At 37.6% G+C, this 288,358-nt stretch overlaps 1 protein-coding gene across 1 annotated transcript; it reads right to left on the reverse strand.

The window, feature by feature from the left end:
• Positions 1 to 32,852: 32,852 nt before the first annotated feature.
• Positions 32,853 to 203,236, reverse strand: SNTG2 (syntrophin gamma 2). The gene is made up of 17 exons (XM_088150145.1): positions 203,135 to 203,236; positions 202,202 to 202,339; positions 176,776 to 176,832; positions 176,640 to 176,697; positions 160,364 to 160,407; positions 160,216 to 160,257; positions 135,208 to 135,295; positions 128,389 to 128,480; positions 120,396 to 120,523; positions 102,929 to 103,058; positions 91,849 to 91,887; positions 77,680 to 77,796; positions 58,091 to 58,162; positions 53,286 to 53,495; positions 40,947 to 41,039; positions 38,765 to 38,875; positions 32,853 to 33,267 (listed from the first exon to the last, which is right to left on the reverse strand). Exons 1-17 carry the CDS (start codon positions 203,234 to 203,236, stop codon positions 33,136 to 33,138), a joined length of 1,653 nt encoding a protein of 550 aa, XP_088006271.1. The 3' UTR covers positions 32,853 to 33,135.
• Positions 203,237 to 288,358: the final 85,122 nt, after the last annotated feature.

Here is a 288,358-nt window from a genome sequence, read left to right on the forward strand (position 1 = left end):
CCCCTCTGGCCACCTCACATCCCAGCACAGCAGGAACAGCCACGCAGTGGTGCCTCAGGCAAGGTCAAAGGCTCTGGCAATCCCGCCCCTTCTCTGCTTCTGTGGGCATGACTGGCAGGTCTGCAGGTCAAGGAGCACAGCAGCCATTGGACAGCACCAGCTCACCAGCAAGGAGGCTGCTGATAGGCTGCCACTGCCGCCCAGGACACCCAGTCCCTGGCCCTCAGCTGAGGCTTGGGCCTGGTGATCTACTGTTTGCCCGCCCATCTTAGCTCGCAGGCTGTACAAAAAGAGGTGGCAGGCCAGATTTGGCCTGTGGGCCATAGTTTGCCGACCTCTGATATAAATCAAAGCCTAAGCCAAATCCTTCTCTATTTGGTCTGTGAGAGTTTTAGAGTATTCAGGGATTTCTATATTAAGATGAATGTGGATTCATTTGTGAATTAAGATGAATGGATCCATTGATATTGGCAGCCTTTGTAATAATTTCAGCAAATAAATGCCATGTGCCTTTCTCAGATGCACTGTGTTTGGGTGCTTTAAAAGGCAATTAATGCAATAACCATGGAAGAAATTGCTACAAAATAAATCCATTTGGCCAACAGGGTCCTCCTTCAAGTTTAAATGAAATGAAATCTATTTTTGTTCACTTGGCTGAAGTACTTTCAAGACTTAGTTCATAAAAATCCGCAAACGTAACCCTGAGATCCTGTGTATAGAATGATTAAGAGTTTCTCAGGCTGAAACTAAATCAGAAACTGCCTCTTCAATTCAAGAATGCTTTTTCATTCTCAAGGGTAGCATTGAAACTTACTGGTGTTGCACTGCTGTAGTCTTTCAATGTGATATCTAAACATTTGAGTTTTCACAGTGCTATGAATGCTGTTACTTTGTGAAGATTAAATTTAAAATAATAGATCTCCTTTCTTTGTTTCCTTTCCTCCCCTGTAATATTTTGCATTCTCACAGTACATTCCCGAGACTTCAAATAAAAAATTCTCAGACTTTGACAAAACATCTCTTTCTAAGTTATTATAATTAAAGAACAAGTGTCTTCCAAAATCCTTTCAAGTTTTCCCAAATGTCCCCCACCCCCAGTTTGAAAAATATTTTAAAGTTACCTAATTGATCGTTTGTGGAAAATGTGATTATTTAAAGTGGTTATGCTGTGGAAAGTGAACAGATCTGAGAGGTGACTAAGTTGCACATAAAGCTTGTAGTTTGATTTCTAGACAATGATGTGTGCATTGCCAGAAAAGATACACATATACATTTGGACTTCTGGTCCATAGATTTTTCATTCACTCTTTGAGGAAAAGGATAAAACTGAAAACCACACAATGTTCACTATGTACATTTCATTCCTCATATTTTTGACAGCTCTTTTGAGTAGTTAAAGGGTATTAGATGCCACTGAGTTGGGCTGGGCCTCTGGATACCACACAGACAAATGCCCACCGCCCTGACCTGACCCCAGCAACAATCTATAGCTTCTAGTGATCTGCTTTATCCCATCCACCCACCTTATCTATTGGCTTCCCATTCTTGTATTTTCCTCAGGCTTGCCAAGCACAGTTGTTTTTTTCTTGGTCATCTTGTATCACATGGCCAGAGTAAGTCATTTCTGGCTGCTGATCATGGCCTCATGAGAGCAGTCTGTCTTTATTTTGGCTGGTTCTGCTTGCAGTCTATGGTATTCTTAGTAATGGTCTCCAAGTCCCTAATTCAAAGGCATGATCTTTCTCTCATTCTCTTTTAATATACATCCAATGTATATCCAATACTTTTCCACTGGAAAATCATTGCCTTGTCTATCTTTGTGGTCAAAGAAATATCCCTAACCTTTTTGATTTGGCCAAAAATGTTTTTTCCATCTTCCAACTGTCTGTCCTTGTCTATTCCTGATCCACTTTACTACCTTCACTTCTGCAAGTTGTTCACTAAGCATGCTGGTTGACATGACCTTTGATTTCTCTTCCTCCCCGCCCATCTTTCACTTTCCAGCTCTTACTTCATAATGATTTTACTTTAGGTAACAATGTGGTGTCATCTTTATATCTCAGTTTGTTAGCATTTTAATTTCTAATTTTGACTCTAGTTGCCATCCCTTCCAATCCTGCCAAGCTTATAATATATTTGTTTTGCAAGTTAAACAATAGCTATCTTCTCTCTGTGTGTACGCTGTTCTTCATACTCTTTTCTCTCAGCTTCTTCAATGAAAGAGTTTCTCCAAAGAAAAGACAAGCGTTCTGGTACACCTGTTACTTGTAATATATTTCATGTTCTAGCATAGTATACAGAGTCAAAAGCCTTGTTGTACTCAATAAAGCAAAGGTACTCCCCCCTAAATTCTCTTCCCCTTTCCATTTGCTTAGCTATGTGATTTTGTGTGCCTTTTCTAAAAACTTCCATTTCATTTGGCATTTCTGTCTCCGTGTATGGTTGTCCTGCATTCCCCTTTGTAGAATCTTAAACAAAATATTGCTTAAGTAAGGAATTAGTGCAAAGGCTTGGTAATTTGCACATTCTGTTGTCTCTGTCTTTTTTGGTACAGGATCTATACACCAACCGTCCGCTGTCGCTAGACCACACAGATTTGCTGCCATGGACATAGAATCGTTTGCAGTTTAACTGCTTCTTCTGCAGCTTTAAACAGCTCAATGAGTATTCTGATTGCATCTGGTGCCTTTCTACTTGACAGCCGGGTTATTGCCTCTTATGCCTTACTTTTTAGTGGAATTGGTTCTTGAACATATTCTCTGAATATACAGATGTTTCTGTCATTCTATAATTCCATTTGTGAAGGGTTTCAATATAATATTTCCATATGCTTTTAACCTCATTTGCCTTTAAGTTTGTCATGTGTTGCTTGTCATTGTGCCTCCAGTCATTATTTGCCCCTCTTGTTACCCAACAATTTCATCTTTTATCTTTGCTTGGCTGGATAGCATATTCTGAAAGTCACTGGATTCTTTCCTCTTTAACATTTTGAGAATATTTTTTCCACTTCAGTTTTTATAGTATCTCTTATCTTTTCACGTAAGTCTTTTGGTTTTCTTTCATGTAAGTTAAGTGTACTGAATCAGCTTGGGGTGTATCTGAGCCACACAAATTCATACAACAGCTTAATGGCAGCAAAAAGTTAAATTTTTGCAATCCTGATATGGTAGCTCAATCATATGTCCTCCAGGTGAAATCTTACCAACACAAGATTGTTCCACACTCAGCTCCTGGAAGTCCTGTAGCTACTAGACTGCACTTCTCCATCTTCTGTTTCATATATAGTTGATTTGATTTCAGTGTTATCTACCTCATAATATTCAAATGTAAAGTCTGTGTTTTCATTACTTGAAGCAGATGTTAGCAATGAACAAAAATTTATCTTCACAGCACTATATTAACACATATCCTGCATCACTACATTTATTCAATCAAAATATTTTTGTAATTCCAGGTTCCTCATTTCTCCAACAATAGCATTTTGATCACATAGTAGCAGTATGATGTCCTTCTCTGATATTGCATTTAGCACTTTTTGCAATTTGCCATAGAATTTCTCAATTTCTTCTACTATTCTGTCTTTAGTAAGTGCATAACTTTTATAATTTTGATGTTCACTGGATTTCCACTAATTCTAATAATTATGATCCTATCATTTATTGTGCTATATCCAACATGTATTTAACACTGTCCTTTTTGAGTATGATAGCCTCTCCATTCCTTTGTATGATTGCATAGACTGAATAGTATCTTATGTAATCATCTGATTAAAGTGACCAATTCCAGTCCACTTAACTTCATTTATTCCTAAAACATCCATTTTAGCATGCTTCACTTCACTTCAAAAAGCTCAGGTTTTCATCAGTCTTCTCATCTTATGTATTCTGATTGTTTCTTACTGTGAAGGGTAGCAGAATAAGTAATTGCATCTTTTTAAAAATATGCCTCAGATGAAGTGAGCCTGCTGAATGGTACGTGTCCAAGGACTTCTTGCATCATCAGTGACCAGAATTTTGTCAGTTTATCATATCATCCCCTCCAGATCTTCTCATGAAAGCCAAATGTTCTACCCCAGTAATTAGAGGAATGTCTTCTAACCAAGGTATCTGGCACCCAAACTTGCCTATGAATGATGACATTTCCTACATATATGCAGAGCCCCACCTGCCCTCATCTCTATGGTAGAGTACACTTACCTTCATCATCCTCTTTCAACCTTACTGGCAAAAGTGACCCTTCAAGGACCTCCAGTATTGACAATATCACTCTGAGAAGCTTTGAAGTTACTGAACCATCACAGCATGTCAAGTTTGCAATCCACTGGGCATAGTTGAAGGTCACAAATTTCTTCTACAGTACATTTTTTAAAATGGTATCAATCAAATGTTTTGCTTTTTTTTTTTTTGGTGGTGTTAACCATCACTGTCTTCAATTACTCTTTCTTTGCTACTCTTTCCCATATCACAGCTCTCACTTCTATATTGTTACAGTATCACATGCATAAATGCCAATTACTAAGTTGTGCATTTTCTATCACCCTCATGTTTTCTGTGATCTGCACTAACTCTTTTATCACTTAAATCTTGCAACTCTAATAGTGCTATGCATTAGGATACACAGAAGGAATTCAAATAAGTTACTAAACTGGTTTTAAAAATTATTTAAAATGTATTTTTGTAGATAAAATACAGCCCAGTGATTCATATGGCTAGGCTGCCCCATTTTTGTGACCTCCAGGGTCTTCCCAAGTCACACTGTCAAATTTGAGCAGCATGAACATTTAATTCCATGATTTTTTAAAAAACAAACAAACATATACAGAAGAAGTGCATGAAGCCTCCACAGGGTATCACAAAATATTTATCCTCAAAACCTCAGAAATATGAAAAAGGGAAAAATATTTCATTCCTAGCCCTTTCCAGGGACATGACTTTATTACTGCATATCCTAGACAGTGGATGGATGGATGGATGGATGGATGGATGGATGGATGGATGGATGGATGGATGGATGGATGGATAGATGGATAGATCGATAGATCGATAGATCGATAGATAGATCGATAGATGATAGGCAGACAGACAGAATCCCCCAGCCAAATCATTCCAATTTAACATCTCTCCATTTTGGTGTATCAATCAAATGCAGTCTGGTGAGTTCTATATACAGATTCCTGGAAGGGATTCCTAGTTCTAGGGGCCCATGACACTCTGCAAACCTTTCCTTTGCCTCATTCCACCTACATACGCTTGGCATACCAGACTGGCAACTGAATCCTATTCCCATACTGGTGATGGGTCAACTTAATTTGGGCATTAAACTGGGTGGGGGAGATCAGATGACACACATAACTCTCAAACATTGTGCTGCTCCTTTCCTTCCACCCAGCACCCCGAGGTAGTGGCCTTATTCTACTACTGGTAGGAGCAGCCCTGCAACTATGCAGATATGATGGTATAAATGGTTCCTGCCAACTCTAAGTTGCTAAGATATATTTACCTGTTTCTTCTTTCTTTTGCTTCCTCTTCTGCCTCCTGTGTTTTTTTTCTAATTCCATTTTGCTTTATTTTTCCTACTCCTAGAAAAATAAAGTCAACACAGAAGTTGAGCATTGTTTGTAAAAATAAAAAACTTCAATAGACCATTAACATGGCAGAAAGGATAGCATGGCAGAAAGGATAGCTGTTATTTCATTATGTGGACTCTTCAGCAAAAAGTTTGTTTCTAAGTATTATTTCAGGAACTATCTTTTTGTGTTAATCACTAAATTCCAATTTGTTACAGAATTAGATGCACTTCAGTGCTTCTGAATAAACCTCCTTTAGATTTGTACTTTGTACTTTTACTTTTTCTTTGTACAAAGAAATCAATCTTTATATCTTGCTCAGTATAGTTGTTACAGGAAAGTGTATATAATCAGTCATTGTGATTTATATATTGCATGATAAACTGGAATAGACAGTTAGGGCACAAGAAGAAATCCAGATTTAGAAATACTGTCTTTCACACAACCCCATGTCTTTTAAAATAACTTATACTTATTCCATACTAAGATTCTAAGTGCTCCAGTTAATCAAAAACCCATGATGGATACCCTTGTAGGATTGGTGTTATACTATAGGCTTTTTTAAAAGATGGAATCAATAAAACAGTAAATAAAAACAGTATGAGATATAGCTATTAAGAACAAGATGTTTGTATCTTGAATAAAAGTATGGTTCTAAATTTGGATTAATATATTTTTCCTAAAGTAGGAAATAACTCACTATTACTCGCAACTCTCAGCAACGTAAACTAAGTTATTTCTCCTGAAAAAGTTCTGAGTATCCCTTTCCAAATACCCACATCATGATATTCATTTTCTCTGATTTATAAGATACATTGCAACAATTCTTCTTCCTCTTTTTTACTTACTTAATAAGTCATTTCTGCCATTCTGGACAAAAGTAACAAAAACAACCATGCTGGCAATTGTTACTAAAATTATGAAGAAAATGAATACTTTCATCTGAAAAATAGTGAAAACATTCCAATGAATGGACGTTAAAATTACAGTTTAGGAAAAGACCAATGTAAATTCTTTTTACCAGTATAAAATATGATTCCCTTTCAATCTCATTAAATATTTAATTAGAAATTTAATAAGACCATTCAATTTCTGTAAAAATTCAGTTCTAAAGAAATAAACTAAACCTCCTCTTTGGCATAGAGTTTTAGCGATATAGGGAGTCAGGTACAGAAGAAACTCCAATAACAAATGATTTTTTTAAAGTGTTATGTTTAAAATAAGATGCCTCCTAATTTCATCAACATTTTTTTGCAGAAATTGAATTATTACCTAATCATATTTTCTATGCCTTAGAATGACTTAAAACCATTTCAGATTAGACTCCGCTATAAGATACTGATAGTAGAAGAATGCCATTAAAGCCAGTGAATCTGCTCTAGGCTACAGCAAACTGTGAAATGCTGTGATAGTAAATAAAAAATAAAATAAACATATTTTATTGCTGTACATCAATTACATCATCTAATTAATCACTCTCCTCTGAGGTAAAACTAAAGGCTGGTTTGCATGTGTCTTTCATCATTTTCTGAATGCCACGTCAAAGGATGGCTTGAGTGTATAAATAGATCACCAGAGGTACAATAACACTGACAGGATTTTCAAATTATTGACTTTGATGCTTTTTAGTGGAGTTTACATTCAGCTACAAATTCTAAGCCATCAGAAGTAAAAATGCCAACTCTAAGCATTTGCTTTTATTACTGTAGTCAACGGCTATATAAATATAAAGCTTATATTTCTATTGAATTGTTAATTACAAACCCAGGCACCCCAGGGCATATCATTCCTGCATAAATTAGTGCCAGTGGCAGAGGACACCTGAGTTACTAGCCTTTCCCATCATACTTTGCAAGCTAACATGATTACTTTCTTTTTTCAGAAATTAAAAGAGAACACTATAAACTGACCTTTTTTCTCTCCACGGAGGGTATCATCTGCAGCTCTGAAGCTGATCAGGCATTAGTTCTTCTGAAACAGCCAACTGAAGAGCTTTTCAAGATTCCTGTTTTTAGTAGAAACTTGTCCTATGCATGAATGCACATTTAAAACACCGCTTATGACCCAAACGTGCTTCACTGACGTTATGCGGCATTTTCTCAATGCTTTATCCATCACTACTTGTCCTGATATCATCCCATAGTCAACTTCAGTCTGTTCAAAATTCTGAAGCTATAAAAGATGCTAAATATGTATCAATGATTCCCGAGCAACCTGATCCACTGATAACTTTTTTTTTTTTGCACCAGATTCATTTTAACATTAAAGGACTCATATTAATTGTATACATAAAGATTATTTTCACTCTATTTTCTACCACTTCTATTTTCTTGGGGTTAAAGCATGAATTTGGAAAGATGCAAATAATATAATAATGTGGTAGGTGATATATTTATCTTGGTTACTAGTGTTCTGCAGGCACAGGGTAATTGTCACAAAGATACAGCTTTCTCTCTAGGAAAAAAATGGCAGTCTGTGTCGAATGCTCTAAGTTTCTCTCAGGTGGCTAACTGGAAAGGCTGGTGGTTTTCTTTCCTGAAATCTATCTGAGCACTTGTTTTGTTTCTGCAGAACGCTTGAAACCCATGCGCATTTTGAATCTAAATCAGCAAACATTTTCTGTAAGGGGCCAAATCCTGACCCTTCTCTACCTTTGCAGACACAGCTGGCAGGTCTGCAGGCCAAGGAGAGAGGCAGCCGTTGGATGGCGCTGGCCCACCGGCAAGGCTGGTGCTGCTGCCCAGGATGCTCCAGCCCCGCCCCTTGGCTCCGCCCCTGCCCCTCATCCTCGGCAACTATCAGCCAAACTATTGGTCGATTTGGAGTACACACAGGAAGTTAAGGGAAAAGTTATTTTTCTTTCATGTGTTTATGTTTGTATTAAATTAGAAGAACACGATCCTTACTGAGAGATGGTGATTAGCCCAGGTTTCCACAACCTTGGTGTTCTCCAGAAGTCTGGATTTCAGCTCCCAGAATTCCATACTCAGTATGTCTCTTGCAGAGAATTCTGGGAGTTGAAGTCTACACATATGCAGGGCAATCAAGTTGAAGGATGCTGGATGGGACCAAAATCATTCCAGAAAACTTCAAAGTGACCCAGGAAATTATTGTCCTAGTTCAGCATTCAAACTGCTACATAGTAGAATAAAAACAGATAACTGTGCTTTAATTCATGGTTCAGAAATGGAATGTAGGCAAATTCAGAAATATTGATAATTCTACTCCTAATCTTGAGGCTATACAGTATTTTGTCAAGCTGCAGGTCACTGTGTGGGCTTAAACGTCTGTAAAGACTATGCTTCTTTCTTCAGCTTTTGACTTTTTCTCTCTTCAATGACTCTTTCTTTCTTCAACTGGTACTCTTTCCACTACACCGCTCTCACTTTCATATTAAGTGTTAAAGTATCACATGCACAAATGTCAAATCATTGTGTGTGATGGAAGCACACCTGTCCTTCAGAAAGGCTTAGCTATTTTACTTTCTTGGCCCAGTTCTGCTGGCGTGATAGATCAGCAGAGTGCCTTTATCCAAGATGAATAGATATAAAAAGAGAAGCAACCAGTTCCTCTGCCAACCTCAAATTGGGGTTTGCCAAATTGGGAAGGCCCTTTAAGTCCTGAACTACATATTCTCAAGTAAGCTACATACACAATGAATACCTTTCAGGGGTGTGATTGGGGTCTAAAATGCTTCAGATAGGCTTTTGTTGTACCCTCAAAAACCGAAAACAATGCTACCTTTAGAAATAAACATCCCACACACCCTTGTCAAAGCATTAATAAGCTAAAGAACCATTTTCTTGGTGTCAAGATTTTTGGGTACTAAGCATGTCAATCACTTCTTCAGTACGTGAGGCTGAAGCGTGCTTTTATAGTTCCAACAGAGTCGAAGAGTGGAGATTTCACACCCCAGCCATCTACATTAATTTAACTCATCTGGAAGAAGAGTAGTCCTTCTGCCACTGATTTTGCTTGAAAGTTGTTGTTAGGTTAAGCACAGGTCATGCCCACTTTCTAACTGGAAAGGATAACTGTGAAAGGAAAAGAAAAGGGGTTTGATCTGGTTATGGTATTTTTTTTTTAGCCAAAAATCAGCACAGTTCTTGCCAAGACATTGGATTGGTGATGGTTGATCTGAGGCTGGACCTTGCTGCATTTTGAGAGCTGGTATTGTTACCTTTCTCTTTTTTCTGCAATCGATGTTTCTTAAACAATGGGTTTGGACTTTCCAATGTCTAAGTGCCATAGCTTGCAGGCAAGATACTATTTAACATGTTGCAAATTATCTTCAGCTTGCCATCCTTCAGATCAGCTTTCCCCAGCCAGAGGCCCTCAACTCCAGAGATTTATGATTTAATGCCCATAATACACAGCTGGCTATAATCCCTGCCATAATTGCAGTTGAGGGTGCCATACTGGAAGAGGCTTACTTAGCTCATCTTATAATTAAAAAAAAATTCAATTCAGATATTACAGTATGAAGTATTGTTTGGGTTTGGGTTTTGCATATATTTGGGATATGAGCTACATTAATGCAAATCTTAATATTATTGTTTATATGTACTGTGTATGTGTGTGTATATGTTCTACTCTACTCTATATTTTGTTGTCTTCGAGTCAGTGTTGACTCCTGGCAACTGCCTAGAGATGTCTGTGCAGTTTTCTCGGCAAGGTTTTTCTGGAGTGGTTTGCCCTTGCCCCTTCCTAGGGCTGAGAAAGAGGGACTGCCCCAAGGTCAGCCAGCTGGCTTTGGACCTCAGGCGGGACTAAAACTCATGGTCTCTCGGTTTCCAGCCTGATGCCTTCACCACTGAACCAAACTGGCTTTCGCATAAAGTGCCATGACCTCAGGCCTGATGATGGGTGAACACAATCCAGATTCATATGTCCAGAGTCAAGAAAAGCAATCTAAAATTGTAGAGACAAACTGGTTGCATATAACAAAGGAGACAAGTCAAGCTATAGCCTTTGAGGGAAATACAGACTCCAGGTTTATTAATCCCATTTCATAGACTCGGGCCATTAAAGTCACACAGTTAGTGACTCCATCCATCCTCTGCTTGGAAGGGATGTTATCAACAACTCATACCTAGAAATTATTATGGTAAATTAAATATTGGAATTCAAAGTCAACAGAAAGAGCTTAAGACTCCAGGTGTGAAGGATGGAAGTAAAGATAGGAAGGGCTTAACAGAGCCACCAGCAGCACTGTCTGATCCTAAATCAACCCTCCTTGTTAGCACCTAAGGAGCCCTTACAAAACATAGGGGGCTACTCACCCCCCTTCCTTTAATAGGAGTAGTGTATAACTTTCTTGAGTCTTTATAAAAAGCCAACTATTAATATGATCCTGATTTATATATTTGGGCATATTCTTCTTTCTATTATTTTGATGGGCTATAATGGTATTGTTTTTCTTATCAGGCTTCTTATATTTAGATCAGAAATCTAATTTTGTAAACTATCTAATTTATAAGTGCATCTCTCCCAACGGGTTTGCATTAGAAGCATAGAAGGGTAAGAAAAAAAAAACCCTACAGACATATAATTACTAAAGAATCCTAAACCATGTTTTTTTTTTTAGCAATAAGATTTCTCCAATGAAGGTTAAGTAATTTCTCTTTCTCTGCTAATGACTCAATTTCATTGAAACTGTGTTTTTGCTTTTATTAACCAAGTCAGTTTTCTCTGCTCCTTGTGCTTTAATTGACAGGCATTGATTCAAAATGCACAAACTCCTGCAGTTCTTTGTCAGCGGAAAGTTGCAGGGCTGGTGGACAGTCCTGAAACAGGGATCTCCAGCAACATGATCTAGATTTTTTTCCTTTTAAAACCAAATACATAGGTCTACCTTTTAGTGCAGAAGGCAGGTATCGATATGATTCTTGTTTATTCTACCAGCAGGGTAATAATGATCTTGTTTATGCTTTAAAGGTGGAGAAATGAAGCAGGGAAATAAAGAGCTGTTGAATCGCTGGGATTTTAATACTGAAGTTATTCCAGTTGAGCGAGGTCTGATTTTTATGGGGCGTTCTGGTCTTGATTCCCCTCACCCAAAGGAGGGATAAATGATCAATTCACTGCTTGTAAAATAGATAATTTGGGAAAGACAGACAACTATACCACCCAAAGTCACTCCACAGTGAGATGGGTGGTGACAAATTTGATACATACATACATACATAAATGTAAGAAAAAATGTGGGGGATTATTATAGATGAGACTGCTGTCCCCTGTTTTTGGTGAAATCCTCTTTGTCATCGGGGCTGCTTCGGTCAACTGAACTCAGAGAGGACAATTCCCCTTTCCTCTGCTGGGGTTTGTAGTCCCGAGGGTGCCCAACTGCAGATCTGCCCTAGAGGCTTTGGGGGATCCATCCCTGTTGTTTAAAGGACCACATGAAGGCTCTTCTGCCTGGCAGCTAATACAGCCTCCAAAATGTAAAAAGACATGGGAAAAACCAATCCCAACGAATATTAAGCATATCATGCATCAGATGTGATGTGACAAGGGCCTGGGTGGAAGGCTAGCCATCATCATCTACGGTCATTGTCCCATGGATGGTTGGGACATCCATCCCATCTCATTCCATCCAGCAGCCTCATTATTAATTAGTGAGAATATGGTAGGGAGGTTTGGGTGCAATTGTGTCTTACTTCACCTAGCTGATCTTGAAAATCTAAACCAGGTTGTACTTGGATGGAAGACTACTAGGAAATCCCAGGTTTGTAGGCTAGACTTGGAAGTTTTAAAAAACATCCGGGAAAAAACAAGAACCAACTGCTTCCCAATCGCTATCCAGAAAACAGCCTGGACATGATGTTACCAGGAGTTGGCTTTACTCTGAGGAAATCTACTTTTGTCTAGCAGAATGGACACTGCTGGAGGTTCAGCTCCCTTCTCTTCTGGGCAGCCCCCAACTTCTCTGAAGGCCCAACGCTTTGGGGAGGTGCAGCTGCAGGATGAGGGGAGCAGGCCTGCCCCGGCAAGACTGGATGGCAGTCTGCTGCCTGGAAGGGAGGAAGCAGCAGCAGCATTCAGTGCAGAGACACAATCGGGGTTGTCTGGTCGGTCTCCAGCGGTTGGCAGCACTAAGGTCTCAAAAGGGCTGCTTCTTGTTACACCTTTTATAAGATGTGCCGGCCCCCTCCATGTTTAATTTAATGTATTTATGTCATGGATATCAATCTTTCCTCCAAGGGGATCAAAGGAGCATACGGGATTCTTTGCCCTCTATCCTCACAACTCTGTCTGGCTCATATTTAGCCGGGGACACGGTGGCAGAATCTATCGCTCATTCTAAATGCACCTAGTGTCAGCACCGGGCTTTTGTCTTGTTTTTTTCTATACTTTTCTACAGTTTTTCTTTTTCAGTGAAAAAACTATTGGAAAGCTACATTTCACATCATTTGCCATTTTTCCTTATATATGTACTTTTATATGCACTGCTCTCCTTGGTAAATGAAGTTTTGTTCACAGTTCTCCCCAAGGAGTGTAGTTTTATACCAGCACTGCTAACACAGTATATAATTCTTTTCTTTTTTTCTTTTTTAAAGGAAAGCTAACCAGCATATTTTGTTTGGAAGCAGCTTTTCCAAATCTGCACCCTTTGTGTGGATGATTTCGTATCATATGTATGTATGATATATGTATGAGAGCCAGTTTGGTCTAGTGGTGAAGGCATCAGGCTAGAAACCGGGAAGTTGTGAGTTCTAGTCCCACCTCAGGCACAAAGCCAGCTGGGAGGCCTTGGGCCATCCCTCTCTCTCAGCCCACGATGCCAGGCTTGGGTGACAAGCCAGTTGGGAAATTCCTGTTGCAACCAATGGATCAACATTCAGTTGATCCCAAAAAGTGGAGCCCACACCTGCAGAAAAACACGAGGAAGGAAAAAAGGTATGTTATTTTTTGGCGAAAACCTTTGAGCAGAGAAGGAGTGATGCTAACAGACTCCCTTGTGATGGCTGCAGTGCCATTTCTCCCCATTCACTTCTGCATCTGTGGCAGCTGTCTTTACGCACGCTTCTGTCCTGCTGCAGCAGTGCTGGTGATGTAAAGTCCTGCCAGGTGGGTGGGTCGGCTGAGGTTTGCTTGGCGTTAACAGTAGGCTGCTGGGATCAGTGCAAAAGTGCTAGGGCCAATTTGTTTTTTTTAAAATACCAAAACACAGACACTCAGGGACATCTTGGGGGGGGGGAGTCAAAAGCCAGGATAGTGGCTGGAATTGAAGCCCCACCCCTTTCTAATGTGCACTGCGCATACACAATGCATGTAAAAAAGCAGTTGGGCCTTGATCAAGGATTCAGGGGAAATTCTGTCTGTTTTAATCCTCTCTTCCAATGCCCCTGTACATCCTGAAGTTTCATTCTACCGTATGAAAAGAAGGGGGAGGAGGAGGGGGAGGGGAAGGAGGAGGAGGACCTTCCATGTTTGCTGATGAGAGATCAATGACTTATAAATGTCAGTCAAAGATGGGAAATTTCAGATCTAAATTCATGTCCACTTTTGGATGCTTTCTGTTTTAAGATCTATGTCTTTCAAGAGGATTTAACTTGGAATCCAATCACCCACCATTACAGGGCTGTAATTTTTTTTCTTTTTCTTTTTCTTTTTCTTAACAATCAGCAGAGATGTTAGACTTCTGTGCATACTGATAGTCTTGTTTTTCTCAGAGGACTTGGCAGTTCTTGATAGTAGAGAGGAGCGCCAAAAAATTATGCAAAACACATATGAAAGTAACAGTGGTAGGCAATCCATTTTCAGAAAAATATCTTTATTATGGTATAATTTAATTCAGATGTGGGACATTTACCATAGTGGGGAAAGGGAGTGACTGTTCATCTATGTAACATGAAGCACTCAGTTTATCTACAACCTTCTCTTGGTCTCCTGATCCACAGAGCAATCTGTCCTTTCCCCCACCGCTAGTACTGTTTCTTGTTTATTTCCTCTTTCCTCGGAGAGCTCAAGGCCACTTACATGGGGGTCTTTGTTGGGCTGATAGACAGTTCCTGCCCCAAAGTTACCCAATGATCTCCATGGCTGAGTGGGAACCAAAACCTGTGTCTCTCAAGTCTGAATATATGAGTTTTATGAGTTCTTTTATGAGTTCTCCTCATGGGACTTTGGCCCATTCCTCCAAGGAAGCAAACCTGGTCTACAAAAGCTGATGTTGTAATAAAATACAACTCTTCTGTTATCCGTTTTTCCAGAAGTCTGTTTCTTTGCTGTAATTAAAGAAATACATGTTTTGTAATAAAAGCTGGGACCCCAAACTTAAACACAATGAATTGCAGAAAACTCTGTCATCAATGAGATGGGAACCCACATGATTGTCCTTGTCTTGCATACAATTAAGGGTGCTTTAGAATGACTTCAGCACACTTAGCGAGGCGTTTGAGAGCAGCAGGCTAAAAGAATCTAGTGGCTGGAACAAGACATTACTGGCAGTCTTTGGAATATTTACCATTGGAGAGGCCTTACATGAAATGGTTTGGTGATCTGATGTCATCAAACCTGCAAAAGCAGACTTGTTGATTTAATGCTCTGCTACATTTTCAGTATTTCTTATTCTTAATAGTCTCCCATTCTGAATAGAAATGCAACTGCAGTTTATCCATTAAGTTTAAAGAGCTATGAAAATGGTTATCACATAGAAAAATAAAGAATAAGGGTAACACGCACACACAAAAAACATTTACAGGACAACAAAATGCTTTTCTTAGGCTGGAATATTAAGCAAAGAAGGCACACTATAAGGACTGCCTATCACTTCAACATCCAGAAAATGTTTTTTGAATACATGTGTTGAAGATCACAGGGCCCTCTCATATTCATTTCCTGATTACTTTCATTTGGAAAGTCCAACTTGGTTACAGCATCCCGCGCTTGATTGTTTTGCATTTTTCTCACAAGTTCATAAAGAAATATTTCACATCCTAGGAGGCATGCTGAAATGAGTGAGGGGGAGAGGATCACTTGTACCAGCCCTGCACCCAACATCCCCAGGCTGTTCTACCAACTTTCATTGGAACAGGACTTGGACTGCCTCTGAGGTAGGAGACTCTCCACTATCAGAGGCTGCATTCCAGTGAACAGGAGCTGAACCCAACTGCAGCATTCTCCCCTTAGTAGGGGAATTCATGGATTCAGAGGACAGGATAGTCCGTGTGAATGTGCTGAGAGGGCAGCGAGGTCCCATGTCCTCATCTCTTCGACTTGCATTGGGTCTGAGAATTGCTGTAGCCTTTGTAAATCACAATTTACAGCACATATATCAAGATGAAATCAAACAAGTGAAGGGAAAAACAAAGAAAGAACTTTTGTGGTTATATTAACCCAAAACAAATCTGAGCTCTTATTTAAAAGACCACTTTGAACCTCAGCTGGAAAGAAATTTAGTTCCCAAAATATCTCCTCAAATTTCACTGCCTCCAGGTTATAGGTTCTGCATAATGAGATGCCTTTAAAAAAGACAGAATAAATTATTAATGATTTAATGATGGTTGTGCCCAATTTCAATGACTAATGTGCATGCAAAACCAATATCTGGGACTTTTATCAAGATGGGGTTCCCCAAACTCTTTTGTCCTTCAAGTGCAGCAGTTCACTGCAGAGTTTACTTTCTGAAAATTAACGGGGAAAATGCAAAGGCCCCAGCTCTGAGCGTAACTCACTGCAAAGAGAAGCTTCTGGGATGTAGGTAGTCATTGCTAGAGTTGGACAAATCTGCCATATTCAATTTCACAATTTCTTATTTCTTCAGGCTTCACAATGGGGAACTCCATCCCATTATACATTAGCAATGCTCTTTTTAAAGCCAAGTTACCTTAATATTGTCTATAATTTCCCTAATATCCAACTTTTTTCCATGCTGCCCTGCAGTTTTCCTGCTTCTTTGTACCATGCACGGAGTTTTGTGTATATCATGCAGAGTTGTGGGAGGCAGTATTGATTCCCCTTGCTGAAGCCTTTGGGCTTGCAGGAAGGCAGGAGGGCAGCAGCTGAAGGCACCCATTTTACCCTTTACAACCTTGATACCGACCTCCGCTGCCCAGTCGGGAGCCGGTTCCAGCCCGTCTGCTCTTGGACTGTAACTCTCCACCTGTCCTACAAAGCCGTGGACAGCCCTTGTGCTGACAGAAACGGTGCACCCCTGGGTGAGATGCCCATTAGCTTCTGGACTTCATATCCTATTTTAAAGATGGAGCATCAAGAATATTCAAAAATGACTCCAAGCATTTCAATTTCTGGACAGTGCTTTGATTCTAGTTTAATCTTGGATTTAATTCTGGGATTACATTTCTTTCTCTTTGCAGTTTTGACTTGGTGCGGCTCTGCGTTCTGCTGGGTAAGAATGAGCGTATTGAGCAAAACAGAGCTTAGGCAGAAGAGTCAACAGGCAGAATAATTATCACAATGGTGGGTATATTGGAGAACAGTGGATTAGGCATGTATAATAGAAATACGCATCCCATTTAAAACCGAAGGCTTCGACCACCTGCTTTTTTCATTGCCTGTTTCAGTTCAAATTAAAGTGTGCCCTTAGCAATGGATATGCTTCCTGCCTCTCAGAGTCTTTCATCTGTTCAGCATGCTTTTTAATGCCATTCACTTGGCCTCAAAGATTCCTCCCCATCTACCCTCCCATTTATACTTATATATGCATTTTCAGTTTTTCGACACAGTTGCTTTGCTTTTCCAGTTTGGATTTTGGTGAAAGCCACCCATCCAGATTCTTGAGAATTGTTTAGTTCTTTAATTTATGTTATATGTAGAAATTAGGGGAGGTGTCCTTTAGATTTAGCTGTGGACAATGTTCATGGCCTAGTCACCTTTTTATGAGAGGAACTTGAAGAAAATAGAGGATATGTTGATAGTGCATTTATAATAGTTCACTGAATATTTTTCTGATCATGCTAAGTCTACGTGTGAATCAGCCATTAAGTCATACACGGGAAGATGTACTACCTTCAACCATGTCTGTGTCAGGTTTGGTCAGCACGGGGCTTCGGGGAAGCTCGCAGCCAGACCACGCGAACTCCACCGGCGGCAGCTAGCGAGGAAAAGAGGAACTGAAAGCGCCGCTAATTAATGGGCCACCTGCGCCCAGCCAAACAGGAAAACCGCAGCGGAAGCTTTAACTATACACTGATAATGGCGCGAGCCAACAATGAACAAGGCCGCAGGCAGCGAAACAAGATCGCCGCGCAACACAGAACCCTCGGGCTTGCACGTAACGGGGGGGGACCAACCCAAGCCGGAGGGGGGCTGCCAATCAAGGACAATGGACCCTGACCGAACCTGCCATCATGGACAATCAAGAGGGATTATTGGGGGGCCGATAATCCGCAGCGGTAATGCGATCGCGGGGCGGAAAAAAGCGCGGGAAGGGGGGAATATAACGAGTGATGCAATTGTACCAAGCCAGTCCTGGCTTTGCTTGTGACTGCTACGTTACGCATGAGTAAACCTCTTTTAGGAACCACACGTGTCATGGGAGTTTCTCTGTCGAACGGGGCAAACCTTACAGTCTGCACACCAGCAGAACAAACTTACTTAATTGCTCCCTTCCCCACAAACAAATTCACTCAAATTAAGGAGAGAGGAGAGAGGAGAGGAAAGCACATCCCAGGACATAAGAACAAATCTCTGGGTGTAACCCTGAATGTCACCCTCAATATGCAGGGGTAAAGAGGGAGAATGGGAACTATTTGGTAGCCTACTGGCTCAAACCCACTCACTATATGGCCCCAAGCCTGATTGCTGGCCACACTCTCCATAACACAGTGCCAGACTTGCCATGGCAAGTTTGGTATACAAATTATAGAACTGAGGGGAAGCCATAGGGAAGGGGCTCAAGAAAGTCAACATGGCAACTCTGACTGTCAATGGTCATTCTCAACAAATATTGGAAGTAATACACACACCCCGCTCCCCCGCCCCCATTTAATATGGTGGATGTATCATATCTATATGCAGTGACCCATATATTTACACAAGAGGTTGGACACAGAAGGCTCCAGTTGTGTATGTGGTCATTTTGTTCGCCTTTCAAGATACTCTGATCACAGTTGCTGCAAATTGGTGGCAGATTTTCCTAGAGTTTGGAGATGAAAAAACAATCACAAACTGTCATGGAAGCCTTTACATAGGTGTAACAGTTAAAAAACAAAACAAAGAAACTTGCTTAATTTCCTCCCCAACCTGGCCCCATCCATTTTGCATTCTTTCCTTACCTACTGAGGGCTCCAGCTACCCCAAAGTGCAGTCCCCAGCCATCAGGCAGTCGGTGTAATGAGCACATCTGATTCATGGAAAATGACTTGTGAGAAGGAAACGTTCTTTGGCCTGGATTCAGGACTATCTGACGCAAGCAGAAAAGCAGAGAGTCTCTTTCGTTCTGCCTCAGCTTCCTCCGCCCTGCCTGATGCCATTGAAGGGGGTGTTTTTTGGAGAGGTGCAGGAACTAGAGCGGAAAATATTGAGAGAGATCCTAGCTGGTGGAGTATAATTCAATAAGAGGACAGGAAACATTATGCAATTGGATTACGTACGAGTAGCTAGATTCAAGATTCTCTGTCTTAATCTTTAGAAAATGATTAATGTATTGTTGTTTGAAGAAGGCAATAATATGCATGCCTCAAATTTGATGTAAATAATTATTTGGTATACTGCGTGCCAACAGTTGACTAATATTGGGAACTGCACAACGGAACTAATGGGGACAAATATTGGGAACTTCCCTGTTCTCTTTTTTCTCTCTAGCTAGATGTAAATCATATTTTGTGTAGAAGGACTTTCTTTGTGCTGTACCAGAGGCTGTGGTTCAGAGGGAAAAAGGTCAGTTCCAGGAGAGAGTCTCAGTTGATTGATGGCCCATAAAATGCTATTGACAATTGCACTTCAGCTTTTGGGAACTCACTGAGAAATCCCAATAGTCATGTTGCCATTTGCAACCATCCAAAGGAATGCCTGGAGGCATCTGACACCTTTTTTTGGCAAACCAAGAAAGTATGGGGTAGGAAGAGATCTCAATTTTGTCTGATTCAGCTTGTCAGAAGGGAAAATTAAAAGTTAAGATTTATTAGGTTTCTGACTGGATGGCAATATAGGACAGAAAGACCTGTCATGTTAAGAGTTAAACTACTGTGTTCATCACCTGTCTACTTGACTGGCATAAGGTCTCTGGAGCATCAAATCCTCTTAAGCAAAATCTTTTCCAAAAAGCATCTTGCTACTTGAGATGCTTCCCCACCCCTGCTTTTTAAAAGGCTCCTAGTAAATCAGGTGGCCTCTTGCTTTCTTCTGGGGACCCAACTCTCCCCCATTATTGACAGTTTGACACTCAGACAGAGTGAGTAGGGTCTTCAAGGAGCAAATTGATTGGATGTTGGAAGTACAGAGAGGAGGACTTAGAAATGGAGGGGGCAGAAAGAGGACAAAAAATATCTGGATATGTGAGTCCCTAGTAGAAAGTTCTCAATGGAGCAAATGGCTTAACAGTGAAAAGTCCCTATTCATTTTCTCTAGCAAGAATCAAACAGAATTAATAAATAATTCAAACTGAGAAAATGACACGGGGAAAGAGTTTTAAAGGTCCTCCAAGAGCCACCACACACCACACATTTTTCAACTTCCCAATCTTGCCCACACAGGACTTTTTTGATGCCCCTGCAGACGCCTGTGGACTTAGATGCAGGTAAAGTAAACAGCCCAAAAGTTACTGTCACTTAGCTTTCATCTAAAAAGCTAGTTTCCCTTTAGCAGAATTGACAATCTTTCTTCTATTTCAGAGCTCTGAAGTCCGTTGACCACTTTATCTGTTTCTTTTCCATTTATGATTCTCACTGCAGGTGGTCTCTGATTCATGAACTCAGAGTTTAAACTGCAGAACTTGAAAAATCAATTCCCTCAGAAAACTCATGAGTGGTGCGTATTCTTTTGAAAACTTTTGCTATTTGGTTCTTATATTTACCTCTCTCTCTCTCTCTCTCTCTCTCTCTCTCTCTTTCTCTCTCTCTCTCTCTCTCACAAACACACACACACACACACTTTTTTGCAGAGATTCTGTGCTTCAACCACCCAGCAGTTTGTTTTCTTTAATTATGGCAGGAGATGAAGCCATGCAGTGAATCACCTTTCCTTTTCCACTTCAACAAATTTGTTAATCACATCTGCCTCCTGTTCAGCTCATCTTTCCATTGTGTTCATCCATGCAGCCAAATAACAGAATTTGCCCTTTAAGAAATTTACCTTTTTCTTTATCTTCTGAGTTTCTGTGGGAGGATATTTATTGAAACAGTTTGTGTCTCAAATAAAGGGACCAAGGACACTGTCTAGTATATAATGTTATCGCTAGAGAAATTAATTGGAATGTGTATTCAGGACTCTGCAGGCTTATTCCGGAGCCTACTATAGATCTGGTATCTATCTACACCTATTTTTCTGCTGTTCAGCTAGTATGATGCTGCCATGATCCAAGGGCACATTCAGAGAGCTGCTTTGGAAAGCTTCTGGATTTCTATATGTCCAGTACAGTGGACCTTTTTACATTTTATTTCAACAGTGATTCTGCCATGCTAATCTCTAAATTTTCATGGTGACACTGAAATGCTCTGTATTTGGTCAACTTAATGAATTCTGTATCTGGTGAATAAACAGGAGAGCCCTGTCTTCCTGGTTCTTTTTGATCTCTCACCATCTTCAGTTACCACCAATTCTAGCATCCAGTGGGATGTCTAGTGAAGCTGATTCTGAAACTTCTTGGAGGAATAGAATTAGAAAGGGATGCATGAGTTATACTTATGTATAACACAAATATCCTTTATGTTTTTGAGTGTCCATGCTTTTTAACAGCTGCATAAAAAATACAACTTATAGTCAGACCCAGTGCCTTGTGGGCGCTTCCTAGAACCCCTTTCAAACTTACTATTGAGTGTGAATTTTTAATATAACAGAAGATAAAGACAATTAAGTACCTAGAAAGAAATCATATTAATTATGGTTCAGATATAGGTATAGATTATAGATAGAGATGATAAAGATACACATAGTTTGTGGTACAGTGATTAAGGTGATGGACTAGGAGTTGGGAAACCTAGGTTCTCGACCTCCTTTATGCACAGAAGCCAAGTTAGATGGGTCACTCTCTTTCAGCCCTAGACTGTCTGCCAATTTGTACTGGGTCAGCAGGGTAGATTCTGGTCCATAACCTTTAATGAAGTGGCCTTTCATCCACAAGTGGATTGACTCTGGCTGATAAGTATGTGTGTGTGTGTGTGCACACGTGCGCGTATACTGTGTATGTAGGTGAGGGAAAGAAAAAAGAGAGAGAGAAAGAAGAAAGAAGAAAGAAGAAAAAGAAAGAAAGAGAAAGAAAGAAAGAAAGAAAGAAAGAAAGAAAGAAAGAAAGAAAGAAAGAAAGAAAGAAAGAAAGAAAAAGAAAGAAAGAGCAGGAGACAGAGAGAGAGAGAGAGAGAAATGTAGGCTTTGTTTTGTATCCACTTTTTGGAGTGTGGCCCTTGGCATGCCACTCAAAATTCATGCAGATCCCAAGTCGTCCACCTCTGAACTACATGAAACTATAGTGGAAAGTCCATCACTCTTTGGGCTGAGAAGACATTCATGCATAGATGACAATGGCTCATTTGTAGTAGACTGTCCCAAAGGAAGGATGGAATGCTTGAAACAATATCTGGAAGAGGTTGGTGTGGAAATAGAAAGGCTTTACCTAGCCAAGACAGAGGTGCTGTGGGTAGGGAAACTGACTACTTTAAAAGGAAGTTTACAGTTAGGCTTTGAGGGTGGTATGCTGTCTCTGGAAGACCAAGTGTACCAACTGGGAGGCGCAGACAGTGGGCTGACTAGTGAAACTTAGATGGCTTTGATGCCTAGAAGTCCTTTTTACCAGATAAAGACTGCAGCCTGCATCTTACTATCTGGAGCTGAGAGATTGTCTCAGTGATTCATGGGCAAAATAATGACTAATGTTCGGAGTGTGGAGCTGCCTATAAAGACTGTTGAAACCTTCAGCTGCTATCAGTGAGGACAAAGCAATCTGATCACGTATCATCTACGCTGCACTTGCTGTTCCTGAACACACTTTAAAATGCTGGTTTTAACCTGTAGATCACATGGGTCAATGCTTCTGAGTGAGGACAATAGCAGACTAAGACATCTCCGAAGGAGCAGAGACGACATGGCTGGGCAACAAGTTCAGGCCAGCAAAGCCTCTCCAGATAAGGAGAGGCCAAGAGATAGCCCATTTGTGCTCCGGAAGGTTGCTCCTCACGAGGAGACTGCAGGATTTATGGCCGACTCATGAGTTTGAGCAGCCAGGATTCATGGTAAAGTCAACAATCTCACAGCCACAGCAGAGCCTTTAAGGACACTGAGTGCCATTATTAAAGTGGAAAACAAAATGAAGGTGTTGTTTAAGGCTTCATTTAAGGTTGGAATAGGCTTAAAATAGTAAAATACCCTGGAGAAATTAAAAAACCAGAGCATTCTGACTCTATCCACTTTGCCTCCTTGCATGCCATATGAGGTCTCCTTCTTTTAATCACTCTAGAGGACATTTGCTAAAGCCACACACACTAGGACTGTGCCTTGTTCCATATTTGCACTCTTCCAGAATTTCTGTAAGGATATATTTATTTTCCTAAGGTTTTTATTGGGCTGCTAAATGAAAATGTTTTACATTTGCTATTAGATTTTAATTATTATATTAAGCTCATTATTTTAACTGTGTTTTTATTTTAGTGTTATTATTGATTACTATGCATCTCTTAGAAACATAAAATACAATAATACATAGCTTGGACAAACCACACCAATTAATCAGCAGAATAGAATTAGGATTTCATTGTCCTTCTGTCTTTCGATTGGTTAAAATGCTTATTCCAGTGGCCTGTCTCAAATAGCAGCACCGAGCCAATATGATGGATCATGAAAAGCAACGTCCTGGAGAAACAGGGTTGGACCTCTCTCGGAGGGAGGAACACTGGGAAGTCCCAAGGCAATGGCAAATCACTTCACATTTTGCCAGGAAAACCACCTCCATGTGTCCAGCAGGAGTTGATCTTGACTCTAAGGAAATGTGACTTAACAGAGCTGGAAGAGCACCTGCCCAGATTGTTGAGTCCTGTGTAGGAATTGTGCTGTTTCTATCAGGAAAATAGATTTTGGGAAAATTTTTGAAATCTATTTTTGGGAAATAGATTTTGGGAAAAATTTTGACCTCCTTCAAAAATCTCTAGTATACAATTATTAGTACTTTTTGGGCAGTTATCTGAAAGTATACCAGAATTCTTCTTCCTTCCTCGGTCTTTTTTGAGAGACTAATGACTGAATAGAAAAAAGTACAACGATAGTCACAATGGTGAGGATACATTTTATTGTTAGGGTTCCTCTGAAGTGGGTAACATTTCTTCTGTAAAGGAGTATTACTCCCATCTCTCTCATGTTCTCCCCTTTTCATTCAATAACACAGACTGAACCATGAAAACTTGCTTTCCAGCAATGAAAGGGTGCTGTAGCCATTTGTCCTCATATAATTCTCTCTCTACTTAGAGAGCCATCAATCCACTTACCATTCATCCTCCATACCAGCCCAACATTCTCATCTCCACTCTTTCCTGATTCGCTTTCTTCAGACTGAAACAGATCTATTGGATAATAAAATGCTTTATTGCAGGTCAATCGCTGACATAATGTCACTACTGCAACGCTTCATCAGTCACAAATTGCAAACATGAATACACCATCAATATAATTTTCTGTGGCTTAGGGCAGTATTTCTCCACCTCAGCCATGTTAAGAGGTATGGACTTCAACTCCCGGAATTCCCCAGCCAGCAGTCCATACCTCTTAAAAGTGGCTGAGGTTGAGAAACACTGGTTTAGGACACTTAACAGTTGTGTAATTGTATGGTCCCTATCTGGAAAGATGGAGATCCCCATGCTGCTCCCTCTGAAAACAGCTAGAAACTCTGAAACCTATGCTGCTCCCTCTGAAAACAGCTAGAAAGGGATAATCAAGAAACATTCTTAGGGGTTGCCTAAAAGGTTTCTCTTGAAGGTAATCCCTTTTGTTAAGTGAAACCATAGTACAAGAAACTTGGGGAATCTGGTTTGTGAATCTTCCTATCAAATCACTGGATCCTTCCTTCCTTTATGAAATCTGAGGCTGGAATGTAACTGTCTTCTGGTGGTCTCCTATTTCTGTGCTCCATCTGGTTTGGGGCACCCCTGCTCTTGGTATGAATGATTGGAAGCATCCTATGTGTGTTCCATTATTTCTCCCTCCTCCAGAGCTCTAGGTCCATGATTTTAAAAGTGCTGGCTCCAATCTAGGACCAGCTGATACTGCAGTGCAATGGGCAGAGCTCTTCTGCAGGAGAGGGCTACCTATGAGGCTGCCTTGCTGACCACCAGCTGATTCCTACTGGCTGGATCTTGTTGAGGACTTGGCAGAGAGCTTTTTTCCAGCCTTGGAGACTGAGACCCTTGAACTGTAGATGCCAAGGGTGAAATCATGGCCATCCTCGGCACAAAGTATCTACTGTATGCTCTGCTTATTGTTTGGCTACAGTTTTCCCTGTTAGGCAGTAGGCAGCTCTTACCAAGAGTGATTTGAGCCCTTTTCAAGATGCTGTTCCTGCATACTTGACAAGCCATTCTGTGCCCACTGCAATTTTGCAAAGTTAATTGTAGGATAATAGTATAATTTAGGATCTGTTAGGAATTCTACTTTGCGCTGTTGTTTGCCTTCAGCAGGATTTGGGTCTGTATTTTGTCATGAAAGATTCATCCGTTCCTCTAGAACAAGAATAGAATTGCCCTTATACAACAACCCTCTTCCTGCTTCCTCGTCCATTTGTGCAAGGAGCTGCACTGAAGTGAACAATAAATGGATGCAAGCAATTTCAAATCAAATGGCAGCATAATCCTTGGGGCCAGATTGGGTTGTTCAAAAGTTGCAAACCCTACTCTGCGTGCTAAATCCAGACTCCATTTACAACATCATTACATGGCCAGCGGATTGCTGTGACTAAGAATCAATCGGTCACTCAGCTTTCTCGTATCAGGCTCTTTGCACTTGATTGCTACCCTGTGCTGTACATTCAGAGGCAGCTTCAGACTTTAACCCTGAGCTGCCATTATCTAGGCTTTAGCTCTGGTAACAGTTTTATTCCAGGAGGGTGATGTGATCGTTCATGCAAACCATGGCCCTCGTACGGACTGAATTTTAATAGTTTCTCAAATAGTAGAAGAGTATTGTAGCTGGCTCTATCCACAGGATAGTACTGCAAAAAGCAGAACTGGAAAGCGTGCTGTATGTTCCTCTGCCATTTATTAGAACAGTTTTCCTATCTGCCAAATATACAGAAGATCCTCAAAGTCAGTTCAGACTTTTTAGACATTTGGGGTCAGTTGGCAAATTAAAAAGAAAAAAGAAAATGTGCCAAATGTGTATAGGAGGGAAAATATAAAAATATACATGAGAATGGCTGTGTTAGGGAAAAAATGTTTATTCGTTCATTTATTTGACTTATTTATAAACTTGGATGCAACCTCAATCACAAAATGCTTGCAGAAAAAGCATTAATGCTCAGAGAAGGGCCTACAAAAGTTGGACAATAATGCATTTTTTTTTCTGAATGTGTAAACCGTGCTGCGGAATAGATGTGGTCAGGAAGATGAGAAGTTTGGAGAAAATGAGACTGACTGAATTGCTCATTCCTGACAGCATGTTTTTCCAGCTGAGGACAAGCGAGAGAGAAAAAGGAAGAAAACAGGTGCCACCGAAACCTTCTGGAATATACTTAGGAAGGGGGTGGATTGTGCTCTAAATTGGATAAAATCTTTACATTTTAGGGAAGTGATTTGTATTCGTCATTCTGACATAATGAAATATGTACAGAGTTGGAAAAAAGGCCTGCATTGTGGAGCGTTACCAGAGTAGATGGTAACGTAGAGTAGTTACCATTCACTAATCATATGTGAATGGCCTTCTGAATGGATCTGTACATTATTCTAGAAGTACGGCTCTTGTCCCCTTCTCTGGGGGCAGAGGGGACAGAGGAGAGGACGTGAAACGTTTCTTTGTTCCCAGAAGTTTCTTTGGCTGGGAGCTTTCAGAGAAGCAAGGACCTTAAGAAACAGATTTGTCTGGCTAAACCCAGGTATTCAGGCCCGGTGCTGAAAAGGCTCTGGAAGAAATGGAACCAAGAAGGGAAGGAAGATACAGATGAGCAAAGGATGGTTTAAAAATGTCTTTTAAGAGCTGCTCTTGCTCAAGTACTAGTGCCTTATTGCTGCTCTGAATTCTGTCCCTCTATCTTTGCTTAGGATAATGATTACTAGCTTTGTTATGCAGATTTCAGCTAAGGCTGGTGCAGCTAAACGATTCTCTCAAATCCTTACTTCACTGCCTTTATTAAAATAAAATATTTTGTTCCTGGTAACTTGGTTATAAGGGGGACGCTTAGAGTCATTTATTTCAAAGCTTATTCCTGGGGAAGGCAGATGTCCTGTTCTGTCCAAGATACAGGCAGTCCCCAGTTTAAGAACGAGTTCCATTCCCAAGGTCTGGCCTTAAGCTGAATTTGTATGTAAGCCGAAACAATATTATTGTATAATACTGCATAAGTAGTATTGTGTAATGAATTCGAGCCATTGTGTATTTAACTCAAATCATTGTGTATTTAACTTGAATTTTGCTACAATAGGCTCTGTTCTTAACTATGGGTCATCTGTATCCCGGGCATCCTTAACCCAGGGATTATCTGTATAACTCTTTCACATGGGGGAATCATCAAACCCAGACACATGGAAGAGGGGTAGAGGAGAAGTGGAGTTGACATTCTAGGGAGGCATTGTTGTTTGTGAAAGGTACCTCCACACTTCTCCTTTCTACAATGGCATAGTTCACAATGAAATACCAGATCTGAACAATATTTCTTTGCAAAGATGGATTGTACCCTGGTGGTTTATGCAAAGAAAAAAGAAAAAAAGAATTTTTATTTGTTTTGGTATACAAAAGGGTTTTTGTTGTTATTACAGAACATTTTACAAGACTTTTCTATAAATACTGAGAAGACAGTAAACAGAATCAGCACTTTGACAAGTCTGATTAAGGAAAAAAACCCAGATATTATTTTAAGGAGACAAATACAGGGAAGAATTTGGATTTCTGCATTCCAGTTATGAGATAGTATTTGAATGAAGTATCCAGGTAGAATAAATGCTAAATCTGCTGGCATGGATCCCCCTTATAGAAACCCTTACATGCAACAGAAGACTTCAAAAACCATCTTTCTGGAAGGTGAGTGGGAAAGCTGTCAACACTTAACCATATTTCTCGTGTGGTTGGTGCAGTGCCAGCTTCTGGATGTTCCTCCTTCTTCAACTTGCTTCCTTGCATGGTGGATAAATCAACAGCTAGCTGACCTTTAGTGATCTCTATTTAAGCTAAGCAGGGTTGGACATCATTAGAAGCAAGGTGGAAAATATCCAAGGAATACGAGGTGTATAGACTATACAAGGAAGGAAGGAAGGAAGGAAGGAAGGAAGGAAGGAAGGAAGGAAGGAAGGAAGGAAGGAAGGAAGGAAGGAAGGAAGGAAGGAAGGAAGGAAGGAAGGAAGGAGGGAAGGTCTTAGATAGCATTAGCAAATCACTGTTGTACTGTTGCCAAAACTACTTCATGGATGTGTCCATATAATTAGCAGGAGTTGAAGGACACTTTCCTTTTCTGTTACTAAATGAAGATGAATGTGTTATTTTTGAGAAGTCTTGGTGCCTTCTTGTGGATTCTGGGAAAGCCCCACTGGAGCTCATGTTAGTTTCCTGGTTGGTTTGTTTCTCTCTCTCTCTCTCTTGTCTTTTTTATCCCCCTGCATTTCCTAATTGGCAACAATCAGAGTGCAGGACATAATAGATTTAAGTCAGATTTTTATTAACTGATAGGAAAACATGTCTGAATGGTAAGAGCAGTTTGATGAGGACACAGTGTGCTCCCTTCTCTGGAATTGTTTAAGTGAAGTTTAGACAAGCATCTTTTGAGGATGCTTTGATTTGGATTCTTGCACATAGGAGGGGGTTGAGCTCATCTTAAGATTCTATGAAGTGTGTCTCTGTGCATTGTTCCAGTATACACAAAATACGCACTAGAGCTCAACTCATGGTTATGAACAGGAGTGAAGAAGCTTGCATCTGCCCTTGTTATTTATTTCATGTGAATGGGGCTTGCCAGCAGATTAGCCAGTCCAGCTGTATTGTTTCAGTTTTATAGAGAGAGTGCAGTTTCTCCAGGTTTTCTTGTACGAGATGTGTGACAGAAGCAATGGTAGGCCTGCACCTCTGTTGTGGGGTATATATCTCTTGCACTGTGCTGGGAAAGTAGAAGTGATTTCTGAATGAAGCCCCTTGTAACAATGGCGAGTTCTGAGGGAGGAAAGGAGCAAGTATGCTTGAACTAAGATTGCAGGCAAGTTTCGACTTGTGTGAAACGTGAGAGGTTCCTCAACGTTCTGCCCTTATTTCTGCAGCATAAACTTCTTGGATAGCAAAACAGTCTGATCTGATGAAGATCAGCGCCCCTGCTATTTTTCTGTGCTGTGCTATTTTTCCATAAACATGTGGCAGCTAGCTAGCCAAATGACACTGGGTGCGCCTCTCTTTTCTACTTCCTCTGTTGCCTCAAGTGACTTTCTTCCAGCAAATGTAAGGTGTTTGTTCCTATCCTGTAAATAAAACGCTGCATACCACGGCAATAACGTGGAACAAGAGCCTACTCCTCAGTACTGAGGATAGGCTTCTAGGATGTAAATCTTCCAAAGCTTGTGTTGATTGTATTGATGTTACAGTTCAGCCATGGCCCAGCTCTAGTTGTCCACACTATCTGGACGAGTCCATACCATCTGACTGATTACTTGGAATATACTTGTGATTTGTTTATTCACTTTTTAGGCGCTGATCTTTTTGTTGAAAAAACACATGCAGTAAGTTTAAAATAAAATTGCCATTATAAGAAAAATCAGTTGCGTTCAATACCTACAAATCCCAGCAAGTAGCAAAAAACATTAGCCGGTAAAATTGCTTTATGTGGCTGTGGATCCCACATTCCTAATTTGAACTTGGTCTTGCAATTTAACAAGGCTTGGGCAGAATTGTTTTAGTTACCAATGGTCAGTTTTCTTTCAGGCCTTTCTGGGTTGTAAATTTTGTATCCACCTTAGCCATATTTTATGTAAGAACTTTGATTTTGTTTGTTGTTATGCTCAGTAAAGGTGATATTGGAACTCTGGATATTTTATCCATTTTCATCTCTTAAAATAGAGTTATGTTTGTGAGAAATATAAAATTTTCACAAACATATGTTTCAATACTATCATTAATACTGACTGGCAATATTTATGTTGGGTCACTGCTACTAGCCACAAGCTAGGGATCCTTTTCCTTGAGTCACATGAGAAGCAAGCTTCTGTGTGGAGCCCTTGGGGTTCTCTGAGCTTGGCTGTTTTCTTGCAAATGTTTCATTACCCGGCTAGGTAACATCTTCAGTGCTAGAATGGACTGGGGTCTGCTCTCTCTTTATCTGCTGTGGCCTGCCTTGCCAGTGCTGGTGTGTGTGTGTGCATGCATTTGGATCAAGCTTCTGTGTGCATTTGGATCAAAAAATGTAGTGTAAACCAATCTATATGGACTGCATTTATTTCAACTTAATTCCATTCCACTTTACATTAATTTCAGTGGCATGTGCATCTAATATGTCCTCATTTACTATCTGGCACAATTAGTTATACAAAACTGGAGATGAAATAGGGAATCACAATTCATGTTCTTTGATAGTTACACTGTTTAACACAAACACCCTTGTTTTTCTGAAGGGGGAATTCTTTTAACTGTATAGAACTATCAAAGGTATTGCCTGATCTAAATTAGAGGTGGACAACCTGCATGTTACAAATGGCTTCTTAGACTCTTTTCCACATATTGTACTATTGAAATTTGACTGCAAGGCACTCAATAAATGCAATATAATTTCCAAATGATCTTTGTTGGGTAACCCAGTAAAACAAGCGTATTAAGGTTGAAATAGGTTTGAAGCATCTATAAAACAAACACACAAATATATACAAAGAAAAAAAATTAGACAGGAAATTCTGCCCCAGCTTTCCAGTCGTATCATATCATTGCATCTCTTCCAACAACAGTTCTTGGTGGGCAAAATGCTTCTCAAAACAAAGTGCAACCTTTGGTCACAAAAATTTGTCTGGCCCTGCTCTAGAGAAGAGCAGAATTAGCGTAATCACAGATACAGGTAGTCCTTGCTTAACGACTATTCGTTTAGTGACCATTCAAAGTTATAACAGTGCTAAAAAAGTGACTTAACAACTGGTGCCCAAAGTTACGACCATCGCAGCGTCCCTGCGGTCATGTGATCACGATCTGGGCACTGGCAAGCAGCTTGCACTTGTGACAGTGCTGTGTCCCAGGATCATGTGACTGCCATTTGCAACCTTCCCAGCCGCCTTCCAGCAAGCAAAATCAGTGGGAACCATGTGATTCACTTAATGACTGTGTGATTCATTTAACCACATGATTCACTTATTGACTGCAGTGATTTGTTTAACAACTGCCACAAAAAAGGTTGTAAAATCGAGTCCAGTAATGTGATGATTCACTTAATGACCACATCACTTAGCGACCTAAATTCTGGTCCCAATTGTGGTCATTAAGTGAAGACTACCTGCATGTTTCATCAACAAATCCATAAATTAATTCTTATTAAATCAATAGTTAGTACACACTTGATGTAATTTGGTGGTTATGAAATAAAATAGGCTAGAAATCTTTGGTTCAAATGTCACTTCCACCATAAAATTACTAGACGGTGTTCACACTACTACTTTTTCATCCACCTCACTGCATAACACTCCCCATTTTACAATTTTGGGAAAAATATTTTTTCAGAGATCATATAAAAACTATTGAGATCATAATATTTGAAATCCTTTATAAGATAAAGTGCCATGTTTATGTTTAATATAATTATTATTTGTAGTCTCAGACCCTGATATTTCATAGATACATAGGAAGTAAAACTACACCTGTTTATAGGTAATCTGGATGATTTAAATCTATGTTTAGACTCATTTACAGAACTGTTGAACAATTCTGAAACAATACTTAGCAAATATATATTTTAAAATTTTAGCTGGTTTTCTAGAGCAGGCTTTAAAATGTAGAATGGCAAATTTAGGTTAAACCTAATTGGCCAATTTAGGTTCCAATCATGCTCTTGAAATATGACTTCATTATTGGATCTGAAGCATGACAATTGTGGATCATTGTGGTTGATATTCTTAATAACATTATGGGGGTAACCATCTGTCGTAAATGTAGATTATGTTCTCTTTCTAAGGAATTGCTAAGGGAAGCCAGCCTGAATGATATGAATGAGCTGTGACTGGATATTTTCCTTAAATGTAATCTTAAATAGTTAAGCAAAACGGAAATTCACACGATCATCAAAGATGAGAAATATGAACTATGAGCTAGAATAGGATGCACAAACGGCAACCTCAGGGTCACACAGACATCCTCTCAAAGCCTTTGATCCTGCCCCCAAAGTTCCAACGAAATCTTTTGCCAACTTGCAGTTTTAATGTGAAATTGGGAACAGGGAAATTATTAAATGCATCAGGAAGAACCAACTGCATTAATTTAATATAATGAGTTAATGCTAGTGAATTAAACTGCATTTTTGTCCTGGTGCCATTTACTTTCTGCAGTCTGCCCTCAGCATTCCATTTTAAGTGCATTCTTCAGCCAAAAGTCTTATGTACCCTGGCCTAGAATTTTTCAAAATTACTGTTGTTTTTCCTTTTAATGAAATTGTGGAAACTAAATTCACAGAAAGACAGACAACTGTGTACTGTTAGCACTGTGTGTTATCATTTTACAGTTTAATCCTACATATGTTTATTCAGAAGTAAAGTCTATTCATCTTTAGGGAATTCAATTTTAAGTAAATTGAAGCTTTAAATGAAACACCAAGTTATGAAATTAGACATATATCAATTGACTGATAAAGTAGTGTGATCTGTTGAATTTTCATAACAACCACTGCTCTAGAAAAGCAAAAGGCATTTTTTCAAGTTAACCTTGAATTTAAAATCCATTAACCTAAGTCAAGTGAGTCATTAGAAACAAAGCTCAGTTATGCCTACAAGTATATTTTAGCATTTAAGAACATTCTTGTTCTCAGGTAGATTGTTAAATGTTGTAATGGATAATGCTTGATAAAAAAGTTTAAAATAAGAAATTATATTGAGTATATATTCTTTTAGGTGGTAGGCAATAAACTGATTCAGTTTGAATAAAAGCTTAACTCATCAGTTTTAAGAACGATGAATCAAATGTGAAAACTAGTAGCTTTTATTGATAATACAACTATAGATCTCTTATAAAATTACATGGAATTGCAATAGTGCACATGAAATAACTTTTTCTTTAAGAAAATAATTTATCTGTTATAATCACAACACACCGTTCTCTTAATTACTGTAAGTATATTTTCTTGCAATGAACTGGCTGTCTATAAATGATGGATCCACCGATGCAACTTTAGCAGCTATAAATGAATGAATGCAGTTTAAAACTGCTGTCAAATCCTGAAATTCTAGTTCCTGAAAGGAAAATAAGAAAAACAGAAAAGGTGAAATGAAGAGCATCGATAATAATTTATTCTATAGAGTATTACACTCTCTAGTTCAACAAAAGATGGCTTTCTTTAATATATATCTTCTTACTTAAGAATACTATGTCAGTATTTTAATGCTCAAAGTACAGTGGTACTTCGGGTTACGAATTTAATCCGTTCCATGACTCTGGTCGCAACCCGATTTGTTCGCAACCCGAAGCAAATTTTCCCATAAGGTTCAATGTAATTACCGTTAATCCGTTCCGGCGCCCGCGGACCACGCGTCAAGGGCAGAAAAACAGCCACGGATCGCGCGGCAGGGGCGGAAAAACAGCCGCGGACCACGTGTCACAGTGGAAAATGGTCGTGGATCCGGTTCATACCCTGAGGAGGAGTTCGCAAACCGAGGTAAATTTTTGCGGCCAGAGCTGGTCATAACCCAAAAAGTTCGTAAGCAGAGGCGTCCGTAACCCGAGGTACCACTGTAATTGATGTGAGGTAGGGGAGACAAGTATGAGGAGAAATTGATTTGCCCTGCTGCTGTGGTTTGAACTCATTAACTTAACATGCCCCTTCCAACTGTATCTTTCTATGAGTCCATGCTGCAAAAGATACTGAGGAAGGGGGAAAAAGCACATGCACACACACTCCAAATTTTGCACTTTGCATATCTTGTTGAAAAAATGCTCAGTATATTATTATACAGTATTAAGCCCCTTTTCTGTTTAACTGTGTGAAGAGAGGAGGAATTTTTTTGCAGACTTGGTGCTGACGTAGGAGTATCACCTTATATCACAAATGTTGCCAGTAAGAAAAATTTGAAATGAAAGTGGAGGTTTTTCTTCAAATTTGGCATTGGACTATCAGCAAAAGTCAAAAAGCATCTGATACAATTAGCAAGCTCTCCTTGAAAGTTTGGAACATTGGTGGCCATCACCAGGTTTTGCTCAAAGCAACATTCTATTTTTGTTGAAGTTTCCTCTCAGTTGATAGAGCTGAACACTTTTAAAAGAAGCCAGAAAGAATTTTAATGAGGCTAATGAGGTTTGGGCTGATTCATTCTTTGAAGACTTTTTCTAAGTCCATTATTGCAGTTTTCTAAAATATCTCTGTCTTACTAGAAGTCAATGTGGACTTCTTAGGACAAACTCTTTGTTTTACTTCATTCTTTTGATTTAATAACTTCCCTAATAAATTGTTGGAATGCTATGAATATAGCATATCTTGGCTTCAGCAAAGGATTTGATGAAGTATCCCCATTACATTCTGAATAGCAAGTTACTTAAATATGGACTGAGTGGTCTCTCTTATAAGATAAATCCAAGGTGGCTTGAAAGCCATCCTCAAACAATGCTCATTAATGGTTCCTCATCAAACTAGAGTGATATATCAAGTAGGTTCCCAAGGGTTTAGTTTTCATCCCAATGCTCTTAAAATAGGCTACTATTGTGGTGAAAGAAACACTATATTGTGATGCACAGTACATCAAAGAATGTTATTATTTATCTACATAAGATTGAACTATAATTGTCAATTGATAATGAAAGCTTATTCCCTACTAGTGCTTAACTGTATGAAAACTTACTTAAACTTATTTTAAGTCAATAGGGTCCATTAAACTCAATTAATGTAGGACTGCAGCCTAAATTGAAACCTCACTGCAAAATAGTCCTATTTATACTTACTTGGGAATAGGTAACATTGAAAGGCTTTACTTTCCAAAAACCAGACATGGAATTGTGCTGATAAAAATTAAAGCAGGGAATAGACCACTCAACCCACTTGTGGGTCAAATCCAGTCTTCTGGAAACAGTCTCAGCCCACGTGTACTGTATCTTAACTTGTTGGGGGAAAAATGTCTGTTCTGGCTGGAAGAGTTTCCTTGCATTCTTAAACAAACAAACAAACAAACAAACAAACAAAAAACCTCAAACAAACAGGGATGAATTTCTTTTCTCCAGCTTCTTTTTATCCCCTCTCTGACAACCAAGAGCTAGAAGAGCTCAACTGGAGATGACGAAATGTTTTTGGCTACCAGAGAATATCACCCCTCCCCCACAAATCACTATGTATCTGAAGGCTATGGTTGGGGTGACTGATCCCAATCTCATCATAATAGTCACTGTGGTTTAAGAATGGATCTATTGATCTCTGAACCCAGTAGTCCCCTGTCCTTCCTTACTTTTCCATCAGGACATTTTTATACCAAAAAAAAAAAAAAGTTTTGTTTTGTTTTAAAGAAACTCTCAGTTTTTAATGATGTTACTGAAGCACTTCTTAAATCAATAAATGAGAGACAGAATTTCATAGAGTTTTTTGAACTGAGCACTGAGAACTGAGAATAGAAATATTCAATTAGTAGGTTTTCTACCCAATATTAAACATGTGGATTGAATCATTTGACACTCTCCTAAATCACTAATAGTTCATGTTTCCCTTTTTCTTCCAGAATGTATTTAGTTAGTTAGTTGGTTATATCTAGAAGCTGCCTGATTCCAGATGGGTGGCTTATATTATAAGGTAAAAAAACCCAACAAAAACAGGGAGAAAAATCCTGAATGTCTGGAAGGACAAACACAACGCCTCCCAAAACAGCCCAAAGAAAAATTGACAGGGGGTCAGCAGCAAGACTGGGAACAAAGCTAAGTTTTGAAAGATTTTTGGAACACCATCAGGAACGGGAGCTGCATGGATTTCCAGGAGGATGCTATTCCAGAAGGTAGGTGCCCCAACAAAGAAGGCACATATCCATAGATGACTTTGCTTAACTGAAGGGACCTGGAGCACTCCCACTCTGTCCAATCTTACTGGGCAGGCAGAAGCTATTGGGGATAGGCAGTCCCTCAGATAGCCAGGCCCTAGGTCACCTTGTTTCTAATATTTCAATCTCTCCTTTGAAGCACTGACATTTCTCTTGCATTTCACTGATGTAATCCTCTTCCCAGGCAGTATGGAATTTTATCTTTCAGCCCATATCTATCAGTGTATTGCCAATGGTTTCTTAGATGCATTTTATGAAAAAATGAATGTATGTATAAAAGCATCTTTCTTATGTACTATATATTAACCAAAGTAATACAATTACAGAAAATATGGTAGCCTTAATTTCTGTTAGGATGAAAAACAAAATTAGGTAAGAAACTATCTCAAGTAAGACTCTTAGAATTTGGGATGGAAACTGTTTCAGACCACAGCAGGAATGCCTTTTCCTTGGTACAAATATATTGCCCATAATTAAAGGTTCTAACTTGATACATTAGTCATAGCTTTATCACTCCTCTTGTTAATATTTTAATTATATTCTCAGCTTCCTTTAAAACATAATCCAAATTTTACAAAGAAACCCACACTGCTTTTTGCCTGTTTCTCTTTTAACAGCTCTCTGCAAAAGTAACATATTCCCTCCGCCTCCAATATCGCCATCCCATTGAGACCTTTTGTTTATTTGTTTGCCCTAATCCAAGAGTGTCATTCTTCTGAAGCAGAACTGAGAGTCCACAATCTGTTTTTTCTTCCACAGGATCAGTCCACCAAGGTCTTCTCTCTGGGATACTGATTTCTCCCCCTATGATTTTACATTCAAAGGTATTGTAATGTTCAGGAGTTATTCTTTGTGCAATGTTTCTTCCTTTGGGCATAGTTTCGGTTCTTTAATGGATTTTTTTTTTTTGCAGGAATCTTAACCTTGGAATAAAGACTAATATTGTAGTAATAAAAGGCTATTGAAGATTATTTCCAAGGGAAATACAGGCCCAGGAATGTTTCCAGCTTCCAGAAGAAATGTGGGAACCTTTTGTACTTTTTGTTTGGGGTATACTTTGTATATGACTGGAAGAAGGAATAATAGAAACAAGGTTTTGGTAGATTCTTTTGAAGATTCTAATTTGTTCCTACAATCTTGCAACTTAAATGACCATTTTTTTTAAAGGGGGGGGGGAACAATTATTACAAGAGCATCTGCTATATCCTGAAGCTAGTGGACCCCAGGAGGTAGGTACTTTTCTTTTTTCAAAAAAGTGGGAAGTTTCAAACTGGAACAGTTCATGGAAATATTTTCATTAAATTAATCATAAGGTTTGTGGCCAAGCAAATGTGTCTGACATTTGCTAGCTTGCCTACTCAAGGGGAACGAAATTCACATTGTTTGATTTCATTATATGTTTCTCATTATTGGTTACACTTTCCTATCCAGCAACATTTGTCTTTTCTGGAAATCCCATCACAAACCTGGCCAGTGTGACAGTACAAACTCCATTAATAATAAATGTTCAGGTTATCCACCTTATTTTTTTCCTCCATCCTAACAGTTTCTGAATCCAGAATAGAATTTGAAAACTAGCGTTGGTCTGTCCCTCAGGTCCCTTAATCAACTTTCACTTTGTTTTTCTGGCATCATCTTTAAGTTACTGTGCCTGAATAAGGACAAACAGTTTGTGCAACTAGAGAAAATCTCAAGTTACTTAGAAAAAATAATGAGCATTTGTGTAAATTACAATAGGAAAAAAATGGTTGGTGAGGTGGATTATGAAAACTCAGTATAATACACTGATATAATACACTGGTATGTTAGTAAATTATAAAGCAGTTGAATCAAACATTCACCTGCATGAAACTTTGTTTACCTAAAGGTTGAAGGTCCATGGACCATAGACAGACTCCATGTACAAACAAATGTGGCTCATGGAGAATCTCAATTACTTTTTTTGCCAGCTAGCCAGCCAACCAATCAACTATTTCATCTGACTGATAGAAAAAAGAATGGAGCAGAAGAACAGAATGGCAATGGAATGGAATGGAAAACAAGGATCACCAGGAAGAAAAGCTATGGAACCTCATAATATCACTAAGAGGGGAAATGAGGAGATGTATGTGTGTACAAGTGCAAATGTGTGACTCTGTCATTTATGTGTGAATAAATGTACATGTTCCCAGACTAACAACTGATGTGACCCTCAGGTCTGAAAAAGTCCAACACCTTTTAAGGTAGAATAGTAATGAGAAACTATAAACTGGACCAAAAATTTATGGATGCAGGTGTATGTTTGGATCATGGGCATTCTTATTTACTTCTGTACACGTTTGTTTGTTTTTTTTGAAATAGAGGGGAAAGCAAACAAGTGAAAATCAACTGTGAATAGATGAACTTGATAAACAGAGGTAATGTGATTAGGCAGAAAATCATATATAATTGATTTCTTTTCTATAAGATTGTTACTTATCCACCAACTCTTAACCTTTGGCTGAATAATGTGCATCCAAGAATAGAAGTTGAAATGTCTATCACATAATAGCTTGGCTCAATGCAATAACAATTAGATATAATAAATACAAGAACAATGCTGGTTCACTATTGGTAATCCACCTTGTGGATTACATAAAAAGAGAGAGCTCATACTTAGATTACCTTTGCAATATAAACCAGGACCAAAGATTACCTTGATACATATTCTATTTGATTTAATACAGCTAAGTATGCTACCCACCTTTGTCTCAATTTGTTTTGTTTCAATATTCTGAAAAAGCAGTTTGACTCGAGTTTTTCCATCATCTGATGACCCCTTGAGCTGAGAAAATTTAAATCTCCAGAGAATCTTCTACAAGAAAATGGAGAATTTTTAACATTTTGCCCATTGGCTGAAGTTATTGTTTTATTCAGAAGATCTTCGTTCTTTGCATATGGAGGCTAATTATGAAGCAACATGGAAAAGATCATCCTTGCAAAAACTTTAACTCTATGGGCTCTCAAAAGAGGTTATTTTGATGATGGCCTATGATCATGTACTTATTGTACTCACGCAATGTACTAGAGACTGGGAAGGCCAATTGGACTAATCTGCCCTACCCAGGAATGTGTTTCTGAGTAGTCAAGAGCCTTTTTTTAGGCCAGCAAAGTACTTAAACCTGATAACACCCCAAACTTCAAAAGGTGCTAATATCATGCCCTCTCAACATCTCAAGGGCAAATATAAAAACTTTCTAAAGAGCTGAGATTGTTCCCCTTGTGAAGAAGCAGCCACAGGACCCATAGCCCATTTTCTGTTATATTGTATCTTCTCTAAGGATGGTAGGGCTCACTTCATAACTCCCCATTTGATGAAGTTCATGGACAATTCTGATTTATTTTACGCCCAGTTACTCCTATCAGACCAGTATGTTTCTACTTCCTTGAATGTGGCAAAATGCTGTTATACAGTTTGTAACATTTGACACATATTGACAATCTAGTTTAGTTATTGATTCATTTCTGGAATTTATATGGCTGCCCAACTTGAGCACTGTGACTCTCGATAGCTTACTACAAACCAACCAACCAACCAAAACAAACAATTCGAATGAAAACCAATGCAAAACGGTAGGTAATCAGGAACTCAAAATTATTACCCTCCTCCGGAAAGAAACTCCAATCATCCTAGTTACAATTATATATTTGCATTTTATTTTATCAGAATCAGAAACCATTCAATTCTGGCCAATGATCATAATAAAGAACTACTACAACATGTTGGTATTTGCCTGTGCTATAGAACAACATCCCTGCTAAGTTACATCTGGCCCCAATTTTATTTGAATAAGACCAATGACTATGTCTTGTTTATTCTCAGGAATACTTTGCTGTAAATATTTACACTGTAAATATAATAAACTAAGGAATTTGACATACTTATTTTTATACTGCTGAATAAAGTATATATTCATAGTATGTCCATCACTTCTTCACTTTTCTTCTTGGTGTAATGGAGTTCTAGATTTGAAGTTCTGTTCTTCGTATTCGAGAAAGAATATGAGCTCACTGCTGTGATTCAGCATTTCATATATTTTTCTAATAAATGGATTTAGTCAGAGCAGTATTTTATTGATCAAATGTACCATTCTATCATTAAACATTGACAAAGGTATTGAAGAGATAATAATTCCTTTGTGAGTGAAAGTGAATTGACTAATTTGATACAAGGTGAGTGTTTTTCCTCTAAATTAAATCTGCAGTTTTTAAAATCCAGTTTAAGCTGTTTAAATATAGCTTACTTGATACATGCAGTTATGTTTCCAGTAGCTTTTTAAAAAAGGTAGTTTTTTACATTTAATATCTTTCAAATGATTTTTAAAAAAACAAAACACAACACCTAGTTTTGAGTTCATCACATACTTATTCATATTGGGAAACCCCCAATCTGATTTATTGTTCAAAAGTTTTATAACTTTCCTCAATATGCAACTGATCAATATCATGTTCTTTCTAGAGATGCATTTCAATCAATATATTGAGCCATCCTGATGAGTGGGAGAAGTTCTGAAGGTAGATGGGGAAGACCTGTGTCCAAAAGAGAGGAAGGAAAGAAGACCATTTCCCCCTCTGCTCCCCCCTCTTATTATTCTGCTTTCTCTGTGAGAAACAAACGTATATCAGCTAACCCACATTTTTCCAATTCCCAGGGTGTGGCAGGGAAGTGGCAGGGTTATAGATTCAGAAAAAGCAAGCTTTACCCAATCTGTCCATACAGTGCCCTTCCCTTTATTCAGTCAAACCTTGGATCAACTCTTACTCCTCCCCCTTTTGAAGTTTTGAAGATCAGAATTTTACCCACTCCAGAAATGGACTATTAACATTCACATTTTCTAAAGTAACAGCATAAATTATTTTATATTTTATTTTCTGATTCTACTTACCTTTGTTTTATTGTCAAAACATGTGAATCCCACAGCAAAATCTAAGGTGAAACACAGACTTTCTCCTTGCCAGGTACACATAAAAGTTTTAGACTGGAGAAAGGTTAAAATATATATTAATTTAGTGGTAACTCCCAACTGATCTGAAGTAAAACATTCATTATAAGCCATAAGAGCTGCAATCTTTTGTATGGTTACTTAGAAGTTAAATAACAATACACTGCAGCTGAACAGAAGGATTCTGATATCAGAGTCCCTGTAAGTCACAGACGAACAAAAGAGAGTATATAAGTTTCTTCATAAGTTTAATGAAAAATTCTTGCTTTCTTAAGGCTTAAGTGTGTTCTTCACTGGAGGCCACATGCATCAGAATGAATAGTTGCTGAATCTCCAAGTAATTCAAATATAAATTCTCAGGTTATTTTTTAACACACGGCATGAACTATGTATTTGAGCTGATGGTCTGCTTATATTTTAAATACCTTCTTTCTTTTTAAACCTTTGGAATAAAACAACATTTTTCTTACTTTCTTATTAAACAAATGTCAGTACAGACCAAATGACAGTTAATAACTGAATTATGTGTCACATCTATACTATGTGCCAATACATATATTAATACTTAAGTGTGAATGAAAGGTTTAAAAATGTGAATATCTTTCTTTTTTCTTAATTTTTTTTTTAAAACTGGGATTACATTCACTGAGATATTAATATTCCTGAACATTTTATCAATTTTTACAAACTATCTCTGGACAAGTTGATTCCAAATGCAATTTAGCTGACAGTCACTCATTTTAGGACCTAGCAGCAACTTTTTAACAAATCATTTCAAAAAGAAATGCTATTTTAAAAGCTGTGAAATACTGCAAAACGTGCAAGAATATTTACATGTTGTGTCTATGTGTATATTTCCTGTTTTTTTTTTTTTACACACCTTTAACAATAAATGTTTGTTCATAAATGATTAATGGCATCTAGAGAAAGGGGTTCAAAACAGCCTTCAATTTGAAATGTGAAAAATTTTGTCCTGAATAGGTTTTATGCTGTTGGCTAAAGATCTATTACAGGCATTCTGTAAAGTATGCCCAACAACATGTGAGCTGGGACAACTTCGAATTAAATAGGCACGTATTAAACCTTCTCAGTTTGCAGATACTTCTCTAACAACCGTTGGGCCGTGAGCTTTATGAATTGGTTTTCCTTGCAACATGAATCCTGATAACAAGGTTCCTCCTTGTTACAGAAGTTTGCACTGAACAGGATTACACTTATGGAAATAGGCACAGAACATAAAGGCAATGGAGTTTTGTGACCTTTTAAAAAAATCTTGCATGGGTGGATTTGGGGCCATGAATTTAACTTAACATAAGCCAACTCAGTCATATATAGTGGCTTGAAACAGAAGTGGCTTCTGTGCATGTGCACAACTGGAAGCAAATATCAGAAATGCAGCTCCCTGTGCTGTATTTAGTATATAATATAATTTAGACCTAAGTCAAGAGAAGCATTGGCAAATGTGTCTTGAGGGAAACATTCAAATACTACAAATATAGCAGTCTGTTATACTGTAACCATAGTTACGTCACTTAATGTTTCTCATACTTTTTGTGACTGCATAAATGCTAGGCTAAAGGCTTATAGAGGAGTGCTTATAAACATTCCCTCCTGTGAATTTCTGCCCTGATTTTGTGGGTCTGAATTATTTATTTCTGGTTACAGGTGCAAAATATCCATGATTTCACTTATTCAATTTTGAGACTGATGAAAATCAAAACTTACAAACCCTTGGCTCTTATTAGGTTTTTCAGTCCCCTCTTGGTTTCCTCCCACCAGTAGCTGATACTCATCTGTGCATATGGGCCCCAAAATTCTGCATGCGGGCTTTATTGTGTGTGTACCTAAACACATCAGTGCATGTTCTTTTATTTTGCTTCTCTACATATTTCCCTGCATTCTGCTCTCTTTGGACATTAGAAGTACTGGTTTTTGTTTTTTTTTTAACTGTGTGACAGTGCTCACTTTCTTAACATTTTGGTACCAAATAAGATGTAAAAGCTTTGTCTTCAGAAATATATTTGCAGTAATCGTGGATTTAAGGAAAGGCTTTAAACCCATGTAGCAAATCCAGAGACCTACACTCTGAACTAGCTCTAGCTGATCCAAAATATTATAGTTATGAAATGAGGTTTTTTTGTGTACTTCTGTACATAGAACTAGAAATTGTTCTTCGCAATGCTCTGCAGAGTATGTAGACAACTGAAACATGCATCCCGTTACTATATGAGTTCCTTTCGTGTGTTTTAAAATACAAATGTGCTATTGCTGTTAGCAGTGTGCAACGTTTTTTGCTTTTAAAAAAATACATATATAAAGTAGAATTCCATACTGTAATCTTTTGATTGCAGGAAGACTACAGAAATTAGACTGCATAATTAGAGTTGTCAGCAGGACCTGATGCTTAATCCAAAGGGAAAGGCTGCTTCGCGTGTGGCATCAGAGGGCAAGGACAAAACGGGCAGAGCTTGCAGGGTGGCAGCAAAACACAGCTTTCCTCACCCCCCTCCCTCCAGGCAAATGCCTCTGAGAATAAAACGAAAAAAATATTGACGAGGAAGGTTTTTTGGACAGAGGGAAAATGTTAACATCAATTTAAAAATATATGTATTGTTGAATATTATTGAAGCAAAGCAGTTACTCCCTGAAACCTATTCGCATGCTGTCACCTCTCTAACAATTGGTTGCCATAATATACTCAGTAAAACTGTGCTACTTTAGTGCGTACACCTGCCTCTCTACATGGATTTTGCGGAAGGAAAATAAACAACTGAATCTAACCGTTTTTAAAAATAATTACAACGCGTATAAAATTTGAAGCCGGAAGTAGAAGACAAGACAGAACCGATCTAAAGTGAAACAGAATTCCTTCAGTTTGCACATCCTTCCCAAGGTCGTTCATTGGTCCTCGAGAACCAGTTGGTTTGCTTCCAGAAATTGCTTGATTTCCCCAATCTTTTTCACTGAAGCTTGTGAGTAATAAACTGTAGGGCTATCATATTTGGGTAGTAAAACTCGGAATGAGCAACAGATGGCAACAAGCAGATATGGAAAACTCTTCCCTTGCTGCCATGTTGATTTTGGCAGCCTGGACAGAGTAGCCCTAATCTGATACAAAGCCTTGTTCCTAGAACTATGAAAAGCAGCCCTATAAGTATGCCTACTTGATCACAAGACAAATCCCTTTCAAATCCTTTTTCTGTTCTTATTTGAGTTGATTCATGTAGCTTTCTAAAACAAACATGGCTCAAGCAGGTATCCTGTGTATTTATTTAGGGTTTTCCTCTGGAAGAATCATGAATATGATTAGCAATATGCAGCCATAAACCAAGCATTGGTAGTCTAAATAAAATATGGATAAGAATTGGAGTATATTGAGGTTTTTTTTTCTCCTATTGCATGTCTTTTATTATTACTCTGGCTGTTTCTTTATGTGGTAATTTCAGCCCCAAAGTAGCAACGTACCTTATTGCCTTTTGGGGCACAGATACATTTACAACTACTTTTTCTAATTACTGTATGTAGATCCTCCCACTTGCCTCATAGTGTGAAATTTTGCCTCCTATACATAAACACAGATTAGGGGCAGCAACACACCAGATTTAACAAGTTTTACAAAAGGTCACTCTCATACAGTGCAAAAAACAGCATTTAGCTACTGTGGGTTCCTGTGTTCAGAACTGGAATTACACGTGAGCGTCTCATTGCAATGAAGCAGAAAAAGAGACAGGGAGTGGGTCCTTGTCACTGCTCATTATTCCTTTTGGGATTTATTTATTCAGATTTATATAGCAGCAGCTTCCTGTAAAAAGCTGTCTGATGCATTAACATTCCTTGACTTCTCCCTACATCAGAATACACAGCTGGAGACTGTAGAGGCATTTATTTATTTATTTATTTATTTATTTATTTATTTATTCAATGTATTAGCTGCCTCAATCACTGAAAAAACTAGGTGGTGTACAAAGATAGAAGAACTATTTAAAACAGGCCAAATCTAGCCAGGAAAGGTTGTTTGATGTAATGGTTAAAGGCACTGGACTAGAAGCCATGGAACTGTGAGTTCTCATCCTGCCTTAGACATTCAAGCCACATAACTTTGGGCCAGTCACGTTATCTCTTAGCCCCAGGAAAAAGACAAAATCATTTCTGAAAATGTGGCCAAGAAAACTGCATGGACTTGTCCAGCTGGTTGCCAGGAATTAAGACTGACTTGAAAACATTATTATGTTATAAATCTTGTTGTAGTTGTTCAGTCGTTAAGTCATGTTCGACTCTTCGTGACCCCATGAACCATATAGTGCCAGGCCTTCCTGTCCTTCACTGCCTCCCTGAGTTTGCTCAGTTTCATGCTCATTGCTTCAGTGATGCTATCTAACCATCTCATCCTCTGCCATCCTCTCCTCCTTTTGTCTTCAATCTTTCCCAGCATCAGGGTCTTTTCCAAAGAGTCCTCTCTTTGCATTAGGTGACCAAAGTATCTGAGCTTGAGCTTCATTATCAATCCTTCCAATGAGCAATCAGGGTTGATTTCCTTTAAGATTGACTGGTTTGACCTCCTAGCAGTCCAGGGGACTCTTAAGAGTCTTTTCCAGCACCACAGTTCAAAGGCATCAATTCTTCAGCACTCAATCTTCTTTATGGTCCAGCTCTCACAGCCATACATTACTACTGGAAAAACCATAGCTTTGACTATGCAGATCTTTGTCGGCAAGGTGATGTCTCTGCTTTTTAATATGCTATCTAGGTTTTCCATAGCTTTCCTCCCAAGGAGCAAGCATCTTTTAATTTCATGGCTGCAGTCTCCATCTGCGGTGATCTTGGAGTGCAAATAAATGAAGTCTGTTACTGTTTCCATTTCTACCCCTTCTATTTGCCAGGAATTGATGGGTCCAGATGCCATGATCTTAGTTTTTTTAATGTTGAGTTTCAAGCCAGCTTTCGCACTCTCCTCTTTCATCCTCATCAAGAGGCTCTTGAGTTCTTCTTCACTTGTTAAAAATCTAGTCAACAAATTAAGTAAAACATAAACCACCCACATCAGGGAAATGACAATAAAAACAGTATACACCACGTGGATTGCAAGTCACTCTGCCTCAGGGCTTTCTGAAAAACCCAGGTCTTGATGACTGTCAGAATTGGGGCCATACAAATCTCAGGGGGAATGCTATCCTAAAAGGCAGAGGCAGCCACACAGAAGGCATGTCTTTGGGATCTTGAAGGATGAAATTGCTTAGCTGATGGGACCTGGAGCAGGCTGATGAGCAAAAAAAGTAATAAAAAGATGGTCCTGTAAGTATCCAGGGCCCAAGCTATGAAGACCTTTATAGGTGGCAACCAGCACCTTAAATTGCACATGGAAGCCAACAGAAAACTAATGCAGCTCACTAAGTAGTGGTGTCACATGTGTGAACAAAGATACATCCATAATTACTTGTGCTGCTGCATTCTGGACCAGCTGGATCTTCTAAGTGGAGGTATGTAGAGCATGTTGCAATAGTCCAAATAAGGTGACCAAGGCATGAGTAACTATGAGAAGGATATACAAATTCAGAAATGAGTGCAATTGGTGTGCCAGATTTATCTATACAAAGGTCCTCCTGGCCACAGCTGAACTTGCTCATCAAATAAGAGCCAGGAGACCAGGAAGACCTCCAAATTATACACATGTTCCATCTGGGATAACTCAATCAAGCTGAGAACTAGTATTGGAGATTCTCTGGAAATGAATTATCCTTGTATCCATAGCCACTCAGCCTTGCAAGGTTATTGTGCCTCTCCATTCTGACCCAAGAACCTCCAGGATTCAGGAAAGGATTCTGACAGCATTACCTGTTCAGACCAGGTTCAAGATGTATCCTGATAGACTTGGGATTATGCAGTAGTCTCAAGGTTAAAGATTTTTTCCCTTGTGGACCAAACCCAGGCTCAGTGTTGTATAGACATCAAGAAGCTTTGTGCTTAATTAAAACACCTGGATGCAGGTACATCTGCCTTATAGCTGTAAACATATAAAAGCACAGAAGCATCAAGTAATGGAGGAGGAGATTATTGCCTGGAGTTGTTTTTATATAGCATGGACTGACAAAAACTGTGTGTATCAAGAAGAAGGAGTCTGCAGTTGGACGCCCAGTGGGAACAAGCAGGACCCAAAAGAGAGATCTGCTTAATGAACTGTAGTTTTTGAAGAACAGACCAGATGTCAGTGAAGATAGCTTGACAAAGGTGCTGGAATCCAAGAAGCCAAGAAAAGAATTATTTTTCTTTCTTTCCATTCTCCTCCCTAGAATGGCAGCAAGCCCTAAAGTGAAAGCACAGAAAGAATCTGCGTGAGTGAGTGAGGGACTGAGTGAAACAGGTAAGACACTATAAAAAAACTCCATTTGAAATTGTTTGTACGGGACTGTATATCTACAATTTGTTAAGCTAAGGCCACTGTATATTAATTATCAGTGTAAATAGACTGTGTGTGCATGTCTGGAAAGTTCCTGTCCCTTTTTCCCACCCTCCAACTTCAGTTACATTGATTGATGCGTGACCCAAGCTACCAGATGACCTCCCCCAAGGGCCTTGTGTAGGTGTTAAACAGCAGTAGAGAGAGTTCTAAGTCCTGAGGGGCCTCACAAAGTAAGGTTTCAAGCTTGATCTTTCCTACAACTAACACTCAGTGGAATAGATATGGGAGAAAGGAGGAGAACTGATGGGGCACAGTGCCACCTACTCCTAACTTTTGGACATGGTTCAAAACATACCATAATCAATGGTATCAATTGCTGTTGAGAGCAAGTAGGACCAAGAAAGTCACACCACCTCTATTTTGGTGCTGCCAGAAGTAAATCACATGCCATTTCCCCAGCTGATTTAAAGTGAATAGTAAGTACCAATTAAAGAAGATGAGTTTAAAGTTAGAGGAGGAAAATTCAATAACCTGCACTGTGCTAATGACATTGTTCTGATAGCTGAAAATGCAAATGATTTGCAAGCTCTGATAATGAAAGGCGTATAATGAAAACATGGGCTATGGTTACATATAAAGAAGACCAAACTAATGACAACAGGTATACAATCAACCTTAAATTTGACAATGAAGATACTGCAGTGGTAGATAGCTTCTGCCTTTTAGGATCAGCTATCAACAATAAAGGAACCAGCAGTCATGAAACACACTGCAGACTAGTACTTTGTAGTGTAGCAATGAAGGCCTTGAAAAAGATACTCAGATGCTAGAATGTATCTACTTACAAACATAAGAATCATGTAGGCAATGGTCCTCCCTGTGACTTTCTATGGAAGCGAAAGCTGGACTTTGAACAAGGAGGATAGAAAGAATACTGATGCTTTTGAACTTTGGTGTTGGAGAAGACTCCTGAGAGCACCATGGATAGCCAAGAAAATAGACAAATGAATCACAGAACAAATCAATCCAGAGTTCTTACTTGAGGCACAAATGCTGAAATTGTCAAAGTTTTTGGACACATTATGTGAAGACCTAGCTCTCTGGAGAAGTGTGTAATGCTGGGAAAGGTGGAAGGAAAGAGGAAAAGGGAATGACCAGCAACAAGGTCTTGATTACAGTGGCGAAGGGTATACTATTGGAAGACCTGAAGGACTTGATTGGGGATAGATCATCCTGAAGGAAAATCTATGTGGCTGCTAAGACTTGACACTGACTTGATGGCACATAATCATAAATAATTAATATATTTTGACACACTTTGATTACACATGTTATTCATACATGTTATATTCTAGATATTAGTAGAAAATGCCCTTTATATTTTCCATTTCAGTGTAGTGGAAATGTTTCATGTTGCATACATTCTCACTATATGTTCTAACATATTATCGGTCTTGTAACTGATGAAAAATCCAAGTAAATTTCAAATTACCAAACAAATAAACAAGCTTAATTTTGACACATAAGATGTGCAATACATCTATGTAACTCATAGTACTATGGACTTCTAAAATTAGACTGGAAGCAAACTGGATTTTATAATGTAGAAAGAAATGACTGAGAAACCTGAATTTGTAATGTGCTCCTACGCATAATGAAAACAATCTAAACCTTAATTGTGTAATTAAAGTCGTTCTTCTAGGAACAAACAGATAATTATCTTTTAATGACCCCATAAATCTAGTCTTATTTAACTGCTATTCATATCTCATCAAATTTACAGAACCTATTATACAGTTTTATTTTCTTTTGTTTTCCCAGGGAGACAGTTTAAATATCTTTTCCCAAAAAAGCAAAATATGTAACATTGCCTGGATTTATCATTTGCTGTGCCTTAACCATTATGAATTTAAAATTACATGCATCAACATTTTGACAAAGATAAAACAGGATGTCAGTTTATGCAGAATTCAGCGCTGTATGATATGGTGATGATGATTAACTGACATGGCCAAAACAATTTTGACAAATCACAGAGTATGTGATAGCTAAATATGCAAAGGCAGTTTAATTGTAATTATTATGTGTTAGTCAAAAAACAAGGGTGTGCTTGACTTCCCTATAAAGATCTGATCTCAAATGACCATCTAGTAGTCAATACTGGACAGAGAATGAATGCTGAATTAGATCATCTATAAGTGGGATCCTATCTGATGATTTCAATTTGACTTTCATTAGGAGATTGGTCTCCAGCCCATTTAAACCTTATGATTCTAAGCTTTTAATTGTTGACACCAGCCAAGCATAATTAATCCCATTGCTTAACTCTAAGGGAGAGTTAGAGAGGGTTTAGAAATAACTGACAGTTATACAGATATATAGATACAGATTTAGACTACCTGTATTACAAGTAGTGAAATAGTTAACTTTGAAATGCTTTCAAGATAAATCACTCCCCACTTATCACAAAATCTGAAGGATGGCAGGAGAAAAAGAGGGGAGAAACCAGCATAGATGGTTGGTTAGACCCTTTAGTATGAATGCTACTTGACTGAAATAAATCTGCACTGCTGAAAATAACACTTGTCTTGCATGTTACCAAATTAAAAAAAAAGGGGGGGGTCATAAGAATGGTTTCTTGTACTGAGTGTCTGAACATTTCCCAAAATCTTGGGACAAACTGCATATCATAATTTGCTCAAAGTCATTTGTAAACCACCTTCAAATGGCAATTTCAGCTTGTGGAGAGGAGTTGAATCCAAAGCATTGTGTGTAAAATGTATCACAGTAGAGTACTGCATCCAAACTGATGATAAAAAATATTTATTAAGAAAAAAAACCTTTAGTTTTGTGTTCCTTAGTGTTATGTCATATCGAAAGTAACTTCTGTAAGTGGAAAAATTGTCCCACCCAATTTCCTGCACTCCCAATTTCATTGCTAGCCAAAGCTTATCATGCTCTCCTGGGCCCCACACTCAACCTGATACCACAAACACTGTGTCTGCAAATGGTATTTTTTCAGCATACATGTAATATATACTGTATTGAAAACTGAGGAAAACAGTGATGGCAATTTTTTTCTTCTCAAACAAAAGGAAAATTTGTGCTTTGTTATTTCCAGATGATGCTATTCTTTTTTCACATATTAGACTGAAACAGCAACTTGAGGCACTAATTCAGTATTGGCAAGAAAATCAAGTACAAATCAAGTATGATAAAGCTAAATTTTTGGTTTTTGATTAAAAAAATTCAAAAGGTATAGCAGGAAAATTCAAGATCACATGATAAAGTCAAGAATCTTAGTGAACTCGGCTTTTATTCAATCATGCTCTGTCCTGGCAATGTCACTGTAAGGCCATCCCTTTGAAAGCAAAAGCTACTATGATAGTTTTACTTTGATACTTTTATTCAAAGGAGTGTGGGAGGAGAGATTTGTCCCTGCAGCAATACAAGTTTTTAATGCAAAAATCACATCTTAAATCTTGTATTACACAGAGGTTATTGGACAATTCAGGGCAGGAATTAACAGGAAAAGCCTAAGTTCCATGGAGCTTTAGAAGCGCTTACAACTACACTTTTCTGTTCCCTATATAGTTTAGCAGTTTACATTTACGTAAATATAGAATAGCTTTTGTGTTGCCATCAAATATGTTATACAATAGATTTCAAAAGGTTCACATGTCTCAAAGATTTTGTCCCTGTAATGGTATTGACCTTGAAACTACGGATCATGTTTTATTGTGTTGTGAGTTTTACTATGGCTATTAAAACAAGGACTTTATTAATAAATGTTTTATGTAATATTTATCAATTTATTTTACCTGTTAAACTGTTTTATCATATGGCAGACTTTTAATTATATCTGTATTTTGCTATTCGGTCTTTTGGCTAATAATAATAGTAATGTTGAAAACTGAGAAAAATAATAATGACATTTTTTTCTCAGAATATATCAATAACATTTCAAAAATAATTATGAATGTTTTTGTGTGTTTGTGTGTGTGTATAGTTTTTTTTATTTTTGGAGACTACTTTATAGTTTGTGGCACTACTAGGTGATAGTGTAGTAATATACAATAGTGGAAAACATCAGCAGAGGCATATAATTTAACACCTGATGTATTCTAAATGCACAGGCATTTAAAAGAACCTGATTAGTACAAGCCATGAAAATGAGATCAACAACAGCATTCTGAAATAGACTGCAGGGAAGTGCCAGTGAAGTTAGAGGAAAAATACATTAGTCAAGACTGTTATGGATAGATTTTTGTCACCACAGTATTTTCTACGGGAATTCAGATTAAGAAGGTGCCATAAATTTCAACTACCCTGTATGAAGAATGCCAGACTGAAATACAGTAAATTTGTGAAATAATATTGTTACGTTGACCCACAGAATCACAATGAACTTATTAGGCTTAATTAATGAGTTGCAGGTTTTGTTTGCCACAAAAAAGCTGAGTTTTATAAAGGAATATTTTTATAGAACTACATCCATATCTGATGATAGCCACTGCCAGAAAAAGAACATTGAAATAAATTGTTCTTTGAGCCCAGTTATTATTTTACCTTTTGTGTGTGTGTGTGTGTGCCTTTGAGTCAGTGTTGACTCCTGGCGACTGGGCAAGTCCCTGAAGTTTTCTTGGCAAGATTTCAGAAGTGAGTTGCCATTGCCTCTTTCCCGGGGCTGAGGGAGAGTGACTGGCCCAAGGTCACCCAGCTGGCTTCGTGCCTCAGGCAGAGCTAGAACTCAGAGTCTCCTGGTTTCTAGGCTGGTGCCTTGACCACTACATCAGACTGACTCTCAGTATTGTTTTACTTATGTTCTTAATATTTGTGTTTCAAATTTATTTTTTCACTTCTGCATGCTTGCACATAGTTTTTAAAAAATGTTTGGAGGGCATGCCCATTCCTTTGCATAAAGCAAGAAGGCAGCTGTGTATCTTAAAGGCTCAGAGCAGCTACACTATTGACACATACAAGAATGCACAGAATTCAATTTTGCCAGATGCTCAGAAGATTGGGAAAGGGCCTTGCTGGCCATGCCAAATTACTGAGAGATGAGACAACTTCAAGGTTTTGAGCAGTGGACTTGGGTGGGCACTTCACCCATTTCTACCAATTCATGCCTTCAAATTTTATCACAATGTATACTTTAAATATTTTGGACTGCAATTAAAATCCATCCATCCATCCATCCATCCATCCATCCATCCATCCATCCATCCATCATCCATCCATCCATCCATCCATCCATCCATCCATCCATCCATCCATCCATCCATCCATCCATCCAGGCTGTTCCATTGCCAAAGACAATTAGTGCTATTGATGATGATGATCATCGCCTCCTCCTCCTCCTCCTCCTCCTCCTCCTCCTTTTAAATAGAGATAATATCCAGTTGGTGCCCTTCCATTGAAGGAAGGCATTCTTTAGCAGAACAGAGAAGGCAGAGACAGTAGGTAATTTCCCCTCCACTACAAAGCCTTCCCACTCTAAAATCTGCTTGGAAGAAGTGGAAGTTTCTTTGATAATCTCTAGGAGATGGCAGAGGAAAGGGAAAATAATTGAAAAATACCTCCCATTCCATTGACAGACATCTTATATCAACAAGAGAGCACCAATTGGATAATTCATTCATTCATAGCAGTTTTCTCGACTATAGAGAGCTTGAAGAGTGGTGATATGATATCACAGCTTATTACATACTCAGTTTAAACAATCCAATCTTTGTCTGAATGTGTGTGCATCTCTCTCACCATATATACACACATATAGGCAGTGCTCATACAACATTAAAATACTGTATGGAACATATTCAGAATGCATTATAAACTTATAAAAGTGGTAGATGTTCATGCTGTGTATTTTTTATATTACTCACCCCTGTTCTCTGAACTTCCAAAAAAATTGCTCTTTGAAATGATTTCTCCCATATTGCCAGCTCACTTCCCAGTTCCACATTGAAGTAATGACTCTTGCCACGTCCAACCACAACACTGAAACAATACGGCCTCTGATCTTCAAGCTCATAGTCTTGGTGAATACCCAAATATAAATTTGCTTGTAGCCAACAGTCATTATTGAGCCAGAGCTGAAAGACATATTTTTAAAGATATTTCATCTAAAATAGAACTAGAATAATTTGATTCTGTAGAAAATATTTTGAAATAAGTCTGGGACATTTGTGTATCAGTCTTCCTGCATCCGAATCATGCTCATATTCCGCATTATTAAATGGAGAAGCTACAGTGGCTTTCTCTTCCCACAGCTCCTTTTCATTTATGCCATAGTAGAAATTTCCAGTAAGCAGTCATACATGAACTAATCTATCTATTACTTGCTAAGATTCATAGGAAAGCATAATCCATTATCATCTGAAGGGCCTAGATATCTGCTAAAAGAGAAATACAGTACTTCCTGATCCTGCTGGCTTTCATTCATTTGATTTGTCCTTATTACTGAAAAAGAAAGGAGACTATTACTCAGCATCAGAAAGCCATATGTTGGCTAGATTGAAGCAGATCAGAGTAATAAATAAATTCCTGCTGCTGTAACATTGCATGCAGAGGAAGACAAAAGGAGGAAAAGAATGTAATGTAGTCTACATGACTTCCTTCTAGGCTATTCTCATTTCACCAGCAGAGACCAAGTTTAGACACTTATACACATCTGTCCACGTGATATATTTATAATCAATATATGACTCATTTTCATTTTGTGCACACAATATTGATATCATAGTTTGGGAAGGCCTGAATTTAAATCTTTATTGAAAAATGAAACTATATATTGATTTTGACACAACAATATGTTCTTGTTCTAGGAGTTCTACTGTATTTATTTAAAATAGGAAAGGAAAACCGTAGCCCAAGGGCCACATTAAATCTGCACGTCTCTGGGAGCTGCTACTGAAGTCTTCCTCACCAGAACCTTTTCTGGTTAGGTGGAAAGGAGCAGTTGCCTCTCTGTTAGAACATGGGAAAAAATGAGCACCAACAAGTTAAAAAACACTGAATATGTTGCAGAATATGGAGATGTCTAAACTATGCTTTTTATACTGTTGATGACATTTCTCTCTTTAGACTACTATTATTTTTTTTAAAAAAACCTAATAGCAGCATAGAAGGCACTCTTAAAATATTCCCAAAGGAGTGTAAAATAGCTCACAATTACCACCACTAAGACTATAAAACAGTTGATTTCAGTCTAAGCAAAGATACATTCAGCAGAGCGTCACTGTCTAATTGAAATGAATGGAGTACAGATGTGATGGAAGCAATGCTAAGTAAGACAAGCAAATCTGTTTGCCATTTCTAAAATGGGACGAATAGTAACATGTTGCTAATTCAGATGTGATAAACACTGTTTAATTAGAATGAACACCTAATTTATGATACTAAAATGACAAACAGCAAGAATATTAATAACATGAAGGTATTTTTACAACCATATGTGTTTGCACTGACACTGTTGTTTAGAGCAAACAAAATCTTCATGCTGATTGATTTTAATAAAAAGTATCCTTTTTAGAAACCTTCTCCATGAAATCATGTAAATCAAACAAACCAAGTTCTTAATTATGAGCTTATACTATTAGGTTTATGCTTTACAAATAACTTTGTTTAAATATGTTCATAATCAGGTATTTGTAAGCAGTATTGCTGAGAAAATTTACCATTAACGAAAAACTATTAGTGGAATTACACTATCTATCCACTTATCTGAAAAAGCCTAAAATAATGTCAATATGCAAAAACAAATTTAGTTCATCTCAGTATCATATGTATATACACACAGAGAACTGTTGTTCAGTGCTGATATATAATGTACCATTTCTAAATGAATAAATAAATCAAAGATCAAGTGCTATGTATATTTATGGTAATTACCTCTTCATTTCCTACATGGAAAGATTTTCAAGATAATAATTGCAAATATCGTAAATGAAATGATATAATGGGAAAAATTAGATCTCAGAGTTCAGTACAACTGATGGACACCATATCATAATTTTTTAGAGATTGTATGCCTCTCTTTGTGTTAATATTAATCAATCTACATTTCACTAGCTTAGGTTCTGGTAGTGTGTGACTTGGCACTGAGAAAAAGGTTCTTAAATAGGGTACTTGCCAAGTTGGTGGAGAAATCTTTCACTTTATACATCCCAGACTTACATTTTCCAAATTAGACAAAGTTTATGATAACTTGTAGATGTGAAACTTTTTTGAAAATAAACCCTGCTTGGAACTTTTCATTTGTTATGACAGGATCGTATCCAACTTGAAACACTGGTTTTGATTTCTAAATCAAAACAAATGAACAAATCAAATTCCAAATTACTTGAAGCCACATTTCCAGTATCCACACTTCCTTAATTTTAAGGTGACATGCTTTTGGAAATACAGGGCAGAAAGGAGGTTCGTTCCTACTTCCATGTCCCATTTTCACTGAAAATCAGTTGATAACAACTTTCTTTAAAGGAATTTCTGTTTTAAACTTTCTTTAAAGTTCCATTTATGGAACTGCTATCAGATTCCAATTTCATATTTAGAATTATCTCTCTGCCCCTCTTCATTTGTAAGCAAAAGCTTACTTTTGCCCAGTAAACAAAAGTAAGCCTTATTGGAATGAGCTTTTATTAGCAAAAGAAAGAAAAGCAGAATAAATGAATACATATATATTCATGAAGCATACTGTATGTATCCTAACTTAAGGCCAAGGCCTTAAGGATGATGAAAAATAGGCGATTTATGAAAAATTATGAATAGAAGTGAATGAAATATTACAAGATGACTGATCATTTTTCTTGATGACCCTTAATGATAAAGATTGCCAGAACTAATCTTAACAATACTGTGATAATGAGCAGAGAAGCCTAGTAGCAGAGTCCTATGCAGGTTCATTCAGAAATAAGGCTTTTACCATTCACTGTTTTTAAGACACTAGTAATGTAATGATGCAGTGAAGAATCTATTACCCTTGAAATGTTGCTAATAATGAACTACAGTTTCCAACATTTCTCACCGCAGATTATATTGGGGCCACTCAAACTTATACATTCAGCAAAATTTAGATGGCCACAGGCCATAATTTCTCCCCCAAGTTACTCAGTGACTGGAATACACTTGAAAATATATCTTGCAGTGTTTCTATTCTACAGATATATTGTAATCTCTGTATACATATTTCTGAATTACTTTAATACTAAATACTAAATATTAAGGGTCAGGATGCATTCTAATTTGTACATGGAGGTATTTTCAATTTTTATTTTGGGAGAGCATCATGGGGCAGGGGGAAGAACCAATTAGCCATGGAATATTCAAATGAAGGTACTAAAGATATGTCAATTTAATAAGGAATAATAATCAATGGACTTAGTAGGTGGCATCACCTGGCTGATCCTGCCTCAATTAGAAGCTGCTAATTGTTGGGTGCAAGACTAATAGAGATCTCAGCTAGGCTATGAAGTGAAAATGTTTTCCAGAAGAAGGCGATCCAAACCACTTCTGTACTGTTGTCTAGAAAACTTATGAATTTGTCTATGAAGACTCCAGGAGTCAAGCATACTTGAAGGAGACTTTGCCTCTAACAACCAGTAGCATGAGAATTATGGGGAGGGCAGATACCCGTACATTTAGTGCCCCACAATACATGGCTGGTGGAGAAATGGAAGACTATCATATATATTGTTGAACTGCCAATGAGCAACTGCACAACTAGAGAGCCTCTACAACTGCCTACAAAGGGTTGGGGAGCAGTTGGGGATCCTCAGGATCCTCAAGGAATATAATCAAATGTTAGTTTGTGGAGGACGCATCAGCTTCTCATTCAGAACAGAAAACAGCTTAAAAGAGTAAATGGAGTCTTTGAATTTGTAATGGAGAAGCTTTAATCTTTCTTGAAAACTGCATTTACTCCAACTTAATTGATTTGCTCTAAGTTTGCTTCATTATCATTTATACTGAAGTGTTAACAGAACAGAGGCTCGAATTGCATACTGAAGCTTTTATGTTTCAGTTAATGCATTCATGAAGACTGACAATTCAGGGTTCATTTATTAAAATGTCAAAAACACAAAGTACTGAATCCTGAACAATTTATTTCCATTTTTCTTCACTCACCAAAATAATATTCAGTGTTAGAATTTGCTTTTACTGTGTTCTTAAAATTAACATTGCCAAAATAGGAAAGCAGTCAGGAAACATGAAACAATATGGAAAAGAATTTTAAAAGAATGCTATAAAAAGAATATTAACTGGTCTACTAATGGCCTCTGAAGCATTCATATGTAAGCAGTTTAGAAGAGGAATTGCTAATAACTCTGAGGACAAATTTAATCTTTCATTTCTCCCTTTATAAATCTAAAATCTATACTGAGGCCAGCAAGAGGTTTACAAAATATTTGCAAATCAAATATATTTATTACGGTCTTTGACCAGCCTTTGTAAAAATAAACAATACAACAATTTGTTATCAGGGAAAGAAGAAAACAATAAAACAATAAAACGACATAGCTAATTAAAAGTTTTGTGCAATTGTATAACATGATGAAGCTATTTGAAAACCACAATAATTTATTGTTAATATTGACTAAGTTTATTCTGACTAGGTCTTATTCAGTAAAAAAATTAACATAATCTTCTCTATTAATATTTTGTTATTCATAACTTACAGAAGACCTACCTTGTGAATTTTAAATAGAACCTCACAGAGGTTATAGGTTTTTTCAGCTCGTATCCAATCTAAGGTGCTTACCTGTACAGCCAAAAGAAAAAATTATTACACAGAGTTCCATAATTTTTTGCTAATCAAAAATATTCTCCTGCTATTGCACAATTCTTTTATTGCTTTGCAAAATTGTTAATTTTTACATTTTATACACTAGTTAGTTGGAGGCTGTGCACTAATTTATTTCAACATGAGGTTAGAAACTAGTATTTATAATGTTTTTAGTAGTTTTTCTTCTTTTTTATTATTAAATAACAAATAGTGGAAATTTTGGCATTTAGCTCAGAGATTCAAATCCTTTCTCATATTGTTAAAATAATTTAATGCACTTTGTTTCTTTATGGCTATATTCTCATCAATGATATACTGAGCACTCTGTACAATCTCAATAATTCTTTGTCCACTCACTGATATTATATTTCTGTGTAAATTATTATTTTTTCTTTTCTTTTCTCCTTTCACTTGTTTGTTCACTTTTTTCTTTCTTCTTTTAAAAAACAATTAATAAATTAATTGATAAATTAAAAAACAAAACAAAACCCCCCATATGTAATATTTTTTAAAAGCAGAGAACTTGTGAATATATAACTACTTAGGTGTTATTCGGCCTGAGGCAATACTAATTTTATCCCTTCTATTATACAAGAAGAACGCAAATACAGAGGTAAGAGGAAAATTCGGGCTTTATAATATATTATAAAGTTTTTTATTGCACATATCCCATTCTTCTTTTGTGAAACTGTGAGCAGCTTACATAAGACTTCCAAGTGGTCTCTAGGCTGAACTGGCTGTGTCTACTTTAGCACTGGGACAGTATTATGTATCCACAGATTATTTTCTGGAGAAACAGCAACAGAGAAGGCGAGATTCAGCATATGATGAACCGTATAACTAACATAAAATATGAAGGTGCATTTGAGAAGATTCTCCATATACTTATAGTATAGTTACATCTAAACATTTTGATCAATCAAGGCATTATGGTTGCAATTTAAGGATGCTCTTCAGCTACCTCTGTCAAATATGCTTTTCAATGCTAACAAAAAGTTACCTTCTTCCAGTTGTTGGAGAGATTTAGGGAATCCTGAAATCTGGTATCCCCTCAATCTTGTGCCATGGTTTTATACTAGCTTCATTCGACAAATCCTGATTTTTTGCTAAATGCGTGCTTTGTTTCTGATACTGCCTAAAATCCAACATAGTCATATTCATTCAGAACTTAATCCAGAGTTTTCTGCCTCAGACTCTGGGTTTTGTATGGCCACCTGTAAGTGTGGAATTCTCCACCATCCCCCAGCTGCTTTTTCAAATCCCTTCACAATCTATACCAAAGGTTCATGTTTTGAGTTGGATTTGTGACATAGTACAAACTTTTGGATAGATTGTGAATAGATTAAGCCACTGCTGATGCCATAAGATTCAAGCATACTTATGTACTATAGTTATAGATAAGTACATAAAATGGAAAAGTCCCACACTTTGATTTATCAAAGCCAAGGCTAAGCAGTGCCTTTGAGCTAAGGAAAAACTAAATTTCTTCTAAATATCTACTTGTGTAAATACTTGTATTAGATTATTAGTACTGATTCATCTTTTTTGAGTATGAACGTTTGTGTGTGTGCACATTTGTGTATGTGTTCCCAGTCAACAAGAAACTAAGAAAGTTAAGGCTGCAATCTGAAACACTAGGGAATAAGCTCTCCTGAATACAATGGGATTTCCAACTAAACATGTATATTCAGTAAAGCAATAATTCTTCATTTCTGGTTTCAGAACCAGAGTTTGTGTGTTTCTGGCATATAACACTGGTAGAGCTCTTGGAAGATGGATCATCTCCTTATATCATCCCTGTCAAATGTTTTACAATTTATCATGTTTTACCATTTTTAAAAAGAGATGTTCTGGATATCCTTATTTCATGAGGGTTGAACTTTGTATTCTTTGCCCTGTTGATGTATTATTTGCAAACCAGCAAGACTACTCTATAAAACAAACCTTCTCCCAGTGTTTTTCCATTACTATCAAATTTAAAACCTTCTAAAAGTAAACATAATTAAAATGAATTAGAAGTGGGAAATGCCTGGTAATAGCTGTTGAGAACATTCTTGGTTCGCTGTTTTATTTAACATGATAGAGTCTAGAGGTCAATAGTCTGAAAGACTTTGCTGGCAACAAGCAAAAGCATAAAACTTAATTTTCAATCCCTAATTAGCCTCTCGAGCAATCATGGTTGCAAAATAATTGCCAAAGACTACACCTACTTAATTCTTGAAAAGTTGTTTAATCCTACAGAGTCCTGTTCAGTCCCATTTATAAGGCATGTCATAATTTTAACTTCTTCCAAAGGCAGAACAGATCCTGATATCACCAAACTTGTAAGCTTTTATAATTAATATACAAGTGAGGCTCCATAGTTAATATACATTTTAGTAATTTGATTGATGGGTGAAGAATTCAAAACATAGGCAAAGCTAAATTAATGCTGTAGAATACAGCACTATCAGAAATTAGTAATAATATTTTTTCAAAGCTGATATAAATATATAAATTGACTTTAAAGGCAGCTAATTAGAATTGTTAAACCTGCAAGTACAGGAATTAATTGAATTTCCTCACTGGTTCTGAAAAAGAGTCAGAGTAGGAAACATTAGATTGCTGTTTATCTTCAGCCAACTTTATTGCTTAAACACCTTTTGCTAATTTAGCTTGAGAAAATTAAAGATTTACAACTTTACATATCTACATTTTTAATTACATTTGCATCACAGTGAGAACATGACTCAAGTGTAAAGAAAATTATGTGAAAATTGCATTCCTAAAGCATTTCGAATGCAATTCTATAACCACTTGCAAAGAAGCACTCTTGAATTTATTTATTTCTTTTATTCAATTTGTATAGCTGCCCATCTCAAAGCAGTGACTCTGGGCAGCAAACAATCATAATTCCAAGGGATTCATTCCCAGATAAGCATACACAGGACTGCAACCTTACCATTAACATTCTATTGTATCTCTGTGGGACTTAGCTTTGAATAAAAATATGAGAGTTTAGAGTCAAATTGTAAATGTTGCTAATCATGAGGTTTAAAAAGGATGCTTATTTTGGTCACTTTTATTGTGTTTAATTCTGAACTGTGAGTGCACTGAGCAAAGAGAGGTAATTGCAGATAACCTGAATTAGTTGTAAATGATTGTTAGATTAGTTTTTCATTCAGAGTGATCTGATGTGCCTTGGGGCAACAATGTAATCATCAGACATCCTGTGGTGATTCATCTCCTAGTTCATATATTGGAATAATTAAACAAACTAACAATAAGAAGAGTAGGTGGAAACATCAGTTACAGCAATAGCTGAAGCTGTATGGTAACTTTTGTGGAGATTAGAGGGGAGCTTGCTTCCTATTTCTGCTCTTGGATCCTTGCTCCCAAGTTGGATTTGGGTCTGCAGTAGCCAGGGCTGCCGCCAACAGCTACCTACTCTTCAGTGACTCCTTTCTAGCTAGGGTTCTCTTTTTGTTCTTTTTCCTTTATAGGTAGTCCTTGCTTAATGACGGTTCATTTAACAATGATCTGGAGTTATGACGGCCTTGGGAAAAGTCATTAAGCGAGTCACATGGCTGTTAAGTGAATCACCATGTCATTAAGTGAGTCATTAAGTGGTTGTTAAGTGAATCATGTGGTCATCAAGCAAATTCCAGAAAAAAAAGTCCATTGAGGAAGCTGGATTTGCTTAATGATCACGTGATTCACTTAACAACCATGTGACTTGCTTAATGAGCATGGTGATTCACTTAACAACCATCATAAAAAAGTTGTAAATCAGCTCTAATTCGCTTAATGAACAAATCGCTCAGCAACCTAAATTTCGGTCCCTGTTGTGGTTGGATAGCAAGGACTACCTGTATAGGTAATAATACAGATGTATATCTTAAAACAGAACATTATTAAATGTTATAAAACTAATAAATTACAAATGTTAAAATGTAGATCTAAAATATTTTAACCTATAAGATTTAATTCTTTAAAATGGTTAACAAAGTAGAATAAAAACTTGCTCCTAGTCAAATCCTTAGAATGTATGGGCATTTCATAATTTGTCATGTTGGGTAGATTCACTTTTCCCCTTAACCTGGCTGCCTTAACTGCAAATAAAGCCATCTGTTTTGTCACAAATGAGTTGATACCTTGTAAGAGGAAATTCAATTTACTTTTAACTTTCTAATTCCTCATATCATAAGGAACAAAAATAAATAATGATCCCAATATTTAGCATACAACTGGCATTCTAATGTGTAATGTGTGAGCACTTCCAGGGAAAATGGTGGATTGAATATGGCTCCATTTCTTTATGGAGCCGACGCACACAGCAATTAGAAGAGCTGGCAGTCAGTTCAGCTCTTTGGGATCATCTCCAGATAAAGGAGAATGACAGGATCACCCACAGGCACTCCTTACAGAGTCTAGCAATCTCTAGCGGATGGAGTGCTCAGGGAGTCAAGGGAAAAACACTGAGCCCAAGCCATGTTGTGGAGCCTTGAAAAGGACACTAAATTTGCTTTTACTTCCTTTTTAAATTAACATCATAAACTGCCTATTCATGAATTATTTGGCAATTAAAAACCTCCTGAAAGACAAGTTGCTGTACACAGGGAAAATTTCCTACTATCCTGGGAGAAAGAAGATTAAAGTAAGTTTAAAAATCAAAAAGAAATATTTTAACGTTTGGAAACAGTGAAAGGGAATTAAGAATGCTGATTGGGAACAGTTAAGAGGCTAGATGGATTTGAAACAGCTTTTTAAAGGATTGTTTTAAATGTTTAAGAAAATACAGTAAATGAATTTGGATTTAATTGCAAGAAAATCTGTCCTGGGAAAGTTTGCTTCTGAAACTAAACACCAGATAAGACTGAGCTTTGAAGGTCAGAGAGAATGGAGAGCAATTAAAGGAATATATGTCTTTTAACACAATGGAGGAGTATCCTTCTTTCAAAGAAGAATTTTTAGCTGTTTGGAATCAGTGTGTCCAGGAACCATTTTTAAAATTGGGATAACAGAGGTTATAGAAGAAAATATTTTATTGGATAATATAGAAGTTGAGGATGACTTGAGTAAAGACTTTAAAATGGACTTTAAAGAAATGCCAAATTATAAGAGAAATATGAAGGATATGGAAAAAGATGCTGTGGATCTGAATATGGACTTAAAATTATTTGATTATGAGAATGATATGAAGCTGTAATGGATCAGAAGAGTGACTTTGAGAGCTATTCTATTTTGGACCTACAGAAGGGAAACACCAAATCTCTGAAATCTTTTCTGAAAATAGGGAGAGAATGATAAGAGATTATCATTTGGGGTTTTATTTGGAGAAGAGACCGAAGATTGGGTCTTTCAAAAAGAAGAGAAAGGAATTTAAAGTGGATTTATTAGATCAGGGTTAAATTATCTACATTTTGATTTTGGATTGTTAATATTGAACTTTCTTTTTCTGACCACGACTGTAAGACAATGATTTTTACCTGTAAAAGTAATTTATTTGGTTTAGGTTAAAATACGTATGTTATTACTACTGGTCTTTTGTATGCTTAAGGGGAGAGATCTTTTAGACTTTACTTTTTAGAAAAAAAATAGAAGTTAAAATGCAAAATAGACCTATTTGTTTATGTTTTCAATATATAGTTTATTATTACTGGCACTCTTAATGCTTTTGCTGATTAGATTGCTTGTTGAATATTTTTTATAATTTGATTATTGTTTAGAGATGAGAGGGGATGAAGAGGGCTTTTTTTTTTTTTTAGGAATATTAAAGAAGGTGTTAAGTTACTGTTAATGCATAAACTTGTTTGGAGGGAGGGGGAAGTCATCCTTTATAGTTCTTTTTTACTCTTTTCTCTCTCTCTCTCTCTCTTTCTTTCTTTCTTTTCTTTTCTTTTCTTTTCTTTCTCTTTTCGTAGTTTTTTAAATTCTATATTAGTATATATCTAAGTGAACCTGGATAACTGTAATTCAACAACTTGTTCAAAATTTGAACACTATTATATTCTATATTAGTATATATAATATACTATATACTATATATACTATATATAGTATATTAGTGCGTGTGTGTGTATGTATATATACTATATATATAAACTTTAACAAAAATATTATAAAAAAAATAATGTGTAACAGCCAGGTCTTCTATTTTACCTGCTCCGCAAATACAGAGTCTATCTTCCACTGGGATGTCTTGGAATCTGCCTTGTTGTATCATTATATTCATTTGCTAAAATCAGAGATGAATAAAAGCTATACAGGCAGTCCTCGCTTAACAACCATTTGTTTAACGACAGTTCAAAGTTACGATGGCCTTGGAAAAAGTGCTCTATGACCTGTACTTGCACTTACGACTGTCGCAAACTGTTGCACCACTCCTGGCAGTCATGTGATCATGATTTGCAACTTTCACAGTTTCATTTTCTGCCAATGTTTTCCTGGATTTGGGATCATAGGCAGAAATTCTGATGATGTCAGTGTAAGTGCGCAACAGTAAAAAACACCTTTGTTGCCTGGAAATGGCAGAATGGAATGCTTGAATCGAAATCAGCCTGATTAGAAAGAGGGAAAATTCTAGCTGAATTTGTTTTCCTTAGTAATCTCACATAGCTGTGTTTAGAAAGAATCATGTGGTCATTAAGTGAATTCTGGCAAAAAAGTCCATTGGGAAGATGGATTCACTTAATGACCACATGATTCGCTTAACAACCATCATAAAAAAATTGTTGTAAAATCGGTTCCAGTCACATGATGACTTGCTTAATGACTACCCTGCTTAACGGCCAATTTTCTGGTCCCTACTGTAGTCCTTAAGAGAGGACTACCTGTATGATCATCTCTTTTCATTGGAAGGACAAATACTTTTCTTCTTGAAATTGAGATTTAATTCTTGCTAGCCATTTCATTGATTTCACCAGAACTGCTGTGTCCATCTGTCCTTTAACATGTAACATTCTTTGTTTGAAAACTTTTCTTATATTAGTGATAGGTACAGTGAAAACCCTCCACCCTAAAACCATCAGGTAGTATCAGTTGGAAAAATTATACAACTAGGACTTGTCAAGGGTTTTTAAACAAATCCTAGGAAGCATATCTTGAATTATTTGGGTTAACCTGAACCAGTAATTAGCCTAAATCAGATTACATCTACTACTGTGCGTGATCTGAGTTCAGCTCTGATGGTATGTGCTGAGGAAACTCTTGATGTTCCTAAGATGTAGAAAATGATTTTGGACAGTTTCAATTCCCTTAATTGTAGCAAAACTCCTTATTCCGACACTAAAGGTCAGCATAGACAGCATCTTTGCCTTGGAAGAATTCACAACTGGTTTAAGTGAACCTGGATACCTGTAATTCAACAACTTGTTCAAAATTTGAACACATGCATTTGTTCCTTTTTATCTGAGAAATACCCAGATTTTTTTTTAATCCAACTTATTTTATAGGAATTTTAAAATCATTTATACTGCTTCCTTTCCTGCCAAAAAACATCACTTTTGATTTCATACCATTAATTACTAGAAGATTGGTTGGATACATCCCTGAACATCAACTGGCCATTAGAAGCCATGGTGAAAATTCCTTAATCACTCAACCCATTGACAAATTCAACATTTTAGTTGAGAAAGTGTCAGCATTTTAGGTAAAACCACATCCACAATTCCTGAGGGCATTCGGACAAATCAGCCATCAACAGACATTCATGTACCATTTAAAGGATACAATCAAAAGCCTAGGAAGGAAGGAAACAGCCTAGAACACATCCCCTCCAGGAGACAACACTTGATAAGCAAGACACAGCACCAGATAAACAATCAGGGAAGAAACAATACCCTAATCAAGGAACTACCAAGGTAGAAATCACACCCCAACCTTGCTCTCCCATGCACTAATGTTATCTAGTCTGGCAACAAAACGACTGCAGGAAAACAACCCAAGAATAATGCTGTTCAGCCTAGCAAATGAGGTTATCATAAATGAAAAATGATTATTTTACTGGTGCAGTGCCATATTCCACATTTCTTTTTTCAGCTTGCTGTGGCAGATTTCCTCTTCTTCAATTATCTGCTGCCCTTTGGTCTGGTTTTTAAATAACTTCCACTTGTGTATAGCCCATGTACAAAGGTAAATAAATATGCGAAGTACTGAATAGCAAAAAAAAAAAAACCTAACCAAAAAAAACCCTTTCTCAATACAATTTCTCTGCCTTATTATAAGCAAATTCATTTATATGCTTATACAGTGGTACCTCGGGTCACGAATGCTTCTGTTCACGACCAATTCGGGTCACGAACAGCACCGTTCGCAAAATTTTGCTTCCGTTCGCGAACTCTGCATCAGGTGACGAACAGGATCCGTGGCCATTTTCCCTGCTGACACACGTGGTCGTGGCTTCCTGTAGGGAGGAGGACTCTCCCTCCAAACAATAACCGCCTCCCCACCCGTCTTCCTATCCTCCACGCCTCAAGCAAGGTTAGTGTTCTCTCTCTTCATACTGTACTGTACTGTACTTTGTTTCATATTTTTGTGGTTTAAAAAAAAAAATACATATGGTTCAGAACGGATTAACCATATTTACATTGAACCTTATGGGAAAATTTGATTTGGGTCGCAACCAAAATCGGTTGGCACCCAAATTTGTAGGGGTCAGAACGGATTAACCATATTTACATTGAACCTTATGGGAAAATTTGATTCGGGTCGTGACCAATTCAGGTCGTGATCAGAGTCGCGGAACGAATTAAGTTCGTGACCCGAGGTACCACTGTATATATGTATGAATGAAGAGGTCCCAGACTTTGGCTTCCAAACTGAAGTTCAATCCTGAAGTTACAGGCTTCTGCTTTTCATCTAAGCACTTAAAACTCACCCACTATTCTATACAAGGTGTTTATACCAATCCAGTCAGGACGTTCAAAATTTCTCCCCTTTATTCCTTTTCTGAAGGCAATTTTGAAAGCATAGCGCTATATATGATGCAGAGCTTCCCTTAACACTGCCTAGTTAGTGGCACCTAAGCTTCAGAAGAAGATCTTCCAGAAAAAGTCATGTTTTGCCTCTACACTCATACTCACTTTTGTTTTAAAAGGCCTTTGAATTCTATTACTTCCAGCCTTGTTTTACTCTGTTTTACGTCATCCGATTCCCTACTAGGATGATCTGTATGTAAAAAGAGCAAGAGAAACAGAGTTTAAGACAAAGTGATCTAAAGGCTGGAAGCTACTTTATAGAATGCAGGTATTGACTGGGATCTGATTAGAAGGAAATAGCTGGGTTTGCAAGAGTGCTATGCTGTATTATTTCTTAAACTATGTTTTGCAGAAGAGCAGTTTTCCACAAACAGCTTGCAGTATGTCCAATTCTAAATACACATTCTGAAATGGAACCTCACTTGTCTTTACTTGGCTCAACTACTCACAATGCTACTTCTTAGCCCCTCAGGCTGGGTCTAAAGAGAGCTACTTCAGACCTTGTGCTTGGGCCAGGTGCAGGAACACAATGTAAGTGAGAAGAATAACAGGGCTCTTGTTCTAGCAGCTAGTATTTTTATGCTGTGGCCTGAAGCTGAGTCAGACACTGTTAGCTCTATTTTAACAGTTGAAAGCATGTATGCATAAATGCATGAATGCAGAAGCATGTATAAATATGTATGCACATAATTATTTATTTGCAGAAACAGTCATAAATGTTCCTAATTAGAAAGATATTGTTTGGTTTCAATGGTCTTGAAAAGTTTAAGAAACACTGCATCATTACTGACTTTGTTTATACAAGTTAGAACAAGCACTACTCCCATTAGGAAAGCAAAACCATCATAACCTTTTGATCATACTCTACAAAAGTAAATTCTATCAATGTTACAGCAGCTTCTGCAAGCTCACTCTTAAAAGAACAGATTTTTTTGGATAAGGGACCAAACCACCTAACCAAGACTATAACCCAAGGAAATAGATTAAAGCTTTCTGATATGTCAGTTTTGTTGCAAATGTACCATTATGATCAAAGTCTTCCCTTTACACTGAATGTTTTTAGTGAAATCCTTATACAGTTCTTGAATAATAGACTAACTGGTTTAGCTCATCAAGACTGTCAGTGCTGAGATTCTTCTTTGTCCCTATAATTCTGAATTATTGAACATGCTGATCTTGGCAAGAAGAGCCCCTTTGATATTTACTAGAGGTATCAGACCATTCCACAATAATACATTTTTTAAAGATATAACTCTCTTTAAAAAAGACCTATGTTTGAGAAGAGTTTTCCCTCCACTGATATTTGGGAGCATGAAAATTATTGGAGGATAATGTTTTCCATTGTTATTTTTGGCAAACCTACAGAAGCAAAAATAATGGTACTCTTGCAGTAAAAATCATTGTGTGCTGGTAAAGATTATGTCTAAGTGTTTAAAACTCTTAGACAAGTGAACCCTAATGCAACATGGGGAACTCTTTCTCCTCTACGTGCTCTCCATTTCTCAGAATTCCCCATTTTCAGAAATGCTTCTTACCACCATTTCTGGACACTAAGGGGAATATCTTTGTGTCTGCCAAATATTCTTTTCTGCTTTTTTTCTGCAGAATGAAAAGATTATCTCTTAGGGAATGGAGAAACCATTGTTTCCCACTTCTCTCTGAGGGACAAAATATTCAGATCTATCCCTCAATGAAAAGGCTAGGTGATCAGGACCAACAGGATAGCAACCCCAGAAAAGGAAGGAACCTGAAAGAGCTGCAGCAGAATGCAAGATCAAAAGAGAGAGAAATGAATCAGATTTAGGGGCCTAAATTAAGAACAACTGTTCTCTGCTCAAGGTAAGACCGGGGAGAGTCCAACAGAGAAGATTTCACAACCCAGCATTAATAGATGCCTGTTTAGGAATCCTTTTCTTCACATTTCTTAAACTCCTGCTTTAGCAGATAGAAACCCCAAGGACGCCTATTCATTATTTCTCTGAGCCATAGTAATAATAATAATAATAATAATAATAATAATAATAATAATAATAATAATAATAATACTCTAACTTCTAACTGGGTCATTGTCCCGACTAACAAATCACCAGAAGAAACCAGTTCAGTAGAAATGCCTGGGTTTAGCTATGCTTCAAGAACCAAATGTAGGGTGTTGCTTGTCTTTAAACTATTTCTCCATCCCAATGTGAACTAAAAACAGGAGATAAAAGGCAGAAGACAGGCTGGTGCAGAATCACATAGCCACTTGTTCTTGACATGCTCTGTAAGAGTCCTGCCTGTCTGTCTGCCTGCATATTTATGCTGGCTTTTTGACTACATTCGGTCTATAGCAATATCTTACTAGAAAGTAAGTATCCATCAGTCCTTTGGATAGAAAAGACATTTAATGTTTTCCCTCCATACATTTACAGGATGTGTTCACAAAACTATTGGACAAGGTCAAGTAAACAGCTAGCAACTACATTTGCATATTGACTAAGCTTGGTTAGTGCTATACCTATTTCTGGCTTGGCATATTGTGCAAAACCTGCAGGTTTGGTTAATTTATGGCTCAACATATTGCCTAAACCCCAGAAACCAGTTAATTCAGTAACCAGATAGTGTATTGCAGGAACACAGGCAAAGACTTTAACTGGATGCTCTCACCACTTCGGGGTTGGTTGGTTGGTTATTTATTTATTTATTTAATTTATATGCCGCCCATCTCCCCCAGAGGGATTATAACTTAGAATCCCATTTATTTATTTATTTAATTATTCAATTAATTAATTAATTGATTGGTTTATATGCTGCCCATCTCCCCCAGAGGGATTATAACTTCGAATCCCACAATACTTCAGCTGGGAGAGAGAGAGAGAGAAAAAAGAGGAACTGACTACTATTCCAATTCTTTTTAAATTGTTTTTATTATTTATCATCTTCAAGCAACTAACAACATCGGAAGAATTTCATAGTGGTGTCTTCTATTTGCCTTTCCTATAAAACCTATAGGCCCAATGAAAGTATGAACTTCTTTTTGAACCTGAGATGTTCTTAATCATGGTCTAGTGCTGTTTGGAGCTTCTGCAGTGACACATCTTTTTCACTTTTTTCTGCCAATTATAATGTAGCAGGAAATATATATAACAGGGATTTTGAGACTAGTAGAAACACAGACTATTATGTAAAACTCTGCATTGGATATGTTTCTGCATAACTGGTGATAAACCTATCTTTTTTAAGTCACAAAGTATCTATGCTTTTAATCAAAATAAACACTGCCAAAAAACCCCAACCCTTCTTTATAAATTTCTCTCCTGCTGATGTGTGCTCCTCGAGCCTTATTTTTATGCCTCAAGAAAAATAAAACCTTTAAAATCTAAGTATGCCAAACTAAATATCACAGTTGTTTATGGGCCAGAAATTCATTTTGAAGCAACAGCATAAATGATTTAAATTTATTTGATAGGAAAAAAAAAATCCCAAAATATTTTAAGTAGCAGTAATAACGTATTAATTTAAGAAGACAAATATTCAAGAAATGAATTTAAACACTGGATTGGGGGGGGGGGAAGCATTATATTGTATTTTTAAAACATATTTATTTTCTAACTTCCAGTGTATGTAGTTAGTCAACAGGAGGTATAGAAAACAGTAGAGGGTGAATTTTGATGTGGGTATTGAGGAGTTCAAGGGATTGGCAGATCTGCCTGTTTCCAGTTCACATCACTATTGCTAATATTTGTTTACACATTTCTTCCATACCCTCTTCTGAATAAATCTTCATTCATACAGACACGTGCATCACTGGAATCCTCTGGTATTTCAATATGTAAACAGACAGCACTGAAAAGTACTGTGTTTGAGTTGATACGACATAATATTGTGTTAGGTGGGAGATGGCTTATTTGCATATGCTGCATTCCTCAGTGTCACTGAAGTCATGTTTGACTTGCTTATTGCTGCTTTTGCTTCTTTTTGATTGACAGTTGCAGATGTCTGCTTAGATATATTTTATTATACTTATATTTTAAGTTATTGTAGTTACAACAGCCTTATTAGTTAGTAGTAGGTTATGTATTTCTGATCATAAAACAAAACTGCTTTAGGAATTCTATTACCAATTCATGTTAATGCTTGCTCAGGAAATAGAAGAAACATATAATAGAAACTTGACAGTACAATCATTTATATCCGCTAAAAAATAAATATGCAAGGTTTGATAGAGTGTAGAAGTAAACTGCTTATTTTAATCATTTTTCTTTTCTTGGTTTAAAACACTGATTATAATTCACTAGTAGGTCAAGCTACTCTGAGACAATCTAATATAGCTGCAATACCAGGAGAAGATCATTGCAATGCTTGCAAAATGTGGATATATTTCTAAAGCATTTGAAAAATTCCAGTCAACACTTGTTCTGTCAGCTTTCAGGATTGGGCCTCAAAGTTTTGGCCTTGATGATATTTTCAATGTCTGTATAGATTGCCAATGACAGAGAAATAATTATGAATTCAGAAAGCTATAGAAGGTGTAATTGTGCTCAAGAGGTCAAAATCTTTCTATTGCTGATGTAGCTATGTTGGTTTTACACTAGGAGTGAGATATAAGGGTGAATTTATTTTTTCAGTGGCTTTAGTAACTATTGATAAATGGGTGCCTTTGTTTAGTGAACCAAAATATATTGGATATTTAAAGGTTATGACAGACTATTTTCTCTTAATAGTTTACTCTTTAAAATGTTGACTAACTAGTTGTCCTATCTGCCCTATGACATAAATTCTGCAAAGTGAACTTATTTACAAGTATGCTCCCACAAAGACAGTTATATGTAGTCCTACCACCCAGCATTATATTCACTGATGATGTAAAATAAGAATTCTGGAAAAAAAATCCAATATTTAATTTCTCATCTTTACTCTTTACTGAATGTTGTACTAGGATTCTTACTAGCATCCAATGGGAAGCATGTAATGGGCAGTTGTGGCTAGGAGGGCCTTTGCATAGCTTCATGTTGTGCACCAGTTGCGCCCATTCCTCGATCAGAGGGACCTAATCACTGTCACTCATGCCTTGGTCACCTCCCGTTTGGATTTCTGTAATGTGCTCTACATGGGGCTGCCCTTGAAGAGTATCTGGAAGCTTCGACTGGTGCAAAATGCAGCAGCGCAGGCAGTTATGTGTGCCCCTAGAGTGGTACATGTTACACCTCTGTTTCGTAAGCTGCACTGGTTGCCAGTTTGCATCTGGGTCCAATTCAAGGTGCTGGTTTTTACCTTTAAAGCCCTTCATGGCATGGGGCCGGGTTACCTGAGGGACTGCCTCTCCCTGATTACATCTGCCTGCCCCATCAGGTCTGGCAGAGAAGGCATGGTGTGGGTCTCATCTGTCAGGGAATTACATTTGGCGGGTCCCAGGAAGTGGGCCTTCTCTGCTGTGGTACCCGCCTTGTGGAATCTTCTCCCCCCGGAAGTGAGATTAGCTCCATCCCTCTTAACATTCTGTAAGTCCCTTGAGACGTGGCTATGTGATTAGGCCTGGGGCTCCCAGGGGACTGGGGAGATTTTACGATGGCTCCCTTATTAATTTTATCCCCTCCTGTTTTGTGTGTTTTTACTCTTTTTTATATGTAGTTGTTTTTATGTATTTATTTTTTTAATTGTTGTACACCACCCAGAGATACTTTGTGTGAGATGGACAGCTATATAAATATGATAGATAGATAGATAGATAGATAGATAGATAGATAGATAGATAGATAGATAGATAGATAGATAGATAGATGTAAGAGCTTCAGCTGCCACACAAGAAAAGCTTTCTCAGTCACAAGTATATAGCAGAAAAGCACAGGGACTTAGCAGCCTAAAATGCTGATTCATATGTTTGACTGCTCTGATATGAAGTTGTACCTAAAAGAAAGACTGCAAAGTTATGATCAATATATAGAAAAACAGTCGTTCTCTTCAATGAGCTGGAGCCAGTGCCTTAGACTAAAATCCATACTGTAAGAGCATCTAGGTTTTCTCTTCATGCTTTCATCCTGCCAAAAAGATTATTAAAGCTCATAATTTAGGTCTCTTCTTAAGTTTCATAGAACCCCCCCCCCTTCCCTATTATAGATTGGAAGACTCTGTTTGCAGGATAACTGGAATTATAATGCCTTGAACAGCACATTTTTTTCTCCTATCTTTTAATTAGTTATCAGTATATCAGAGGATCTTGTCTGATGTCTGCAAAACAGCAAGTGTGGAGTCCTTGGTGTTCTCTGATCTTGGTTGTTTGCTTGCAGATATATCATTACCTGGCTAGGTAACATCATCAGTGTGAGTGTGAGGTTTGCTCCCTGTTTATTCATGTAGTCCTTGGGTTAACAATGCCCAGTTTATGGATGACTCATAATTAAGAATGGAGCCTACTGCAGCAAAATTTGAGTTAAATACACAATGTTTCAAGTTAAATACCCAATACTACTTAGATAGTATTATACAATAATACTGTTCTGACTTACATAGAAATCTGAATTAAGGACAGACCTTGGAAATGGAACTCGTTCTTAAACTGGGTACTACCTGTATATAGTAGCTTGCCATGCCAGTATTGGTGTGGGGAGAAAACAACCAACACAAGCTATGAAAAGGATGACACTGCCATTCATCAGAAACATCTCAGAAACAACAACAGATTATTACAACTACATGGCATCACCATAGCACAAACTAAACAAACTAAGCCTCTCCAAAACATCTTAAGTAAATCAAAAGACCCAGTAGCCCAAGAAGAAAAAACAGGAGTCATCTACAATATACAGTGTAAGGACTGTAACAACCACTATGTAGGACAGACAGACAGAAGACTAGCAGAGGACATCCATGAACACCAACTAGCAGTCAGAAGACATGATGAAAACTCCTTAATCTCACAACACATGGACAGACTCAATCATAGTTTCAACTGGGAAACTGTGAGCATCCTAGACCAAGCTAAATCCAAAAACACTAGGGAATTCTTGGAAGCTTGGCACTCAGACACATCAACCATCAATAGACACATAGAGATAAACCACATGCATACATCATTCAGAAGAGACAATAAGAAAGCTGAGAACAGAAACAAAAAGACCAGAACATATCCTCTCCAGCTGCACCAGATGAGCAAGGATTAATACCAGACAATCAAGCAGAAAACAAAACTCTAATCAAGTAACTACCAAGGAGACAAACAATCAAGCAGACAAACAATCAAGCAGAAGACAATACCCTAATCAAGGAACTACCAAGGAGAAAACCACAACCCTACCAACAATGGCAGGACAAGCTACTGTGTATAAACAGGCAGTAAACCCCACACTCTCTAGCACTGATGATGTTACCTAGTCGGATAATGAAATTTCTGCAAGCAAACAACCAAGCTCAGAGAGTACCAAGGACTCCACAGTTCAACCCTGAGCTACATATATTCTCTTCTATTGAAACATAGCAAGTGTTTGGTGAAGATAAATTGTGAAATTTATTTGAAAATGTATGTATAAAAATTCCACTGGCTAAATCTTCCTAATGAGGCTATAGAAATATACTGTTGGAATGGACCTGATAATTTCAATGTACAAGTAGGAAATTTCATTTTTAAATGTTAAAAAAAGAACACCTAGCTCCCTCTATGTTCCTTTCAGTTCCTAGTACTTGAGTAAAAATATTATCTAAGATGCTGTACTCTCTGAATCCCAGTTTTCTCCTTGTAGGTATGTTATCTGGGGGAGGGGGGCATTAAAAATATGGACTTCTTCATTTGCTGCCCAAAATACTAGAGTACATTCTGAATGACAATTTTTGTAAAATAATAATATGCGGCAGTAGTAATAGTGGTTAAGAGTTTTAGTAGCCTCATATATTTTCAAAGGTGAATTTAGGCTTTTTGTTTGTTTGTTTGTTTGCTTTTCTGGAAAAAAATGTACGCTAGGTTCCTGTTCGTTTTCATTCTGCCGTAGGACAGGATGGAAAAACTCAAATCCATCCCCAGCAAGATCAATGGCAAAAATTGTTCACATTCTTGGTGTCTCTGCTTAACAGCTACATGAATTATAGGCACCAGAAGAAAATGTCTTTTTAAAATTCAGGATGTGGTGTGGCTTTCTTTGTTGCTTTTCTTACAACTGTTGCTTATCTTAGTCTTTAAATGGTTTTGCTACTTTGCATTTTGAATAATGACCCAATTACAACATTTAGTAGGTTAAAAATTATTTATACAAACTCGTGCATTAATAAATAAAGTGTTTTAGAAATATATTTTGTACCTTATCGCTGCATTAACAAAGTTGAAGCCTGCAAACCTGTGCACACTTTCTGAGGGATAAATCCCATTAATTTCAATGAAATTTCTTCTTATTAGACATACATAACAAGGTTCCTCAACCAGCCATCTTAAAGTTGCTGAGGTTGTGGAACCCTGATATATAGCATTCTGATGTAAGTAAAATGCACTTCTAACCCAATTATAGTCTACATGGAGCATGTATCTTTATCATGCGGTTAAGATATTCTTGTGTTCCCTACAGTAAAAGTAAAAATGGCCTCCGATAGAGTTCAACTCCTGATAATTACGTCGTGCAGTGTTCCTTGCCACCATATGAAGGTGATTTGCAGTTGCTTTCTTCCAGTTAGCTGGTTTGCTTTTTTATTTTTTTTAACTACCCAGTCTAGCTCATAGTCTTGGAATTCCCAAACTGCCTCCATTCCAGGTATTAAATGGGCTGACCCTGCTTAGCTTCAGAGATGAGACAACAAAGGCTTGGTGCTGCTGCCACCTGCTGGTCATTCGTCACACTGCAGGGTCAATGGGTACTATAGGGAACACCCTTTTCTAAATTGTGAAAGAACCTGTCATCCCACTTCATTTAACATCCAACTTTATTTTATGCTTTTTATTTAAGAGCATAAAAAAGATAGCAAACAACTCCTGCTAGTTACAAAAAAATAAACGTTTTGTAACTTGAAACGAGATGTGTTTTTTCTTCCAAAAAGTTGCTTTCCTACCTGCTCACCTATATCTCAAAATGTTTAAATATATTCTGAGTGCAAAATATTATTCTAATTTTGCTTGGATATAATGTAAATCAATATAACAAATGAAAAAAAAGTCACATTTGGTCAGCAGTAATAATATTCCCATCCTCATATTATTTATTTTCCTTATTTTTTTCTAGGCACGGGCTGATAAGGTTCTAGCTCTCATAATTTTCAATATACTTTTGGACATTTTCAGAAAAATATTATAGAGTTTAAGTGGTTTGTAGGACTGTACAAAGTCAAGCTCTGTAACATGTGGGTGGACATGCAAAGCAACCTCTTTGAATTGTTAAAGCAGCTTTGTAATTTTACCTTGTGTGGCTCTTTTAGAGTCCAGCCCTAGTATGCAGTGACAGCATACTGAATACCCACCTACTTCTCAATATATACTGTACCTAGCTTTTCCTTAGGTTTTCATCATGTTTTTAACCAGAGTGTCTGTAACTTTTCCACAAATATACTGCCATTACCACACACTCTGTTTTTCATCCTCAGAGATTCAAAGCATCAACTATTTAGTTAAGGATAAACTATATATATATTTATGTAAAATAATAGATTAAATTTATTTTTATCAACCACTGGTTTGCACAATTTGCTTATTTATCTTATTGAAACAGAATGTTGATTTCTTAAGCGTGGGAGTTAGACTTCTTTTGATGTTTATATAACAATTTTGCTCTCTGAATGATGGTGAAAGGGAGACAAATGCATTGATAAAACACAGAATTGCCTAACATTCATATTAATGAATTTTTCTATCTAATATTTCCCTACACATTTATTAGGCAAAACAATAAATATCATGAGATAGAGCTATTCTAGCTCACCATCTTCCTTATTTGCCATTTTAGCTTGTCTTTCTCTTCTTTAAACCAGGGCTGACAAACTTTCATTGTCATTAGCACTTCATACCTTTGGGGTGGGGGGCGAGGGACAGTGGGCAGGGCAGTGATGTAAATGAGTCAGTGATTTTGGGGGGGGGCTTTTTTCTGGTGAGAGTCATGAGTATGTTTTTCTTCGGGAAATTGTATTAAGCCTTTTTTTCAGACTTATACCATAATTTTCATGAATCTCATACATCAAATGATCTCCTTGCAGATACTTGAGTTGTGACCCTTAAATGCAATGCAGTTGATGGGGAAAAGGTAAGAAAACCTACTGTTCATTCAAATGTTTTCTGAATTCAAAGCTGGCATATCGCCTCAAATTCCAGTATAATGGAATTAGCTGGTGACACTTTAGGTCTGAGGATCTAGCCACGAGAGCTTCAAACTGAGCTGCAAAATAAAAAAATATTCTATACAATCATCCAGTCCTCATAGATCTCAATGTTTTATGCATGAGGAGGAAAGATGAAAGGTGTCTGAAAGAGTTATTGTGAACTTTCTTTTGTAAATTCCAGTTTGCTTCATTATCCAATGGAAAGTGAAGGGGCACCTTCTAGCTGTCAAAAATAATATCAATTATAGTCACACTTAAAAAATAGCTGCTTACCGGTGGTGTGCTGAAAATATAGAATGATGAACCCTTCAGTGCCAGGAACTTGAATGTATATAGTTGTGGGGAATCTTCTCCCTGGAGCCTCTCATTCACCCACCCCATATGTATCACCTTCAGTGGATAAAAATGTTTACAAATTAATTTCAATTTATTATGCCAGGAATAAAATATAACCATAATTCCTGTGGAGAATCTAGTTAATACATTTTTCATGCATAGATCTATATGTGTTGTCCATAAATTCAGATTGTTTACCCTACAGCCAGCACCTTAAAGTTATTGTAGTAATTACAGCACAGAAATTGCAGAGTGTGCATTAATAGCACCTATTTTAAGGAATGTGCCCTTACAGTTCCCTGTAATTATGGGAAACTGAGCAACATAGAACAGCAAGATAGATTTGGGGGCACAAATATATGTTATAGTTACCGTATATGAGAGGCCAAGATGAAGTACGTGTGTTGCACGTACAGAGCATACATTCTATAGTGAGGGACCTAGTTTTATTATTTCTTTAATTAAGAATATTCAGTGTTCTTAATTAAAGAATCTTAAAGATTTCCGCCCAAGATTCTACAAATCAGCTGTCCACCAAAAACCATGGTACTATCAGAACTGGGTAGACAAGACCCACCAAAGTTTTGAAAGAGGTATACCGATTTATTTATTTATTTTTTAAGTTTGTCACCACCCGTCTCACTGCAGAGTGACTCTGGGCAGTTTACAGCAAAAAAGAATAAATATTAATTAAAATAGAATAATTAATTAACAGTACATTATGAAAGGTTCTTATATGAATAACAATATCGTCCTAGAGCACTCAAGTCTTCGGAGGGACTCAGCTGAACCCAGGTTTTTTCCCTTCACACTACACTCATTTGCTGTATCCAGTTCTCAGAGGGGCCATCCGCTGGGTAAAGATTCTGTTAGAAACATGAAACCCATTTTTGTGTAATGCATTTACAGCTGTGCCTAGCCTTCTTTCTGTATTGCTTCTGTTTCTCACTTATGTGATAAAGTAAAATCTGACAGAATAAAGAGCACAGATACCTATTCTGGATTTTTGTGCTTTTGGGTCTCCTACAGATCACCAAAGCCAGAGAAAGGCTTATGCTGAAACAGAAATGACTTTCTGAGGACTTGCAGCTGCAGTGTTAGTGAAAATGTACCAGAGATATATAATTGTCACTAAAGTACATTTATGTAAGCCTATTAAAGGACTCTCAAATCCCAGCTCTTCCCATACTTGTCCTGTGAATGCTAAAGGATCAGAGCAAGTTTCTCCTGGATTTCTGGGGAAAGGTATAATTCACAGAGACTCCCACTTCCTTGAATATAATTCATTTCTGGCCTCTAGATGTCATGTATCTTAGGCTAGTGAAGTGAAAGATGTTCAACAATCAGTCAATGGGTCACTGATCCTAGAAGGTGGCTAAATCAATATACATGAGAAGACTATGCCCACTTTGTTAGGCTTCCATAAACGGGACTCTGCCCAAATGATAGGTAAAATGGAGAAGTTCTCATTTGTGTTCAGAAGTTCAACTGTTGAAGGTTCAGTATAATTCTGAAATTCTGAACCTCTATAATTCTCACACATCTTCCTAGGAATAGTAAAATACCTAGAAAAGAAGGAGTGCAATCCCCAGGAGGAATGCTCTCAACTACTCTTTTTTGTAGAAGGAGGTAGACTTCCTGGCATAACCTTAGAGATACTGTAGAAACTACTGGACAGTTTGGAATGTGGTTCATCCAGAAATCAATCTGCAAACTCTGGGAACAATTACTAGAACCTAAAAACCATTTATTATGGAAGCACTTGTACCTGAAAAAATGGATCAAGTTTTACCTGAATGGCTGAAATGAAGGTTTATCAAGGTCCAAGATGCTCCTTGGAACCTCAAGTCTGGCATATATATTTTTGCTGTACTACTACAGTAGATGTTGAGGTGGTGCTAATGTCCAGAGACGAAAATGTCTTTTTTTGTTTGAAAGTCTGGTGGCTTTGGTCAAGATAGCACTATAGACCATAGTGAGAAAAGACAAAGTAGGGTTGCTGTACTCCTTACTTGCATATAGCAGGCTATCCTCCTTGCAGTCTGGACTGGAAACAGTTAATCCAAGGAACAAGAATCCAAGAAATCTAGTTAATAGTATTTATTAGAAGGAAGGTAAAGGTTGTAACGTGAGACTTTGAGCAAGATCTCTACTTTCAGCTACCTGTATACAATTAGGGCAGAAAATTTCCCTTTGCTTTTCTTCAACTTTTTCTTTGTAGAGGGCTGGACACCTGCCCCACTTGGGAAGGAGAGGCAGTTTGCATCTATCACATTTTGATAACTTTTTAAACTTTTATCAGGATGAGAAGTATCCTCTCCCTGTGTCACTAAAAAAGCCAGAACTGCTCTTCTTTCTTCCTCTCTCCAAGTAGACAAAGAATGTCACCCTGCCACTCAACCCACTCTCTGAGTCAGAAGATAAATAAATATTTCCTCCTGAGAAGTCTTAGGTGAATGGGCTTGGACACATCAGCATTCTGGACACCAATTCATTCAAATCTTGATCTATCCCCCTAACGCCCAGTAGTGAGTAGGCAGTGGGAAAATCTTTATGTCAGCTTGAGGATCAGGGGAAGACAGAGAAACTGCCCAATCCAGGCTTTAGGTAAGCTTTCTTTCTTTCTTTCTTTGGTTCAGACATTTGTTTGTCCCCAAATCTCCCTTTTGACTTCAATGTTTATGCCTGAAGAGCAGCTGCTAAGGAAGATGTAGCATTTCAGTGAAATCTACCTTGAAGTCCCTATTTCCATATTATACCTAGCAACTTATATTATTTCCAGGATTTCTTAATTACATTGCATTGTAATCAATGATTCCACACACCAGTCCCATCTTCCAGACTATTTACATAAACTGTGACATCTACAATTTGTGTGCCCATATCCTAAAACTGAAGATGGCTGTTCAGATGAGTCTTCTGAAGATTTGTCTTGCAGTAAAGAACTATCATGGTTACATTAGTATCTATTATATCTAATGCATGTTATTGATCAAATAGAGCTTTTGATGATCTCCAATGAAAAGTTATCTGACTGAAAACTGAATTCATTTCTAAAATTAAAACTAAAAACTAATATATATATATATATATATATATATATATATATATATATATATATAATAATCAAATATTTGATCTCATTTTTATATATATATATAAAAATAAAAATAAAAATGAGATCAAATATTTGTTAATCTGATACTTGATTAACAATGTGCTTGGGAGAAGAAGTATTGAACATAAATATTCTGAGATTTTGGTAATTTCTTGCAATAGTAGCTATGCCTTCATTTGGAAGTTATCCAAACCACTGGTTTAACATGCTTGCCACCAATCCTTGAAGCAGCATAAAAGTACTCCAGTGTAATTTGTCTTGCCGCATATGTAGTCTCTATTCTCCCTCAGAGTGTGCTGTCCTGAGAGTTTACTACTGGGCAAACTGAGATTTAGCAACTGATGGACTTCCTGCTAGTTGTAAAAATATTCACCAATTGTTCTCCCTAATGTGAACTGAGGCAGGTGAGTTTTGACAAGTTTAGCCACCTGTCAAAACCTGAACTACAGGTTTGATGGCAGCTTTCTGTCTCTCCTGCTTTATTAGGAAGCTCCCACTCATGAGCAGTAGCAGGGTGGGTTGAGACTTCTTGGTATGTTAGAAAGAAAAGACTCTTTTAGTTTATGAGGAAACCCATCCCATTCCATCACTAATCACTGATTATCACTCTCTTTTGGTATAGCACTCCTTGTCACCAGCTTATCTTTCTCATATTTCTTGCTCTAATGCTCATTCTACACCTGTCTTCTAATTTATCTGTTTCTTGTACCCTCCCTCCCTCTCTTTTACTCTCCCACTTGCATTTGCTTACTTGACTTTCTCCTTCTTGCCTGCCTATCCTTATGCTTTCTCTTGCTTTTTCCTCTCTATCTAATGACAGCTAATAGATGCTGGAGGATGGACTCACTACTTCTGCCAGTTCTGTTGCTGTTCAAGTTGTATGTCACGATAATTTTTACACACAATCAACATTTTCCCATGAGATCACTAGACATATATAGGTCAGGAACCCAAGCAATGGCTAAGTGGCATTACTACCCAGCCAAGATGGCCACTGAGGGAAATCAAAGGGGGGCTGTACCTGCAGCAGCCAAAAGAGGTGAACAAGAGTTGGCAGATCCCAGCACCTGCCTCATCATTGCCACAGTTGCCACTGAAGCATCACTCAGGAGAAGATGGAAAGATCAGATTTGATCTTTTGAATAAGATAAATACAAAGTTAAGTGGAGATAAAAGGAAGGCTGCATCTTGAGGTGTCCCTCAAGAACCGTGAAACAGCTAATGTTTGGGGGATGAGTGGGTGTAACCTATAATGCTGAACCAGAATCCCATAAATATACAGGAGGGTTCTTCCAGAGGATATCAGAATTCTCAGAATCACTTTCTCTTACTATCATTGATAGTATGAGAATGAATGAATGAATACACACACACACACACACACACACACACAGTGTTTTTCCTGAGGATATCAGAGTTCTCAAAACCACCTTCCCTTACTGTCACTGATGCTATAAGAACAACAATAGGTTTTCTGAGTTTGGAGATTTTTTTGGAAGACTTTCCTTATTTCCACATCTTTGTTTCCACCTTTGATATCTTTATAGATGTCATAGTAATGATGTTTCTTGTCTCTTCTCTTCAAAAATGTTTTTCTCCTTAATATTTCCAATCACAAGCAGCACATCTTGTTTGCATGTTCTGTCAATTTAAAACTGATGACCATGAAACTCATCAACCTCCTCTTCTTCCACATCAGAGCTTGAAGCCTAAACTTTGATAATTGCCATATTAAAGGGATGTCCATGAGATCTTATTGATACTATTTGGTCACTGACTGCTATAGCCTTCCTCACTATGAAAGTAATGCTATTCCTACTTTGCTTTTTGTGTCCCAAGCAGTAAACAGCATGATGTTCTGACTGAAAGTGCCAACCATTTCAATTCACTTATGGCTAAAATATCAATGTGTAGTCGATTCTTTTCATCTTTTGTTGTGTTGAGCCTTCCCATGTTCATGCTTTTTATGTTCCACATTCCCACTGTAATTCTGTCTTTGCAGGTTTGGATTTTCTCTTCCTGCGTGGCAAAATCAGCAACTAGATGTCCTGAAGGCTTTAATTTAGCCACATTATAAACACCATTAGGACTCTGAAAGATCTTCAGAATTTCCTCAGTAGCATGTTGAGTGCCATCTTACATGAGGGGTCCATCACTTGGCACTCTGATAGAAAACATAAAATGATTGATGATAATGTGCTGTTCTTGGTAAAACACAGAAATGGTTTAATGTTGCCCTCTAAAATGACTGTCTGCCTCCAAAATCTTTGCAGATTGTTGGTGCCCTATATGGGTGCCTGCTTGCTTTAGCTGGACAGCAGGGTGACCTTCGCACCTTGCGCGATGCTGTTGGAATTCTATACTCTTGGCATGCACTCCCAGCATTCTTCACTCATCCCTCTCAGGAACACACACATGCGCGCGCACACACACACACAAAGCATCACAACAGGACTTGGGCAGCCAGGGTGTTTAGCAACAACAAAATGAAAATATAAATAGACAAGATTAAAACTGCAAGTCTTAAGTTATTAACTTTTAAAGACCTAGCTAAAGAAATGTATCTTATCTTCCAAATGCAGAGACACTGTGGACCTGATGCAATATGGAGAGAATGGGAATACATGTGATTTCTGACAATTCTACCTTGCAGCTACAGCCCCTTACACTCCATCAAACAAATGCTTTTGAGAGTCCTCCAATACCTGGGAGAGATTCTTGAAATCCAAAAGGCTGCAGTAGGAAAAAGGAGAGATAAAAATCTCATTGTACAAGCAACAACCTGATGGGAATTGACTAAATGCAGCCAACTTCTGCATATGTGCAAATAGGACTGCATTGCAGAACTCTATGATTAAGTTAAAGAATATATTATTAATTCTGCCTTCCTGATAGCCACTGTTTATGAATGTTTTCCTTTTTTGCACAATTCATTTTAAGTGTAATAATGTAATATTACATTATTTAATGTAATAATACATTATAAGTATTATTACAATAAGTATAGGGTGACAAATTGATGAACATAAACATGGGAAACAAATAGATATTTCACAAATATAAAATGTAGGCTTGGCAAGGTTAAGTTCATGTAATTGAAATAGGAACAATGACTTCATTGGGAGCAAGTTTTGCCTTTAAGTAAACAATTAATGGCTTGGCATTGAGTCTCATGCTGCAATAAAAAATTAAGAACACAAGAAACTTGTAGCTTCAGGCTTGTTGGGTTGTTTGTTTAGTGTATTTATTCATATACAAATGAACACTTTGTGACAGCAATTATGTATGAAGAAGGAAAAACTAAAAAAAGTAAAGCTGTATTTTGCCTCTCTGGAATGCTGCATATTTCGTATGAATAAATAAATGACAATCAAAACTGGTAAGTGCTCTGATAAACTTGGCAGGTTAAGAGGCTAAAGTTCTAAAATGAGTTAGCATGCTAATTATTCAATGGATATTTTAAATAGTTCAAAATCAACTATATACTAATTGTACACTAGGGCATAAAGTTGAGGGGCAAATCATTAAGGCTATTACTAATAAGTTTCTAGACTGACTTAACTTATTACCAATAGGTTTTAATTTGATCTTTCCACAGATCCCCACCAACTTTATCCATGAAATCTCTCTTCATTTAATACTGATCAACAGACATCAGCATTAGGGCTATAGCTAGAGGGGAATAGGCACATACTGTGCTGACTGAGAATATGCATAGGGTGGAATAATAATAAACAACACCTCAAGCTAACAACCCAAACCAAATCTTTAAACATTTAAATGGCAGCAGCAGCTTATCTACCATGCAGGCAAGTAGGAAATGGCACAAACCAAGTTGTTACTCTTCCCCTCTCCTTTCTCTTCTTGTGTCTGGGCTGTGTCGTCTGCTGGCCAGAGCATCCATTCTGAATTTGTGTGTTGTGCGGCATCAGAGCTGGGACACCCTCTTTGACCTAACCAGAACAGTTATGGAGGCCCAGCCCTTTAATCCCTGGCCCTGTGCATAGGACGACCATGACAGCAGGGCTGTAAAGGATCACTCAAAAGTGTTTATTTCATGTTTTTTCATCTACAAATATACTGATTGGAATATCCAGTGTTCTGGCATCTCATTCTCTGCTGAGAGCACCTTAATCTCACCTCAAACCACTTAGACACTCTTATGACATGTTGCTTTTCAGGTATTTTTTATATGTTTATGTTTAGAGAATAACCTCCCTGTAGCTGTCACTATCAAAGGTATGATTAAAAAAAATGTACGCATGTGATGCACATTTCAGTAAACTTGGTAACAGACAACGGTTTTCCATTATAAGTAATTCTGCAACTTTTTTTTTTTTCAAAGAAATATAAGATTTCAGTCATTTGATTATGGTGGTCTATAAATTTAATACACAAACTTGAATGAGAGTCCAGGAAGCATGTCTGAAAAATCATGATTGTATTTCTTGACCAGTTCTCCAGCTGCATACAACTCTTAATCAGTTGCTGATGATTTCAGCAGGATACACAATGTAAAAATGGCTTTTTTCAGATTTACATTTTATTTGAGAGGTTGCTGTTTCTAATATTATAAAGAACATATTTATTCTAAATTGGCCCTCTGCAGATGTTAGTCTTTGATTCTCACAAAAATTATCAAGCATGTCGGTCTTGAAATTCCTGAGATATATCCCAAACCTGGGCCATTGGCACGCCACTAGCACACATGATGTTGTATGACTTCTGGCGTCTTGCGGTTCATTGCTAGAGGCCTGCAGATTTGCTTAGGTTAATTTGTGTTGACTGCAAATTTTGAAATGCAGCTGATAGTTACAAAATGTTTGGGAGCAGCATAGTCAAAAAGATAAATTGGAACATCTCCATTGGAGATTTCAGAGCTTCTGTTACCTCGTCCTCTTTCCCAGGAGGACGATCTCAGTCAGCATCTTGTGGGTATCTCTGCAGTGGGTGTGAATGGGCACGAGAGCCTGACATGTGCTGACTATCTTGCTACACACAATGCCTTCAGCAGACAATTGTGGACTGAGATGTCATACTTGGGAAACATGAATGCAACTGTTTCATACTATGTGCAAAGTAATTATAAAGACATTATACAACTGCAAAGAAGTTTTTCACTACTGGGACAGCTAGCATGGCATTATTCAGAATGAGGTTGTGGTCAGCAAAATGGACATATGTAGCTCTTGGATGTTGAGCTATATTTTAGCTTGGACGCCAATATACGATCCACTCATATTTGCAGCTCCATCATATGCTTGGACTTATTCCGATATGTCCAGTCCATTATTTTTAACAATACTTAATTTACTTCCAAAAAGCCCCCAGAGTACTCTTGTGTCTTTATGACTAGGCATTCATCTACACTGCTATCAAGAGATACATGGCTGAGCTGATCTTTTTTGCCATTATCTTGGGTTGTATCCATAATCACAAAATTATTCCATCCCTGACAGAATTAGAAAGAATGATAATCATTTAATTCTGTAAACTAGGCTTCAGGTACTTCATAGTTCCAGCCTTTGTACTCAATAATTGTCCAGCACGGGATATTTTGTAAGCAGGTTGAGAACCAAGAGGAAATTTCTACAGGATCATGCTTCCTGTATGGTAGGGTAGCAAAAAATCAGGAGGTTAGGAGCACCTTTTCTGTCTAATGCATTTTATTAAAAGGCATATTTTCATGAACTGCAGGTCACTTTATCAGATGCATAGAGTTTATACCTTTTAATAGAATTTGTTAGTCAGAAAAGGTGCTACCAGATTGCATCTGATTTTATTTATTTATATAGACTAACATGGCTCTCCTTCTACAATGTCTCCAAAGGGTACATTAGTGAAAGCCAAGGTCAGTGTGACATTAATAATTCTATCAAGCACTTTGGATAACCCATTCTAGTTTCTGGGCCAGTGTATTATTCAGCATCTACATGAAACTGCCGGGGGAAGTCACCTGTCTTATTATGATGCTGCTGGTTTGCTTCTGAGAGCAATTCAAGGTGATGGTTATTACTTATAATGCCCTGTGATGTGTTTGCAAGTTCTCCATGCTCAATACATGTTAACAGATAGGAAGGGGCTGAAAGCATCATCTATTATGTTGTCAGCCCTATGAGGCAGACCAGACCAAGAAATAGACTGCAGTCTAAAAACTACCTTTATATAGATTAGCTATAGTAACATAATCTTGCAAGTCTGATTCTGCTTCCCTTCCTCCCTCTTTTATATTCATGTGAATTAGAGGGGTGTCTGTCTGAGATGTTTTCCTAATCCTCCCCCACCATTTGAACTTAAGCAATCTTCCCCTTTTGCTTGTTTTGGAAACAAATTTTCCCATTCTCTGTCAATATCATCCTCTTTCCTTTCTACATAGGGCTTCCCTACTTTGAAATAGCTTGGGCTTGTCTCTCATAACATTGCAAAAACTAATACAGGCCTTGCTTTTCACAGAGATCAGTCAGTAACTGAAGGGCTGAATGCTTAATTATGAGAACATTCTTCCATGGTTGTGAGAAGAGAGGCTATAGGGAATGCTGGGTGAATAGTATAGATGTTTGTGAGTTACTATTATAATTTGTGTATTCATGATTATAAAGTACCAGTATGCCTTATGTAAGATGCTTAGAGTTTTAAAATTGAAGCAGTATATAAGTCTCAGCAATATACTCACTCACACACACACACACACACACACACACACACACACAGATCATCCCATTCCATCACCACTACCAGGGATGGTTTTTTTTAATGCTATTGTTAATTTAAATATATATATATATATATATATATATATATATATATTCATTCTTATATTCTCCACTCTGAAGCAATGTTGTCCCTGTGCAAAGAGTGTTCCCCTTTTGTTAATTTAAATACACACACACACACACACAACAAATATAAATAGAAAAAAAGAAAAAAGAAAAAAGAGAAAAAAGCAATTTGTAAACAAAGTGGAGGTTTAGAAGCACTGTAAAACTGTCAAGAAAAAAAAATTCCGCTGATATAAATTTATATATCAAAATATCTCGATTCAAAAGTTGGAATCAGTGTTAAAATTAATATTAGAATCATATTACTGTATAGTGACAGCAATAACTAGTACGATTTGATTTATAAATTAACTGAGATTTATAAATTAACTGAGACAAAAAATATAACAAGTTCTACCTGGTCTGAAAAATTTAATTAATTTAACAAATTGGAAAAAAGGAAAAAGGAAACATGTAAATGTTACAATCTTTTGTTAGGAAAACTCAGACTTTGGATATAGTACAAACCTATTTGTAAGATTATAATTCAAAAATGATTTCCACATTAAATTAACAGTTGGAAGACCTGAAAGACCAGGTTAAGGTTAGATCGTCATGGAGAAAATCTATGTCAAAAATGACTTGATAGAACATAATCACGTGAGGTTAAATTGCATATCAGATTTGTTTTTTAAATATGAAGTTAGTTTTGACATTAATGCATATTCTCATATCTTAATCTGCCATTTTTCTACAGAAGGAATTATTAGTGCTTTCCAATAAGAAGAATAGAGTATCCTAGCAGCTGTTACCATGAGAAAAGCCAGTTCAATACACATTATAGGAATGGTTGCTAACAGTCAACAATGACTTGATGGCACATCACCATCATCACCACCACCACCACCATCATCGATATTTACCCTAAAAGATAATGGGCCGAAAAGAAAAATCCACCTTTAAAACCTATTCTATACTATTATAAATCATTTTCCAGAATTATTGGGCCTTACAACATTGCCACCAAGTGTAAAATAAAGTTCTAACCTGTTTATTGCATTTGCAACAATTTTTAGAAAATGAATTCTCTATTTTGGCAGTCAGAACTGGAGTAATATATCATGGCAGAACATCGTACCATTGGGGATGTTATGAATGTCCTGAGCTGATGCCTGGCTGAGGGAAAACAAGCTTAAACTGAAACTCAGCAAGACAGAAATGCTGTTGTTGGTAATCAATCTGGTTTTATTCTTACATGGTTTGGCCCCATGTATTTCCAGGATCATTTCTATAATCTTGTGTGCTCTTACCAAAAGGGGAAGCTGGGGTCTTCTCCCCATGTAATGCAGAGGGATTAGAGATCAGAGGCAATCCTTCTTAAAAGTTGTCCTTCACTAAGGAACAGCATATCCCCTGAGGTATGTGGTGCCCCCAACCTACTAGCCTTCTGGAAGGCTGAGAAAACCATCCTATTCCAGCAAGCATTTGGTAATTCATGATAGGTGGTCTGTGATATAGGTTGGAGTTTTTATAAGATTGCATTTTATTATATTGTCATGAGATAATATAGGTTATGTGAATATTGTTTACTTATGTTAGTGCTTTCTGACTACCATAAGCCACCCAGAGTCTTTGAAGTCAGGTGGTGTAGAATATATTAAAAAATGAAGTATTTGAGCATCTGTGCATGCGCGTGTACGGAAAGAACACAACATGACAGACACTGCATGCATGCTTCTGGGAGATGCAGATACATCCCTTGGCTCAAGGAAAAGCCACTTGTTCCCCAGGGCAAGCCAGGCCCCACTCCCACCCCAGAGGGTGCTCCAGCTAGCCAGCCATCCCCAGTGTGGTGGTGACTCTCCCTGCCATATGGCATCAGCAGAACCTTGAGTAAAGGCCCTTGACTCATACAACAAGGTCTGCTGCTGTCTCAGGCTGTCTCAGCAGGCAGCACATTAGGGACCCAAGACTCCCCACGTTGCCTGTTCCCTTTGAATAGCATGAAGAATAGCATGGGGAGGATGCAGAGTTACTTGCTTATAGGTTGGAGGGTGATGGCACCATCGTCCATTGCCAGGCTGTCCCAGCAAAATGCTCAACTTGCTCAGTTGTGGCTACGCTGCTGATCAGAGGATCAACACTGCTTGATATTCACCAAGAACTTGCATCTTTCAGAAAGAATTCATCCCACATCCTCTTTCCTTCCCTCAAGGCAGAAAAAATCTGGCCCCATTGGTACTGCTGTTGTTGCCCCAACTATTTCCTCTTAGAACCAATTACTTAAAAATGTATATAAAATACATCTATTAGGAAATCACAGAAATGGTAGTTTCTGAACACATTGTATTACTGTAGCAGCAAGCATGTGCTATTATCTCAGTAATTCCAGTTAGCTTGAAAAAAATATTTAGACTTAAAATAAAGCTACAAATGTAACTCAAAATAAAGTTGTATGGATTCTATCCATAGCATAATCTAATACAAAATTTTGCCAAAAAAAAAAAAAAAGTGATCCAATGATTTATGTTTTAGAAATTGAGTCACAAATCTAGCTGTCTCCTAAAATAACAAAGAAATAAGTGCTTTCAATTTTCTGAACATTATGATAAAGTATACAAAGCAGAATCAAAAAGTGTTAATATTTGTAGAGCAGGAATGGTAAACATTTGGCAAGTTCCAACAAGATGATGTACTAGTTTCAGCTACTGGGTTGACATTTCATTTTTGCACTGAGGCAGATATATGAGCTTTAAAACAACAAAAACAACAGAAGTCTCATAGAGTTGCAATATATTTGAGAAATGCAATATATTTAAGAAAAATAGCTGATACTGAAATTTAAAGCAATTAGGATAACAAATTTTGCTTTTGTAAAAGTGACCACATTTGTCTTAGATTGATTCTGTTCTGATACAAATTCAGGGGGTGGATTTTGCAGCAAATCTAAATAATAAAAAGATGTTACAATTTCAGGTGTAATTTCCAACACAAATAGGAAGAAAATAGGAAGCTGTTCACTCACTAGCTGTTCTATCTAACTGTGGTCAAAAGAGGCTGCTAATGGTTCAGCATAGCCTTTCCCATTCTTACTTGAAGATGCCAGGAGTTGAATATGGGGTTGTCTACATATAGAACATGCGCTCTGTTACTGAAGTACGGCTGAATACAAACCAAACAGAAAAGGGTTAAATCATGCCTTCGGTATTTCCATGTGTAAATTGCCAGTGCAGGAACTCATACATACCCCTGCTTGTGCTATGAGAATGCAGAGATCCTTATGTTATGAGAATGAAATAAATATACAAACCTTCTTTCATGTGTTAACTATAAGTACAGGAGTATGGACCACAATTCATTCTACCTTCCTGTATCCCATCAGAGTGGTCAAAACTCTCTCAGGGATGTAGAATATGGTTGACAGTGGGAAGAGGGCTAGAATCAACAGGATCGTAAGCTCACCCCCAGTCTAGCACCTGGTGGGATGTGTTTGTAGTAGATAAGAGTGCTATAGTCCCTCTCCTTGGAGGAGAGAACTGACCTATCATATGACTTCAGGGACCATAACATTGTTCCTAAGGGATTGAGCAGAAATAGCCTAACATACTACCTTTTCTCTTCTGCTTCCTTGCATACAGTTATTGTGTAAATCTTATCACAAAAGTGTTGGGCGTATTAAAAGGAAGAGTACAGAGCCTTTTAATCAAAGAATAAAAAGAAATAGAACAGGATGTACGGATAAGTAAGATGGGCTTTTCTCCCTTTCTATTACTCTTTGCTTGCTGACTTTTTAATGTCTAGTGAGTGCAAAATCTCTGTGATCTGCTTTCACATGCAGATGGAAATGGCATATGTTTCATAAATGAAGGTGAAGGATTGCCAACCAATTAGGAATAAAGTAAACAGGAACAGAAAACCCAGGCAAGCAAGATACTTTCAAAAGCCCTATATTTTCAAAGCAAGTCAACAAATTAGATATCTATTCCTTCACTTGCTTCCTTGTCATCATGATTTATTCTAATTCTGAGAAGATTCAAAGTCCATTTCTGTTTAGTGAAATTTTGCTTTGTAAGCTGGCTAATCTCAGGTGCTAAAATATACTTTTCCTATCTACAAAACACCACTTACTACTATGATAATTACTGGCTTTTCTCTCTCTCTCTTTTTAAAACAACTGAAAAAGAAAAGTGAAATCACATATATTTGGGAATAATACAATGAACATCATACCTGGTCTGAGGCAGAACAGCATTTGTTTGCCATCTTCATCTATAAAAAAGAATAGAAAGAAGTAGTAATACAAAATAACTCTAATTATATGGTCATTTATGATTTCACTCATAATTGCATGGCTCTCGTGGTAACCATGTGGTCCCAGGAAAACATGAGATTGAATTGAGGAGGCACCAACAGGGTGTGGCACATTCATCACACCCTGTTTGCTACTTCCTGAATTCAAATGTGCCACAGCCAGTGTATGTATTAGATTTATATTCTACTTTTCCTCCAAGAGTTCAAGGAGGCACATTTAATACACCCACCTCCATTTTTCTCCCCACAGCAATAACACTGAGGTAGATTGGGCTGAGAATGGTGGGTCCAAAATCACCCAGTAAGCTTCCATAATTGAGGGTGGACTTGAACTTTGGTCTCCCAGATCCTAGTTCAGTACTTAAATAACTACAGCATGCTGGCTATCTGGGTAAAATCAGGATGCTGCATCTGTATGGCAGAATAAAGTTCCAAGCAACTCCAAAGCACTGTTATGCACCATTTTAACTGAAACAATTTGGTCAGTGAGGACAATTAAACAACCAGGGAGTGAATTGACCCCTTCAGTGCTTCACCGTTGTTGACAGTCTCCTCAAAGGTCAACATTGGATTGAGAGGAGCTCCTGTCAATCATGCTGAAACAAAAATTCTTTAAATGAAAATATGACGCAACTGTCGAAAGGAAAAATAAACAGAATAAATAAGCAGGCAGTATAAAACCCACCAATTACTACAAAGATTTTGTAGTGATTGGCAGGCTTGTAGTAAACACGCAGATAAGTACCTCTACTTAGTAAAGATTTTAAAAATAGGTTGACCTGTGTAGGGTGCCCCATAGAAATCATCTCACTCAACACCTCTAGAGACCTGGCAGTGCTCCTGTCTATGGCTTTATAAAAAATTTCAACAAGACCCATGAATTTGACACGTGGTCATGATTCTGTGGTACACAATACTTGTCTTTTACTATATCCAAAATCAAGAATTGTTCAATCCGTTTATTATTCAGTATCACATGTAATACACAATGGAGATCTGCAAAATGTAACACACACACATCTGTCTGCCTGCCTGCCTACCTAGCTATTTCCAGTTCTCTAGGACATATACATACTGGAGCCAAAGTATTTATTCAGTAAAATATCCCTTTATGCAAATGATGTGTAAAAATATTTAACAATTTAGTACTTGCAGTAACCATATTTCTAAAACACTTAATGTATCACTATTTCATACTGATCTTTCCATAGATCAGTTGTTGTTGTTGTTGTTGTTGTTGTTGTTGTTCAGTTGTTAAGTCGTGTCTGACTCTTTGTGACCCCATGAACCATATTGCGCCAGGCCTTCCTGTCCTTCACTGCCTCCCTGAGTTTGCTCAGTTTCATGCTCATTGTTTCAGTGATGCTATCTAACCATCTCATCCTCTGCCGTCCTCTTCTCCTTTTGCCTTCAATCTTTCCCAGCATCAGGGTCTTTTCCAAAGAGTCCTCTCTTCACATTAGGTGACCAAAGTATCTGAGCTTGAGCTTCATTATCAATCCTTCCAATGAGCAATCAGGATTGATTTCCTTTAAGATTGACTGGTTTGACCTCCTAGCAGTCCAGGGGACTCTTAAGAGTCTTCTCCAGCACCACAGTTCAAAGGCACCAATTCTTCGGCGCTCAGCCTTCTTTATGGTCCAGCTCTCACAGCCATACATTACTACTGGAAAAACCATAGCTTTGACTATGCGGATCTTTGTCGGCAAGGTGATGTCTCTGCTTTTTAATATGCTATCTAGGTTTGCCATAGCTTTCCTCCCAAGGAGCAAGCGTCTTTTAATTTCATGGCTGCAGTCTCCGTCTGCGGTGATCTTGGAGCCCAAATAAATGAAGTCTGTTACTGCTTCCATTTCTACCCCTTCTATTTGCCAGGAATTGATGGGTCCAGATGCCATGATCTTAGTTTTTTTAATGTTGAGTTTCAAGCCAGCTTTCGCACTCTCCTCTTTCACCCTCAAGAGGCTCTTTAGTTCTTCTTCACTTTCTGCCATTAGGGTGGTATCGTCTGTATATCTGAGGTTATTGATGATTCTCCCTGCAATCTTAATTCCGGCTTGTGATTCTTCCAGCCTGGCATTTCTCATGATGTACTCTGCATATAGGTTAAATAAGCAGGGTGCCAGTATACAGCCTTGTCGTACTCCTTTCCCTATTTTGAACCAATCGATTGTTCCGTGACCGGTTCTAACTGTTGCTTCTTGGCCCGCATACGGATTTCTCAGGAGACAGGTAAGATGGTCTGGTACCCCCATCTCTTTAAGAATTTGCCAGAGTTTGTTGTGATCCACACAATCAAAGGCTTTTGCATAGTCAATGAAGCAGAAGTAGATGTTTTTCTGGAACTCTCATGCTTTCTCCATGATCCAGCGAATGTTGGCAATTTGATCTCTAGTTCCTCTGCCTCTTTGAAACCCAGCTTGTACATCCGGTAGTTCTCGGTTCACGTACTGCTGAAGCCTAGCTTGTAGGATTTTGAGCATAACCTCGCTAGCATGTGAAATGAGTGCAATTGTGCGATAGTTTGAGCATTCTTTGGCATTGCCCTTCTTTGGAATTGGAACGTAAACTGACCTTTTCCAATCCCGTGGCCACTGTTGCGTTTTCCAAACTTGCTGGGATATTGAGTGCAGCACTTTAACAGCATCATCTTTTAGTATTTTAAATAACTCAGCTGGAATACTGTCCTCTCCACTAGCTTTGTTGTTAGCAATGCTTCCTAAGGCCCACTTGACTTCACTCTCTAGGATGTCTGGCTCAAGGTCAGTGACCACACCAGCATGGACATCAGGAACATTAAGATCTTTCTTGTATAGTTCTTCTGTGTATTCTTGCCACCTCTTCTTAATCTCTTCTGCTTCTGTTAGGTCCCTGCCTTTTTTGTCCTTTATCATGCCCATCTTTGCACTAAATGTTCCTTTGATATCTCCAATTTTCTTGAAGAGATCTTTAGTCTTCCCCATTCTATTGTTTTCCTCAATTTCTTTGCATTGTTCATTTAAGAAGGCCTTCTTATCTCTCCTTGCTATTCTCTGGAAATCTGCATTCAGTTGCTTATATCTTTCCCTTTCACCCTTGCTTTTCGCATTCCTTCTTTCCACAGCTATTTGTAAAGCCTCATCAGACAGCCATTTTGCTTTCTTGCATTTCTTTTTCCTTGGGATGGTTTTAGTTGCTGCCTCCTGTACAATGTTACAGACCTCCGTCCATAGTTCTTCAGGCACTCTGTCTACCAAATCTAATCCTCTAAATCTATTCATCACCTTCACTGTGTACTCACAAGGAATATGATCTAAGTCATATCTGAGTGGTCCAGTGGTTTTCCCTACATTCTTCAATTTAAGCCTAAATTTTGCAGTAAGAAGCTCATGATCTGAGCCACAGTCAGCTCCTGGTCTTGTTTTTGCTATCTGTATAGAGCTTCTCCATCTTTGGCTGCAAAGTATGCAATCAATCTGGTTTCGGTATTGACCATCTGGTGATGTCCATGTGTAGAGTCGTCTCTTGTGTTGTTGGAAAAGAGTGTTTGCTATGACTAGCTTGTTCTCTTGACAGAACTCTATTAGCCTTTGCCCTGCTTCATTTTGTACTCCAAGGCCAAACTTGCCTGTTATTCCGATTACTCCTTGACTTCCTACTTTAGCATTCCAATCCCCTATGATGAAAAGGACATCTTTTTTTGGTGCTAGTTCTAGAAGGTGTTGTAGGTCTTCATAGAACTGGTCAACTTCAGCTTCTTCGGCATCAGTGGTTGGGGCATAGACTTGGATGACTGTGATGTTGAATGGTTTGCCTTGGATACGCACTGAAATCATTCTGTAGTTTTTGAGGTTGTACCCCATTACTGCCTTTCCCACTCTCTTATTGACTATGAGTGCAACTCCATTTCTTCTAAGGGTTTCTTGGCCACAGTAGTAGATATAATGGTCACCTGAATTAAATTTACCCATTACCGTCCATTTCAATTCGCTGATTCCCAAGATGTCGACGTTCAATCTTGTCATCTCATGTTTGACCAGCTTGCCTTGGTTCATAGATCTTACATTCCAGGTACCCATACAATATTGTTCTTTACAGCATCGGACCTTCTTTTCACTTCCAGATACATCCACAGCTGAACGTCCTTTCGGCCCAGCCGCTTCACTCTTTCTGGAGCTACTTGGAATTGCCCTCCGCTCTTCCCCAGTAGCATACTGGACACCTTCCGACCTGAGGGGCTCATCTTCCGGCGTCATATCTTTTAGCCTTTTAACATTGTCCATGGGGTTTTCTTGGCAAGGATACTGGAGTGGGTTGCCATTTCCTTCTCCAGTGGATCACATTTTGTCAGAACTCTCTGTCATGACCTGTCCGTCTTGGGTGGCCCTGCACGGTATAGCTCATGGCTTCACTGAGTTACGCAAGCCCCTTCGCCACAACAAGGCAGTGATCCATGAAGGGGTAGATCAGTTAGAAGATGCACATTTATGACTTCTTATGGCCCTTAATAGCAAGCATTCAAAATTATCCCTAACCCCTAGCCTCTTATATTTAATAATAACTTGACCACCAGCTTATAATTGATCTATCTAAATCTGGATAGTTTCAATTGTATTTATGCTTGAGTATAAGTCTATTCATTAAGTATTTAAATACTTCTGATATTTTTAAATGCAAGAAAGTGAACTTTAATACAATCATTTTGATGTGCAACTTTTGAGCCAAGAACCATATTCTAACATCTGGAAAAGTATGGAATCCAAAGAGTAACTGTATTTTGATCTGCACAGTAGTCCAGGAAATTAAACTTAGATTGATTAGTCTAAAACGCATGTCAATGAAGACATTTATTTTCACTGGCTATGTTCCTCTAGGGCTACTATATACTGTACATGCTTATAAATCAGGTTCTGAAAGAAAAGCAGGATATAACTCTAACAAAAAAAGAGGTTGTTATATACCAATGTTAATTAACATATCTTATATAGTACCAATTTGTTTTGGTTAACAAATTTCAGGATTATTTAATTATTTGTTTGTGAAAACAATTCAGTAGAGGTACTCTTAGTGGCATATAAGCTGAAACAGTAAGATAATTGCCCAGAGTCACTTTTTGGTCAGATGGGCGGTATTTAAATTTGAAATATAAATAAATAAATAATCATAAAATCTAGAAAGAGTGTACTGGAACACATTGCTCTACAATAAGAATGTTTTAACATGGGTTTCAGAATAATCTGTGCTGAAAATATCATAATATAAAAGTAAAACCTACACTGCACATGAGATTTACTGACTTTACAATTCTCTGTGTTGTTAACCATAAAGTATCAATAGAAACACTATAAGACATTCTCAGAGGCTATATATAAAAATAAAAGGGCAAACAGAACTTGATTCTGTGTAGTAGTAGTAGTAGTAGTAGTAGTAGTAGCAGCAGTAGCAGTAGTAGATTTAGGAGCTGCCCAGAATGACAATGTGAGTTAAGGGGGGGGGGGGGAAACAAGATAAATAAGGAACAAGTAAAAAATAGAGAATAAGATGGTAAAAAGTACAGTGGTATAATCTTACATAGGTATATTCTGAAGTAAGTCCCATATATCCAACAGACCACAATCCCAAAAGCTGCTGCCTTTGTCTTATAATTGTATATTATGACTATGATTAACATGTTAATTTAAAAACTTAGATTCATGTTTCATAATGTTTCAAAATAACATTTAAAACTATACAGGTAGTCCAAGTCTAGGTCTTAGAGAAAGTAACTAGCCCAGAGTCACCCAGCCAGCTTCCGTGCCTAAGGGAGGACTACAGCTCATGGTCTCATGGTTTCTCGTCTAGCACCATAACCATTTCAGCACGCTGTCGTTTAGGGAAAGAGAGAGATTGAGATGATTTTGCATGTTCAGTGTAATGGATGAGAAACTAAGCAATAAATTAAGCAATACATTTTGATAATTCACTAACTGGTCTTATTCTTAAATGAACCATTTTCTCTCTACTTTCATCATTTTAATAACCTAGAAACATAGAATATTCAAAACACATCATCATAATCACCTTGATCCCCTTTCAAACACCCACCTGTTCTATGTTATAAAGTAGGAATAATAACAGTGACCTAGCTCGGCAACACTGCAGGGGCAGGGGGTGTACAGTGGGGGCTAATGACAAACTCAGCATTAGGTGGCTGTGACATAAGCCCTATCCCTTTCATATGTGTATTGTAACATCACCCACACACCCAAAAGGAGCAGATCTTGCTGCATAATGCTACTTTTGTCTTGTTGGTTGACAGATTATTTAAATGATGAAAGCAGGTTTTAGGTTTTCTAGAATTCTTCTGGAAGTTTTAAAAAATAAATATTGCTGTTCCCAACCATTAAGTTTAGTCAGCTGTCCTCTACCTAAAGAATTCCCAAAGCAGGAAAAATAGTTAAGTTACTGGTAAGCAATGACAGTAGAGAAGCTTGGAGCAGTGGCTCCTTTATGAATCATGAACTAAACCAGAATGCTGCATTCATATTAATCTGTTGGGCAATTTATCCCAAAGAAAAACTTTTTAGTTCAAAGTGGACTGGGATTCAGGTTGATGTGGCTCATTAAAAAGGCTTCCCTACCTATTGATTTTTACCTCTGTATTTTTCCTTCGTCACTGCTCTATCTTTCTTATCCAGCTGCTTCAACTTTTTTAATGCGAGGGTGGTCAGAACAATCTAGTTACAACAGAGCAATATTTGAGAGGCTCCCAGTTCACAATGGCACAATCAGAATAAGAATTAATACCAAATACATTTGAAAGTGAAACCTTTTTGAAAACTACAAACCTATGCATCAAATGTATTTTTAAAAACATACTAATGCTGTTCTAACACCTCTCACTGAATGATATAAGCTCATGTGTAAATAATTGATGAAAAGCCCCTTTTTTAAAACAAAAAATAACAACAGCAGCACTGAAACACATATTTTGGCAGCAAGTTGCACTGAAATTAATGGGATCTGCTCTTGTTTAAGCACAGGCAAGATCAGACTGTGATCATGAAAAATAAATGCAATTTGATTGGACTGTCATGTAAGAGCCAAGCATACCCTCCAATGGAAAATGGAGAGCCTACCTGCCTGCCTGCCCTCCCTCCCACCTGTTTTGTGGTAAGGGTAAGCTGAAAAGCACGCTGGCTCAGATCAAAATTCTCTTTAATACAGCATTAAAGATATTTTTAGGAAGCTCTTAAAGTGGGCACAATTTTAGCTTAAACAATGGGAATTCTTGTTAATTCTGTTTCCTGAGGTCACCCAGCTCAGGGTGTAGACAGTTCAGCCCTTGAGCCAGATTTGATTCCCTACTCTTGCTTGCTTCTGTGGAAGACATGGACTTTCAATTAGAAACTGTTTCTTTCAAAATAGTCTGGCAAGCTTCAGTGTTATGCTGACAGGCCTTACTTTTCAATGGAAAAAAGTTTTCCCCTGCCAGAAGAACAAAGTCCAAAAAGTCCAAAATGATGGATACTCTGTTCTTGAACATATAGGCTCCTTGTTAGTTTTCTTGGAGAGAACAAAACCATACTACATTGAGCTGCTGCTTGTGCTGAAAAGAGCAATATTTTTTTTGTACTCATGGTTTATTGTTGTGACCAAATTCTTTGAGAGGAGCTGCTGCTCCTTCAGTTCATCACTAAATATGTCTTCATATTCTCTATTATGTTAGGCTTTTTCTGCATGTATGCAATCTTGATCAATGTTTTTTTATTCAGTCTTACCTACACATGCATAATTAGTACATACGTATCCCCTTATTTCCATTGCAGTCTAAAGAATTAAGTAAATTTTGCTTGGAATAAGAAAGGAGAATATTTTTCCAGCTATGCTAAGAGTTTGGCAGGCAGCCAGGAATACACCATATACCTCCTTCCCACTCTTAAATTCAGTATTACAAAATTGTCACACAATATTCCCCCAGGAACCCCATTGTGCTAGCCATTCTACAAGATACAGCTATTCAGTCCCACAGCTAGACCAGCTGCTCCTTCTTTAAAGAGGGTCTGGGATTATTTATTAATCCCATCCTATTCAATGGGTAAAGAGCCTTGCTCCCAAAGTATTCAACTAAGCAGTTTATGACATGCTGTAAACAAAACTCAAGCAATCTGCAGTCTGCAGGAGGGCGGCTTTGCTAATGTAAATACTTACATTCCAAGTACAAATGTTACAAACAGCAAATATGGGATGTAGCACAGTAGCTAATTATTTGAATGAAAAATTGCCTCTACCAATCAGCAGGAAGTCAGAGTAAACTGGATAGATTAAATCACTTAAAACACACACACACACTTGAACTATTTGGTGTAAAACTAGCTGGGTCTACTCCATCCAACATCAGTATGGAATTGTGATAGCCACATTCGGGATGGTAGATATTTTGTTATAGGAATTTAAGAAAAGGATGCACAAATTAAAACTGGAAGAGATTCAGAATAAATACATTTTAAATAGAAAAAATAATCTCTGTAATCGTGAAGGACTACAATGGTAATAATCTCCATAATGGTGAAGGACTATACAAGAGTTCATACAACGAACATTTGAGTTTTGTATTCATGGAAATTTTATTCTCCTTGATTAACAACTCTTTTCAAGAAAAAGCTAACAGGGCCACATTTTATGCTACCATAATACATAATTATCTGTGGCAGCTTGTTCAAACAATACACACATGCACTGCCTTCCCAGTCTGTAGATTCTCCCATCACAGGGTACTATTCATGACAGACAGAAGGCTTCTCTCTGTAGTTCATTTGCACATACTGTTTGGGGGAGGGGGTGACAAGATGAATTGTCAGTATATATTGCAGATCCTGTGAAACAAAAGTTGATACATAAAGTTTATATCTGCAAAGCAATGATATACTCTTTTAAAACGTGCTACAGTGACAAGAAAGATGAAGAAAGTATCACTTAAAATTTATAGCACATAAATTTGCAAAAAAAGAGTAGTTTGCCACTTTATATGTGAAATAATACATCCAAGTAGAGGAATAAATCTTAGTTAAACAGAAGCTGCAATTCTGACAGCTACATAGGTCAAGGATGCCTTGAAGCAGACACATATTCTAGCCATTAATTCTAAAGTGTTATGGTATGATTATTTTCATTCATTCATTCATTCATTCATTCATTCATTCATTCATTCATTCATTCTTTCATTCGTGATCAGGACAAAAATCCTAGGACAAAAGTGAGAACCTTTTTCCATAAGGTTCAGAATATCTCCAGGGATTTCTTGCAGGATTGTATGACATTAGTGACAGGATCAGTATCCAAAGAGGTTTAGAACAGAGTACAGGTAGTCCTCGACTTACGATGGAAATGGGATCAGAATTTCTGTCACTAAGTAATGCGGTTGTAAAGCACAACTGCATCGCTTAGCGATGGCAATCCCTGCAGTCCTGGTTGTTGTCATTAACTGACTCCTATGGTCGTTAGGTGAGGCAACTTCCTGCTGGCTTCCCACAACTAAAGTCAGTGGGAAAGCTGGCAGGAAGTTGCAAGTCCCAGGCTGGCAGGCAGGAAAGTGGCTGTTGCCGGGTGGGGAAGGGAGCGAGGGGGTGCGTGGAGTGCAGGGGAGGTGTGGTGACTGTCAGGGAGGGTACACAAGGGTTTGAATGGGTGCAGAGAGGTGTGGTGTGAATCAGGGAGGGTATGAGGGGGTGTGCAAGAGGCACAGCATGGGTCAGGGACGGTGCGCAAAGTTGTAGGGGGTGTGCAAGAGGCACAGTGAGGGTTGGGGAGTGTGTGAGGGAGTGTGAGAGGTGCAGTGAGGGTTGGGGAGGGGGTGAGGGGTGCAGCACGGTTGGAGAGGATGCATGGGGGTGCGCAAGTAGCTGGCGTGGGGTGACCGCAGAAGTGAGGGGAGGTTGCAGAGGTGAGGGAGTCTTACCTCAGCAAATTGCAACCCTTCCTGCTGATTTCCCCACTGACTTTCTGGGGAAGCTGGCAGGGAAGGTTGTAAATCATGTGACCGTGGGGGTGCTGGGATGGCCAGAACTCCGAGGACCAGTTGTAACCACTAATTGTTCAGACCATAACTTTGAATGGTCGCTGAATGAATAGTCGTAGGTCGCGTTCTACCTGTACAGAGCAAGCAGTGCAATCTATCTTTCATATACACCCAACCATTTATTCCACTCCTAAACATACCCTATTCAAACAAACACTCACAATTTAAACCATTTATATATAAATGAACAGAGCAGCACAGTGTGATCTGGCTTTCAAGAAAAAGATTGTCTTCTCTGTGCAATTTGTCTTCCAATCATAACGAACAAGAACAATTGAACAGTGACAAAAATGATCCAATCTTTTGATCTCATTCTACTTCATTTTACTCAGTGGGCAAAGTTAGGGGAGAGTCTTCAGAGTGAAGTAAGGCTGGCATGCTAAAATTAGGTTATGGACTAAAATTTGTCATCTTTGGCCTGACAGGTAGACTGTGCGCTCTTGGTAAGGAGGGGTTAGGTAACATTTTCACAGTGCTGCTAAACTGATTGACTGTATGTGTTTATGAGCCATGCTTCATATGCACTAATTTAAAACATGTTCCCAGTGGACTGGATTCTATGGTAGTTTTCTGATGAAAATTGCCTCTTAAGAAGCCAGGGAGGGGACAACCTCAGTTTCAGTGAGAAACCAGTGTAAAATTAAGATCCATATTCAAAAGACTGACTATTCAGAGGACTGTTCCCTTCAAAATTAAAGCAGCTAGTTTATACAAAGTTAAAGTCTGATTATATATATAGTAGTAGTAATAGTAGCAGCAGCAGCAGCAGCAGCAATAGCTTGGCTCTGTGTATGAACAATGTGTATGATTATAAATAAATAATGAAGTGTATGAAAATGCAGAGAATATTATCAGAAAAATACACATCTGAAAATTTAGAAGAGTCTTCAGGGGTTATTTTGAAGACTATTTACAACAGTACCTAGACTATACACATATATACATATCTAGAAAACAACATACATTTTGTAGTGTCAAATCACTGATGTTAGTTGATAATGCTCGCAGCCAGTCAGCACTCTCCTGGGCTGAACAATATTGAAGTATCCCAGTGCTAACTCCATCGAGTGCCAGTACTTCAAATGCATTAGATCTGCAGCAAAGAAGAAATATATATGCCATCAAAGAACCTATACCAGCAATTCTTAGTCCTCATCTAAACCCCTACAAGCTACACTTATGTACTATAATTCCAGGGAAATGGGAACACAGAGCTACACAGTCAAGTTATGCAGGTACTGCATGTGGTTTATATCTGAATATTACGCATGGAAGATTATTTTTAGTTAAAGTATTTTTATACTTTAGTTATTTAGAGTATTTTTATTTTTTTTCTCCGATTCCAGGATGGCATACAGCAAGTTTTTAAAACAGTCCTACGTGGGTGTCTAATCAGGAGTATCATGTAGGTGAGTGGGTGGATCATACAAACTCATTTAGCAGGTACCCTTGCACATGTATTTTGTGTTCAGCAATTCCAGATCTCACTTCTGGGATCTGGCATTCATTTGATCTATTGCAGGATAACATTTCTGCAATCAAAGGACCCAGTGGCATGTTGTAGATCAACTTTCCAAAATTTTGGAGGGAAAAGAAAAAAGAAAAAAAAATCCCTATGTTTATTTTAAATATATATAATTAAAATTGTGTGTTTAATAATCATTCCCTGTGTACTTAACAACTGTTGCTATATTATAAATTGCTAGGGCTGTATAATGCTTTGCAAATTGGAATGCATAGGAACATGAATGCAGCATCTATAGAAGTTGTGTCTATTGGTAGAATTGCATGGCTACAGTAGATGCCTCCTCACAGCAGATAGGTAAATTGTAAAAGACAAGGCTGCTTTAATAAATCACAGAGAGATGCTGCATTTGGGCTCCCTTCTGTTCTGAAGAACCACTTCAAATTAAAATCTTAAGCATTGCATAGAACCAGAAATATTATTTGGTAGCAACTTTGGGGAAGCTCTGGAGGATGCACCTAAGGTTTTGAGGGGTCTGCAGGTTGTGCAATCCTGATTTACTGCATTTCAACCTTATATTCCATCTATAATATGGGTACAGTATGGGAATTAAAAAAAAGCTACCTTATAAGATAATTGAAAAGAAAGTTGAACAATTCTTTGCAGAACATTTAGTGTTATATAAAAGTGAACCGTTCTGACCGAGTGGATCTCTGTGTCATACAGCTAAATGACAAGTAATTGCCATATGATGAGATTTATCATTCAAAATTGCTACATGTAAAGCAGAAATTAGTAACAGAACTATGACACAAGGTTTTTGATGCTGAAATAAGTAATCAAAGAGGATCACATGAAAGCAGATGGTCCTTCTAATATTCTCATCCTGTAACATTTAGTAAGAACCAGCACTTTGAACTGTACTTCGGAAACAAGCCAGAATTCAGGGCTTACTAAACAACACTGAAGTGATGTGAGATTGAAGAAACCAGCCTACTTATTGAATATTGTACTTGGAATAGCTTGGAAATACTTTTCAAGGCAGTGCATTACAGTCAATAGAAGCCAGATCAACATTTTTGGATAATGCTCACTGCAAGCCAATACTGCACTAATACATCTGAACATTTAGAAGCAAGGTCAGGTCCAGAAATATTCCCAAATTATACATCTTGGTTTTCAAGGAAACTGAAATCCTATCCAGAAGAGGATACTTTTTTTCTGTTTCAGTTCTGCTATCCGACAGCATTCCTATATTGTCTAGAATAAACTTCAGAAAAGTGGCCCACATCCAATCCACTTCTGGCTCATCTTACTGGTCTACCTCAACTGGAAAGAATAGAGATGGATATTATCTACATAATGACACCATCTGGAATACCCTCACCTCCCAAATGGTCTGGTATATTTGTTAAATAGCATGGGAGATAAGAGGCACTCAAAGAGATCCATAAACTGAAAGCAAAATGGTCAAATAGCAATCTTTCAATCTTCAGCTGCCCTTCAGACAGAGTCAAATACCATCTCAAAACAGCATCCTTAATCTTCAGCTTGGAAAGCTTGAAACAAAAATGTTCAATCATATCTAAAGATGATTCCCTCTGACCAGTTTTCAGGGTAGCTCATTCTTCTAAGGTGACCAATGTAGTAGTCCAAAACCCAGGCCTGAATATAGTGAATTATCCCTGCTATAAAAAAGCCCAAATAATTCAGTAAATTTATTGGATTTAATTCCTGATACAATTCATATAGTGACTATATTTCTTGTATTAACAGCAGCATTCACACTTGCCACTTGCTAGTTTTATACTGTACTTATATGGCGTAGCTAAGGAACCAAACAGGTTCTTCAACAGCTTTTCTAACTTTAAGCAATTGCTGCCTTCTAGACTTGGATATTTTCTACCTAGTGTTCCAATTTTCAGTGATTTTATTTTTCTCTCCTTATAATCTTGATATAATTTTGCTCTCTTCCCTTTTTTGCTTCTTCCCTGGGATTGCCATCTGCCATATATCATGCTTTTGCCTTCTCATTTCCCCTAATAAAATGTCCCAGAAATAGATTTGTGATTCAATAGAAATCCCTCTTTTCTCTCACAATGCCTATAAAAGTTAAGATAAATTATCTTCAGTTGTTCAGGTCAAGTCTAACCATATTTCACATTGGTTATAATATGTGAACCAAAAGCTCTTTTCATCCACATACATCCACACAGACAATATGGATGCCAAGTCTCTCAGCTCATCACTTCCTAATGTTTATTGTGGCTGCAATGTATTTTTCACACTTATTCTATCAATTCCTTTGTCCATTTTGGTATCCAAAGCATCCACTTTTGTTTATATGCTTCAGTAATCAGATAAATGATTATTTTTTTCCTGTGTCATAGTTAAAGGCAATAGTCCTTAGAATAAGATTAGATAGTAAATCTGCAAGAAGTTGCTTTAATGAATGTTTAATTAATGTTTCATGCCCTTTAAATATCTCATATTGTGTGATCCCCCTCCCCCAATAAATTATATCTGGACATAGTGCAACCCATTCCAAACTCTTTATAAACAGCAGGAATGAAACTGATATGAATTAAATGAATGAAATATTTTCTTTGGCAACAACTTTAAATATATCTGGTAAAAATGCCAATTCAATAAATCGTTAATACATTAAAAAGAAGGCACCTTAGCTCTTACCTGCAATGGACAGAATTTTTAAACAACAGAAAAATAAAGGTGATTAAATCCCTTGATTAAATCTAACTGAATTGTGAGTTTGCTTTTAAGGATTAGGTACATGAGTTCCAAAGGTAACTATGTTTTAGACATGAGAAAGAACAATCAATCAGTGGCCATGCTAATTAATGTATTAGGCTAAAACATCAAAACCAGTGTCTTAAAAACGAAAATAGAAAGAATATTTACCAGAGGTGGTGAAGATGTCAGTTTGATATATTTATTTAGAATATCTTTTGAATAATTACTTCGATAAATACAATGATTTAGCTTTTTGATAAGTTTCCTTAGCACTATAAGAATATGGAAGTAAAGGAATAGCTCACCTGACCCTACTTATTTAATGTGTTGCTTGTATCTTAAATGATAGCTTTCTAGCCAGCTTGATAAGTCAATGCATTCAATATGAAAATCCAACATCTGTCTCTTGGTATTTCCTGACCCATAAAATCACTAGCCAAATCTAGATTAATTTCAAAATTACCAGATTGCCCAGCCATTTTACTGCAGATTAGTTCTGAATCCATTTCCTAAGGGACCCTTGTATTAAAGTGCTTCACTGAAAAATAAGTTTCCTGTTTTTCATAACTAAAAAATAAATGGCCAATTACCTGCTAGAGGCTTCTTTCCCTGTGTTATTTGGTTGTATGAATGCTATTTACATTAATTAATATCATTATAGATAATGCCACACATATTTATGCACTATACAAATACATTTGTGTGTCTGCTTCCCACTGTGTGCAATAGACTGTACTTGTAAAATATGAAATTCCCATCCTCTTACCATGCCCTGCAATCTATCCCCAAGTTCAAAATCTGTCCTAAAGGATTTCTCAAACTTCCTTCCCATCATAATGCAATCTTTTTCTTTCCACTTGATTGTGGAACTTTAAGGAGAAAGAAATGGCAGAATTTCCAAGGAAGCTTTTACATGTATCATTGTAAGCAAAAGTGCCATAACTAAATTGCAGACAAAACCATTTTGACCGGAATTCCATTTTCTGTCAAAGAAGAGAGGTTGTATATGACACAACTTGATATCCTAGTTTGAAAGCATTGCTTGATATGTATGTACACCTGTGGAAATTCAACTGAATAATTGATTAAAACTCATATAATTAATCAACTAAGATTTTTTTAAAGCAGGTGGCAGACTCAAGAAAGTGTGCTACCTTTTATTCTGCTAATCAACTCTCGCATTTATTATAATTCAAGCTTTGACTAGTTTTACCAATGTCATTATTTATTCTCTTTCATTAACACTGAGCAAGCATGGTTGTATGGCTTACACCTTGAAGTAGCAAAGCTGGTCCCTGATACACTTCGCTGAAATGAGATAATTGTGTGGAAGCACCCTTGCACTGGTGGAAGTAGTGCTCTTGGCACTGCAGGCTCACATGCTGATGAGCTATGCCAAGAGAGGTATAAATCAGCGGGTGTCAGTATGGGATGCCTTCAATCATTACTCTGTTCTGCCATGTTTTTTGCAGATTACTTTAAATAGAAAAAGGTAATGATTCTGTTGGGCTGAACCCAACTCCTGTTGACTCCATGGACATGCCATATATAGTTTTCTTGGCCACCAGATATAAGAGGTTTGTCACTGTCTTCCTTCAGAGTCATTTTTTTTTCTAACTTTCCAGTCTAGACTCCTGTCCTGGGATTTCCTGGTCGTTCCCTTCCAAGTAATAATAAGCTTTGACCTTGGATACCTTTTTAATGTGCACACATAATAATCCAACAGTTGTCCTACTTAATGTTCCTAATCGGAGGCATCCACCTGAGTTTTATTATTTGTCCCCTATTTCCTACCCTGTGGATGCTGCTGTTCCTAGCAGAGGTACTTTCTATCTCAAACTTCATCCTCGCTTACAGTAGAGATAGAGATTATTTGCAAGCCAACCAGAGTACCTCGATTTCAGCTGACAAGAGTGTCACGCTAATTATTCATATGCTTATCATAAAAGATGTATGGTGATATTCCTGAATGAGGAGAAGGAGGCTATGACAGTCCCCAGACTTAATTTAATTTAGGCTGGAAGCTGTTAGAACAACTGAGAAAGAAGAACTAGAAGGAACCCAGGGCTACTGGACTGCTCAAGACTTCATCTGTAGAGATCTGTTTTTTTTATTGAGCAGAAGAGGTAAAATAGTATTTTATAGCCCCAGCCTTTCACAGTAAGGAGATGAGGGGAATCATTAGTCCAGCATATCAGGTCCATCAAATATAAGTTCAAGGGTAAAAAATAAATCCTAGATGGGCTGTGGGGCTAGTCATGTTTCTATTTAATTTAAATCCTTGTGTATACTTTATGCTGGTACCCCTTAATATTTGGCACTCTTGTGAAGTAACAAGAGCTTTACTGAATGTTTGAACGATCTGAAGAGCCTAATCTATAATGAATGAAAACTCTTCTAAAATTGGATGCTTCTCTAGCCTATATCTTTTGAAGGATCAATCAAATATTTATCTCTCTTTGACTGGTTCTTGTGATCATATTTACATGTCTGTAGCTTTGTTCTCCATTTGAAGAGAACTGAAAATGTAACAGCAATAGATGAATAAATTAGGTAGAAGGCACACTTTGTTCCCTTCTACTCTCCCCAGTACTCTAAGCAACAGCTTTCATTACTTTGAGGACAAAGTAACTTATGCACAGATAAAAATTACACAATAATTACTATTATTCCATGTAAACAACTTTCTTAGTGGGCTTTTATTTTAATAGATTTTTAGAAGATTTCTTACTTAGCTTAAATATTTACCACCTGTGACCCTTGATACTCTTCTTTAGAAAGCTAATTTCCCCACAAATATTCCACCTGTTTGGTTGAGTATATCTGGCTTAGAATATTTTATAGCATGAGTTGTTTTAAGGAACTTGTACATTCTGTATGAGATAAACTTTTTTCACTAATGCAGCTTAGTTAATGAAAAATGTCATGAATCAGAATAAGAAGGGTAGCACAGATTTAGATTCCTCTAAATTAAATTGTAATAATTAAGAAGCAAGAGAAAAACGCATTAGGTCAACACTCTGTTAATATCGTTATTTGTTAATGAAAAGTGGTTTCAGTAGTTTTTACACTCTCAGTGGAATGAAATCTGGTAGGAATTTTAAAACACATATGTCCTAGCTCATTTAAATTTCAGGTTTAATTAAATAAATATTTATACTATTCAAACAACTTGAACACAGTCTAACGAAAATGAAAAAGCTTCATCTACAAGAGAATCTATAAATGGAAATAACAGTGTTTGGGGACTATATATAATCCCACATCACAATAGAATCGCTCATTGGGGGAGATGGGTGGCATACAAATTTAATAATGAATAGATAAATAAATAAAAATAATAGATGCTTTGATGAAATTAACTAATATAGTTTAATGTTATATGGCTGTAGCAAACCAAGTGCTTATATGTATATCATATGCTATTATAATGTGAATAAAATAAAAGGAAATAGAGTGATAAATATTTACCTTGGAGCCTACATCTTATTTTGGGGGGCTAGGAAGCTGCCTTTAGAATGACTGGGAACTAGGAAATCAACAAATGCCTATAATTAATTTATTGTTGCATAACTGGCTGTAAATAAACAAGCAAATACTGTTATGGTCACAATAGAAGAGAATATCTATAGCTCAGGGTTGAACTGTGGAGTTCCTGGTACTCTCTGAGCTTGGTTGTTTGCCTGGAGATGTTTCATTATCCACTGATGTTACGTAGTTGAGTAATGAAACATTTACAAGCAAACAACCAAGCTCATAGAGCACTAAGAACTCCATGTTGTTATGGTCATTTCAATAAGATGTACAGTCAGGTCCAGAAATATTGGGACATCGACACAATTCTAACATCTTTGGCTCTATACACCACCACAATGGATTTGGAATGAAACAAACACAATGTGCCTTAACTGCAGACTGTCAGCTTTAATTTGAAGGTATGTACATCCAACTCAGGTGAATGGTGTAGGAATTACAACAGTTTGCATGTGTGCCTCCCACTTGTTAAGGGACCAAAAGTAATGGGACAATTAGCTTCTCAGCTGTTCCATGGCCAGGTGTGTGATATTCCCTCAGTATCCCAATTACAATGTGCAGATAAAAGGCCCAGAGTTCATTTCAAGTGTGCTATTTGCATTTGGAATCTGTTGCTGTCAACTCTCAAGATGAGAGCCAAAGAGCTGTCACTATTAGTGAAGCAAGCCATCATTAGGCTGAAGAAACAAAACAAATCCATCAGAGAGATAGCAAGAACATTAGGCGTGGCCAAAACAACTGTTTGGAACATTCTCAAAAAGAAGGAATGCACAGGTGAGCTCAGCAACACCAAAAGACCCGGGAGACAACGGAAAACAACTGTGTTGGATGACCGAAGAATCCTTTCCCTGGTGAAGAAAACACCCTTCACAACAGTTGGCCAGATCAAGAACACTCTCCAGGAGGTAGGTGTATGTGTGTCAAAGTCAACAATTAAAAGAAGACTTCACCAGAGTGAATACAGAGGGTTCACCACAAGATGTAAACCATTGGTGAGCCTCAAAAACAGGAAGGCCAGATTAGAGGTTGCCAAACGACATCTAAAAAAGCCTTCACAGTTCTGGAACAACATCCTATGGACAGATGAGACCAAGATCAACTTGTACCAGAGTGATAGGAAGAGAAGAGTATGGAGAAGGAAAGGAACTGCTCATGATCCTAAGCATACCACCTCATCAGTGAAGCATGGTGGTGGTAGTGTCATGGCGTGGGCATGTATGGCTGCCAATGGAACTGGTTCTCTTGTATTTATTGATGATGTGACTGCTGATAAAAGCAGCAGGATGAATTCTGCAGTGTTTCGGGCAATATTATCTGCAAACATTCAGCCAAATGCTGCAGAACTCATTGGACGGCGCTTCACAGTACAGATGGACAATGACCCAAAGCATACTGCAAAAGCAACCAAAGAGTTTTTGAAGGGACAGAAGTGGAATGTTATGCAATGGCCAAGTCAATCACCTGACCTGAATCCCATTGAGCATGCATTTCACTTGCTGAAGACAAAACTGAAGGGAAAATGCCCCAAGAACAAGCAGGAACTGAAGACAGTTGCAGTAGAGGCCTGGCAGAGCATCACCAGGGATGAAACCCAGCGTCTGGTGATGTCTATGCGTTCCAGGCTTCAGGCTGTGATTGACTGCAACGGATTTGCAACCAAGTATTAAAAAGGGAAAGTTTGATTTATGATTATTATTCTGTCCCATTACTTTTGGTCCCTTGACAAGTGGGAGGCACATATGCAAACTGTTGTAATTCCTACACCGTTCACCTGAGTTGGATGTACATACCCTCAAATTAAAGCTGACAGTCTGCAGTTAAAGCACATTGTGTTTGTTTCATTCCAAATCCATTGTGGTGGTGTATAGAGCCAAAGATGTTAGAATTGTGTCGGTGTCCCAATATTTCTGGACCCGACTGTATATGTACATACAGATAGTCCTCGTTTAGCAACCACAATCGGGATGGGCAACTTGGTCATTAAGTGAAGCAGTCATTATGTGAAACCCCAACTGTGCTTATGATCTTACTTCAGCTTTCCTTTGCTTTGCAAGCCTAGGAAGGTCGTAAATGCATGGATTGGCCATAAAGTTACTTTGCATGGATTGGTCAAAAAGTTACTTTTTCATGGGACTTCCAGGGAAGATGGCAGACTAAAGATAGCTCTGTGAAAAGGGAACTAGGAAATCAAGGATGAGGGAATTTGTCATAATTGCTCCAGCCACAAATGGAGCCTCCTCAAAGAACACTATGTTTGCACACTTCCCTTGTTAACCACTTTTGGAAACTGCCTATTAACTGCTTCAGAGAAGTTAGACACCTTCAAGGTGACAAGATCGTTAAAACTGGGTAAGTGCCTTCAATCCTTAGGATAAGAAAATGTAAGAACCTTTATAATCTTTGAGAATTTAAAATAAACAGCAAAAAGCAAGACAAGGTTTTAGCTATAGAAAGTTTTAAATAGATTAAGGGCTCAGAAATCCTTGGAATATTGGAGCTTAAATATTAAGACTTTGAAATTATTTTTAAAGAATAAGTGCATGTTTGTAGGAAATTGTTTTTGATATTGGGAATATAATAATACAAATAACTTACAATGGTGTTCAGAGATATCTTTGAGGACCTGCATTGGGAACTGCATCAGGATTTTGATTCAATTATGTCAGCTATGTTGTGTCTTCCTGAGAACAGCCTGTTCCCAGAAGATGTCACAAAGATATGCAACAAATTCCACTCGAGAACAACATGAACAAGACTCTGAATAAGAATTTGTCACCAGATACAAAGAGAAAATTGGATGAAACTTTAAAAATCAAGAAGGAAATAAAAATGACAATCCCATAGAGCAATTGGAACAATTTCTTTTTGTTGGACTCACAAGAGACTACTTAAAATATTGAAGACATTTGTAACAAAGATCAATAACCATTTGAATGGATTACAGAGAAAGATTGTTCTGTATAAGGAATACAAGGTCAGTCTATTTGACCAGGGTTAAAAGGGGATATGTTGTTATTTTGGGTGGTTCTTTTTTAATTGATTGATATCTCAATTGGAAAAATGTGGCACACTGGATTTGCTTACATTTAATACGGTGTTTAAGCTTTTCCCATTATAGTTATTCTATGTATCCTAATTTTACAGTAGTTAAACGGGCTCTATATCTAACTGCCTTTTTACTTAAAGTAAGGAAGTTTGGTGAATTTGTTTTTTTTAAAGGAGAAATTATCTTTCTTTGTTATGTAAAATTCTACTCTTGTTTATATCAGGATAATGGGATTACTTTATATTTGTGAAATGTGGATTTGTTTAAAGTTTAGAGTTGAGATATGGAATGTTTATTTGAAAGGGATATGTTACTATTTGGGGTGGTTTTCTTTGGATTCATTGGCATTTGGAATGGGAGAAATGTTGTGTATTGAAACTTGTCTTTTTTAAAGGAGAAATGGACTCTTTTGTCATGTTAAACTTTAGATTTTTTTTGTTTTGTTTACACTAGGATATTGGGACCATTTTATGCCTTTTAAATGGGGTTTTGCTTACAGCTAAGAGTTGAGATGTGGAATGTTGAATTTTATATATGTTAATGTTAATATTTTAGAGCTCTGTTTGGATGTTTTGCTGATTGCTGGATAAGAAGACGATGTTACTTATTTGATTTGTCTATTGTTAAGAGATGGGTTATGGGATGAAGAGTTTTATACTTGTTATTTAGGAGGTGAAGAGATTATGAAATTGTTTATACTTGTGATGAGGGTGGGAAGTTGCTTTCTAAAGGGGAAGTTCTTTTTACTTTTTTGCTTTCTTGCACTCTTTTTTTCTTTTTTAGCTTGTATTATCTTTTATTGTTGTTTCTAAAACTTTTAATAAAATTATTGTAAAGTTACTTTTTCATCACTGTTATACCTGGCAACAGTTGGTAAACAAGGCAGTCGATAAACAAGAACTATCTGTATTTCCACTCATGCAAATATAAGCAAAATTGGATAAAATTTGGGGACATAATAACACATTTTACAGAAATGACATCAGCTGAAGGTCAGAGCATAGGTATAGGAAGCATAGGATTATGAATAAAGACAGTATTTAAAATGTTAGAAACCCTAATCATTTTGTTTTCTGCTCTGTTTGCATCAATGTCATTCTATGCAAATGCTAGGTTAATTATGGAAGGAGAGCCAGGTTCTGCATTATACATTGCATTTATTGATTTCAGGCCTGCACTGTGTCCAGAACAAAGCTGTTGGGTAAATTAAAAAAAATGCTGCAATAGACAGATGGCTACTTCTGCTAATGTCCAAACTCCATGAGACCTCTAGAATAAAAGCTTGCTGTGGTATGCAAGGCCACTTGCACTGAAGAAATTCCATCTGAAAAAGGAAAAAGATAGGGATGCATCTTAGCTTCCCTGAGGTTCACTCTACATATCAACTCTGTTGTGACCAAAATAAGTAATTCAGAGCATCATCTACAAAGTTAATCAATATGCACAATGCAATCTTACCATGTACAGGTGATGCAATACTCCTATTGCAAATGCCAAATGAATTAAAATGAACTTTGAGTGCCTTAGCCATTTACTGTTCTGAGGAAGCACTTGAGAGCAATTATACTAAAGAAAATCCTAATTTTTGCAAAATGACCTAGAGTGTATGCCTAGCTGTTAAATGGTCAAACAACAGAGCAAGTTAAAATTTTTAAATTCTTGGGTATAGTTTTTCAAACTTTGGGATGACCATCTTCTCTTTTCTTGTTGTTGTTGTGTCCACTTCTATTGTTCTATTTCTTTGGTTTGAAATCTGTACAGCATGCAAAGTTGTTGAGAAGTTGGGTGGCTTTAGAAATGTGAATTATAATTATATACATATTCTGTGTTATATAGTGGAACCTCGGTTTACAAACTTAATTCGTTCCATGACTCTGGTCGCAACCCGAATTGCTCGCAACCTGAAGCAAATTTCCCCATAAGGTTCAATGTAATTACCGTTAATCCGTTCTGGCGTGGAGGACAGGGAGGTGGCTATTGCTTGGAGGGAGAGTCCCCCTCCCTACGACCACGTGTCAGGGGCGGAAAAATGGCTGCGGACCACGTGTCAAGGGTGGAAAAATGGCCGTGGACCATGTGTCAGGGGCGGAAAATGGCCGCGGACCACGTGTCAGGGGTGTAAAAATGGCCACGGACCACGTGTCAGGGGCGGAAAAATGGCCACGGACCACGTGTCAGGGGCGGAAAAATGGCCGCGGACCACGTGTCAGGGGCGGAAAAATGGCCGTGGACCGTGTCACGGGAGGGAAAACGGCCACGTATCCTGTTCGTACCCCGAGGCAGAGTTCGCAAACCGAAGCAAAATTTTGTGGCCGGAGTTGGTCGTAACCCGAAAAGTTCGTTAACAGAAGCGTTCGTAACCCGAGGTTCCACTGTACTTTTATACACTCGTTATGCTTCCCTCATCACTTCCCTTTTTATATCCTGAAAATTACCAACTATTGTAGCCTTTCTTCGCAGGAAAATTATTTTAACTCACTACCCTGCTCATTTTGATTGACTTTTTCTGCAACTTCCTCATTTTACAATACTGTAGTCTCCTTTTTTGGTTACTATTTCCAGTTAGTCTGACAACAGTATGACTCATTTTAGATTCTGGGTTCCATTTGGTATTAAATCTAAAGTCCCATCAATTCTGATGTATTCTATCTCCAACTATTCAAAGGCATATTTATTTAGGAAGGTTGCTTTAAAATAATGGGTATGTGATTCTGACAAAAGGTAGGCAAAAATATCCAAGGCAAATTGGGGTATGTATGTGTTTGTGTACATAATGCAAAGACCTAGCTCTCTGGAGAAAGCTGTAATGCTGGGAAAGGTGGAAGGAAAGAGAAGAAGATGATGACCAACAAGCAAGATGGATGGACTCAGTTACAGTGGCAATGAGTGCACTGTTGAAAGACCTGAAAGAGCAGGTTAGGGACAGACTGTCATGGAGAAAATCTACCTATGCAGTTGTTAAGAGTTGACACCAACATAATGCACATAATCAATCAAATGTGCATGAGTGCAGGGGGGGGGGTTAGGGAGGGAGGATGAACTAGTGTCAGGGCCCAGTCACAAATATTGTTTTCCTCCAGAAGACAACCAGGTTGAGGAATCTGGTGTCTCATACGCTAAGCCAAGCCCTACTGAAAAACCAGAGGGAGATTCCGTTATTCCTGACTCTAATGCTGAGGCTTTGGACCTAGAAAGAGAGGCAAGAACTCTGGGGAGGGATGGGGTAGGGAGGAACTGGTAGAGAGTCAGAGTATGGCAAAGGTGTGGTAGACTTTTGATGAGAGCTGAAGTTTTGCAGGATTGGATTCAAGCAACATCAAGACTGCAGAACAGATGTCCCTGGGTGGAGAATACAGAGGAGTGAGGTATTTAAGGTTCTCAAAAGGCTAATTCTTTGGTGAAATAAATGTAGAGCTGGGAAGAAGTTGCTAGGTTTTGTGTTGTTTTAAAGCTGGACCAGTGCTGGTGTTTATCCTTTTGACTATGATGTTGGACAGTTTGCTAGAAAAGTATACACTGTGACTGTGTCCTTGCACACTATGGATTCATTTATGGTTAGATGGGCTGGGATGGTAGGAAGTAGATGGCTGATTTATAGCTGCTCTGCTTAATTCCCTGCCAAAGTCTTGTTAGACTGGTAAAAGTATATAAGTATATGTTCTAAATGTGAATGATCTGCTACTGATGGGAATATGGCAAAACCATGTTTATTTGATCAGAAGTGACATAATTTCTTAAGTTTATTTTGTGAATATACAGAATAGTGTTATACAGGTAGTCTTCAACTTACGATGGAAATTGGGACCGGAATTTCTGTCGCTAAACAATGCAGTCGTTAAGTACAACTGCACTGTTTAGGGATGGCAATCGTCGCAGTCCTGGTTGCCATCTTTAAGCAAATCCCACAGGTATTAGGCAAGGCACCTTCCTGCTGGCTTCCCACAACTAAAGTCAGTGGAGAAGCCAGCAGGAAGTTATAAGTCCCAGGCTGGCAGACAGGTAAGTGGGTGCTGCCAGGTGGGGGAATGAGTGAGGAGTGCACAGGGATGTGAGGGAGGTATGGCAACGGTCAGAGGGGGTGCATGAGGGGGTGCGGAGAGGCGAGGCGTGGGTCAGGTATGAGGGGGTATGCAAGCAGCACAGTGCAGGTCAGGGAGGGTGCGCGAGGTTGCATGGGGGTGCGCAAGGGGCACAGCAAGAGTCAGGGAGTTGCATGAGGGTACAGCACAAATTGGGGAGGGTGCAAGGGGATGCACAAGAGGTGCCATGTTGGTCGGGCAGGGTGCACGGGGGTGTGCGAGAGTGCAAGTGGGTGCAAGAGAGGTGTGGCACAGGTCAGGGAGGTGTGTGAGAGACGCCGCATGGGTTACCCCAGCAACTTGCAACCTTCTGACTTTCTGGGGAAGCTGACAGGGAAGGTTGCAAATGGCAATCATGTGATTGTGGGGGGTCATAAGTGTGAACGGGTTGCCAAGCACCCAGATTGTGATCAAGTGACCACAGGAGTGCTGGGATGGCCGGAACTCCGAGAATCAGTCATAACCATCATTCATTCAGTATAACCATCATTCGAGGAATACCTATAGTTTAAAATCTTACTGCCATCACCCTGAAATGTTACTTATTTCATGGTAGTATAGAATCTCGAGGGGTATATACTAGTTCTCATTTACTGAGAGGGCTGGTTTATAAATAACGCTGACCAGTGATTTTAATAAATATACTATTACTTCATTTAATAACAGCATGTATGAATAGATGTATCTCTTTGAAAAGATACATCAATAGTACTCTTCCTGAAAGCTTAATTATAGGATAATAGTCACAAGAGCTACCAATGTTTCTCTTTTCTTTTATGCATGCTGGTAATTCTCTTTCTTTCCCTTCTTTTTGCTCTATCTACTATTTCTCTTTGATTTGTTCCAACTTTTTACCTGCCTGCCTTATATGGAAGTGAAGTTAGCCCTTCACTTGCTTTAGTAAAATGCATGTCATCTACAAAGAGAGATGCAGAGATATATCAGTGGTGTTTGGAGATAACTCCTGAATGCATGGGAAATTCAGTACCTCACTCTACCATCACAGAAGCTCTTCCTTTAATAAGTGAAAAATCCACTCTTGGGGGGCTATTCCAAAATCACAAATTATGGGACAAATATTCATTCATTCATTCATTCATTCATTCATTCATTCATTCATTCATTCATTCAATTTGTATGGCCACCCCATCTCAGCAAGTGACTGAGCGGTGAACAATTTTAAAATAAATAAAAAAACCAAATTCCCATCATAAGTACAAAAACTAAAATACACACAGCAGTTAAGGAGAATGTTACAATTTATGGTTTTTAATACAACCAGCAGACAGGACCCTTTGCACATTCGGGGGCCCAAACACGGGCATATCACCAGATCTTTAGGGCCTTAAGAAAGGTCAGTAGGGTCGGGGCCATCCTAATCTCTGGAGGTAGGATATTCTGTAGGGTGGGTGCTATGGCAGAAAAGGCATGGCTCTTGGGCCCCACCAATTGGCATTTTTTTGTCGAGAGGACTGGCAGTATGCCCATCCTGCTGGACTGGATTGGACGGGTAGAAACAACTAGGAAAAGACGATCCCTCAGGTAACCCAGTCCCCAGCCATGAAGGGCTTTAAAGATGACAACTTGCACCTTGAATTGCACCCAGAAGCACACTGGTAACCAATGCAGCTCATTGAGTAGTGGTGTTACACATGCTGAGTAACCGACACTATTTACTACTCATGCAGCTGCATTCTGCATCAGCTGAAGCTTCCGAATGCTCTTCAAGGGCAGCCCTATGCAGAGCACATTGCAATAATCCAGACAGGAGGTCACAAGGGCATGAGTAACAGTGAGCAGGGCCTCCCGGTCCAGAAATGGGCACAACTGGTACACAACCTGAAGGTGTACAAAGGCCCTCCTAGCCATTGCTGCCACCTACTCTTCCAAGAGGAGTCGTGAGTCCAAGAGGATCCCCAGACTGTGCACCAGATCTGTCTGAGGCAGTGCCACACCATCCAAGACCAAAGATGGAAAATCCTTGGCACCAAAGGTCCAAGCACCCAAAGCTACTCAGTCTTGCTTGGGTTGAGCTGAAACCTGTTGGATCCCATCCAGGCCCGCAGAGCCTCCAGGCACTGGGACAGGATATCCACAGCATTGTTCAGGCAGCCTGGGGTGGTGATGTAAAGCTGGGTATCATCAACATACTGGTGATACCTCACCCAACAACCTCATTTAGATGTTAAACAGGAGGGGAGAGAGCCCTGAGCCCTGTAGAACCACACAAAGTAGGGACCATGGGCTGGACCTCTCCCCTCCTACCAATATCAACTGGAACCAGTCCTAGAGGAAGAAGGAGAACCAGTACAACACAGTGTCGCCCACCTCCAACTCCTGAAGCCAGTCCAGAAGGATATCATGATCAATGGTACTGAAAGCCGCTGAGGTCAAGAAGAGCAAGGAGGGATGCACTACACTCATCCTGCTCCTGCCAGAGGTCATCCAAGAGTGCAGTCAACGTTGTCTCAGTCCCATACCCTGGCTTGAATCCTGACTGAAAGGGGTATAAATCTGTTTCATCCAGAGTCCTTTGAAGCTGTAGTGTGACCACCTTCTCCACAACCTTCCCTAAAAAGGAAAGGTTGGAGACTGGATGAAAGCTGTCCAGATTGGCTGGGTCAAGTGATGGCCCCTTGGGAAGGGGGCACACCACCATCTCCTTAAAAGCTGGAAGGACCACTCCCTCCCTTAAAGAAGAGTTAACCACTGCCCAATCACACATCCTCTCCTAGGCAGCCTTAACTAGTCAGGAGGGGCATGGGTCTAACATGGAGGTGCCTGAACTAACAGCTGCAAGAACCCTGTCCATTTCCTGAGGTTCAACAGGATCGAACTCCTCCCAAGACTTAGCCCCCATAGCCTCCATTGTGCTAATTACATTAACTTGACTATCACCTGGCTCCCTGCATGGTTTCAAGAAAGTTTATAATGTAGTGATCTATTGAGATAGGAAAGGTTATAAAAATATCAATCAATCAATCAATCAATCAATCAATCAATGCAACTGAAATGTTTTGAAAAACAAATGACTACCTTGGAAGTTGGGATGAAAACTGATAGAAATTGGTTAGCATGGACTAGAAATTTCTCAGCTTGAAGTTTCAGTGCTATGTACTCTCATTGGAAATGCATCCCATTAATTTCAATAAGTTTTAATTATAAGTCTGCAACATATAATTATAACCTGTTACACATGTTTTAAGATAGGTTGGTCTATTAATACTTATTATTTGTTATTTGTGTTTCAGGATGGGGTAGGCTAGAATTATAAACAGGCAAACAAAAAATGTCCATAGCTTGTATAGCAGGAATTTATTTCATTGTCCTTTTCTACCTATGATGCCTACACTAGCCAGTTTTTTCCCCCATATGTGTATGGAAACCAATGGAAACCAACTGTTTCCTGATATGTTTAATACATGCTATTGATGCTCATTGCACAGTTTTTAAGAAAGCCTACACCATTCTTGTTAAAGAATGTTCAGGGATCCAGTATCTCCAACAACAGATGCAAGTTAGGTAACCTAATCCTTTCACTTTCAAATTACAAACCTTAATTTATTTGTTCCAGCTTTGTACCTCGAAATTCGAGCCATTGACAGAGGAACTGATAAGGTATCCAGCCAACGCTTCTCATATTTTGGTTCATTAGCTGTGGGTGAAGAAGGTGATGATGGTGCCTATCCAGAATAAATAAAAAATAGTAAATACAGACCTCACCATGTAGAAAACACAAATATTTGTATGTGGATATGCTATTTTTCTATTAATAGAACACAAGTAATACCATTGTTTGGAAAATTCAGAATGCATAGAAGAAATAACAATAATATCTTTGACAATGAAATACTGGTGGCTGTCTGAAGTCATTTCTCCTTATTAGATGCACACTAGTACAGTTACTGTTATTTTTGTTAAGTATATAAGCTTCACACCTAATAGACAATAATACTAGCTTATTGACAGCATTTTCTTCTGAAACCTTATTTGCTTCATTAGCATGGCAATGATTGCAAAACATTAGCTTGCTTTTTCAATGTTCGAAACAATAAAAAGAAAATATGCATAACATCTTGATGTGAAGAATATGCACACCATAAAATTTGCAAAAAAGCAATTAATTCAACTAAGTTTTAGAACACAATTCCCCTTACGCTCAACTAACACATAGTTATTGAAAACTGCATGAATTAAATTTGACAATATTTGACAGGCCATAATAGATGGCAGCATATAGAGAACTTTAATTGATCTTGAAAAAGTTAAGCAGACTCCAGTTTGGTTAGTGCTTGGATGGAGAACTGGAAATCCCAGGGCTGTAGACTAGATTGGGAAGTTAAAAAAAGAAGAGAACAATGGCAAACTATGCCCATGTTTTTGCCAAGAAAACAACATAGACACATTCAGGTAATCACCAGTAGCTGAACATTACCATTACCTGATGTAGACATGACCTTATTCTTTATATATTTGCGTACATATATTTTCCTCCATCTGACATTTGTTTACTTTTTGGGGGCGGGTGGGTAGAATGAGGAACATAATGCAGTATTATAATTCCACTAGTAGGACTTGCTTTATTTCCTACATGACAATTGAATATGCATGCTTTGGAAAACTTGTAGAAAACAAAAACTCTTTTCAGTGAATGATTCCTGTTTTTTAAATGGCGTCCCTCACACAGGTAACAAATATATTTCTTTTACAACTGAGAGCAATTTGAAAAGCTGCGCTTTGTGCCCTTTTTGCCTGAAGCTGTGAAGCACTGCAAGGGTATTTAAAAAAAATCTGTCATCTAAGAAAAAGTAAATGGTTAATTTAAGGAATTCTCTCTTATTAACCACTGAAGAATGCAGTAAAAACAAGAGACAATTTTGGCTAGGGTTTTTCAAAGTCCTAAAGGGAAGAAACCAAAAGGTAGGCTTTGGCCCAGCTTCATAAATATGTTGTATGAATATAATATTAATATTAAAATTACAGGATTGATTTGCAGTCTCTCATTACAAAACTTGAAAAATGTAGGCATGTCAGATAAGATCTTTAAAGTTTCAAACAAAGCTATGATAGCTTGTAATAGTGCACAATTATGACTCACCAGGACTGGGAAATAACATCTTTAATAGCATACAGAGAAAAATAATGTCCTTAGAAGAACAAAATCCTGACTTAGCCTTTCTCAAGCCCCTTTCTTCTAAAATAGGTCAATAATGAGTTTCTAACTTTCTCCTTTCCTTTGTTCTATCAGATCTCCTTTCTCTTTTCTTGTGTGTTACCCAAAGTTGTATTCTTTACACTTGGAAGTGCCCCTTTACGAGACCTCCAATACCATAAATCAAATTTCTAGTACCCTCCCCACTGTTACCACAATCTTCTGCTTTAGTCCCTTGCTTTTCAAAATGTTGTGTGTCTAACTTAATAGCACTCTGTACAAAATTAATTGCATTAACCTAACTTTCTTCTACTCCTTTATTCTTGGACTATACTGATAAGTTTTAAATATTATTTAATAAAGCTTATCCCCTTTGATTCCAGCCTTGGTTCATGTTCTATTATTAACATCCCTTTATATAAGTGGAAAATGCAACTTTCTATGATGCATTTCAACTCTAAGCCAAAGGCCTATATCTACACATGTCAAAAATATATCTGATACATCAAGATTATGTGGTGCATTCACACCATCATAAATAAACACTATTCAGAGCCAGGCTAAGACATATTCTGCCTGTGACAGAACAGTAAAAACTGCACTTTTCCCATTTCTAAGTACAAGTCCCTGGCAATATAACCTGGCAGTAACAGGAGAAATCTTTTAAAATTTGCTACTCTTTCATTACAAACAAATTTAGCTATGAGAGGCAGCTGCTTCACTTGGTCTAATTGTCAAGCCAATCTTGCAGCTCATACTGTGTTTAATGGACAATGTTACTTCCCTATATAAATGCCCCTTCCTCACTGAACAGATAAAATCATGTGAGGACTACCCTTTACACACAGAGAGAGATATACACACAGAGAATTATTGGCTAGCAGGGAAAGAATAGGTCAAACAGAAGTAATTTCAGTTAGAAAATCTGAAAAGAACACAGGGAAAAGAGGACCCATATGCTCAAAATTAGAATATTTAGGTTTACATTTATCTAGAGATAAAAGTATCATGAGATTCAGTCATGCATCTTTCATGTTGTGTATTTTGATCCTCCAGAGCTTAAGTTTCTACAAAGGTAAAGCATCATTTCTGAATTCATATTTGAATCAATATTTTCAATATTCAATCCCTTTTGGCATAGAGTAGATTGAACACAGCTTTTGTTTGGTCAAAGATAAAATTGATCATGTCAAAGATAATTTGACACTGTAATAATTAAACTATAACAACAAATATATATATATATATATATATATGTAAGCACGCTCAGCAATTAAATCCATAGCAAGGACAACAATCTGTTACCCCCAGCTCCGGGATAGAGTGAGGTTGGAGCCTGGGGATTGTATTGGCAGATGTATTGGAGAGGGTTGGTTGAGGCACCAGGTTTTGGTTTTATTGTTTTTGGGGGGTTATTATTGTTGTGAGCTACCCAGAATTGTGGTACTTAAGATGAATGGCCATATAAATCTTTTAAATAATGAAATAAAATAAACAAATATAAGAATATTTGAGATGCCTTTATTATAAAAATTAAACATTTAAGAATGTAAGACTCATGAAAGCATTTGTCATTCTTTGAATCTAAAATAGTCTTTCAAGGTGATTACTAATCAGCCTGTGCAGACACATATTTCTGAATATTTACTTCATCCAACACTACTGAGCTTTCTGTTCTTTTACGACACAGAAGTGAACAATTTTGTACTGAGGCCCATTTAAGATGCTTTAATATAAGAAATGCCATTACCACTTTTGGCTTCAAATATGCAAGATTTATATGGGGGGAAAAAAACCTGTATCATTTTCATTGCCATTTCCAAGGTCAGACAAACATATTTCAATGTTATTGTTATTCTAAAGTGTTTGATCTTTGGAATGATCTGTAGTAAGTTTTAATCCCCACCCCTTGCTTATTTTTAACTTAATCTTCGATATATAATATTTTCAGAAATCTGTTGTAGTTTATTACAAAAGAATGCTATCTTCCACTTATTTAAATTTATGACAGTTCCATATAAAAACACTACAGAAAAATCTCGTAATCTGCCGGACAGTTCTGGATTCAATAGTAAATGTGCATATTAGGTGTGTATTAATATAGGTGACCAAGCAATCATAGGTGTGAAAAAATCTGCTTTGTGAGAAATTCTGCCTACATATTTGCATGCCTGGTCACCCTATGTTTATTGGGAAGGTCTGCAACAAAGGGCAGTTGTGTTCGGCTGAATATGTTTGCACTACTTTGCACAATCTGATTAATAGCATATGGGATTTGAGTGTGCATGACCATCTTTAGGATTTTTAAGGCATGAAGAAGGCTCATACGCAATAGAAAAGTAATCATTCATACATGCATACACACACACACACACACATACAGACTTACCACTAGCTCTACCGGTAATATTTACTGGGGGACAAAATGGAAGAATCTGCATTAATTGTCTCTCTGTCTCAAACACAGCTAATATTTGGCTATGGGAAGGCCCACACAAGTCAAAGCCTGCAGGTTTTGTTTTGCCTACTGCCCTGTATTTAGTATTTATAAATTAGTATTAAAACATTGGACTTTAAAGTTATCTATAACACTCAGTAGTAAACAACACAGTTTATAAAAATCTGATGGGCTCTAAATTTATATTAAAAAATTATTAGCAATAATTAAAAAAAGAAACTACAGGTTGTATATTCTTTGTATGATTTTAAAATTCTTTCTTTCTACAGTTTTTCCTACCAATTTAACTATTTATTCCAATTAATTTGCTCAAAAAATGAAGTGTTTGCAGAAGTATGATGTCACGTAAGTGTGCCATTTCTACAAACATTTCATTCAAACACAACTACAGCAGACATAAACCATCTTCAATATTAGTGACTATTCATGATAATGCCTTTAAATAACAGTCAATTACAGCATTTCTATTGATTATGCGATAATTGTTTTGCAGTGCCATAAAATAATTTCCATCACACTGACTTTTGGAAATGTATTCTGCTAATTTCTTGTCAGTAAATATCTAATTTCAAGATTCCACTGAATATTGGGCTGATAGATGGCTTTCTAGATTCTCTGTACTGTACTGGGCACTTAATTTGGTGCATCATAACAAATAAAATGATGGAGACTTTACTAGCAAATAATTTAGCTTGAGTCCAAAACCCTTATTATAAAATAAATACTTTGAGGTATGCTTTTCCTTTATTTTAATTCATTTCCAATGTTATATTTAATTTTGAAGAAAAAGTTAAATGATCATATTGCTTGTAACATTAATTTCTGTAATTAATATTGATAGAATAGCTACTTATCTATACTCATTATTTTAAGGCATCTAAATAACAGAATATTAAGAATCCAGGTATATTATATAAATATAATTATACTGAAATAATATACTGTATTTAAACTGAGAAGATGGAGTAATAGATAGCCTATATGGCTAGATTTCATAATATGTTAAAGGACTGAGTTAGATGTATATTAATATTTGATGGATATATCTTTAGTTTCTTGATATGTCCCTTCTTCAAATCACCACTTTGTATATTCTTTTTTCATTATATTAGCCATGTTATATTTTTAGTTGTACCTCATATCTTCTAGCTGTTATACTTTACCAATAAAGTATAAATACTATACTATATTAAATTGGTATAGTAAAGTAGTCTGAAAATCATTTAGCAGATTTCTCCATGTTGTGGAAAAGCAATAACTCAGCTGCATGCAGTAATGCTTTCTCTACCAATTTTTTGAGGTTCAGGCTAATTTAACTAAGTATCCATCATCATCATCATCATCATCATCATCATCATCATCATCGAGTTAAAAAAAAAGATACCTGATCTAATAGATATCAGTGTCATACCTGAAACTGTTGAAATGTGGGATTAAGTGTTTCTTTTTTATATTCAATTTTTTGAGGCAGAATACATTTTTGCTTTGTTTCTAAAATAATTTGCTATTTTTTTCTTGCTTTTGCTAGGTCTTTATACATACACATTTTTCCAAATATATATAGTTTGAAAGCATTTTCCTGTTAATTTATACTGTTCTTTACCTACAGAATTTATTTCTTAGACCATACATTTTGAGAAATATGAAAACAGAAGAATAACTGCATTCCAGTTAGGCTGTTTCGTATAAAAAAAAGCAAACTAAAAAACAACCACCACACCATCCTCATTCTCATAAACAGATCAAGCCAAACCTAACAGACTGAAGTCCATGCCTCATATTAATATCCCCAAACTGCCAGTACCATACCAATGCAGGAGATGGTATGATGGTTCTTTGAAAATGCCACAGTGGCTGAGAAATGATATACACAAGAAACAGAAGATCGTATAGTATATGGCAGCATCAGATATCATTTCCATTAGTTCTGTTTTTTATTAACGTTTCTTAATCATCTCATCTATCCATTTGGATCACAGTTTAATCTGATAAATGCAACTTTGTGTATTTACGCTTTCAACAAATCAGCTAAAAAGGTGACACTTTCTTTTCCAGGCATTTGAATCATGGCTTCTGATCTCAGAGAAATACTCAACTTTCCCTGGATGAAATCTTTTTGTTTCTGATAAAAGTACCTTATAATTTTTCTGAATGATAGGATGAAATACAAAGTCTTTTGTTGGCATTCCTGTCCCTCGCTCCATATAGCACACTTATAAGGCCTCTTGCATGAAGTGGTGTAGCACATCAGAGGATTCAACTTCAGAGAACCAAAAGATAGTAGCTCTTTCCAAATAATCAGTATGCTTTTTGCTCTCTTCCATTCTCTTCAGTTTTGCTCCAAATCTTTCTAGTCCCATCCAGGAAATACAGAAATATGTAGATCTCACCACAGAAGCCACAGTGAGCAGTCATTTTTCTCCATAGGTTGAGCTGTGATATCAGATAAAACAGAGGCATCTGTGTGTACAGTCTAATGGTCTGCACTGCACTAGTCTTTGTATGTATTGCCTGAACAAGTATCCTCTTTCTGCTTTACAGCTCAGTGCAATTATAAAGTCCAGTTACAGTGTGTTACAGTTTAAATTAGAGGAGTGCAATTTTAAAGAACTGCAAATACACTACATTAAAATGCTTCACCACAACTTGGTGGAGTCACTTGGATTGAGATGGGTGGCTATAGAAATTGTATAAGTACATAATAAACAAACAAACAAAGAAACAAACTTACATATTAATTTGTAAACATTAACGACTGCCTCCGATAGCGGCCATTTGCAAATGTGATGGTAAAAAATAGTAGTAAATGGTAGTATAAAAAATTCATTTTCTGACCAATGGTAGTATAAAAAATTCATTTTCCGCACTTATGCGCAAACTTCTGCACCTGACAACAAAGCACACTGGAGTGAGAGTAATGCTGGTGGTGCTGCACAAGAGAATTTTATCTAAATGAGACAGCAGCAACCAGTGATCTCCGGTGTGTCTCACTCTCTCTCTGTTTCAGTCACATGGTTTGCTTAGCAACTGGAACCAATTGTAGTTGCTAAATGAGGACTACCTGTATAAAGTAAAGGCAATGTATCTAGCCTAAAGCAGCATGCCCCAGTTTAGTATCCTTGTATCTTTGTGACTTGACTTCAACCCACAAAAATAAAATGATCTAAAGATAAAACTGCCCTGGATAAGATAGATAAGATCTCTAAGGTTCTGTATTTTGTTGACTATCCATCTATTCAGTGAGCTCATCCTTGTTTTCTAACCATCATAATTTCCAGAATGTATGGCTTCATTGAGGTTTTTTTTTTTCATTCTTAGGATTCGTATCCTAAATATAGTTCCAAGACATTGATGTAAATGAAAATTAAAATATAACTTGGTGCAAGCAATATGATGATTATATCTCTATTTTTTACTACCTTTGGCAACAGTTTAACATTTATGTTAAACAACAACAGAATATCCTCTCATAATGTATATTCACTGACAGATTTGTGGCCAGTTGGCTCTGCTACTGCTCTACCAACCTCTTTTTTGAATATCATAGAAGTTAGCCTTGATATCTGTAGGGCAGTACTGAGCATACTTATGATCTTTCTGTACCATAAGCTAAGCCACTTATAAAAAGTAAAATTCAAGTCGCTTCATTTTGTTTAAGAACTAAATCAACCTATACAAAGTAAAGTCACCTCTGAGTCCAGCTCAACTTTTGGTGACTTAGACTGACACATCTAGGCAATTTTCTTGGCAAGTTACAGAATTAGTTTGCCACTGCCTTCTTATTGGATTTTTTTTTTTTTAACTTCCCAGTATAGACTACAGCATTGGTTTCTATCCACTTATTAACCAGGCCTGATCCTGCTTAGTTTTCTAAATAAGGCAAAGTTAGTTACATGCTTCCGCCATAGGCTAGGACAAAGAGTTGTTAATCTACTTACTGTATTTGTTGAGTTTCCATTTAAATGTAAACCACTGTCAAAGAGAGGGGAAGAAGCACCACTACTATGATCACTTGATGGTCCAGGGGAACCTGAAATGGGGTATTTTAAAAACAAGAATTTTCTTCTAAACTTGAGCTTAGCAGAGAACAATTACAATAGGTTGATTTAGAAATAATTCTAATGCATGTAAACAACTTGATTTGTTTATACAAGCAAACAAAAATATCTAATTTAATTAATTGATGTGTTAAGGAAAAGACATAAAGTTGGTGTTGAAGTTGATGAATTGGATGGAGTTTGAAATGCTTCACCAAGTTTAATAGAATACATTCCTTTTGCTATAGAACTCAAATTTTAACATCAGCCTATGAAAACGTATGCCAATCACCTACCTTCATCTTAATTTCTACACTAGTGGTCCAGAAACTAAATCTTATGAAGAGTGATTAAAGGATGAAGACATTTTTGATCTTGAAAAGTCTATGGAGACCCAACAGCACTTTTCAAGTACATGGAAGAATGCAACACAGAAAAAGGCCAAGACTGGTTCAGGACAAGGGATAATGGATTTACATTACAATAAAACAGATTTTAGTTGATTGTTAGGCAAACTTCATAATGATAAGATTAGTTCAGCAACAGAATCAGTTAACAAGGGGAAGAGGGAATTCTCATTCACTGGATATATTCATGCCAAGACTGGAATAGATGCTATAATTTGGATTTCTGCATGGGGCAGGCAGTTAAATTTGATGTCCTAAATGGCCCCTTCCATCTCTATGGGTCTACTAAATATTTTTATTGTTATTTGTATCCTGCGTCTTTTTAAAGACAGGAGCTGGTAGCAGCCATTCAGGAAGAAACAAATATTCAGTTTTATAGTTTTTGCTGTTAAAAGTCAATTTTACACACATTATTGCATAGTTGCTGAATTATCAAATAAGCAATTGTTTTTGTTTGTTTCTATACTTTCTTTTCCTTCTCTTATTGGTTGATTTTTCTTTTTAATTCTTTCTTTTTATTTTTTATTTTTTTATTTATTTTGCCAAATGAACAATCATGAATTAACTATCTAAGGAGTTCTGGCACCTAAAATAGAAATTTTGAGAACAAAGTCTCAGCAAGGCAAATTCAGTCAGGAGCCTGTATAGGAATAGGAAGCACTTCAAGAGAAAATCCCATCTACTGCAGGCCTCCAACTTTAATAATAAAAATTACTGGACAATTACAACTAGAATACATTCCTTGCCAAACTGTTCTGAGAGAAGAGGACAAAGGTGACTAGTACTGAAAATTCAGGTCAGAAGGTTTTTTTTGTAGTCTTAACCAGCAGAAATAAAAGGATAGTAAAAAAATTCTGTTTATCCTGCCATTCTCACAACTGGATTTTTTTTTAATCATCTGAAAGGGCTTTGTGAAAATAGCAGCTTTTATTTAATTTTGTACAATTGGAACTAAATCTATTTTTTTAAAACTTGGAAAAGAGATCCATTGAAATCAATAAATTTTGCTTCCAAGGAAACTCAAACAAAAAAGCATGAAACATATCCAGTAATTTGCTGTTGAAGAACTATTTCTATAGCTTTTCATACAATACTGACAAGATGGTCTGCCTGACATTGATAATGATGCATATGATGGAACTTTTCCCAAGATGCTACTTTTAATTTCTTACAGTTAAATCCAGAATGTATCTCTACACAAACTGTTCACATGTTATACAGCCACAACTAAAAAGAAAACAAAAGACTGCAATATTGTTTTTCCTTCATTGTTTTTACAGTTCTGCCTGTATTTTGCAAAGAAACATACTGTAATTAACTTTAAAAACTTCCAGCACAAATCAAATTTCATAACATTTTAAGTAGCACTCTTTCCCCAGTTTAATAGGTTATGTTTCTTGGAGCACAATTATTAAAAATGAATTTGATGCAAAGATTATATAGAGACCAACAGAGTTCCATTGCATTCAAAAGCAAAGTTCCATAGCAATCAAAAGCGTACCTAAGATTATTCACAATTAGAGCAATATAATAGTTGGAATCTTGATTCCCATGAAGCTATAACACATGCTTCTGGGATAGACAGTGTGATAGGCTGGGTATCTTTGAGAATGCCTATCTGATATAGATTCTGCCCACCAAATTCAAGAGCACAGAGGATTGATTGATTGATTTACAGGACATATATGGCAGCCTATCTCATATGATGACTCTAGGTGGCTCACAACAAAGATGCCTGCTAAAGACCTCTAGGTATTGAAAGAGGGTGACAGGAGGAACCCCCAAAGTGGACATTCTCTGTGAAAGCTCCCTTCCTCTGGAACAGCTTGTCCCCCCTGCAAGGTAGCTCCAACTTTCAAGCCCTTCCGAAAGCTCATTAAAAATTTGGGTGTTTAGAAAGGAGTTTGGGTTTTGAATGTTACAGATCTCCTGGGGGCAGGAGGAATGTTACAATGATTCTTTCAAGTATTAATTTTAATTTTTAACTGTAAACATAAACCGTATTTGTTTTATTGTACATTACTGCATTTTTATTTTTTTACTGCTGCACTGGCTGTAGCTGTTACTTTTATATACATGTTTAAAGTTGGTTGACTGAAACAGTTTATAAATTCATAAATAAGAAATATATACATATATATAAGTGTTGCTAGTACATGAGTGGGGCTAATCACAAAGGTCTTCTTTATCCATGTCATCCGTGGAATCCAAACATCACAATAATCACAAGGCAGCATTTTCTTCCAACTGTTGTCTGGAAAATCCATTGTGAAGTTGTCAAGTGACATTGTCAAGTGACATGGTATGAGCTACCAAAATGGATCTATCGTGGCATATATTCACATGGTATATAATTCAGTCTGCTGCTATCCAAAATACCGTATTTTTCCGACTATAAGACGATACTTTTTTCTAAAATCCTTACGCTAAAAATTGAAGGGCGTCTTATTCAAGGAAGTCAGCTGAGGAGAGAACCGCATGGTTGCAAAACTGCCCATACTTTGTCTCTGCAAAGAGGCTTCCTCCTATTGCTAGCCTCCAATCACGAGTGAAATAGCTTGAGTCTGCAAACAAACTTCCTCCAATCACGAGCCTCCAATCACGAGTGAAACTGCCATACTGTCTCTGCAAACAGACTTCCTCCAATCACGAGCCTTATGTAGCTGACGTCAGCTGATGCTAAACAAATCAATTAGAGGAAGGCTGTTTGCAGAGACAAGCTATCGGCAGTTTCACTCGTGATTAAATGTAATCAGTTATGCAAAACAGCATGGAAATAGAGCTGCAGAGAGACGGTTTGGACCTCCTCCCACTCAGGTAAATGTTAACTAATTACTAAATAAAAATGTGTTCTGCACTATCTTTAAAATATTGATTTCTTAATTTTGGGTTGGAAAAGTGGGGGTCGTCTTGTACATGGGGGCGTCTTATTGACGGAAAAATAAGGTATGTCTTGGCTCAAACATTGCCTGAATATTTGGAAAGCACTGAATACAAAATGATATATATCTAGGAAGCATTGTTTACAATGTGGAAATATATTTGGGGAAACTGGGTAGAAGATATGGACAAAATATACAGTATATGTTAAGAAAATTGCATATAAAAATAAATGTCCACTTCCTTTATTTTTTAAAAAAATTACCACTATGCTAGACTAATGACTAAATAAAAGTAATACTGATACAGAATAGATATAACCCTCTTACCACTTCTGCAGCATGCCTAAATTCCTCAAAATCTGTTCTAGAATATGTGTCTACAAATAAGAACAAGAGTGGCAACTGCCCCTTCCAGAGGAGCAATATTGTCCAGATACCCAGTTTTGATTTTTTAAAGTTATTCTCTAGTACTTCTATAAACTGAGATGTCCCTTTTGTTTGTAGGAAAAGTCTCTTCCTGCTTTTCATTGTCTTTAGCCAATGAATAAAAGGCTTGACATAAATATTATTCTAAACTTTTTTCACAGAAAGTATTGCTACAACACTAAAAGAAAAAAAAGGTTCAGGGTGTTGGTGAAGCTGTGAGTGGACAGTAGTATAGCCACCACTCAAAATCCAAAGGTAAGAGTAAACAATATCATTTTTAATATTTCTAACATTTTAACAAACTGTATCATTTAAAAAATTATTCTTGCCGTGAATGCAGGCAAATTTATCATTGATTTCTATGTGTTTCAAAGAATAGGGTAGTGGCTGAGAAACTATGACTTATGCAGGGGTATTGTCACGCTGAGATTTTCTTTCAAAAATTGCAGTTGGATGGAATTAAAATTTATTGGAATTGGAAGTGTCATTTATTAAGATGGATGCAATTCTGGTAATGCACAGTACATACAAGGCTGAAAATTTTCTCTTCTTTTTATATTTCTTGGTGGGGACTCTCTCTCTCTCTCTCTCTTAGGGTACACAGCTTTTCAGAAATTAACCTTTCTTCCCTTATTTTTTTGTGCTATTAAGAGAGCAGGGCATAAGGAAGTGCTGAAAGCTATACCATAGTTGAAGAAGCCGTGGAAGGTATTTTATTCATTAGATTTATATCTTGCCTCCCCCTTTAAAATAGTGCTCAAAATGGAGAGCAATTTCTTGGTTTGCCTTTGGAATGACTAGGAACAATTCTGTCTAATGTGGATCCCAAATGTACCCATTGGGAAAAAAAGGCCTACTGCCAGTTCTGGAGGTCAGGTCTATTGAAACTGGTAGGTCAGCTGCATCGGCTGCTCAGTCACCAGAATTGTCAGAATTTTATATTTGTTCTCTGATGCTTTCTGAACCTCTCTCTTTCTCAAGCACCGAATCTACAGTTCTAAGACAGAACATGAACATCCAAGAGCATATCTGCAATATATTCATGTCATGACAAAGCTATACAACACAGTGAAAAAAAGCGGATGACCAACAATGTGAAAGTAGACTAAGCTCCAAATCCTGGCCAAGGATATTCGTTTCTCCCCATCCTCACTGCAAAAGACATTCCCTAAAGTTCCATGGTTATTTCTCTGTAGGTACCCGTGAATCTTTCCTAGATGGAGGGAAGGGTTATAGCTCAGTGGTATAGCCTCAGCTTTGCATGTGGAATTTCCAAGAATTCATCCCTGGCCACTTTAGATAGCAGTGGGAAACATTCCAGCATGAAATTCTAACACTCCTTGCAAGTCACAGTAAACTGGGATGCTTATGGATTTATTTATTAAATTTTTATACTGCTTGCCTCCCAGTGACTCTGGGCAGTTTATAAATAATTTAAAGCACGAAGACAATAAAAACAACAAGAAACAAAAAAGGGTAGAGATGGCAAAATAACAAACTGGGTGGAAACAAAAGAAAATACAATACAAGTATGCAGAAGGCTTTGGTCATCCTCACCAAAGGCCTGGGTAAAGAGCCAGGTCTTTAGGCACCTTTGAAACACTAGTGGGTGGGGGGGGGGGGTGTTCACATCTCAGGGAGAACCTCATTCCAGGGAGCAGGTGTTGCTATAGAGAAGGTGCGCTTCCAGGGCCCTGATAAAGGGCATTGCTTAATTGCAGGAACCCAAAGCATGCCAACCCTGCCAAATCAAATTGGCTGGGCACTTACTATGGGAGGTAGACTGTCCCTCAAGTAACCAAGCCCTATGTCATATGGGGCTTTATAGGTAACAACCAGCACCTTGAATCATACCCCTAAGATACCAATATCAACTGGTATTTATATTAAAATATATATTTAATTTTAAAGAATGGGAAACTAGTTGTGGCAAAATGCCAGCCTTCAGCATTATCTTTTATTTCCAAGAATGCCTAATTTCTAAATGGGCAGCTACAGCCTAGTACTTAGTTTGAAGTGCACCAGGGATCCAGAGAAAAGACCATGCTAGATGGGAGCAGTAAGGAATGCCCTATGGTGGGGGTTGCTCATTTGTTTAAAATACTCATAATACGTCCTGATTGACTAGTGGGCTGCCTTAGTTTAAGGTATGGTAAACTTGAACATTGCATGCTTTTGCTGACAAGTCATATGATGTTGGCAGATTTATTTAAAAGGTATTCTATACATGCTTAAAACTGCTATGCTGTATTCTGTCTTGACCACCATACTTGCATACTATGTATGCAAATTATCACATCTTTCATTGTAGCTTTCTCTTCTACTTTACCAGCCAGAAAAATTCTTGTGGATTCAGATGTTCTACAAGGTTCCCAAACCTTCTGAAACAGATGTTGAGGGTGTGCAGGAGGTACAGGAAAAGATGGAAAAATCACAGGTATCTTCCTCAATACAATGTAAGATGATCAAATGGAATGGATACTGCCATTAGCCGTATTCAAGTGATTTCATAATATATTTATTTATTTAATACATTTATATGGTCACCCATCTCATATACATGACTCTGGCAAGCTACAATGAAAACAGAGTAAAAAGAAAGTAAAACAAAAAAAAAACCAAAACCAAAATCAGAAACACCACAAATAACATAAAATAGAAGCCAAGAACACTCATGACATCACACCTTCAATATAACCACGACCAAGAAAAAAGCTTACCCACAGAATAGCAGTCCAGGGGATCAGTTTACATGTGCTATGGCTCTATAGAAACTATAGCTTTTGCAAGCCAGAGTCTGGTCAGTTGGCAGCCAACAAATTGGTATAAATAAATAAATAAATATGAAGGGGGCAAATATAAATTTTAAATAATCCAGCATTTTGATCTATAAACCTTCCTTAGGGTACTCATGAAAGATATATGAGGTATGAAGAATTATCTACTTATTGTGAGAAATATTGCACCAGAAAACATATTACAGATATCTGTTAATTTCCCCTTACCCAATGGGAGCTTTAGAAATGATGGTGCTTCCCTGAGGTACTGAACGGTGATGGCAACTTCATCGCCAGCATTTCGCAGTAGATGCACCTGTCAGTGTGATAAATAACAGCTACTCTTATACCAAAAAACCAGCCACGGAGAGCAAAATAATCTACATCAAAAAGCCACATCACACTAGATGTGTCAGAAATTCAATATTCAAGTATATCGCTGGAATGAAATCTATCTTGAGGATCAGACCACAAAAATTATAAAGCTAGGTGTATCCTCAACTGTGGAAGAGATGAAAAATTAAAAATGTGAAATTCATTCTTTGTTCCTACATAGAAAATAAAATAAAATAAAATAAAATAAAATAAAATAAAATAAAATGTTTCAAAGCCATTTCTTATGTAACAGAACACAATCTAAGCCAAAGGAAAATGCTTTGGAATCCCTTTAATTTTGGTGTGAGAATGAGTCAGTCTAGATCTATGCTTATGTTCTCTATAGTTCAAATCAATGAGATTTAAAAGTCCTTAACTCTGGTTAGATTATGGAATTTTGGCAGGATCTGTGATTTTGGCTGCATTCAGAGAATATAAGAATGCTGAGTTACAATTTCCTCTGAATTGTTGTTCCTACAAATTCAACCGTTGGAAGGAAAGAAAAAGATGTATATTAATGTATATTATTTATTAATGATTTGCAGATAATTTGAATATGTAACATGAGTGCCTAGACACATTTGCAGTGAGGTACAATTCAAACTCAATTTGATTTCAAACTAAATTATAGAACATAGTAAATAGTAAATACCTAAGTAGAAGATTCTTGGCAAGCAGGTAGTATGTATATATGTTCTTTTTTCCTTATCTATACTTAGCCCTTTATTTCAAAATAAAATTTCACTTTGAATTAATGGTTAGTTTATGATAATATTTATAACATTATTAGTACCAGTCAATTGCCAGCAAGTGCTTGTTGAGTATCTTCACTTAATCACACAGAATGTGTTACAGGAACATATATATCTCCTTACAAAAGAATCTCTGATTTTTTATCAGTGAAAAAGCATAGTTAAAATCACAGCCCAGATCTGATAAAATGCGCTCATCACTGCTGTCACCCAAACATTAAGAGCAATGTTCCGATTTCAGACTTGCCTTTAGGATGTAGGGAATCCCAGCATATTCAGTTCCATAACTCTGTCTCTTGATTGTTTCAACTAACTATTTCTTGCCCTTCCTAAAACAGCATCCAGATTTAGACCAGGGATAGATAATTTTAAGTTCTCGAAATTTTTTGGACTATAATTCCCAGAATCCCTAAATATCTATTGAAATATTAACGTCTTATTTGAAGTTGCCTAATATCTGTGTTAAGATTGTTGTCCTTCTGAAAAATGTTGCCACTGGTTTATTAAAAAAAACAACAACAGAGCATAAATGGGGTTGCTGGATGAAGATTTTTGATGTACAGTATTTCCTCATATTAGGGCCCTTTTTCTCAAGGCAGAGAGAAAAAACTCCACACTAACATAGACAATTATTGTAACATGTGTTATTGGAAATGGCATCATCGCTGTAATCTAATATAAACTGAGACAGTAAAACTGTGGGGAAAGGCCACAAGTGGGCCATCTATATTTCCACCAAAAGGAAGAAACAGAGTTTCATGGAAAATTGCAAACTCCACACATTTTTAAAAAATGAAATACAATAGTTGGGAAATCTGGGAAAAAATAAGTGTATGTTTGTATTATCAGATAAACTACCATAGATAAACTGGGAATTCAAGGGAACTCTCATACATTGATTTATTCTTTTATACTAATAAAGATGGGTAGAGAAATGTAATAATTTTTATTGTATTGATTGGAAATTAAATATCACTCACTATGATTCTATTCTGAACTCTGCTATCTATATTACTTCTTCAGTTTGACTATCTGATGGTCAAGTTGTTCATGTTAATTCAAACCCCACAAAGCCAGGAAACCAGTAACAAAGAACAACACCGCAGTTATAACATTATGTAATGTAACATCAAGGGCTCAAACTTCACTACACAGTCAGGACAGTACGAAGTTAGTTAGTATTGTTAGTCCAGATTAGTCCTCCTTATTCAAACCTTGGTTTTTAAAAAAACAAGAAATACGGTGCATAGGAAGTGTACTGTAAACAAACACAGCTTAGGATGTTGCTTGAGATCATGTTAACTCTGGCCTTCTATTGTCAGGTCTTCATTTTTGGCATGGGGAAGGTTTGAGGAAAACTGCATTTGAAAAAGAAATGTATTATTACTGTATTTGTAATCCTGCCTCCTACTCAATATTTGCTTTTTTACAAGTCAACCTATGTGATAGATTCAATTAAAAATTGATGTATTTATTTATGGAAAAGTCCTCTTGTTTTTCTGAATCACCTTTGGGTTAATCCCCTGACTTCAAAATTTCAAGACATGTTGTTTCTCAAGATTTCACCCTAAGTAAATAATAAATGCTTGTTACCACCTTTGCTAATTAGAGCAAATAGGGAAATAAGCAAGAGTTACAATCTAGAGAGATTTGTGTTTGTGAGATATTCTGGTGTGGGTTTTTTGTTTTTGGTTCTTTTGGTGCTGAACTGTAAAAAAAAAAGGAAGAAGAAAAAGCTGGACTTATTTACTGGACTTCTGCCTCTCTTTCCAAGTTAGAAGGAGAATGTTAAATGGAGGTTGTAATTTTATTCTGACTTGCCAGATAATAAGTTCCATCAAACCAAAAATAATTTACATTTAGGTAACATAACATGAGGAAGATAAAGTTGCCATTTCCTAGTCCCCAAAATCCAGATGGTCTAAATTTGCATATTACAAATATTATGCAAATTCTGTAAGCTATGAAATTAATTTGGATAATACGCAAATTAATCACTGCATTGCCCAATATTTGAATTGTTCTTTTTCTAGCTAATATTAATACATTTTGAACGCATAACTACAACATGTCCTTATTTGATTTGATATATTGTAAGACAGATTAAAATAAATATGTTTATTAACAAAAAAAAATAGATCTCAAAATGTAGAGATAGGAGGAAACCTGTATCTTTGAACTTTGGTTTGTGGCCCAGCCACAAGCACCAGTCTGGCTGATCGTTTTACATAATTAACAGTGACCTGAAGTCCCAATATTAAAAAAAAAAAATCTTCCCATAATTTACAATATTTGAAGGAAAATAACTTACAAAATGAAGCTGGGAGCCATGTTATATAAAAAAATATATATAGGCAAACATGATAACATGCTGTTCCATGGGCAAAGCTCTTACATTTCCAGTTGATTCAGTCCTCTTAGAGTTGTCAATATATTAAAAAAATTCTCAATGTGATATAATTGAGAACCTAATTCTCAAGATAACTTGGGAAATACCCCATGTGTTTTCCAAACTGAGCATTTATGATATCCTTCTCTTTTCAAAAGGCTTTCCGAAGAATTCTTAAGCAGACATAAAAAAATGTTCTCAGAGAATTGGTTACTGTTAAATTAGATAGGACAAAAGTTAAGCAGGTGTTTCTTTCCATCTTGGCCTCAGAGAAAGCAGTACTTACATAGAATGTATTTTTCTGCTTCCTTGTTCAGTACAGGAAGGAGGGAGCAGGGAATTAGGATTTTAGGGCTTTCCTTATAGGGCAGTTGTAGCTCTGACTTGCGCTACTGGCTAAAAGCACAGTATGTTATAGAGCCCAATAATCTTTTTTTTATTTCCAATGGAAACATACATTTTTTAAAAATCTACATAAAAATCTGGACTAGCAAATGAGAAAAAATGACCATGGGCTGGTATACTCAGAATCTGCTGGAAAAAAACAAAAACAAAAACAACCATGTAGGTAATAACACAACTATGTAAATATTGGGAATCAAAGCTGCTTAAAAACGTTCTATACTAGGGGGTGGCAAGGGGGTCCCCAACCCTCACTATACAGTTCAAGGTACATCTCTAAATACAACTGCCCTCCATAATAGAAAAGAACAAAGTTTACATTAATTACACAGCAGGTAATTAGCATTTAGGATCTGTTGAGTTTGTCTTCTGTTACATAGCTTGTAGGTACTATAGGTTTCAGCCTGCCATTCTTTGATCTCAAAAGTGTGGATGCTGAATGAAAGCTGTGTGAGGATATTCAGCTGAAGGTTACACCTTCATGGTCTTCTTGGGTTTGTGCTTTTTATTTATTCCCCACAGGAATCTTTCTCTCTCTGAGCTTTTCCACTGTCCCTCAGAACCTCTCCCCAAAGAGAATCCTCCACTTTCTTCCGGTAGCTTCTCAGAACCAAAAAGGGCCTCCTGCAAGAGGTAAAGCTTCCACCATCATGTATTCATAACTAATTCCCTTTGCAATGTAAGACATTCTTGGAATACTGACAATATTCCAGCTTCAGAGCGAAGTTGACTTAGCCTTTCATAAATTGGCAAGTTGCTAGAAATTTTAGTGGAACAGTAAAATCTTAATAGCTGTTGAGTTATTGCTTGGAACTTGTCAGGTTAAAGAAAGATTGTTTTCTTCAGCAAACCTGAATAATTAGATAGCAGTATTCTCCAAGTCTGATAGAAATAAGTGAAATGCTTGTCTAAAAATGGGAAAGAGAAGTAGTATACATCTCTATTTTCAGCATTTTTAAACCTGCTATATCGAAGGCAAAATGTACTGGATCAGTTTATAAATTGACATAAAGTGTGCTAAGTTATTAACTCAAGGAATATGATTTTTGTAAGCAATATAATTTTGAGGCTTCTGGGATATTTTTATTTGTGGCAAGGAGTTGTCTTAACCAAAAGAGTATTATGGTACTCCTAAACATTCCTGTACCTGTGAGGAGACATATTTGCTATTGATTTGTTGAATCATTTTGAGATCTGTTTTGCTCAATTCTTTATTTGTATTTTGTATTTTATTTTGCCATGATTCATTTGGGCATGTTGTTTGTATTCTGTGCTGATACGCAGAAAGAGACTGAATAATTGTACATTATTCTGATATTTCCCAAGGAAGAGGTCATTCATTTAACTGGATAATTCCTTCTCACTGGATATAGATGGATCTCACCTGGATCAAGACCTCTACATCTCATTGAAGGGGGGAGGGGGAAATACACTGTGCAGCACTACAGATTCAAGGGAAAGGATACTTCAACATAGCACATTTTGGCAACTGCTTAAACCAAATGTGCCTTATCTTGATAGCTGTGGCAGCTGCACAATCTTGAGAAAAGACACACCTGCGTTAAGGTGTTCCTATACAGTGTGAGCACCCAGGTGCCACACATTCTTCTGCATTCTGAAGCATCCCTTCCAAATCATTTTCAATGCCTGCCTGCCTTCCTGCACTATTTATATCACATGTAGTGCCTGTTATATTCTATATTTTTCAAAGAGTCTGTTCTCTTATCTCTTTAGTGCAATATGTATGACATGACATTTTCAATGATATAGGGAATTTAAATGTTTAATTCCCCAAAGATTCCTTCTGGTCAATGTCAAGTATAAAGTATGTCAAATATAAAGAGAGGAACTTAGAGTGCACATGGGGTGGGGGAAATCAGAAATACTCATTTCATATGACATTGTATAAATTGGATGGTGCGCTATACCAATTCAGCTTTTTGAAAAAAAAAAACTATAAATATTATGGGAATTATAAGACAGTCAATGTGATTATAAATGATCAAAGTAAAGGTTAAGAAAATTGCTGGTTGAGGTTTTGTCCATGTTTAAAGAAGAAGATATTTATTTTCTAATCTTTTCAGGCTGACAAATGTGGCTTCCTGAACTTCATTAATAACTATTTTAGAGGTGGAATGAATTGATATTTTCTCTCTAGGCCATCAACATCACCTAATCACTTTGCCCTCTCTTTGCTAATGTAATGATAATGAAGCCTTCAAATCTGCATCTGAAGCTTTTTAAGTTTCTGGGGGAAAAAGTATAATTCAAAGCAGCATGGCTCTCTAGCTCTTTTGTGAATAACCAAGGAGAGTATAAAAATTCACATTAGTATGCTACAGCAACAAGTTATAATTTTATGGTAAATCATGCCACTAATTACAATTTAAACAGATAACAGAGAATAATTCATTATTTTTAAAACATCATTTACAACTTTTGCTCAGTATTAGCAATTTGTCATGATAATAAAGCACAATTTCAAATTAGTGTTAGTAAAAGGAGATCCATACATAGTATTTCAGATATTTGTATGGTTCCTGGCATTTAATTGTTGTCCAGTGACTCCAAATAAGTAACTCTGGGATGACTTCAGCCCTTTGAGGTAGGCCAGATCAGGAAACAAGACTCCACAAGGACTACTGGAACTCCATTTTATTGTTAAAGGGTATAATAACAGAATCTTGAAAGCCTGACAAAGATTCTCTTTCCTGTTCTTATACCAAAGAGAATCAAGGCAGGGCGATCTTGAGTTTCTTTCTCACCCTGTCCTCTCTTTTAGCAATAAACTGGTTTTACATAACTTTTTGAATTCCTTCTTCAAGGTCATCCCCATACCTCTACAGATGACTTGCCTGATGTATCCAATCGTAATTATGTCTTTGTATGATAAGTGTACATAGTCATTTCAGGAGAAGTGGCTATTGTTGATAGATTAGTAGACTGATTTACCATGACTAAAAATAATCTATTAACTTTTACACTTTGGACTTAATGGGGTAATCTATTCTGACTCCCCCTACCTCCAAAGATAATATGTTTTACATTAAAGTGTGTTTAATGTTTGGGAATGGGAACTTATTGCTTATTCTGCTGTATTGAGCCAGAATTTCTCACCCAAATTTCTTCTTTGACTATGTTACTTACAAATAAAATCCACCCACCTTTCTCCTGAAAGCATGGATCTAGGAGAGTAGCAGAGGGAAAGCTGAGGGATAAAAATTGCAAAGGGGAAATGGTAGGCAGGAGAAAAAGCCAAAATTTGCCCAGGACTTTTCCCCATAGGTTCCCCTCTTGATGGCTTACTTAGCGGTGGAGAAATGGGACCTGAGGCTTATTAATACAAACAACAGGTAGCAAATGTATTTCTACTCAAATGCTTTTCAGAAAAAGCAGCACTACATGCTAGGTGTACATTATCTCACCTCAAAATCATTCCTAGTTTAAGAAAAGAATATGATGTAGATGTGCAGCAATATTTTGTTACCCTCCCTTCTGAGAGCAACTTCCAAGATCATTGCGCAAGTCATCTTTTAACAGCAGGGGATCTTGCGGTATGGCTTCTGATGCAGGGTTAAAATCTGCCACAAAGAAGATGATTCCAGTATATCTTATACATGCCTAGGGAATTATATTGTTCTTTCTGGCACATTCTTAAATATGAATATAAGAAGAATTTAAATGAAAATGTATCATTTAAATTCTTTCTGAAAGAGCTGCAAGCCAGAGTTTATAATTTCATCTGTCACTCTTAGCAGCCATTGGGGGCAAAGTATTTTTGAAGTCACTATTAATAAAAAAGTTATTGAGAGTTAGCTAATCTGAACTTTTTACAAATGGCAAAATAATAAACTTCTTTATATACAATACTGAATTTCATACATTAAATATTATTGTCAAAAAGCAAAAGCTCTTTGATATGAGCTTTCACTTACTACCAGACAAGTGAAGGAAACCAAAAATCCTCCTGTAACCGTCTTGTAAGAGTAACATAAAAATGTTACAAATAAAAGCCAGAGAAACCTACATCACTTTAAAGGCTACTGTAATGCTGTAAATTGATAGCAGCACACATTTTATTGATTGATTGATTGAACTTACATGGCCACCTAACTTATATGCAATAATCTTAGGCAGCTCACAACAAACCAATAAAAGAGCAATAAAACAATGGTATCACTCTTAAAAGGAATATCACACTTCCTACCATGGCACCATAACATCCCATTAACTCTACATACACTGGCCCACCCCCGTCATAGCCCAATGCTTGGGGGAAGAACGTACCCTATCCAACCTTGTGAGGTCAGCAGATACCCTCTTTTGTGTGTCAGGGCCACTAGTATTTTAGAGTTAACTGAGGAACTGCCTATTCAGTTCAATTTTTGGAACTTAGTGAATCTTAGTAGGCCTTTTTTTTTTTTTAACTGTTTAATTCTTTGGGTTCTGGCTGTATTATTATGTTTAGCAATTATATCCTGCCCTGAAATACATTTATATTGTGTGGTAGATAGCATCTGCCTTTTAAGATCAGCCATCAGCAGTAAAAGAACAAGCAGTCAAGAAATACCCAGCAGACAAACACTTGGTAAAGCAGTCATGAAGCCTTTGGAAAAGATATGCAGATGCCAGAATGTGTCTATACTTATAAAGATCAGAATAGTGAAGGCAATGGTATTCCCTGTAATACTCTATGGAAGCAAAAGTTGGAATTTGAAGAAGCAGGATAGAAAAAATATGGACTCTTTTGAAATTTGGTGTTGGAGAAAACTCCTGAGAATTACATGGACAAACAAATGGATCATGAAAGAAATCAATCCAGAGTTCTCACATGAGGCAAAAATGACCAGGCTTAAATTATCCTACTTTGGACACATTATATGAATACCGAGGCCTCTGAAGAAGGCTTTAATGCTGGGAAAAGTAGAAGGAAAGAGAAGACGACAACTAGCAGCAAGATGGATGGATTCAGTTACAGTGGAGATGGGCAGACCATTTGAAGTCTTAAAGGACCAGGTTATGAACAGATCATCATGTGGTTGCTAAGAGTCAACACCAATTCGATGGTACATAATCAAATAATCTCTGTTCTAAATGGCTATAATCAAGGCAACATTCATAGCATAAAGATATGCATGTCTGCCACCTTTTCACAAAACTAAGAAAGTATATCTAGAGAGGCAATATTATACATGGACACTAAATCCATCCTTTCCTTATAATGCTACGTCCAGTATACTGAGTGGCACTTCCCATATGAATATGCAGCTTTCTATATACATGGAGGCTAGTAATGGCCAAGCAATCTTATTCTTGCCAATGTAACTTGCTATATTCCAGTTGATAAAATCTATAGCATTCTATTTCTACCTCATTAATCTTCAAAAAGAGAAAGGGGAAAAAGAAAAAAAACCCAGCTAATAACACTGGGATGATTCTAAAACAGATAATAAAGCAATTAATTTGTAAATAAGCTGAATGCAACACTTACTATGAGAAATCTTCATGGATTTGTCCCAAACAAGTCCTGCCAGACTAATCTTAGTTCTGCAGGGACAAATAAAAGGTGAATCTCCATTATGGCTAAATGGGCAGATCATGTACAAAGTAACGAAGGTAATACCTTAATATGCATGTCAGAAAATTCTAGGATGGGGAAGTTTTTAAAAAGACCGTACGGGAACAAAATATCTTCATATGTGCAAAAATGTAAAGTCTAACCAAAAGCATACACTGAGAAATAAATACATTGTGCTATGTATGTTTGTAAGTACTGTAACCACCCCAATGTTGGTATTTGCTCCTACAGGAAAAATCTATCATTGATGATTTTTTTTAAAAAAAAATCTGTTGGCCTCCTCTACTCATTGTGCACAGCACTGTTATTCTACATTACTGTTTCGACTGGGCAACTTACTGACCTAATTTTGGAAATACTGTGTATATAATATATCTTGATCTGAGTAAACTATTTGTCAACTTACCCAATAATAAGTGTTAGCAATTGTTTAGGTGCCAGTAAAGGTGTTAGTTATACAGAATCTATCATAAAAGGATAAAGTATGATATATTGATTTAGAAACAACAGCCAAACAGCCTAATGTTTTCTATGAATGATGAAATACAATCAAATGATGACACTAGGAAGAAATGATCATTTGATTGTATTAATAGGACAGCAGCCCAAAATAGAGCAAGTGTGATGAGAGTTAGGTACCAACAACCAAAGGTGCAGCACAATTCAATGACTGTCTACTCAGAACTATGGACATTTACTTCCAGATTGATGCCTCTAGACTGCAAACTTAATGGTGTGGAAGTACAAATATTTGACTTTCACAAGAGTTATTAAAGAATTTTAAAGCATTTTTTTAAAAAGTGAGAATTTTCTAAACATTTTTTGAAATGAAAATGAAAAATGATTCTTACCCATCTGAGCTGTGTAACATGGACAAATGTTAAAGATCTGCCCAAAAAGCAGGATTTGTTTTTCATCTCCTGCCATGTAGATAATGCACAATAATTTCACTGAAGTTTTTGCTTTCACATTGTTTTCTTGATTTCTGTAAGCGAATTTTGTACTTCTCTTCAACAAACAAATATTGGGCTATCCTCATCAATAATAATGAGGAAGTTATTGTCCACAATAGGCAAAATGCCACTTTGTCTTAGTCTAAAAGTGTTGAAAGTATATAAAACATCATGTCACAGAAGGCTTTGACCTTGAAACTAATCATTTCAACCTAGGAGCAAGACTATTTTGACACTGGACCAGAGGGAATATGATGAAAATGTTTTGCACATTGCTGAATTATATTGGAGGTTAGGAATCTGTGGAACTTCTCATTGCACTTTTATAAACAGTGAGTCCTCAAATATCATACTGCAGAAATTTAATAGCAAAGCACCAACATTTGGCAGCTGATTATTTTATTATTTTAAAAATGAAATCAACAACAACAACAAAAGTTAAAACTCTGGCATGTTTAATATATCTAGTTTACTTTAAACCCCCTAGCCCTAAAAAGAGAACAAAATAAAGCCAAACATCTCAGCTCTCTTTTCTGCAGTGACATCACCATGCCACTGGAATGCCCTCTGTGATCTTCCACACACAAGCTGTGGAAAATAAAGGAAAGTGTGGTTCCCAAACTGAACAAGACTGCTTGTCTCCAAGCTTGTTCCTTTTGAGCACCAAAACAGAAGGATTCCTCTTCCTGCTAATGTAAAGCTGCACACAAATGGCCTTTCAAATTTCTCCATCAAAATTTTTCAGCAAGTAGATGGATAATTTTAAAGAATTTCTCCAGAGCAGGATTTCCCTTAGCAGCACTACTGAAAAATCCCAGTGGAAGAAATTATCTCATAGTGTCTTTCAGATTTAACTGAAGTCTGGGAAGCTATAGAGCTCATGGACCTTTGGAGAGATGAGGGTACCAGGAAGGATAGCATATTTGCATATATATCATGCATAGGTGTCTATTGCAAGCTGGACATGACGTCATCAAAAAATGAGACAATGCAATTTGCATCATGATACCTAAAGTATGTTAGTTGTGTCATTAGCGTGATAATATCATGATGCGCATGTTATTATTTGCTCTCCATGTATACACCCATGACTCCTTGCCCAGTTTGTAATTTAAGAAATGCTAGAACACACACTTGATGTATAAAAAATTGTCTTCTTCTTTTGAAATAATGTCTAAAGCTTGAAAAAAGGCAGGAGAATTTCTCTGTCTGTCATGATCTGGAAGGAATGGAATATTTGATCATCCTTCCAAACTAAGTATCTGTGGAAAGAGAGAGTTTTGAAATTGATGTCCAGATCCACATTTCTCCTGACAGAGTTGCTGCATTGTTGTTAGCAGTGACTCTGCTAGCAGACCAAACATTTCTAATGGACTGGATTTACCCATCCCCTGCAATGTTCCCAAATCTGCCTCAGAGCCTTAGAAAAATCAAGAAAATATTTGGGGTTGCACAAATGGAAGTCACCCTGCATTACACTGGATGTAGCCCTCTGATCTATCTTTCTGAAGCAAATGCCACACAAAGTTCACCTTAGATCTGGAATGGGGAATGCATAATTCATATTATGGACACAACCCTCATGTTATGGCCCCAGTGGAAACACTGATCATGTCACCAAAATTCAGTGGCAAACCCAATTATTTTAGTCATGCAGTTTCCTGCCTTGTTTAGGCACACCTACAAAACAAAAAACAAACCAAAATCCCCAAATTTTCTGCCTCACCCAGGACATAACTATGTGTCACCAGACATATTCCTCTAGTCTTCTAAGTCTAAAATAAAAATAAAAACACATGGAGTACATCCCCCAACTGGGGGGGGGGGATAAATAAATAAATAAATCCTTGGCTTAGGTTATAAAAAGAGCCATCTGTTTCTCTATTGGTTCTAAAACTACAGTATTTTAAGAAATAATGGTCCTCACTCACTGAAGCTGGACATTTGGTTCATTTGGCATCTTGGGATTTTAGAACAGACTGATGAGGAGCAATAACTCATGCAAATTTTATTTTGGATATTGCAGTGGACACAATAGCTAGCTGGTTGGTGACTGAGAAATATCATCAGAAAAGCAACAGCATCAACTCTTTGTTAATAATGATACATTTGTTGGGTAAGAGCATAGCTCCTTTTTTGTCAACTTCTGTCATGTTTGTCCTCGAGCATGAACTAATAATGAAACTAATTAACCTCTGCTTTATAAAGGTTCCTTTTATTTCTTATTCTAAATCAAAAGACAATAGCAATCACTTGTTAAGGATACTATTAACCAAAAGACTCCATAAAGAAATGAATGTGCTCTCATCAGCCTGGTATGTCCTTTTCCATGGAAAGTGCCAGCAGCATTTAGATAGTTTGAAAGTAGAGTGATTGGTAACACTAAAAGAACAAATGTCTGCTTCAACAAACAAACTTGCAAGCAAAGAATGCTTTGCTATCAGTAGCACAATTATATCCTTAAATGTTTTAAAGGACACACACATGCACATCCACAAACATATATTTTTTGCTGCAGGATATAGGAAGAACTAACAAGCTTGCTTGATCCTATTTCATATCCTGCAGTCTAGACTTACATTGGAGACAGCAAGTCAAAATGTGACAAAACTGTGTTAGATAGGAAGTCCATGAAACAAAATGCTAAACAATTTGAAAATAGGAGAGGGGAAGGGCTGAATCGACAACCGCGAAAAGAGTTTACATATTAAACAAATGGCCATAGATTTTATATTGCATAGTTGTCAGCTAAGGAATTTCAGAGTGTTGCAACCTCATCCCTAACAGCTGTGATGCCAATATCCACTAAATAAATATTTTCCTGACCAAATTACTACTCTTTTCCAAGAGGACTATAATTCTCTGATCAAAAGAAAACTAAGTGGGAAGAAATTCCCAGGAAAATAAAGGAATCATAGATTGTTATATTTTTCATACACACAGAATCATTTCCAAATGCTGGGTACTTATTCTGCAAAGAGATGTTGGAAAATATTGATAAGGATTAAGCAACTCAGGCTATAAAATCCACCATGGATTTCAGTGAAAGCAAATATCATGGTCTGTCCAAACGGATTCCATCAAAACACAGATGGCCTGCAATGAATACTGTCTGCTAATGTGTCTACTCAACAATGTACCCAAAGAAAAGTAAATTTGGGAAGGAAGTATTCAAAAAAAGGTGTGCATATTCCAAATACACACACATATACACACATGCACACATCATGATCCCTTTTGGGATAAGTAACATTATGCAAAGCACTCAAAAAAAGAGTACGCATTAGTAAGCAGAAGAAATTGAAAGCAAGAGATAAGACAAAAGAAAAAGAAACATAACTGATTTAATTCACGACAAAACCATTTGCTATACTGCTCAATAATTTTCTACCTTTGTTCTCCCTCCTTCCAACACATCTATATACCAGTTCATCCACTGCATTTTGTTTTCAAAATTTCATTAATAAACTTCGTACCTCTTTTTATGAGGATTTCATCAACATAATCTATTCACAACCTTCTCAATCTTCCTCTCTGTCAGTCCATTCACTCTTCCTTCATATATTTGATTTGCAATACCATCCTAATCATTTTCTCTGTAAGATCAAACAACCTCAATTATACTTCTTTCTCTCACTTTTGATTTCAATCCATGTTCATTCATCACCCATTCATTCTTGAACCTATCTTTTTTGATTGTACCAAACTTAAGTACTTCATTCCCACAGCAATTAGCTTACTTTTAGGTTTCTTCTGACACACCCAGCTCTCACAAAGTGGGTGGAAGGACCCTATTATACACATTTTAGTTTCTTTTAACAGACATTTATTCTCACAACAAAATGCATTTGCATTTTTTAATATCCATCTTCTCATCTTTTGTAAACATTCTTCCAAGGTACAAACAATTAATCTATCTACTCTTCTTTTTTACCAGTTATGTATAACTTAATTCACTTCATTTTTCCAATCACACACAACTAATTATGATGTACTTATTTTCAGGTTTGTATTCATGCTCCTTAACATTTAGACATTTTACCTTCAAAGTCACAATTCTCCATAAGCAATGATAGTCACCAGATGAGCCAGTAATTATTGAACTCTGCTACCCTTCACGGTCAACTGACCTTTCAAATAATGCTTTTTAGTTTAGGCAGAAAAGGTGTTCACTAAGTCATCAGCTTTAGTTGAGCCCACACCACATGCAGCATTCTCTGCTAATGGTAAGGATATATTCCTCATACGTTTTGGTCCATATATTTAGCCGATAATTGTTTAACGGAATGGTAATGAATTTTTTTCTTTCTCATCTTTAGTATTTCTGAAGAGCCTTTACAGCATACTTACTAAGGTTCTACAGATCCTTGAAAGAGATGTTTCAGAATGCGAGGGAATGTATAAAAAAAAACTCTTTTCAAAACATTCCCAGTAGCTGTATCTTTCTCTATGCTGACACAACTGCTTGTGATGGGTGGCAACTTTATTTCTTGCCAAGCCCTAGCCCTAATTCCATCTCTGATTTGTTTAGGAAGAAGTCATGTAAGTGACTTGTCATTTTGGGGAGTTGCAATACCACCAAGGTTTGGGAACCTCTGAATTTCTTCTACCACTTGTGAAATTTAATTTCGCCCTCCTCCTATTAAACTTTGCTTTCATTTCACATTTATATTCTGGACATACTGTTTAAGCTTTTTCTTTACCTATGTAGTTTTCATTTTTGATATGTATTGTTTGTTAAAAGATGAATTTCAGGAACACTGTTATATAGTAAATAGAATGAGAAAGTGTAAGAGATAGGTTCAGAGATCATTGAAATTTGAAAATTACTACAGAGAAGCTGAACAGTGAAGGAGGACATACTTCCAGCCAAATTGTCTTTTCATATTCTATTTTTGTGAGTGCTCTTTATCAAATGAAAAATACACCCAGTGAATTGGGATGTTTGTGGAAATCCTTAGATTGAAAGTGACACTTTATCATGGGGTTACTTTTGCTGAGTTTTACATTTTCTGACTGGTAGGTAATGCCATTTAAGCAAGCAATTGTTTTACCCAAAGGACTGAATGGTGATATAACCAAAATATTTTTATGTGATATTGTCAATTTTATAGCAAATGTCTGTGTGCAGAGCAAGTTTGATCAGACAGGGTAAAATGAAAATTTGGGTAGAATAAATAAGGACCATTCCACTGAAGCATAACAGTTGAATACTGATTTTGACTGATACAGGAGAAAACCAGGGAAGGAAGCATCAGTGATACCTGTTGATTAAACCATCACATTCTATAAAAGAATCAGTAGGAAAAAGCTGATGGCATTATTTGTACAATGACCAATAACTAGTAGGAACACATCATACATATATGTTTACATAATTGCCATCACATTATTCTGTTTTGGGGTAAGCAAAGTTCTGTAAAGCATAGGAAAAGAATAGTAAAAAATAAGCTAAAGAAAATTACAGCTTGAGAGAAGACAAAGAAAAGGCAACATAACTGAAACCAGTTTACACAAGCACTATTAGCTTGCTTGCTCATGCTTCTTTGTTTATTTATTTATTTTACAGATTAATATGGCTGCCCAATCAGTAACTGACTCTGGGGGGCTAACAATAAATAAAATACACCCAAAAATAATTTAAAAAACAAGTAAAAGCAACATTTCATTCACAGAGCAAACCCAACAAACCAGCAACCGTCTTGTCAAGATCCAATACTTGGGGGGAAAAGTTTGGTCTTTAAGTCTTTAGATAAAATGGGAAGGTCAGGGCTATGTGAATCTTAGGGAACATGCTGTTCCATAGGACAGGTTCTGCAACAGAGGAGGCCTGCTTCCTGGGTATTACATGACATTGTTTAATAGAGGGGACCTGGAAGACATCCACCCTGCCAGACTCATGGCACAAGCAGAAATAATCGGAGACATATGGTCCCACAAATAACCTGGCCCTACACCATGAAGGGCTTTACAGGTGATTACCAGCATCTTGAGATGCATCCAGTCCATTGGAAGCCAGTGCAACTCATGGAGATAGTTACATGGGTAAATCAAGGCATACCCATCTCCCTCTGTTCTGAGTGGTTTTCAAGGGCAGCCCCATGTAAAGTGCACTACTGAAGTGCTAGCAGATGGTAAGCAAAGCATGACTGACAATGAGCAAGGCCTCCCAGTCTAGGAAAGGGCACAACTGGTACAAAAGATAGAGCTGTGCAAAAACCCTCCTAGTTAGAGTTGCTTCCTACGCCTTGAAAGGAGCCAAAAGACAAAGAGGACCTGGGGGAGTGCTACACCATTCGGAGCCAAAAATGGCAAATGCTCAATTCAGAGAGGTCCCAAAACCCATAGCCATTCAGACTTACCAGGCTTGAGCTTGAGCCTCCCTATCCAGGCCCCCAAGACTCCAGACATTGAGAAAGCACCTTGGTGGCATAATGTGGTCAGCTCAGAGTATAATTGTGTATCATCACAGTGCTGATGTAGCAGTTTCGTGTATATGTAAAATAGGAGCAGAGAGAGTGGAGCCCTTTGGAACTTTACATGTTAGGGGCTTAGGGCTGGACTTCTCTCACCCTACCAACACCACCTGGAACAAATTCTGGAGGAAGGATTAGAGCTACTGCAAAATTGTGCTTCCCACTCCCAGCCCCCTAAGTCAGTCCAGAAGGATAACTGATGGTGTCAAAAGCCACTGAGAGATCAAGGCAGGCCAGGATGAACGCACCCTTACCATCCTGGTCCTTCCAGAGATCATCAACAAATGCAATCAATAACATTTCAGTGCTATAATGATAACTGAATCCTGACTGAAAGGGGTCCAGATAATCTGTTTCCTCCAGAGCCCTCAGTAGCTGTAATCTAACCACCTTGTCAACAGTCTTCCCCAAGAAGTGGAAGTTGGAGACAGGACAAAAATTGTCCAATATTGAGCAACTTTATCTGATATATGTCCAAAATACTTCACACAGTGGCCCTAAAGGTGCTCACCTAAAACCTAAGGGCTTCTCCAGGGTTTACATATAGGAGAGGCCACACATGTGCAATCTGATCTAAAGTGCTAATCACCCTCTCATTCCAAGCAGTAACTAAGGCTTCAGTCAAACTGTGTACCAGAGCCTCAAGAACAACCACAAGCTCCCTATAGAACCCAACAGAGTCCATTAAGCACCAGGGCAGACCAAGTGAGTAGGCTCTATTTTCCCATCGTGAGGGCAGCATAGGAAAACTCCAATGCAATCAGAGAGTGATCTGACCATGACAAGAGATTGATGTTAATTTCCCCCATATCTAGATCACATTGCCACTGCCATGAGACAAAAAATAGATCTAATTTTGACCAGCATTGTCAGTCAGGTCAGGTCTGTGGTTGTTATGGTGGGCATGAACTCCTGAGTTGCCTCCAGCTCCACGTTCAGCTTGATTTCAAGGCAGCTTGAAATCTTCCATGAGTCTAGGAAATTCTACTGCCAATCCAATGTAGAGAGTATGGAAGATGACCTTGATGGAGGTATCGTTTGCTGCATCTTTTGGTTTCTCAGCCAACAATGCTTTTTCATCTGCATACAAAAGTACACATGCATTCATATCCCCACCTGTACTGACATCACAAACATTCCTTATAAATTATACAGTACATTAAACAGCCAAGGGGACATGTCTCATTCTGTGTTGAGTGTTGAGCTCTTCACTAAATAATCATGCATGCTTTACTTCCATTATATATGACTCTTATTGCAGTCAGCAACCAACCCTCAATTCCATATTCATGGAATATATTCCATAATTTAAGTCTATTCACTTTATCATATGCTTTCTCTAAACTGACAGATATACAAACAACTTTCTCGCATTTATACATTTTCAGTGATTTTATATAAGATTTGAAGATGGTGAGATGGAGCCTCTGATTCTCATGCTAGAGAATGCTATTCTGTAAACAAAGGATAGATGATAGGTAACCTCAAGGCCAATCAATAAAACTAGAGCCACTGATTAAAAAAAACAAAAAAAGGAAGAAGAGACCCACAGTTTAAATCTGTGAAATAATATACAGAGAGGGCAGGATTCTGTTAGATGAAGAACTACTTCATATGTATGGCTTCCAAATACTCACCAATATATCTACTTATCTAATCTTCTTATGTCTGCTTGGTACTGTCACACCTCATCACAGGATAATAAAAGCAAAAATAGTCAAGCAAGAATATGACTTCTGTTAAACCCTCCAACCTCAGAGAAGAATATCAAGATATTAAAACTGTGTGTGGATTACTTATTGAAAAGTCACCAAATGAAAATTTAGTCACTATGGTGAGATAAGCAGTTATAGAAATTATTCAAAGAAAGTTAGGTTTCAAAATAACACCATAAATCCTACTTTCAAGCTATCAGTAGTTTGCCTTCTATCCAATTTGCTTTCATGACTCAAAGTCACTGAAGCTTCTCTAAGAAATAGGACATATGCATCCATGAGTATGTATGTATGTTTGTGAGTCTCTCTCTCTCAACCAGCTGTAACCACAAGGAGAAAAAAATACATCAGATTAGTATTTTGCTTCATTTTCCACTGTTCCCTAATAAAGGAACTTTTAAGAAACAATAACAGAACAAATTATTTGAATTATGAAAACTGGTACTTTTGGGGTATAAAAAATAACCTTTTAAGTATATAAAAATCTGATTATGATATTTATAAGACATGCCTCTGATCAAACTCGAGTACAACGAGGCTTGCCTAGTTATAATAATGTATATGATATCTTTTATATTGCTCTGTGTGAGATATGAACAACTGGGAGAGGCAGATCCCACATCAACACATGATAAAGGTAAAAAAATCTGATCTATAGACCCCACCTGGCACAAAGCATTTGGTGTTGGTGCATTTCCCATTGTATAGGGAACAATGACCACATTCTTCCAACTGTCAGGCACAAATGCAGCTTTCACGCAGATGTTGAAAAAATAATAAAAAGAATCACTCCATAAGCAAACCACATCCATATTTAAACATTTCTCCAGCTACACCATTTATACTTATAAATTTATAGTTTTTCAAAACTCTCACAGCAGTTATGAATTCCTTTTCATCACTTTTTCTTGGATACTAACAAATATTACATTTGTTTTAATTTCACTCTTCAATATCACTATCATTCCCACAGAAACCTCTAGAATTCTCCTTCCAGCATTCCCTCACTCCATTTTTCTCCCCAGTCATTTCCTCACTATTATTCCATTCATTCTGCTGGAGGTTCCTTATTTTGCCTGCTTTACCAATTTCTAAAACATTCTTTTAAAATTTCCATTAAAATCATTTTAACTTTTTAAAAATCTTAATCCTATCTTATTCTCTTTTACACTATGTGCAACCATCTTTTCCTATATATAATCATTATACAATATTTTCTCCTCATACTAATTTTTCTCTTATATGCATTACATTTCTCATCCACAGCCTTTTTTACTTCATTATTTCATCAAAGCATCCTTTTTAATTCTCTCATTAGAATAACTGCGTATACAACATAATTCTTTTCAGTGTGTTCCTAGATGCTTCTATATCTTTCCTTATGTCCTGTTTCCATACATTCTGCTGGAAGATTAATTTATTTTCTGATAGTTTTTCATACAGGACTTATAGTTTCACCTCTTGCAATTGTTCTACTTTCTTTTACTTCTTTCCCTTTCTTCCATGTCCATTATTCCTAAAGATCTGTTCTTGTCACTATCAAATAATGGTCTGTCTCATATTCAGAACCTCTAATCATTTTGTTTCTTTCACTAATTCTCACAATCTTTAATCATAAACAACAAAATCAATCATACTGTTTGATCTATTTACCTTGTGTGAACATGAATGGTCTTATGCTTAAACCAAGTATTTGAAACATATATTTTTCTAAACAGATTCTAAGTAAACAGAAAGCATTCACATTCATTTTTGGATATCTGAATGACTAAATCACTTTCTCTGTATTTTCTCATCTCCTTTCCACCTATCTATTTATGCCAGCTGCAAAAATTATTTTCCCTCATATTCCATTCATTCAGAATGTTGCATAATTTTTCCCAGAACTCCTACAGTATTTGATTCTTCCATTATCACCATTCATTGGAACAGAACATATAACCATCAACAATGTATGGATTCCTATTTTCATATGCTCCTGGAACAGCCTACATGACACCAATTTATACTTTCTGACATACATTTTAACCCTTTCAATCATAACTAAATCTACACCTTTGCTTCCCTTCATGTAGTCATCTACTACATTCCAGAAAATCAGGCTATGGTCATTCAAATCTGTTATATCCTTCTACTTTCCTTTAGTTTCATATACACAAAACATTTTTTCATTCATTTCATTAATGATTTATCTTTATCATTTACTCTTTTTACATTCTAAGCCATAGACTACCAGATGCCATCTTCATCACAAGATGCATCACACCTTAAAAACTAATAATGTAAAATATGGTTAGCGAACATTGTATATTGTAAGCCTCACTAGGTAGACCAGACCAGGAAATCAACACAAGAAGGCTAAAACTACTTTTATTTAGATTGGCTACTATAACAAAATCTTGAAAGTCTGATTGTGCTCTAACCTCCTCTTCTTTCTTATACAGGTAGTCTTGGGTTACAACTGCTCATTCAGCGATTGTTCAAAGTTATGACAGCACTGAATGAAAGGGACTTCTGACTGTTCTTCAGAGTTCCAGCTGTTGCAGCATCCCTGCAGTCATGTGATCACTCGGGTGCCTGGCTCATAATTATGATGTCACAGCGAGCTGCAGTCATGTGATCACTATCTGTGATCTTCCCACAAACAAAGTCAATGGGGAAGTTGGCAAGGAGGGTTGCAAGTCGCTCCTATCACTTTTTCTCCCAGGAGCCCCACTATGGAGTATGAGATCCCTGGGATCTCATAGTCTATAGCATCCTCCCACCAGCACTCCATAGTGCATAACTGTATAACTATAATACATAACTATTTTCTGTTAGAGCATGAGTAGGAATCTATGGCTGTGCACAAAATCTTAATACTGTAGTGATCTTAGCATTGCAGAGAATTAACACAGAGGTGATCACAGAGGTAAAAATAGAAGTAAAATAGAGGTAATTAAGATTCTTAACTTTTTCATTTATATGGTGAGTTACATAATTGGAGCCACAAATGGTAGGAGCCATACAGATCCATAACAGTATAACATGGCTAACTCACATGTTATTCACAGAATTTAATTTAAAAAAAAATAAATTAAAATAGCTGAAAGAATGCACCATACCTCATTAGATTCTGAATTCTTGTCTGAAATCTTTCAAGAGTTTTTGGCAGGTTTTTTTGTTGCTGTTGTTCTTTAATGAATGCTGTAGCTGTATAATGTTGTGAATGCCATCAGAATAAATAACACAAGCATTATAAAGGTTTATTTATTTATAAAAATATTTGTCCAAAAGACTCTTGTTAATGATAACAATTAATTAAAATAGCATATCCTGAATTGAGAGGTTATTAAATGAGGACAGGATATTTTCACAAACAAATAGGCTTCCTTGTTAGGTGGCAATCCTCTTATCTCAATGGAATTCACATCTGAGTGAATATGCCTAGGTGAATATGAATATGTTAAGCAGCATTCCTCTGCTCTCTTACTGTTTGTAAGGCTTACTGAACTTAATACATCTTTTCTCTAAATAGACAAGTATAGGAGTAATTTGTTAAAAGGTAAGTCACCAATGAGGAAGTGCTAGAAGAAAATTAGATTAGGAAACATTTCTTCTTTTGTATAGAAGATTATGCATACATCTTCTTACTATAACTTATGAGTCAAAAAATATAGGAGTCTTCTATTGCTGGAAGGCATTTATATAGGCATTTTTCTTCTCATTCTGCAGGTTCAGCCTGCCAGCAATCTTAATTGACATTCTTACCCCCAACTGGTTTAAGAAGGAAATAATAAAAAATGATTTTGCATTAATTGCTAACTTAGTCCTCCTTTCACAAAATCATTTGATACACTTCATAATAGAATAATGCTGTATATACTGTTTCAAATTTAATCCTTGCTAATAGTTACTGTAATAATTTTAACTGCTTATAACGTGATAAAAATTATCATGAATTGGGCATGACTTTTGTTCAGTTATTAAGTTCTTATCATGTCAAGTGAAGTGATTTGCAGCAAAAAAGCTTCTGCTTGGATTTTTAAAAAACCTTTCTTGCAATGTGATGCCATGCAGTGTTAATTTCTCTCCTTGGAACAATATTAACGGTTGCCATAGTACAGATATTATAGAAATGGTAGATAATGAACCATAAAAAAATTCCAATCGAAAATTGCAAACTTCATTTTAAAAGGGGACTACAGGATGTAATTTTGACATGTCAAATGATGCCAGCCTTCACAATTTATATATTATTAGAAGAGTGAATATACTTAAAATAAAAATGCAACTAAATCAGATAAGAATTTTGAAAGGTCTCACTTGAGAAGTGCTGATACCTAAAATAAAAAGGGAAAATATAAAAACGTATGTGTGTGAGTGATACAGAGACAAAGAATAACAGGGCAGGTTAAGCAGCATCCAATGAAAGATCAATTAAATCAATATGCAACACAATTTGAAAGCAGCATGAATTAATGCATCTAGTGCAAAGGAAAGAAGAAACTGAAGAACCTCATTCCCCTCAGATATGAGTTTCACAATAGGGATGCTATTAAGAAGACTGAGTATTTATCATCGCATCTCAAGACGGTGGGCTTATGATAACAATTGTAAGTTCATATGGAAGGATACAATCCTTCAGAAGCCCAGCTCCAAACCATTAAAGTTTTGAAGGTCATGGACATAAAACTCTAGCCACTGCACTATACACTAGCAATAATTTGTGGATAGTTTTGGGTTGGGTGTAACTCCACTTTTTCTGCATTGTTACTTTAATCTCTGATGTTGTCTAAGAGCAATTTTATCAACAGAATCATTTTTCTGTCCCATAGCTCAACCAGCATTTCACCAGACCTGTTAGCTCACTAAGTATATTATCTCTTTGCCCCGTTTCTCAAGGTCTTTCTCACATATCATTACAGTTCCTCAGCCCTGCAGAGCAATCCAGTGAACATGATCTGCCTATAACAGAGGTCTTTCGAAATTCTCATTCTATCTACCAATTACTTTCATCCTGGTTAGCAAACATGAAATGACACATAGACTGTGCCACATTAGTATTAGGGCTTTATTTGGTATACCCTTATATTTAAGCAAAGTTCAAGACATATTTTTTCCCTGGCAACAACAACCATGTGAGATTGGTTGGACTGAAAGAGAATGATTGGCCCAAAGTCACCCAGTGAGCTTCTAGGGAGGTAGGTATTAATTGAGATAAGCCATGGAGTTCTCAGCTGCTGAAGAGAAGATTTTTAGCCTGAACCTGGAAATCCCCCCAGTCATTCAGGGGACATAATCAGCACCTTTATAATCTGCGGTACCCTTTGGCATAATCAACAGCTGTTCTTGACATTCTACTATTACTGCAATGGAGTATCTGCCCTGTCAGTTATCCCATTTGCTTCGTGTTTTCATTTCCTTTTTCATTTCATCTTGACTTTTCTCTTTCTGAGTTTGGCTGCCTTCTTAAAATAACCTGGTACCTGCTAGTCTGTTATATAAATGGAGAATACACATATGACTCTGCAGCCCCCTGCACTGCACTCCTAAAATTTGGATAAATGTTTTTAATAATTTAAAGCTTAAATTAAACCACCCAACGGGAAAAGGGCCCACTCCAAAGAAGGCAAGATGTCCCTTGGTCATACCTCTTATGGCTGTCAAAGGCAAATAATCTATTATGATCAATTATGTAGCTCAACATCAGAAGAACGATAGTACTTGTAGGAATAGAGTTTTAAATCTACACTTGGTAGTGAAACTAATAGGAAAGAGAAGGACAAAGAATGGAAGATAAAATCAAGTATAGTATAGGGAGTTATATTTGAAATGAAAGAATGTCGCCAACTTAAAGCTCTAATTTGTTGAGATAGCCTTTTCTGACCTCCATTTTCCAGTTGGCTGAAACCCAGTATTGAAACTTTTGAGTTTCAATGGATGCTGCTATTTAGATATGTAGTTACAGCCAATGAATGAGTGAGACAGTAGTGAAAGAATGAGGTATGCTGAATTCTTGCTTCTCTTCTCCCAAAGAAATGCAATACTACTTCTAAAATATGAAGATCCTGCCTTAACGGACAACAAAAATGAGGTAGTTAAAAGCATTTTTTTTAATGATTAATGTTTATACAGTCTTTCATTAACCCAGTTCTTACAAATTATAGCTTCCTTTCCTTTTTCAAGAAGATAAACCATGTTTTGCTGTGCTTTTTGCATATGCTGTATAACTTTCATGGAGGAATAGAGGGCTTACGCTAGCCTCCATGAGAATGAAACAATTAGGCCTGAAAACTATACGGGTGTATGTTGTGAAAACCAATGAATGTTTCTGTAATTCTTTGAAAAGAAGAAAGAAAGAAAGAAAGAAAAAGAAAGAAAGAAAGAAAGAAAGAAAGAAAGAAAGGAAGGAAGGAAGGAAGGAAGGAAGGAAGGAAGGAAGGAAGGAAGGAAGGAAGGAAGGAAGGAAGGAAGGAAGGAAGGAAGGAAGGAAAGAAAGAAAGAAAGAAAGAAAGAAAGAAAGAAAGAAAGAAAGATCTCGAAAGCAAGAATAATCTAGGCAGCAATTTACAACATATAGCTGGGAAGGAAAAAGAAAACAATGTGCAACTTACCACTTCTTCATGGGTAGCGCCTTCTACACTTATGCCATTAACCTAAACATCATAAAGGGATTATTTGAAAAATTAGGCAAATAATATGAATTTATTATAAGCATTAAAAAGCATCATACTTTAAAGCAGGCGTATAGAATCAACTGACCTGTATTACAGCATCTCCAATAAATAACATTCCTGACTGATCAGCTGCAGAATGACAAAAGAATCACAAATTACTTGGGAGACTTAAAATGACAATATAAGCTGCTACAAAAACTGCTGCTTTTGTGAAAGTTGCTCCTGAAACAGCATCACAGTAATTCAGAGCAGCTGAAAAAACGGTACCATCTCTAAGAAAATTATGAAAGCTATTTTTCATTCACAAAAGATTATCCTATAAGGAACACAAATGTAGTTTCTCATTAAGGACAGATTTCATTAAAATATGGAGGAAGCACGATTCTTATTGTTGATTAGCACTGGTAACATAGCAAAATAGGAATTCTGCTTCCTTTCCTCCTGAAAATATGTCTAAAGAATGTAATAATCAAAGGGGTTGCAGTAGGAATTTAGTAAAGTTATCTAGTGTGAACTTGAATCCAGTCTACCAAAATATTAGTTCAGCTCTTAATTTGCAGAGTTTCTGCAAAATAAAATGAATGTGAATGTCAACTCATTGCATACCAAAGAAGCATAGAGTACCACTTATTGGAAGGGTCACACTATAGGAATATAATTTTCCATGTATTTTAAATGCTTTTATTAAATATTTCTATAATGGGGAAGGAATTATTAAAAGCTAAGGACTGACAGTAGTCATATGTGAAGGATAAGTTGGATATATATAAGTTTTAAGTAAAGCAAAAAAGTAGATGGTGCTAAGTCCATAGTGTACCAATAAATAATGATGCCTCAGTTTGAAGTGGGACCACAAATATGAAAAGCCTTTTAGGGAAAGTTTGAGGGGGGAAAATCAGGATTTTTATATTTGCTTCTAATTGTCAGTATTTTAATAATTGGCATTTTCTGTAGAACGAGCTGGAGACAAAGCCGCAGTGTGCTATTTATTATTTATTTATATGATTTATACAGCCACCCATCTTGCACAAGTGACTCTAGGCAGTTTACAAGGATTAAAAACACAAACCCACAACATATAACCCCTGATGCCCAGGAATAAACTATAATGCCATTCACAAAAAAAGCACATCAACAACATCTATCCACCTGACCTAAATGCCTGGGGAAACAGCCAGATCTTCAATGCCTTGCGAAACTCTAACAGGGTTGGGCCATCTGAATCTCCAGGGGGATGCTGATCCACAGGACATGGGCTGCCGCTGTGAAAACATGACTCTGGGGTCCAGCAAGATGGCATTGTTCAGAAGGGACCCAGAGCATGCTTTCTGTATTAGATCTGGTGGGGTGAACAGAAACAATGGGAGGAAGGCTGCCCCACAAATAGCCGGGCCCTATGCTATGGAGGGTTTTATAGGTGATAACGAGCACCTTGAATTGCACCAGAAAGCCTACTAGGAGCCAGTGCAGCTCATAGAGCAATGGTGTTATGACAAGATAACGAGAAACACCAAAAACTACCCACACTGCTGTATGCTGGACCAGCTGCAGCTTCTGAATGTTCTTCAAAGGCCATGTAGAGTGCATACAGTAACCTCTCTCTCTCTCTCTCTTTTGCACTTGCACCTTTCCTCCCTTTGCTTTTTCTGTATCCTAGGAGTGAGGAACATAAGGACTTCCAGATGTTGCAGTTCCAATTATCATGGCCAGTGGTGAGGAATGCTGAATATCTGGATTCTACCCTCTCTACCCTTGGTTTGATAGCAGGAAGGAATGCTATTATAGAATCCAAATGCAAGGTTCCACATCTGGATCCCAAGTGTCAGGAAAGAATGAGAAAAAAGAGCTATTTCTATTGCTCCATAACAAAATGGAAGTTGCTTCCTACTGCATCTTGCTTGCTATAAGGGTAAACAGCTGAAAATCATCTATATGATTTATTTTCACTCACCAATTTCTTCCTTTCTATTTGGCTGAAATCAGTCAGACAAAGTAACACAGATGGCTTTCAAAGGAGACTGGACACATTTACATGGACTAAGTCTATCATGTCTGCTAATAGAATAGAATAGAATAGAAATCTTTATTGTCATTGTACAACTTGTACAACGAAATTAATGCCACCCCAGTGCAGCTTTAAAAATATAAAAGCCATAAAACACATAACACACATAAAACACATATAACACAACCTTCACATTCCATATTGCACAACCCCTGATGCTGCATTAATACTGCACTATACGATAGAATTCAGTATATTTGCAGCTCTAAGATAGAAGCTATTCTTCAGCCTATTGGTCCTTGTTTTCATTATCCTGTACCGTCTGCCAGATGTTAATAGTTCAAAAAAGAATATCCTGGGTGGGATGGATCCTTAAGAATATTTTGAGCCGTCTTAAGGCAGCGGGAACTATAAAGAGAACTTCCAAAGAGGGGAGAGGGCAACCAATGATCCTCTGGGCAGTGGTGGTAACCCTCTGGAGCGCTTTCCTATCTGCCACTGCGCAGTTAGCAAACCATACACAGGTGCAGTAGGTTAAAATGCTCTCTTTAGTACAGCAGTAGAAGGTCACCAGCAGTTTTTCATTCAGTTGTTGTTTCCTGAGAAGTCTCAGGTAGTACAATCTCTGCTGGGCCCTCTTAACCAGGGCTGCAATATGAGCGCCCCAGGTCAGGTCCTCCTTTATGGTAACACCCAGAAACTTAAAACTGGCCACCCGCTCCGCTTGGTCTCCATTAATAACCAGGGGCTGGACATATAATCTATTCCTCCTATAGTCACTATAAGCTCCTTGGTCTTATTGATATTAAGAGCCAAATTATTGTCTCCGCACCACGAAAGCAGCCGGTCCACCTCATCCCGGTAGGCAGACTCATCTCCTTCGGAGATAAGCCCCACCACTGTTGTATCATCTGCGAATTTAATGATAATATTGCTAAAGTGAGTGGGGACACAGTCATATGTATAAAGAGTGTAAAGTAAAGGACTCAACATGCAGCCCTGTGGTGAACCAGTGTTGAGAGTAAGAGCTGAGGAGATATAATTGCCTAATCTAACCCTCTGGGAGCGGCCAGTCAGGATTGTGTTGTGTTGTAATTGTGTTGGCTTCATGCTACACTGGGATGCTATGGATTTTGCAGAGGGGCCTTGACCAGTCAACAGAAAAAGGATACTGGGCTAGAAAAGTCTTCAGCCTGATTTAGCAGGAATCTTACTTTTTTACTTAATTTGTCCTATTTCTAGGTTGATCAACTCCCAGACAACTTTGGGTGGCTACTTGTTCAGTTATGGCGGGAAAAAAACTCTGGTAAATTACTTGAGATCTGCTATATCCATACTGAGGGGGAGGTATCCAAATGTCCAAATGGTGATCAAGAGCTAAGTATAACATTTCTATTTAATTGAAATGTTTAGCAGATTTTCCACTTCTTTATCTTTTCAAAAGTCTTCTTGAGAGAATATGCTTCAGTACAGACTCTGGTGTTGCTTCACAATGGAAATAATTAATCTGTATGTATAGGAACTCTCTTAAACCCAGGATATCCTTTATGTTATAGGAGAAGAACTTTTAAAAATCCTTTATTTAAGCTTTACATGACCATGCATTTATGAGTAGCTGCTTTTATTTTCCCCTTCATGGATCACTGCCTTGTTGTGGCGAAGGGGCTTGCGTAACTCAGTGAAGCCATGAGCTATACCGTGCAGGGCCACCCAAGACGGACAGGTCATGACAGAGAGTTCTGACAAAATGTGGTCCACTGGAGAAGGAAATGGCAACCCACTCCAGTATCCTTGCCAAGAAAACCCCATGGACAATGTTAAAAGGCTAAAAGATATGACGCCGGAAGATGAGCCCCTCAGGTCGGAAGGTGTCCAATATGCTACTGGGGAAGAGCGGAGGGCAATTCCAAGTAGCTCCAGAAAGAGTGAAGCGGCTGGGCCAAAGCCGAAAGGACGTTCAGCTGTGGATGTATCTGGAAGCGAAAAGAAGGTCCGATGCTGTAAAGAACAATACTGTATAGGTACCTGGAATGTAAGAACTATGAACCAAGGCAAGCTGGATGTGGTCAAACATGAGATGACAAGATTGAACATCGACATCTTGGGAATCAGCGAACTGAAATGGACGGGAATGGGTGAATTTAATTCGGGTGACCATTATATCTACTACTGTAGGCAAGAAACTCTTAGAAGAAATGGAGTTGCACTCATAGTCAATAAGAGAGTGGGAAAGGCAGTAATGGGGTACAACCTCAAAAACGACAGAATGATCTCAGTGCGTATCCAAGGCAAACCATTCAACATCACAGTCATCCAAGTCTATGCCCCAACCACTGATGCTGAAGAAGCTGAAGTTGACCGCTTCTATGAAGACCTACAACACCTTCTAGAACTAGCACCAAAAAAAGATGTCCTTTTCATCATAGGGGATTGGAATACTAAAGTAGGAAGTCAAGGAGTAATCGGAATAACAGGCAAGTTTGGCCTTGGAGTACAAAACGAAGCAGGGCAAAGGCTAATAGAGTTCTGTCAAGAGAACAAGCTAGTCATAGCAAACACTCTTTTCCAACAACATAAGAGACGACTCTACACATGGACATCACCAGATGGTCAATACCGAAACCAGATTGATTGCATACTTTGCAGCCAAAGATGGAGAAGCTCTATACAGACAGCAAAAACAAGACCAGGAGCTGACTGTGGCTCAGATCATGAGCTTCTTACTGCAAAATTTAGGCTTAAATTGAAGAATGTAGGGAAAACCACTAGACCACTCAGGTATGACTTAGATCATATTCCTTGTGAGTACACAGTGAAGGTGATGAATAGATTTAGAGGATTAGATTTGGTAGACAGAGTGCCTGAAGAACTATGGACGGAGGTCCGTAATATTGTACAGGAGGCAGCAACTAAAACCATCCCAAAGAAAAAGAAATGCAAGAAAGCAAAATGGCTGTCTGATGAGGCTTTACAAATAGCTTTGGAAAGAAGGAATGCAAAAAGCAAGGGTGAAAGGGAAAGATATAAGCAACTGAATGCAGATTTCCAGAGAATAGCAAGGAGAGATAAGAAGGCCTTCTTAAATGAACAATGCAAAGAAATTGAGGAAAACAATAGAATGGGGAAGACTAGAGAACTCTTCAAGAAAATTGGAGATATGAAAGGAACGTTTAGTGCAAAGATGGGCATGATAAAGGACAAAAAAGGCAGGGACCTAACAGAAGCAGAAGAGATTAAGAAGAGGTGGCAAGAATACACAGAAGAACTATACAAGAAAGATCTTAATGTCCCTGATGTCCAACCTGGTGTGATCACTGACCTTGAGCCAGACATCCTAGAGAGTGAAGTCAAGTGGGCCTTAGGAAGCATTGCTAACAACAAAGCTAGTGGAGATTACAGTATTCCAGCTGAGTTATTTAAAATACTAAAAGATGATGGTGTTAAAGTGCTGCACTCAATATGCCAGCAAGTTTGGAAAACGCAACAGTGGCCACGGGATTGGAAAAGGTCAGTTTATGTTCCAATTCCAAAGAAGGGCAATGCCAAAGAATGCTCAAACTATCGCACAATTGCACTCATTTCACATGCTAGCAAGGTTATGCTCAAAATCCTACAAGCTAGGCTTCAGCAATACATGAACCGAGAACTACCGGATGTACAAGCTGGGTTTCGAAGAGGCAGAGGAACTAGAGATCAAATCACCAACATTCGCTGGATCATGGAGAAAGCACGAGAGGTCCAGAAAAATATCTACTTCTGCTTCATTGACTATGCAAAAGCCTTTGATTGTGTGGATCACAACAAACTGTGGCAAGTTCTTAAAGAGATGGGAGTACCAGACCACCTTACCTGTCTCCTGAGAAATCTGTATGCGGGCCAAGAAGCAACAGTTAGAACCGGTCATGGAACAACCGATTGGTTCAAAATAGGGAAAGGTGTACGACAAGGCTGTATACTGTCACCCTGCTTATTTAACCTATATGCAGAGTACATCATGAGAAATGCCAGGGTGGAAGAATCACAAGCCGGAATTAAGATTGCAGGGAGAATCATCAACAACCTCAGATATGCAGACGATACCACCCTCATGGCAGAAAGTGAAGAAGAACTAAAGAGCCTCTTGATGAGGGTGAAAGAGGAGAGTGCAAAAGCTGGCTTGAAACTCAACATTAAAAAAACTAAGATCATGGCATCTGGACCCATCAATTCCTGGCAAATAGAAGGGGTAGAAATGGAAGCAGTAACAGACTTCATTTATTTGGGCTCCAAGATCACCGCAGACGGAGACTGCAGCCATGAAATTAAAAGACGCTTGCTCCTTGGGAGGAAAGCTATGGCAAGCCTAGATAGCATATTAAAAAGCAGAGACGTCACCTTGCCGACAAAGATCCGCATAGTCAAAGCTATGGTTTTTCCAGTAGTAATGTATGGCTGTGAGAGCTGGACCATAAAGAAGGCTGAGCGCCGAAGAATTGATGCCTTTGAACTGTGGTGCTGGAGAAGACTCTTAAGAGTCCCCTGGACTGCTAGGAGGTCAAACCAGTCAATCTTAAAGGAAATCAACCCTGACTGCTCACTGGAAGGATTGATAATGAAGCTCAAGCTCAGATACTTTGGTCACCTAATGCGAAGAGAGGACTCTTTGGAAAAGACCCTGATGCTGGGAAAGATTGAAGGCAAAAGGAGAAGAGGACGGCAGAGGATGAGATGGTTAGATAGCATCACTGAAGCAATGAGCATGAAACTGAGCAAACTCAGGGAGGCAGTGAAGGACAGGAAGGCCTGGCGCAATATGGTTCATGGGGTCACGAAGAGTCGGACACGACTTAACGACTAAACAACAACAAGCTTTTATTTTGAAGAAAGCAAGGAAATTTTGTACTGTTTGAATGGCAGGAATTTGTGATTAGTTCCCTCCACAAAAAGATTGTATGAAGAAAAGTGAGACCTGAATATCTTTCCTGAACATTAAAAAAATGCAGAATTACATATTAGGGGCTAAAATTATGGGCTGTTCATGTACTGGGTAAAAATAGGAGAAAGTTATAATCCAAACAACATTAGTAAGGTTCAAATCAACTGTCTCACAGGAAAATAAATACAATTGAATGTAAAATAAAGGCTAAGCTGTATTGTCACTGACTGTACATTAGCAAAGCACTGTTATCACTCCTGTAGTTAAAACTATACTTCTAGGAATATTGCTGTAATGTTCTAACGTTGTAATATTTGAGTGCTTTGTGGTTAAAATGGCAATATAAATAAATATAAGCGAAGAAAATAACTGAACCTTTTAGACCAAATCAAAATAACTTTCAGCAAGCACATGTCACGAGGCTGACAGAATACAGGGCTCTTCTCTTAATCCCTAAGATACTATACTTTATTGCGTGTTACAAAGTATTAAATACAGCAATATGTTCAGTGGTACAGGTAGTCTTCGCTTACCGACTGCCTCTTTTAATGACTGTTCAACGTTACAATGGTGTAAAAAAGCCAGCTTTGTGACCAATCCTCACATTTACAGTCGTCACAGCATCCTGCAGTTACATGATCGCCATTTGCATGCTTCACAACCACCTTCTGACAAGCAGTTAATAGAGAACGTGGAAGTAAAATTGCAAGTTGCAGTCACCTGATGTCTCGCTTAACAGCTGAATGGTAAGTGACGTAAACCCATCGTGGTCACATGATTTTCCACTCAGCAACCATGGCACTTAGCGATGGAATTGCTGGTCCCAATTGGGGTTGCTTAGTGAGGACTACCTGTAATTCTTTGAGCAGAACTCTCCTGTAAGTTCTTTATGATTATTTATTTGTGAATAAGCAATTGTGGGGCATTTTAAAAATCCATCAAGCAATCATTCAAACCATAACACTAGTCTTTTAATTTCAGCATTAACAGCAAGGCAACAAAACAATACTGGTAAATTAGCTATCTAATACAGAATAGTTGCAACATTTTACCTTATGGCTATGAATGACAAAACCGAACTATACTTTGGCTAGAAACAAATGATGGGAATAATACTGGCATAGGATACATGTTTTAGGTCCCACTGATTGTAAGAAAATCCAAACTTTACTTACTTGTGCCTAAACTTTGATGTGAAGAAATATATTTGACTACCGTTCATTATACCCAAATATGTCCATCTGTTTGTGAATGTAATGAATGAATGTAAGGAATGGAACTCCTGATTTGTAATGAAACTCCTGTAATGAAACTCCTGATTTGATAAGAAGCTTCCTACTAGCTTGTTCTGAGAGTCTCACCTCTGAAACCCTAACACTGCAGCATTTTAGGCAGGAAGAAAGGCCTTCTTAATATAAGAGGAATTGGTACGAGAGACAGAATTAGCAGTCCTCCTTCCCTTATTTCCCCTCTCCATTTGCAAATGTTAACTTTGCTCCAATTCAGTACCAGCATTCGATACAAGGCAGAACAGTGATATGATGATGATGCAAGAGAAAATAGGGCATAGCCTTTGGACCATTTTCCCCACCCGGCTAATCTTTTTGGATTAGGAGAATAGTTATGTTTATGCCCAAATTAGGTCTACTGGAGGTTTAACAGATCCATTTGCTTAAACATATTCAAAATAAATAGAAAACTGTCCCATTGAATTTCAAGAGCATAATTTGGTGTGGGTTCAGAGATCACTAAAAAGGGGTAGATGGGGCTGCAGCACTCTGGTTATCTAAAAAAGCCACTACACAATCACTACAACTCAGAAATGTGGACATTAGATATGGAACACAGAGTAACATTATGTTTATATCCATTCTTTGCTTTTACCCGCAGGACTAAATCTGCCTTTGGAAGGGTGCCACAGCAGCACTAATGAGGGAGATCCAGGATCTCTCCTAACCCCTTATATTGTATCCCATCCAATTTCAGGCTATTCAAGTGAGACTAAAAGTGGGAATGAAGGTTTACCTGCCAGGAATACAGAGCTGCTTGTTCCACAGAAGCTATCATAGATTAATAGAATGATGTTTCTCTTGTGATTTCTTGCTACCTCTGGATAATGGAAAAACTCATGCTGCCAACCTGATCATTTTATTTTAAATGTACTTTATCTTGTAGCTGTGTCCTGTTTTTTCCCAGATGGCACATCAATCAAAACATAGCTTCACAGATTTTATTTTCAGCCTCACAGTTAGTATATTAGTATGGTGCTCAAATATAAGCTTACTGTAGTGTGTGATAAAGAGACTATTTGCAATACCAAAATATTAACTTGAAACAGCATTAAGGGAGAAAAGCAAGAAAGGATTAGGGATTTAAGTCCTTCAACTTAATAAACTCTGACCACACAACGGTATAAAAAGAACCTTCTAAATAGTTTATAAACTCCTAAAGCAATAGTTTATTACACATATTCCACTCTTTCATTAGGCAGTCCAGCATGACCTACATGGCTTCGCTGATCGTGGCCACTGCCAAGGTCAGATCTACAGCTTTGGCAGCTTTGTAATAGCATAATGGCCTCTAAAGCAATAACATAAAAGTGACAGTAATACTACTTTCTGCGTATGTATAAGACCACCCCAGCTGGTAAAGAGCAGTTGCATGTATGTATGTGTGTGTGTGTGTGTGCGTGTGTATTGAGCCCTTTGAGACTCAAGGAAAGGCACGGCTCTTTACTGTAGTGAGGCAGAATAACATAATTTTTAAAGTTTCTCTGTGTCCTATCCTAACCTAAACAAAATCAGGGTGAGATTATTTTGAGTTTCTTTCTCACGCTTTCCTCTTTCACAGGAGTGTGTAATCTTTTCTACATGTTCCCTTTTAATGACTTGCTCATTCCTCCCCTACGTCCAAGGTCAACTCTACATACTGTTACACCAACACACTCTAAACTGCATCAAAAGTTTTAATCAATGAAAAGTGTATCCAAAAGTTTTAATCAACGAAAAATGCAACAGTTAAGGCTGCTGAAGAGGTACACAGTAATGCATCCCTCCCATTCCCATACTGAAACATCTACATCAATTGTCCATTGTTTCCATGACTCCTTTCAAGATGTTTTAACCTTTAGTTAAAGGCCTGAATAATAAGTTGTACAATTATGAACCTGTCTTGCTTTTCTGAGGCCCTTTTCTTAAATATGTAAGAAAATATCTTCCCCTGTCTTGCTTCCAAACTGCATGGCCCATAACATCTTGGGAACTATTTTTTTTTCCACCTCTCCTCCTTTAAGAAAGTGAAGACAACTTTATCATCTATCCTGTTGTATTAATCATTCTTATGCTACTTTTAATAATTTTTACTGGATCATGTTTTATTGTTCAACATATGTGTGGGAGAACAGGCTGTGGAGGAAGAATTGCAGGCCCCTGTGCTGCCTCCCTCCCCTCCTGTTTGAGCCTTCTCCCCTGCGTCAGCACGGCAGAGCTGCCAATAAAGTTGTAATCTTGGAACAGGTGGGAGAGGAGAACAGGGGAGACACCTGTGGTTTTGCAGCGGCAGCTGCCACTGCCAAATTAAAGCAGGTGTTGAAGGTGCAAATGAGAGGAAAGGACATATAGCAGCCAAGCAAGACAAAGCACAATAAGAAAAAAGGGTGCAAGAGGTCTATAAGCTGGCCATTAAAAAAAAAAGAAATCCCAGAGGGAGAGAGAGAAAGAGACTTAGGCCTGTAAGAGAACAACACTGTTGCATACTAGTAACAGTAGTGGCAGAATATAGCTTAGTAGTATTAGTAATAGTATAGTGTATAGTAATAGCAATAGTAGTAGAATATAGCATAGAGATAATTGTTTAGTATATAGAGTGAAGGTTAAGATAATAGTTATAGAAAGAATCACACATACACGTTTGTATATATCATTTTTAAATCTTGGATAGTGTTGTAAATAAAAAACCTCCCTAACCCTTCTAGGGAGACATAAAAACCCAAATGTCTAGGGTCCAGTGCTTTTTGGTGTTTTTTAGTCTGTGTAAATGAAAATTGGGTACTGTTTGGGGGGGGGGCGGAAGAACCCATGACAATCTGTCCATCCCCTTAACAGTTATTGCATTATTCAATGCTTCCTTCCAGTGAGAGCCATTCACAGAATTCATTCTGAGAATAAAACGGTGGCTGCTATTTATATAGTTTCATAAAGCTCAATCCAAAGAATAATGTTTATTTAAATCTCATTCTACAGCTTCTCTGTTAAAGTGAGAAGAAGCTGCCTCTCAAGGGAAGAGGAGTATCATCTGGGTAGGCTGGGCATGTTCTCTGTTGTATTTTCAAATATAATGCCTTTAGAAATTCTCCCAAGGCTTTTTTCAGTTTTTAAGCCTTAAACTTAAAATGTATTTTTTTTTTAACTATAGAAATCCAAGGAACCAAACCTTTTAATTTTATTTATTTTTGGTTCCTAACTCTATTATTCCAATAAAGTATTTTGTACAAAGGAAATAAAGCTCTTCTTAAGAGTATTTTATAATTGCTTAAGAAACATCTGAGAATAGAGAGGTTAGAGTACTTACATGGGCATGTTAACATCAGAGGTAATGGGCTTACTGAACTGAATAATATGACATAGAATCTACTGAAGTAATAGATATTTTATAAAAGGATAAAATGAAGACAGGTGAATGTCTTCAATTTTCTGAGTGGTGCGCTGGAACTAGATGTCAACAAAACAACTTGATATTTCTTGCTTTAAGACAATGGAAAGAAGACATGTGAAGTCAAGGAATGCATACACAGCTAACAGATGGAATGCTTTTCTGTTAAATAATGTAGATAAAAAAAATACATTTTTGTGATACTTAACAAGCAATATCAATTCTAATTTTCTTTCATAGTAATTTATCCTCCCATGCATGTGTGAATTTTGCTCTCTCTAAATATAGCTTTCAACTATACCTCTTTACAATTGTAGCTCCCTAAATAGCTGCAATGCCCTACATGTAGACAAGATACATTTTTGTTTCGTGTTATAAACTCCATTCTTATACTCGATTTGTCTGGTAAATACATAAAAATTGAGGAAAGTGGATTTTGGCACAATGTATTAACCTTATGTGTACCTTGACTGTGATAGGCCAAAATGTGGTATATAGGTCAGAGCTGGATAGTAAATGAAAGGAAATCAATGACTGGCTCTGACACAGGCTGGGACACCCATCCATTTTCCCGTGTCCTGCCTCTGATGCTGAGGCTCCTGTGGATCTGGCTGTCTCCTCCTCTCCTGAATCTGAGTCAGAGCTCATACTACTATTCCAGGTAATGGCCCTATGTTTGAACACAGACAAACCAAACCCTGATATGGTGTATTAAAGTCTATGGATATTTCTCAAAGAATTATGGAATTTCCTATAGCAGCTAAGGACTTTTTGTGTATATGTATGCCTTCCATTCAGTCTTGACTCCTGGCAACTGCCTTGATGAGTCTAAGCAGTTTTCTTGGCAAGATTTTTGGAAGCGGTTTGCCGTTGCCTCCTTCCTAGGGCTAAGAGAGTATAAATAGCCTAAAGTCACCCAGCTGGCTTCATGACTAAAGTGGGACTAAGTCTCCTGATTTCTAGCTTGGTGCCTTAACCACTACATCAAATTGGCTCTTGAGAATGACTATAGATACCGGAAAATACTTGAGTTTTGTCTATATGTAGTGAAATGAGGTAATAAATACAAGGGACTTGTCTATATATACAATAATGAGGTGGTAAAATCTTGTATATACTGTACCTCCTGAGATTTAGATTGGGCAGTTATATGTCAGCCTACCTAATTAGAATTAAACTCTTATTGCACAGTCTTAGCACATTTACTCAGAATTATGTCCTATTATGGTCAATGGGGCTTACTCTTGAGGAAGTATATACAGAATGACAGACATGAATTCTGGGTTTGAGAGTCAGCAGCCCCTGTGTTTGTGTGCATTTACAGAACTGGGAAATGCTTGGAGGGTGTTAGAATAGGTAGCGGCCTGTTTACACTTGCAGAATCTTCCACAGCTTCTCTCTGCCCTACTTGCACATAAAAATTGTAGCCTGGATCATGCCTTGAATCAGCCTTCCACAACCAGTCACCCTCCAGCTGTGTTGGAGCCACTTTTATAATTCTTAATCAGGCAAAGATGGAAATTCTGAGAGTTGAAGTCCAACATTTGTGAGAGAGTAACAGACTGGGGAAAGATGCTCTCAGTAATATGTATATTATTAAACAATTATTTCTCCAGTATATTTTAATAATACTGAGCTAATTGTTCATGTCTGAGTACCTATTTTCAAACAACATAAATGAGAACTGGTTTAAATGAAAATGTGAAACAATTTTAGAAACTTATTGTAATCATAACAACAAAATCCCACTCAGGCTAGACTGAATAGACAATGTAAGGCTTTATACAATCACACCGAGTAAGTAATAAATTGACATTACTTTTTAATAAGACTGACCACTTTTTCCAACAGAATTACACTGCTAAACAGCTAGTGTTCAGCTTATTCTCCCACACTTGACAGTGGCATGCTTTGGTGAACTAAACACATGACTCTGGGTCAGCAAAGGCTGTGGTTTTGCTTGCTTGTCTGACTTCATTATAAGCAGAAACTTTACAGTATTACAAGCCTGCAATGTCTGTAAGCATAGAGAAAAATGTCTGCTATATAGTATACACTCATACACACACACACACAAACAAATATAACAGGGATAAAATAACCCAAGCTTCAACTTCATAACAAGCTTCTTTCAACATTTCAACATTACTTCCAGCCTGCCTTGACCAGATTGGATCTGAAGGTTATGCAGACAACTCCACGTTCTCTGAAATGCGTATTTGCTTATATCCATTTTGGTTGTACTGTTACATTTCACTGTCAACTTATATAACTTGTAAGTATTCTTTTTTCTTTTCCATCTCTTTTCTCTTTATTAAAGGAATAAAACATGCTATTTTTTTCCAAAAGCTATTTTTATGCCTTGCCTTAATATACTTCAGGATCTCTATGGAAACAGTATTAAAAGCAATACAAACTACCTAGTTAATCAGAGGAATTGTGATAAATTCTTGCCTCTACCCCATGTTTGCTTGGGATGTGGGTTAGTGAACTAGACAGCAATCTCAAAATCTAGACACAACCTGGAAGAACCTCTTATGTAAGAGCAATAAAAGTTATTGGATATGGAGCCACAACTCACTCACCCACTTACTCTATCCATCCACATCTACACACCATATTCATTCAGACATACAGATAGTTTCACTGTCTGTCTTACAGATTTCATTGTTCTCTCTTTCTTTTCCCCTTACGGCCACTGATTGTTGCAAATATACTGTGTGATGCTTGGCCCATGTCATAAGGGAAGCTGGAAGATGAATATCTAGTTCCTGCTAATAATTTTAGTAGGCAAATCATTGTAGTTAGCTGGCTGGCAATATCATATTTTGTGGGGCTGAGAGCTAATGTGGCAAGTGAATAGAGGCCAGCCATGCAAAATAAAGACAGGGTGCTAATCACAGGGAGCTCTCCAACATTTTTTAGTGGCCCTCTTTGGGTAAAGTAGTCATATCCTTTAAGGGAAACTTTAAAGGGGGATGGGAATATAATAGCACTCTTCAAATTTATGAAGGGATGTCACACAAAATATGGCTAAAACATATTTTCCATCATTCCAGAATACAGGACATAGAATAATGGATTTAAATTACAGGAAAACAGATTCTGGTTGCATGTTAGGGAAGAAAAGTTCTTAACAGTGGAACAAAATACTGAGGGAGGTGGTGGATTCCCACATCTCACTGGAGATGTTCAAGCAGAGGCTAAATAGCAGTCTTCGGGAGTTTTATTTAATTTAGATTCCTTCAGTGAACAGGAGATTTAATTCACTGGACCGAACAGCCTCTTCAAAATTTATAATTCTATGTGGTGAACATACACATAAGAACTGCAGCTAGAAATCATGGCCTCAGGTATATTCCTACTTATATCAAGAATTTGTAAATAGAAAAGTGCTTATTAAAAATGAGGCAGTATACTGGAAAAATGAACAAAGTAGGAAGAGTGGAAATCTAGAGATACCACTTCTTCAAGTTGAAGATGTGCCTAATTTCATATATCATTCCCATGGAATACGTTCTTCTTTCTTGTTTCCATTACACTAGCATTTATAGGTGGCTTGCTGGAACTTGTAACCTTCTGTCTCAGCATGCCCTGATTAAGAATAATAAAATTCACTTTACATCAAAGCAAAAACTAGCTTGCTTTTTCAGAGATTATTCAAAAGAAAAATCATGTGCAACGTGTTCTTCATTTTTCCTTTGTCAACCTGAATCCTTCAAATGATGAACAAGGATGGAAGATGTCTACAACTTAGGGAAAGATTAACACAATTTAAGACTGAAGGAAATAAATACAAGCATAGAATGTCCTCAACAATACAACTTTACTTCTTAAGCAATCAGAAGTAAGTATGTCAGAATAATGTACTAACTTTCAGTAAGAGTCCTTTTCCTTTAAGCATCCTCTTGAGATTTTGCTATTCTTTAGAGACCACACTTATTGCTTATTTTTTTAAAAAAACTTTTTATGTTAGTATAATTATGTTGCTAATGCTTTCTGTATACTCTGAAATTTTGTCTGAAATTTGCTTTTTCATTTAAGCTCTCTACATTTGTGTTCATAATGGTAAATTTTTGTGAACATTCTAAGCTTCCCAGGATTTCTCAAAAATGTTTTTATGATGAGAATGAACAGAAAGACCTCTTGTTATGACCTTTGGAAGTCCTCTGACCAAAACTAATGAAAACTAACAGTTGTTTTCTGCCATTTTGAGGTAGAAAAACTGTAGTGGACACCCCAGTAGGCATAAATATGAACTGGCATGCAGAGATGTAAAGCATGCCCACTAATTTTTCAGGCTATTTAAGTTTCATTTATGCTCAGTGGCTTTAAAAATAAGTGAAAAATAATTGGGGTATAATAGAATGTGGATCAGTTTATGCTAACAGAAAGCAACATATACAAAAATAAAGAGAGAAATGCAGATGGAACTCCTATTGAAAGCAGTGAGACAATTATACTTGACTTTGTTTAATTGCCTATAAAATTTGGACTCTCTGTCTGTTTGAAATTTGGAAAAGTGAATATCTTAGAAGAGTAAGTAATACAATGCCACATAGGTAGAAAACACCGAAGATATGGGCCAAAAATAGCTTTTTGGTTTTCAATTTGAAATCAATGGAAAATGCATATGACATAACTAAATGGATGAATAATAAACCAAATGAGGTGGATGAAAAAAGCAAGTACTTTTTATCCTTAAAATATTTAACTTGTTGCAATATATATCAACATCTAATGATTGTGTTTACATCAAACTTTGCTTATGCAAATAAATAATTGCTTTACCTGCTTGGTCTTTAAATATTTTTGATATAACAACAGGCACTTTGTGCTCAGCACCACCCTGAAAGAGATTGCAAAAAGAAAATTTGTTTTATGCACTATATGTTATAAAATGATATAATTATAAAATTATGCATACCTTTATACTTAAGCCCAAGCCACCAACTGGTTGTCTACGAAGTTTAACGGTTCTGTGCTTTAAAAAATGGTAGAAAAAATAAATTTAGGTGAAAATACAATATTAGATGCATGCATACTAAATTTATTTATATACTTTATTTTATTCAAATACTTACTCTAGAAAGTCAAAAAGAATGAATTATGGTATTTAATCCTTACTTAGCCTTAGAAAGAGGAGTTTGCTGTGTTATTGATGGGATAAAGGCTATGGTATGATGGTGTGCAAGCTAGTCTTTAGATCAGAGATTCTAACTTGAGCATGGCTGACGTAAAACTGGACTTTGGTTATGCTTTTAGCATATTAGCCAAAGCATCCAAAACTGAATGGTGTCATGTCCCTCCATTTAGCAGGGAATTTGCATGTGGCACAGGCATGATTATGGCCAACAACCTAGTCTTTTTTTCCTCTAACTTACTAAAAAATGTTATGTGAAAGCCTCTTTTGACCAAATCCATGAAGAGCAAAGGAGGTCAACATATATAGAGCCCTTTGGTACCAATCATGGCTGATTTTTTAAAATTGCTTTTTGTTTTTATGATGTTTGGTTTTATGCAGTGGTGTGCTAGAGCCGGTTCGTACTGTCTCAGGAGACCCAATTGTTAAATTTTTGGGAATTCTGCAAGCCAATTGAGAGCAGAGCTAAACTACTGAACAACAGCTAGTGTGCTGATCAGCTGTTCTGGGGCTAGGAGCTTGGCAGCAGCAATGGAGCTGACAGAGCTGTTTCTCAAACATTTACCAGCACGCCATTGGTTTTATTCACCCAGAGCCATATTTCTTAACATGGGTGGCCATATAAGTCAAACAAACAAACAAACAAACAAACGTGACGTAAGAGAAGTAAATGGTAAAGAGTATCATTAAATAAAAGAAAATAAAGAAAAATAGATATATTATGTATATATGAAATGAAGAGATGGAGGAAGGAGGCAACAGAACTGAATGAAAAGGTTCTGATTTTGCGGAATTGAGTTAATAAATAAAGGCAGAAAAGCGAAGTGGAGATTTAATTATGAAAGAAAGAAGTAAAGTATCGGTCAGAAAGTATGAACTGTTGTCATGTAAATTGTTGTGCATGCTTATGAAAGTAAGTATTTATACATTGGAGAGAGTTTCATGTTACACTCCAATGAATGGTGAAAATGAAAAAAAAACAGTGATGAGGTTTTTGGGGAAAAAAAGTGCAATGTTCTAAAATCTACCAGGTGACATGAATAGACGGGGGGCAAGGACAAGACAAGAGAGCATGGAAAAAGTGATTTGGCCATTCAGAAATCCAAGAATGAAACAGAATGTTGACTGGTAATTATCTGCTTAGAAAAATATCTATTTAAGCATAAAATCTATTCATGCATATGCATGGAAAAGGAAAGAACAGAAAAGCATGGCTGATTTTATTACGATTAAAGATTGAGGAACATTTGTGAAAGAAACAAGAATGAGAAGTTCTGAATGAGGGATAGACCATTATTAAGGGGTGTCAAGACTGTATTTTTGGAGGGAGGGGGGAGGTATGGAAGAAAAGGAAAAAAATTAAAGAAATTAGAACAAAAGTAAAATGAGTGCAGGAACAGAAACTAAAAGTATCAAGGAGTTTGAGAAGACAGATATATCTCCCAAAAGAAAGTGGAGGAAAGGAAAAAGGATGCAAAGCACCGGGAGAGCTTTCCTGAGATTCTGCTTGTCGTGAAAAAATTCTGGTCTAATTCTTTTATGGAGCAGAATCTCAGGAAAGCTCTCCTGGTGCTTTGGGCACTCAGTGTCTCCTGATTAGCCAGTGCTTTGTTTTGCTTATTAAAAAGTATTTATAACATTTGTAAGGCATGAGATAGGAAACTAGGTACTTAATGCACGTGATTATTCAGTAGCATTGCCATCAGCTGTCCACTAGTATGCCCTTGGTTTTTTAATGGAAACCATATTCTTGGTCTTATAATAATTAAGTACAAGTTGGGCACTGAGACGGCAGTTCACCATTTCTTCCTCTAGTAAATTGCTCCATTTTCATGCAGTATTTAATCCATTACTAGCTTATTTGCTACTCACCAATGGTCTTATGACTCCCACCCTTTCGCATTCTCGTTCAAAATCCTCCTAACCAGGTTGGCCAGCTATGGTCCAAATATGCACTTTCCCTTCGTAGTGAGATGAATTCCATCTTTATAAAGCAGCCCCTTCTCCCTGAGGTTTGTACCATTGTTGAAAAACCCAAGCCTCTGTCGCTAGCACCAACTCTGCAACTTGAAAAATTATCCTTTCTGTTGCTGGACATTTGCTTTCAACAAAAAGTACAGATGAGTACCTGTGCCCCAAAACCTTTCACCCTCCTCTCTAAAGCCATGAAGTTATTCTTGATACACTCCCAAAAGGCAGGCTGCTGGGTTGTTTGAGGATCTTTGTTCCAACTGTTGCTATTTAATGCCAGGTCTACCAGCAAATCTGTTCTCATCCAGAGTTTGATTGTGGATGATAGGGCAGACCTGATTTGCATTAGCAAACCTGAGTGGGTGAAGAGGGGACTGTTTCCCCCTTGGAAATGTGTCCTCCTGGGTTTCAGGTGTGGCAGTAGCCATGAACTCAAGGCCAAGGAAGTGGGGCGGCTGTCATCAGTGATGCTCTTCAGCAAACTGAGACACACTGCTGTAGATAACTAGGTATAAAACCTTATGTCTGAAATTGGGTACCAAGAACAAATGGGGACTGCTGCTACTGCAGCCTTGTCCCTGCTGTATACCAATATCCCTCCTCACACTGGTTGCAGGGATGGTGGAGATCTTCAGCGTGCAGGGGACTTCAACCTGCCATCCATGGGATTGAGCTCTGAGGCAACCCAAGAGTTCATGGGCCCCATGACAATCATGAACTTGTCCCAGATAATCATGACTCCAATCCATGTGAATGGTCACATATTAGACCAGGTTTTTGTTTCAGAGTAGATGCAATATGAGCTGAGGATGGAGGACATCAATATCTTTCATGGTTAGATCACTCTGGGAGGAAATGTAAGGTAAGCTAGGAGCCCCATTGTGGATTGTGTTTGGATGTTGTTCTTTGTGCCCTTAATTTTTTTCTTAGTATTTTTTTCTTATTTTTTAACAGAGTTTGGTTATTTTATTTGCATCTTAACCCTTTATATCTTAACTCCTTTATTGTAATAAACAATGTAATCTCGGAGTCCTGCTGGACTGAAGTGGTATGTATGTTTATCAACAAACAAATAAAATGTATGCTGTTTTGCTTTTTGTTTAATGTATTCATAGTTAAATGTATAAAAAAAACTTGTGATGACATTAGAAATGTGTGGGTTTGGCAAATTTTGTATGCAAACAATATGGTGTAGTTAGCTGAGAACACAAATGTTTTGTATTGAATGCTAGCAAGATTGTAAGATGCAACAGAGTATGTATCTAAAAGTTCAAAACAGTTGTGTTTAACAGGAGAAATAAACAATCGCAAATTATATATTAATGTTGAAAAATTAGAGCACGTTGTGTATGTTTGTTAAAGATGGGAAATTGGATGGAGAAATGTTTAAATGTGCAATGCTGGTAAAAAGATAGCAGATAGTATGTGATATGTTGTGAAAACAAATGTGTCAAAAGAAGAAAAAAATGGATATGCATAACAGCATGCTTCTGCCCAATTTTTATATGGAAATATCATGATCCTGCTGCACGCGCACACACACACAAAGGGATCTATGGTCCAATACAATCACCAGCTTGTCCGACAGCAGCGCTGTCAACTCCAGTCTGGGCAGTGCAGGAAGCAGGAGCATAACCAGTCCGAGACAGGGCACACGGCAGCAGTTTCCAGAGGAGACAGGAGCGAGACACGAGCAGTCACAAGTGAGACACGAGCGGGTAACTAGATGGTTGTCGTTACCGAAGACTCCCCTTCTACTGAGCCTTATTTTATAATGGCAGCCGGTGTTCCTCATTTCTGAGGGCGAGGTTCCCTTCTCGCGAATAACTTCACCGAACGCCTTCACAACATTCTCTTTTCAGTGCGCCTCGTTCTAACATCAGGTGGTTTCACGCTTTCCACCTCGTTATCTGAGACTGACCCCAGCTGTTGCTTACTGGCCAACCCCATCTCTAATGACCGCTCAACCTGATGTTCATCTGGTACTTCCGCATACTCTGACTCTGAATCAGACTCAGCAGACCATGACATTATCCCTCCCCCCAAGGTCCCCCCCCCGAAGCGGAGGGTCCGGGTTTTCTTGGATATTGCCGATGAAACAACGAGATGAGACGGGAGGCATGCACATCACCTGCATTTTCCCACGAGGACTCTTCAGGACCATATCCCTTCCATTCAATTAGGTACTGAAGTTGTCCTCGGCGAACTCGAGAGTCCAGAATGCGGGACACCTCATATTCTGGTTCACCTGGAACAGCTATAGGTGGAGGAGGGGAATGTAGGGGTCAATGCAGACTGGCAGGAGCAGCTGGAACTAACAAGGAGTGATGGAAGACAGAATGCACCCAAATATGGGGAGGCAGTTTGAGACGAAATGCCACCAGATTAATGACTGCTTTGATCGGGAAAGGACCCAAAAACCAGTAATCCAATTTTCGTGAGGGCTGCTGAGGGGATAGGTATCTGGCAGACAACCACACCAAATCTCCCACTGTTAAAGAAGAACCGGCTTGACGATGCTAATCTGCAAACTTTTTATAATCTTGTTTAGCTTTCTCGAGCTGAGTGTGAAGGACTTGATGGATCACCTGTAATTCTTGCATGAAGTGATCTGCAGCAGGAACTGCTGACTGTGGCACAGTGAGAGAAAAGAAGTGAGGGTAATAACCATAATTAGCCAAGAAAGGTGACATTTGGGTGGATGTGTGCAAATTCTGCCAGAGCCAAGAAGTCGGACCAATTGTCCTGCTGGAAATTGAGGTAACAACGCAAATATTGCTCTAGAATGGCATTAACCCATTCAGTCCCTCTATCCGATTCCAGATGATTCACAGAAGAGAGATGTATTTGTGTTCCCAAGTTCTTAAGAAGAGCCTGCCAGAACCGGGTAGTGAACTGGGTCCCGTGATCTGTCAAAACCCTTTCCAGTAAACCGTGAATTTGTATAAACAATTGAGCAGTCTCTTTGGCCGTGGGCAACCCAGAACAAGAAACAAAATGAGCCATTTTAGTCAACATGTCCACAACAACTAAAATGGTCATGAATCCATTTGAAACAGTAAATCTATTACAAAATCCATAGATACAGCAGACCACGGACGCTGTGCAGTAGGAAGGGGTAATAAGGGACCTGCAGGTTTTCCTGAAACATTCTTGGCACGTCAACATTGAGGGCAAGAGGCTACATATCTATGTACATCATTGCATAAACGTGGCCACCAAAAGTCTCTTGAAATCAAGTGCAAGGTTTTAAAGAACCCAAAATGACCCGCTGCTGGGCTACTGTGACACAAGTACAAAATAGTGCTGTGTATTGAACCCGGGGGCATGTAGCAACAATTAAGAAAGTACAATAAATCCTTATTCCAGTACCAGGGACCTGATTGGTCTGCAGGATCTTGTGACAATTTCTGTTTCTGTACTTGAGCATAGGGGTCCTATTTTAACTGCTCCTGAATTTGTTGCAAGAGATCTAATCTTGTGCGAGAAGCTGTGAATCTTTCTAAAGGTATTACAGATTGAAAGGGTGCGCAGGTTCTGACACAATTATATTCAGGTTTATAAGACAAAGCGTCAGTGCATTGATTCTGCCCACTAGGAATGTACATTATTTTAAAACTGAAGCGAGAGAAAAACAATGACCATCTAAACTGCCGCTGGCTGAGGCTCCAAGCAGTTCTTAAGTATTCAAGATTTCAATGGTCAGTACATACTTCAGCTGGATAACGAGCTCCTTCTAGATGATGACACCATACTTCAAAAGCGACTTTTATGGCCAGAAGCTCTTTATCCCAAATAGTATAGTTTCTTTCTGAGGGCATCAGTTTTCTTGAGTAATACACACATGGAAACAAAGTATCACAGTTAGTATCAAGTTGTAACAGTACTGCCCCAAGAGCAACATCAGATGCATCGGTTTCAACAATAAGCGGTTTGGAAGGATCAAGATGCTGAAGAATAGGAGCTGAGGCGAAAGCTGTCTTCAAAGCTGCAAATGCTTGTTGTGCTGCTTCCCTCCATACAAACTGATTCTTTTTCTTTAACAGATCTGTTATCGGAGCAGTTAACTTAGCAAACTGTGGAATAAACATGCAATAATAATGGGCAAATCCCAAGAGTCACTGAATGTCTTTGACTCCACATGGAGGTTGCCAAGTCTGGATTGCCTCACCCTTTTCTAATTCCATTGAAATTCCCCCAGAAGAGATACAGTGTCCCAAGAAATTAATTTGGGAACGTGCAAATTCACAGTTCTCCAGCTTAGCACAAAGACACTGTTCTCGAAGTCTTTGCAACATGGTTCATATGTGTTGTGTATGCTCCACTGGCGAAGAGGAGTACACCAATATATCGTCCAAATAAATTATGACAAATTTGTCCAGAAGATCTCTGAACACATCATGCATAAAATGCATGAACACCTCTGGAGCATTGCATAATCTAAACAGCATGACTGTATATTCAAAATGCCCATACTGTGTGCGAAAGGTTGTTTTCCACTTGTTGCCTTCACGGATCCTGACTAAATTATATGCGCCCCTGCAAATCCAGTTTGGTAAAAAAATTTGCATGCTGTAATCATTCAAGAAGCTCTGAAATTAATGGAAGTGGGTAGTGATTCTTTATAGTACTATCATTTAGTTTCCTATAATCACAGCACAGTCTTAATTCACCTGATTTTTTTTTAACAAACAATACTGGTGCAGCCACCAGAGATGTGGAAGGACACACAAAACCCTGTTTTAAATTTTTCGTAACAAAGTCTTGCAAAGCCATTCGCTTGGGTTCGGATAAAGCATATAAACATCCCACAGGAAGTTTAGTGTCTGGTAATAAGTCAATGGAGCAGTCATAAAACCTATGCAGAGGGAATTGATACGCCTCCTTCTCATTGAATACATCCTCATAATCTTGAAATTGACAAGGAAGCCCCTGGAGGACGGGACTTGACATAACAGCTGCTACAGTATTCACCTTATGAGTCAAGCACGTAGGGTCTCTAAAATTAATGACCCCTTCTGACCACAGGAAGGCTGTGCCCAGGCTAAGCCCAATAGGGAAATGAAGAGTGGTGGCCACATAAAACTCCACCCCTTCGACATGACTGTCCATTCGCATTTGCATCAGATCAATTGCCAAAGTCACTGGACCTGAATGCAATATTCGCCCATCAATTGTCTCTACAATAACAAGAGGCTTAACCATATGTTGTGGAACCTCCTGCTGCACTGCGAAAGTTTTGTCCATAAAGTTCGCTGTGGCTCCTGAGTTGATCATAGGGCAGACTGGGATAGCAGGTCTGTCTGCCCATTGTATCATTACAGTCACAACGAGGTGTTTAGTTGGGATAGAACAAGAGTGTAGAACATCATTAGCTGCCAGCTTAGCCCAATCTAACCCCTCTTCTATATTGAGCCCCGTTCGTTTCCCACCCACTGAGACTGAGTCTTTCTGGAGGGACAAGTAGCAGCCACATGACCCTGTCCCCCACAATACAAACAAAGTCCTTCCTTCCTTCTCCTGTCTTTTTCAGCCTGAGATAGTTGAGTCCAAGCACCTCCCACCTGCATAGGTTCCTCCCCAAGTACCTCCCGGGATTGCAGCACAAACATCGAAACCAGGGTTATAGAAGAGTGTTTCCAAGCTTTCCTCTGGTGCAGACAACCATCAATCTGCAAACATAATTGCATGAGCAATTGCGAGGACTGTGAACACTCCGTTTGGGCCAGTTCATCTAATATTTTGAAAGACAACCCCTCCTGACATTGGTCCATTAGCGTAGCATCGTTCCAATTTAAATACTGAGCCAGCAAACGGAAATCACTAATCTATTCGGCTATGGCACGCCCCTTCTGTTTCAACTCCCGAATAAGTCTATTAGCGGTTTGTGTGTTCACTGGATCGGAGTACATCAGTTGCAATTGTTGACTGAATTCATTGAAATTGTCCAATAAGGGGCTCTGCTGAATAAGCCCTGGAGCAGCCCACCTGTCTGCCGAACCAGTGAGCAAACTAATAATACATCCAACCTTGAATCGATCCGTCGGGAAATCTTCCAGATGAAGACTCATATATAATTGGCACTGAGCAAAAAATGCCAGAAACTGAGACAGTGTTCCATCGAATCTGTCAGGTACCTGGATTGGGCATTTCCGACGGGTAGGCATGGCAGCTGGAGCAGTTGATTGTCCTGCTTGTACTTGATTCAGGTGGGCATTAAGGAGAGCAACTTGTTGCATCAGCTGAGCATCCTCTGCCACAAGCTGCTCCATCCTTACAGCTTTCTGTATCGTCCAAACGGGTGGGTGGGTAACGACAAACTGTCGTGATCACACTGCACACACACACATGCACACACACACAAAGGGATCTATGGTCCAATACAATCACCAGCTTGTCCGACAGCAGCGCTGTCAACTCCAGTCTGGGCAGTGCAGGAAGCAGGAGCATAACCAGTCCGAGACAGGGCACACGGTAGCAGTTTCCAGAGGAGACACGAGTGAGACACGAGCAGTCACAAGTGAGACACGAGCGGGTAACTAGATGGTCGTCGTTACCAAAGACTCCCCTTCTACTGAGCCTTATTTTATAACGGCAGCCGGTGTTCCTCATTTCTGAGGGCGAGGTTCCCTTCTCGTGAATAACTTCGCCGAACGCCTTCACAACATTCTCTTTTCAGTGAGCCTCGTTCTAACATCAGGTGGTTTCACGCTTTTCACCTCATTATCTGAGACTGACCCCAGCTGTTGCTTACTGGCCAACCCCATCTCTAATGACCGCTCAACCTGATGTTCATCTGGTACTTCCGCATACTCTGACTCTGAATCAGACTCCGAGCAGACCATGACAGGAAATGACAAGTGGGTATGTCAGGAGAAAGAATAAAGTAAATGGAATGCAGTAGGAATTGAGACCTTAAGAAGTGAGTGTCATAAAAGAAGAAGAAGTAGGGTCAAGAATGAGTGAAGGTTGGATACATGTGAAATGAATACAAAAATGTGTGACCAGTACAAAAGAAGTATGTTGAGGTGGCTTTGTTATATAAAAAGAATGAATGAGGATCAAATTACAAAACAAATTCATAAAGGAAGAGTGAATGCATTGACAGGAAGGGGAAAACTAAGAACATCATGATTGGGTTGACTTGATGAGATCCTCAAAGGGAGAGATGAGATACTTAAAAAGGTAGTATATGAATTGATGTACATACTTGGTGGAATCAAGAATAATTTGAAGGATAGAAAAGTATGGAGAAGTACAGTGGATAGTGGTATAAATTAATTTTAGTTATTTTCCTTTTCTTATCTCATGCTGTTAATAAGCAAAAAAGAAAAAAAAAATCTTATTTGCACTTGCATCATGTTGCTTACTCCAAAAGGGAGTAGCATACTAGGTATGCATGTTTGCTTACATAAAGGGAACGCATTATATTCTCTGTTCAGTGCATACCTTGAACTGTAGAATGTTTTATAATAGAAAGTGCTCTCCAGGTACTTATCTACTAAAGTTTTTTGATGCTCCATTGAGAGTTCAGACCATTTCTCTATTCACAAAGTTGAATGGGAGCTTGATAGATCATTCAGAGACATTAAATATGATATGCCAAGCACATGTCTCATTAAAGAAGAAATAGTTGTGATATGAATACTGCAGTACAGGAATACAGATGCATGACTCTGAATAATACATTTTCTTTTAAATATTCTTCTTGGCCTTCAACCAACTGTTGAAGAATTAAAAATGCAGATATTGTTTCCAATGAATGCTTGTACTTGTGTCTGTCTGCTTATAAACTTTTACACTCTGGATTTAAGTTTTTAGTTTAGAATCAGCCTTTTCCCACTTCCAGCTGACTGTTCTCCAGTGAATTGGTTTTCTTTTCATTTAATCAATTCCTTATAGATAATTTGTTAGTATTTTTTGAAGAAAGTATGTGAGATAAAAATCTTTATGGACTTTTCCCATACAATCTAGTTCATATGTAATAGCACCATGCATTTTTGACACTTTATTCATGCTCAGTTTTCTTGATATTTGACATAATAGAAGATGAACTGGCTCATTTTATCTATTGACATTAAACGTATAGTCATACAATTTAGCAACATGCTGAGCAGAGTTCTATCCACAATACCATTTCTCATCACTAAGAACAGACACTGTTGGATAGTTCAAAGTTGTTTTTAATACTGTTATTATTATCATACTTATACTTGTACTTTTTAAAAGTTTGTGTACCAGAATTGTTTTGTCTTCCAGGGAACATCCATAACTAACTAATTGTACAGATACCTATGTCAAGTTTAATAGACTTCATATAACATTACACAGGTGAACTTCCATTCACATAACTGGACAAGCCATTGCTCTCTTCCTTTTTGCATGCCCTCAAATGGGCAGAGCTGATTTGTAGGATGTGATGGATACAAAATGGGAAGAGGCAGAAGCTTTTCTGTCAACACACTGAAACAATATTGTAATTGATTCCATTGCATATGAAAAGAAATGGGCAAGATCAGCTTAGAAAAGAATTTCTTGGAAAAAAAATAACATTTTGATTTTGTATTGACAAAGCAAGTACAACTTTGCAAAATCAGTTCCATGCCCTGTATTCACTTAGAAAACAAGAAACTTATGGACATAATTATGTTCTCTGTCAAAATTATGTCGGATCATAGTCAACCTTTCTTCCAACATCAGATTCCTATGAAATCAGTGAGTTTTTCATAAAAAGCATATAAATCTATAAATTCCCTGTATTTTTATGTATTTTAGAGCAAACCAATTGTTACATGTATATAATTAATCATGATGTTTATAACTAAGGAAAAATTTTTGAAGGACTGTTAAATACTACATTACCTTACTGCAGTTTGCATATTCCTTGACCAGAATCCTTTAGACCAGTGTTTCTTAAACTTTTTTATCTCAGGACCCACTTTTAAAAATTATGGAAGACCCCAAAAGAGCTTTTGTTTGTATGGGTTATATTTACCAATATTTACCATATTAAAAAATAAAATTGACACATTCACTGCTGCTACTGCTTCTCATGATTGTTTGATGGGATTTTAATATTCCCATTTTATTATTATTATTTTTATTATTTTTCAACAAAGGCTGATTTATTATCATTATTTGTATTATTTTTCAACAAAGGCTGACAATTTTGATTTCAAGGACCCTTGAGAGGGTCTTGGGGGGGCCCCAGGATCCTAGGACCACACTTTAAGAAACACTGCTTTAGACTATTCAGCTGTAGATGGGAACCATAATGTATGAAGTCTGGTTGTCAGATCAGTCAGGGTGACCAGTCTTTATGAGAATATATGGCCATTTGTCAAAGTTTGAAAAGGTAGAATGGTTGTATAGATGGTGGGGTTGGATTATACCTGATGATTTACTATTATCATGTCCCCAAATCACCACAATCAGTTCTGAAGGTACAGACTGTTCTAGTCTGTACCTTCAGAACTGTTGAGTTCAGAATTGAGACGGTTCCCTGCCATAGTAGAATTTGGAGCATATACATATAGGCTTTCCATGCATATGTTTTAATAAATGGAATTGAGATTAGGCAAAATGCATCTCATTCTGTACTCCCCACATTCCTTTTTATATTGGAGTTCAGCAAAGGGATTATATCTATGTCTATGTAACTAAGTTATACACATATAATGTGGTTGTATTATTGCCTATGCTTCGTGGAAAAATAAAAGTAAAAATGTTAAATAACAAAATATAGGTGGAAAGTGAAGAACTCTCACAGCATACTGTATATGCAAAACAGCCTACCTCAGAATAATATACAGCTTTTATGAATGCTAAACAGGAACTTAATTCCTTTTGTGAACTTGAAACAGAATATTCATTGAATCATATAAAGCATAGATACCGGGAGCAAGTGGAAAGAACTAGTAAGTTACAAGCCTGTTGGCAGAAACATTTTAAACAATATAATATTATGTCTACTATTAAGCATGCCCAGGATAATATACATACATACATACATACATACATACATACATATATATATAATGATTCTTTCTCTCTCTCCTTCTTTCTAATTTTTGCTCTCAGTTGTATAATGCTAAGTCAAATGTAACTGAGGAAGAAACCAGGATGGTCCCCACCCTCTTGCTCTTCTGGAATCAGGTAAAAGCTTGTCTCTCCCAGACAGCCTTTGAGGATTAATTGTAACCAGCAATACCATATAACTGATAATTTAATTTTAGCCATGTTCTTAGTATTCAAATTAGAATTAGGTTATGGATTTTATTGATTTTAATACTGATCTGTACAGTTTTATACTGTAAATTTTGTAAGCCGCCAAGAGCCTGCTAGGTTTCTCACAATGCAAACATGAGAAATAAAATATATTCTACTTGCAAAATGTTTCACATAATTGTGCCAACTGTATTTCCTTTGAGTTTACCTTGGCCCTAACACCAGGTTAACAGAACCCAATTGCTATTTTCACATAAATGTTATACTGAGTATAGTTGCAACAATGTTTAATATAAAATAAATAGTATTTATATTTAGAGCTCATCTTCTCTTTTTCAAACTGCCTCTGCAATCTCATTGTTCTGAAGAATCAGGAAATGCCTAAAGGAAAATGGGTCATTAGGAATGAATTCAAGAGCAAATTTCCTAGTCTTTATAAAGGCACAGATGAATTTGAAGTAGGTTTGGTTTGTAGACACATCTCGTGTGGACAGTGAAAAATGAAGTAATGCTTCCATATATATACAATACAGACTTAACTCCTGAAAGAATACTATGGATCTGTTGAGACTGAGGTTGAATATAGAAGGCTGTTCTCTCACTAAGACTAGAGGGCTCTCCTTATTTTCTGCCATCCCAACACTGTGTCAGATGTACCTACCTTAATATCCTACTTCTTGTCCCAGAGCAATCTACTTAGGTTCAATCATTTTTCTGAGCATGATTTCAGTGACCTATACTTCTGGCACTTCATTCACACAAAGAAAAGCTTGAAACAAAATAACTATTATGCAAGCAAAGGCACTAGTCCCCCTTGACTCTATAGTTCAATACTTCCTGTCCTTAAAATTAAGGGAATATTTGCAAAATTTCATGTCTTTAATATTAAGGGAATGTTTGCCAAAAAAACAACAACAACAACAACAAACCCCAACACAAGGAGGAACTAGATGCAGGGTGTAATGTTCTCTGAGTGTAACATTTTCTTTACAGCACCTGCATAGACTACTTAGAGATGGTGGCCCTAACTGACTTCCCAAGCTATAGTAATATGGAAGCACATATAAAGTACTTAAATACAGTGGGGCAAAAAAGTATTTAGTCAGCCACCAATTGTGCAAGTTCTCCCACTTAAAAAGATGAGAGAGGCCTGTAATTTTCATCATAGGTATACCTCAACTATGAGAGACAAAATGGGGGAAAAAACCCAGAAAATCACATTGTCTGATTTTTAAAGAATTTATTTACAAATCATGGTGGAAAATAAGTATTTGGTCACCTACAAACAAGCAAGATGTCTGGCTCTCACAGACCTGTAACTACTTCTTTAAGAGGCTCCTCTGTCCTCCACTCGTTACCTGTAGTAATGGCACCTGTTTGACCTTGTTATCAGTATAAAAGACACCTGTCCACAACCTCAAACAGTCACACTCCAAATTCCACTATGGCCAAGACCAAAGAGCTGTTGAAGGACACCAGAAACAAAATTGTAGACCTGCACCAGGCTGGGAAGACTGAATCTGCAATAGGCAAGCAGCTTAGTGTGAAGAAATCAACTGTGGAAGCAAGAATTAGAAAATGGAAGACATACAAGACCACTGATAATCTCCCTCGATCTGGGCTTCCATGCAAGATCTCACCCCCTGGGGTCTTGATCACAAGAACGGTGAACAAAAATCCCAGAACCACACGGGGGGACCTAGTGAATGACCTGCAGAGAGCTGGGACCAAAGTAACAAAGGCTACCATCAGTAACACACTACGCCGCCAGGGACTCAAATCCTGCAGTGCCAGGCGTGTCCCCCTGCTTAAGTCAGTACATGTCCGGGCCCGTCTGAAGTTTGCTAGAGAGCATTTGGATGATCCAGAAGAGGATTGGGAGAATGTCATATGGTCAGATGAAACCAAAGTAGAACGTTTTGGTCTAAACTCAACTCCTCGTGTTTGGAGGAGAGAGAATGCTGAGTTGCATCCAAAGAACACCATACCTACTGTGAAGCATGGGGGTGGAAACATCATGCTTTGGGGCTGTTTTTCTGCAAAGGGACCAGGATGACTGATCTGTGTAAAGGAAAGAATGAATGGGGCCATGTATCGTGAGATTTTGAGTGAACACCTCCTTCCATCAGCAAGGGCATTGAAGATGAAACATGTCTTTCAGCATGACAATGATCCCAAACACACTGCCCAGGCAACGAAGGAGTGGCTTTGTAAGAAGCATTTCAAGGTCCTGGAGTGGCCTAGCCAGTCTCCAGATCTCAACCCCATGGAAAACCTTTGGAGGGAGTTGAAAGTCCGTGTTGCCCAGTGACAGCCCCAAAACATCACTACTCTAGATGAGATCTGCATGGAGGAATGGGCCAAAATACCAGCAACAGTGTGTGAAAACCTTGTGAAGACTTACAGAAAACGTTTGACCTCTGTCATTGCCAACAAAGGATATATAACAAAGTATTGAGATGAACTTTTGATATTGACCAAATACTTATTTGCAAATAAATTCTTTAAAAATCAGACAATGTGATTTTCTGGATTTTCCCCCCCATTTTGTCTCTCATAGTTGAGGTATACCTATGATGAAAATTACAGGCCTCTCTCATCTTTTTAAGTGGGAGAACTTGCACAATTGGTGGCTGACTAAATACTTTTTTGCCCCACTGTAAAAGGGCACAGTAATTGACATGTTTCAATCAGTACAACCACCTGTACTGGAAGGTATTCAGTGTCTAAACACACACACACAAGCATACAAGGAACACTGTTCTTTTCTTGCATACACACCACTGAACCATCTGACTGAAATTCTGCATTTCTTCAAAAGCAACTACTATATCTGAACTTTCTATCCTATTCTACAAAAACCTACATTTTGCAGGTGAAGTCTTTTTTAGGAGGGCAATTGGGGGCAACTGCTCAGAGCCCCACAGATAAAGCCCCCCCCCCCTTCTAAAGAATGTTTTCGGACAAATTTATGTAAACCTGTGCATTGTTTTTCTTTATATAAAGAGACAGATCACTGTGCTATTCACAAGTGTTAAAACCTGCAGCTGTTTATAAATCCCTTCCACAAAACAAATATGGACCACATCTTTTCACTGAAACAGAGGACAAAGGAAAGGAACTTCCTGAATGAGATTTCAGTGAAATGGAATCTGCTTGTGCAAAATAACTTTAGGGGTATCTCTTGCAAAGACTTAATTGTATTTGCCCAACAATCCAACTATACTAAAAATTATTTTCTCTAATAAGAAATATGCAGGAAGAAATAGAAAAGAACTGAAAGATTATTTATTTTTTGTTTATGCATTTGTATAATGCTTTAGCACATCATCAGCATCAAAAATTACAGTGACATATTATTGTTTACAGTACTCTGGTTTTGTCTAATAGCACTTCTGAGGCTTCCTACTCAGATTCAGGTGGCGCTGAAGGAGTTGTGTTTGTATTTTTGGAGGTGTGTTTGTTAAATGTATGACATATGATTGAAGTGAAAAATAAAAATAAAACCTGACCAAAGGTACAGGCTAAGGCTGTTGGGGCCTTAGTGATAAAATATGTAAATGAATGTGCAAATGTAACTTAATTTTTTGGAACTTGAGATCTGATAGTCATAAGAAACTCCTTTTCTCTTTCTGTTCTTCCCTTCTCTTTATCCACCTTTCTTTCTTCTTTCCCATTAAGTTGCTAGAAAAGAACTTTTGACCAATGTCTAAATGGACTTTTAGCACAGGAATTCTCAATTAAGGTAAGATGATCAGAAATCAGGCCAAGGGCTACCCCCACCCACCTTACATCGTATCCTCCAGAATTTTCCTTAAATCAAATGCAATTGTGAGAGTGATGCCTCTGATGTGAATATGTACATTGCTCACTTCAACTGAAGGTGGAGCTCAGCTTGCATATGCATTCAAAAGGAGCAAGGAAAGCTTTCAAAGGTCCTAACGTGTACTGTACTGTAGGTCAAGAATAGTTCTGGACTTTTCAGGTTCTTGTTACCAATGGTCTATCACAGGTATATTTGCTATTTATTCTGAAATATAATTGGAAAACCATTACATATGTTTGTGTGTGTATGAGTGTGTAGTTGTGCACACATACATGCACACACATGTATATAGACACACAAATATATACTGTTAGTTTGCAGCTGTGAAATACCATTTGGCTTTTTCATTCATTGAGTAATTATCTTAGCATATCAACTTTCATGCAAAGACTGAGAGTAGAGCTTCTCTTTAAAGATCCAAATATGCAAATGCATATGCCACTTAAGACTGAAGTTCACCAATTAATACAAATTTAAACTTCTCTAAGTCTTGAAGAACTTTTTGAAATGGCTGTTACTTGCTGTTTTAAATGGACAAACTGTCACAGCATGAAATATTTTTCGGTGTTTTTCAATGTGTGACTTTGATTCATACATACAATTTGCTAATCATTATATTCTCATTAAAACCTTTTACCCTAAAACCTTTTCCCACTCAGGGTGGATGCTAGATTGATATACAAATGATGTTTCTGTCAGGGATATAATAGGTACAAGTTACAAACCTTGGGTATGTTTAGTTTCTTTTCAGCTGTTTTATGAAGAATAATGCCAAGTACATAACCTACAGCCTATGCTGAAAGAAAACAAACAAACAAACAAACAAACCCTAGACCAGTACAGTAGATATCTCTGTTTTTAAACCATGGAAAATTTAATTGTCTTTTAAACAAATACTGTTACTGACCACTTCAGATCTATAATGGGAATACTATATGACACATTAGCTAATCATGTGTTACGAAGTAACCCCCTACCCTTCACTGAGGATAATCTGCATGGGAAAAGCCACATAGCATACAGCCGTATCCAAAATGATTTTTCTGCAAGCCAGGAACTTGTATTTTAGAGTTTTATGGTACGTGCATTGACTTCCCTCCTACAGACATAGATGCTCTGGTAGAAAGACATAACTGAGACATTTTCTGTGTGTATTTCGGGGGGGGGGTGCGCGCAAGTACACATTTATATGCTGGGTACTCCTGATTAGGATTCTTTTAATGGCATGGCGCAATTTTGTCATAATAATCCTCTCACCTGGGCTGGGGGTGGCTGGCGCCTTGATGACACTTCCTGAGTGACTGCCAATTTTATATCTATTTTTGGATCAATTTATTTTTTATCTACTAAGAGTATTGTATATAGTAATTTTAATTGATTTTAACTGTTTTGTAAACCACACAGAGTCGTTTCAACAAGATGGGCAGTGACAAATTTGATACAATAAATAAGTAAATAAACAAACAAACAAATAAATAAATAAATAAATAAAACAGGTGGTATAACTGGGCAAGGAAAAGTTAATTAACTTTCCATCTGACTTAAACATACAAGTTTATTGACATCTGTAAGTTCTAACCTAGGAAATGCAAGGCAGTTTCTGTATTATCAATTGCCTTTAGTTGCCTCTGCTAAAACGTCTTTGTCTGTGACAACTGATATTTGGAAGTCTTGAAGTGTAGAACTCTTTGTAACAAAAACGTTATGTTCCTATATAAAAACAAAGTTGTCATCTGAGTTTTTTATGCCACTACAGATAAAATATTTTCCTTATTTGCAAAGAGAATCCAACAATAAGAAATCTTTGGATGTTATTTGTGAATGGCCAGTCAATTCTCCAGTTTTCGCTATGCTGGCCAATACTAGTAGTATTACTTTATCAGATTTCCCTTCACTTCAGTGAAGCAGAAGTGCAAGCCATTTATGAGGAAAGTACCTAAAAAGCAAAATGACCCATTTATCTCACATTTAATCATTACCTGTCTGTGTGGTTGCTAAGAGTCGACACTGACTTGATTGTACTTAATCAATCACTTATATCACCTCTAGCTCTAAAAGTGACAAAATAATAATACACTGCAGCTGGATTTAGTTCAAGTCCCTTTTTGTGGAGGTGACTGAAGGAGCAAAAATCTCTGCTCTTCAAACAACCTGAAGTCTTTTGTTGAGGGAAGGGGGAGAGTCTCTTGTGATACCTACATTTTTTCTCTAACTTTAAGATAAATTAAAATTTGGCTAAAATATTTGGGGTTGTGAGGTTATACAGGTGAAACTCGAAAAATTAGAATATCGTGCAAATGTTCATTTATGTCAGTACGGCAACTCAAAAGGTGAAACCAATATATGAGATAGACGCATTACATGCAAAGCGAGATATGTCAAGCCTTACTTTGGTATAATTGTGATGATTATGATGTACAGCTTATGAAAACCCCAAATTCACAATCTCAGAAAATTAGAATAGTGTGAAAAGGTTCAATATTCTAGGCTCAAAGTGTCCCACTCTAATCAGCTAATGAATCCATAACACCTGCAAAGGGTTCCTGAGCCTTTAAATGGTCTCTCAGGCTGGTTCAGTAGGAAGCACAAGCATGGGAAAGACTGCTGACCTGACAGTCGTGCAGAAAACCATCACTGACACCCTCCATAAGGAGGGAAAGCCCCAAAAGGTAATTGCAAAAGAAGTTGGATGTTCCCAAAGTGCTGTATCAAAGCACATCAATAGAAGGTTATGTGGAAGGGAAAAGTGTGGAAGAAAAAGGTGCACAAGCAGCAGGGATGACCGCAGCCTGGAGAGGATTGTCAGGAAGAGGCCATTCAAAAGTGTTGAGGACTTTCACAAGGAGTGGACTGAGGCTGGAGTTAGTGCATCAAGAGCCACCACACACAGACGGATCCTGGACACGGGCTTCAAATGTCGTATTCCTCTTGTCAAGCCGCTCCTGAACAACAAACAACGTCAGAAGCGTCTTACCTGGGCTACAGAAAAAAAGAACTGGTCTGTTGCCCAATGGTCCAAAGCCCTCTTTTCTGATGAGAGCAACTTTTGCATCTCATTTGGGAACCAAGGACCCAGAGTCTGGAGGAAGAATGGAGAGGCACACAATGCACGATGCTTGAAGTCCAGTGTGAAGTTTCCACAGTCTGTGTTGATTTGGGGAGCCATATCATCTGCTGGTGTTGGTCCACTGTGCTTCATTAAGTCCAGGGTCAACGCAGCCGTCTACCAGGAGGTTTTGGAGCACTTCATGCTTCCTTCCGCAGACGAGCTTTATGGCCATGCTGACTTCATTTTCCAGCAGGACTTGGCACCTGCCCACACTGCCAAAAGTACCAAAACCTGGTTCAATGACCATGGGATTACTGTGCTTGATTGGCCAGCAAACTCGCCTGACCTGAACCCCATAGAGAATCTATGGGGTATTGCCAAGAGAAAGATGAGGGACATGAGACCTAACAATGCAGCGGAGCTGAAGGCTGCTATTGAAGCATCCTGGTCTTCCATAACACCTCAGCAGTGCCACAGGCTGATAGCATCCATGCCACGCCGCATTGTGGCAGTCATTGCCGCAAAAGGGGCCCAAACCAAGTACTGAGTACATATGCATGCTTATACTTTGCAATGGTCCGATATTGTTCTATTTCCAATCCTTGTGTTATTGATGTCATGTAATATTCTAATTTTCTGAGATTGTGAATTTGGGGTTTTCATAAGCTGTACATCATAATCATCACAATTATACCAAAGTAAGGCTTGACATATCTCGCTTTGCATGTAATGCGTCTATCTCATATATTGGTTTCACCTTTTGAGTTGCCGTACTGACATAAATGAACATTTGCACGATATTCTAATTTTTCGAGTTTCACCTGTACATTTCATTATAGACTCTTTATCGTTTTCCCAATAATCCCGTGTTCTTTCATCAGGTTTTTAGGTTTACAGTACTGATTAGTGGTTAATGTATTGAGCGAGGAATACAGAGATCCAATTTCTACTCCACTGTTAGCCATGGAAGCTTACTGGGTGATTTTGCACTGGTTCTCTTCTCTCTGGCCAACTATCTCATAGGGTTATTGTGGGAAAAACTGGAGGAGGGATTCCTATGCAAGCCACCTTGAGCTCCTGGTAGAAATGCAGCATGTAAATCTAATAAACAGAATACAACGGAATGGTTTATTTCTGATTTAACAACCCATGATTAAAACAAAGCTTATTTAACATATTTAACATAATGTGTGAAAGCAGCCTAGACTTATTTAAATGTGCTGTAGTCAGAAATATCTTAATGTAACATTTAAACAATTCTCACATTTTTTTTATATTAAGATAAGGCTGTCTTCAAAATGGGATTCTATTGAGTTTTACAAACAGTAGACTATAGAAAATCAATAATATTTTTAGACAGTACTACTAGAAGGCAGGCAACATAGCAATATGATCTACTGAACACTTAAACTCATTCACCAAAAATACCTTCTTATGTTAAAAACTGATTTAAATGTACTTTTCTACTTTCACATTTCTCCCCTCCTATTTCCTCATTTAATAAATAGATACTTCAGTTCACGTCAACAACAACAACAACAATATTTTGAACCATGATAGGCATAAGAAGCTGAAAGGAGAAAACTGTTAGTGAAATTCCAAACTGTTAAAGAGGAAATTTTTCCAAACATAGTATCAAAGATTTGAATTTGGGCATGGATCTGGTTTTTTATACAGTAACCAGAAAACTTACAACTGGTGTCTTAAGGGATTATTTATGGATATTGGAACTATCACAAAATCTTGTAGAAAATCTGCCTAAACATGGAATTTGAACAACAGAATAGAGTCTGGTATGACCAAACAGTTCAAGGAAATACCAGTCATGTTTTTCCAGTTAAATATTAACATAAGCCCCTAAAATGTCTATTTCTAAGAAAGTTATGGTGTTTCTTTAATTTGGATTCTTATAGTACTTTGTAGAAACTCTTCTTTCCATACAATTTCAAAACAAAGGAATAACCACTTATATTGGCAGTCACTTGAGTCTAACTTACACACCAAAAGTTTCCAGTTCTTGCTCATGTGCTCACATTATTTATTCTCAGATTTGAGAACGGAAGTTCCAGCCTGCAGAGGGCTTTGCACTACACCCATTACTTGGGATGATCTCAGTGTACCAGAATTTACTATTAATATTGCCTGAATTTTGAGGTCTGAACTGTACCGCTGTAATATACAAGTTTTGAAACATTCTGTGCACATCAGTTCCATTTTTATTAATAATTTACACTTCCCTGCATAGTTTATACAAGCTAGCAACATTAATGACATGCTATCTTATTTTATCTATTGGTAATAACCATCTTCCCTCTTGGCTAGATTATTAACCATACACACACCACACAAACATAAGTCATCTGCTGTGTCCTACTTTATTTCCCTCCTCTGTGATAGTCATTATTCTTTCATAAGTTATGGGGAAAAACTTTAGTTATTTTTATTAATTATACTGATTTTTTTAAAAAAAATGAGAAAAAGAAGCTTCACAGTATTTTTATAAGATTTTTTCCCCCAAAAAAGGTGTGTGAGTGACTTTTTGTTTTGTCAGTATTATAATAGAAAGTGCCTCTGGCCATGATGAAGACCCTACTTAGCCAATAATAACAAATTGTGCAACAATTTGCATTCTAAATAGCTGTTTCAGATATATCCTCTGTCTGCAACCCGATAAGGTAGGTGAGTTTTTTCTTGGGATTATGTGGCTGCCCTCTCCAGCTGCCAAGTGATCTTGGGAAAAATTAGGACTAACTTAAAGGGTTACAGACAAGTGCTACTTTCATCCTCCTACATGCTCTGAAGTACCCTTTCCAGATTGAGTTCAAAGCACTGCACAGCCCTACTATTGAGGACCAAGGTAACAGGTTTCTCATATCATCAGATAATGGCTGATTCACTATGATATGTTACATTTTTACTTTGATTAACAAACAAGTTAGGTAGAGTAGTGGATTTAAATAATGTATAGATTATAATCTATAAATTTACACACCTATAACCTTAAGCATGATCAACTCTCCCTCCACTTGCTTTTTAACTTCTTTGACCTCTAATTCTAGGCTCTGGATTAAACCTATCCATTCCTGAGATGCTCCAAAAGATTACAAAGAAGCAGCTGAAATTCTCAGATCTGTACCTACAAACTACTGAACGTTCTGCAGGCAAGGTGTAGATATAATCATTGTTCATTCCAGAATTGCTATCCAGCAGTAGCCCAATTATATGGTAATTATTAAAGCATGTATCTTCCTTGAGTAATTCCCTCACAGCAGAACACAGTGTAACTAACCTACTTGGGTGGTAAAGCTGATCCATTTCCAGGATATTTTTAAAGAGGATAGTTCATCTTTCCTTTAAGATTCTGTGACTTTGTAAAACAAAATCTGATAAGCAAGGACAGCAGGTCATCTAAAAACAAGGACTCCTAATCGAAATATCTCAAAACTCTCCCGTTGGGGGAGATGGGCAGCATACAAACAAACAAACAAACAAACAAATGTTTTCATCACTATGAGATTCTCTCTACTGGCAGTTAGAATCTTGCCAAATCCTGGACAAAAATCCAGTAGAAAAGCTTCAAAAGTAAAGCTTGTCTATCACCTGGCTGACCAACATATGTAACATCATGTTTAAAATTTTAATTTGCTGCACTGCTCCAAGGTAATAAGTAAAATAAGCTGAAGGAGGTAAAAATAACAGCAGGAAGGAGAATGGTAGATGAAATACATGAAATTATGAAACCAACAAAAAAGTGAGAAGAGGTTCATTTCTTATATAGCAAGAATTTGCTGAGTAAGAATCAAAATAACTGTTAAGGAAATAAACTTTGTGGGCTTTTTATTGTAAAAGAGATAACTTTCAAAGTTATGGCTGTTTCTCTCTCTTCTGCTTCCTGTTGCTCTTTTCTTCTACAATACCAGCTGGAACCCTAGGTGTCAGTAGATCATGTTCAAACAGACAATTCATCAGCCATTTTTGTGTTGCATCAGCCAGCCCGCCCTGCATACCAGCCTTCCAAGAAAGGAAAGGTGGATGTAGGCCATCAGCTAATTACTCACAACTCCAGAACAGTTTGCTGATAAACAAACTGTTAATGGGCAAAGCCCTAAGTTAGGTACGAAACACAAACAGCAAACTCAAACAGAAGCCTTGGAGGCATCAACATGCCTCAACCCAAGAGTACAGATGATGAACTGTTGGGCAGATCCCCTATAGTATTGCCCCGTAAACATTTTTCATAGTTATCTCTGCATGCAAACTTAACAGAGAGTACTTACAGTAGACTCCCTTAAGCGCATAAAATGCCATAAGTTCACAAATGAAATTTACCAACCCCAAACTAGGAAGAAGTGATGATAGGCAGTACATAATGTCTTCCTCTTCCCCCCAGCTGTGCTCTAAAGTGAATAAGTACATATTTTGGTGTGGGATTATATTTTACTGAAATTTAAGCCTTACCATTTATAAATTGTTATGTGATATCAAAGCTTGGTAATTGCTATGTTATGCATTATTTCCTTATTTACTTTCTTTGAGTACTTAATGATTTTTTAAATTCTCATTAAAAAAGAAGTAAAATTCTTTCTGCTCTCTAATGAACTTTGTCTCGTGACCTTTTCTCTGTATGGGCATTAAGTGTCTCATACACTGAAGAAGTAGAAACAAAAGCTCATTAGGTGCCACAGTAAGTTTCTTCCCTGAAGCATACTGTCTGCTGTGTGACTTACCACAGAATAGCCTGGTCCTCAGAAATCATTTCAAAGTGGGGACTGAGAAGAGGTGTATTGTTAAGCCTTAACCTGACATAAGAAATGAAGTATTCCCCCACACAACTGATACTGTTTAGTTCTTTGAATGTAAGCACGTGGATGTTTGTGCATATCCATTATGAAAAATGTGGAGTGTCTTGGAGTGCTTTGGGGTTTAATAATATTAAAAAGAAAAAATCAAATACACAAGTGTTTAGGCAAGGTGGGAACATAATTTGTTTCTCACAAAACAATTAGAAATAATTCTGCCTATATGGTTTTTCCCTGGATATCAGTAGGTAAAAGGGATAGAAACTGTTTGAAAACAGTCCCATGGTTATTGCATTATTCTAAAAAGAGGTCAAAATTTCTTCTAGTTTTTCCATTTCCACTAAGGTTTAGAAGGAGAATCATATATACTGTAGCTAGAAAATACTTCTAAAGGCATACTCATCTCATTTGGCAAAAAAAATACATTATTAACATTTAAGAGGACAAGAGGATTTATGAGGATGGGAATATCAACATTTGATAGCTAAATGAGCACATGATCATAAAAGAAACAGCCATTATATTCAAAATCACTTTATCTACTATCAGAGTGACTGGTGAAGGGAGATGGCACTTCCAGTTCATACATACTAACATCTAGTATTTCTTCTTGTGATTTTACATGGTTAAGATTATTAACCATGGGTAGATAACTTTGAAGATCTGACATTTTGAATGACAACTCCCATAATCCAAAGCAGCATGGGAATTCTGGGAACTACAAACATTTAAGAGCACCAAGTTAGTCTATCACATTTCTAACAGCTACAAAGGGTAATGTGCTTTGGTTATTCTTTTTAAATACAGTGGTACCTCGGGTTATGAATGCCTCTGTTAACGAACTTTTCGGGTTATGACCAGCTCCGGCTGCAAAAATTTACCTCGGTTTGCAAACTCCGCCTCGGGTTACGAACCGGATCCGTGGCCATTTTCCCTGCTGCCACGCGGTCTTGGCTTCCTGTAGGCGAGATCGCGGTAGCAAGGAGACATTTGGTGAGGCTTGTGGTGTGTTTTGTGGCGTTTTGGAAGGGTTTTGGTGTGCTTGTCAGCATGGCTCCAAAGAAAGTAATTTGCTTCAGGTTGCGACCAATTCGGGTTGCGACCAGAGTCACGGAATGGATTAAGTTCATAACCCGAGGTTCCACTGTATTTAAACTTTGGTATCTCTTCGTAGAATTTGTTATTATGACATTACTTTGAAATTATCTTTTTTAGAATTAGAAATTTAGAAAATTACTTTCAGGTAATTTTGAAACATAATAGTAATAATGATAATGATAATGATAATAAAAAAAACCCACCATAAGATTTGAAGCACAAAGTTATAGAAGCACTTACATTTGCATTGTGATCACTTCCACTAACACAGATGACATCTTGTTTTTGAATTGTTAGTACCTCTTTTGAAAGCTTCAATCGGATTTCATAGGAATTTTCAGATATTTCATCATATACCAAAGCAATTCCAGTTTTTGTCTGTAAAGCAAAATAATATCAGAGATGAAAATGACAACACACCTGTGAGCATGTTTTTTTTGTAATTGATAAAATTGTCTCTATAATGCCAAATGTGACTATCCATAAAAAGATATTCCTCATCTGTTTCTTCAGAGCAGTGTGACAAGAAGTTACAAGATTTTTAGGGGAAGTATTCAAAGTTCCAATTTTCATGAGTTAAACTACTACTACTATCTAGCTTAGTTCTTACATACAAGCAAAATTACACAGTACAGCAGATATAAAGGAGCCATCTAGTTCCATCCTTATTTGACAGAGAAGGTCAATTCGTTCACATTGTCCCCTAAAGAATTTATTAAACCTCTACCACTTCCAACACAACATTGATGTTGCAGTTTTCTGCCAATGCTGGGCAAAAAAATCTATTTTCGCCATTTTAGAAAGTGACCTCAAATTCTGAAAATAACTTGCCTAAGTCCCTTCGCCATGCAGCAAAAGAAAAAAGAAGAAAAAAACATTCTATATAGCATTAAAGCATCTGCTTAAGCAAAGATATTGGTGTACTAAGAGACATTGGGATATTTCTTGGCAAGTAGTGCTTGGCTTATGTCCATTTGTTCGGTGACTGTTCAATGTTACAGCTGTGCTGAAAAAATGGACTTATGACTGGTCCTCAAAGCTCTGACTGCTGCAGCATCCCCACAACCCCAGTGACTCCTGCTGCTTTTTCTCTCAAGGAGCCCACTACAGAGTATGAGATCCATAGCACCTCCTGCCTGCCTGCACTCTGTAGTGTGTGCCTGCCTGCAGTACCATCCTCCCTCCGCTGACCCACCCAAGGCCTCTGCTGACCCGCCTGAGGTCTCTGCCAGCCTGCCCACAGCGCCCTTGGCCCCAAGGCACCTGCACCCCCATGCACTCCCGCCTCTTCTCACTTAATGATGGCAACCAGGACTGCCATCGCTAAGTGAGAGAGTCACGTGACATTGCACTTTACGACTGCATTGCTTAGTGACAGCAATCCCAATCCCAATTGCCATCGTAACTTAAGGGCTACCTGTATTACCTTTTGGCAGTGCAAGAATAATATATTTGATCCCGCTCTTGACAGATCTTTATGTAAAGGACTGCATAGGACTGACCTTACATTTAAAAACATTTCTACAATCAAAAGTTGTTTTATTTAATATAAAAATAAAACTCCAGGGAAAAAAGCATATCTGAATTAAAACTGAAGAAGATGAGCACTGTATTAAATTTTCCAAAGTAGGACTGAATGGATAATATTTTTATATTATGCAAGAAGTCAGTAAGAAAACAAAAAGACTACTGACCCAGTATTCATTTTTTATCAATCATTATATTGAAAACACAAGTAGAAGTGTCAGAAATCAACAAAGGAAGCAAGAAGTAATAAAACTTATTGTATGCTTTTTGATTTAGATAAAGTATATGATTAGCAGAATAAACTTGAATAGTGGAATATTTTATGTGCATATGGAGTTGAAGGTTGGTTGATGAATGTGATTAAGAGTGGTATATAATGGAAATAAAGCATGCAGGAGCTAAGGGTTCAACACTGAGCAAGGAACATAGACAAGGATGTATAACATCCCCTTTGTTATTTAATATACAGTGGTACCTCGGGTCACGAACTTAATTCGTTCTGCGACTCTGGTCGCGATCCGAATTGGTCGCAACCTGAATCAAATTTTCCCATAAGGCTCAATGTAAATATCGTTAATCCGTTCTGACCCCTCCGAATTTGGTCGCCAACCGATTTTGGTCGCGTCCCGAATCAAATTTTCCCATAAGGTCCAATGTAATTATGGTTAATCTGTTCTGAACCATATGTATTTTTTTTTTAAAACCACAAAAATGTGAAACAAAATACAGTACAGTGCAGTACGAAGAGAGAGAACGCTAACCTTGCTCGAGGCGACTTCTGGGGTGGAGGACAGGAAGGCGGGTGGGGAGGCAGTTATTGCTTGAAGGGAGAGTCCCCCTCCCTACAGGAAGCCACGACCACGTGTCACGGCAGGGAAAATGGCCGCGGATCCTGTTTGGCACCTGATGCGGAGTTCGCGGACGGAAGCAAAATTTTGCGAACGGTGCTGTTCATGACCCGAGGTACCACTGTATTTATGGATATATGTATAAAGAATGCTTATGGTGACTTTAGAGGTGTGTTGATGTGAATGTGCATGTACTTTTGTATGCAGATGATGCTGTGTTGTTGGCTGAGAACTAGACAGGGAAATGGAAAGAGTCAGTTTATGACATGGAATGCTGGCTGAAAGATAGGGGGTATTATGTGGTCAATTAAGAGAATGAATGTTTCTTAGAAGAAATTAAAATGCCTGTATATAATAGCATGCTTCTGCCCACTTTGTCATATGAAACTGAAAACTGGGTATGTCAGGAGAAATATAAACGTAAGCTGAATGCGATAGAAATAGGATATTTTAAAAATGTATTTAGTAAAACTAGAAGTGATAGGCTCAAGTATGAATGGGTACTGAATCAAGCACGAAAGTGAGTGATCAGTACTAAAGAAGTATGTTGAGGTGGTATGGTCACATAGACAGAACAAATGAGGATCAAATTGCCAAATATATGACATAATTGCTGCTGGCCTTGGGGTACGATAAAGCATATCTATTTACGAAGGTATTGTGAAAGGGTTGAGAGGAAGGGGAAGACTGGGAAAGTTGTGATCTGATGTAATTGATGAGAGATAGATGAGAAGTTTCAAGAACAAAAGGCAATGTATAAAGTGCTGTAGGGATGCTGTAGAAGCAAACATGTTTGCAAAGATTAAAAAAAAGTATGAAGAGGTATGGTGAATAGTGTTGGTGAAAAATAAATTTAGATCTCTCTCTCTCTCTCTCTTTCTCAAACTCTTTTTCTGTGATTTGCATAACATTACTTACCCCAAGAGATGAGAGAGGGCTGCTTTGCATTTAGTGCATTTTCACAGTTTAATAGTTTCATAATGCTGTGAAACTGTTCAGGTGCTGGCTCAGTGCCTGGAAGCTGAAGGGTCTGGATGGAGAGAAACCGGCTGTGACTCAGCCCTAGCAAGATGGAGTGGTTATGGGTTTTTGGCTCCTTGGGAGAGTTGACAGATCTGACTCTGGATGGATGGGCTAATTCTCCCCCCGTACAGATCTGGTGAGCAATTTGTGGGTCCTCTTAGACTCATGGCTCCTGCTGGAAGAGCAGGTGGCAGCCATGGCCAGGGGGCCTTTGCACAAATCTGTCTTGTGTAGCAACTGCACCCATTCCTGGACCAGGTTGCCTTGCTCACAGCCACCCATGCTTTAATCATCTCCCGTTTGGATTACTGAAATGCACTCTACATGTGGCTGCCCTTGAAGACCATCCAGAAGCTGCAACTGATCTAGAACGCAGTGGTATGCACAGTGTTGTGTATCCTTTGGTTCACCTGAATAACAGTACTGCTGCGTGAACTGCACTGGCTTTCAGTTCCTTTCTGGATGCAATTCAAGGTGCTGGTTATTACCTTTAAAACTCTACATGGCACAGGGCCAGGTTACTTGTTGGAATGCCTCTCCCTGAGTATATCTGCCTGTCCTACTAGGTTAGATAAGGTCGGTGTGCTCCAGGTCCCCTCCCTTAAATGATGCCATCTGATGGGACCTCAGAGGCGTGCCTTCTCAGTGGCCGCCCAGTCCTTTGGAACAGCCTCCCACTGGAGATCAGAGGGACTTCTACCCTTTTAGCCTTCCAGAGGGCCGTGAAGACCTGGCTCTTCCCCCAAGCAATGGGCTAGGATGGGGGGTTGAGCTGTTTGGTCTGGCACCTGGGGGGAAGGGTATGTTTTTAACTATGTTTTATGGATTATGTGAGCTTCCTAGAGTCACTGTATGAGACAGGCAGCCATATAAGTCCAATAAATAAATAAATACAGACAATTTTTCAAATTGAATATTATGAGTTCATGGATAAAATGCAGCAGTTTTCTTTAAAATGCAAAAGAGCAGAGTCAGCTGAAAACTTTTCTTTCTATCTTGGAATATACAGAATGAACATGGTTATGCTAATTGTGCTATCTCAGAAATGGGCAGAAAACAGTGCAAAATGCTTAACTAGACAAATATGACACAGGTCAAAGAAAGGGTAGATCAATATCAAGCTACAGTCAGAAAAATTACTGTCTTTAAAAGAAAAGACACTTATTTTTTCAGTGAATAAAAGAGTCTGCTGACCACTGCATACAAGTCAAAATACTTTGCCTGCAATCTGAAAATAAAATTAGATGCTGTCTCCACTGTGGATGGACCAAAAGCTCTCTTTTTAGAGGAAATATGGAAAGGTCTGCCTCATTTGAGTGGTTTTAGAGAGCATAGGACCCACTATCCTTTTATAAAGCAATTAACTGGAAAGTATTTTGAATAAAGACAAAATACAAATTTATATAAATGTAGCATTTTTAAAGCTTTTGGTTCATCCTGGAGGTGCAAATGTACACCTCCTTTAGATCTGAGATTGGAGTCATTGTGAAGATTTAGTCTCTAGCTTCCAACTAAAAGATCCTCAAGACTGTTTATGACAGGTTGAAAATCCATAAAATAAGCAACAACCTTCACACATACATATTTCATGTGGGCAAACAACCATGCACTATTTAGATTCCAGTCAATGAATAGCTCTAGGATGCATTTTCCACTGAACGAGGGGAATGGTCCATAATGGATTTTGTTTCCAAGCTGAGACAGAAGGGTTTTCTTCGTATCCTAGCCTACTTTAGGTTTCAGAAATGAGTCAATTCATTTCTATACAAACACAAGGAGGGAAAAAAACCTCAAATATTCAAAAGTAACAAGTGTATTTTCATCATCATTTGGCTTAATCTTTTACATGGGCAAACTACACTTTGGTGCAGCTTCTGAATAGCAGACAACCATGTCTTATTCATTGTAAGCTACTGCTCACGTAATTTGGGCACACTATGAACAGATAATTAGAAAAACATGATTATGCTTTGCAAAATTGAGAGAAGGAGAAGACAATGACAAAGGCAGATAGGTGGGCTCAAAGAGATTACTGGAATGGCTTTGGAAGAGTTACAAGTTACTAAAAGGAATAGGTCAAGATACTGCACATTTCTCCATGCATCACTGGGCACCAACTCAGCAGCACTTAACTAACTGCTTTTATGCCTAGAGAACCAACTTAGTCTAGTAGTTAAGGTGTTGGACTAGTACCAGGAAGATCCAAATTCAAGTGTACCTTCAGCCACAGAAATTCACTGAGTGGCCAGTTGTCTTCTTTCAGCCCAACGACCCAACACAGTTGATGGGAAAAATTGGAAGAGCATTATATACATTGCCAGAACTCCTGGATGAAAAAAGTATATATGGAAAGCGCTGATCATCTCACCTGACACTCTCTCTGCAGAGTGAATCATGTCAGAGGGGAAGGGAGGGGAAACTATGGCCAAGAAGAAATGACAAGAGTGGAGGGAGGGATTTACAAGCACCAAGTGCAAGGCTGGAAGGGAAGGAAGATGAGCTCCAATTGTTATCCCAGTGTGGCTCTGCTGAGAGAGAAAGCCAAAAGCAACTTTAAAAGCCTGCCAGTGTTTTGCAAGCTGCAGTATTTTACAAGCAATCTAAGATTATTTAAGGCATGAAAATACCATTCATTTTTTTCTCCGACTTTGGTGAATGAAAGTGGTTGTCTTTAAAATGAAACACCTAAGTCAGGAATTATGCAAAAGTAAACAATCAATATGAAAGGAATTTATTTTATAAAATGGTAAGATACTGTCATTGTTCTGTATGCCATATAGCTTAAAACTAAACTGTATATTTATTTCTTCCCTAATCATAGCACCAATGAAACCATTAATTTTATTCTTGGGAAAGGTGGGGGTTGCACAGATATCATTTTGGGACTTGGGGTATCACACCGTTTCAGAGTCCCTGGCGTACAAACTTAACGAATGCACATGGAAAGAAATGGAATGAGAAAAGCAAGCTGTTTCCAAGTTATGCACATTTCTTCTTCTGAACAGATGTCATGTGTGAATATAGGGATTCTTCAGAATTAGGTATATACATTTCACTCCACCTATATTCTCCGAAATCAACTAAGGGGTGCCTTGATATATGTTGGACACAATTAAATACTTCATTCTCAGTTCTCTAGACACAACTAAGTCATTAGTAAAATTTTACAGAATAAGATGTGGAGGAATAAGACTGAGTAAAAATGCTACACATAGATATTGGAGAGTGGTGGTGGTGGTGGACGAATTCTCCTCAGGAGGTGTAGGCTAGACTGTGAAGTTTTTTGTTTTTTTTTAAGAAGAATATAGCAAGTCCTTACCATATCATTGCAAGTAAAACTGCATGGATACATGGTTATGTGTATGAAAGTTGTTAGGTGCTGCTTTATTTATTTTTCCTCTTTTAGGTAAGATGCACAAAACAAATGTCTTACTTTTATCCTGAAAACAAATCTTCATGCCACTTCAGCAGGACCTCTCCACTTGCCTAGTAAACCTTTCTTTGTTTGCACTATGGAAATCTCCCCCTGAATTTGTCCCCTTTGCCCTGACCCAGGAGTGAGTTCACCAGAGGAAGAGGTATGAGCAGCCTGAGGTGCCAGTCTCTAGGATGAAAAAGCAGCCATCTATATCTTGCCTTCATTTTTATTTTTCATGAAAAGGCAAAATAATCTATTTCAGAGCACATGGTCCTCAGAAGGATTGATATTTGATGCATATCCACTGAGATATAAGACCCACTAAACAAAGATCATGAACAGGATAAGGTTAAATAATCTTATACAGGTAGTCCTTGGTTAATGACCATTCATTTAGCGACTGTTCAAAGTTACGATGACGCTGAACAAGAAGACTTACGGCCAGTCCTCAAAGTTGCGGCTGTCATCGTATTCCCACGGTCACATGATTGTGATTCAGGCACTTGGCAACTGGCTTGCAATTACAATGGTTGCAGCATCCCACGGTCACGTGACTGCCATTTGCAACCTTTACTGCCAACTTCCAACAGGCAAAGTCAATGGGGAAACTGGCAGGAGGTTGTAAATGGTGACCATGTGGCATCTTGCTTAACAATTGCGCTGGATTTGCTTAACAACCTCAGCTGGAACTTCTGGAACTGCTGTTGATACAGTCATGTGATGTCACACTTTATGATTGCATCACTTAGTGACAGAGTTCCCAGCCCCAATTACTATAGTTAACCAAGGACTATCTGTCATAACTAAAAACTATCAAAGGAAAAACCAATTGAGTTCTTAATATCTAATGCAGCACAGTAAGGAAAAAATACACATAGCTATCAAATAATGCAACATTTGTGAAAAGATTATATAAATAAACTAATTTCATGAAATATATGGGACAAGGTCTTACATCTCAATAATCCTGAATTGGTGTCTTGAGGCTATAAGGATCTGGATGAGAAAATATATACTGAAGTTGAATTCCAGCAAAACAGACTTGCTGATTGTCCACAAACCATCTAGCTGTCTGTTTTGGTGATGACTACAGATAGGGTGTCACTCTCCCTGAAAGAGGAGGTCTGAGGACTAGAGGTTCTTCTAAACTCTTGGCTACTGCAGGATAAGCAGGTGGAAGGCATGTCTAGGGGTTTCAAGAGCCACTATTTCAAGAAGATCCTCACCTTCACTGGGATGACCAGGCATCTCAAAGTTATTGGGTTAATAGGTTCTGGAAGGAGAAGAGCATTGTAGAGAGCATATAGGATGCAGAATTCTGTAACCATAGCTGTTCTAATAAAAGTAGCTTTAGGCCCACACACAGAATGCGGGGGGGGGGGTCTGGATCATTTTCGTAAACCACTTTCTTGATCAAGCCATGTTTATCTGATCATTGCCTTGGTAACAGATGTTCCCTCTGTTCCCCTTCAAGGCCATCCTTTATACTCTCTACCAGCATATACTTGAGGGGATGAGAATAAAATCTCACCCATGGTATTACAACTATGCAGATGACCATCTGGCCTGGAAACTGGCATGAGTCTTGTGTTCTGGGCATTGGATCTAAAGAACTGCCACAACTTATAGCTGTTGAACTTATTTCTTTCTTTTGGCATCTAGCATGGTATCAAAGTGATACAAGCTGGTTGAATGATGCTCTTGTCTTTCCTAGGATATGTTTGTCCGTTCCCCCCCCCCCCCCGAGGCATTCTATGATAGAGTGCAGAGTTTTTACCCCGAACCTACAGTATCTGACATGGTGATTCAATTGCTTCAGGCCCAAGATGGCACACCTGGGAATGTTTTTCTTGTTATTCCTAGGAATAAACAGCTCACCTGTATGTTGAGAAAGTGATTAATGCTCTTCAAAACCAGAGGATGTTTGGTTGCCTTACATGATATGGGGGATAAAGTAATATAAGGGGGGCTGGTGAATGTTATGACATGATCATATGATAGGACCCATATTTCTGATTCTATTAGCCTCCTACCCAACTGTAAACTGAGGTGGTTACTGCGTTTGTGTCCACCTTTTTCTAGTGGGGAAAAATGTTTCTCCGTAGATTGGGGTTGAGGCTGGTATGATTTGTTTGGGTTTTCTGTACTTATATGTAGGATCTGCTTTAGGTACAGTAAGAAAAAAGGAATGGGGGGAGGAGTGTCCTGAGGTTCTGCTGCCTTTGCATTTGTATTTTTGAGGGTTAGGTTATTTTTATTTGTACTGGTCATTAAGCATTGGTTATTTTGTTGTCAGATTCAATTAGGGTCTCATCTAGAGCCTCTCCAAACAGGATCCCTTTGAACAGGCTTAATATTAGGACTGATTTTGATTTAAAGTCTATATTCCAGTTCTTCATAATTGTGTCTTTGTGACTCTGCTGGCCACCACGGCTGAGTTGAGAACCAGGCATTGTGCAGACTAATAACCACCATGATACTAGCTAGATCATGCCTTGACAGGTGTCCCTATGCTCTGGAGGAATGAAATAAGTTAGCTGTTTGGCCCATAAGATAGAAACACTAAGGGAAAGAGTTAGGGTGTAGTGTGGCCTTGGCATCAACTTCTGTGATAAGGATCTGGATAGACTTCTGCAGAGGACAGGTGGTGGGGACCCCTGCAGTGCCATTTTTCACCATTTTCTTCCTTGTCTTCCCTGTCATTTGATCCAGCTGGGGAGTCCCAAAATCTCTTTCCTGCCCCCACCACACAGAGTTTGGCCACTGATGTAGGCCTGATGCAAAGAGGATATGGCCTGATTTGGCATTCCATGGTCTTTTTCAGGGGAGAAAAGGCCAGGAAGTTTTGGAGGGAAATTACCTGATAGAGCCAGCTAAGGAAATCAGAGAAATAAGTAGTGGGAAGATCATCCCCCTAACACAGCCTACCTCTTTTCCCTCCATTGGCCAGGCCATCTTTGTTTTTTCATATCCAAATCAAGAGTGAGCAGGAACTCATACCTGATAATGATATCATGCTTGCAAAGTCTTCTACTACACAGACATATAATATGCTTCATTTGTTACTTATATCAAGTTTCTCAACTAAAAGGCTTATTAAAAACAGCCCCCGGTTATAATGCAGGCATTAATGTTAATGACATTAGCCTTGGAACAGGAGTGATTAACAGCTGGTTCTCAATCTGTGTGATCTTAATCATGAGAAAGTAAGCAGTAATGGCTTGTTTAATTACAGTAAACACAGTGTGTCACCAGCTAATTAGGTATGATTGATTATTGCTAACCTCATTCTCTGCTCAAGAGTTGGAGGCAAATGTTTGAATTCAATAATAAATGCTCAGAATGAACTTTAAGAATGTCACTTTGAGTACAGTAAAAGATATCAGAAACAAAAAATGTCAACAATGCTGAGCAGATCAAGGATGTGCAAAAACAGATTCAATGATATTCAAGTAAAGCCTGTCAGGCAATAAAGACCTTAAAGAAAACAAAAATCATAAACCTGTTGGAGGGAATACCTCCATGAGAAGTGAGGGGGGCATGGGCCAGGAGTCAGGCTTTCTCTGTCATAGCCCCAACACTATGGAACACGCTGCCCTCAGAGATCGAATTGGCCCCCTTGCTTTTGGTCTTCAAGAAAGCACTCAAAACTTTTCTTTTTAATGGAGCTTTGATTATTTTGGTGTCTAATTGAGGGGATTAGGACCACTCTCTACTTGATTTATTATGTCTCCAGATTCCTCATGTATGTGTATGTGTATGCGTATGTGTATGTGTGTGTATGTGTACTGTTGGTTTGTTTTACTGGCCAGCCCTAGAATATTTTCACCAATTTTCCAGAACAATCACATTTAGAATATACCCCAATCCTCTTGAAAGAGCATTTTAGCAGGTGTAATGAGCTATAAAAGAATAACAAATCATCAGCAATTGATACCCCACTACCTACCTTCAGGGTTAGCAGAAGCCCAGATCCTACCCAGTAGTTACAATGATAAACTTTAATTATTTATTATTTAATTTAATTGTTAATGGTACCCCATAGGATCAGGTAAGATTTTACAGTCTACTATAGGTTTTTCATTGACTTTTAACTTAACTTAAATACAAACCACTTAGTTTTATCTGTAATTTCTATAGGGAAATTGTTGGAATAAATCTGTTCTTAGTAAATTCTTCCAAATTATTTGGGAGGCAACATAAAAGTCTAGCCCCATAATATTTATTTATTTACAAGAGACCAACTGTTTTATGAAGCTTAATCTTTTTATTGTCTACTGAAACTTAGGGTGAACAATATAACACAGCTTTATCAATGCATCAGAAGGAAAGGGTACTTAGTGGGATTATGAGGTGAAATAAATTATGTGTGAGAAAAAATGCATATAACATGACTTCTGCAAAAACTGATGAGAGAAAGAGTAGAATAATATAAAGTACATACAAACAAAAATAGTTGGTGTCAGAAACAAGAAAGAAAGCAGGAATGGAAGAGTTCAGTTTCTGTGAGAAGAGAATAGTCCCAATGTGAGAGACATGAGAAAAAAGTGTTTCAAAGACTCCAACTTAATGATCTATTTTTACCTCACACCAGCATTAAAGATACCTTCCTGAAATCCATGTGGGTTTTGCTTCTTTGGTTTACCAGCTACAGTTGCAAAAATGTAGTCAAAGGGAGCAAGGACTAGATAAGAGTTAAAGAGGGAGAGAAAATGCAGAACAAATCTGATGGAAAACTAGTTTTGGAAATGGGTGAAATGGCTTAAACAAGGACCATTCACTGCAGTGAATGGAATTAAAAATAAAAGTGATGAAATTATTTAGGATGAAATTGAATCAAGGGAATACTGGAAGGAGTGGTTTAGGGATTTATAGGTGAACGACAGTGATATGACAAAGAGGGTCAAAACAAATGCAAAAAATGTTAGCGTCCAAGGAAAAATTGATGAAAAGGAAGTTACAAATACAGTGAGAATGGTGAAATTTTATACATCACAAATGTAAAGAAATATAGAGAGGGAGGGAGGGAGGGAGGGAGGGGCACACTGCAGGTGTAGCTGTGGTAAACTGTTTAATGTGTGCATAAAAACTACATCTGTGCTTGATGATTGGAAGACTATGGAAAAACTGTGAGCAAAATTTGGGAAACGCAACATGACTTTATGCTGGACGGAGGACTGCAGACCAGATTTTGCTTTTTTCAGGTTATCAGAAATGTATCAATGTGAAAAACAAAAGTTCATTATATATTTGTTCATTTAGAGAAACTATATGATAAAGTGACTAGCCTTGAACTATGGAGTTATTTACATGAATATTGAGTTGAAGGCTGTTTGTTCAAGAACAGTATATATTGGAAATAAAGATGCATGATAATAAATTGAATGCATAGCAAATGGTTCAACACTGAACAGCAAGCAGGCAACAAATGTGTGCTATCCCTTTGATTTTTTTAATGTATTTATGGATAAATGTAGAGTGAATGCTTGTAATAATGATAGAAATTTGTTCAGGAATGTCCATGTACTTTTGTATACAGACAAACATGTTTGGCAGAGAAAAGGGAATCAACCACTGTAAATTATTTATAAATGGTGAAGAAGTAGAATAAGTAGATGAATTCGTACCTTGATAGAATGTTTACTAATGATGGGAAAATGGATGGAGAAATTCTAAGACATGAAAATGTTTGTAGAAATATAGTAGGAAGTATGGGTAATATATGGCCTGTTGATTGGAGCAAATATTTGTTGAAAAGCAAAACTGGGTGTGTATAAGAGCATGTTTCTGTCCACTTTGTTCTATAGGAAAAAGAATCAAGTATGTCAAGAGAAACATAAAAGTAAGCTGTATGCAGTGGAAATAGTGATTTAAGAACTGTTGTAAAACCAGAAAAGACATAATATGAAGGTAATAAATTAATATGGGTCATACAAAAGTGAACAACCAGTATAAAAGAAGCACACTGAGGCAGTTTATTCATATTGAGAGAATGAATAAGGAAGAAATTGCAAAACAGAACTGAATGTGTCAAGAAGAAGGGACCAAGAAAGACATTTGATGAAGTTGATGAGATCTGAGGGAGAGGGAGAGGGAGAGGGAGAAGGAGGGAAGTCTAAACAACAATAGGCAACTGTATGCATATGGTAGAAAAACAGAAACTATGGGGAAGATTTAGTGAATGGTGTTGATGTGAACTAGAATTCTTACCTCATGCCTTTAAAATTTTCTGCTTACTATTATTTACTCTCTTTGTGTACATTGCACAATATTGCTTATCTCAAAAGGGAATAGTGTGATGGGAACGCACTGTAAATCTATCTGTCTGTCTATCAGAACTACATAAAAATGTACATTATTTCTCATCTTTGCAGGCCAAAATAGCTATGTTCATTAATACTTCAAGTGGTAGACTGGGGACAATTAGCTTTAGTGACTTCAGAAACTAAGTGAGCAACCTTTCTTCATGATGACTGCATGCAATGTAAAACCAGTAACACCTAATATTGACTCTGCATTCACTCCATAACCTCTATCTTGTGATTATGCTGAATTGCAACCCTCAAGGCTTAGATATCCTTTCTAAATTTTGGATTTATTTGTTTCTTCCCAATCTTCTACTTTTTGCCTGATGAATAATTCGATATAATTCAGAAGCTTGCACGTGTATGTAATCTTGGCTGGTTAAGCATGATTAAGTTGGTGAGAAACAAATAATCAGCAAGAAGATAGGATTCTGAAAGCTGGATTATTATTCTGAGAGAAATAATATGCAGATAGTAAATTACTTCTGTTGCTCAATAATAAAAACTTTATCCATGGCATCTATTATATAGATGAAGAAATACTTCTGCAGAGAATCGAACATACAGGGGGGCACCATAATCAGTTGTTGCCTTGCACTAATGTAAACCAGTTGTGCAAGGTGACTTGTCTGATTTTTACTGTTCTTCCCTATGTGCTGCAGCTTTCTACACCTCTACCTCCACCACCACCACCACCACCACCTCAAATATGGAAACTTGAAGTACCTTTTATTTTTGGAATAAACCCAGCCTTAATCTTCACATAGTTGCTGCTCTAATCATTTTCAGGAATGGCTATTGTATGTTGGTTTGGAATGAAGCTTATAGTATGTAGATGACACCTTTGTCATAATAAAAAAGGAACAACTAGAGAAGACACATGAAACTATCAACATCTTCAAAGGAATAAAATTCAATAGAGAAGAAGAAAACAACAACACACTACCCTTCCTGGATATCCACATCAGCAGAGGAAATGACTGCAAATTAGAAACAGAAGTCTATCGAAAAACAACCCACACTAACCAAGTACTCCATTACCAAAGTAACAACCCGGCCTCCCACAAGAGGAGCTGTGTAAGAACATTATTCAAATGAGCGCAAATGCACTGCAGCAATCCAGAACAGCAGAAAAAGGAAACAGACCACCTATACAACATCTTCCAACAAAATGGTTATCCACGCAACTTTACCAAAAATTGTCTGACCACTCAACCCACTACAGCACAACTATGAAAAGGATAACACTGCCATACATCAGAAACGTCTCAGAAACAACCAACAAGCTATTACAACCACATGGTATCTCTGTAGCACACAAACCAACTAAAGCCCTCCAAAACATCTTAAGCAAACCAAAAAACCCAGTAGCCCAAGAAGAAAAAACAGGAGTCATCTACAACATGATATGTAAGGACTGTAATAACCACTATGTAGGACAGACAGGCAGAAGACTAGCAGAGTGCATCCATGAACACCAGTCAGAAGACTCAATGAAAACTCCTTAATCTCACAACACATTGACAGATTAACCATAGTTTCAACTGGGAAACTGTTAGCATCTTAGACCAAGCTAAATCCAAAAACATGAGGGAATTCCTAGAAGCTTGGTATTCAAACAAGTCAGGCATCAACAGGCACATAAACAACATTTACACACTATTCAAAAGAGACAATAAAAAGGAAACAAAAAGACCAGAACACCACCTGACCATCAATCAACACCCAGATAAGCAGAGATTAACATCAGGATTAACACCAGACAAACAATCAAGCAGTAAATAATACCCTAATCAAGGAACTACCAACTCAGACAATCAAGCAGTAAACAACAGCCTAATCAAGCAACTACCAAAAAGAAAACAACACCCTCAACCAACACTGACAGGGAAGGCTGCTTTATATAAACAGAGTGCAAACCCTACTCCCTTCTAGCACTGAAGATGTTACCTAGTCAGGTAATGAAATGTCTGGAGGAAAACAACCAAGCTCAGAGAACCCCAAGGATTCCATTGACCTAGTGCCAGGAGGAACCAGCAGTTGGAGTTGTTTGCACTCTGTGAGTGTAATAAGCTGTGAGAATAATCTTGAGGAAAAGAAGGAAGAGCTGCAGCCAAAGCAACAGTCAGATAAGAGAAATTTCAGGCCAAAGCAGGACTCAGACTGAACTCTCCCTAGTTCTCTTTAGGATAAAGGCAGAGAAAGGAGAGGCACATTTAGAGTAGCAAGATTCTGTTACTGTAACCTATAATAAAAGTAATTTTAGTAGTGATTACTTTGGTGTTCAAGTCTGGTGTTCAAGTCTACCTTGAAGGGCTGACACTGACCTGGAAACAGAAGCCTTCAATTACTTTGTCAGATGCAGTGGGTTTTCATCTACATTCCATCTCTCCAGCAGGTCTCCTATTCTATTTCTGAGGAAATCTGGGCAGCTCCATCTCTGTAATGACTATGAGGCCCTAAACTTGACTGTGTATAATCATTACCCCCTTCAGCTGATCTTGGACATTCAAGAGTGGCTATGCTCTGGCACCATCTTTACCAAACTGGATTTTAGGGGAGCATAAAACCTGGTCCAAATCAAGGAAAGGGTTGAATGAAAGACCTCCTTCCAGACAAAGTTCAGCCTTATTGAATGCTTGGTCATGCTGTTTGGTATCTGTAATTTACTGGTGGTCTTCCAGCATGTCAAGCACAACATTTTCAGGGACCCAATTCTTCATCATTTCCTTGGCTAACATCCTTCTCTATTCTAAGACAACACCCTTGTCAAAAATCCTGTAGCCTCTCTGAGAGCACTGTCTGTATGCCAAGCTGGAAATGAACACATTCAACAATTCAAGGTTGAATTCCTGAGGTAATCCAAGTAATCCAAGACTGGCAGCTTCCAAGGGGTCTGCAAAGCTCTTTGTATTTGAAGCCAATGTCTCCAACATTGCCACTGCAGTAATCCTTGTACAGTCCACAATGCCGGCTCAACCACCCTTGTCCTGTGCCTTTCACTCAAGGAAGTTGAACCTGGCTGAAGCTGACTCTGGCTGGAAGAAAAAGCTGCTTGCTAACAAGTACACCTTCAAGGTTTAGAGGCACCATCTGGAAGGGGTGTGGCATCTGGTACAGGTGCAGACCAACCATTGGAACCTGGAGCACCTGCACATATCCCCAAAACTCAATCAGTGCCAGGTTTGCTAATCCATCTCCTTTTTGTGCTTCAACTTCATGGTGTCTACGTGTTCCAGGCCTACAACAAATGGATGGATGCCTTGTCCAGATTCCCAAACTACAGAGCAGATGCTACAGATCTACCCATAATCACCATCTTGTGGCTAGAAAATCTGCAGCCATCATGGCTGCAGACAGTGTATATGACAGCCTCTTGACAGTGTGTATTCAAGACCTATAGTAAAAAGCTCAGTTCCCCTAGGCTAATCTTTAGTAATTCTAGTCCAATACAGACCGGTCCAAGACATCTCCATTCAAGGTTATGGATACCTTTTGTATCATTGTGGCCACTTTTATATGCCTCTGGAGGAATTGTGAGAGGAGATGCTGCACATGAAACACCTGTAGTAGGACATTTCAGCTTATATGTAGGGGCCACATATCAAGGCTGAGGTGCACTGACATGTAACCACTTGTTCTGTCACCAAGCTAAAGTTGTCCCAGGCAAACTGAGCTTCCTTCAACCTCCACCAGTACCCTCAGACCCAGAGAAAACCCTATCCAAAGACTTTATAATGGACCTCCCATGCTCTCAAGGAATTAACACCATGCAAATGGTGGTGGACCACTTAAATAAAATAAGGGACTTCATCCCTTGTGAGGGTATCCCCACTGCCAAGGAAAGCACCAGCCTTTTCCTGCACCATGTCTTTCAACTGCCCACATTCTTTGCCTTGGATCATAGGGCCCAGTTTACCACCAGGACTATTTGGAGTTAGGGAAGTGGATCTCCATATTTGCATATTTGGATTTGGCTTGGTCTAAAATGCTGACAGTTTCCCAGTTAAAACTGTGGTTGAGTCTGTCCATGTGTTGTGCAATTAAGGAATTTTCATCATGTCTTCTGACTGCTAGTTGGTGCTCGTGGATGTGTTCTGCTAGTCTTCTGCCTGTTTGTCCTACGTACGTACGGTCTCAGAAACCACCCACAGATTATTACAACCATATGGCATCTCTGTAGCACACAGACCAACAAAATCACTCCAAAATATCCTAAGTAAGCCAAAAGACCCAGTTGCCCAAGAAGAAAAAACAGGAGTAATCTACAACATACAGTGTAAGGACTGTAACAAACACTAAGTAGGATAAATATGCAAGAGAATTCTTGGAAGCCTGGTATTCAGACAAGGCAGCAATTAACAAACACATAGAGATAAACAGCATCTACATGCTGTTCAAAAGAAACAAAAGACCAGAAGATCGCCTCACCAGCATTCAATCACCAGCAATCACCTCCAGCAATCATCACCCAGATAAGCAAAGGTCACCACCAGGCACACAATCAAGCAGTCAGCATATGCTAATCAATAAACTACCAGAAGAGCAAAACAGAATCCCCACCAGCACTGGCAAAGCAGGCCACAGCAGATAAAGAGAGAGCAAACCTCATCCCATTTTAGCACTGAAGATGTTACCTAACTGGGTAATGAAATGTTTGCAAGAAAAGAACCAAGCTCAGAGAACCCCAAGGACTCCACAGTTCAACCCTGAGCTACACATATTCACCTCCATTGTTCACCACTTATCAGCCAGAACTGGGTAGGCAGGCAGAAAGAACCTACTCTCAAGCAGCATCTCTGCTGTTATACCAACTATCAACAAGATATCTAGATCCAACTATTGCCCCCCACCAAGTTTGCCCACAAGAACAATCTACACACCTTCACCCCACACCTTTACCCTACACATACTGTTTAATGCCAGCTATGGATTCCATGCTTGGTTATTCCATGCATCTGGTTCCCCATCCACTCTACCAGGTACAAAACCCCTGCACTTTGCAATAGTGACTCATGAGTAAACAGCAAACCCCACCTGAACCTGGCAGCCTGGCCACCTCCTGATTGGTACTGGCTGTACAAAAGAAGCTACATATGTTCACCCCCAGCAGGGAGTGGATTTAAACAACAGTCACCCCTCAGTTGCTGAAAGCAACTTCAGCATCTGGCTCTGTGTCTCTGATTCCTGTTACGCTCTTGAGCTCAGCTTGTTCCTGACTTCAACTCTGGCTCACTCTTCAGCATTCAAAGAGTTTGCTATGCTGTCTGACCTCAGACTGGTCAACCTTGCTTTTTGTCACGCCTTCTGCTCTTGGCAAACTCTGCATGTGGGTGCACATTCTAATCTCTCCTTTCCAGCAAATCTACGTGCAAACGTTTTCATTTCCTACTTCACACTCCTTGCCCTGCCAGACCACAGACCCTCCACATGCCCAGCTTGTCTCCTTGCTATGAACTTCCAGCCCAAGCACACTCCCAAGGTGTGCTTGGCTCCAGCTCCTCAGAATGCCTGCACTCAGATGGCATTTATCCTAACTTCTGAAGTTGGACCATGAAAGAAGGTGAGGGCCAAACATTATCCCACATTACCTCTCTAACTGAACTTTCTTCAGGCTCACATCCTCCAGATATATAGGGACTATAACTCCCAGAATTCTCAGCTAATAAAGTTTAACTCTAGTGCTTTCTATTTTTAATTTTTTATTGGTGAAATACTGTATATAAAAAAGTAATACAACAGTGATAGTACAGTAAAACAGTTATACAAATAGCAATTAAAGTGAACTAAAAATTAAGGGAAAAGAAAAAAAAATCCATGTAATATTAATATAAAACCAGCTGAAACATTTAATATATTATTAAATCTGGATCACGTAGAAACATTTTGCTTCATCTTCTTATGTTTAGAATATAAAGAAATGATAAATAGCATATCTCTTAAATTCATTCTTTAACATTAAGTGTTTAAATTTCTTTCCACCTACGTAGAATAATTCTTTTTGCTAAATGCCTACTCAACAGAGCCAGAGTTCTTCATAAATGTCAAATTCCATGTTTTGGGAATATAATTCAGTATCATATTTACATCTTTAACTACTGTATTTTTCTCCAAAGTTATATTAACTTATGTAATGTATTGAAACAAACAAACAAACAAAAAACCTAGCTGGACATGACCAAATCATGTAGGCCAGAGGGCTCTCACATTTCGTGCCTGGTTTCTCTTCAGCTCATCTGAATCTTCTGCCTTTTATTCCAATGTATCCTAAATTGCAGCACATCTGATGGGTGCAAGTTGCAGAAGACTGCTTTATCTGATTTCAACTTGATAACAGCACTGAACTGACATCCAGACCTAAGTCATCTTTGTTGTAATGAGAATTTCTCCTTAACACTACATAAACAAAATGTATAGCTATGTCTTTTTTCAGATTATAGACTCCACCTCAGCTCAATCTTTAAATTTAATAATTAAATAAATTAATAAATAAATACAATCTGAAAAGAATTTTCAAATATGTTATTGGATTGGTGGATTCTTTATGTTGCACTCTCTTTATATAATCATTGCTTTGAGGACTTACGAGCAGTTTGTCCAGCTTGTAAATCAAGCAGTAACACATTTGTTTCTCCCCATTCTGCTTTCAAGAAGACAGTTTCTTCACTAGCCTGAAAATGTATAATCTTGATTTTCTGTTATTAAAATAATAAATTTTAAGACATGCAGTTGTGATGAATAGTGAATATTTTCAGTTTACTCCTCTTTTTCTTTTCTTTTTTTTCTCCTATCTTATTTGTTCAAGATAGAATAAACTCTTGCTACTTTTCCAGTTCTTGGATGGGGATACCAGAGAATACAAGATCTGCAGGCTAAATTGATAAATATTTAAAAAAAAGAACAAAAAACCCCCTCCTATAATAAAGCAGTAGCAAAACCTTTTTTGACTGTTGCTAAGAAAACTACATGGATTTGTCCCCTTAGGAGTTGAGCTGAACTTGAAGAAAGCTTTACTCTTGAATTTAAATAATCAAAACAAAACTTTTCTAAAAACAAAGCTTTTGAGAATAATGTCTCGATCCAGTATGGCCATGATATGGCCTCACCCATTCATCCCTTGAATTTAACTCTTCATGTTGTCATTTTAAATGAGAAATATTTCCATGCAAATGAATGAGCAAGATGATGTAAGGCAGATAGAGAAGCCCATCCTTCTCTATACCATGCTTGGTTTCAGCACTTTACAATCAGCATATACATGCAACAGGCTGGTACAAGAAAGTTGGAGCACCCTACTGTCATCATCAGTCTACTTTTTTTCCATACTAGTCATGGAGAAAGGGACTTTTCTTCTTTTAGGACCAGAATAGAAATACAGTGGACTGATGAGAAAGGAACAAACCACTTGGTGGGAGATGAGAGACAGAGAGAATAGCTTGTCCAGATACTGCATTTCATGTCACACACAGAAGACAGAATTCTTAGAAGGCGACTAAAATATGTCTCAGCAGGTGGCAGCTTGCGGTCAAACTTGTTTAGGCTGAGAAGCAAAGAAGGGGCAGGCCTTGGAGATCTTGGCAGACAATCAAGGCTGAAGGCTAGACTGGGAAGTTGAAAAAAAAAAAGACACCTTGGAAGAAGACACCTTGGCATTGATATGGAAGAAAACTGCTTCCATATCAATGCCAAGAAACTACAAGGACTTATCCATGAAGTCACCAGAGTTGAGCTGAGTACAAGGAGATTTTAGCTTGAAGTCACAGTTAGTTACTTCAGGCATATTTACAAAACTGGGTTAATATAACAAATGAAGAAAATGTATGGTGCATAATGTAACAGGTCATTAAATAAAAATGCTGAAAAGCACGAAACCCAGGACAGAGCCCTGTGGAACTTCACTTGATACCCTCCAAGCTGATGTGGAGCCATTTATAATTACTTTCAAGGTATGGTAATTCAGCCAATTATAAATCTGCCAAACAGTTGTATCATCTAGCCCCTATTTTACCATTTTATTAATATCATAAGATAATCTGCTGAATGCGTTGCTAAAATCAAGATGCACTCTATCCATGTCATCCACTTTATTAAGCTAGCAACTTTTTTTAAAAAAAGAAGATAAGGTTAGTTTGGCAAGCATATGCCACTCTTGTTAGTGGTTGCATTCCTATCCAAGTACAATAATTTGTTGGGGACCTTGCCCAATACAGATGTCAAGTTGACTGGTGCACAATTTCTCAGGTCTTCTTCCCTTTTTTGAAAGTAAGGACATTTGCTCACCTCCAATTTTCTGGGACCTCACTAGTTTTCTAGGAGTTGTCAAAGATTACAGTTAGCAATTTTTCAGTCCTCTCCACCTGGAAGCTCACATTTATTTAAATTAGCTATGTGTTCTTTTACCCTCTCCTTGTCCATCATCCACTACAGCTCCATCCTTCCATTAGTGGCACAAGGATGGTTTCAGAGCTTTGTTTCCTGTTTGAAAGAAGAGAAAGTTAAGGCATTCCACCTTCTCACCATCACTCATTACCAAATCTTTCTGAGTAGCAAATTCTTCCTCACAACGAATCTGCCAGCTCTTTGCTTTCTATTTCTGAGCTACCAAAAAAGGCCTTTTTTGCTGTTTTGCACATTTCTCACAAGCCTCACCTCATTGGGGAATGCCTTCAAATACGCTGAAGATAGTTCTTAATGACATTGGCTGTATGTTTGGGGTCGATGTCCTGCTGCAGAATAAATTTGGGGCCAATCACACGCCTCCCTGATGGTACGGCATGCTGAATAAATATCTGCCTGTATTTCTTAGCATTGAGGACACCATTGATCCTGACCAAATCTCCAACTCCATTTGCAGAAATGCAGCCCCAAACTTGCAAGGAACCTTCACCATGCTTCACTCTTGCCTGCAGACACTCATTCTTGCCCTTCGGCAAACAAACTGTCTCCTGCTACAGCCAAATATTTCAAATTTGGACTCATCAATCCACAGCACCTGCTGCCATTTTTCTGCACCCCAGTTCCTATGTTTTCATGCATAGTTGAGTCGCTTAGCCTTATTTCCACATCAGCAGTATGGCTTTTTGGCCACAATTCTTCCATGAAGACCACTTCTGGCCAGACTTCTCCGGACAGTAGATGGGTATACCTGGGTCCCACTGGCTTCCACCAGTTCTGTGCTGATGGCACTGCTGGACATCTTCCAATGTTGAAGGAAAGTAAGCATGATGTGTCTTTCATCTGCTGCATTAAGTTTCCTTGGCTGACCACTGCATCTGCAGTCCTCAACAATGCCCATTTCTTTGTGCTCCTTCAAAAGAGCATGAACAGCACATCTTGAAACCCCAGTCTCCTTTGAAATTTTTGCTGGGGAGAGACCTTGCTGATGCAGTATAACTACCTTGTGTCTTGTTGCTGTGCTCAGTCTTGCCATAGTGTATGACCTGTGACATGAAACTGTCTTCCACAACCTCACCTTAGTAGCAGAGCTTGGCTGTTCCTCGCCCAGTTTTAAGCCTCCTACACAGCTGTTTCTGTTTCAGTTAATGGCTGTGTTTCAACCTACATATGAAATTGATAATCATTAGCACCTGTTTGGTATAATTGGTTTATCATACACCTGACTCTAATCCTACAAGATCCCTGATTTTGTACAAGTGTACAAAGTGTACAAAGTGTGCACAGTGTGCAAGTATAAGAATTGACACTGGTTTGAAGCCAAAGGGCAGTCACACCAAATATTGATTAGATTTGGATTTCTCTTCTGTGCGCTCACTTTGCATTTTGTAAATTGATAAACATAAACAATTACAATATATATTTTTGAAAGCATTCTTACTTTACAGCATTTTTTCACACCTGCCTAAAACTTTTGCATAGTACTGTATATGTCCCCTTCTTCTTTTCAGCATTTCAGAAAGCTGTATGTGTGTCCACAGTCATGTTCTTCAATGCCTGCCATATTTCCTTCTACCCTGAATATTAGCTAAGGCTTTGAAGGTGATGTTTGCAGATGGAGATCAATTAAACATATTTACAACAAATTAAATTTATTTACAATAATTGAAATAACAACTACAAATGAATATTAATTGCTTGTAAAATAAGGTATTCTATTTATAACCTTATTTTACAAGCAATTAGTTTTAATTTGAAGTTATTATTTCAATTATTATGTTTTTTCTTTGTCCTGGTCATGTACTTCTTTTGGAGTATGTATATGCAGGTCACATGGAGTAAAGCATATATATATATTCTGGGAGACTGAGTGTTGCACAAAATTTTATCTGTCTACTTTTCCTTTTCCTTGTTTGGTAAGACTGTCTTAAATTCAAGATCATTTTCCTGTTGGGTAAGTACAACAATACATATCAAGCATGCTGTGTTTTGGTTTAATACTCTTCATAGATGCATAAAACCCACGTGACCCTTCTTTCAAAGGATGAGGCCACTCAAGAAGAAATCAAACCTTATGAACCTAGGATCTAAAATACAGCAGTCGCCTGCTCTCATTTCTCAGCTCTACAATTGTAGCACAGATGCTCCTTTTTCTAGACCTGAAAAAATAAATAAATGTACAAAAACTGTTTTACCTACCAAGCATAATATTGGGATGCTTCATAGTTCAACTATATAAATTAGGGCTATGTACTCATTCAGAAATATTCTGGACCTCTGTGTGTGCAAGGAAAAAATGGTATGGGTCCTTTAAGGGGCTGGTTTAGGTAACTCTTATATCACTCTGAAAAAAGAGGGTTTGCCTTACTGAATAGCAGAAAGGAGCTGTGCTCACACTCGTGCAAGGTCCCAAGTATTTCCTCCAAATAATTTTCAACACAGGCAGTCATATTACAAATATACTGGTTGATTAAGAAAAATCATCTGACATTCCCAGAAAGTTCTTCTTAAATCTGTCTCCAAAAAAATCAGAAAAGTAAGGAATGGAAGAATTTAAAAATCCAAGTTGCAAAAGTAGACACCTTTCCAAATAAACACATAAACAAGAAACATATTGTAGTCTCATAATTCCAAAGAAAATAAGCAAAACTAAGATAAGAAATTACAACATGCCAATTTAAAAATACTTAGCATGTCAGTTTATCTATAAATATTACACAGTTCACTGAGCTGTTGTTTCCTTCTAACACCACACAATTAGCATTATTTGCACAAGAACAGAATTGTATAACTTTGTCTTCTGAAAGTCATGCTACTTCCTTGTATTGTCATAGCAAAGCAAAATTATGACAAGTCATAGTCTTTTCCACCATTATAAAATATATTGTATTTCTCTTTGAAGTACAGAAATTTTAATAGTTCTCAAATTGCTGAAAACAAACATATGAAAGTTTTATGAATTCAAGAAAGCCTTAAAAGACCTGCCTTTCTTTTTCCAGGGTTCTCAGATGTGATTGATTTTTTTGTGCATGTATGTGTTGATGTTGACCAGACTGCCATATTATTTCTCTTAATGTATTTTTTAATTTATGTTACTGCATCTGTATTCTGTGAGCCACCCAGAGTTGTTCTGGAGCTAGGTGGTGCCAAAATTGAATTAAATATTAATACATATTTAATAAAAACTAAAATATATGCCTATTTGTGTTTTCCTATGCCATCTTTTTCTGGGGATTCTAGTTTATCTGTATATACAATGTACTCTACACGTGTGCAAATGTAAGCACAGATCTAGAGACTTCTAACTAAAAAAATAGACACAGATGTCTAGACCTCAATGCAATCCAAAAATCAGTCATCACTCAGAATCCTTCTCTTTATTTTCACTAAATCTCATACTTAGGCTTAGGCTTTCTTCCAAGGCTGCCCTAGCTGGAACTAGATCTGACAAGGTTGAGCTTGAGGAGCACTCAAATGATACAAATGGAGAATTCACTATATGAACAATGGTAAGTAACCCTTCCTCTATTTAATCATGCTGTGATATCAGTGAAGAGCTGCCCATCCACAAGTATTATAACTGCATTGCGGACATATATACTGCAAAGGCTTCTTTGCAATTCCAGTCCTTGCACTATCATGTTTTGAGCTTATATGTTCCACGGTACACAACTTCTATTTGAAATTGTTAGGAGTTGTCTGGTGCAGGCTATAGTGGCATCAATTTGCCAATATAGTTTTTCTACCTCTCCTTTTTCATCTGTAAATCCTAGGGAGTTGATGAAACTCCTGATGAGATACTTTATAATCTCCTGAACAGATATGGAAATTATTTTGCATTGGATGTAAGTGAACAAGTTGAATTTAAAGCAAACAAGAGGTGTGTTTGATGGAAGGGTATAACAAATATTGGTCTGAACTGCACTTAACTGAAATAACTGTAACTAAAGCATTCTCCTTGTTTGCTACTATCTATGAAGATAATGTGGTATCACTGGCAAAGAGTTTCTCTTAGTAATTTGGGTGGTATACTAGATGGAAGCCTATTAGTAGGACATAGACTTTGTCAGTTACCTAGTATACATTATAGGTAGACAGCTGTGTTTGTCTATGGTCATCAAAAATCAGGAGTCTGGTAGCCCCTTTTCAGAGTAACACATTTTATTAAAAGGCATCAGGTTTCATCTGATAAAGTGAACCATAGCTTACAAAAGCTTATGCCTTTTAATGAAATTTGTTAGTCTGAAAAGGGGCTACCAGACTCCTGATTCTAGGCACTAGCTTGTAATTTGAATTTGACAAAAGAAGAAAACAACATTATATATTATCGAAGGATGCTTTTGTAAAAATAAGTAATTGTCATGAGTTCATGGCAAACATCCAAATCAAATCTAGATTTACTGCAATATATAGGGAGTACAAGGGGGTACACAAGAGGCGCCATGTGGGTTGGAGAGGGTCAGGGAGGGGTGAGAAGGGGGTGTGCGAGAGGCGCTGCATATGTTGGGGAGGTTGCATTGGGGTGCAAGTGGGTGCATGAGGGAGGCGCGGCAAGGGTCAGGGAGGGTGCACGGGGTGCACAAGTGACCAGCGTGGGTGCAAGTGCAAAGGGGCTGGGAGAGGGCTGCGTAGGTGGGGGGGACTTACCCCAGCAACTTGCAACCTTCCCTGCCAGCTTCCCCACTGACTTTCCCCATTGAAGCCAGCAGGGAAGGTTGCAAATGGCAATCACACGATCATGGGGCACTTGGCAACTGGCCAAAAGTACGAATGGGTTGCCAAGTGCCCAGATTGCAATCACATGACTACAGGAGTGCTGAGACAGCCAGAACTCCAAGGACAGGTCAGAACCATGATTTGTTCAGCACTGTTGTAACTTTGAATGGTCACTGAATGAATGGTCATAGGTCAAGGACTACCTATAAAAGCTTTTGTCTGCCTCCTAAGCGGCTTGCGGCGAGCACTCTAGGCAAACAGCGGGTGTCAGTGCATTCCTTTTGATGTGTATTCCCCATTGTGTGCCTGCTTACCCTCTTGTAATCCCTTCTCTCCAATAAATGTAAATATGTCAGGCCCAGCCCAAGAACAGTGGAACAGTCCAGTTGACTTAAATTCTTTTATTTGCTTACACTATAGACAGAATCATCCCAGACTAAATCTATACTACTACAACAAGTGAATATACCCTGGGAGATTCTAGGGAGTGGCTATCCTGAACTTCTTCCGCTTCCCATGCTCCTCCATCACACTGTGTTGTCTTTTGTCTCCTTTCCCTTCCTGGAATGTGCCCCCTCCTTCCTGATAGCCTTGACTTTGCTTCTATCCCTCACATCACCTTCCTCTTCATAAATATATTCCATCACAAAATATAAACATTAATTTGCTTCTTATAATTATCCCAGCTCCAGGGTGAGCATTCCAAAGGGCAGGGGAGTAGGGGAAAAGGGCTATAAGATTTGCACTTTTACCCGGCTTCCTTGTGAGTTGAGTTCCGCAAAACCTTTGGGCTCACCCAGCTGTTTTGGGTTGTGTCATTCTGACCATGTAAAGCAAAGGAAAGCTAAAGTAAAATTGTAAGCACAGTTGCATGTGATTTTTCACTTAGTGACCACTTCGTTTAATGACCGAGTTGCCAGTCCCAATTGTAGTTGCTAAACAAGGACTACCTGCATAGCAATTTTAGGATACAGTTTCTTTCCTCTGGGATATAGGCTTAAAAACAAAAAAATACTAACGTATATATATTTATAAAATGACATTCAATTTCATAGTACCTAGGATGTTTGAAAGGACTTTTAAAATAAACAGAAATTTCTTTACATACAATTTATTAATACATGGGCCTATTCAAAAACATTATAAAAGATCTCTATTTCATATAAATACCCATCTAACAGTACAACAGAATAAGAAGTAATCAACATTTTAAAACACGCTATAGTTAGTATTTTGAGATGTTCATGAAAATGCTGTAACAGCTTTCATGAAAAATTTTAGCTTGACATGTCTTTTTTTCAGTAAAAGCCTCTTAAAATGTATATTCCCTGTCAAAATGGCAACAGCAGAGGTGAGAATGAAGAAAGTGAAATATGATAGAGATGGAATATTTAAATACTAATGAGTTAAAAGCATATTAAAAAGAGCAGTTTTATATTGGAACACCAAAAACTAGTGAAAAACAAATAGCAAGAATATTTGACTCTACATAAAATATTAGTAGCAGGGCATGCCCTGGCAATATATTGTTTTAAATAAATTTCCTTCATACTTTCCTCCTATTTAATCCATGGTGGCTTTTTAGAGGCTGATGATTATTATGGTTGGACACACAGTCAGCCACTTGCCTAGACTGGATTTGGCATTTTTATCCAACTATCAAGTTCTTCCCAAGAACCTGGGATAAGCGGATGTTGTTGTTTGCTGGTGTTAAAGGTCACAGGATGTAAGCTGTTCCAAGTAAAGCTGACTTTTGCAATTGACTGATGATGATTTTGTCAATGCCGATGGTGTTCAAGTGGTGCTCCAGATGTTTTGAGATTGCACCTAAGGTGCCTATTACTACTGGTACTATCTTTGCTTTCTTTTGCCATAGTCATTCTATTTGCAGGTCTTTATATTTTGTGATTTTCTCCAGTTTTCTCTTCTATTCTACTGTCTCCAGGTATTGCAATGTCCACTATCCAGACTTTTTTGTCTTTCTTATCAACAATTGTTAAGGTTGGGATGTTGTGTGGCAAATGCTTGTCCATTTGAATTCTAAAGTCCCAGAGCACTTTAACTTCTTCGTTTTCTATTACTTGTCTGTTTTGTGGTCCCACCAGTTCTCACTTGCAGACAAATGGTATTCTTGCAGAAATTCCAATGCACCATTGTTGCTACTTTGTCATGCTGTTGTTTGTAATCAGAGTGTGTGATCTTGCAGCAGCTAACTAGGTGGTCTACTGTTTCTTCAGCTTCTTTGCAGAGGCAGCATTTGCTGTCTTTTGCTTTCTTCTCAATACTGGCTTTATATGCATTTGTTCTTAAGGCTTGGTCTTGTGCAACCAGAATTAGTCCCTCTGTCTCTTTCTTCAACTTTCCTGCTCTTAGCCATTGCCAAGTCTTGTTGTTATCTGCTTTGCCTGCTAGTTTGTGTGTGTGTGTGTGTGTGTGTGTGTGTACTGGGCATGTAATGCTTTGCCTTGCCATGTCTCTTTTGTATTCTTCATTTGGTCTTTCTTATAGGCCAGTTTGGTTTCTTTGGTGTTCAGTAAGCCTTCATGGTGTACTAGCTTCAGTGCATCTTCTTCACTGTCCTTCAGATCTTCTTCCAATGCCCTTTTTCTTCTTCACCTGTCTGTTGTACATCCCATGCCCACCTATGCTCCTTGGTAAGTTGAGTCTGTCAACATCGCTGTGTGGATGAAGAGCATGATTCACTGTCATTATTTTTCTGTTCTGTCTATCCAGGGCTTCTAGTTCTGCTTGAGTCCAGTCCACTATTCCAGCTGTATATCTAATGACTGGAATTGCTCAGATGTTAATCGCCTTGATGGTATTTCTGCTGAGTTTGGACTTTAAGATCTTCACTCTTCCGATATATTCACTACTAACCTTCTTGACCTCAAAGTGCTTGATGTTGTCAGCCTGAAGGGTGCCCAGGTATTTGTAGTGATCTTCTTCATCCAGACTCTTGATGTTATTTCCATTGGGCATCTTGATTTCCTCAGTGTTCACTATTTTACCTCTGTTGATGATCAGGGTGGCACATTTGTCCAGTCCAAACTCCATTGAAATATCTTGGCTATATATATGGACAGTGCTGAGCAGCAATTCCATTTCAGATGGTATTTTTCCATACAGCTTCAGATTGTCCATGTAAAGGAGATGGGATAATCTGGCAGATGTTTTTGATGTTTTATAGCCAAGTCCTGACTGGTTCAGTATTGTTGACAGAAGAATCAATGCAGTGACAAACAGTAGTGGTGATAGTGAGTCTCCTTGAAAGATTCCTCTCTTGAAGTTAACCTCTCTCAGTCTATTATTATTATTATTATTATTATTATTATTATTATTATTATTATTATTATTTCTTCTAGTATTTCACTGAATTTGCTGCTGTTTGTATATGATATCAAACAGCATTTTATTATTTTATTCACATGGTAAGTTTGGAAATAGCATACTGGGTTATGTGTAAGAGCAGAATTGCACTTGTGCAATGGGACTTTCCTCTCCTCTAGTCTATGGCATCCAGCCCACCCTCAAACTCTCCTCCAGAGGCTCTGGAGAATCTTTAAAACACATTTCTTAGCATTCATGACTGCACGGTGAAAAATAATTACCCCCTTGGTTCTGTCAGCAGAAACTGTTTCCATCAATGAAACACATTATTGGATTTTGCCTTTGGATATTTCATGCATTAATTAGGCAATTTTTGAACTATAAATACAAACCAAAAGAAGGTAGACCTTCCTCACAGCTACAACGTAGTAGAAAACTCCCCATCTCTCATATATGTGCGTATGTGTGTGTGTGTGTGTGTGTGAGAGAGAGAGAGAGAGAGAGAGAATCAATCAATCAATCAATCAATCAATCAATCAATCTCATGGGTCATAGATATAGTTAGACTAGAACTCTTCTCCCTGATATTTAGTTTTCTTATCTACAGGAAATTGTTCACTGGGACAAGCAAGGCATTAGCTGGTAAGGCAAGCACCTTGGGCTCACTCTCTATGGAGGACAATTGGTTAATCCTATTTAAGTTAAAATGGAATGGGACAAACCAGAGTAAAAACTATGCAGAAAAGTCCTTTTAAATTGTTTTTATTTGCAAGGCAAGAAAGTGATCTTCTAGACTCGAGCTACAGCAAAAGAAGATGACCATCTAACCTCCCTCATATTCTAAAGTAGCAATACTTTGCATTGAATAGAACAGAATGCCAGTGAATATCAGATCCATGGGAGATGGTAAAGCCAAAAAAGCTTGCAGTGAATTTATTCAGATCATCTGAATAATCTGGTCCAAACGGATCCAGAGGTAGAAAGTAACAGCACTTACCTCATTTACCTTTTCCTCCACAGAGAAACTTAATTTTCTAAAAGCAAATCCTTCCAAATATCTGTTTCTTAAACAACAAACAGACTTCCAATCTTGCCATAAAATCTCTGGGCATTTTGCCTAAAATCATTTTGTGATGCCCACTGCCCAAAAATGTTGCTTGCTCTATGTTCAAATACTATTTGAACAGTCCTTAAAGGATTCAGTAAGATTGGTATAACTGTTCCCTTGTAAGAGGCTCATAAATATTGTCATTGGTGTAATCAAAGCTATTTCAGTTTTGGGGGAATGTCACAAATTCCTTTTCTTGTTATTTATCAAGTTAACAAAACATGAGAAGCAAATTCATTTTAGAAAATATGGAAAATATTAGCCACAAGTGATATGCATTAATTTTTTATGTTATTGGTATATAGAACATGGAGTACACAGTGTTGACTTCTTTCTTTGTTTGGAACTGAGCTTAATTATTTTATGTGCAAAAGCAGAACTTTTTGACGCAAATGCATCTGGCTATAAGGATTAAATTACAGAGAGTGACATAAAATCCATTGGCTTTTGGAGTAGAAAACTGATTTTCTGCTACTTGTTGACATATTAGTTGAAAATTAAATGGTAGAAAATTAGACAAACTTGTTTGCAAGACATCAAAGGCTATTTTTACTGAAATAGATGGGATTTTTTTACAAGTTTGAATAACTTGTGCTTGTAGTTTAAATTCCATTTCAATGTAGTATAGCTCTCAGTAACATCTGATTCATCTTTATGATATAACTAATGCCACAAATAATTTTATATTCTGTTCTGTTGCTTTTTAGAATAAAACCACAATTTTTCTTTTTGAGAATTGAGAAACGTAAGAGTTTGAACAAGAGGAGGTTAACTACATTCAGAAATACTGCTGAAGCTCTAATTGCAAGTTTTGAAAGTGCCTTGCTGTGAGGACAACATCTCACCAGCGATTTAACTGGAGCAATAAAGTCAAATCTCAAGTTTTCAGTTGTAAAAAAATTAAAAGAATCTAAATCCTGGGTAAGTACTATTCTTTTATCCCAAAGAAACTATATAGATTTTCTGCTTTTCTATCCTTTGTGGCAAGAGCAATGATGAAAGTGGAAAGGAAGGTGAGAGGGTTACACAGTAAATAAACTTACTGGAGCCCAATAAGTTTCTAGGATAACACAATTAATGACTTCTCTGATTAATGAATGACTTCTTCAGAAACTCTCTCTGCTCCCTTTTTATTTTCAGCATCAGTCTGTACTTTTGTCTCAATACCAAACAAAATATGACATTAAAATCCTATTAAGAAGAGTTTCTACTTGTCTCACAGAGATGCCATGGTTTGAATCTGTGATTATTTGCATGCATGAAGCTACAACTTTCCATAAAGGGTACTAGTTTCCCATGAAAGAAGGGACAATTAAGAATTATATGAAAAAAAGGAAAGAGAGCAAACAATATTTCAGATGAGCCAACAGATGAAAGCAAGGAAGAGGTAACAGGGGACCAAGTGAAAGAGCAGCACTTAGGAAAGAAAATTGGCCACAACCAACTTTCTATTAATTCCCATCATTTTGTGGGCATGTCCCTGATTCTGTTATAATGATAACAGAAACATTTTTGCAGTAGCTTTCTGTATGTTATATGTGTAAATGTTTCTCAAAATACACAATACTGTTAAAATGAGTATTAAAAATAAGTTTTTAAAAATGAGAATTTTCATAAATTATAGTCCACATCAATTATGAAGGTTTATCCTCCAACAGCTAGTGAAGAGGACTCTAAACTACGAATGCTGATGTCATAAATATGGGAACCATTTTACATTCAATAAACCTAACTGTTGTATTTACTGGTCTAATTACAGAACAGGCTGCAGTATTTTAAAATAACCTTCCTTTACCTTCTTCCATCATCTGAAAGCTTGTATGATCAGGAATACCAGTGCACAGACAGACTCCACTATATTTCATTGGGTTTTTTTTACTAAGGTCAACTTGGTCTATTGCCATTTTGTCTATGCGGCTTATGGCATTAAAGCAATTGCTAAAGCCAATGTTTGCTGGGAGATCGCTGTGCTAATCAGAGCACTTGTGGACATTTTGATCAGAGTCTTGGGTTATATTTGATTGTGGTATTCAGCCATGTGGGAATGCTGCTTCATATAAATTGCTTTTTAAAAAGAAAGGAAAAAGAAGTGCTAAAATATAGACAGCAGCCCTAAATACATTTATTAGAAGTGACCACTATGGATTATCATAACATTTACTTCAGAGTAAATGCATTGTGCTGTTAAGGAATCATTTAGATTTCGCTTGGAAGTGGTGTGGATTGCCTTTCAACTTTACTGCATAGCCACAAGCTTGTTGCAAAATACCTGTGTCAATGCCCTTTATTAATAGGGCATGACACAGACAGTGGAATAAAACAAAGCCCAAAAATTATTCTGGAATAATAAAGGGAACAATGGAAAGTAAGTACATTGAAAATCTAAATAAATTTGGAAAATAGACAACTGCGTACAAGAAAAATTAAACAGAGACATTAAAAAATTAAAATAACTGAAAATCAAAACCAAACTATTAATATATAAAACAAGCTTAAAACATATAAAAAATGAAGCACATCTAAAATTGAATAAAACAAAGGAAGGAAATAAACCCTAATTTTTTTTTTGTAAATCTGTAGAGCTGAACTAAAGAATTTAGCAAGTTGCAGTCATGTTTCTGTTAGCATTAGTATAAAAGGTATGTATCATTTTAGAAAACCGAGTTCAAAAAGGAGTAAAAACTTTAGTAAATTGTCCTGATTAAAACAAACAAATTCTTGCTTCAGTAACATAATACACTGTACAGAGTAAGGAAGATGACCTTGACCAAGATATGCAAGCTTCCTTATCAAAGCAACAAGTGGTGAAACATATCTTAAGTCCACGGAGACAGATTAGGAGACTCAGGCAGACATCTCCCTAATTCAGAGGAGTATAAGAAGGGGAGGCAATACAGCACAACCAGACTTGCAAGGTTTTGTTATTATAGCCCATCTCAATAAAAGTAGTTTTAGCCTTCCTGTGGAGTTGATTTCCTGATCTGGTCTACCTAGCAGGGGCTGATATACACACAGAGGTACACATCATACGGACTATTCTGAAAACAAACAATAAGACAGAGTGAAGGAATCAGGAATAGGCAACCCAAAATGTACAGTCAAATTATTTAAATAACTAGGATGGTCTTTGATGCACAGGATAAACCAAAAGACCTTGTAGAACAGATTCTGCAGGCTGCTGAGTAAGAATGTGGAGTATCAACAATAATAAGAGATTTAATTAGGAAATAATCCTGTGAAGACTTTAAAAAAGTTTACCAAAAATCCTAATAATGGCAATTTTAAAATAAAGATTGTAGCCCAAAAGTTGACTTAGCTATCTTTTCCAACATGATGGAATACAAAGAAAGAATATATATGCATGACTTTTAGCCAATATCTGAAGACTGTAGACGAAAATCTACATTCAATGAGAAAAGCCAACCTGATAACATAGAAGAAACCATATATTTGGACATACCACAAATGAACCCAATGTAAGTCAGGAAAATTTGTTTCATGGAAGATTCATACTGGGATGCAATAATATGATTCAGATAGCAGAAGCAAGTATTCTCCTTTTGTAAGGAGACGTCAAATGATGTTCTTGACATTGTTACTGGCAGATTGAATAGTAAAACTTTTGTGGGCAGCCCAGAAAAGAGACCTCTGAAAAATAAAACCTAGGTTTTTGGATTCTTAAGTTTGTTTTATGGGACCCTTTAAAGACTATTTATACAAAGATATATTTTCAGAAGAAGACATTATTTTAGATGTATTAACTATTATAGATGACAATAAAAAACTTATCAAAATAGTAATGTATAAATATAGCTTCAAGCTCTCTTGGTTAAGGAAAGCATGACGGCACTTTCCGCATAGAACAGGAGTGAAAATCTATGTAGCATCAATTTTGGTTGATGAAATTTAGAAAAGGAAAACTATTGATGTATCAGTTGAAAAGATCTGAGGCAAGGACAGACAGAACTCTGGCAATTTTTTAAAGCAGAATAAGCTTAGTTTTTACCCCTAATCAGTTAAATCTTGATAAATATAAAACAAATATTATCAATAGAAGTATTTAAATTAAAATGAGTCTGTTGAGACGGTAGATGCCAAACAAGGAATGGATGGAACCACCCAAAAGAGAGAGTAATTTTTAGCCCTTTACATAGAACAAGAGGGATAAAGATAAGTAAGAATTTGGACAATGATTGCAGTATAAATAGCATGTGTATTTATCATGTGTAATGTAACGTGTAGCACTGATGATGTTAGCTAGTTAAGTAATGAAATGTTGGCAAACAACCAAGCTCAGAGAGCACCAAGGACTCTACAGTTCAACCCTGAGCTACATATATTCTCTTCTATGTAATATCCAACAGTCACAGGAATTCTTTTGTAATGGTTGCTTAGCTTTTCTACAATAAATCAGAAGTTTTTTATATATTTCATTTATTAAATTTATAAGGCCACCTGACTCCTCTCTGACTCTGGGTGGTGTAAAATATTAAAACAATTTAAAAATACAGACACATCTACATGTGTGTCTATTTATCTGTGCTAGCAGAACTTGTTGGGGAGACAAAGTACACATTAACTGATTGGCCTGTGTTTAAAAGGACTACTTCTATCTACTCTCTTAGACATCAGAATAAATACAGCTTGGCTGCCCAAGAGATGAAAACAGAATCACCTTAATAATTTACTACCAGGAAGAGGCCCATCACTTAATTTCAGAAATGTGGACAATATGAAATCATATTCTATATTTTCCCAGGTTCAGCTTGGAGGTCAACAATGTTACAGTGGTACCTCGGGATACGAACTTAATCCGTTCCGTGACTCTGGTTGCAACTCGAGTTGGTCTCAAGTCGAGGTAAAGTTTCCCATAGGGTTCAATGTAAATCTGGTTAATCCGTTCCGCCCTCCAAATTTGGTCGCAACCCGAGGCAAATTTCCCCATAGGGTTCAATGTAAATCCGATTAATCCGTTCCACCCTCCGCCCGAATTTGGTCGCAACCCGAGGCAATTTCCTCTTCAGAGCCTGACTCCCGCCAAGCCTGCTCTGCATTTTCTTTGGAGCCATGCTAACATGCACACCAAAAACCTTCACAAAACACCGCAAAACACACCACGAGCCTCACCGAACATCTCCTTGCTACCGCGACCTCGGCCACAGGAAGCCGCGACTGCGTGACAGCAGGGAAAATGGCCGCGGATCCGGTTCGTAAGTAGAGGCAAGTTCATAACCCGAGGTAAAATTTTCCTGCCGAAGCTGGTCGTAACCCGAAATGTTCGTTAGTAGAGGCGTTCGTATCCCGAGGTACCACTGTATTTCAGATGACATACAGGAGCTTAACATGGCAGTCCAGAAACATTTAGTAAAGATAAGTTATTAGATAATCCTCTAAATCTTCAAGTAATGAGGAAAAGTAAGATTTCCACACACCCAAATAAATAATACATGCAACAGAACTAAAGTAATCAATCAAGCCTCCACTCACAGTTTGCAAATAGTTTTGCATCTTTATTTAGAGAAGAGTTAATTAATATTTTCCAATAATCATGAATAGCATATTCAGTAAATACCAGATCTAAAGCGTGTCCAGACATGTAAGTTACACCAATGGTTGTCATGGTAGGTATGAACTCTAATCCCAGGGAAGTGATAGAAATCATCCAGTACTAAGTACAGGTAGTCCTCACTTACCGACCACTTGTTCAGCAACCGTTCAAAGTTGTGATGGCACTGAACGAGTGGTACTTACAACTGGTCCTCGAAGTTCCAGCCATCACAGCACCCCCGCAGTCATGTGATCACAATTCGACTGCTTGGCAACCAGCTCGTACTTACAACTGTTGCAGTGCCCTGTGGTCATGTGATCACCATTTGTGACCTTCCCTGCCAGCTTCCCACAAGCAAAGCCAATGGGGAAGCCAGCAGGGAAGGTTGAAAGTCTCTCAGGTAAATTCTCCTGCCCTCCCTGAGCGCACACAGTGCCATGGCCTCTTTCCTCCGCCTTCCTCCACTCATTGACATGGTGCCCTGCTTCCCCCAGCCTCCCTACGCTTGCACGGTGCTGAAGCCTCCTTCCCCCAGCCTCTGTGCTCGTGCATGGCCAGCGTCAGGCCTTCCAGGGCTTCCCACCCCCCTGCAGCACCCCCCCACAGCACCTCCCACTCCTTACCTGAGACACCTGCCACTTCCCACTTAATGACCCATGCATCTTGGGGTTACAACGGCAACCTGGACTGTTGGGATTGTTGTTGCTAAGCAATGAGGTCATGTAACATTGTGCTTTATGGCCGCATCACTTAGCAAGAGCAATCCCAGTCCCAATTCCCAATGTAACCTGAAAACTACCTGTATCTGGGGGAATACACAACCAACCCTGCAATGAGATCAAGCAGCTCAGTGAGGGATGCTGTCATGCAGCTGGGAGGCTGATACAAGAGCAGCACCTCCTGCTCATCGCCTTTGGTCCAACATCAAAGGTTTGGTCTCACATCTGGCCATCTGTAGAACAGCAATCTGTGCAATAGCTAGGGTCTCCCAGTATGCAATTACCACACCACATCCCAGAGTCAGGAGTGATGCAAAACTCAAAACCTATTTGGACATATCTCAAGAAGGGGCATACCCCCACACTTCACCCTGCCATGTCTCCATACTGCATGGCAGATTTGTCCTCCCATCCATGATTAAATCATGGAGGAAGCTGGCTTTATTACAGACAGACCTGGCATTAAAAATGTAGAACTGTTCTACAATATTTGTCATATTGTCAAAATCATAACAGAATGCCACTAGGATGAGGCCAAACTAGCTGTCTGCGCAAAATAATAGTATATATGCACACACAGAAAAACAAACAAAAAAGGTTCTCAGCTACTGCATCTGGATTCTGAAAATTTACCACTTTCATGAAATTCATCACATTTCTCCACATCTACATGAGGAAACAAGTGAATCCCACCAAAGTCTTCTCACTTTTCTCTTCCCTTTCTTCCAGTAAGTTGTTTGTGTTCTTATATATCGTTGCCTTTTCAATAAAACGGGGTGGGAGGGACAACTTTCTTGGTTATGACCCGAAGTCTTAGTTCTGTTTTATGTTCATAGGATTTTTATATAAATTCTGCTACCCAGAATACCCTAAATTAGCCCTTCAGTACTCTTGTTAACAAGCCATCAGGGACAGCCCAAGAAGCGAGCTCCATTTGTCAGGTCTTCTCCATTTGTACCACCACTACTGCTCACGCTCAGGCTACGTTGGCAAGCAGCCGCCACAGCCACCTCACATAGTGTTCCTCTGGAGAACTCTTTAGAAAAGTCCCTAGAGACTGGATGTCTAAGACAGCAAGCTACTCTAGAGAGCCCAAACACACAGAGAACAATGAAGGTAATACTCGGGTAAAACTGGGAGGACAAGTAATACTGAGGTAAAACTGGGAGGACAGAACGTAAGGTGTTGTTCGAATTTGCCACTTGTTGCAATCTTCTCTCTGAAGCAGCTGCTTTACTCTCCCTAATAGTAGAACTGCTCTTTCAAGCTGTGTTAGTTTCTAGAAAATTCTATTAGACTGACAGTAGGTTATTTTCTGGCGGAGTCAGAAGCTGCAAAGGGAAGGTATTTTCCTAGCACCAGATTTGCTATTCCAAAAAGTCCTAATTCCCCAGAATGTACAAACCTGTTCAAATATATGTTTGACGCCACCCTGATAACAGAATCTTGATGACTGCATTGCATTGAGTGAAATTATTACTCAATCTAGACCCATCCTACTTACTTTAGCAGTGGAGACTTCCAGGTGTCTCCCAGCTCAGTTACTTTGACCTTTTTAGTTGGAATTATCAGCAGGGAAATTAGGACATTATGCATGCAAGGAATGAGCTGTGCAACTGAGATATCATTCTTGATACAAAGATCAAAACCATTTCATGGGAAATGATATTAAATCTGAAAATATTAGAAAAATGGGAAGGGAAGATCTGTTGAAAGTTTTGCTGTCTGAATTTCGATATTCCAGGGAATAACGGCCAGGTGGAACTCACTAAACTTGTGGAATACCATTCCCCTTTAGCACATGAAAGAAAAAACTGGGAGAACTCTGTTAGACAAATACTGTATATTAAAAGGTGTTTTCAAAAAATCATTCTGGGGAACATAATTATTGCCTGTTTGTCATTGTTTCCTACTGTTTCTCCCACTTTGGAACCTGTGCAGCTCCCTGCACTGATTACTGATAGCCCAAATGGACTGATGAGATCACTTTGTATGGCACACTTGCTAGACATCTACTACTAGCAAGTGATACCACCAGCTAACAATAATGCAGCATCATGCAATTTCTGTAACATAAGGACTGAAGCATAATAATTACGAAAATGGTATCCTCTGCTAAAAATAAAACTGGATCTAACCAATGAAGGAAACAGCTTAACCTGCTTAAGCTTAACCTAAGGCTATAGTTCAAAACATATTTCATTAATGGCCAATGGCATTCAGAACAAACTGCAATGATGTAAAAAACATGAGCTGCGTGTGATAACATTATCATGCAAATGCCACAACTGCACGCATGCCTCATGTCTGACACATCAGTTTTGTCATTTGCATGATCCTGTGTTGTCACATATATCATTTGCTCCCCTTCCCCCCATGATTCTTTTAAACTGGATTTCTGGATATTTGGTGGAATCCAATGTTTCTATTCCATTCCTGGAAAATCTTTAATCCTTCCTCAATTAAAGTTCTTTTTCCCCTACCTCTGCCACATTCTGGACTTTAAATCACTCTCACACAGATAATAATGTAAATAAATATACATATAACTGAACAACAATCTGATCCTAGGCATATTTATTCAGAAGAAATGCCTGTTATTTCAATAGCATTTACACCTAAGCATACAGCAGTAAATATCTGGGTGGAATTTTTTAATAGTTTAAAGAAAAATACAATCATAGCACTACTTCTACATGTTATCTGTTCCTCTATAACTGTCTGGTTTGATTCTGCAACCAAACAGGACAGACTCAGACTCCAACGGATAGTTAAGTCTGCAGAAAGGATAATTGCAACCCGCCTGCCTTCTATAGAAGAACTATATACTGTGAGGGTCAAAAGGAGGGCAGAGAGGATATCTGCAGACTCTTCCCATCCTGGATATAAACTGTTCCAACTTCTTCCTTCAGGACGGTGCTACAGAGAACTATATGTTAAAACATCTAGACATCAGAATAGTTTTTTCCCTTGTGCCATTGGTCTGTTAAATACTACAGGACTTGATATGTGCTGGACAGTGGCTTCTCCCTTTGAAAAAGTTATTTTACTGTGTAGTGTTATTGTTACTGTTTATTATTTTTCTGTTGCTATCCAAACACACCGTTGATCTTGCTGTTCATCACCGAAGATAAATTCCTTGTATATATTTTATACTTGGTCACTAAAGTATTTTGTATTGTACTGTATTTGTAAAGGGCTCAAATGCTCCCTTTTTGTACTTTGCAGCATTTTTCTCAATAAAATGTGTGTGTGGTTGTGTGTGTATATAGAGTGATATTTATAGTGTCAGTCAGACAACCATACAGTAATGTATTTCATTATGGTAAAAGAAATGAAAAAGAAATTTCAAGCACTTGGCCAAGCACTACAGTGGTGATCATAAATGGATGAAGAAAATGGAATGGCAATCTTTTTTTGAGGTTCACTATTGCCCATTTAATTTCACTTAACTCTCCAATGGCACTTCTTTTTAAATCATAAACTATCATAAGAAAGAGCAAAAGCTAAACATTGTAGAAGAGTGAGAATTAGCCAGTACCCAATGCAACCAAAGGAGAATATGTAGATCACACAATATATTAAAAGGAAGTTTCCTCTCCAAAATAATTACCTGTGAATTATGAGGTTATTTTACATTTGCTGACAAGAATAAAAAAATACATACTATATTATTCCTTGGAGTTTGCCTGTGCCATTTCTATCAGAAGGGTGGAGTAATTAAGAGACATTTTGAATACAACTATATTATACACATTATCTCACTAGACATTCCCAAAAAGAAAGGAAGCATAAGGACTGTGGTATTGATCTCTGCCTTCTATCTGCTATGAGGTTCACCTGTACCTTTGCAATTCAAAATGTTATCATTTCAGTCTAGTATATGGAACCAGTTATTCTTCCCTGTCTCAGTGGTTCTTTCCCACAACATTTTTGCTTATCTGTTTCCAACAATTGCTAGCATTTTCTGCTACTACGTAAGATATATCCCATTTTTTTTACCCTTCCTGTTCTAATTCAACTTGCTTCCCCAATTATATTTCCTTCCAGTCCTTCTCTTCTTTATGGATGTTCCATGATAATAGGATAACCCAGCCAGTAACTAGCTTGTGAAGAGCGACATCACCAATTTTCTAGTCTAGCACATACATATAGGATTAAAAGTTAGGAGTCCTTCTGCGTTTGATTGTTTGCCCGTAGATGTTTCATTACTCAACTAGGCAATATCATCAGTGCACTTTATGCACATTAGAATTTTATTAATGTTTAGGTATGTGCACTCTTAACTGAAACACTCTATGGTGAATTTGTGGGCCTCCATAAATTGTTCAAAGTCAATTCCAATGAGCTACAACAAATATGCCCAATGGTAAAAATAATGTCGGGTCATATGTTTTCCACAAAAAAATAATTTTAGGATAAAATTTGATCTTAAGGTAAAATGCCCTGTCTGTTGTTCCCATCTGTTGATTTTTGTTCTTCCTTTTTTAAAACAGTTTTGATATATTAATATTTAATATTTGATGGACAGTAAAATTGTGTATGCTGTTCTAAGAGCTGTGACATAAGTAGGATAATAACATTTCTAAATAAAGATAATAAAACACAGAAAACTTTTTACAGAAAAATATCAGTGATCTAAAATAGCTGAAAATGCATTTTCACAATTATACTTGCTTATTTTGGCCATTTTACTCACCAATTCCCCTTCATTATGTTACCCTTAGAATGCAATGTTATAGACTACCATAAAACATTTTACCCTTGCAATTACCATGTATCCAGAGGTTCATATGAGCAAGTTTACAACTGCAGCAAAAAAGATATAAATATTTTGGCTGACCTACCACTCAAGCTTAGAAGAAAGGATACGTATATTCTCCTGGGAAAATACTGCTGGCTCCTGGAATATGCAAACTATAGTACAAAATCCTTAATTTTACATGCTAACAAAATAATGCTTAGGATCATCCAAAGCAGATTAGACCCCATACATGGGAAAAGAGATGGCAGATGTTCAAACTGGCTTTAGAAAAGGCCGAGGAACAAGGGACATTATTTCTGGTGCACACTGCATAATTGAAAAAGCCATAGGGTACCAAAAAGAAGTCAATATGTGTTTCATTGATTATAGAAAAGCCTGTGATTGTGTTGATCACATCAGGCTGTGGAATGTGCTTGGAAAAATGGGAATCCCAAAACATCCTTATGAGAAACCTATATATAGGTCAGGAAGCCACACACACAGAACATTAAGAAACAGACTGGCTCCTGATTGGTGAAGGAATGAGACAAGATTGTATTAAGGGAAGCTGGATTGGAAGGAGATCAACATGGTTTTAAAACTGGAAGAAGAAACATCAACAGCCTGTATTATGCTGATGACACTACTCTAATAGCTGAACATGCAAAGGATCTGCAAGTTCTAGTAATAAAATTCAAGGAGCATAGTGAAAAAAAATGGGGGTAAAATTATATATAAAGAACAACAAACTAAGGTACAATGACCAGCCTTAGAATTGACAATGAAGTAGTAGACAGCTTCTGCCTTTTAGGATCAACCATCAATAGTAAAGGAACAAGCAGTCAAGAAATATACTGCAGACTAGTATTTGGTAGAGCAGCCATGAAGGCCTTGGAAAAGATATTCAGATGCTGTGATGTGACTATACCTACAAAGATCAGAGTAGTGCAAGCCATAGTATTCCCTGTGATGCTCTATGGAAGCAAAAGTTGGATTTTGAAGAAGCAGGATAGGAAGAATACTGATGCTTTTGAACTCTGGTGTTGGAGAAGACTCCTGAGACTCCTTTGGTGTTGGAGAAGACTCCCAAGAAAACAAACAAATGATCACTGAACAAACCCAACCCAGAGTTCTCATTTGACGCACAAATGACCAGGCTCAAATTACCCTACTTCAGACACATTATGAGAAGACCCAGCTCTCTTGAGAAGGATCTAATGCTGGGAAAGGTAGAAGAAAAGAGAAGAAGATGACCAGCAGCAAAGTGGATGGATTCAGTTACAGTGGTGATGGGTGCAATGCTGGAAGACTTGAAACACCAGGTTAAGGACAGACTGACATGTAGAAAATCTATCTATGTCATCACTAAGAGTCGACACCGAATTGATGTCACATAATCAATTAAAAAAAAATCTTTACCTTATTTTGAATAAAGTAAACGTGTTTGGTTGAATTATAATGGGTAATCAAAATATACAGTTTTTAAAATAGTTACTCCTAATACTCACTTTATCCATTCAGTTATCACAACTATATTCTATATTTAAACTCAATTCAGACTTGACATTTTTAAAAATTCAATTTTCTCAAATACAGACTTCTTTAAAAAAAAGCAGAGCAGCTTTTTGAAGCCATCTGTGCTATAGCAAAGTCTGCCCTATGGATTACAGCACTTCGAGGTAAAAGAACACAGTTTTTTTTTCCCATCCCTACTTGATGGCTTCCATAAAATGTTCCAATGAACTTAATGTCAAACTTACAAAACCTCACTGAAGTCACAGCTTCTCCTTTGAAATACTGATGAGCATAGAATTCCATATTTCTGCAAGGACAAGAATGGACAAGTTGTTCTCCCTCAGTCCTGGGACTGCTTCCAGATATCATCTGAGACATCAACTCCAGACTGAACTACTGCACAATGTAAATCCATAAAACTGTTCCCTGGAAACAGCAAACACATCTTATCTGATACACACATACACACATGCACACAAACATGCTTGTTGCCCACATCAGGATTCATATAGAGTTTGACGACTCATATTAATATACTCAGACTGATTTTAAATTTATAGTGTTGCCCAGAAGAAATTAGTGTAAACATTTCTAGTGTTCTATTCAGCAGATATTGTTATATAGCTGTATTACCTCTGAAATTTATATTGGCAAGTTGAACATTATACATGTTATTCTCCTACAAAGAATATTTATTGTGTCATTAACCTGCAGTACAAAATGCATTATTCTTCTCTGATCACCTTATAGTACATAATGTACAGCATGCGTAATGAATGCAGGCACAAAATGATTAAAGTACAAAAAGGGAATGGTTCTAACGTGTAAGCTGCTATGTTAGAAGTAGTCGCTTTTCAGCTGTCTTGCAGAAATGATAAAGGTTACAAGAACCAAGGCAGGCAGAGACATCCTGACACTGCATGGATGGGCATTAGGTGCCTGTAGCTGACTGTGTTAAACTGACATCATTTTCTGACATCTTTGTTGCTTTATGACATGGCTATAAACCTATCTTCTTCTAGCCCTTTCCCTGCAATGACCACTTTATCAGCAGAACCTCTGAATTAATTCATATGCCATTGGAAATTAAAATTTTGCATCAGGAAAATTAGAATGTAATACTGCATATCCCAGGAGAGATTGCAAAGCTCAGGAATAGGAAGAGTGGAGAAGAGAACATAGGGAACTGTGAGAGTGCCATCTCTAAAAGAGTTACATAATAAAGAGTTGTAAGTTACAACTTTAGAATCTGTGTTGAAAACCCTCTAAGACAGAACTGATCACAAATAGTTAAGATTCCTTGTAGGCCAATAAAGCAGAGCTCATGATAATCTCTCAGACAAGATTTTCTGAGAAATTCTGGATACAAAATGCATAAACTGCAAGTAATATAGCCATTAATTATTACACACATTGTATGTTTCACAAGACATCTATTGTAATCCTTTCCCACTTGTGTTATTCATGTATTTTAAGACAGTGGCAAAACAACACATAAATAAGGGTGTGGTGTTTTTTTTTAACTAATACAGCACAGATACTTTATTTTCCAGCATGTTACCAAGATATCAGCTGACCAAAGACATTACCCTGAAACTAATTGTTCTAACTAGTAGAGAAAGTGTGTTTCCTAAGAACAGATAAAACAAGTATTTTTTCTTCAATTATGATATTGTTTTAATTGCTATGTTGTGCTGTGAGTTAGGAATTCATCACTGACATCTTGTCACAGGCTCTTTTTTAAGCTGTACCCAACTGAATTGACTCAGACCCAAGAGAGATACAAAAGCACTGGACCCTGGACAGGTGGTTTCTTTATATCTCCCTATAAAGGTTGGGGAGATGTTTTATCTTTAAAAATGAACATATAAAAGTGATATGTGAGTGCTTCCTATATTCTATTCTATTGCTATCTCTATACTATTACTATGATAACTACTATTACAATATATTACTACTTCAATTACTATTACTATGACAATCTTTATACTCTATACTGTTACTATTCAATTACTATTGCTATTACCTATTACTCTATTACAATTACCTACACACTATGCTCTATACTATTACTAGTATGCATCAACAATTCTTTCTTAGGCCCGTTCAGTCTTAAGTCCCCTCTCTGTCTCAGATTTCTTCTTTTTCTGTTAATGGCCATTTCTTGCACCTTTTTATATTGTGCTTTGTCTTGCTGAGTCTCTATACTTCTTTTCCTCTCTTTTGGTCCATCCATTCCTTCTGAAGGAAAAACACCTTTCATTTGGCTGCTGTACTCAATTTGCTGGTGGCTACAGAACTCCAAAACGCACATCTCCTCCCACACCTGTGTCAAAGTCACAGTTTCACTGGCAACTCTGCCATGCTGATGCTGGGGGAAAAGCTCAAATAGGAGGGAAAGAATGCAGCACAGGTGCCTGCAATTTTTTTCAAGCAGCCTGTTCTTCCACACATCTCAGCCAATTAATTCTGTTTCATTTGGTGGCAATCTGTGCTGAACAGTTTACCTCCCACAAGAAAGAAAATACTGGCACTGAGAAGCAAACAAAACCCCTTGGAAAATTGGGGAAGTGGACAAAGGAGGTAGCATAAGTTCCATTGCACAAGTTGAGGCAGAAAAATTAATGTTGCTAGAAGTTCTACTGCTTGCAAATTTTCCTACTGACATGTTCATACTTCCCTACCCTACCATAAATGTACATAAGATTGCTTTTTATATTTGTTTAAAGTGTTTACGCTTCCAATCCATAGTAAAAAGGAGTTACATAGGAATGAATTATTGATGTTAACAGAACTTTCATGCTTACTGTACATTAAAACTATATTGCAAATGCATTTATCAGGCACTAACCAAAACTAGAATATCATCACCATTTGAAACAAGGAACTGGGATTTTAAATTAATTTGTATAAAATAAGCTCAGGGACCTGAACCAAAATCTAGGCATTGCACTTCAATTAACCAAAAATGAGTATGTTTGCACTACTGCTATATATTGGGCCAATGTTGTTTTCCAGGTAATCAGCGATTCATATGACAATTATGATACCTAAACATTTTCTCTCTGCATCAAGTATAGTCCTGAGAGAAAGTTCTTCAGCCATAAAGAAAGGTGTCCTTCAGAACTGCCTCTAGGGTGATGTGTCCCAGCACCACTCCTAAGTGAGAAATTTGCCTTAAGGCTCACTTCTGCCTGTAGGGAAATCTGCTGCCATTCTTCCTTGTGTAAACACAGAACAAGGCCCGATATGACTCACAAGACATCTATCCAATTAAATATGCTACTGTGCAGGAGAAATCCAAGTACGAGGTTTGCATGCTATTTTTTAAATTTTAATTCTTGTCTGTTGTGAAAAAGAAGTGTAAGTTTGATTTATTCCCAATGACTATACTAAGTCCCTCCTTTTAAAAGCCTCACACTCAATTCTGCAGTTTCAAGCTTCAGACCATCAGAGGAAATGGGGGGGGGGTGTCCTTTGATTCAGCAGATCCTGAAATGTCTTACAATTGTTATGGCTGTAAGAATGGGATTACTTACTCTTCTTTACCTTCTCTCTGAGCTTGATCTTCTGCTGATCTGCTGCTCTGGCTAGGCAAGTGGGGTAACACTAGTAAGAACTAGCATGGTATATTGTGTTTGAATATGATAAAAACTGAGTAAGTTCACATGATACTGATGAGATAAGACAAGCTCCCTTTCCCTTACCAGGAACTTTCTGGCAGACAATTCGGTAGTGACATTTAGGACAAGAGTCCACACATAATTTATTGTTTGTTTCCTTGCTTGCTTGTTTGTTTATAGGGACTCTGTTTTTTTTAATTCATTCATTCATTCATTCATTTTTAAATTTGTATGCCGCCCATTCCCCCCCCCCCCCAATGGGTGGCTGAGTTTATATGCCACTCAGGGAATCTGAGCAGTTTTCTTGGTGGTGTAATGGCTGGCTGGAAGGACCAGAAATTGCCAGAAAAAGGTGTCCAAGAATCAATTAGCTGAAGCCAGCCAGCTTTGCTCTGGTTTGGCTCTCACCTAGTGTTCTAAAATCCTGACAACCCTGGGTCTTTCCCCATCAGGCGAACTGGGAATGGGCTCTAGGAGACAGGATGCCCAAAGCATTGATTGAGAATCTGAACTCTATGCTGCTCTTATAATGCTATAATCAATAAACTTGGGATGCTTTTCCAATAACCAAATCATAGTGTCATACCTCCTTATACTAAATTTGTCCTACCAGTGCCACTGGCATTAGAGTTGGTACTGTCATCACAATTCCATTAATTATTTCCAGTCAGCATTGTTATATATAGCACTTAATAGCTTGGTTTGAGCATTAAATCTGAATTGTATACACCTTATTTAATATTTCAAATTATTAAAGTTTTTCAAATAATTCATGCCCACCAACATAATTTTATATGTATTTATGCCATTTTTATGTTCCCCTTATGTTCCCCTTAGAATCAGGCTTGCCATTTATCAACTTTGTTAAAGAAATTATGAAAAGTAATGATACTCAGAAGTACCGCTTCAAAGGAATAAAATCATATAGGCAACATCATATAGCTTGCTTCCCTAGAAACACTTTTCAGTAACAACAAAACTATCATAGAATGATAAATGCTAACACTTAACCCGAACTATCATACAACCTATGAGACAAAATATTTTGTTTTAAGATATAATAATTTCCCCAGCTGCAATTAATACCTATGTAGAAGTCACAATTATCAACAATGTCAAGTCAGGTTAATAAAGCTATACAGGTAGTCCCTGGGTTAAGAACGTCCAGGTTACGGATGACCCATAGTTAAGAACGGAGCCTACTGTAGCAAAATTCAAGTTAAATACACAATGGTTCAAGTTCATTATACAATACTACTTCTACAGTATTATACAATAATACTGTTCTGGCTTACATACAAATTCGACTTAAGGACAGACCTTGGGAACAAAACTCATTCTTAAACTGGGGACTACCTGTACTGAAGTCCTGGGTTTATTTATTCAAAACTTTCCCAGATGCCTATCATTCTTACTGCATATTCTAACTCTCTGTGATTTCTTTAAGTGATGAATCTTTTGTAGTTTTAATCAACATATCTCTGAATATGATGGTATATTGCATTGTGAATTCCACTCAGATTTTATAATAGAGCTCACCATAGCACCACCAAGAGCCATTTTGTTCTCATAGTATAGGATAGTTTTCACATTTCTCTCTGAAGCTAGGAATAGGACTCCAACCTCAGAAAGAAATACATAGTTATGGATTGCCTCTTCATCACCACTGTGCTATGCTTTTGCTTTTACATCAGAGATCTCACATCAAAAGAAGTGAAATGGATATTGATAAGAGATGTGATGTGGGCATATTCTGGAAGGTTCTAAAGGTGATTTCTCCCATTGTGAACCATGGAAGAATGTTCTCCCTATGTGAAGCATGGAATAGAAATAAATTTTAAAAGAGCAGCAAATTCTGTGAATACTGTTTTTCTCAGCACATCAATGGTGGAGCACTGCAAGACCAATAAGATCGCCCAGACCATAACTTAAGAAATACTTTTATCTACATAAAATTATACTTAGAGATATTTAAGTGGCTATTAAAACTATCAATATTGTGCTGTCACAACATTGAAAGAAAAGTTCAGAAAAAGTTATTAAAAATAAAGGAAGAGATCTAGTGAAACATGTGATTCATTTTGAGGGCATAGGTGGTTGTCAGGTATTTCTGAACTTGGTTCTTTGTTGCAGTTAGGTGTTCCCTGATTCTTTACTGTAATTGGCCTCCTGTTTGCCCTATGCAGTGTTCTTTCTTTTTCTTTTTATTATGTTACTGTAAATCTTAGTACATTATGTCATTTCCATACACTGATGTTTGTATAATACGTTTAAAAATTATTAACATTCTATTATTTAAATAGCTTAGAATATTGAGAATAGAAAAGAGAAAGAAAAAATATTCTATCAATGTTAATTACAATTTAGGATAGCAGTATTACAGGCATAAAATTATTTAGCTTTTTCATCCAAAATTGGGTATAACATTGAAAAAGAACCACTACAACTCACATCAAAATAATAGTTAGATACTAGAAGTTCAATCTTAAGATGAGTACTTATTAAAGTCTCCCTTGTATTGTTACTTAGTGTGTCTGTGCATGTGTGTGTATAAAGCCTATTACTAAAAGGAAAAAAAGAAACGTATCAAATTTAACAATAGTTAATTACCCAAAAAAGAAAAAAAGGAGAAAAAGAGAAAAAGGAAAAGGAAAATAATAACAATAAAAAAGAACTATTGCCAGTTCTTTCTTGGGAGGTGTGCAATCTTTTGGTTTACATACAATTCTTTGTAGCATTTTTGTGGATTTGTAGGCAACAGTCATGCCTAATGGTCAGAGTAATCTGGTGGCATGTTCTGATACATTTCTTATGTATTGAAATATTATTGTGGCAGTGTTTGGGTTGTCCTTTGGTCCTTTTTCTGAGTTGTCCATTAGCTCTTTGTTTTGTTTCCTGGGGCATTTTTTAATGAAACTGGGTGGGGAAATGAGTTCTTCTTGAATACGCTATGGAGGTATTTGAATTCAGCGGCTGCATAGAGAACTTGCCTAAGGGTGAAATGGACTCAGCTCATGGAAATATCCCACACTTTCTAGTAAAACTGGAAGCAGCCCTGCAAAACTCAGGTCTTCCCCAAGAAAGATAACACGACATCAGGCTAGCCGTCATTGCCAAAACAGATAACAAAATGTCTGCAGCACTCGTGATCTACCCTTTGGTGCAGATCTTCTTCCTGAGCCCAGAAAACTCCAAAGAAAGGTGGGTGGCCTGGAATCAGGATTTAATTGCCTGTGCCCCTAATTTTTGAAAAGTACATTTATATCGTGAAAGAGAAAGAAAATCATTTTATACATGCCTGTACAACATATGGCCCATGACTCCATTTAGCCCACCAAGCACCCTTGTGCAGCCCACTGACTTTTTTCAAAAAGTAGTAAATTTACAGCCTCCACTGCCACCCTGAAAGACACGCTGCAGAGCGCCTCCAAGTCTCCCTGCCACAGCCAGCTCCAAGGCTACCACCGCTCTGTAACAGAATATTTGATCGGTAATCCAGGTATTTGCTGCCCATGAGGATTTTTAAGTTATCAGTGTGGCCCTTTCCCCTTGACAAGTTGTACGGTCTTGGACTACAATAAGCCCTCAGCAGTGGGGAGAGGTATCTATTACTCCCACATATGTATTCAATCTATACTTCCGTTTATTCTATAGATTTTAAAGTATTTCAATTTTTAATGCTCATCAAGGATGTTTTCATTATTTTTGTACCTTTTGTACTGTACAAAAAGAATAAAAACATCCTTGACAAGCATTAAAAATTGAGAGTTTAATGTAATAAGGTTAACTGTAGGCTTTACTGTAGTCCAAGAGTCCTGTGGGATTGGAGTGGGGTAGAAATATAATCAATCAATAAATAATTGAAAACAGTACAATTTGCAGCAATTTTCATCATTAGCATAATATTGTCTTATGCAAATCACATAAATTATGTAATTGCATTAAAGTCTGGAAAGAATTTTTTGGTATTTCATCTGAATCTTCTAAATTGGGGGAAGAGTCAATTAAGTCAAAGTTTTATTTTATACACATACAAACACATGCACACTTGCACATTCCCATAAAAAATACACTAAATACTGATGTACTGCTCATTTATGCCAATATTTCTCTGAGGCATTTATAAGATCCCAATACAGGGCATTCTGTTATTGTTGCTGCTGTTCACAAGTCAAATTGGCTGTTCCTGTAATATAAATATTACATCTTTATTTTATATTTTATAATAATTATATTAAAATAAATTAATATAATTAACAAACCTATACATAGGGACAAATTAAATACTTTAAATTATCTGAATCATGGTACTTTCTGCTTAGGAAAATTACATGAGTACAACAAAATTAACTTGTATTTGCATGGCTGGACAGTTTAATATCCAAAACGAAGGGTAAATTACTGGCTGTGGCTGAAATGTGTGTTTTTCTAGCAACAGATGTTCCTGTCATTTAACAAAAGCACCTGCTGTCCATCTCAAACTAGCAAGTTTTATGTTGACAGTGTTTCAGTAAGGATACAGTTATGAAGCACACAATGTTTCCCCCCCCCCCACCTCTCTCTCCTTCCTCTTCATTCTTGCAGCAATTTCATGAAGGACATTTGCTCATATATACAATTTTATGCTGCCAAAATGCAGTGGATGAATAGATATTTTTGACATTTAACAACTCTAATTGTCCTTCCTGTCAAAAGCAATCTACAATTCTCTAGCATGTGTCAAAAAAGTATGACATAAAAATATGTTTGTTTTTTAATAAAGGGTAAGCATGCAGAATGAAATCCCTGCTATTCTGTAGCGGGGGTGTGTGTGTTTAAATAGATATGGATGGGTAGATGGTTAGACAGCAGGATGGTCCCAGAGTTCCCATGGAGCTCTCATCACAAGTCCCGCTAGAGAAAGTTGGGGGGCAGGGGAGCAATAGTTGTCAATTTCATCTTTCTACAATTTCAATTTCTACAGTCCATTAGATTCTCTGAAAATTGTTCTGGAAGACTGCAGAAACTGTAAGGAACAGTCTCGATAAGGGTAATTCCTTCAACTGCATAGGATGCTCCAAAAATTGCCTCTAATCCTTCCTTTCACTAAGAAAATAACAATGAACAGCTATCCAAACATTGCTGGACTCCAAGTTCCACCATTCTTCACCACTGGCCATATTAAGCTGATGGGAGTTGAAGCTGGACAACATCCGGTGATTCTGTTTGTGACAAGATCCAACATTTTCACATCTCTATCTAGGATTCTCACTCATACAGCAGCCACAGCCATAACATATCTCTCTTTGCCTGCCACCACCCCATTAGACTCAGCTGCCCTATTACTTATGCTATATTAAACATATCTCACTGAAATCAATAGGACATCAGCCAGCTTCTGGCAACAGAGTCACAAAAATATTTGTTATGTTCATGTACTTAAATTTTCTAGACACTTCTTCTAACTAGGACTCCTGCAAACTATAAAAATCTGTCCTTGAATGACAGAAAACCCTCCCATATGGTAAGGAATAGAGCAGGGTTTTCAAATGTTTTCAGGCTGTGGAATCTGCTCCTTAAAAAATTTCACAGAACCCCTGATCAAGAACCAAAACTCTATTGTTAGAAAATTGGGACTTTTTGAGTAAGGGTTTTTGTTTTGTTTTTCCCCCTTGGTTTCTCACAGAACCCCATTTAGTTCTTACAGAACACTAAGGTTCCATGGAACACAGTTTGAAAATCCCTGGGATAGAGTGTGGGGGCTCCAAGTCAGTGGAGACATTTTGCCAGAGTTGGACCTGCTAAAGGTCCCAATAGTTCCAACCTATGATGTTGATGGGGATGGAGAAGAAAAAGAAGTAGTAATTGTTACACAATTAGACTAATTCCTTTTTAAACCTCACTAAGTATTTTGCAGACATAATCAAAAATCTTCTAAAGGGCTATTTTTTGGGCGGGGGGCAGATTTTGAATAGAATATGTGCTTAGCATAGTGATAATACCACAGTAATATTTGCTACCTGGAGGAAGATAAAGTAGCGTGGTATGCTGCATGTGTGTGTGTATATATGGCTTATGCAGCATACCACGCTACTTTATCTTCCTCCAGGTAGCAAATATTACAGTGGTATTATCACTATGCTAAGCTCATTATTTCTATCTATCTATCTATCTGTCTGTCTGTCTGTCTGTCTGTCTGTCTGTCTATCTGTTAAACAAACTGCATTGGTTGCTAGTTTGCTTCTGGGTCCAGTTCAAGGTGTTGGTTATTACCTTTAAAGCCCTTCACGGCACAGGACCAGTATATCTGAGGAGCCGTCTCGCCCCAGTTATATCCGCCCGACCCACTCGGTCCGGCAGAAGGGGCATGTTGCAGACCCAACTAGTCAAGGAATTTTGGCTGGCAGGGTCTAGGAAGAGGGCCTTTTCTGCCATGGCCCCCACCCTGTGGAACAGCTTATGACTGGAGGTACGGGCCACCCCGACTCTCCTGGCCTTCCAAAAAAGTGTGAAAACATGGCTATGCTTGATGGCCTGGGGGCCTGATGGGGGCTTGGATGTTGGAATTGGCTGGTGGGATGATCGATACTGCTCCCCCCCATCTTGAATTGTACAGTCTTTTTATATAGAATGGTTATTAGTTAATTTTAATATGGATATTTATATTTTTATTGTTTTTACTGTTTTGGATTTTAATTGGGAGCCACCCAGAGTTGCCCTCTGGGGGAGATGGGCGGCATATAAATTTAATAAATAAGTAAATATATCAACTGAGTGGGCCTGCCCTTCAGTACCGCAACTCAAGCTGTTGGTCCTCAGTCTTTCCAAAAGACTGGCATAGCCCATTTTGTATTTGTATGGTCTGCCTTGGCAAAGACATTTTATTTCTTAAACAAGAACAACAACAAAATATCCACAGGAGCTTCTCCTTCATAATCTGCATAACAATATAAATAATACCTTTTAACACTGAATTATAAGATTAAACAAATTATTGTCCAAATTCCATCCAGCAGAATGGACCTCGGAGAAAAAGAAAATGTGCAGTTGCAGACTGAAGCCTTAAAAATACAGCTATTGTTGTTTGAGCAAGAAAATAATTGTACAATATGAGCATTATGTTTTCTAATAGATGAAAAACAAAAATGAAACAGATGTCTGTAGTATCCCCACAAATTAAAATAAAATGAAACATCTATTCAAAATAAGAAATTGCTTCTGTATTTAAAATAAGTTTACATTAATCAGGCCAACTCGAGTTAGCTTCATGATATATATTAGCAGATGTTTTTCACTGTATTGACTATAATAATCCAAAATTGAATAAAAACAGTGGATAGTAATGGAAAAGCTTGTTACAAAAATGCAACCAGTTACATATGACACAGGGGGACTAATGGCAATCAACTAGATTTTAGACCATTGTTGAATAAATGTGCAGTACCACAGAATATATCAGAATAAAAAGTTAATCTCTGCACAACAAATCACTAACAAACTTACACAGAGCATATTTCAACAGATCAAATCTAAAGATCTAATCTACTGCACCTCCAATATGAATTTTCACCTGGATTGACATCTAATATCAGTTTCCCATACCTAATGGAAACAGCAGAATGTAGAAGGGAATACACACGGTCAGAAGGTGAGAAAAAAAGGACAGAACTTTCCAGACATACACAGACAGTTCTTCTCTACTGACGGTGATATTTAATGCATACAATGCCCTAAGCTCTATATACAAAGTTCTCTACAGACAATTTTAAATGGAGATTTTTACCAAGTCTTATCTGTTTCAGTCCTCCCTTGCTCCCTTAAGGAGCTTCTTTCTGTGTTTTCACTTCTGAGCTCCCTTCTATTCCAGGAAGAATGGGAAGCAGGAAAAATAGCTATTTTCAGACTTTCTTGGATTCCACCACCTTTGTCAAGCTGTCCTGACCTCTGCTCTGTTCTCTGAAAATGGCAGTCATTTCCACCAGCCAGTTCACTCAGCAAATCTCTTTTTTGGATCCTTCTTGCTTCTAATGGGATTCCAACTGCTGATTCCTTCTCCCTGATACATAGAGCATCACAAGTCCATGCCATACAAAAACTATTCCAGGAATACCAACAACCTCTACCCTCCTTTATTGTTTCTGCCCTTTTATATGTTTACAGCTATAAGGCAGAAACACAAACTTTCTCAGTGTCTACATGACATTGAGCCTGATTTTGGCCCACAGGAGGGAAAAAAACTCTTAACCTTGAGAACATGGCATCATCACAAGTCCATCAAGGCAACTCACTGAACCAATTAAATTTTTATTTCCCATCCAGTTTTGTCCCCAAATAGCCTAGGATGGGTCACTGATCCAGGATGCAGAATATCAAAATAGTTCCATTCTTCAGAAATTAGGACATTTTTTTCTCTTTTCTCCCAGCTCCCAAATGCAGGCTCAAGCCTTTGGGGAAAAGATGCAGAAATCTATTGCAACATCTTGTAGGATGGAGATGTTTGACAAGCATTCTTGTTTTGGCTCAGTATACAGGTAGTCCTTGTTTAGCAACTGGCTCATTTAGCAACCGTTCACAGTTACAACAGCAATGAAAAAGTAATGTTACAACCAATCCTCAAATTTACGACAATTCTTTGTAGCATTTTTGTGGGTTGGATCTAATTTTAGTCCTGCTTGGAACAGATTCATTTCTTTCAAAAGAACATGTTTAACAAATCCCATCTATTGCAGTAGGTCCATACTGAGTCTGCTTACAATACAAATAGATATATATAGTACAGAATAGTGTACTTCATTTATCAAGAGCAATAAATCAACCAGTATCTGATAAACAAAAGATTCATTTGAACAAGAAATGTAACCCTAAAATATTGCTTTAGAAGAACCTGGTTTAAAAATTTTGAGCACTTTTTGTTAGAATACAAGCAGTGCTCTCTAATGTTTTGTTTGCTTATTTATTTGTTTGTTTCTATGTATTGGCTGCCCAACTCCAGTGGACTTAAGGGACTCTATTTCATATAAATCTAAGACAGTATTTTAGGTGTCATTTGAGATTTGAGATTTCTGCTCTTTTTTGCCAAACTGGACAACATGTTGCATTAAGCCTCACTTAGCTTCTATGGGATAAACAGCATTTACAGCAATGCCTAGAAGGAAAAATTCAGTGGAAACATGTACTAAATTGGTAGTAAATGCCCATGCAGAAAGGGCTTCTGGTGTTATTATCATAATTTTATCATAATTAGATCTTAGCTTTTCATCCAAAAAGGGTGCTAGGGTAGCTTAAAACAATGTACAAATTAAAAAATTCAATGAAAAATGTACAGGTAGACCTCACTTAGCGACTGTCCTGTTTAGCAACCGTTTGAAGTTACAATGGCACCAAAAACGTAACTTTACAACCAGTCCTCACATTTACCACTGTAACAGTGTCCCACAGTCATGTGATCACCATTTACATTCTTCACCACTGGCTTCTGACAAGCAGAGTCAATGGAGAAGCCAGCAGTAAAATCACAAGTCTCAGTGACATGATGTCTCACTTAATGATCCGCAGTGACTCACCTAACAACCAAGTGGGAAGTGACGTCGTAAGTCTGTCACAGTCACGTGATGTTTCACTTAGTGATTGCATCGCTTAGCAATAGAGTTGCTGGTCCCAATTGTAGTCACTAAGCGAGGACTAACTGTAGTTCAAATTATACAAAAATCACATAAACAGTAATAAACTCCATATTAAAAGCACTCAAAAGGCTTAAATTGAAGACAGTATCTTGACATCTTTTCCAAAAGCAGAGGGAATGTTGACCCATTACAATTCTGAGGCAAGTGCATTCTAAACAGTAAAGGAAGAGGCCCTCTCTCATGTCTCTCTTGAAAGTATTAAAAAGCAGACAGGTTCATAACAAGAAATGTGGCCCTCCAATACCAAACTCTAGGTTCCATAGGACTTTAATAAAATTAAATTATACTTTAAATTGTGCCCAAAAACAAATGATATAGATTTGGTCATTTACCATTAACCAGTTAGGAATATAGCTGCCATACTTGGTACTATATCAAATTTTCAAATGGCGTTCCAGAACAGCACTAGGTGTCTGGCACATTAAAGTAGTCCAATCATGAAGCAATTTCACCATGAATAATTGCTGTTAGGTCTGATCAACACAAGAACAATCATAGCTGGCACATTAAATGTATTTGTTGAATAAATCTCTGCAACCTGACTGTACAAGATGAAGGATCATGGTCAGACCCCTTCTAAAACAGTTATATTCTAATCTCCAAGTCTGATTTTCTCCTGACTAACAACATCTTTTTCTATATTTAATTTCAGGTTGTTCGCCCTCTTCTAATCCTTTGTTAGATTAAAGCAAAGTTCAAAACTATTTCAAAATTATTTGACAAGGAACCATGCAGTGTCATCAGCAGATTGATGGCATTTTAATGCAAAGCTCCACATTGTCCTCTTTCAGCAATCAGGAGACAAAATGGAACCCATGATGCCAGATAACATCATCTTGTGAATACAACTTAACAGGAAGGTCCATAACCACTGCAATATCCAAGCCTGGCAAGTGAATACCATCATCAAAGATATGAAGGACAAAAAAGTACAAATAAGCATTTGAGTACAGGGAAAGATTGTATACTTAAGTGACCATAGCAGTCTCAGTTCTATATCTTACCCAAAATTATAAATGAACCAGATCCAGTTCTTTAGTAAACCCCAGTTGTGTCTGAAGTTGCAGAGTCTGTCTACCACCAGTTTGTCTAGGCATTACATATTTGAGACTGGCATAGGACAACTTTGAATTTTCTGATTTATGTCTAAAACATTTGCATTAAATCAAGGATCACACTTTTGGGAAAAGGGAAAGGCTTTACACAAGCTGATAATTTTATTTAATTATACTGAATAATTAAACAATTTATCTGTTACTGTTACCCATGAAAAACAAGAACATGTTATTAACAATAGTGTTTTTTTGCTCCTTTCTGAAAAATACACTCAATATAATTAAATGGATCAATCATTCAATCATCTATTAGTCAACTTCAGTTTAAGATATGTTGTAGGTACACTTGTACAAAAACAATATAGATAGTACATTATCACATAAACATTTTGTTTCTTCTTACACTGATACACTGATCATGAAATTCAAGTAGATATACAGATAGTCCTCGGCCACTTATTCAGCAACCATTCAAAGTTATGATGGTGCTGAACAAGTGGTGGTTCATGTAATCGTAATCTGGGTGCTTGGCAACCAGCTTGCACTTAATGATGGTTGCAGCATCCCGCAGTCACATGATCACAATTTGCGACCTTCCCTGCTGGCTTCCCACAAACAAAGTCAATAGGGAAGCCAGCAGGGAAGGTTGCAAGTTGCTCGGTTAAGTCTCCCCCACCCGTGCAGCCTCCCTGAGCCTCGACGCACTCATGCCGCACCTCCCCAGACACTCATGCACCCTTCCTAGCCACTCACACACCCTCCCTGGTCACTTGCCACCCTCACGTACCCTCCCCCACCTGGTAGCAGCCACCCCAAGCCCCCTGCGCTCACACCACTCCCCCACCATTTGTGCATCCTTGTGCATACCCTCTCCTACCCGGTAGCAGCCACCCCAAGCTCCACCACACTTGCACCGCGCCTCCTCCGCCACTCACACAACCTCTCCCACCTGGCAGCAGCCACTTACCTGCCTGCCGGCTGGCTTGCAAGCCACCTGGAACTTGCAACTTCCTGCTGGCTTCCCTACTGACTTTGTTTGTTGGAAGCCAGCAGAAAGTTGCAAGGAGGTGTTCCCTTAATGACGCATGATCCTCGCTTAATGACAGCAACATGGACTGCAGGGATTGCCATCGCTAAGTGATGTGGTCACGTGATGTCATGCTTTATGACATCACTTAGCAACAGAAATTCTGGTGCCAATTGCCATCGTAACTCAACGACTGCCTGTATTTTTTCAGTACTTAACAGAAAAATAAAGAAGCTGTAAAAGGTCATGCTGTTTCATTAACATCAGACTACTGCAAAATTGTTAGTGAAACAAGATAGAAGGAAGCTAATGGTAAGAAGAGCCAGGGATATCACACAAGGCAGACCAATCAAATCTACTTTTCTTTCAGTTCTCCTCACTGACAAAGACTCCAAAGCTATTTAAGTAATGTGGTACAATTATTTAGCATCTAATTAAACTAATGAATAACATCCTATTTGGTCCACAAAATGGTGTATTATTGCTCTCTTCTGTGTAACTCCCATTGCAGCCAAGGTGGGCAACCTGTGGCCTATGGTTGCTTGGACTGCCTACCAAAGATTTTCCTTTCCCAAACAGAGACCCTGATTGGGCATATTATAAATAAGGGTCTTCCAAGCAAAGAAAAGAAAGCTGTGCATCACTATTTGTAGTTCTTCCCCTCCCTATTCTAATTAACAAAAACTGTGTACCATGTGACGAGTAGTATTCTACAAAAAAGTGCTACTCAGGCATTAGTTTAGAATTTAATTTAGCAGAAATTGTTCATTGATTTGGTTTAGAAAATCATGCTTAAAAGCCTCCCAGTCGGTCTAATCTTAAATTCCCCAATTTGTTGTATCAGAGCAAAAAAGCCAAGTATTGTGAAAATAGCATTGAATCCATAAACGTATAGTATCAGTATATACTAAGTATAGCATCATAGCAATTTACCTATTTGTTGCTAGGCAATACTAGCATGCCTCAAGTGAACATGCAACTATAAAGAGATGTACAGAAGCTAGAAATTTGTACCTTTATTAAAAACTACAACACACTATCATGGATTAATAAATTAAGAATCTCAAAGCTAAGTTATAATTCTGTTCTAATCCTTGTGACACAAGGATTAATAGCCTACTAAATCAATCCAAGATCAGAAAGCTGCCAATGGAAAAATCAATCTACACATGCTATGCTTGCTGTTCCTTGTGGCTAATCTTATATGGCTTATGACAATTAAGCAATGGTCTGATACATACTGTATTTACCTGAGAACAGATCAAACTGAAGTCAATCTTATTTACATCTGAATAGGCAGGTATAGTATAAGATTGTTCTTTAAGAATTATACTGCCTCTGAATATTATCAAGGCTAAAAAGCCATTGACAAACCTTTTACATTTCACTGGCATTTTCAGTATGTTTCTGAAGTGCATGATGCACTTCATTTAGAAAGGGTAAATTACACAGAGCATCACAAATATTTTTGGGAGCAGCTTCTTCAATTGGAACCAATCCACCCAACAAATTTGTCCCAGCTAATTCCCCTTTTCCATGAGATTCATTTAATGGAGGCTCATAGGCAATGCTTTCCAGTTGTAGCATCTATACTCCTTCTGAAGTGAAGTTGGCTCTATAGTTTTATCCTTCTGGAAATTATTAAAACAGAGTTGTTGCCAAGATCTACAGTGATGCTAAGATAGATGACTGTGCTTTTTTATGATTTTATAATTATGTAATTTTAATTACAACTAAGGATTTTTTAAATGTTTTATTACCATAAACCATGGAAAGCCTCTAGATTGCAGCAGGCAAGAAATAAAATTAGATACAGATATATATATATATATATATATATATATATATATATATAGAGAGAGAGAGAGAGAGAGAGAGAGAGAGAGAGAGAGAGAGAGATTGATTGATAATTATTTGTACATTTAAGCCCTTTCTGAATTCTGTCAATTTTCATCCACTTCCAAACATTTTATTTCTATCAAAATCACTCTGAATTTTGTCTGCCTCTTTCGTTCCTGCTCTCTTTGAATATATTCTTTTTCTCTGCATGCATACCACTCAGTAGCTTTCAGTCAACCTCATTTTTTTTGCAGCAATTATTTTCTTATATACATTTATATACATTTTCTTAAATACATTTTTCTCACCCCTAGCTTCTTTCATTCCTTCATTCCACCAAGCATTTTTTTCATACTTCCTCTTAGTGTATCTCCACATACTTCTGTGACACTCTATAACATAATTGTTATTACAACTATAACATAACTCTTTTCTAACAACTATGAACATCTTCTTTCCTTATGTTTCCATGCATTCTGTTGGGATATTAATCTGTCTTCTAATACTTTTTTTAAACAGGATTCCTACTTTCTTTTCCCACATTCTCTTTTTACCTTCATTTCTTTCCTTTTCTTCCATGTCCACCTTTTGCTAATATTTACTTCTGATGCTACTAAAAATAATCTTGTCAGAGTACAGCCCAGAATGAAAGACTCATAATGAGTCTCATTAGTTAGGGTAACTGTGAAGAATGTAAGGGGTTAATATGCAGAATCTTGGAAACAGAGTAAGTCAGATCTCTAGTACTTGTTTATTAGTGAATTTTTAAGGCACAGTATCTGAAATTGGTTCAAACCTTTTTCCCAAAATGCAAGACTGAAGGTCTACCACTCTTTTTCCAGATAAAAACTGACTCTGAAATAACCATCTCCTCATTCATAATGTGCAGAAATACTCCCATTTCTTTCCCAGTCCTGGAGTCAGTCCTAGAGTTCTCTCTTAGAGATGTGTCCTTTAGAACCTCTCATCACCCTTATAAATCTGACCTTAATTCTCTCAAACTTCCATCCTTCCGGTTAAGTGACAGTTAGTTTGAGGGGCTCAAACATGGTTTGCCCATGTTTTTGTTTGGTTTTATCTGGTTTATGTTATTTTATGCATTTTTGTTTGTTTGCTTGCTTGCTTTTTGTGATTCCCTGGTGTCAGACTGGGCCTTAGTCAGTGGCAATCTAAGTGGGGCAAGACTGACTTTAATGGGGCTGGCGATTAGGCAAGACATTGCGTCAGACTCCCTGGTGTGCTCCATTTATTCCTTGCCACTTCCCTGGACATTTGGGTTGAACTCCAGACTTGAAGGCCTCATGGGTGCTTTTTGTCTGAGAGAGTTGCCCATGTAGTTGGCTCTTCTGTGGCTTCAAAGTCAGGAGGTCCCTCACCCAGAGTCAGGGTCTTGACTTTTTCCATCTACCCAGTGATCTGTGACTTTAAATTCTGCTCACCTAGGTGGGGAAGGGAAGGTTGGGGAGCTTGAATGGTGCTGTGGGACTTTCATGGGCCCAAACACTTGTAGCTGCTGGGTGCTGAGGCAGAAGCAGCTGACAAAGTATTGGAGTCCATGAAGGGCTAGGGTGACTTTGGGTCACATTCTTCTGTGTTGGTACTGCTGGCTTTCAGCCAGTAAGATAGCAAACTGGAAGCCTGCCACAGTCCAGTGATAAGCAAAGCACAGGCAGGACGTTTAGACAAAAAGGGTCCTTTTTACCACTACCTTAAGATGGCAACTATAAATGTAGTCACAGTCAAGACCAGGATTCCAACACACAAGCAACAAATCCATGGGAAAAGACAAGAGACATAGTGAGGTGGCATCCAGAGTTCTAAGCCCAGTTCAGCAAGGTTTCCATGAGAGAGCTGAGGCTTCAACTGAGACACTTGTCTACTACCAGGGTGTGAGGCCAATAAATAAGCCACACTGAGCTTCCATCCAATACACAGTTGAAGCATTTTACCCCTCAGCAGTGGCTGTTCTGTTGGCTTGTTTCCTGACAAGTCTCTCAGATCTACGGAGTGCTGCTCTCTGTTGTTGAAACTTTACCATGTTCTTCTGCTTAGGACTGGCTGAGTGTGAGAGGTTGTCACTGGGTACAGGCAAAAATCCTGGGCACTTGCTGGATATGCCTCAACCAGAGTGGAGTCATTGGTTCCATCATTGCTGGAATCACCCATGCCAAGACTAGATGCACCTGACTGCAGTTCATCCCCACCCTCATCTGAGGACATGTCCAACAGGGTCATAACACCTGGTAGGTGTGGTGTAGGTTAGTGGATGACCATGTGAGTGAATGAGTGTGGGTTGAGTGACTTGGCCTGGGAGGTGGGAGCTTGGGTTGGGAAGGAAGCAGGGGTTGGAAACAGGCAGGAATATCAAGGCTATAATGGGCAGGGGTAGATATGAAGGGAATCTGAGGTCAAATTGCACATACAGATGCTATGGATACTGCTTGAGAGTGATCTCAATGTCTAGCCCTCACAATTTTCCTTATATTCCAGTTAACCAGATCTTTGGGGGCCCTGGCCTCTGGCTGCTGCTTTTGAATTTCAGGTCATTAGGTAATAGATAAACAGCCACTCATCAGCCTTATGTTTAGGGTGACACGTTCCTTGCTGGGTAGGGATGGGTCACAGAAACATCTTCAGGGCCACTATGAAGAATTTTCTTGCTATTTGATAAAGTCACTTGGATTTACTCAGAGTTGGATTCTGACTGGATAGGTTCATCTGAGGTTTCTGGAGCATGCTCTTGTGTGGTTATCTGGACTGAGTTTCAGCCACTGACTCCTGAGGAAGTGGACTTTGGCCATCTGTCTATTAGATCCAGGACCTACTTGGGTTATTAAGACTGCCCAGGAAGTGAGCTGTAGATGGGTCCATGCAATGATCTCATTAAGGGAATGGGTGGTCCCCCTCTTTCAAAGAGGTGGTGGTGAGTCCCCTCAAGAAGCCCTAACTGGACCCAACAGTGCTAGTGTCTAACCTTCCCTTTTTAAGAAAGGTTATTGAGAAGGTGATCAGAAAGCAGTTGCAGAGGACTTTGGAAGAAGCAAATTATCTGGATTTCAGGTTGGGGTACAACATGGAAACAGCATTGCTTGCTGTTGACCTCTTCAGGGCCAGGATGGGGGTGCTACATTCATCCTTGTGCTCCTTGATCTCTCAGTGGCTTCTGATACTATTTATCACGATATCCTTCTGCACCAGCTACAGAATTTGGGGGTGGGAGGCAATGTTTTACAGTGGTTCTCCTCCTTTCTTTGTGGCCAGTTCAGATTGGTGTTAACAGGCAGGAGCCTCAGGACTCAATATTCTCACCCCTCCGGTTTAGGAGGCAATGCTATCAATGTCCTGACCCACCATCTGGAAGTTGTTTGGGTCTGGATAGAGAGAAACAGACTCAAACTCAATCCTGACAAGACCAACTGGCTGTGGTTATTGGAGAATGTTTCATCTTTAGTCTTGGATGGGGTCACATGTCTCCATTCAACACTGGTGCACAATTAGGGGTCTTCCTGAACTCAGAACTCCTGCCCATGGAGCAGGTGGCCAGGAAGACCTTTGCACAGGTCCAACTGATACACCAGTTAAACTCTTTCCTAGAGAGAAAGCCCTTAAGACACTTACACCCTAATCACCTCTTGAGTAGGTTACCACAATGCACTTTATATGGGGCTTCCTTTAAAGACCATTCAGGTACTACAGCTGGTGCACAGTATGGTGATGCAGGGAGTGGTGGCCACATCACATACACCCATGTATCATCCCTGCTTCATGAACTGTACTGGTTGCCAACTGGTATCTGGGTGCAATTCGGGGTACTTTATACACCTATAAAGCCCTACATGGCATAGGGCCTGATAATCTGAGGGACCATCTGTCTCTGATAGTTTCTGTGGACCCAGTGAAATCAAGCAGAGTGGGCACATTCCAGGTCCATTCAATCAAAACACCTTCTCTGTTGCAGCACCTGCCCTCTGGAACAGCATTCTTCCAAAGATTTGTATGGCTCTCACCCAAGAACTGTTCTAGTAGTTGTTAAAAACGTGCCTGTGCTCCCAGGCCTGGGGTTAGGATGGATGATGAGCCTTTACTAGGATTTTTGTTGGTTTCAGGTAAGTTTGGTTGTTTAATGCTTCTGGACAGTCATGCTTTTTATTATTTGGGTTTTCTCTGTGTCTACTGAAAGCCACCCAAAATCTTTTGGGAGTCAGGTGGTCTCTAAATCCAATAATAATTTTTTTTAAAAAATAAAAATAAGTTAAAATCCTAAACAGTCAAATGAATTGTGGTTTTAGATTTATTAATATTCTGCATCCATTCACCATTTCTTTAAATACTGATATTAGATTAGTGAACTTGCAGTTATCTACTCAGGCTTAAAGAAGAATAGTATTTCCTGATGTGAGAACGCTGCTGGCACCTAATAAGTTGGTAACATAAGAAACTGTGAAGACAATTCAGCAAGATTGTCATAGCCTTTATGTTATGCTAGATAGGAGAAGGAATTCAGAGGTTACTAGACTGTAACTATAGGTTTCATTTACAGTACAATTCTACAAGTAAATCCCAGTGACCTAAACAAGCCTTCTTCCTAAACAACTCTATGATTGCAGGCAAAATTCAGATTAAAATATCATAAGGACACAAAAGATTATTTCATGTCGTATTTGCTACAGAAAAGAAATGAGGTCTTGCTCCATCCACTGGAAGAGTCACTATGTGAGATGGGCAGCTATACAAATGTGATTAAATAAATAAATAAACTGGGCCACAACTTTATATATTTAAAATAATAATCTCCTCTAACTCCATTCAAGATGATTTTGTAACTTTAGGAATAGTTGAGCCTCTTACCATCTTCCCAAATTGGATAACGTGCTGCCTTTAAAAATTCTTCACCTGTATTTCATAATGAAGGCAGAAGTGCCTGGTATCATATGGCCTTCAAAAGCCCTGGGTAAAGCTACAAAGATCTCCAAATTGTTACTAAATTATAATTCTTAATGTGACAGAAGGTAGGACGGAATTTTAAGTAACCAAGCTGACCCTGTAGCCTGAAGCACACACCTGTTATCTAGCTAGTATCTCCTATTAATGAATTATTTGAAAGGAGAAACATACCATACCAACAGCATATGAGGGTGCCTGATTTGCAAGTTCTATATACTCTTTTGGGGAAAAATAAAATTTTGTCAGAGTTCAGAAAACAAAGTCTTTACTTAGATGCACAACATCCAAAAATTATTTGATCCACAATAAAAAGCTTATTTTCATGAATCAATGTTTCTAAAATAAATAGAAGAAAATAATCCTTAATCTTCTTAATTAAATGGACACAAATAGTTCTTTATATTGTTTCAGAAGATTTTTAAATAGAAAAAAATGAGCTGCAAACAGTTTTATTGAATTTCATTGTGTCCAGATGATAGTTTCACATGACTATAATATTCATATAGAAAAAAATCTTATCAGTCTCATTGTGTTGTTTTATCTATATTTAGATTTGCAACAAAAATTACAATATACATTGCAGAACATATACAGACACATGTAAGAGTTGTAGAATTTCTAGTTTTTAACTGTAATATGTAAGCCAATCTGTTGGTAATCCCAACAAAGGATAAGGTGCTGCAAGCAACATTTCTCAGTTCTGGCTCCTACATTGTGGAATAGCTTTCATCTTGATGTACAGGTAGTTCTTGTTTAACAACTGCCTCATCTAATGACTGTTTGCAGTTACAACAGTGATGAAAAGGTAAATTTGCAACCAGTTCTCGCATTTATGACCTTTGCAGGTCTGTAAAGCAAAGAAAAGCTGAAGTAAGATTGTAAAATCATATTTCACTTAGCAACCATTTCGCTTAACAACCAAGTTGCCGGTCCCAATTGTGGTCACTTAAACGAGGACTACCTGTAGTTGGTCCCCTCATCACTGATTTTCCAGAAAGTGTTGTAGTCTGAACTATTCTGAAATGAAGACATTTCAAGAGCAAGAACTGTCACAATTCTTCGTATTGCTTATTTGCACTGCCTGTATTTTACTGTTTTATCTTTATATTATTGTCTCTGAGTATTTTTTTATGTTTTAAATGTTGCACATCACCAGGACTCCTTTAAGGTTCAGCAGTATAAATATATAATAAATAAATGACATTGTGGATATAATTTATACACAATTCTTTTCTCAATTATTATGTATGAATAATTATATAATTCATACATAACTGTTTCCTTTTCTGGGGTAACTTCTATCTCTTCAAATCTCTCCTGGGAAATCTACATGGTTCCTTTCACTGCCTGCCTTTTTATTTAGCTCCTATCTGCAGCAGCTGCATGCTATTTTGTTCTTTCTAGACTGGTTGTTCAGTTTTCGTAAAAATATTAGAAGCATTCAGAGAACAATTAAGCACAAACTACTGTCAGGCAGGAATCTTCTCTTTACATAACCTGCACACTAATCATGTATGTAATATGTGTGTATACATATGAAGGTGGGCACATAGATCCCCAAGTATGCATTTTTAAAAATTGATACATAGCTTATACACACATACTGACCTTAATCAATCACCATTAGATATTATTAGAAAATTAATTTTTACATCACCTTGGAACTTAGCATTCTGAAGGTCAGTCAAAGCTTTAACTTGATATAATTGTACTAACAGCTGGAGGTCAAAACCACTAGCAACATTCCTTTAATTGGCTAGCTTGATAGGTAAGAATCCAAATTTCAGAAGGGACTCACTTTCCTTTATTAAGTCCATGAAAAAAGACTTAGGAGTCCTCTGTGTATGTGCAAGGACATAAATCATTATAGTAATGTGAAAGTGATAAACAACAAAGTAATAAAACAAGTCCAATTAGTTGTAAAAACAGTAAGACACCAAAGAAATGTGCAGAAACTTGGTTTATAAAGAACCTAATGAACTGCAGTATCCCAAAGCAAGTACATTAATTTTGGAACTTGACCTTTGTGAATCAATAGGAAAGATCTCTTAAGAAATAGTTAATATTTTATTTTGTAAGGCTAGATGTCTGCAATCTTAAGCATTGAGTTAATGATGACATTTAAAAGATAAAGTGTTATTAGCTATTATGGTGAAGCAGAGTATAAGAATTACTTCTGTGTGCATCAGAATATTGTTGTTGTTATTCATAAATATCTTGTTACTTATGCATGCTGTATAGCTGTATTGCTGACTGATAAGTAATAATTATTAATGTAAAATATGTCCACGTTTGATATACTAAATACACCGTAGTATAAAATAATATACTGGCATCTCAGTTATTGTTCTTTATTTCTAAATATAATGTTTACTGTGTGAAAATCCAAGTCTTGAAAAACAATTATGTGTGACCATTTACCAGCTCAAATTACAACTGCACAATAATCTATGACACATAAATAGAATTTTTTTGACATGGATCTAGAAAAGTCAACTGAATATGAGTGTATCTCTATGAACATCAAATGAACAGATGTAAGGTGCATCTATCTATTGCCTTCTCCTTCTGTTAGCCACTGTACAGACCTTAATTCATAGTTCCTACTGAGAAAGATCTCAGTTTGGGCATAGCCTGGAGATGGCTCTGTATGGACCTCATCAGCAGACACCTGCGATATTAAGTGGGCAGAAGGTAAGGGCAAAGGAAGATCTTTCACATACAGTACATAGAAGAGTACATGTAATATCCTTTCATACTTAGTTCATTTTTCCAGATTCCAATTTGTATTTCACTATTCTGTTTTCCTTTCCTTTCCAGTAAAAGCAGGATTCTACTTTCCTAAGCACACTTCAGCAATAAAACATGGTTGCCTAAACTGCACACTTTCTACTCAAATCACCATTACAAAGAGAGAGAGTGAGAGAAAGCCATTTTGTTTCCATATCTTTTGGCAGAAATTGACAAGATCAATTGATTTTTAGGTTTTTTTTCCTTCACACGGTTGAGCTGTACAACTCAAATACATTCCTCAACAGTATTAGCCTTGCCAACTGAAATTATTCTATATATGTATATAACCTTTAGTGGCTGTTGACATTTAAGCATTCCTCTCTGAAAATTTCCTTCAAAGACTGCAGCCACATGTCCTATGATGCCGTAAATAGGAGTATATCCATGCTAATCTTCCAATGTCTTTTCAGCCTTTTTACTATGTCATCCAAAAGGTTTTTGAACATCAAGTAAGGTTGTTTTAATACTGTACTGCTGTTTTGCATGTTGTTTTATTTGTTGTCTTCACTGTGTTTTCTGAATTTATTTTTTATCAGCAAAAGTTTATCTGTCTTCCCTACTTATAAAGCTTATAGGATCTGCAATCCACACATTCTCTTGTGGAAGTCGTGTCTAACATTGAGCTATGTGTATGCTATTTAATACTGTATATGGAATATGTACATCAATTCCCTGAATGCTTTCTGGGGAGTCAGGTGTATAATTGAGACCTACTTAATTTTTTATATGCCTTGGGCATATAATTTTATATGCCGTTGGGCCTGTCATTCCCACATGAAAAATGGAAATGTGTCCTTCTCCCACTTTATATTAGAGACTAAATCTGCCAGATACATATACTGTTATTATGAGCTAAGTATTAAAATGCATGGAACATATTACCTCTAAATAGTAAGCATCAGGTAAGAAATTTGAGATAGAACTGAGAAAAAGATGTTTCTTCTGATTCCCCTTCAATTGCCAATTTTTTAAAATTCTTGGTATTTATTAATATTTTATTTCATTAACTCTAATTATTGCAATTTACTATGGCACTACATATATAGTAGTAAATAAATAATTACTACTATATATGTAGTAAATATAAATACTAAATAAAAATTAAAATAACAAATCAATAAATATATTGTGGTAGAAGGTAATGCTTTTTATTCAGCAGTTATTCAGCAGTTATCCATTTTTTATTCACTCCCTTCTAGTACTGAAGATGTTACCTAGCTGGGTAGTGAAACGTCTGCAAGAAAACAACCAAGCTCAGAGAACCCCAAGGACTCCACATTTTTAATTCAGAAGATGTTTAGAATTTTTGGAAATCCTTTTCTAATATTTATATTTTACATTTAAGGATATCACGGTGGCCACTTGAGATAGAAATTGTTTTGTACTATCTTCAAGTTTGTTTGTTTTTTCCAGTTGTGTATTCTGATAGTAGCATTATACAGCATAGCCTCTAGGAGGCAGAGGAACATTAATAAATCTTAATTGCCTATTTTGGAAAGAAATTTCATTGCTATATCAATTCCATTTTCTTTTTTAGTGTTTGTTATCAAATTGTGTTGCAATATCATTATAACTGCAGCAATAACAATAATGAATTGCCCAAATGTAAACAATGCTGGAGAATTTTACCAGGAGCCTGTGGATATTTCTAAAAGCCCCACATAATTATAAAAGACACTTTTGAGAAAATTTATGAAGTCAACAGTGGTTCTTTTATGAATGAAAATATAAATGAGATTCAGATGTATTTCTCCCAATGTGCATATAGTCTGAATTTTAAGATTAAATAAAAGAATCCTGTTAATATTTCAAATGACTAACACTTTAAAAATGACACCAGTAAAAGATTTTGGCAGAACAAGCGCTGAACAGGCAGCTACACAGACTGAATACCTGCCCTTTATTATATTTGGGGGTAAACTAAGATACATGAAACATGGCTGGTGTGGGTCTTCCGGGCTGTGTGGCCGTGTTCTGGAAGTTTTGTTTCCTAACGTTTCGCCAGCATCTGTGACCGGCATCTTCAGAGAGCAGGAGCTCCGGATGCCAGTCACTTCCAGAACACGGCCACACAGCCCGGAAGACCCACACCAGCCATCGTATTCCGGCCGTGAAAGCCTTCGACAATACATACATGAAACAGTTGAAGCTAAGCCGTCCTGAGTTCGATTTATGCTTACATGAATAATTATTTGAGAACCTTAGACACTGAGTTGAATAAAAACAAGAATGCGGCAGAATTTGCCAGGGGTTCCTAAGTCATTCTCCCCACCCCAAAGCAGGGAAAAATTGGTCTAACCAAGTTTATGCCTTTCAATCATCTATAGCATAAGTGATTTTTTTTTTTTTAAGGAAGAAGGATGAGCAGCAATTTTATACGGGTTTCCTCAGAATGACATTATTTGAATCTATTCTGACAGAGTCTAATTCATCTAAATGCTTGTGAAGTTTTGTTGGATACTTTTCATTTTGTTTTATTGATGTGAACATAATTCTTCCTTGAATATTGGCATCCACTGTGATATAATTGGATTAACTAAGTTAAAATATGTGGGTTAGTGAGAGAATGGATGCTTCATTTAGAAAGTGGCTCCTTCCTACCATGTTAATGAAAGCTGTTGTAAGAAGTTAAATAGCATCATTAGATTCACTGATGTAAACAACTGCTATTTGATATCAAATATACCTTCTACGGCAAAAGACTATGAACTTATATTGAATTTTTTGATGAAACTGATTATTTATCTTATTTTTAGTCACTCCAATAATGGAACTGAAACTGCTTTGCTAACTCTAGACTTGGAGATAGAGAGAATAATCCTCCTGGATCCTGCTAATGTGCAAGTGCTTTGGGGGTAGTCAAAATCTGCAAGATGGTGGGTAGGAAATCATGATCAAAGCTCTGCCCTAGGATTTCAGTCACAGTGCCACACCTGCAATCTTGCAAATTTTGATCTCCCCCACCCAATTCTCATACATATGTGCTTGATACTAACCTAGTATATTTCTAGACTGACTTGTGAAGATAACTATCAGAGATATGATATTGAATTGGTTTACTCATTCTGGGGTATAAAACCCATAAGGCTCTATTCTTGGAGTTATATTCTTCTTTTGTTTGGTGGTCTTTAGGATTTTCCAAAATTACATTTTGTCATCTATGGCATTCAATATCTAAACACAAGTGTGATCAGAAAATCTGCACTGTGAAATAATTCTCCTTAGTGTTGGAAATAAAAATGTATGTCAAAAATGCATGTTCCATAAATAATTGAGAATGCTTTTGCTACTGTAAAAGAACATAAATACTCCTCAAATTTATGAGTAGTTTGTGCAGATGCTTCAGTTACTGATATTATTGCTGATATAAAGAATATAAAAATATAATGAAATATAATCCAAATGTATAGATTACATTGTGAGCTAGGTAGAAGTATAATATTTACCTTTTTAAAGTGTCTATATTATCTTTTGAGTTGCATGTGATAATAAACTGACGTGTAGAGCAGAACAGAGAGCAGTAGCTGGAACTACACATAGGTAGAATGGGTTAATATTTAAATATTTAAAACGTTGTTAGATAACAGCTCATACAATTTGGTGTTGCATACGACAAAGACTGAATCACTGGATAGTCCAATTGCAGACACATTTATGTACCACTCATATAGTTTCAAAGAATGAATCAAGAGAATAAATGACAACAGATTTTACCAATCTACTACCGCTGGATGCAAGAAGAGCTAGATGCAGTAAAGTATAATTAGTTTCAACTAGTTTAAGAAAATATGATCAGAAAGTAAGCTGACATGTTCATTAGAAAGCAAGGTGACTGCAGTCTGAGTAGGAATGCCTAAGATCACATTATTACATAAACTGGCAGCCTATCCTACTAAAATAATGACAACAGGTGGGACTGTCTAGTAACATTTTCAGAACATTTTATTTTTTAACAGATCCCAACCACCAGCAAATATATATGTATGTAAGTCAATTTATATGACCACCCGTCTTGCAAACAGCAACTCTGAGCAGCTAACAAAATTTTAAAAATCAATAAAAAACAACCAGTCACAATAATATACAGGTAGTCCCCAGTTTAAGAACGAGTTCCATTCCCAAGGTCTGTCCTCAAGTCGAATTTGTATGTAAGCCAGAACAGTATTATTGTATAATACTGTATACGTAGTATTGTGTAACTAACTCGAACCATTGCATATTTAACTTGAATCATTGTGTGTTTAAATTGAATTTTGCTACAATAGGCTCCGTCCTTTACTGTGGGTTGTCCTTAAACCAGGGGTTCAACCTGGGGACTACCTGTACATAAAGTAGCAGCCAAGGACAGCAACAATCACAATCAAAACAGCTACCCCGTGGCCACTTTAACTTCCTGACCCTCACCCTGTAGAAAACAGCTATGTTTAAGGCTTTCCAGAATATCAGCAGAGTTGAAGCCAGCTGAATCTTGAGGGTATGGAGTTCTAGAGGGCAGGTGCTGCAACTGAAAATGTCCACTTACTGCGTCCTGTTAGATGACATTCTTTAATAAATGGGAACTGGAGCAAGCCATTGTTAGACTTATTGGGGTGGATATAATAGAATCCCTATTATTAGTAGTAGTGATATAAAAGAGCCAATGGTGATTTAAGTGTTAAACTAGGTCTGTGAGACCCAGATTCAAGTACCCATTCAGACATGAAGCCTCTTGTTGAACCTTGGACCAGCTACTATCTCTCAGCCTAAACTATGTCACAGCATTATGTAGATAAAATTGCCTCTCTGAGTTCCTGGAATAAAGATGGATAATAAATACAGCTAGCAAATACATAAAGAGTCTGTTAGAGTTGGACAGCTATAACAAATTTAAATAATAATAATAATAATAATAATAACAACAACAACAATAATAATAAGTCTATAACCTTTCCTCTTCAGAATCAAACTTAAGCTATTTTAGCACTTTCAAGACCAAAGAATTCATTCCTGTAATTTCCTGAAGTAGCTTAAAGCCTAAAAGAGTCTTAGTAACATGCTTTTGTAATAGCTTTCTACATATTTTTTCTATTGAAAAAATCAATATTGTTTTCCTGCCATTTTATATTTTATTTAAAGAAAAAAATAGGTGCTACAGAAATACACTCTTAGGCACTCTTAAGTAAGACAAAATTGGCTACTTGCTGTAACTAGTTACTGCCATAGCAGGAACTTGATTTAAACTGTCAACAAGTTCATTCACTTGCCTTTGTTCCCTGCGTGGTATACTTTATAAACATCTGACAGGATAATGGAGCTGTTTAAATTCAGGACCACCTTCAAATCAGCCTCCTCCATATGCAATGGACTTTCCTTTAACTGCATTTGCTGTGTGTTACTAATCTACCTCTCTAACAGAAGGAAGGAAGGGAGGGAGGAAAATTTAAAATAACATTCTAAAGATTGTGTTGCATGAATACAAGCCTTAACAGCAATAATTCCTTATGGTTTTTTAACATATATGTTATACATATTACACTGAAAAAGTCACACCGTGAAGTATGAAAACGTTAATAAATAATAAATTAATAATTAATAACAGGTGTTTGTGAGATTATAGCAGCAGCAGCAGCAGCATACTCTGGTTTCTCTTCAGATCATATAAATAATTAATAATATTTTAGACCTATCACATAATTATTAATAAATGCAGGTATAATAGTAAGACTGTGTATAAGACTTTTGCCCACATTTTTAAGAAAGTATTAATTGGTCCACAAGTCCTGTTCCAACAATGGCCAATCACCTGCCTAATTCAAAGCCTACAAGCAGGAAACAAATGCAACTCTCTGACCCTTCTTGTCTTTCCTATATTATTTGTGCAACATTTGGGTGTCATTGCCATTAGCAATTTACTAGAATGCAATTGGATTGCCTTCAAAGTTGTTTAAGCTGGAAGTCATCACATCTTGTGACAGGCAATTCCATAGTTTAACTATATACTCTGAAGAAGCATTTTAAGTAAAATGATTTGGATTCCTTGCATGACTACTGGTTTTACAAGGAAAAAAATCTTCCAACCTGCTTTTTCCATACCATGCATATCAATTCTTCTCCACCATACATTCCATATGCTTTCATTTTTCTAAACTAATTTTCTACAGGCACAGTTTTTCCAAATCCCTGATGACCCCCTGCTTTAAATTCCTCTTTTGAAAAAAACAGTCCTACTATTGATGTATGTTCTTTAACCAGTTACCAATCCATTAAAATATTAATTATCCCATCACTATTGCATTTGCTTAGGAGTTTTTGACAAGGGAGTTCGTCAAAATCTTTCTGAGATTCCAAGTAAACTATAACAGAGGAAGAAAAAGAGGGAGGGATACATACACATATACATACACACAAAGAGAGAATGATGACTGATTTAAGCCTGTTCAATACTTAAAAAAACAAAAACAAAAACCTTTCACCCCTATGAGTGATATGTGTCTTCCTCAATCTTGGATCCTCTACCAGAGGCGTGGGAGTGTGAGGGTTCTGTGCAGTATCTTAGCTGTTTCTAGCACTGCACTCTTCCAGAAGAAAGCTCTGATGTTATTCCTGGGATCTGTTGGAGCCATTCTCCCAGCTTAGGAGTCACAGCCCTGAGTACTCCTACCACCACTGGGACCACTTTGGCCTTTACTTTCCACATCCTCTCTATTTCCTCCTTCAGGCCCTGGTACTTCTCCAGCTTCTCATGCTCCTTCCTGATGTTGCTGTCACTTGGCACCGCTACATCTATCAACACTGCTGTCTTTTGGTCTTTGTCTACCACCACGATGTCTGGTTGATTGGCCAGTACCTGCCTGTCCATCTGGATCTAGAAGTCCCACAGGATCTTAGCCCTGTTATTCTCCACGATCTTCTGTGGAATCTCCCATCTGGACTTGGAAGGGTCCAGCCCATACACAGTGCAGATGTTCCTGTACACAATGCCAGCTACTTGGTTGTGCCGTTCAGTGTATGCTGTTCCTGCCTGCATCTTACACCCTGCTACTATGGTTGAACTACCTCTGAGGCCTCTCTGCACAGTTTGCACCTTGGGTCCTGTCTAGTGTGATAGACCCCTGCTTATATGGATCTGGTGCATAGTGCCTGTTCTTGTGCTGCTATGGTCAGTGCCGCAGTGCTGTCTTTTAGTCCAGCCCTTTCCAACCACTGGTAGGATTTCCCAATGTCAGCCATCTCAGCAATCTGTCAATGGTACCGCAAGCTCCATCAATTTTATAATATAATCCTCTACTGTGGGTATTTCATTATTCTTCCATCTTTGTGCACAGAATAATCTTGCCGCAGTTACCATATACAATATTAGTTTCCCATATTTTTTTCTAGTTCAGCATCCACAAAACCCAATAAAAATAATTCTGGTTTCATTGTAATATTAATCCACAGTATCTTTTGCATCATTGTATAATTTGCACCCAAAATTCCTCTGGTTTTTCACAAGTCCGCCATACATGGTAAAAAGTCTCCTCTTCCTTTTCACACTTCCAACAGTTTTTTTGATATTCCTATATACATTTTAGACAATTTAGCCAGTGTCATATACCATCAGTACATCATTTTATAACAGTTCCCTCTTAAATTATGACACAATATAAATTTAACACCAGTTTCCCATATTTTCTCCCATATATCCGTATTAATACTATAACCAAAGTTTGCAGCCCATTTGATCCTGTTTGATACTCTCAAAGAAAGTGTTAGAGAGACAGGACTTTGCAGAAAAAAACGTGATTCTCCTACAGTTCTTCTACAAGCTCCATAATTCTATCATTAATACAACTTTTTTTCCAATTAATTTGCGATAGATATTAAACTAGCCAGCCTATAATTTTTTTAATTCCGTCCCCTCACTGCATTCATTTTAAAAGTTCATTTTCTTATTTTCTTACATGTTTTTAAGACTGGCCATTATGCCAGAAAACAGGACAGCAATTTCACACTTTATTTAAAAAAAAAAAAAAACTTGGTGCTTTACGAATTTTCTGTATTTCAGCAAGGATTCCAGATCTGCATCTTCTCTTTTCACTACTGTGAAAATCACTTCATGAACCAATCACTCAAGCCAAGTGTTTGACTGATCGTTAAGCATAGACCTCTTCACTATTATTTGCCTCATCCTCAGTATCTCCCTAATGGGACTTTTTCTTGCTTCCCAAAGTTGAATATATAGCAATAATAATTAATATCAGGTCAGACAGCTGAGCTGGACTAAACCTGTGGTATGTATACATAGTGTCATCTCAAAGAACAGTGGTGATAACTTGCCAACTGGTAAAACTTTCTGCCATAAAAAACTCTTGTGTAAACTCTGTAATAGGCTTAACATACGTTTAAAAAATAAAATAAGATAGATCCTAAAACTTCTTCCCAAACCAAGGAAAACATTAACATTCCTGCCATCCCTACTACAGAAGTTAAGACAAGTAGCAATGAGGCTAATGATCATCCCTAAATAGTGCTTCGGGTGCCATGATGTGCAGAAAGTAAAAGAATATTCAACTTCAGAGTCCCCAATCTTTTTAGGCAGCTAGGGACATTTGAAATTTTGAGAGCATATTATTCATATAAAACAGTTGCCCTGGATGGCAGAGCCAGATTTAAAGTACTTATTGACCAAAAGGAAAATGGGTGAGGCTTCTGTGCATGGTGTAAACATTTAATGAATAAATAAATCTTATAGTCCCCAAGCAGGCATCTCGTTGTCATCTCAGCTTACTTTTGCCTTTTGTTTTGTGCACAGGAGCCTATTTCCAAATTTCCTATCATTATTCATGGAAAGAGGGGGAGGGGCAGAATATAATATGCTGACTGACAAAAATCACCCAGTTGGGGTAACTAGAAAACATCCACGGAGGAAAAATGAATGAAGAACAAACAAATTAAGATTTGAAGCTGTGTTCATGACTAAAAAGCATGGAATGCCTCCGTGTATTTTTAAAATAAAGTTTTCATTACTATAAGGTCACTGCAGGTACACTTAATGAATGATTTCTTTGAACAGTAAACCTGTCAAGTTGTATCAGATAAAATGAAGAGCTTCTGTTAGATGAATAACAAAATAAAACATCCCATGATGGTATTAAGAAATGACAATTTAACCAAGCAATTTTATTCCATTTTAGACATTTTACTTAATTAAATCGGTGAAGTCATGAAGTCAGTCTTGACCCAGTCTAAGTAAAATATAATCTTATCTGAAAAGCATGAAATTATGCTGACTATATGCATTACTTCTCTTCTTGACATCTATTATGGCCGTTTAATAACCTAATTACTAAAAATTAAATTGCAGAATAGAGAGTATAGTGAAAATCATTTCAATGTGAACTTTAAAAAATATTAGCTGACTGTTGTTGATTTGCCCTAAATAGGTATAGACTACATTGAATGGAATGTTGATAGCTAAGCATGTTTATAATTTTTGAACATTTTTTTCCAATCAGAGTTCCATCAAAGTTAGTTGTTAAAACACCATAATAGTCTGAAACAGACCTAATTCACTCCACATGGGATGCCTGTCAGTAGACGTGGACTGTCCAGGGATAGGAATATAGGATATGACTTATTGCTGCAGCAATAGTTTCTGTATAATATTTTATCTATTTATCATTTCATTTATTTGAATTGTGACATCGGATGTTTCACAAATTACCATTATATAATGCACATGAAACACTGTATACACTTGAAAGCAATACAATGGTTAAATAGTCTATTCCAATATGTATCTTCAGAATTTACAATATTAGGGTAGTCTCAAGTACATAAAAATTTATATCCAGATTTACTAGCAACAGAGTGAGGGAAAAGGCAGCATGAAAGGAAAAAACAGGAAATTTTAAAAAAGTAAAATTAAGTAAGCATATACTCTATGCATATATAATGATTGAAAGGTAGCAAGGTAGCACTGTTACACAGTTTTTAAGCAAAAGAGAGTATAATGAAAATCATTTCAATGTGAACTTTAAGCAAAAGAGGTGCATATTTACATCATGATGCACATGAACTTCCCTCCATATAGATAAAAGAAAAAACAGATGGAAAAGTAATGCTAAAGCAGCATGGCCCAAATCAAGCGGCAAAGTGGGATCTATGTTATTACAACAATTTAGAGGTCTCACAAAATTCATTTTCAATTGGCAAACCAGGGCACAGAATTCGATCACAGTTGATCTAAAGATAGGCCAAATAAATGCCATACTGTAATCATTATTCAGTATGTGAAAAAAACACAATTTCTGTAATACATATATTAGATAAAAGTAGGTTACATCTGAAAAGGACCCATTAACAGCAGCTCCACACCACTACCAGCACATGTTTGCACACTTGCTGGTCTGCTTGCCTGTCTATCCCTCCATTATTGTTAAAATCCTTCCTAGGAAAACATACATGAATGTTCTTACTTAATGCTATTTCAGGTTTGGTTTTTTTTAAATAGACAAAAATGTGTTCTTGTGCAAATTAAAATACCAATTTAAAAACTCTGGGACAAATGGAGCCAAGATGACAGTGAAGGTGTTCCAAAACACATGAACAATATTGGGAGAAAAGAAATGATGATAAAATCCATTAGAAAGCTTTCATGAATGTGAGGCATTTGTCTCAGGCAGCCGATTGGGAGGGACTCAGTGCAGTTTTGCACCTCCTTCCTGAACCTCAACCCCATTCCCCAGTACATTCACATGCTGCTGGAATAAATACCTTCTACAGCTGCATGGTTTGGACTACAGCTGGTGTTTCCTTTTTGTGGTTCTCAGAGCTCCCATCTCCATTATTACTGAAAACTGATAGCACAACTACCTGACTTTTTGACTTGGGAAATAAGTTCTAAAATTGGTATATCCAAATTAAAAAGCAAAGAAAATCACCAAAACTCCCCTTCAAAATCAGCCCACACATGATAGGACTTGGCCACCAAAAAGTGGTCTGCCCATTCTACATATAACAGCCTAACAAGAAAATCCTACCATTTGCTCAAGCCCTTTACCACCACCATGCTACAACCTGGTAGTACAGTGGCTTGGCTACTGAGTCCCTGGTCATTTGGTTAGTGGTGATAAAGTCTTGAATAATCATGCTCCTACAAAATAACAGTCTAGCCTTGACATTCAGAGGCCAGCACATTTTTTTTTCGGTACTATAGCAAGAGACAGCTGTATATGGTATATAGTGGCAAATCAGAAATTTGCCTATGGAGGGGTAAAGAGCACCATTTTGCTCTTTGAACTAAAGTGGGCTATGGTAACAGCCTATTCAATTACTGGCAAGTTACAGTGGTGGTCAACAGATAACAGACCACAAGTCTTGAAAGATGTAATCTGGTCTTGCAAGACGTTGCAGAAATTCATGAGATTTGGGTGACATTTTGTGAGTTTCTGAAAAAAATCTCATTAAGACATCAGAGAAGCCATGAAAGATTTCAAAAAGGTCTTTCAGTGCTCCAACAACAGGGCAAAATTACTGTGGACTCCAATGGTAATTGGCCATACCATCATATATGAATGAAGAAAGGACTGTCTCAGAGAAGGCTCCTAGTGTGAAATTAACACTGCATGAATTTGTGTGTGTATGTGTGTGTGTGTATACTTTTAAAATTCTCATTCTGTTTCTCTGTTTCTCTGTTTGTACCCTCAAGTTAGCCCAAACAGTGCATTACACCACAACAATTTTTGAATCAAGGTACCTAAAATCCACTAAAGAACGTGTAAAAAATCTGGGACCCATTACTCCTGTGAAATTGAAATTTCTAGGATGTTCACACCACTTTTATTCACAAAGCTGTGGCCACTGCAGGGTCCCCGAGGTCACATGAGCATGATTTCTGATGCCCCCTCCTAGCTTCCCACAAGCAAAGTCAATGGGGAAGCTGGCAGGAAATCAGAAGTTGCTCCCAATGCTTTTTTGCCCACCTGTAGTCATTTTCAAAGCAAAGCGATAGCAATATCATTCAGGAAATTTTAATGTTCATTCTGGTTATATCAAACTACACTACCTTTCACTCAAAGAATGATCCAACAGGACACAGGTTTTCTGGTGTGTACATATGTGTATGTGTGTGTGTGTGTGTGTGTGTGTGTGTGTTACCAATAGAAGAGAATATACGTAGCTCAGGGTTGAAGTGTAGAGTCCTTCGGGTTCTCTGAGCTTGATTTTCTTGCAAACGTTTCGTTACCCAGCTAGGTAATATCTTCAGTGCTAGAATAGAGTGGGGTTTGCTCTCTGTTTATATAGAGTGTTTGGGGGGGGGGGTATTTTTACTTTATTTTATTTTTCTTCTCCTGGTAGTTCTTTGGTTAGGGTATTGTTTACTGCTTGATTGTCTGGTGATAATCTTGGTGTTAATCTATGCTTATTTGGGTGATGATTGCTGGTGAGGAGGTATTCTGGTCTTTTGTTTCCTGTTTTATTGCCTCTTTTGAATAGTATGTAGATGTTGTTTATCTCTATGTGCCTGTGATGGCTGCCTTGTCTGAATACCAAGCTTCCAGGAATTCCCTCACATTTTTGGATTTAGCTTGGTCTAAGATGCTGACAGTTTCCCAACTGAAACTATTGTTGAGTCTGTCCACGTGTTGTGAGATTAAGGAGTTTTCATCATGTCTTCTGGCTGCTAGTTGGTGTTCATGGATGTGCTCTGCTAGTCTTCTGCCTGTCTCTCCTACATAGTGGCTGTTACAGTCCTTACACTGTTTACTGTAGATGACTCCTGTTTTTTCTTCTTCAGCTACTGGGTCTTTTGGTTTGCTTAACATGTTTTGGAGGGCTTTAGTTGGTTTGTGCGCTACAGAGATGCCACATGGTTAAAACAAAAGACCATAATACCTCCTCACCAGCAATCATCACCCAGATAAGCAGAGATTAACACCAAGATTATCACCGGACAATCAAGCAGTAAACAATACCCTAACCAAGGCACTACCAGGAGAAAAAAATAAAAAATAAAAAATAAACCCAACCCCCCCAACACTGGCAGGGCAAGCCACTGTATATAAACAGAGAGCAAACCCCACTCCGTTCTAGCACTGAAGATGTTACCTAGCCAAGTAATGAAACATTTGCAAGAAAACAACCAAGGTCAGAGAACCCCGAGGACTCCACAGTGTGTGTGTGTGTGTGTGTATACGTACACACACATACACACACAGAAATATATAAAGCTCAAGAATACACTTCTTTAAAAAACAAGCATGTATTGAAAATATTAAAGTATTAAAAATATGTATAGAAAGCACGAGAGTTCCAGAAAAACATCTACTTCTGCTTCATTGACTATGCAAAAGCCTTCGATTGTGTGGATCACAACAAACTGTGGCAAATTCTTAAAGAGATGGGGGTACCAGACCATCTTACCTGTCTCCTGAGAAATCTGTATGCGGGCCAAGAAGCAACAGTTAGAACCAGTCACGGAACACCCGATTGGTTCAAAATAGGGAAAGGAGTACGACAAGGCTGTATACTGTCATCCTGCTTATTTAACCTATATGCAGAGTACATCATGAGAAATGCCAGGCTGGAAGAATCACAAGCCGGAATTAAGATTGCAGGGAGAATCATCAATAACCTCAGATATGCAGACGATACCACCCTAATGGCAGAAAGTGAAGAAGAACTAAAGAGCCTCTTGATGAGGGTGAAAGAGGAGAGTGCGAAAGCTGGCTTGAAACTCAACATTAAAAAAACTAAGATCATGGCATCTGGACCCATCAATTCCTGGCAAATAGAAGGGGTAGAAATGGAAGCAGTAACAGACTTCATTTATTTGGGCTCCAAGATCACCGCAGACGGAGACTGCAGCCATGAAATTAAAAGACGCTTGCTCCTTGGGAGGAAAGCTATGGCAAACCTAGATAGCATATTAAAAAGCAGAGGCGTCACCTTGCCGACAAAGATCCGCATAGTCAAAGCTATGGTTTTTCCAGTAGTAATGTATGGCTGGGAGAGCTGGACCATAAAGAAGGCTGAGCGCCGAAGAATTGATGCCTTTGAACTGTGGTGCTGGAGAAGACTCTTGAGAGTCCCCTGGACTGCTAGGAGGTCAAACCAGTCAATCTTAAAGGAAATCAACCCTGATTGCTCATTGGAAGGACTGATAATGAAGCTCAAGCTCAGATACTTTGGTCACCTAATGCGAAGAGAGGAGTCTTTGGAAAGGACCCTGATGCTGGGAAAGATTGAAGGCAAAAGGAGAAGAGGACGGCAGAGGATGAGATGGTTAGATAGCATCACTGAAGCAATGACCATGAAACTGAGCAAACTCAGGGAGGCAGTGAAGGACAGGAAGGCCTGGCGCAATATGGTTCATGGGGTCACGAAGAGTCGGACACGACTTAACGACTGAACAACAATTGAAAATATTATTTGTAGTTTACTTTTATTCAGTGGATAGAGTTCTGTGATAATCAGAATTAGCTCAGCCTAGGAAAACCTGCTTTTTATTTGAGAGTTGCTGAAGCTTTGCAATATGTGATCATGAATGGTTTGTGTCATTATTACAGATAATCAACATATTTTGTTAATTTGCCACTTGCTAGTGTTCACTGTAAAAATGAGTAATTACTCTATATCTGGAACACAGATATGGTTAGACAGCGGTCCTGACAAGTAATATACCTTCTGAGAAGACAGATTACATATAAGCAATCCAATTCTCACTCTACAATGCAGGACCAAAACACAACCTCATTATCTCAAGTTTAATGAAGCTTTATGAAGAATAAATTTTCAGAAAGCAACTTATATTCTCCATTTATTAGTGTTTTTTCTTTAAAAAGCTGTATTATCACAGGCTTAGAAAATTACTTTGTACCTAGAGACCAACATTCAGAACAGTTGTACATTTTGAAAAAACAAACTTTTATATTCCACTGAATAAATTACTTCCAAACTTCATTAAATGTTATGTCTTTCTTTCACCAACCACAATTCTAGCTTCTTAATTCCTTAATTTTTGTTATTTCATATCTCATGAGTCATATTTTTATAGATATATAGCTAAGTGTGGAGAGGGATGGAAATCTCTACTTGGACATCCTAAATGGTAAGGTATATCCATATTTTCTATTAATTTCATATACCAATGTTAAAGCCAATAACACATGGATAATCATAGTAAAAGCAAGCCCAAGCAAACACCAAGCATAACTGATAAATGTATGGAAGTTATTTTAATACTTTAATATAATAGTGTATTAGCCAAATTGATCCCGGCTGAAAAAGGTATAATCTCCATTTCAGTTTCCTAGTTAGTGAGCAAAAAAGCACATTTCTTAATGATGAAGACAGCATAAATACTCTGTCATACACTGTACTAAAATGATACATGTAAAATTTTATATAAACAGCGTATTTCAGGATTTGCCTAACTATGTGTACATATGAGCCTCTTTAGGGATAGTGAGACAAACTATCATACCATATAAAGGAAAATCAGAATATATAACATATTTATATATCAAAACATTTAATACTTCTGGCAATACCCAGTAAAATATTTTCTGCAAAAAGAAGTTTATTGCATCTGAGGTTTTTTTTAAAAAAAATCCATTTTTCAGCTTGGTTTATATTAGATTTGGTAGATATACACATTTCCCTATGCTGCACAACTTCTCCAGGAAAGGCAAATCTGTTTTCAGTTCATGTCACTTACCTATTTCTTTTTACTTATAATTCAATACCATACCTACATTTATCTACAATTTTAATCATTCCAATTTATATGTGTTAAGTACATGTTTAACTCATACTTAAATGTGCATTTTTTCACCCTCCCCCCAAAAATCTACCTATGAAACACTACAATTATTACTAAGCAATGCAGTGGTTTAGTCACTGAAGTGTTTTATTTGCATAGAAAATAATATTGTGAAATTATATTGTCATTTTGTAAATATTGTATAATTATACAATATACTAAGACAAACACTTGATTAATTGACGCTAAATAAGAACCATATGTACCTGTTCCGACTTACCTACAAATCAACTTAAAGACAGACTTAGGAACGGATCTTGTTCATAACCCAGGGACTGCCTATACTGTGTTTTGTTACTATTTTTTTTTCCTAGCATTTGATGCTTCTTGCTTTGTTGTCATATTACTGGGGCAATTTCAAAATATTTCAAATAAATAAATAAATGGTACAAATAGATTATTTTAATCCCAAACCACTTAAGATTTTGTAAATCAGAAAAAGTATGTGAAGCCACTATAGTTGGTTAGAATTTATTATCTCTACAGTGCATAAGGCACAGTAATTCATCCCCCATTTTCCCAACCTTCTCAGTTCCACATAAAATGCATTACAATATTCTAATCAAGGCAGGGATCACTGTAGCTATATCTAACTTCCCAAGGAAGAGATGCAGTTGGCATTCCAGCCAAAGTGGAGCAAAAATACTCTTGGTCAAAGTAACCACCAATCCTCCAGGTACAATTCTGGGTCTAAAACCACCTTTAAGTGGCAAAACTGTTATTTTAGGTTTCCAACTGTATCTAGAATAAGCCCCATTCCCAATACCAGCAGAGTTTGTATCTGTTCTGAATTGAGCAATAATGCTCTTACCCACACCAAATAAAATCCAAGGGATTCTAAAACTAAAGGCACCAGGGCCAATAATTCCCCATCAGTATCTCTAAAATTTTCAGCCAAGTGAGACTGGAACCAATGCAAAATGTTTTCCCACATGAATCAAATGTCCCAGAAAGATGTCCTGATGCATATTTACAATGAATCTTACATAACCAACAGGGTTTCCCTATCTAATTGTCAGTGTAAATCATCTGCTGAAGTCACTGAAGCAGTTTCTGCCCCAACACCACCACACTTGAATCAGATCAATGGATCGAAAGAACAAGCTCCATCTCTGAAAAGTTTTAATGTGGTTATCATAGTCCTAAGGAATTGCTCTCTTAAGACATGTATCTTTATAAATGGAGATACGTGTAGATGTTGGGACTACTCTAAATGCACAATTCATGATGCACGACAATGCTCTTTGCTGACCATATCCCCAATAGCTGCATAGCTCTACTGATATTGGTGGGTCAGTCCTTAACTATCTTGTGTAGCTAATTACAAATGATGTTCTGTAATGATGCTGACTTGCGGTTCTCAACTGAGTTTCTCCATTCTATAGTTAACATATCATATTCTATACTGAAAAGGAAATGGAATAGGCCTATATTACCTGCCAAAACAGACCCAGGGGATCCAAACATCAGCATTAGTCCAATATTGTGGGAAACAACTGAGTTTTTCTATTGATTTCTTGCCCCCAAACTTTTTCTTCTCAATGTTAGAAATGCATTTTTGTACCTACTACAGTCCAAGCTTCACAAGGAGATGATAAATGAGGTAATATCGATTAGACTCTGCTAAACAGTGCCTGCATTTCAAGGTTATATCATTTCAAGAGTCAGTAAGTCTCATTACAGAAATCTGTCTGCTGACATTTACAAATAAAGAGAGCAGCAAAGGAATTCCAGCATGATAGCGCAACCATTGCATTTTAGTTCCTTTATTGAGATAGAAAATTCAACACATATAGACACAAAAGTTGAAGCCATGAAAGCATTGAAAAAATAAAGCTAAACATTCTTCAAAATCCACATTTTTTTTTAAAAAAAGACAACATTTCTTTGACACTTGTCTACTTTCATTTTTCCCACTGAACTACTTATCCTGATGAGCAAATTGTGAAGAAAATGTTTTGCTATGACATATTCCAAGAAAATGTGGCAGTAAAACAGTACAGGGTAGTCTCCTGAAGAGAGTGTTTGCCTTCATCGACCAAAGAAAATAAAATGTTTAGAATTTTCAATTCAGTGGATTGTTATCATGTAGAATGGTATTCCAAATAAAAATGAAAAAAAAAATTATATTGGGATAAGGTTAGCTACTGCTGTAGTTCCCCATGAAAAAGAAAATATGGACATTAATAAAATTCCTTTGAAAATATTTTTAAAATAAAAAGTGTATGGGCAACCAGAATCTTGAAAGAATTGTACAAAATAGGGCTAAATATGATATTAGAGAAGTAAATACATGTGTAAAGGGTAAGGTCACCAACGAATTCACAAAAAGCAGTTTGCTTGCATGTTTGTATATATTTCCAGCTATTTAAAATGCATTGTAACTTATTGGTATCAAGAACAGAACTCTGTTCTGTTCATGCTTTCTAATAAAAAGCTACTTTTCCTTAGTTATTATATTTATGCTAAGACTTG

Source organism: Python bivittatus, unplaced genomic scaffold, assembly GCF_059951505.1.
Source record: "Python bivittatus isolate LINGU-HERP-01145 unplaced genomic scaffold, Pbiv_v1 ctg000020_np1212, whole genome shotgun sequence".
In the NCBI taxonomy this organism is placed as follows: Eukaryota; Metazoa; Chordata; class Lepidosauria; order Squamata; family Pythonidae; genus Python; species Python bivittatus.

What these genes read in the sequence shown, in the direction of transcription:
- SNTG2 (XM_088150145.1), bottom strand. Translation starts at nt 203,236, where the DNA reads ATGGGGGTGCAGGTGCCTTGGGGCCAAGGGCGCTGTGGGCAGGCTGGC. An exon ending in ATATTTTCAGCACACCACCG is followed by an intron (nt 58,163 to 77,679) that starts GTAAGCAGCTAT and finishes TTGGCTGTACAG; the next exon opens with GTAAGCACCTTAGATTGGAT. An exon ending in GTTTTGACAATAAAACAAAG is followed by an intron (nt 38,876 to 40,946) that starts GTAAGTAGAATC and finishes ATTTTCTTGTAG; the next exon opens with AAGATTCTCTGGAGATTTAA.